The sequence below is a fragment of the Pseudophryne corroboree genome, chromosome 6 (assembly GCF_028390025.1).
Source record: "Pseudophryne corroboree isolate aPseCor3 chromosome 6, aPseCor3.hap2, whole genome shotgun sequence".
Taxonomy (NCBI): domain Eukaryota; kingdom Metazoa; phylum Chordata; class Amphibia; order Anura; family Myobatrachidae; genus Pseudophryne; species Pseudophryne corroboree.
In genome coordinates this window covers 739,521,586-739,738,940 of record NC_086449.1, presented here as the reverse complement: position 1 = coordinate 739,738,940, position 217,355 = coordinate 739,521,586, and the positions used below count along the sequence as shown (strand labels likewise).

The 217,355-nt window shown below is 47.4% G+C and overlaps 1 protein-coding gene across 4 annotated transcripts; it reads left to right on the top strand.

Annotated features, from left to right (window-relative positions):
- The first annotated feature begins 11,537 nt into the window (after positions 1 to 11,537).
- On the top strand, positions 11,538 to 142,725 carry FERRY3 (FERRY endosomal RAB5 effector complex subunit 3). Of its 4 annotated transcripts, none has more exons than XM_063928478.1 (14): positions 11,538 to 11,715; positions 13,866 to 14,048; positions 27,195 to 27,340; positions 39,377 to 39,558; positions 39,974 to 40,073; positions 41,769 to 41,890; positions 42,002 to 42,108; positions 55,922 to 56,119; positions 63,699 to 63,827; positions 84,543 to 84,617; positions 86,056 to 86,258; positions 130,420 to 130,477; positions 135,758 to 135,825; positions 139,961 to 142,725. In XM_063928478.1, the coding sequence occupies exons 2-14, from the start codon at positions 13,871 to 13,873 to the stop codon at positions 140,051 to 140,053; spliced, it is 1,659 nt and encodes a 552-aa protein (XP_063784548.1). In that variant the 5' UTR covers positions 11,538 to 11,715; positions 13,866 to 13,870; the 3' UTR covers positions 140,054 to 142,725. The 4 variants fall into 4 exon arrangements, with proteins under 4 accessions (XP_063784548.1, XP_063784549.1, XP_063784551.1 ...); XM_063928479.1 differs by lacking the exon at positions 11,538 to 11,715 and adding an exon at positions 11,873 to 12,039; XM_063928481.1 differs by lacking the exon at positions 11,538 to 11,715 and adding an exon at positions 12,344 to 12,532.
- The last annotated feature ends 74,630 nt before the right edge of the window (positions 142,726 to 217,355 follow it).

Below are 217,355 nucleotides of genomic sequence, written 5' to 3'. Positions count from 1 at the left end.
ATATCTGTTATCTGGCACTGTGGGGTAATATGTGGCACTGGGGGCATATCTGGCTCTGCGGGCACATGGCACTGTGGGGGCATATCTGGCACTGTGGGGGCATATCTGGCACTGTGGGGGCATATCTGGCACTGTGGGCACATGGCACTGTGGGGGCATATCTGTATCTGGCACTGTGGGGGCATATCTGGCACTGTCGGCACATGGCACTGTGGGGGCATGTGTATCTGGCACTGTGGGGGCATATCTGGCACTGTGGGCACATATCTGTATCTGGCACTGTGGGCACATGGCACTGTGGGGGCATGTGTATCTGGCACTGTGGGGGCATGTGTTTGAGGTTTTTACCTGTGGGGGCCAATGTGTTATTTCGTGTGAGGCAGTCATTACACTCAAGTTATACCACGCCCACTTTTTGTTATGCTACGCCCCCTTTTTGCACGCGCGCTATTATTCCTCCTAGGTAGATCACAAAAGCTTTTTAGCTTTCACAGTAGATCACCGACTCCAAAAGTCTGGCCGCCCCTGATCTACAGTGTCTAAGTAGACATTCATTAGGTCGACAGGGTTAAAGGTAGACATTATAATGGCCAACAGACTCTCTTTGGGTGTCATTTTGCATGTTTCATCATATGTGACCACAATCAGTGGAAATGTGTACCCTCGTGAGCTCTCTTCGTTTGCCTTGCTTCTGGCAAGTTGGCTCACTCCGCTACACTCAAAGGCGTAGCACCCGTAAGTGCAGGGGGCACGGCCGGTCACTCAAGCTGCGCCCCAGGGCCCGCCCTCCCTGCACCAAGTGCTCACCATACACAACTGAAGTGATCCCTGGACGCTGCCTGCTGGGCAGGATGGTCCCGTCACACCTCCTAGCATAACTGCACCCAGCCATCTCCGATTGCATCCAGCACCGCCTGCAGTGTTTTCTGTGTTGTCTCTGCCTGCTGGAAGGGGTATTGATCTCACGATCCCCCCTCAGCATTCCTTGCAGTCCAGTGGCATGGAGAGGACCTGCTTGATGTTAGGCGCTGGGTAGGCGGGGCCACAGGCAGGGGCGACACTTGGGCAGAGCTTTGGAATGATCATGATGCAGCTTATTTACAGAATACAGCTATCGGATGGCTGCACCAGAAATCACTGCCACCTTCAATGAGAGGGGTCACTGCTTAGCTTTAGACCTGCTGACGCTGCCAAAGTCTTGTGTCTACTGCCTCAGTCTCCCCAAATGTTCCTGGATCCTTACACCCATGTGCTCTCCTTCCCACTGACACCTTGTGCCACTGATCCTTTCACACATGGCACAAGCGGCTTCTAGAAGATTCTTGTCATTATGACCAGTTTCTGCTCCCTCAAGCCTCCAGTAGTCCCACAAACCTATATAATTTGCCTACTTTACAATATTAATTACCTATTCTAATCATATTTTAGCGAAAGGGGTTACATCTTCATCAACCTTATGATGGTGACTGACACTTCTACCGCATGTTGATAAGGAACCTGGAGTGGTGCTTGTAGTATACATGCGTGTTTTGAAAAGTGAAATGCTTGTCAGTTTACAGGTTGGACCAAAGACTGGTAAGTAGGAACTTATTTATGACCAATGTGGTCTTTAGCTGGGTACACACTTAATGATGCATGACCAGCCCAAAATTGCCTCTGTGTACTTGCCACATGCGGGGTCCTGCTGTAGGGCCAATGGGGGATGTCACTAGTGACCAAGCTTTAGCACACTGTCTTATACAGGTGTAAACTTGCATGTGCTGAGCTTGGTGCAATTGAGTTAGTTATTTCTATTGGGCACCAATCCCCCTGTGTCTCTTTTCAAGTGGGTGGTGCTGTGTGTGCCCATTAAGGGAAGAGGGGGCCCTCAAAATGTTGCCATGGGGCCCACATGCTACGCCCCTGGCTGCGCTAACTACAGCACACTATTCCCAGGTGTAGCCGATGTGGATAGTAAATCAAGCAAAAGTTGAGAAAACATGCAACACCGAAACCCCTTCCCCCCCAAAAAAAAAACTTGGCGACCATTGTCATGTTGACCTTTTGATCCTGTTGACGTAAGGCATGTCGACTTAGGGGGTCATTCAGATCTGATCGGTGCTGTGTGCGTTTTCGCAGAGCGGGCGATCAGATCCGAACTGCGCATGTGTATGCACCGCAATGCACTGGCGTGACGGATAGCTGCAATGGGGATTGCCGATCAACAACGGGTTTGTGCGAAGGATCCATTTACACGGCCTTTCTCAAGGGGATTGACCGGAAGAAGGCATTTGTGGGTGGCAACTGACCGTTTTCAGGGAGTGTCTGGAAAAACGCAGGGGTGTCCAAGCGTTTCCAGGGAGGGTGTCTGACATCAAATCCAGCCCCAAACAGGCTGATGTGATCGCAGCGGCTGAGTAAGTCCTGGGCTGCGCAGAGACTGCACAAAATCAGTTTGTGCAGTTCTGCTACACATGCATCCGCACACTTGCACAGCGAAAATACACTTCTCCTGTAGATGGCGACTATCTGATCGCAGGGCTGCAAAAATTGCTGCCTAGCGATCAGATCGAGCTATCACCCGAGAGAATGTTCTCCTCTGGTCATTTGATACATTTAATCTATTTGCTGCTTCAGACCATTACATGTTGGTGTGTTCCGATGCAGCACTTTCTGCAGTGGGAAAATTGAACATCCGTGTACTGGATATTGTGAAACTGTTAATGTTCTCTATAAATCCGGTTTGATACTGATCTATTGCACAGCACTATAGTTATGCAGTGGTCTGTAGTATATTTATTTAACAAGGTATTTGTACCTTTTCGATCAAAATTATTTATGAAGTAACCGTCCAGTTTGGGCTGTGAGAGGAAACTGGAACACCCAGGGGAAGCGCACAAAATACAAAAAAAACGAGAAATAATGAAGCTGGGCTTGTAGGAATAATGCTGGGGAAATATGCACATCGATGATACTTAGGTCTGATTGTGAGGTGGACATTAATTCCATGGTCACGCAAGTTTCCGTTTTGTTTGGGGGGGGGGGGAATATTCAAAAGAGCAGATGTGCACATCTTGTCCTGTGATGTTGGATTTATGTTCCCAAGATATTGGATGTTAAAGGCAGTGTTTCAGTGCTAAATAAGGGACCGCAGGTGATGAATCATGGTATCAAGATTAACGGGTGTAGTACGGGTGACCGGCGGTCTCCTGACCGCCGGTCACCTTACCGACGCCGGGATCCCGGCAGCATACCGACGCCGGGATCCCGGCGGGGAGGGGTGAGTGCAGCAAGCCCCTTGCGGGCTCGCTCCGCTCGCCACGCTGCGGGCTCGGTGGCGACCTGCGGTCGCCACGGGTTCTATTCCCACTCTATGGGTGTTGTGGACACCCACGAGTGGAAATAGTCCCTGTTGGTCGGCATGCCGACCATCGGGATAGTGAGCCGTCGGGCTCACGGAGGAGGTCATGTGACTGTCGGTCAGCCGACCGGCGGTCACATGACTACCACCCAAGATTAACTAGTCAACTGTTGCTCGAAGTCTTACAGCAAAGCAGAGCAGGATATAAGCGGTACCTGTGTTGATGGCGTGGATCAAGCAGTAAATGCAAGGTCTCACTGAGCTAAGTTGAACATGTCAGTGACATTCTAACACATTAACAAGATTGTGCCATGCATGCACAGAAGTGGCCACCTTGATTAGGGAATGAAGCCTCCCTAAAGGAGCCAATATGGAGAAGCACGCTGTAGCTGGATACACACTTAATGATTCTGTCCAATCTTTCTGGTTGGAATGAAAATCTGGTATAGGAGCAAATGGCAATCGGCCATTTGCTCCCAAACACTGGAAAACAGACAAAAATGGACATTCAGACAAATTGGTTAAATCCATTTGTTTTAAGCAATTCATCCGAACGACCACTTTTGTCCATTTTCTGGCTTTTGTGGATCAAATGGTTGATTGTCATTTGCTCTCATACGTTAACTGATTTTTGCTTCAACCAGATAGATTGGACAGATAATCGTAAGGTGTTTATCCAACTTAAGTCTTCAACACCACTTATGCTGGGTACACACTGGAGCGATGTTGGTCCGATATGCTGTTTCGTAACGACAAATTAACTACATCGCTCAGTGTGTACGGGTGATTGCGCACTGCTGCGGTCACTAGATTTGACGTGCCGCACATCAATCCTAGCGATATCGTTAGTGTCATTGTATATGCTAATGAAGTACGGAACATGATTGCCCTGCCCTTCATTAACATTGCTGCAGTATGTATGGGGAATCTGGGTTGATGGGCATTTGTTCCGATGTTGGAACGAAAGCCCATCGTCCCAGGTTGTAAGTTGTAACCAGCTTTAGGTTAATTCTACCAAATATTGTTTATTTCTCTAACGTCCTAGTGGATGCTGGGAACTCCGTAAGGACCATGGGGAATAGCGGGCTCCGAAGGAGGCTGGGCACTCTAGAAAGATTTATGACTACCTGGTGTGCACTGGCTCCTCCCACTATGACCCTCCTCCAAGCCTCAGTTAGATTTCGTGCCCGGCCGAGGTTGGATGCACACTAGGGGCTCCCCTGAGCCCTCAGAAAGAAAGTATAGTTTTAGGTTTTTTATTTTCAGTGAGACCTGCTGGCAACAGGCTCACTGCAGCGAGGGACTAAGGGGAGAAGAAGCGAACTCGCCTGCTTGCAGCCGGATTGGGCTTCTTAGGCTACTGGACACCATTAGCTCCAGAGGGATCGACCGCAGGCCCAGTCCTTGGTGTTCGGTCCCGGAGCCGCGCCGCCGTCCCCCTTACAGAGCCAGAAGCAAGAAGAGGTCCGGAAAAACGGCGGCAGAAGACATCAGTCTTCACCAAGGTAGCGCACAGCACTGCAGCTGTGCGCCATTGCTCCTCATGCACACTTCACACTCCGGTCACTGAGGGTGCAGGGCGCTTGGGGGGGGGCGCCCTGAGCTGCAATAAAAACACCTTGGCTGGCAAAAATACCACAATATATAGCCCCAGAGGCTATATATGTGGAAAATACCCTTGCCAGAATCCAGAAAAAAGCGGGAGAATAGGCCGCGGAAAAGGGGCGGAGCTATCTCCCTCAGACACACTGGCGCCATTTCTCCTTCACAGATCCGCTGGAAGGAAGCTCCCTGGCTCTCCCCTGCAGTCTACACTACAGAACAGGGTAAAAACAGAGAGGGGGGGCACTAAATTTGGGCGCAATATATATATATAATATAAAAAGCAGCTATAGGGGACATAACTCAGTTAGTCCCTGCATTATATAGCGCTCTGGTGTGTGCTGGCATACTCTCACTCTGTCCCCCCAAAGGGCTTTTGTGGGTCCTGTCCTCATTCGGAGCATTTCTTGTGTGTGTGTGCGGTGTGTCGGTACGGCTGTGTCGACATGTTTGATGAGGATAATGATGTGGAGGCGGAGCAGATGCCTTTAGAAGGGATGTCACCCCCTGCGGGGCAGACACCTGAGTGGATGGGCTTATGGAAAGTAATGAGTGCACGTATAGACTCCTTATATAAAAAAATCGACGACATGCCAAATGTGGGACAGCCGACTTCTCAGCTCGTGCCTGCCCAGGCGTCGCATGGGTCGTCAGGGGCTCTAAAACGCCCGCTACCTCAAGCAGACCCAGATGTCGACACTGATACTGACACCAGTGTCGACGACGATGAGTCAAACCTGATGCCCACTAAGGCCATTCACTGCATGATTGAGGCAATGAAAGAGGTGTTAAACATTTCTGATATAACTACAGGTACCACTAAAAAGGGTATTATGTTTGGAGAGAAAAAAACTACCCGTAGTTTTTCCTCCATCAGATGAATTAAATGAAGTGTGTGAAGAAGCGTGGGCTTTCCCTGATAAAAAATTGGTAATTCCTAAGAAGGTACTAATGGCGTTCCCTTTCCCGCCAGAGGATAGGTCACGTTGGGAAACACCCCCTAGAGTGGATAAAGCGCTCACACGTTTGTCTAAAAAGGTGGCACTACCGTCTCCGGATACGGCCGCCCTCAAGGAACCTGCTGATAGAAAGCAGGAGGCGATCCTGAAGTCTGTATATACACACACAGGCATTATACTTAGGCCAGCTATTGCGTCAGCTTGGATGTGCAGTGCTGCCGCTGCGTGGTCAGATAAACTGTCAGAAAATATTGACACATTAGACAGAGACACGATCCTGTTAACCATAGACCATATAAAAGACTCAGTCTTATATATGAGAGATGCACAGAGGGAAATCTGCCGACTGGCATCTAAAGTAAGTGCATTGTCCATTTCTGCTAGGAGAGGCTTATGGACTCGCCAGTGGACAGGAGATGCGGATTCAAAAAAGCACATGGAAGTGTTACCATATAAGGGTGAGGAATTATTTGGGGATGGTCTCTCGGACCTAGTTTCCACAGCAACGTCTGGGAAGTCAGCATTTTTACCCCATGTCCCCTCACAGCCTAAGAAGGCGCCGTTTTATCAGGTTCAGTCCTTTCGGACCCAGAAAAACAGGCGTGGAAAAGGCGGGTCTGTTCTGTCCAGAGGCAGAGGTAGGGGAAAAAGGCTGCAACAAACTGCAGGTTCCCAGGAGCAAAAGTCCTCCCCCGCTTCTTCTTCCAAGTCCGCCGCATGACGGTGGGGCTCCACAGGCGGAGCCAGGTACGGTGGGGGGTCGCCTCAAAAATTTCAGCGATCAGTGGGTTCGCTCACAGGTGGATCCCTGGATCCTGCAAATAGTATCTCAGGGGTACAAGCTGGAATTCGAGGCGTCCCCACCCCACCGGTTCCTAAAATCTGCCTTGCCGATTGCTCCCTCAGACAGGGAGGCGGTGTTAGCGGCAATTCACAAGCTGTATTCCCAGCAGGTGATAATCAAGGTACCCCTACTTCAACAATGCCGGGGTTATTATTCCACACTATTTGTGGTACCGAAACCGGACGGTTCGGTGAGACCCATTCTAAATTTGAAATCTTTGAACACATACATAAAGAAATTCAAGTTCAAGATGGAATCGCTCAGGGCGGTTATTGCAAGCCTGGACGAGGGGGATTACATGGTATCACTGGACATCAAGGATGCTTACCTGCATGTCCCCATTTACCATCCTCACCAGGAGTACCTCAGATTTGTGGTACAGGATTGCCATTACCAATTTCAGACGCTGCCGTTTGGACTGTCCACGGCACCGAGGGTATTTACCAAGGTTATGGCGGAAATGATGATACTCCTTCGAAGAAAGGGAGTTTTAATTATCCCGTACTTGGACGATCTCCTAATAAAAGCGAGGTCCAAGGAACAGTTGTTGGTGGGAGTAGCACTATCTCAGGAAGTGCTGCACCAGCACGGCTGGATTCTGAATATCCCAAAGTCACTGCTGGTTCCGACGACACGGCTACTGTTCCTGGGTATGATTCTGGATACAGTCCAGAGAAAAGTGTTTCTCCCGGAGGAGAAAGCCAGGGAGTTGTCATCTCTAGTCAGAGACCTCCTGAAACCAAAACAGGTATCAGTGCATCACTGCACGCGGGTCCTGGGAAAGATGGTGGCTTCTTACAAAGCAATTCCCTTCGGCAGGTTCCATGCCAGAATCTTTCAGTGGGACCTGTTGGACCAGTGGTCCGGATCGCATCTTCAGATGCATCGCTTAATAACCCTGTCTCCAAGAACCAGGGTGTCTCTACTGTGGTGGCTGCAGAGTGCCCATCTTCTAGAGGGCCGCAGGTTCGGCATACAGGACTAGGTCCTGGTGACCACGGATGCCAGCCTTCGAGGCTGGGGGGCAGTAACACAGGGAAGAAACTTCCAAGGACTATGGTCGAGTCAGGAGACTTCCCTTCACATAAATATTCTGGAACTAAGGGCCATCTACAATGCCCTAAGTCAAGCAAAATCCCTGCTCCTACACCAGCCGGTGCTGATCCAGTCAGACAACATCACGGCAGTCGCCCATGTAAATCGACAGGGCGGCACAAGAAGCAGGATGGCGATGGCAGAAGCCACAAGAATTCTCCGATGGGCGGAGAATCATGTACTAGCACTGTCAGCAGTGTTCATTCCGGGAGTGGACAACTGGGAAGCAGACTTCCTCAGCAGACACGACCTCCACCCGGGAGAGTGGGGACTTCACCCAGAAGTCTTCCAGATGCTGGTAAACCGTTGGGAAAAACCACAGGTGGACATGATGGCGTCCCGTCTCAACAAAAAGTTAAAAAGATATTGCGCCAGGTCAAGGGACCCTCAGGCGATAGCTGTGGACGCTCTAGTAACACCGTGGGTGTACCAGTCGGTTTATGTGTTCCCTCCTCTGCCTCTCATTCCAAAGGTATTGAAAATAATAAGAAAGCGAGGAGTAAACACAATTCTCGTGGTTCCGGATTGGCCAAGACGAGCGTGGTACCCGGAACTTCAAGAGATGCTCTCAGAGGACCCGTGGCCTCTACCGCTCAGACAGGACCTGATACAACAGGGGCCCTGTCTGTTCCAAGACTTACCGCGGCTGCGTTTGACGGCATGGCGGTTGAACACCGGATCCTAAAGGAAAAGGGTATTCCGGAAGAAGTCATTCCTACGCTTATTAAGGCCAGGAAAGATGTTACGGCAACGCATTATCACCGCATATGGCGAAAATATGTTGCATGGTGCGAGGCCAATAAGGCCCCAACGGAGGAATTTCAACTAGGTCGATTTCTGCATTTCCTGCAAGCAGGAGTGGATATGGGCCTAAAACTAGGCTCCATTAAAGTACAGATCTCGGCTCTGTCGATTTTCTTTCAAAAAGAACTAACTTCAGTACCTGAAGTTCAGACTTTTGTAAAAGGAGTGCTGCATATTCAGCCCCCGTTTGTGCCTCCAGTGGCACCTTGGGATCTCAACGTGATGTTGAGTTTCTTAAAATCACATTGGTTTGAGCCACTTAAAACCGTGGATCTGAAATATCTCACGTGGAAAGTGGTCATGTTATTAGCCTTGGCTTCAGCCAGGCGAGTGTCAGAATTGGCGGCTTTATCATGTAAAAGCCCTTATCTGATTTTCCATATGGATAGGGCAGAGTTGAGGACTCGTCCCCAATTTCTCCCTAAGGTGGTGTCAGCGTTTCACCTGAACCAGCCTATTGTGGTGCCGGCGGCTACTAGTGAATTGGAGGACTCCAAGTTGCTAGACGTTGTCAGGGCCCTGAAAATATATGTTTCCAGGACGGCTGGAGTCAGAAAATCTGACTCGCTGTTTATCCTGTATGCACCCAACAAACTGGGTGCTCCTGCTTCTAAGCAGTCTATTGCTCGCTGGATTTGTAGTACAATTCAGCTTGCACATTCTGTGGCACGCATACCACAGCCAAAATCTGTAAAGGCCCATTCCACAAGGAAGGTGGGCTCATCTTGGGCGGCTGCCCGAGGGGGTCTCGGCTTTACAACTTTGCCGAGCAGCTACTTGGTCAGGGGCAAATACGTTTGCAAAATTCTACAAATTTGATACCCTGGCTGAGGAGGACCTGGAGTTCTCTCATTCGGTGCTGCAGAGTCATCCGCACTCTCCCGCCCGTTTGGGAGCTTTGGTATAATCCCCATGGTCCTTACGGAGTTCCCAGCATCCACTAGGACGTTAGAGAAAATAAGAATTTACTCACCGGTAATTCTATTTCTCGTAGTCCGTAGTGGATGCTGGGCGCCCATCCCAAGTGCGGATTGTCTGCAATACTTGTATATAGTTATTGTTAACTAAAGGGTTATCGTTGAGCCATCTGTTGAGAGGCTCAGTTGTTTTCATACTGTCAAACTGGATATAGTATCACGAGTTGTACGGTGTGATTGGTGTGGCTGGTAAGAGTCTTACCCGGGATTCTAAATCCTTCCTTATTATGTCTGCTCGTCCGGGCACGGTGTCCTAACTGAGGCTTGGAGGAGGGTCATAGTGGGAGGAGCCAGTGCACACCAGGTAGTCATAAATCTTTCTAGAGTGCCCAGCCTCCTTCGGAGCCCGCTATTCCCCATGGTCCTTACGGAGTTCCCAGCATCCACTACGGACTACGAGAAATAGAATTACCGGTGAGTAAATTCTTATTTTTTTTAATAAATAAAAATAAAACATTTTGAGTTGTTGATTTTTCTGAGTCTTTGTCATTATGTCTTAACTTAAGCGGGGACCGAGACAGGGTTCATTACTCCTACATATTAGGCTGATAGGGAAGACTCTTGGGCAAACCCCCTCTTTCCCTGAAAGGCAGAATAAGATAGCTCAGGTGGATACATCACCAAGGGTGAATGCTCATGAAAACTCCATGGATAATATAATTGTGACCCTATCACACCACAGGTAAAGCAGTTGTTACTCTTTAACATCTCACTTCTCTCTCTTTCACTGCAGGCAGATATTACCAGTATTCTGAGAACAAACTAACTCTTACACATAATCTCTCAGATTGCCATCCCATCACTCAGCTCCTATGACCAACCCTTGATATCGTTGGTCAAGAAACCTTAATGAACCATTCTCCGTCAGATTTTTATTCTGAAGATTCCAGAGATCTCAGTTACCTAAGGTACTCACTGATTTTACCAGTGCTAACCCTGAAGGAACTTCTAGATCCCCTTGATTTCACTGCTGCGTTTAACACAATGGACCACACACCTCATTTCTGAGGACTTCAAGCCAGTGTCCTACACAGATTCTTATACTGCTCTTCACACCACTACCGTGTTGTTCCTCTGGTGTCTCCTCTCTTTCTACTTTTCTATTAGTTGAAGTATCATAAGTGCTCTTTCTTGAGCACCCCGCAGGACACATAGGGCCCGCAGATTGGACCGTGGGACAGTCCACAAAGAACTGAAGATCAAATAGGGTTAAGGTTACCAAAAGGTAAATAAGGGGCAGACTAGATGGGCTAAGTGGTTCTTATCTTCCATCAAATTCTATGTTTTTATCCTGCCAAAAGCAGGGAGGTATGGACAAGTACATCCTATTGTACATGTGTGTGAGACAGGGAATTTAGGTTACAAGCTACAATGTGACTGGACAAAACTAATATTATTTTAAACATTTATGATTATGTATAACCCCCTTTCCCCGTTATATTTACCACGTTCCCATCCAAAGGTCCCCATTCTTTCCTGCGGTCTGTCCCTGACACATCACTGCCGATTATTATATACTAGTAGTTTTGGATCTGTCCCCATCCTCCTATACTTACCTTCTGGTGTGTCCTCCTCTCTGCTGTCATGTCACTGGCAGTGGAGTGCCTTATAATAATAATGATTGGCACTACATTTAAAAAAAAACAATAATATGTAAAGAATTATAATCAGCCCAATTAAATGTAATTGTCAAATGAGTGCTGAAAACGGGTGGAATATTATTATATTGTGGAAATGGCTTTGGTTGGCAGCTGTACATTTATCTCCCTATGGTCCTATAAGCTGCTGTGCCAGGCACTAGAGAGCAGTGACATCTCGCTGAATAGCTGCAGTATGAGTATACAATGCGGGCACTAGATGGCGCGCTACAGCGTCTCTCCGTTGTTTGGCCTAAGAGGCCACCCGTAATGCGCAAAGGTTCATGGGGCGCCGGAGGTCGATACGTCACAAGGTCCCTTCAGCCCCTCCGATATAGAACCAACCGCGCCGGGAGGGCTATGTCCTGTACATTCTGTATGGTATACAATGCTAATGATAAATAGCCGCCCCCGGTGTTCAGTGTATTCAGATCCGGTTACCGGGCTGCAGCTGCAGGTAAAGTCTCCTCCACTGACCGTGGACAGACACTAGGGGGCGCTGTGGTACGCTCGGGAATCGCACATCATCATGGGCTGTAGCAGATGCATGCAATTTCCTGGGGTCTGCTGGGACGGTAGCGTCTAGATTCTCTTCGTGCAGAGGACCAGTACAGAGCCGGCCGAGAGGGGAGGGGGGTCTCCATCATCCATGGGGGGGAAGCATCACCAAATTATATTCTTCATTGTATAAATAAAAGAACACAAGGAACCCTGAAACGTTAATTATAAATGTCATAGGGGTTATAGTATTTATGGACACAAGGCACCAAATATATACAAGGTGGGTGTGTATGGTAGACAGTGTCGACATGTTCATAATATTGACATTGACCATGTTGCCACTTGCCATTCAGCATGTTGACACTGATGTTTTGTTGGCATTGTTAGAATGTCACCACAGTTTCTCTTCTCATTCTATTACCATCGACATTCCTCATTAACCCTGAGCCACCTGAAAATGTGTGACAGTGCCAACATTCTGTCAGTGTCGGCATTTCCCAAGTGTCCACATTAATGATGTTGATATTTTAACCATATTGACCTCCTGCTATTGTCATTGTGATTGGCCACATTGTGACTGCACACCTGTAGAATAGTTGTCAGGGGTGTTCGGTACAAATGTGTAGACCTATGACTTGGCTTCCCTGCCCCTTCCCCGAGTGGGGATTCCGGCGTCTGTATCCTGACCGCCAGGATCCCAACAGCCAGGAAACTGCTTCCCCAAGAGACATTTGTACACGGAATCCTGATTTATCAAATAACATTTATAGCAAGTAAGATACAGATATATTGTAAGGAAATTTATTTAGAATTTATATATGGATATCAGTATGATTTACTGACAACCGGCATCCCGGCCATCAGTATGCCAGCAGAGGGGTGGGCGCCCCCCTTGTGGGCTAGGTGGCTTGCTGTGCTCGCCACAGGTTCTATTCCCACTCTACGGCTGTTGTGGACACTCACGAGTGGGAATATCCCCTGTGCACCAGGATTCAGGATGTCGGTATTGTCAGCTGTTGGGATTCCAAGGTCAGAATCCTGACCGCCGGGATCCTGACTGACGTCAAATTAACTGCATCCCACATAATTATACACACACGCCTCCCCTCTTCCCAAATGCTTCTCTCTTCCTTTCCCCCATCCACAGACTCTCTCTCCCCCTGATTTCTCTTAAGACACAGGTTCTCAAACTCGGTCCTCAGGACCCCACACGGTGCATGTTTTGCAGGTCTCCTCACAGAATCGCAAGTGAAATAATTAGCTCCACCTGTGGACCTTTTAAAATGTGTCAGTGAGTAATTAATACACCTGTGCACCTGCTGGGTTACCTGCAAAACATGCACCGTGTGGGGTCCTGAGGACCGAGTTTGTGAACCACTGTCTTAAGATAACTGGCCAGTACTATTGTGCTGCAAACACACAATTTAAGGTTGAGAGTCCACTTTAGATAGGCTTGCCATACCATACCTTTAACTGGGTCACTCTTGCATTACACAGGTTCTGTGGCTGATTTAAACCAGGTGAAATGCAGGCTTGAATTCATTAGTGTCCTGGATTAACCCATTTCGGCATGGATGGGTAGTTTTCTACCTAGCACTTCAATATATTTTTCGTTACATCAAGAAAAAAAATTCCACCATATTTTTCTTAATTGCCTCAACATTAGCCATTCCTCAAAATATCTTGAAAAATGGGTTAAAGGAATAGTATGGTAAGCCTAGCTTTAGACCAGGGATGGGGAACCTTCGGCCCTTCAACTGTTGTTGAACTACACATACCAGCATGCCCTGCAACAGTTTTGCAATTTGGTATTGCTAAAACTGTTGCAGGGCATGCTGGGATGTGTAGTTCAACAACAGCTGGAGGGCGAAAGGTTCCCCATCCATGCTTTAGACCTAAACTGTAGAAAATAACGTTTACTCCCCTGTAGAGTGTGTGCTTCAAGAAAATGGCCACTGTCTCCAGCACACAGATATAGTCATTACTTTTATTCTACCCAGTTTTTCTGCTACAGTATATCATACCATAGTTTCCCTTTAAGCAGAAGATACTCCATATTCTATTTTATTTATTAAAATATATATATATTTTAATTTTATATTGAAGGAACAATGAAGCCTGGAAAAGTAAAAGCGTGTTACACTGAGAGGGATTTTGTGTACAAATTCCAAGCTGGATCTCAGAACTTTGTTCTAACCGTCCCCCTCCAATTCCCTGTCCAAGAAAACCTTAATCACTTACATGGACGTCTCATGCTGCTGCACAAGCTGCCCTGTTTCATAGAGCAAGGTAAGTGCCATCTCTGGGGGTGATGTATGAAAAACGTCCTAACGGACGTTATGTGTCCAGGGGCGTATCACCACATTATCGTGGTGATACGCCCGCAGCAGCCGCCACAATGTAATATTGAGGCCCCCGCCGATGTGGGAGGGTGTTATCCTACCTGTCCCGCAATAGCGCACCTTCCACATCGGCTCGGCGCCGCAATGTGTGCGCATGCACCCTTTTCCCCTGCTTCCTGTCTGCACCGCCGGAGGCCCCCGGCGCATGCGCAGTAGAGCTGTGTGGACCAGCAGAATAATGTCCACGTTCAATAAAGTTTCTTTAAAAAAAACAAAAACGAAGCCAGTGCACATTTTGCAGACATCGCCTGCCTGGGGGGAGGCGTTCCGGCCCGGCGGACTTAAGAGTCGAAAAGTCACAGCAGAGGCATTGAGACATTGCCTCTGCCCAACGTTTGACAGTCACCACTGCGGGGAAGCGGTAAGCGGCAGGGGCGCATGGCGGACAATGCACACGGCCGTTCATACATTAGAGGGAAGCGCAAAATGCAGACTTAAGGTGCACTGTGGTCAGCGGAAACCACAGCGCACTTTCATACATCTGGCCCTCTGAGTGTTACAGTCTGAGCGATATGGACATTTTGTGCATTTAAGCCACATCCACTAGTCTGATTTGCATATTTTAAAAATTAAAACACCTGATATATTTTACCAATAATCCTCTGCCCTTTTTTCGCTAACAGTGTTAAATTGTACTGGTATTGCCTCACACTTGCTTCGGGGTATTAAACTGTACGTTAAATCTGATGTAAACCCTTCATTGTGCCTGAAAGAGGTAGTGGAGGAATTATTTGGTAGAAATGGGAGATATTTATTTTACCCACTTCCTGTTAAGTAGGTTGGTTCTGTACCCACTTTGTACTTTTCACTTGCAATTCAAAACGTTGGCTTTCGGGGTCTCCTCAAGGTCACCATGGTCCAGTCTGCACTTGATCAAGGTATATTTGTCAATTGATATAGGGAAGAGGTAAATTGTGGGCAAAAAAATGGGCTTTACTAGCCCCGAGGGATCAATTAGCTGTGGTAAATTACCATGGCTATATAAATTCCCTCCTTACTGAGCTTCAAAAATACCTCCATAAAAATGGGGGGGGAAAAAGGGGTGAACATTACAATTTAAAGTCTGTTAAACAAATATATGACATTACTGGTGAATTATTAAAGACATGCATACACACAGTAAACTTCAGTTTGCACGCATTCTCCTCTTTTTCTCTATCGTCCTAGTGGATGCTGGGGTTCCTGAAAGGACCATGGGGAATAGCGGCTCCGCAGGAGACAGGGCACAAAAAGTAAAGCTTTAGGATCAGGTGGTGTGCACTGGCTCCTCCCCCTATGACCCTCCTCCAAGCCAGTTAGATTTTTGTGCCCGGCCGAGAAGGGTGCAATCTAGGTGGCTCTCCTAAAGAGCTGCTTAGGAAAGTTTAGCTTAGGTTTTTTATTTTACAGTGAGTCCTGCTGGCAACAGGATCACTGCAACGAGGGACTTAGGGGAGAAGAAGTGAACTCACCTGCGTGCAGGATGGATTGGCTTCTTGGCTACTGGACATCAGCTCCAGAGGGACGATCACAGGTACAGCCTGGATGGTCACCGGAGCCTTGCCGCCGGCCCCCTTGCAGATGCTGAAGTAAGAAGAGGTCCAGAATCGGCGGCAGAAGACTCCTCAGTCTTCTAAAGGTAGCGCACAGCACTGCAGCTGTGCGCCATTTTCCTCTCAGCACACTTCACACGGCAGTCACTGAGGGTGCAGGGCGCTGGGAGGGGGGCGCCCTGGGAGGCAAATGAATACCTATTTTGGCTAAAAATACCTCACATATAGCCTCCAGAGGCTATATGGAGATATTTAACCCCTGCCAGAATCCGTTAAGAGCGGGAGACGAGGCCGCCGAAAAAGGGGCGGGGCCTATCTCCTCAGCACACAGCGCCATTTTCCCTCACAGAAAGGCTGGAGGGAAGGCTCCCAGGCTCTCCCCTGCACTGCACTACAGAAACAGGGTTAAAACAGAGAGGGGGGGCACTAATTTGGCGATATGCTTATATATATATTAAGATGCTATAAGGGAAAACACTTATATAAGGTTGTCCCTATATAATTATAGCGTTTTTGGTGTGTGCTGGCAAACTCTCCCTCTGTCTCTCCAAAGGGCTAGTGGGTCCTGTCCTCTATCAGAGCATTCCCTGTGTGTGTGCTGTGTGTCGGTACGTGTGTGTCGACAGGTAGGAGGACGATGTTGGTGAGGAGGCGGAGCAATTGCCTGTAATGGTGATGTCACTCTCTAGGGAGTCGACACCGGAATGGATGGCTTATTTAGGAAATTACGTGATAATGTCAACACGCTGCAAGGTCGGTTGACGACATGAGACGGCCGACAAACAATTAGTACGGTCCAGACGTCTCAAAAACACCGTCAAGGGTTTTAAAACGCCCGTTTACTTTAGTCGGTCGACACAGACACAGACAGGGACACTGAATCCAGTGTCGACGGTGAATAAACAAACGTATTCCTTATTAGGGCCACACGTTAAAGGCAATGAAGGAGGTGTTACGTATTTCTGATACTACAAGTACCACAAAAGAGGGTATTATGTGGGATGTGAAAAAACTACCATAGTTTTTCCTGAATCAGATAAATTAAATAAAGTGTGTGATGATGCGTGGGTTCCCCCCGATAGAAAATTATGGGCGGTATACCCTTTCCCGCCAGAAGTTAGGGCGCGTTGGGAAACACCCCTTAAGGTGGATAAGGCGCTCACACGCTTATCAAAACAAGTGGCGGTACCGTCTATAGATAGGGCCGTCCTCAAGGACCAGCTGACAAGGCTGGAAAATATAATAAAAAGTATATACACACATACTGGTGTTATACTGCGGCCAGCGATCGCCTCAGCCTGGATGTGCAGAGCTAGGGTGGCTTGGTCGGATTCCCTGACTAAAAATATTGATACCCTTGACAGGGACAGTATTTTATTGACTATAGAGCATTTCTATATATGCGAGATGCACAGAGGGATATTTGCACTCTGGCATCATGAATAAACGCGATGTCCATAACTGCCAGAAGATGTTATGGACACGACAGTGGTCAGGTGATGCAGATTCCAAACGGCACAGTATGGCCGTATAAAGGAAGAGGACTTGTTTGGGGTCGGTCCATCGGACCTGGTGGTCACGGCAACTGCTGGAAAATCCACCGTTTTTTACCCTAAGTCACATCTCTGCAGAAAAAGACACCGTCTTTTCAGCCTCAGTCCTCTCGTCCCTATAAGATCATATCTGCCCAGGGATAGAGGAAAGGGAAGAAGACTGCAGCAGGCAGCCCATTCCCAGGAACAGAAGCGTTCCACCGCGTCTGACAAGTTCTCAGCATGGCGCTGAGACCGTACAGGACCCCTGGATCCTACAAGTAGTATCCCGGGGGTACAGATGGGAATGTCGAGACGTTTCCCCTTCGCAGGCTCCTGAAGTCTGCTTTACCAAGTCTCCCTCCGACAAGGAGGTAGTATGGGAAAAAATTCACAAGCTGTATTCCCAGCAGGTGATAATTAAATTACCCCTCCTACTACAGAAAAGGGGTATTATTCCACACTATATTGTGGTACTGAAGCCAGAAGGCTAGGTGAGACTTATTCTAAAAAAATTTTTTTGAACACTTACAAAGGTTCAAATTAAGATGAAGTCACTCAGAGCAGTGATAACGAACCAGGAAGAAGGGGACTATATAGTGTCCCGGGACATCAGGGATGCTTACCTCTATGTCCCAAATTTGCCCTTCTCACTAAGGGTACCTCAGGTTCGTGGTGCAGAACTGTCACTATCAGTTTCAGACGCTGCCGTTTGGATTGTCCACGGCACCCCGGGGTCTTTACCAAGGTAATGGCCGAATTGATGATTCTTCTTCGAAGAAAAGGCGTCTTAATTATCCCTTACTTGGACGATCTCCTGATAGGGGCATAGTCCAGGGAACAGTTGGAGGTCGGAGTAGCACTATCTCGGATACTGCTACAATCAGCACGGGTGGATTCTAAATATTCCAAAATCGCAGCGGATCCCGACGACACGTCTGCTGTGCCTAGGGATGATTCTGGACACAGTCCAGAAAAAGGTGTTTCTCCCGGAAGAGAAAGCCAGGGAGTTATCCGAGCAAGTCAGGAACCTCCTAAAAACAGTGCATCATTGCACAAGGGTCCTGGTAAAAATGGTGGCTTCCTACGAAGCAATTCCATTCGGCAGATTTCACGTAAGAACTTTTCAGTGGGATCTGCTGGACAAATGGTCCGGATCGCATCTTCAGATGCATCAGAGGATAACCCAATATCCAAGGACAAGGGTGTCTCTCCTGTGGTGGTTATAGAGTGCTCATCTTCTAGAGGGCCGCAGATTCGGCATTCAGGATTGGATGCTGGTAACCACGGAGCCCAGCCTGAGAGGCTGGGGAGCAGTCACACAAGGGAAAAATTTCCAGGGAGTGTGATCAAGTATGGAGACTTTTCTCCACATAAATATACTGGAGCTAAGGGTAAATTTATAATGCTCTAAGCTTAGCAAGACCTCTGCTTCAAGGTCAGCCGGTATTGATCCAGTGGGAAAAACATCACGGCAGTCGCCCACGTAAACAGACAGGGCGACACAAGAAGCAGGAGGGCAATGGCAGAAACTGCAAGGACTTTTCGCTGGGCGGAAAATCATGTGATAACACTGTCAGCAGTTTTTCATCCCGGGAATGGAAACTGGGAAGCAGACTTCCTCAGCACGACCTCCACCCGGGAGAGTGGAAACTTCATTGAGAAGTTTTTTCCACATGATTGTAAACCGTTGGGAAATACCAAAGGTGGACATGATGGCGTCCCGTCTGAACAAAAAACGGGACAGGTATTGCGCCAGGTCAAGAGACCCTCAGGCAATAGATGTGGACGTTCTGGTAACACCGTGGGTGTACCAGTCGGTGTATGTGTTCCCTCCTCTGCTTCTCATACCTAAGGTGCTGAGAATTATAAGACGTAGAGGAGTAAGAACTATACTCATGGCTCCGGATTGGCCAAGAAGGACTTGGTACCCGGAACTTCAAGAGATGCTTACAGAGGTCTTATGGCCTCTGCCGCTAAGAAGGGACTTGCTTCAGCAAGTACCATGTCTGTTCCAAGACTTACCGCAGCTGCGTTTGTCGGCATGGCGATGGAAAGCCGGATCCTAAGGGAAAAAAGGCATTCCGGAAGAGGTCATTCCTACCCTGGTCAAAGCCAGAAAGGAGGTGACCGCACAACATTATCACCACGTGTGGCGAAAATATGTTGCGTGGTGTGAGGCCAGGAAGGCCCCACAAAGAAATTTCAACTCGGTCGTTTCCTGCATTTCCTGCAAACAGGAGTGTCTATGGGCCTCAAATTGGGGTCCATTAAGGTTCAAATTCGGCCCTGTAAATTTTCTTCCAGAAAGAATTGGCTTCAGTTCCTGAAGTCCAGAAGTTTGTCAAGGGAGTATTGCATATACAAACCCCTTTTTTGTGCCTCCAGTGGCACTGTGGGATCTCAACGTAGTTCTGGGATTCCTCAAATCACATTGGTTTAAAACCAGTCAAATATGTGGATTGAAGCATCTCACATAAAAAGTGACCATGCTCTTGGCCCTGGCCTGGACCAGGCGAGTGTCAAATTGGTGGTTTTTTCTCAAAAAAGCCCATATCTGTTTGTCCATTCGGACAGGGCAGAGCTGCGGACTCGTCCCCAGTTCTCTCCCTAAGGTGGTGTCAGTGTTTCACCTGAACCAGCTTATTGTGGTGCCTTGCACCTACTAGGGACTTGGAGGACTCCAAGTTGCTAGAAGTTGTCAGGGCCCTGAAAATATGTTCCAGGACAGCTGGAGTCAGAAAATCTGACTCGCTGTTTATACTGTATGCACCCAACAAGTTGGGTGCTCCTGCTTCTAAGCAGTCGATTGCTCGTTGGATTTGTAACACAATTCAACTTGCACATTCTGAGGCAGGCCTGCCACAGTCTAAATCGGTTAAGGCCCATTCCACAAGGAAGGTGGGCTCATCTTGGGCGGCTGCCCGAGAGGTCTCGGCATTACAACTCTGCCGAGCAGCTACGTGGTCAGGGGAGAACACGTTTGTAAAATTCTACAAATTTGATATCCTGGCAAAAGAGGACCTGGAGTTCTCTCATTCGGTGCTGCAGAGTCATCCGCACTCTCCCGCCCGTTTGGGAGCTTTGGTATAATCCCCATGGTCCTTTCAGGAACCCCAGCATCCACTAGGACGATAGAGAAAATAAGAATTTACTTACCGATAATTCTATTTCTCGGAGTCCGTAGTGGATGCTGGGCGCCCATCCCAAGTGCGGATTATCTGCAATACTTGTACATAGTTACAAAAATCGGGTTATTATTGTTGTGAGCCATCTTTTCAGAGGCTCCGCTGTTATCATACTGTTAACTGGGTTTAGATCACAAGTTGTACGGTGTGATTGGTGTGGCTGGTATGAGTCTTACCCGGGATTCAAAATTCCTCCCTTATTGTGTACGCTCGTCCGGGCACAGTACCTAACTGGCTTGGAGGAGGGTCATAGGGGGAGGAGCCAGTGCACACCACCTGATCCTAAAGCTTTACTTTTTGTGCCCTGTCTCCTGCGGAGCCGCTATTCCCCATGGTCCTTTCAGGAACCCCAGCATCCACTACGGACTCCGAGAAATAGAATTATCGGTAAGTAAATTCTTATTATCTGCCTAACGCATAGGTCCGCAGCCCCAGAACTCTTTTGGGATCTGGCCAAAACTCAGACAGGCAACATGTTTATATCTATAGCAGTGCATAGCTTCCGAAGCTCTGCAACTGTGCTACAGATGTATAAACTTACATCTTTGCCCTATGCGCTATAAGTCACGTTACACATAACGCGAGTGCCGTCTGACTCTAGCACCAAGCGTCATTGTTTCTGATTTTTTTCCCCCTTAAAAAATGCGACTTAAACGCAGTGTAATGCAACAGGATGCACAAGCAGCTTCTGCTGATTATAATAACATGCAGCATGCCTATTTCTCTAACGTCCTAAGTGGATGCTGGGACTCCGTAAGGACCATGGGGAATAGCGGCTCCGCAGGAGACTGGGCACAAAAGTAAAAGCTTGAACTAGCTGGTGTGCACTGACTCCTCCCCCTATGACCCTCCTCCAAGCCTCAGTTAGATTTTTGTGCCCGAACGAGAAGGGTGCATGCTAGGTGGCTCTCCTGGGCTGCTTAGAGTAAAAGTTTATTTTAGGTTTTTTATTTTCAGTGAGTCCTGCTGGCAACAGGCTCACTGCATCGTGGGACTAAGGGGAGAAGAAACGAACTCACCTGCGTGCAGAGTGGATTGGGTTTCTTAGGCTACTGGACATTAGCTCCAGAGGGACGATCACAGGTTCAGCCTGGATGGGTCCCGGAGCCACGCCGCCGGCCCCCTTACAGAGCCAGAAGAACGAAGAGGTCCGGTGAAATCGGCGGCAGAAGACGTTCCTGTCTTCAACTAATGTAGCGCACAGCACTGCAGCTGTGCGCCATTGCTCTCAGCACACTTCACACTCCGGTCACTGAGGGTGCAGGGCGCTGGGGGGGAGCGCCCTGAGACGCAATAAAAACAGAAATACCTTAGGATGGCAAAAGAAATACATCACATATAGCTCCTGGGCTATATGGATGTATTTAACCCCTGCCAGTTTTCCAGAAAAAAGCGGGAGATAGGCTCCGCCCCTTCACGACGGCCTTATCTCCTCAGCACACAAGCGCCATTTTCCCTCACAGTTCCGCTGGAAGGACGGCTCCCTGACTCTCCCCTGCAGTCCCTACAGAATCAGGGTAAAAACGAGAGAGGGGGGGCACTATTGGCAGCTAAATTATAAACAGCAGCTATAAAAGGGAGTAACACTTATATAAGGTTATCCCTATATATATATATAGCGCTCTGGTGTGTGCTGGCAAACTCTCCCTCTGTCTCCCCAAAGGGCTAGTGGGGTCCTGTCCTCTATCAGAGCATTCCCTGTGTGTGTGCTGGGTGTCGGTACGATTGTGTCGACATGTATGAGGAGGAAAATGATGTGGAAGCAGAGCAATTGCCTGTATTAGTGATGTCACCCCCTAGGGAGTCGACACCTGACTGGATGGTTGTATTTAAAGAACTACGTGACAATGTCAGCACTTTACAAAAAACTGTTGACGACATGAGACAGCCGACAAATCAATTAGTGCCTGTCCAGGCGTCTCAGACACCGTCAGGGGCGATAAAATGCCCGTTACCTCAGTGGGTCGACACAGACCCAGACACGGATACTGAGTCCAGTGTCGACGGTGAGGAGACAAACGTAATGTCCAGTAGGGCCACACGTTACATGATCACGGCAATGAAGGAGGCATTGAACATTTCTGACACTACAAGTACCACAAAGAAGGGTATTATGTGGGGAGTGAAAAAACTACCAGTAGCTTTTCCTGAGTCAGATGAATTAAATGAGGTGTGTGATAAAGCGTGGGTTTCCCCCGATAAAAAAGTGCTAATTTCTAATAAATTATTGGCACTATACCCTTTCCCGCCAGAGGTTAGGGCGCGTTGGGAAACACCCCCTAGAGTAGATAAAGCGCTCACACGTTTATCCAAACAAGTAGCGTTACCGTCTCCTGATACGGCCGCCCTCAAAGAACCAGCGGATAGAAGGCTGGAAAATATCCTGAAGGGTATATACACACATACTGGTGTTATACTGCGACCAGCAATCGCATCAGCCTGGATGTGCAGTGCTGGAGTTGCGTGGTCGGATTCCCTGACTGAAAATATTAATACCCTGGATAGGGACAGTATATTACTAACTATAGAGCATTTGAAGGATGCATTACTATATATGCGTGATGCACAGAGGGATATTTGCACCCTGGCATCAAGAGTGAGTGCTATGTCCATTTCTGCCAGAAGAGCGTTATGGACGCGACAGTGGTCAGGGGATGCGGATTCCAAACGACATATGGAAGTATTGCCGTTTAAAGGGGAGGAGTTATTTGGGGCCGGTCTATCGGACCTGGTGGCCACGGCAACGGCCGGAAAGTCCACCTTTTTACCCCAGGTCACCTCTCAGCAGAAAAAGACACCGTCTTTTCAAACTCAGTCCTTTCGTTCCCATAAGTACAGGCGGGCAAAAGGCCACTCATTTCTGCCCCGGGGCAGAGGAAGAGGAAAAAGACTGCACCAGGCAGCCTCTTCCCAGGAGCAGAAGCCCTCCTCTGCTTCTGCCAAGTCTTCAGCATGACGCTGGGGCTTTACAAGCGGACTCGGACACGGTGGGGGCCCGTCTCAAAAATGTCAACGCGCAGTGGGCTCACTCGCAAGTGGACCCCTGGATTCTGCAGGTAGTATCACAGGGGTACAAACTGGAATTCGAGACGTCTCCCCCTCGCCGGTTCCTGAAGTCTGCTCTACCAAAGTCTCCCTCCGACAGGGAGGCAGTTTTGGAAGCCATTCACAAGCTGTATTCCCAGCAGGTGATAATCAAGGTACCTCTCCTACAACAGGGAAAGGGGTATTATTCCACGCTGTTTGTGGTACCGAAGCCGGACGGCTCGGTGAGACCAATTTTAAATCTAAAATCCTTGAACACTTACATAAAGAGGTTCAAATTCAAGATGGAGTCACTCAGAGCAGTGATAGCAAACCTGGAAGAAGGGGACTATATGGTGTCTCTGGACATCAAAGATGCTTATCTCCACGTCCCAATCTACCCTTCTCACCAAGGGTACCTCAGGTTTGTAGTACAAAACTGTCATTATCAGTTTCAGACGCTGCCGTTTGGATTGTCCACGGCACCTCGGGTCTTTACCAAGGTAATGGCCGAAATGATGATTCTTCTTCGAAGAAAAGGCGTTTTAATTATCCCTTACTTGGACAATCTCCTGATAAGGGCAAGGTCCAGGGAACAGTTAGAAGTCGGAGTAGCACTATCTCAGTTAGTGTTACGTCAGCACGGGTGGATTCTAAATATTCCAAAATCGCAGCTGATTCCAACGACACGTCTCCTGTTCCTAGGAATGATTCTGGACACAGTCCAGAAAAAGGTGTTTCTCCCAGAGGAGAAGGCCAGGGAGTTATCCGAGCTAGTCAGGAATCTCCTAAAACCAGGCCAGGTGTCAGTGCATCAGTGCACGAGGGTCCTGGGAAAAATGGTGGCTTCTTACGAAGCGGTTCCATTCGGAAGATTCCATGCAAGAACGTTTCAGTGGGATCTTCTGGACAAATGGTCCGGATCGCATCTTCAGATGCATCAGCGGATAACCCTGTCGCCAAGGACAAGGGTGTCTCTTCTGTGGTGGCTGCAGAGTGCTCATCTACTAGAGGGCCGCAGATTCGGCATTCAGGATTGGATCCTGGTGACCACAGATGCCAGCCTGAGAGGCTGGGGAGCAGTCACACTGGGACAAAATTTCCAGGGCTTGTGGTCAAGCATGGAAACATCTCTTCATATAAACATTCTGGAACTAAGGGCCATTTACAATGCCCTAAGTCAAGCAAAACCCCTGCTTCAGGGTCAGGCGGTATTGATCCAATCGGACAACATCACGTCAGTCGCCCACGTAAACAGACAGGGCGGCACGAGAAGCAGGAGGGCGATGGCAGAAGCTGCAAGGATTCTTCGCTGGGCGGAGAATCATGTGATAGCACTGTCAGCAGTGTTCATTCCGGGAGTGGACAACTGGGAAGCGGACTTCCTCAGCAGACACGACCTTCACCCGGGGGAGTGGGGACTTCATCCAGAAGTCTTCCAAGAGATGGTAAACCGTTGGGAAAAACCAAAGGTGGACATGATGGCGTCCCGTCTCAACAAAAAACTAGACAGATATTGCGCCAGGTCAAGGGACCCTCAGGCAATAGCGGTGGACGCTCTGGTAACACCATGGGTGTACCAGTCAGTGTATGTGTTCCCTCCTCTGCCTCTCATACCAAAAGTACTGAGAATCATAAAAAGGAGAGGAGTAAGAACTATACTCGTGGTTCCGGATTGGCCAAGAAGGACTTGGTACCCGGAACTTCAAGAGATGCTCACGGAGGACCCGTGGCCTCTACCTCTAAGAAAGGACCTGCTCCAGCAGGGACCTTGTCTGTTCCAAGACTTACCGCGGCTGCGTTTGACGGCATGGCGGTTGAACGCCGGATCCTGAAGGAAAAAGGCATTCCAGAAGAAGTCATCCCTACCCTGATAAAGGCCAGGAAGGATGTAACCGCGAAACATTATCACCGCATTTGGCGAAAATATGTTGCGTGGTGTGAGGCCAAAGAGGTCCCTACAGAGGAATTTCAACTGGGTCGCTTCCTACATTTCCTGCAAACAGGACTGTCTATGGGCCTAAAATTAGGGTCCATTAAGGTTCAAATTTCGGCCCTGTCGATTTTCTTCCAAAAAGAACTGGCTTCAGTGCCTGAAGTCCAGACGTTTGTCAAAGGGGTACTGCATATACAGCCTCCTTTTGTGCCCCCGGTGGCACCTTGGGATCTCAATGTGGTTTTGGGGTTCCTAAAATCACATTGGTTTGAACCACTCACCACTGTGGAATTAAAATATCTCACATGGAAGGTGGTAATGCTGTTAGCCCTGGCTTCAGCCAGGCGTGTCTCAGAATTGGCGGCTTTATCTTATAAAAGCCCTTACCTGATTTTTCACACGGATAGGGCAGAATTGAGGACTCGTCCTCAATTTCTCCCAAAGGTGGTTTCAGCGTTTCACGTGAACCAGCCTATTGTGGTGCCTGCGGCTACTAGGGACTTGGAGGACTCCAAGTTACTGGACGTAGTCAGGGCCCTGAAAATATATATTTCCAGGACGGCTGGAGTCAGGAAATCTGACTCGCTGTTTATCCTGTATGCACCCAACAAGTTGGGTGCTCCTGCTTCTAAGCAGACGATTGCTCGTTGGATTTGTAGTACAATTCAGCTTGCACATTCTGTGGCAGGCCTGCCACAGCCAAAATCTGTAAAAGCCCATTCCACAAGGAAGGTGGGCTCATCTTGGGCGACTGCCCAAGGGGTCTCGGCTTTACAACTTTGCCGAGCAGCTACTTGGTCAGGGGCAAACACGTTTGCTAAATTCTACAAATTTGATACCCTGGCTGAGGAGGACCTGGAGTTCTCTCATTCGGTGCTGCAGAGTCATCCGCACTCTCCCGCCCGTTTGGGAGCTTTGGTATAATCCCCATGGTCCTTACGGAGTCCCAGCATCCACTTAGGACGTTAGAGAAAATAAGAATTTACTTACCGATAATTCTATTTCTCATAGTCCGTAGTGGATGCTGGGCGCCCATCCCAAGTGCGGATTGTCTGCAATACTTGTACATAGTTACAAAAATCGGGTTATTATTGTTGTGAGCCATCTTTTCAGAGGCTCCTCTATTATCATGCTGTTAACTGGGTTCAGATCACAAGTTGTACGGTGTGATTGGTGTGGCTGGTATGAGTCTTACCCGGGATTCAAAATCCTTCCTTATTGTGTACGCTCGTCCGGGCACAGTATCCTAACTGAGGCTTGGAGGAGGGTCATAGGGGGAGGAGCCAGTGCACACCAGCTAGTTCAAGCTTTTACTTTTGTGCCCAGTCTCCTGCGGAGCCGCTATGCCCCATGGTCCTTACGGAGTCCCAGCATCCACTACGGACTATGAGAAATAGAATTATCGGTAAGTAAATTCTTATTATTCTTTGTGTGACTGCGACTGTATTTGCATCCGAAATGTCATGTTACAATGTTTTCCAGGAAAACACTGAAGCTTATCATCTTGCATGCAGATACAGTCGCAGTCACACACAGAATATAGGCATGCTGCATGTCATTTTAATCAGCAGAAACTGCTTGTGCGTCCTATTACATTACATTGCGTCTAAGACCTATTTTCACGTAAAAAAATTCACAAAAAAGATGTTCAGCGCTACTGAACCCCACCTTGTCATGGCGCGTCTTGAAGAGCTCTTTAGAGTGACTGCAGCAAGGATATAAGAGGACACATCTCTGTATGGCCACACACATGACTCAGAGCAACATATACTGAAGCTGCTGTGATCCACCAGAGTTCAAACACTTCCTTTATTTTCGCAGATCTTAAAAAATCTCTTTGTCAGTTTGTGGAGGAGGAAACCATTAAAGATTTTGACAGGGAAGCTGAGCAAGCTCTGGAATCGGTGGAGTCCAGTCGGGTGGATGTTGGGATTTTGGCCAATACCTGGATGAAAGCCTATACAGAGGTGAGGAAAAAATAAGGCTGCCTATAGAAGAGGAGAAAAATAATGTAGATTCTTAGACCAGTTTATATATTCTGACTGGAACAGGACCCATACTTCAGGGGAGAATTGGGACAATTCCCCGTTCACCCAATGCCAGGGTTTGGGGATAAGGGAAATCCGACATGTTGGAAACTCTTAATTTGTCTATTCCGACCAAATAATTATAGGGATTGGTGAGGCAAGGATTTTTAACATGCAGGATTTTGCTGATTCCCAAAGGATCGCCAATGATGATCGCCAATCATCGATGTCCGCAATCACCAGTTTTGATCGCTGATCATCAGTTTGGTGTTATAAGACTGGGAAATTGCGGCTCTGTTGTATTGCCTGCTTTAGTCACTCTTATGTATAGTTGTTTTTTTTAAATGTTTATTACAGTTGTGGAAGTGCTCCATTGTAATGGTTTATAAATTATCAAGATAGTTGTTAGTTTTTAGTAAGTTGTTTTTAACATTTAGGTGTGATTTACTAAAATCCATGAAAGGAAAAAGTGGAGATTTGGTCAGTAGTACCCAATCAGATTCTAGGTATCATTTTTAATTAGACTGTAGAAGATCAGTGATACAATCTGATTGGTTCCTACGGAAATGCCTCCACTTGTCCTTTTTAGATTTTTTTTCACAAATCTACCCATTAAAATTAGAAATGCCTGAATAAAAATGAATTTATTGATTGTTTATGCATTTATTGTCCAGGGTTTAGTTTGCTGATCCTAAATGTAAGACAATTCTGAATAATTTCCATGGCGACTTTCTCATGCTGCTGAATAAAATCATATTTTATTCTTGCAAAACATTCCAACACTACTCAACAAAATAAACATTGTACAAAGAGATCAGAATAACCTCAGTGATTTTCATGGGGTGTCAGGCTGTTATTATGGAATTTTGTTTGGTGCACTGGGGTTTTTCTGGTAATTTAGGGACTAATTCTGATTTGGGCATTAAGCAAAAAAGAGCAAGTAACTTTGCACCTTGGCAAAACCATGCTCCACTGCAGGTGGGGGAAACTTAACATGTGCATAGAGATTTAGGGGGGGATTCAATTGCAGGTGATAACCATACTTTTGTTCTTTCATCGCTGGGATAATCCCAGAGAGTAGGTGCAGGTGGGTGGGGATAGGGGCAGGTCCGGACTAGCACACCATCAGGATCCACCCCCTAGTATCAAAATGCCACGACTTCTGCATATTTTATTGGGATGTGGGGCCAAAATGATTACAACAGAGTTACATCACTAAGCCCCGCCCTTCTGCCTTTACCACAGATTCCAGGTATCATTTTACCCATTCCGCTGCCCACTTCACTATGAAGTGGGCAGGATGCAGGAGGGGTGCCCACCCTTCCGGAGGTGCGGGGGACTACTGCAAAAAGACGCAGCCAGTGAGAGGAACACACACCCGGGGTTTTCCTGCACAGAGGAGACACAGACGCAGCCAGTCGGCGGAGCGCACACCTGGGATATCCCCGCAGACAGGAGACGCAGCCAGTGAGCAGAGCGCACACATGGGATATCCCCGCAGACAGGAGACGCAGCCAGTGAGCAGAGCGCACACATGGGATATCCCCGCAGACAGGAGACGCAGCCAGTGAGCAGAGCACACATGGGATATTCCCGCAGACAGGAGACGCAGCCAGTGAGCACAGCGCACACATGGGATATCCCCGCAGACAGGAGACTCAGCCAGTGAGCACAGCGCACACATGGGATATCCCCGCAGACAGGAGACGCAGCCAGTGAGCAGAGCCAGAGGCAGAACTCTGGGAGGCAACGGAGTCATCTGCCGCCGGGCTCCTGCTCTGAAGGGGGGCACCTCTCCTCCCATTCTGTGACACCATTGAATTAAGTTAATTTATAGCTGCCGCTGTCTTTTCAGTGGCCGACTTCCTCACTGGTCCCTGCACCTTACAAATCACACCCTCTTTATTATACTGAATATACACATTTTACAAGTCTCATACCCAGGATTACAGGATTAGAAACCACAACCTATTACACTGGAAGCAGACACTATACTGATGAAGCTGTTTGCGCCTGTATCGGAAATATGAGAATTTTAACTATAAGAAGATACTTCTCTGACAATTACACGTAACGTCATATACTTAGAATTCTCATGTTACCTCTACAGGAGCAAATAACTCCATCAGTAAAGTGTTTGCTGTTAGTGTAACAGGTCATTGGTTCTAATCCTGGGTATGACTGCTAAGAAATGTGTGATTCAAAATAAAAGACAATTAATTGTATAAATTCAGTACAGGTTGAGTATCCCATATCCAAATATTCCGAAATACGGAATATTCCGAAATACGGACTTTTTTGAGTGAGAGTGAAATAGTGAAACCTTTGTTTTTTGATGGTTCAATGTACACAAACTTTGTTTAATACACAAAGTTATTAATAATATTGTATTAAATGACCTTCAGGCTGTGTGTATCAGGTGTATATGAAACATAGATGATATGTGTGAATGTACACACACTTTGTTTAATGCACAAAGTTATAAAAAATATTGGCTAAAATTACCCTCAGGCTGTGTGTATAAGGTGTATATGAAACATAAATGCATTCTGTGCTTAGACTTAGGTCCCATCGCCATGATATCTCATTATGGTATGCAATTATTCCAAAATATACGCCACTGAGCAGAGCATATACCCGGGATATCCCCGTAGACAGAAGACATAGCCAGTGAGCAGAGCACATACCCGGGATATCCCCGCAGACAGGAGATGCAGACAGTGGGCGGAGCGCACACCCGGGATATCCCCGCAGACAGGAGACGCAGCCAGTGAGCGAAGCGCACACATGGGATATCCCCGCAGACAGGAGACGCAGCCAGTGAGCGGAGCGCACACATGGGATATCCCCGCAGACAGGAGACGCAGCCAGTGACTGGGGCGCACACTTGAGACGCACACATGGGATATCCCCGCAGACAGGAGACGCAGCCAATGTGCAGAGCGCACACATGGGATATCCCCGCAGACAGGAGACGCAGCCAGTGAGTGGAGCGCAGACAGGAGACTCAGTCAGTGAGCAGAGCGCACACACCCGGGATATCCCTGCAGACGGGAGACACAGCCAGTGAGCAGAGCGCATACATGGGATATTCTTGCAGACAGGAGACGCAGCCAGTGAGCAGAGCGCACACATGGGATATCCCCGCAGACAGGAGACGCAGCCAGTGAGCAGAGCGCACACATGGGATAATCTTGCAGACAGGATGCATTGTGCAGTATGTCTCATGAGAAAAGAAAATTTAGGGGTGTAATTCCAAGTTGATCGCAGCAGGAAATTTTTTAGTAGTTGGGCAAAACCATGTGCACTGCAGGGGGGGCAGATATAACATGTGCAGAGAGAGATAGATTTGGGTGTGGTGAGTTCAATCTGCAATCTAAATTGCAGTGTAAAAATAAAGCAGCCAGTATTTACCCTGCACAGAAACAAAATAACCCACCTAAATCTAACTCTCTCTGCAAATGTTATATCTGCCTCCCCTGCAGTGCACATGGTTTTGTCCAACTGCTAAAAAATGTCCTGCTGCGATCAACTTGGAATTACCCCCTTAGTGCAGTATTGGAAAGGGGAAAAAAACTTTTTATACATAACGTTCAGTAAGACTGAGGGTAAAAAAACAGCATTTAGAAATACTCAAAATATTCCCTTGGAGAGTCCTCTATTGTAGATGGAATAACTGTACGTGTATTTCTGGCTTTCTGGCAAAGTATGACGATTGTATTCATGTCATTGTGTCAGAAATATCAATTATACACCTCTGTGTATAGACCTTATATCTCTGTCACATGTTCCATACAGCATGCGCGACGCAGTCGAACTGGTAATTTCTTACCAGAATATGCACTCTCTTGGAATTTTTTTTATTTAATGAGTTTATATTCAATCAAGTTCTGTTTATAAAAGTAGTAAAAAGAAAAGTAAGCCCAATAAAACATTTAGGACATGAGTTAGGTTTGCAAGCAAAGCTAAAAAGCACACATCTGGGCAAATCCATGGTGCAGTGCAGGTGGGGCATATGTAACATGTGCAGAGAAATTTGGGTGATGTGTGTTCAAACTGAAATCTAGATTGCAGTGAAAAAAATAAAGCTGTCTAACATTCGTGGGCTACATTCAAAAGCAGCCTGTATTTACCCTGTACAGAAACAATATAACAAACCCAAATCGAACTCTCTCTGCACATGATACATTTGCCCCTCCGGCAGTGCAACATGGTTTTGCCCAGTTGTGTGACTTTTTTATTTATTTTTTTGCTTTGCTTACAAACCTGAATCAGGCCCTTAGTTACATAAATTAAGAACAACTGTGGATTTAATTGTCACTCTGCCAAGCCTGAATGAATGGCCTGGTCATGAAGGGGTTAAAGTGCACCAATGACTACATTTATTAGTAGCCTGTAATATCACTGGTTTCTAGTAAATGTTTCATGAGGGACAGAATGGCTGCCTGTACTGCAAGAGACAGCTGCTCCTTACAGTGTCTTCATAGATCACGCTCTAAATATCCAAGTCACATAACCAGGATCATACAGGTGTATCCTCATTCGCCTGTCCAATTGGAACTATACGGTGCAGTGTAGATAACTCCACCACGGGCAGCGATTCCAGGACTTTAATACTTCTTTCTTAGTGTCTGTATCACACCGTAGGATTTGTGACTTTGTCGCAATGGAGTTGTTATAAAGTCACAGATTACGAACAGTGCTGCATGGCAGGATGCATAATGCAGCTCACTCGCATCAGTCATCCAGGTTAGCATCAATGTCGCACACGGCTGCATGCATTGCCAGCGCCAATGTCAGGTTACACCTGCACTGTATTTTTGTTGGAATAGCAATTTGAGTAAAGCACATATTCAGCATAAAAGTGTGGCAGTACGCTTTGTGCTTCCAAAATCCGTGGTGTGACAAACTGGGCTATTTGGTGCATTTTGAGGATCTATTGGATCTAAGCTATTGTCCCAGCATTGCAGGGTTTTTGTTCTCCCTGTCCTTCCCATCTCTGTCACCCCTCACCCATCTTGCCCTCTCCCTCACTTCTGCGGGGATGGGGGATAAGAGTCTGTGTCAGGGACTCAGGGCATAAGGAAACAGTGAAAGCAGTGGGGAAAGGGGGCAGGTCCTCCCTTCTCAATGCACTTGTGCTGGATGGCTACTTAAGCCTGCTATACAATATAGTGTTCACGCTACGCTGTTTTAGTAGGGCGCCACGCCTTGCCTGATTTTAAGGTGGCAAAATGTTCCCTCCCCTATAACAGTGTCCTGCTAAAGCAGCCTGTCCGTTGCCGTCCCCATCTGTGGGCTGCAGTGTAGCTATCATCTATTGTCATTGGGGGGAGAGCTTGGGGGAAGCCCTGCACCTCCGTAAGTGCTGGGTACGCCCTCACAAGTGACGCCAGCAGGGCCTCGCCCCCAGCCAGCCACACCCCCTTTTTGGGTGTGCACAGCGATTCGATGCCCGCATCCTAGCGGGAACACTACAGTAGATGTGGTATTTGGTTACAATAATGTTGACATTTAACCTACACAATGCTGCAAACTATTGACAACACTGAGTCCCTGTCTAACTAATATTCATGAGGCCTAATATTCATGCATATACTACTGGTCTCTATTGTATTTATAATCTACATTCTGCCCTCCCTGCAAAATCTGTGGTTTGACAAACTGGGCTATGTGGCACGATTTGAGGCTATGTGTGTAAGAATACATCTATAGCATTAAGCTTCTTTAAACTAATCTTTCTCTGACGTCCTAGTGGATGCTGGGAACTCCGAAAGGACCATGGGGAATAGCGGCTCCGCAGGAGACTGGGCACAAAAGTAAAAGCTTTAGGACTACCTGGTGTGCACTGGCCCCTCCCCCTATGACCCCCCTCCAAGCCTCAGTTAGATTTTTGTGCCCGAACGAGAAGGGTGCACACTAGGTGGCTCTCCTGAGCTGCTTAGTGAAAAAGTTTAAGTATAGGTTTTTTATTTTCAGTGAATCCTGCTGGCAACAGGTTCACTGCACCGAGGGACTAAGGGGAGAAGAAGCGAACTCACCTGCGTGCAGAGTGGATTGGGCTTCTTAGGCTACTGGACATTAGCTCCAGAGGGACGATCACAGGCCCAGCCATGGATGGGTCCCAGAGCCGCGCCGCCGGCCCCCTTACAGAGCCAGAAGACAGAAGAGGTCCGGGAAATCGGCGGCAGAAGACGTCCTGTCTTCAATAAGGTAGCGCACAGCACCGCAGCTGTGCGCCATTGCTCTCAGCACACTTCACACTCCGGTCACTGAGGGTGCAGGGCGCTGGGGGGGGGGGCGCCCTGAGACGCAATAAAAACACCTTAGATGGCAAAAAATACATCACATATAGCTCCTGGGCTATATGGATGCATTTAACCCCTGCCAGTTTTTCCTTAAAAAAGCGAGTGAAAGGCTCCGCCCCCTTCTCGGCGGCCTATCTCCTCAGCACACTGGCGCCATTTTCCCTCACAGCTCCGTTGGAGGGAAGCTCCCTGACTCTTCCCTGCAGTCCTGCACTACAGAAACAGGGTAAAACAAGAGAGGGGGGGCACTAATTTGGCAGATAAATCAATACAGCAGCTATATAAGGGAAAAACACTTATATAAGGTTATCCCTGTATATATATAGCGCTCTGGTGTGTGCTGGCAAACTCTCCCTCTGTCTCCCCAAAGGGCTAGTGGGGTCCTGTCCTCTATCAGAGCATTCCCTGTGTGTGTGCTGTGTGTCGGTACGTTGTGTCGACATGTATGAGGAGGAAAATGGTATGGAGGCGGAGCAATTGCCTGTAATAGTGATGTCACCCCCTAGGGAGTCGACACCTGACTGGATGGTCTTATGGAAGGAATTACGTGATAGCGTCAGCACTTTACAAAAGACTGTTGACGACATGAGACAGCCGGCAAATCAGTTATTACCTGTACAGGCGTCTCAAACACCGTCAGGGGCTCTAAAGCGCCCGTTACCTCAGATGGTCGACACAGACCCAGACACGGACACTGACTCCAGTGTTGACGGTGAGGAAACAAACGTATTTTCCAGTAGGGCCACACGTTACATGATCACGGCAATGAAGGAGGTTTTGAACATTTCTGATACTACAAGTACCACAAAAAAGGGTATTATGTGGGGTGTGAAAAAACTACCTGTAGTTTTTCCTGAATCAGATGAATTAAATGAGGTGTGTGATGAAGCGTGGGTTTCCCCCGATAAAAAACTGCTAATTTCTAAAAAATGATTGGCATTATACCCTTTCCCGCCAGAGGTTAGGGCGCGTTGGGAAACACCCCCTAGGGTAGATAAGGCGCTCACACGCTTATCAAAACAAGTGGCGTTACCGTCTCCTGATACGGCCGCCCTCAAGGAACCAGCTGATAGGAAGCTGGAAAATATCCTAAAAAGTATATACACACATACTGGTATTATACTGCGACCAGCAATCGCCTCAGCCTGGATGTGCAGTGCTGGGGTGGCTTGGTCGGATTCCCTGACTGAAAATATTGATACCCTGGACAGGGACAGTATATTATTGACTATAGAGCATTTAAAGGATGCATTTCTATATATGCGAGATGCACAGAGGGATATTTGCACTCTGGCATCAAGAGTAAGTGCGCTGTCCATTTCTGCCAGAAGAGGGTTATGGACGCGACAGTGGTCAGGTGATGCGGATTCCAAACGGCATATGGAAGTATTGCCGTATAAAGGGGAGGAGTTATTTGGGGTCGGTCTATCGGACCTGGTGGCCACGGCAACGGCTGGGAAATCCACCTTTTTACCCCAGGTCACCTCTCAGCAGAAAAAGACACCGTCTTTTCAGGCTCAGTCCTTTCGTCCCCATAAGGGCAAGCGGGCAAAAGGCCACTCATATCTGCCCCGGGGCAGAGGACGGGGAAAAAGACTGCAGCAGGCAGCCTCTTCCCAGGAACAGAAGCCCTCCCCCGCTTCCGCCAAGTCCTCAGCATGACGCTGGGGCCTTACAAGCGGACTCAGGCACGGTGGGGGCCCGTCTCAAGAATTTCAGCGCGCAGTGGGCTCACTCGCAAGTGGACCCCTGGATCCTGCAGGTAGTATCTCAGGGGTACAAATTGGAATTCGAGACGTCTCCCCCCTCGCCGGTTCCTGAAGTCTGCTTTACCAACGTCTCCCTCCGACAGGGAGGCGGTATTGGAAGCCATTCACAAGCTGTATTCCCAGCAGGTGATAATCAAGGTACCCCTCCTACAACAGGGAAAGGGGTATTATTCCACGCTGTTTGTGGTACCGAAGCCGGACGGCTCGGTGAGACCTATTTTAAATCTGAAATCCTTGAACACTTACATACGAAGGTTCAAATTCAAGATGGAGTCACTCAGAGCAGTGATAGCGAACCTGGAAGAAGGGGACTATATGGTGTCTCTGGACATCAAGGATGCTTACCTCCATGTCCCAATTTGCCCTTCTCACCAAGGGTACCTCAGGTTTGTGGTACAGAACTGTCACTATCAGTTTCAGACGCTGCCGTTTGGATTGTCCACGGCACCCCGGGTCTTTACCAAGGTAATGGCCGAAATGATGATTCTTCTTCGAAGAAAAGGCGTCTTAATTATCCCTTACTTGGACGATCTCCTGATAAGGGCAAGGTCCAGGGAACAGTTAGAGGTCGGAGTAGCACTATCTCAAGTAGTACTACGACAGCACGGGTGGATTCTAAATATTCCAAAATCGCTGCTGATTCCGACGACACATCTGCTGTTCCTAGGGATGATTCTGGACACAGTCCAGAAAAAGGTGTTTCTCCCGGAGGAGAAAGCCAGGGAGTTATCCGAGCTAGTCAGGAACCTCCTAAAACCAGGCCAAGTGTCAGTGCATCAATGCACAAGGGTCCTGGGAAAAATGGTGACTTCTTACGAAGCGATTCCATTCGGCAGATTCCACGCAAGAACTTTTCAGTGGGATCTGCTGGACAAATGGTCCGGATCGCATCTTCAGATGCATCAGCGGATAACCCTGTCTCCAAGGACAAGGGTGTCTCTCCTGTGGTGGTTGCAGAGTGCTCATCTTCTAGAGGGCCGCAGATTCGGCATTCAGGACTGGGTCCTGGTGACCACGGATGCCAGCCTGAGAGGCTGGGGAGCAGTCACACAGGGAAGAAATTTCCAGGGCTTGTGGTCAAGCATGGAAACGTCATTTCACATAAATATCCTGGAACTAAGGGCCATTTACAATGCCCTAAGTCAAGCAAGGCCTCTGCTTCAGGGTCAGCCGGTGTTGATCCAGTCGGACAACATCACGGCAGTCGCCCACGTAAACAGACAGGGCGGCACAAGAAGCAGGAGGGCAATGACGGAAGTTGCAAGGATTCTTCGCTGGGCGGAAAATCATGTGATAGCACTGTCAGCAGTGTTCATTCCGGGAGCGGACAACTGGGAAGCAGACTTCCTCAGCAGACACGACCTCCACCCGGGGGAGTGGGGACTTCACCCAGAAGTCTTCCACATGATTGTGAACCGTTGGGAAAAACCAAAGGTGGACATGATGGCGTCCCGCCTCAACAAAAAACTAGACAGATATTGCGCCAGGTCAAGGGACCCTCAGGCAATAGCTGTGGACGCTCTGGTAACACCGTGGGTGTACCAGTCAGTGTATGTGTTCCCTCCTCTGCCTCTCATACCCAAGATACTGAGAATCATAAGAAGGAGAGGAGTAAGGACTATACTCGTGGCTCCGGATTGGCCAAGAAGGACTTGGTACCCGGAACTTCAAGAGATGCTCACGGAGGACCCGTGGCCTCTACCTCTAAGAAAGGACCTGCTCCAGCAGGGACCCTGTCTGTTCCAAGACTTACCGCAGCTGCGTTTGACGGCATGGCGGTTGAACGCCGGATCCTGAAGGAAAAAGGCATTCCGGATGAAGTCATCCCTACCCTGATCAAAGCCAGGAAGGATGTAACTGTGCAACATTATCACCGTATTTGGTGAAAATATGTTGCGTGGTGTGAGGCCAGGAAGGCCCTTACAGAGGAATTTCAACTGGGTCGTTTCCTGCAAACAGGACTGTCTATGGGCCTAAAATTAGGGTCCATTAAGGTTCAAATTTCGGCCCTGTCGATTTTCTTCCAGAAAGAACTAGCTTCAGTTCCTGAAGTTCAGACGTTTGTCAAGGGGGTACTGCATATACAGCCTCCTTTTGTGCCTCCAGTGGCACCTTGGGATCTCAATGTAGTTTTGGGGTTCCTAAAATCACATTGGTTTGAACCACTCACCACTGTGGACTTAAAATATCTCACATGGAAAGTGGTAATGCTGTTAGCCCTGGCTTCAGCCAGGCGTGTCTCAGAATTGGCGGCTTTATCCTATAAAAGCCCTTACCTAATTTTTCATACGGACAGGGCAGAATTGAGGACTCGTCCTCAATTTCTCCCTAAGGTGGTTTCAGCGTTTCACTTAAACCAGCCTATTGTGGTACCTGCGGCTACTAAGGACTTGGAGGATTCCAAGTTGCTGGACGTAGTCAGGGCCCTGAAAATATATGTTTCCAGGACGGCTGGAGTCAGAAAATCTGACTCGCTGTTTATCCTGTATGCACCCAACAAGCTGGGTGCTCCTGCTTCTAAGCAGACTATTGCTCGTTGGATTTGTAGTACAATTCAGCTTGCACATTCTGTGGCAGGCCTGCCACAGCCAAAATCTGTAAAAGCCCATTCCACAAGGAAAGTGGGCTCATCTTGGGCGGCTGCCCGAGGGGTCTCGGCTTTACAACTTTGCCGAGCAGCTACTTGGTCAGGGGCAAACACGTTTGCTAAATTCTACAAATTTGATACCCTGGCTGAGGAGGACCTGGAGTTCTCTCATTCGGTGCTGCAGAGTCATCCGCACTCTTCCGCCCGTTTGGGAGCTTTGGTATAATCCCCATGGTCCTTTCGGAGTTCCCAGCATCCACTAGGACGTCAGAGAAAATAAGAATTTACTTACCGATAATTCTATTTCTCATAGTCCGTAGTGGATGCTGGGCGCCCATCCCAAGTGCGGATTGTCTGCAATACTTGTACATAGTTATTGTTACAAAAATCGGGTTATTATTGTTGTGAGCCATCTTTTCAGAGGCTCCTCTGTTATCATGCTGTTAACTGGGTTCAGATCACAAGTTGTACGGTGTGATTGGTGTGGCTGGTATGAGTCTTACCCGGGATTCAAAATCCTTCCTTATTGTGTACGCTCGTCCGGGCACAGTATCCTAACTGAGGCTTGGAGGGGGGTCATAGGGGGAGGGGCCAGTGCACACCAGGTAGTCCTAAAGCTTTTACTTTTGTGCCCAGTCTCCTGCGGAGCCGCTATTCCCCATGGTCCTTTCGGAGTTCCCAGCATCCACTACGGACTATGAGAAATAGAATTATCGGTAAGTAAATTCTTATTTTTATTCAGGCTAAAGTGAATGCCACTAGGGGGCAGTAGAACTCTGCTAGCATGAAAGAAGCTGTGGATTTGTCATAAAAACATAGAATTTGACGGCAGATAAGAACCGATTGAGTGACATGGCTTTTTAGCTGTAATGTATGTTCTGCACAGTGTCTTAAATGCAATTCATAATATATGTGCTATTGTTCCCAGCATTGGCGTTTTTCTCTTTCCCCTGTCTCTTCCCTCACCTTCCTCCCATCTCCGTCACTCCTCATCCCGCTTCCTTATTTCTCTGGGAATGTAGAAGAGTCTGTGTCAGGGCATAAGGCAAGCAGTGAAGGCAGTGGGTGAAAGGGGGCGGGTCCTTCCTTTCGCTTTCCCTGCGCTTGTGCTAGATGGACACTTAAGCCTGTTATATAATAGATGTGACTTTGCTGCAAAACTATTGACAAAATTGAGTTCCTACCTGACTAATATGCATGGAGGCCTGACTAATATTCATGGAGGCCTGACCAATATTCATGAGGCCTGACTAATATTCATGTACTACTGGTCCCTGTTAGATCTATAAACTACATTCTCTCCTCCCTATAGGCCACTCTAGAACATGCACGTCCAGAGGAACCCAGTCAGGATGAAGATTTTGCCGATATTTACCATGACCTCATCCATTCCCCGGCTTCTGAAACACTTCTGAATCTGGAGCACAATTACTTTGTCAGCATCTCGGAGCTGCTGGGCGAAAGAGACGTGGAGCTGAAAAAACTACGAGAGCGGTATTTCTATTTATTCCCGTCCTCTCGGTCTTACTTGAATTGTATTTCCACCTCTCCCGGCTACGGGTTATGGGGGATGACCTGAGCGTGGGGGATGACCTGAGCGTCTCTCCGTAGAGGGAGAAGAGAATGAAAGCAATGGACAGTCACTAACGTAGTTCTATTAAAGTGGACATAGACATGGCTAACCATACCGGCATTTGTACATTTAGATTAGTGATTTTTTTTTATTTTTTGTCCTTATGGAAACTTTTTGTAAAGAGGTTTATAGAAGTACGGTCACTGGAGGGCATAGATCAGTACTGGTATATTTTCATAATGACTGAATGGTTTGTAACCTGAAATATCATGCATTTTACAATCATTTCATGCATCCATAATCTTCATAAAGTAATGATCAGTTTTGTCCCTACAGACAAGGACTAGAGATGAATAAAGTCATGCAGGAACTGGGCAAGTCATTAAGTGACCAAGATGTTAACTCGGTAGCTGCTCAGCATTTTGAATCTCAACAGGTGATTATGTAACGCAGTGTCTGGGACGGCATTTTCCCAATTCTAATATTCCGGGATTACGTTATGGCAAGATATCCCGGTTTAAGCACAGATGACAGAATTGGAAAAGAACTAATGGTGCATACTGTACACAGTTGCCGAGAAAAGAAACAACGTCACTCATTTTCACCCTTGCTGAGCGATGTCGTTTACTTTCTCGGCAGGTGTGTATGCCGGCGACGATGAGCGATGCGTGGCCCCGCGGGTCGATAACGACCCTCGCTGACGCCCGTGCATGCAGCTCAATTTGGACTGTCATCCAAGAGCTGCCTGCACAGCCGCGGCGTGACGTCACTGGGCGATATGGTCGTCATTTTGCTCAGTGTGTATGCACTGCCGCCGACCGCCCGGCCGGGAGGGGGAAACACTAGGCGACATCACTCATAGAGCACATCGCCTAGTGTGTACCCCCCTTAAAACGAAAAATTAAAATATTTTGTTTTCTTCATAATATATTAATGACATTTATAGAAATCTATATGCCCTAAAAACCGGGTCACACCCGAAATAAAAAAAAATGTAGTAATATGTAATGTTCACACAATACAGTACAACTAGACTTAACAATAAACGTGAAACAGCTGGTGTGATTATACTTGGCTATATATGTCCACACCATGCAGCCGCAGTAAACATTAGAGGGACAGCTTTGTGGATTGGTTGATTCATACACAGGGCATAACCACTTGTGTCTCAGTAACTGAAATTACTATAGCCTTTTGGCCTTGTGGGGAGGTACCAGTGTCATAGGTTACTTCACGTTTTCTTGCCCCATCTTGTCCCGCACATGTTACTAGATTGTAGCCTCTTCCACAGGAGTCTGTGTGGACTCACCTTGGCATTCGAGGAAGGATAGGAAAGTATGCATAAGGTCCAACCAGAGCAGTGTTCTACAGATCAGGGCCAGATCTAGGGGGGGGCGAAGGGGACGACCCCCCATCACAGTCATAGTCACGCCCACTTTTGAGCAGAAGAGAGCTCTCCGGGGAGAGCCTGAGGCAGAACGATGTGCTGCAGCTTATACCATAGCAGCACAGAGGAGCCAGGAGAGCAAGGGTTACAGAGCATTTGCCCCTCACTTGTTGGTGTGTGGGTACTAGGGCTAATAATTACAACTACCCCATAGCACAGTCTCATGTACATAGAACAATCACAAAGCTCTATCTCAGTCTCACTCAAAAAGTTCAGTCAGAATTGAGAGAGGAGGCATTAGGATTGCAGAACGGAGGAGTTGGGACTGTAGAGGGAGGAGTCAAGATTAAACAGTAAACCGCCCCCCCCTTAAAGAAAAGTCTAGATCCGTCCCTGCTACATATGTGGGTGGAGCTTTAGAGGAAGCCCGCAGCAAGCCCTGTCTCAATCGCAGTGAGTGAGACGGGGCTGCGTAGCTGCTCCAACCACAGTTATGGTACCGGCGTCCCTCCCTGAGCTCTCTCCGGTCATTGATTGTTTCGTGACCTGGTGACAGCTCTCTGGGAGCCCAGAAGCTGCAGCAATAGAAATGGAAAACAAAACTTATAGCCCAGTTCAAAAGGGTGGTCACTGCTTAGGCACAGAAAAAGAAAATAAGGTGCTTTGCAGCCCATAAATAGAAACAGTCCTTTAAATCAATATCTCATAATGGTGCTATTTTTTTTTCTGTGGTTTTTTTTGCAGATATTGGAAAATAAATGGATCACAGAGTTGAAACAGTTGTCCACAATCCAGAAACAGGAGTACCAGGACTGGGTGATAAAGTTACACCAGGACCTCAAGAATCCCAACAACAGTTTTATAAGGTTAGATTCCCGGCTGAATACACCACACACAGAGGTTAATATTCCACCTTGCCCTTTCCGTTTTCCATCTACACATGTCATAGTCTTTGCCTTTGTTTTTTTGTTTCATAGTGAAGAAATTAAGGTGCAGCCAAGTCTCCTTCAGGAACCGGCGGATTCGAGGCGTCCTTTGTATGAGGAACATGGGCAGCTGGAAGAAAGTTTCACAATACATTTGGGTAAGGTCTTCTAGAATCTCAGGACTTACGTATAGTAAATAGGGCTGGGGGGGGGGGGGGGGGGGGGACTGGAAGAGGAAAGATACAAGAGGTACCACAACAATCACGGCAACATAATGCGACATGATTTGATGTTTACATGAGTACATGGACTTACCTGTATGGTATATTGTAAGTGCATACATTTTGACTTTAAGCTCCATTAGTGACAAATATTCTCTCTGTACAAAAAGTTAGAACGAGATGTATGGGTGTAGGGAGTTGGCGCTGGAATGGGGGCAAGGGATAAAGCTGATGATTCATCTGGGAGATTATTGTTTTTAAGTGAAGGAAATGAATGAATACTTATCGTGATAATTTTCCAATAGGTTCCTAGTCCCTAATAGGGAGATGTTTTCCTCCAGGAAAAATGGGATCATGCAACGAAGTGGTATGAAAAACACAAAACAATAACAGCGTTTTGAGTTGAAAATCCTCAATAGGATCTTACATATGGAATGTACATTTTTGATAGTAGGTATATAGACAGATTTATATAGATAGAATGATCATACCTCACTTACGTAAAGTGAGTGAGGTTTAAAACGTGTAAAGGTTTCTTTTATATACTGATACTGTAATCTTCAGCGTACCTAACTTACAATAAAAAGTAAGGATATAAACTCATCAAGGTATCTTTTTCAGCTGAGCTGCGTACCGGTACTCACTGGTAGAAGCGTTTTCAGTCTGCACATCAAGGTATCTTTATCCAATCCGCATTCTTAATAAATCACCCATATAGAAAAAAGGGATTTATTGGATAAAAACAAATAAAAGGTTTACACATAAATGGAGTATTGACCACGAGGAAAGAGAGCCGCCCGACAGAGGAACATGTACGACCATCTATAATCCAGTTCAAATGGGCCGGTACCAAGGGAACTTTAAAGAATAAATAAATCATAAAGGTCGTACCTTTCCCCAGCCGTGCAGAAACCAGTCCAAGCGGGCAAAATCCTCCTCCCAGCCAACGCGTTTCGAGTGAATTCTCTTTATCAAGGGCCTTCTCTTTATTAAGAATGCTGATTGGATAAAGATACCTTGATGTGCAGACTGAAAACGCTTCTACCAGTGAGTACCGGTACGCAGCTCAGCTTAAAAAGATACCTTGATGAGTTTATATCCTTACTTTTTATTGTAAATTAGGTACGCTGAAGATTACAGTATCAGTATATAAAAGAAACCTTTACACGTTTTAAACCTCACTCACTTTACGTAAGTGAGGTATGATCATTCTATCTATATAAATCTGTCTATATACCTACTATCAAAAATGTACATTCCATATGTAAGATCCTATTGAGGATTTTCAACTCAAAACGCTGTTATTGTTTTGTGTTTTTCATACCACCTCGTTGCATGATCCCATTTTTCCTGGAGGAAAACATCTCCCTATTAGGGACCAGGAACCTATTGGAAAATTATCAAGATAAGTATTCATTCATTTCCTTCACTTAAAAACAATAATCTCCCAGCTGAATCATCAGCTTTATCCCTTGCCCCCATTCCAGCGCCAACTCCCTACACCCATACATCTCGTTCTAACTTTTTGCTCAAATTTGGATTATTCTTGGGATTAATCCAGTGGTGGTAGGGGGAGGCAGCAGGGAATTTAATTTACAAGGAGCGCCTCTGCCTTTTCTACCAAACCCTTTTTTTCAAAATTCTCTCTGTACAGTCTGCACATTTGACGGCACTATATAAAAACAAGATTTTAATACCTACCGGTAAATCCTTTTCTCCTAGTCCGTAGAGGATGCTGGGGTCCATTTCATGACCATGGGGTATAGACGGTTCCGCAGGAGCCATGGGCACTTTAAGACTTTTCAAAGGGTGTGAACTGGCTCCTTCCCTCTATGCCCCTCCTCCAGACCTCAGTTATAGGAACTGTCACCAGGGAGATGGATATTTCAAGGAAAGGATTTACTTTAATATTAATTGTGAGATTCATACCAGCTCACACCTCAACCATACCGCACAACATGGCATTCAACATGACACACGCCAACAGGCATGAACCAATTACAGCAATCTGCTGAAAACTAATACAACACAACTTGTGTAACTCTTATAAACAAAACTGCAGGTAAAGTACGCACTGGGTCGGGCGCCCAGCATCCTCTACGGACTAGGAGAAAAGGATTTACCGGTAGGTATTAAAATCCTGTTTTCTCATACGTCCTAGAGGATGCTGGGGTCCACTTCATGACCATGGGGTTTATACCAAAGCTCCAGTACGGGCGGGAGAGTGCGGATGACCCTGCAGCACCGATTGACCAAACTTGAGGTCCTCATCGGCCAAAGTGTCAAACTTCTAAAATTTAGCAAATGTGTTTGACCCTGACCAAGTATCTGCTCGGCAAAGTTGTAATGCCGAGACCCCCCGGGCAGCCGCCCAGGACGAGCCCACCTTCCTGGTAGAATGGGCCTTCACCGACGTCGGTAACGGCAATCCAGCCGTAGAATAAGCGTGCTGAATCGTACCTCTGATCCAGCGCGCAATAGTCTGCTTGGAAGCAGGACACCCAAAACAGAGCCTCTGTTTTCCGTATCCGAGCTGTTCTAGCGACATAAATCTTCAAAGCCCTAACCACATCTAGAGACTTTGACTCCGTGAACGTGTCAGTAGCCACTGGCACCACAATAGGTTGGTTTATGTGGAAAGATGAAACCACCTTTGGAAGAAAATGTTAGCGAGTTCTCAACTCCGCCCTATCTTCATGGAAGATCAGGTAAGGGCTCTTGTGAGACAAGGCCCGGAACTCAGACACCCGCCTTGCGGATGCCAAGGCCAAAAGCATCACCACTTTCCAAGTGAGAAACTTCAACTCTATCTCCTGTAGAGGTTCAAACCAACTCGATTGAAGGAACTGCAACACCACATTAAAGTCCCATGGTGCCACTGGAGGCACAAATGGAGGCTGGATGTGCAGAACCCCTTTCACGAAGGTCTAAACTTCTGGAAGAGAAGCCAATTGTTTTTGAAAGAAAACTGATAAGGCCGAAATCTGGACCTTGATTGACCCCAATCTAAGGCCCGCATCCACACCAGCCTGCAGAAAATGGAGAAAACGTCCCAACTCAAACTCTTCCGTAGGAGCCTTCTTGGATTCACACCAAGATATATATTTTCTCCAAATACGGTGGTAATGTTTAGACGTTACTCCTTTCCTGGCCTGAATAAGAGTGGGAATGACTTCCTTGGGAATACCCTTTCAGGCTAGGATCTGGCGCTCAACAGCCATGCCGTCAAACGTAGCCGCGGTAAGTCTTGATACACGCACGGCCCCTGCTGTAGCAGGTCCTCGCGAGGAGGAAGAGGCCGAGGATCTTCTATGAGCAACCCCTGAAGATCTGGGTACCAAGCCCTCCTTGGCCAGTCTGGGGCAATGAAGATTGCTCGAACTCTTGTTCTTATTATCTTGAGAACTTTTGGGATCAGCGTAAGTGAAGGGAAGACATACACTGACCGGAATATCCACTGGGCCACCAGTGCATCCACTGCTATTGCTTGAGGGTCTCTCGACCTGGAACAATATCTCTGAAGCTTCTTGTTGAGACGAGATGCCATCATGTCTACTTGAGGAACGCCCCAGAGACTTGTCACCTCTGCGAAGACCTCTTGGTGGAGGCCCCACTCTCCTGGATGGAGATCTTGTCTGCTGAGGAAGTCTGCTTCCCAGTTGTCCACACCCGGAATGAAAATCGCCGACAGAGCTCTGACATGTCTTTCTGCCCAGAGGAGAATCCTTGACTCCTCTGCCATTGCTGCTCTGCCTTTCGTTCCGCCTTGCCTTTTTATGTACGCGACTGCTGTTACATTGTCCGACTGGATCTGCACGGGATGATATTGAAGAAGATGTACCGCTTGTAGAAGACCGTTGTAAATGGCTCTCAATTCTAGACCGTTTATGTGAAGGCAGGCTTCCTGACTTGACCATTTTCCTTGGAAGCTTTCCCCCTGAGTGACAGCTCCCCAGCCTCGGAGGCTTGCATCCGTGGTTACCAGGACCCAGCCCTGAATCCCGAACCTGCGTCCCTCCAATAAGTGAGAACTGTGTAGCCACCATAGGAGCGAAATCCTGGCTTTTGATGACAGGATTATCTTCCGGTGCATGTGTAGGTGGGATCCGGACCACTTGTCCAACAGGTTCCATTGGAACACTCTGGCATGGAATCTGCCAAACTGTATGGCCTCATAGGCCGCCACCATCTTCCCCAACAACCAAATGCACTGATGGATCGACACACTTGTTGGTTTCAGTATCTGTTTGACCATTCTCTGGATTTCCAGAGCCTTTTCCACTGGAAGAAATACTCTCTGAACTTCTGTGTCCAGTATCATCCCGAGAAAGACAATCTTGTCGTCTGTTCCAACTGAGACTTTGGAAAATGAATGATCCAACCGTGTTGTTGGAGTATGGACAGGGAGAGTGTGATGTTCTGCAGCAACTGCTCCCTGGATCTCGCCTTTATCAGGAGATCGGCCTGATAAGGAATTATATTGACTCCTTTTTGACGAAGGAGGACCATCATCTCCGCCATCACCTTGGTGAATACCCTCGGTGCCGTGGAGAGACCGAAATGCAACGTCTGGAACTGGTAATGGCAGTCCTGAACCGCGAATCTCAGATAAGCCTGATGAGGAGGATAAATGGGAACATGCAGGTAAGCATCCTTTATGTCTACTGACACCATGAAGTCCCCCTCCTCCAGACTGGAAGTCACTGCCCTCAGTGATTCCATTTTGAACTTGAACCTTTTCAAGTAGAGATTCAGATTTTTTAGGTTTAAAATTGGTCTGACCGAGCCGTCCGGCATCGGAACTACAAAGAGGCTTGAATAAAACCCTTCTCCTTGTTGTGACAAGGGCACCAGGACTATGACCTGATGCTGACATAACTTTTGAATTGCCGTTGTTACTGCCTCTCTTTCTGGGAGAGAAGCTGGCAAGGTCGATTTGAAAAATCGGCATGGGGGGACATCTTGAAACTCCAGCTTGTACCCCTGGGATACTATTTGTAAAACCCATGGGTCCAGGCCAGATTGAATCCAACCTTGACTGAACAGTTTCAGACGTGCCCCCATCCGAGCGGCCTCCCGCAAGGGAGCCCCAGCGTCATGCTGTAGATTTGGCAGAAGTAGGGGTTGACTTCTGCTCCTGGGATCCTGGAGACGCTGCAGACTTCTTTCCTTTTCCCCTTCCCCTACCTGCAAAGAAGGGGGAACCTTTGGCCTTTTTGTGTTTGTTGGGCCGAAAGGACTGCATGTGAGAGTGATGTGTCTTTTTTGCCGGTGCAAGCAAAAATGTCGACTTACCTGCGGTAGCCGATGAGACTAACGCATCCAGCCCATCACCAAATAAGGCCTCACCTTTATATGGGAGAGCCTCCATATTCTTTTTGGAATCTGCATCAGCGTTCCACTGGCGAATCCACAACGCCCGCCGAGCCGATACTGCCATGGTAGCGGCTGTTGAACCCAAGAGTCCAATATCCTTCATCGCTTCTAGCATGTATGCGGCCGCGTCTTTGATATTCCCTAACTTTAGGAGTATCTCATCGTTATTAATCGTGTCGATTTCTGATGACAAGTTGTCTGACCATTTCTCTAACGTCCTAGTGGATGCTGGGGACTCCGTAAGGACCATGGGGAATAGACGGGCTCCACAGGAGACATGGGCACTTTAAGAAAGAATTTGGATTCTGGTGTGCTCTGGCTCCTCCCTCTATGTCCCTCCTCCAGACCTCAGTTTGAATCTGTGCCCGGACGAGCTGGGTGCTGATTAGTGAGCTCTCCTGAGCTTGCTATAAAGAAAGTATTTTGTTAGGTTTTTTATTTTCAGGGAGCTCTGCTGGCAACAGACTCCCTGCATCGTGGGACTGAGGGGAGAGAAGCAGCCCTACTCTCTGCAGATAGGTCCTGCTTCTTAGGCTACTGGACACCATTAGCTCCAGAGGGATCGTACACAGGATCTCACCCCTTGTCGTCCGATCCCGTCCCCGCGCCGCCGTCCCCCTCGCAGAGCCGGAAGACAGAAGCCGGGTGAAAGAAGCAAGAAGACTTCGAAATCGGCGGCAGAAGACTCCAGTCTTCACTGAGGTAGCGCACAGCACTGCAGCTGTGCGCCATTGCTCCCACACTACACCCACATACTCCGGTCACTGTAGGGTGCAGGGCGCAGGGGGGGCGCCCTGGGCAGCAATTAGGACCTCTTGGCAAAAGTTAGACATATATACAGTTGGGCACTGTATATATGTATGAGCCCCCGCCATAATATTGTACATAAACGCGGGACAGAAGCCCGCCGCTGAGGGGGCGGGGCTTCTTCCTCAGCACTCACCAGCGCCATTTTTTCTCCACAGCTCCGCTGAGAGGAAGCTCCCCAGGCTCTCCCCTGCAGATTCACGGTAGAAGAGGGTAAAAAGAGAGGGGGGGCACATAAATTAGGCGCAAAAACATAATATACAGCAGCTACTGGGTTAACACTAAGTTACTGTGTGATTCCTGGGACATATAGCGCTGGGGTGTGTGCTGGCATACTCTCTCTCTGTCTCTCCAAAGGGCCTTGTGGGGGAACTGTCTTCAAAAAGAGCATCCCCTGTGTGTGTGGTGTGTCGGTACGCTTGTGTCGACATGTTTGACGAGGAAGGCTATGTGGAAGCAGAGCGGGAGCAAATGAATGTGGTGTCTCCGCCGACGGCGCCGACACCTGATTGGATGGATATGTGGAAGGTTTTAAATGATAATGTTAATTCCTTGCATAAAAGGTTGGATAAAGCTGAAACCTTAGGACAGTCGGGGTCTCAGCCCATGCCTGATCCTATGTCGCAGAGGCCGTCAGGGTCTCAGAAGCGCCCACTATCCCAAATTGTTGACACAGATACCGACATGGATTCTGACTCCAGTGTCGATTACGATGATGCAAAGTTACAGCCTAAATTGGCTAAATCCATCCGTTATATGATTATAGCAATTAAGGATGTGTTGCACATCACAGAGGAAACCCCAGTCCCTGACAAGAGGGTTAATATGTATGGGGAGAAAAGGCAGGTGGTGACCTTTCCCCCTTCACATGAGCTAAATAAGTTATGTGAAAAGGCTTGGGAATCTCCAGATAAAAAACTGCATATTTCCAAACGGATGCTTATGGCGTATCCTTTCCCGCCAACGGACAGGTTACGCTGGGAATCCTCCCCTAGGGTGGACAAAGCTTTAACACGCTTATCCAAGAGGGTAGCCCTGCCGTCACAGGATACGGCCACCCTAAAAGATGCTGCGGATAGAAAGCAAGAGGGTACCCTGAAGTCCATTTATACACATTCAGGTACCTTACTAAGGCCGGCAATTGCGTTGGCCTGGGTGTGTAGTGCTGTAGCACCATGGACGGATACCTTATCTGAGGAACTTGATACCTTAGACAAGGATACTATATTAATGACCCTGGGGCATATAAAAGACGCTGTCCTATATATGAGAGATGCTCAAAGAGACATTAGCCTACTGGGCTCTAGAATAAATGCAATGTCGATTTCTGCCAGAAGGGTCCTGTGGACTCGGCAATGGACAGGTGATGCCGACTCAAAAAGGCACATGGAGGTTTTACCTTACAAGGGTGAGGAATTGTTTGGGGAGGGTCTCTCGGACCTGGTCTTCACGGCTACTGATGGAAAGTCAAATTTTTTGCCATATGTTCCCTCACAACCTAAGAAAGCAACATATTACCAAATGCAGTCCTTTCGATCACAAAAAGGCAAGAAAGTCCGAGGTGCGTCCTTTCTTGCCAGAGGAAAGAAGCTGCATAACACAGCTAGTTCCCAGGAAGTCCTCCCTGGCTTCCACTAAATCCACCGCATGATGCTGGGGCTCCACAGGCGGGGCTAGGCCCGGTGGGGGCGCGTCTCCGAAATTTCAGCCACAAGTGTTTTCACTCCCAGGTGGATCCCTGGGCGATAGAGATTGTGTCTCAGGGATACAAGCTGGAATTCGAAGAGATGCCCCCTCACCGATACCTCAAATCGGCCCTGCCAGCTTCCCCCTTAGAGAGGATAATAGTGTTAGCTGCAATTCACAAATTGTATCTTCAGCAGGTGGTGGTCAAGGTTCCCCTCCTTCAACAAGGAAAGGGTTATTATTCGACCATGTTTGTGGTACCGAAACCGGACGGTTCGGTCAGACCCATATTGAATTTAAAATCCCTGAACATATACCTGAAAAGGTTCAAGTTCAAGATGGAATCGCTCAGAGCGGTCATCGCAAGCCTGGAAGGGGGGGATTTTATGGTGTCTCTGGATATAAAGGATGCATACCTTCATGTCCCCATTTACCCACCTCATCAGGCGTACCTCAGATTCGTGGTACAGGATTGTCATTACCAATTTCAGACGTTGCCGTTTGGTCTCTCCACGGCACCGAGAATATTTACCAAGGTAATGGCGGAAATGATGGTGCTCCTGCGGAAGCAAGGGGTCACAATTATCCCATACTTGGACGATCTCCTCATAAAGGCGAGGTCCAGAGAGCAGTTGCTGATCAGTGTGGCACGCTCTCGGGAAGTGTTACAACAGCACGGCTGGATTCTAAATATTCCAAAGTCGCAGTTGATTCCTACGACTCGTCTGCCTTTCCTGGGCATGATTCTGGACACAGACCAGAAGAGGGTTTATCTCCCGATGGAGAAGGCTCAGGAGCTCATGACACTGGTCAGAGAACTATTAAAACCAAAACAGGTGTCGGTGCATCACTGCACGCGAGTCCTGGGAAAGATGGTGGCATCATACGAGGCCATTCCCTTCGGCAGGTTCCATGCGAGGACCTTTCAGTGGGATCTGTTGGACAAGTGGTCCGGATCACATCTTCAGATACATCGGTTGATCACCCTATCCCCCAGGGCCAGGGTGTCTCTCCTGTGGTGGCTGCAGAATGCTCACCTTCTCGAAGGTCGCAGATTCGGCATTCAGGACTGGGTCCTGGTGACCACGGATGCAAGCCTCCGAGGGTGGGGTGCAGTCACACAGGGAAGAAATTTCCAAGGGCTGTGGTCAAGTCAAGAGACTTGCCTTCACATCAACATCCTGGAACTAAGGGCCATATACAACGCCCTACGTCAAGCGGAGTCCCTGCTTCGTGACCAACCGGTTCTGATTCAGTTAGACAACATCACCGCAGTGGCTCATGTAAACCGCCAAGGCGGCACACGGAGCAGGGTGGCGATGGTAGAAGCCACCAGAATTCTTCGCTGGGCGGAGAATCACGTAAGCGCACTGTCAGCAGTGTTCATTCCGGGAGTGGACAACTGGGAAGCAGACTTTCTCAGCAGGCACGACCTCCACCCGGGAGAGTGGGGACTTCATCAAGAAGTCTTCACGCAGATTGCAAGTCGGTGGGAACTGCCACAGGTGGATATGATGGCATTCCGCCTCAACAAAAAGCTACAGAGATATTGCGCCAGGTCAAGGGACCCTCAGGCGATAGCTGTGGACGCACTGGTGACACCATGGGTATTCCAGTCAGTCTATGTATTTCCTCCTCTTCCTCTCATACCCAAGGTGCTGAGAATCATAAGAAAAAGAGGAGTGAGAACAATACTCATTGTTCCGGATTGGCCAAGAAGGACTTGGTATCCAGATCTGCAAGAAATGCTCACAGAGGACCCGTGGCCTCTGCCTCTAAGACAGGACTTGTTGCAACAGGGGCCCTGTCTGTTCCAAGACTTACCGCGGCTGCGTTTGACGGCATGGCAGTTGAACGCCGGATCCTAGCAGAAAAAGGCATTCCGGATGAAGTTATTCCTACGCTAATAAAGGCTAGGAAGGATGTGACAGCTCAACATTATCACCGTATATGGCGAAAATATGTGGCTTGGTGTGAGGCCAGGAATGCCCCTACGGAGGAATTCCAGCTGGGCCGTTTCCTTCACTTCCTACAGGCGGGAGTGACTTTGGGCCTAAAATTGGGTTCCATTAAGGTTCAGATTTCGGCCTTATCCATTTTCTTTCAAAAAGAACTGGCTTCTCTGCCTGAAGTTCAGACGTTTGTAAAGGGAGTGCTGCATATTCAGCCCCCTTTTGTGCCTCCAGTGGCACCTTGGAATCTTAACGTGGTGTTGAGTTTCCTGAAATCACACTGGTTTGAACCACTCAAAACGGTGGAATTGAAATATCTCACGTGGAAGGTGGTCATGCTATTAGCCTTGGCTTCGGCTGGGCGTGTGTCAGAGTTAGCGGCTTTGTCACATAAAAGCCCTTATCTGGTTTTCCATGCGGATAGAGCAGAATTGTGAACCCGCCCACAATTTCTGCCAAAAGTTATTTCATCCTTTCATATAAACCAACCTATCGTGGTGCCTGTGGCTACTACTGACTTGGAGGATTCCGAGTCACTGGATGTGGTCAGGGCTTTGAAGGTTTATGTAGCCAGAACGGCTAAGGTCAGGAAAACGGAATCTTTGTTTATCCTGTATGCTTCCAACAAGCTTGGGGCGCCTGCTTCAAAGCAAACTATTGCTCGCTGGATCTGTAACACGATTCAGCAGGCTCATTCTGCGGCAGGGTTGCCGCTGCCTAAATCAGTTAAGGCCCATTCCACAAGGAAGGTGGGCTCTTCTTGGGCGGCTGCCCGAGGGGTCTCGGCATTACAGCTTTGCCGAGCGGCTACTTGGTCAGGTTCAAACACCTTTGCAAAGTTCTACAAGTTTGATTCCCTGGCTGAGGAGGACCTTGTGTTTGCTCATTCGGTGCTGCAGAGTCATCCGCACTCTCCCGCCCGTTTGGGAGCTTTGGTATAATCCCCATGGTCCTTATGGAGTCCCCAGCATCCACTAGGACGTTAGAGAAAATAAGATTTTACTTACCGGTAAATCTATTTCTCGTAGTCCGTAGTGGATGCTGGGCGCCCGTCCCAAGTGCGGACTTCTTCTGCAATGCTTGTATATAGTTATTGCTTAAATAAGGGTTATGTATAGTTGCATCAGGATTGATCTGATGCTCTGTTGTTGTTCATACTGTTAACTGGGTAAAGTTATCACAAGTTATACGCTGTGATTGGTGTGGCTGGTATGAGTCTTACCCTGGATTCCCAAAATCCTTTCATTGTACTGTCAGCTCTTCCGGGCACAGTTTCTCTAACTGAGGTCTGGAGGAGGGACATAGAGGGAGGAGCCAGAGCACGCCAGAATCCAAATTCTTTCTTAAAGTGCCCATGTCTCCTGCGGAGCCCGTCTATTCCCCATGGTCCTTACGGAGTCCCCAGCATCCACTACGGACTACGAGAAATAGATTTACCGGTAAGTAAAATCTTATTTTTTCAATAGCACGACTCACCCATGCGCAAGCAATTGTGGGCCTGAGCAGCGTACCATTGGCAACATAAATGGATTTTAATGTAGTCTCCAATTTGCGGTCTGCCGGCTCCTTTAGCGAAGCCGTCCCAGGTGCAGGGAGAATCACCTTCTTTGTCAATCTATACAGGGCACTGTTAACACCGGGGGTGACTCCCATTTTTTCCGGTCCTCTAAAGGAAAACGATAAGCCATCTGAATCCTTTTGGGAATGCGAAATTTCTTTTCAGGATTCACCCACACCCCTTCAAAGAGAGTATTTAGCTCGTGGGACGGAGGGAAAACAACCTTGGACCTTGGATTTCTTTTCTTTATAGAAATAGGCCTTCTCCTGAGGTACAGGAGGGGTTTCTGTAACTTCCAAAACTTCCCTTATAGCCACAATCATATATTGTATATTTTTCGCCAATTTATGATCTACTTCCCTGGAGTCACTATCGACACAGGAATCAGAGTCCGTGTCGGTATCAGTATTTACAATATTTGCAAACAGTCTTTTATGTGACCCAGAGGGGTCGCCTGCGGATGGGAGAACAGAACCTTGAAAAATCACATCCTCCACAGATTTTCTCCAGCATTCTGCATGAGATTCAGACTTATCTATTCTCCTATTGACATGATGCACACTATCACGTATTTCTTTCACCCATGCAGGCTCTTGGTGTGACGGAGCGCCACCACATTACAACTCTGTGTCCCTAAAATGGCTTCCTCAGGGGAAGAACTCCCTGCCTCAGACATGTCACACTTGTGCACACACACACCACAGACACTCTGGGACTTATAGGGGACAGACTCACAGTAAAATCTGTCAGAAGGACACAGTTAGGCGCAGCCAGTTCACAACCCAGCGCAAAAGATAAAATCTCTGTGCCGCGTACTTTGTACACAGAGACAAAATCCCTGTGTCGCGTACTTTGTACACAGAAACCTTTAAGCGCTATTATATTATGAATAATATGTTTTAGCACCGAATATCACATAGCCCCCCCCCTTTTTTGCACCCTGATACTTGTTCAGAAGTGGAGGAGGACCAGCTTCTTCTCTGCAGTCTGGAATGAGAGAAAATGGTGCTGAGCAGTGTGCTGGCTGACTGAGGAGGAAGCTCTGCCCCCGTAATGGCGCGTTTCCCCTCAGAGATTTTACACATAATATTTATACCGGCGGGGGTAGGGCTGTGCCTTGGCACCTTATGCCCCCTTTTAGCCAGTTTACAAGATTATTTGCTGCCCAGGGCGCCCCCCCAACGCGCCCTGCACCCTGCAGTACCTGTGTATGTGTGGGCAGCAATGGCGCGCTGTACCTTTAGCCGTCACTATCTTGATTGAAGATTCATCTTCTAACACTCACCTGTCTTCTGACTTCTGGCTATGTGAAGGGGGTGATGGCGTGCTGTGGGAGTGAGTATCTAGACACGGCTAGCGTCCAGTACCCTTCAGGAGCTAATGGTGTCCTGTCAGCCAGAAGCAGAGCCATGAAACTCTGAGGAAGTTGGTTCCTACTTCTTCCCTTTATGTCCCACGAAGCAGGGAGACTGTTGCCAGCAGTTCTCCCTGAAAATAAAAACCCTAACATAAGTCTTTTCAGAGAAACTCAGTAGAGCTCCCCTGGAGTGCATCCAGTCTGCCTGGGCACATTTCTAAAACTGAGGTCTGGAGGAGGGGCATAGAGGGAGGAGCCAGTTCACACCCTTTGAAAAGTCTTAAAGTGCCCATGGCTCCTGCGGAACCGTCTATACCCCATGGTCATGAAGTGGACCCCAGCATCCTCTAGGACGTATGAGAAAATATAAGAATCAAAATAATAATAATTTTTGTTATGCAGGCCTAATATGTTCACGGAAATTCCCCAACGCCGATTGGTGATCTGATTCGGCTATCCATTTAGGAATCGGCAAATACAGCATGTTATCATTCCCTCACTCACTGTTTCTGATCATTTTGGGGTTAAGATCAGGGAATGGAGGATATCCAACATGTTGGATACCCCAACCCAGGCATCTGAAGAACAGTGAATTTTCACAGTTGATTAAAGATGTATGGGACCCTTCAGCCAGTAAATCATCGTTAACTGGGAGAAAAAATATTTGGAGTGAATGAAATGCTTGTAATAACTAACAAAAAATAAGAAAAAGCTAATTGTTATGTAAAATGTTGCAAATGTAATTCATTTGGGGACAAACAAAATACATCATGGGATCAATAAAGCATTATTATTTTTGTGCAGCTGTAACAATTTATTGCAACTGTGGGGGGGGGGGGGGGGGGGGTTCTGTACCTGGAGGTTCATGTCTGCTGACAATGCAGCTGTACCGGAACTGGAAGTGCCAGCATTCCCTACAGCCGGAGAACGTGTCTTTTGCAGCAGCCACAAGGTGCCATCCTGTGTTGCTTAGATTAGTAAATCAGGATGATATGCATTTCATTGTCTCCCTAGGGGCACAGCTGAAGACCATGCACAATCTGAGGCTGCTGAGAGCTGACATGTTGGATTTCTGCCGTCACAAACGGAATCACCGCAGCGGAGTCAAGTTACACAGACTACAGACTGCCCTCTCTCTGTATTCCATGTCCTTGTGCGGCCTGGTTCTGCTGGTGGATAACCGCATTAATTCTTACAGCGGGATTAAAAGAGGTATGACGGGCACAGAAGCTAATGCACTATGGTATAAGATAAACATTCTGTCCGACCTCAACAAGCCCATATTATATACCTTCAGTGGTATGCAGTCATCTTGTCTACAATCACAGTGTTGACAGTCGGAACGTCTGCACTATTATTTTGAAATGTCATAGCATTGTCACAGTCAGAATGTCGACATAGTTAAAATGTCAACAGTAGAAGTTTTAGGGTGGGTTTAGGCTTACATACCATTTGACTGTTAACATTTTAAACATGTAGACTCTACATTTTGTCACTGTCTAAATTTTGCAAGTCAACATTGTTGTCGACATTCGGAACATGTCGACATTATGGTGTCTAAATATTGACTGTTGACGAAACATATCTACCCCACCTACAAAAAAGCTAATCAGAACCATGTAATTATTTCTATTGCATTGGAGGGAATGCCTGTTCTCAAGCTGTGGGCTGCAGCATGTTATGGCTCCTGGCTTCATTGGGAGACTCGGGTTAGAAAGAGAGAGTGTTGGGCAAAAAAAGCTATCGGATGGTGTAATGGTTAGCATTACTGCCTCACAGCACTGAGGTCATGGGTTCGATTCCCACCATGGCCCTAACTGTGCGGAGTTTGTATATTCTCCCCGTACTTGCGTGGGTTTCCTCCGGGTTCTCCGGTTTCCTCCCACAATCCAAAAATATATACTGGTAGGCTAATTGGCTCCCAACAAAATTAACACTAGCATGAATGTGTGTGTGTGTGTACATGTGATAGGGAATATAGATTGTAAGCTCCAATGGGGCAGGGACTGATGTGAATGGGCAAAACATTCTCTGTACAGCGCTGCGGAATATGTGTGCGCTATATAAATAACTGGTAATAAATAAATAAATAAATCATGCCCTTGAGATACTCATGTTAGTGTTCTGCATGCAGAGGTTCTGCATGTCTGTATTTCCTATTACATATCTTGATAGGAATGAATCTTCATATTGGGGTAGATCTCACCTGTAATGGGCAACATCATGAGTATTGTTCTTATAGAGCATTGTTGGTGACAAGTTTAGAGGTGTCTTGATTTCCACTCATGAGAACTGGCTGAGCACTGCTGCTGCAGTACCACTTCTGACCAGAAGGTGGTAAATTAGCTGTTTCAGTAATTACTGTATATGGGCAATAAGAGCAGACTAGGGGGGTAATTCAGATCTGATCGCTGGACTGCGTTTTTTGCTGTCCTGCATTCAGATAGTCACCGCCTACAGTGTGAGTGTATTTTCGCCGTGCAAGTGTGTATGTGTACGCCGAGCTGCTAAAATTCCGTGTGTGCGCAGCCCAGGACTTATTCTTCCAGTGTGATTGAATTGGGCTGATCGGGCCGGAGCTGACGTCAGCCACCCTCCCTGAAAACGCTTGGACACAGAAACCACAATCGATTTTCCTCCTGTCAATCACCCTGCGAACGCCTGTGCGAACAGATTTTTCGCATTATCCCGTCGCTGACTGGCGATCCCCGTTGTTGTTGCCCGTCGCGCGTGTGCAATGCAGTGCATACCCATGCGCTGTTATGACCGGATTGCCCACTGTGCGAAAACGCACAACAGAGATCAGATCTGAATTACCCCCCTATCTTCTCGGAATTGATAGCAAGATGGTTCCAATTTCCAAATAGGATGTCTAGCTGGTGTTTGTGGCAGGTAGCGTCCTATAGCGCACAGAAAACATTTCTTAATAAATGTTTATAGAAGTATATTAGATGCGTGATATAGGAAAACAGATCGTGTTAGTGTACTTTTAATTTGCTGCATTGTTGCTTGTAGGATATTTTAGTATGCGATTTATGTGATCTATAGAACTGTTATCTCTTGACTGTCTGCTTCACCAGCTCTGCTAATCAGCAAGATCCCTGAGTCAGTTTCAGGCAGTGGTGCAGTACCCGCTTCCAGGGTCGCCACAACGTTTTTAGGTTGGTGGGCAAGATATAATTATATAAATTGCTGAATGTCACCCCCTCAGAGGCAGCTGGACTTACCTGCCACACCACCTGGTCCCAGCGGAGGGGCCAACCCACAGTAAATAGCTACACACTGTAGGTGCTGGGTGAAGGGTGCAGGGTGGAGTAGGGCCCTGGAGGCGGACGGAGATGGGCTGTGGGGAAGAAGGAGGTGAAGCAGCCGGAAAAGGGATTATCTCCATCCTAGTTATGAGGAGGCTGGGAACTTTGGAACTGGAAGCTGCTGTAGAGTGTTTTGATGGCTTGATCCTTGGACTGGTAAGATGATGTGGGGGGCTCCAGTCCTGTTGGGGTGAGACTGCTAGAGCCCTTAACTTCGGCTGTTACCGTAGCACTTGTTATGTACACCGGTACTTAGGGTGCCGTCTGGGCTTAATACCTCCATCAGTAGAAGCTCACCCCAATGGTCTGAAGACCCCAGATAGCACTGACGATGACTCAGAGAGGGTAATATGGCAGAGCTCGATCCAGAACAAAGGATTAAGCCAGATGTAGGGAGATGCAGGCTGATCCGGTATTCGGAAGTGGCTGCTGCTAGGCCTAGCAGGATATTATTAGATAAGCCAGGTATTTTGGCACAGCTGTGGCTCAGCTTAGCAAGATGCTAACAGACAGTTGTGATACGCAGGATATACTGAGGTTTGGCCAAATGAGGTCTAAGCAGATTGGCCAGGGTTTCAGGATTGCTGTAGTGGACTTGCAGGCTATGACTAACAGGCCAGGGTAACAGAATTGCTTATGTGGACTTGCATGCTATGATTGGCAGGCCAGGGTTGTAGAAATGCTGACGAGCACTTGCAGGCTATGACTGGCAGGCCAGGATTACAGAATTGCTGACATGGTTTTGCAGGCTATAATTGTCAGGCCAGGTTGCAGAACTCCTGATGTGGACTTGCAAGCTATGACTGGCAGGCCAGGATTGCAGATATACTGACGTGGACTTTCAGGCTATGACTGGCAGACCAGGATTGCAGAATTGCCAACGTGGACTTGCAGCCGCTGGAGTGGCTCGTGACAATCCTGACACTGCCAATGGTAACCTTAAATGGCGGCCGCACTGCACGCTGTGACTCCGTACATTGACTCTGTTGTCTCAAATATTGGGTTGGGGTTGTGGGGGGAGGGCGCACCTTCAATACCCCCTCTTCCAACACTTATACTCGCTGCATTAGGTCCACTGTGATTTCTGTATTCTACATAGGGTCATCCCTCTATGTGACTGTACAGTTTAAAGTACGCCCAGTAACACCACCATAGCGCAGTCTGGGAACACTCTGATGACATCAACATAGCGCAGTCTGGGAACACTGTATGATGACATCACCATAGAGCAGTCAAGGGAACAGTGTTGATGTGGCTGGATGCGTGCCAGGATGCGCAGAGTACCGATGTTCGTACTTTCAGTTCGATACTTTGTATATGCGCCTGACTCATTCTGCGTGTGCGCGAACAGGTCCTGCTACATAGGGACGGCATCAGACTTTCAGCAATTGATAGTCTGATGCCATTTGGCGAAGTGGGTGGCGGCAGGATCAGTTTGTGAAAATGGAGGTGTGTCGCCGCTGTTTAGGGGAAGGAAGAGGCCAGGGACCTCCATTGTTGCACAAAGATTTCCTGGCCTCTGACGGACGGCTTGCGTGGCACCATGGGTATAGCAAGCCTACCTGATGGTGCCAGGGAAGATCCGATACTGTGTCCGTGAGTGCAGTTCAGATCAGTAATGCAGCAGAAGGCGTGACGCCCCCTGCTGCATTACCATATTAGAGCTATTACGGCTGCTTCTTCTGCTGCAATAGTGTGCGCTGATTCTGAGCCTGCTGCAATAGTGTGCGCTCATTCTGAGCCTGCTGCAATAGTGTGCGCTGATTCTGAGCTTGCTATAATAGTGTGCGCTCATTCTGAGCCTGCTGCAATAGTGTGCGCTCATTCTGAGCCTGCTATAATAGTGTGCGCTCATTCTGAGCCTGCTATAATAGTGTGCGCTGATTCTGAGCCTGCTGTAATAGTGTGCGCTGATTCTGAGCCTGCTATAATAGTGTGCGCTGATTCTGAGCCTGCTATAATAGTGTGCGCTCATTCTGAGCCTGCTATAATAGTGTGCGCTCATTCTGAGCCTGCTATAATAGTGTGCGCTGATTCTGAGCCTGCTATAATAGTGTGCGCTCATTCTGAGCCTGCTATAATAGTGTGCGCTGATTCTGAGCCTGCTATAATAGTGTGCGCTCATTCTGAGCCTGCTATAATAGTGTGCGCTCATTCTGAGCCTGCTATAATAGTGTGCGCTGATTCTGAGCCTGCTATAATAGTGTGCGCTGATTCTGAGCCTGCTATAATAGTGTGCGCTCATTCTGAGCCTGCTATAATAGTGTGCGCTCATTCTGAGCCTGCTATAATAGTGTGCGCTGATTCTGAGCCTGCTATAATAGTGTGCGCTGATTCTGAGCCTGCTATAATAGTGTGCGCTCATTCTGAGCCTGCTATAATAGTGTGCGCTCATTCTGAGCCTGCTATAATAGTGTGCGCTGATTCTGAGCCTGCTATAATAGTCTGCGCTCATTCTGAGCCTGCTATAATAGTGTGCGCTCATTCTGAGCCTGCTATAATAGTGTGCGCTGATTCTGAGCCTGCTGTAATAGTGTGCGCTGATTCTGAGCCTGCTATAATAGTGTGCGCTGATTCTGAGCCTGCTATAATAGTGTGCGCTCATTCTGAGCCTGCTATAATAGTGTGCGCTCATTCTGAGCCTGCTATAATAGTGTGCGCTGATTCTGAGCCTGCTATAATAGTGTGCGCTCATTCTGAGCCTGCTATAATAGTGTGCGCTGATTCTGAGCCTGCTATAATAGTGTGCGCTCATTCTGAGCCTGCTATAATAGTGTGCGCTCATTCTGAGCCTGCTATAATAGTGTGCGCTGATTCTGAGCCTGCTATAATAGTGTGCGCTGATTCTGAGCCTGCTATAATAGTGTGCGCTCATTCTGAGCCTGCTATAATAGTGTGCGCTCATTCTGAGCCTGCTATAATAGTGTGCGCTCATTCTGAGCCTGCTATAATAGTGTGCGCTCATTCTGAGCCTGCTATAATAGTGTGCGCTGATTCTGAGCCTGCTATAATAGTGTGCGCTCATTCTGAGCCTGCTATAATAGTGTGCGCTCATTCTGAGCCTGCTATAATAGTGTGCGCTGATTCTGAGCCTGCTATAATAGTGTGCGCTCATTCTGAGCCTGCTATAATAGTGTGCGCTGATTCTGAGCCTGCTATAATAGTGTGCGCTGATTCTGAGCCTGCTATAATAGTGTGCGCTCATTCTGAGCCTGCTATAATAGTGTGCGCTCATTCTGAGCCTGCTATAATAGTGTGCGCTCATTCTGAGCCTGCTATAATAGTGTGCGCTCATTCTGAGCCTGCTATAATAGTGTGCGCTCATTCTGAGCCTGCTATAATAGTGTGCGCTGATTCTGAGCCTGCTGCAATAGTGTGCGCTGATTCTGAGCCTGCTATAATAGTGTGCGCTGATTCTGAGCCTGCTGCAATAGTGTGCGCTGATTCTGAGCCTGCTATAATAGTGTGCGCTCATTCTGAGCCTGCTATAATAGTGTGCGCTCATTCTGAGCCTGCTATAATAGTGTGCGCTGATTCTGAGCCTGCTATAATAGTGTGCGCTCATTCTGAGCCTGCTATAATAGTGTGCGCTGATTCTGAGCCTGCTATAATAGTGTGCGCTGATTCTGAGCCTGCTATAATAGTGTGCGCTCATTCTGAGCCTGCTATAATAGTGTGCGCTGATTCTGAGCCTGCTATAATAGTGTGCGCTCATTCTGAGCCTGCTATAATAGTGTGCGCTCATTCTGAGCCTGCTATAATAGTGTGCGCTGATTCTGAGCCTGCTATAATAGTGTGCGCTCATTCTGAGCCTGCTATAATAGTGTGCGCTCATTCTGAGCCTGCTATAATAGTGTGCGCTGATTCTGAGCCTGCTATAATAGTGTGCGCTCATTCTGAGCCTGCTATAATAGTGTGCGCTCATTCTGAGCCTGCTATAATAGTGTGCGCTGATTCTGAGCTTGCTATAATAGTGTGCGCTCATTCTGAGCCTTCTATAATAGTGTGCGCTGATTCTGAGCCTGCTGCAATAGTGTGCGCTGATTCTGAGCCTGCTGCAATAGTGTGCGCTGATTCTGAGCCTGCTGCAATAGTGTGCGCTGATTCTGAGCCTGCTATAATAGTGTGCACTCATTCTGAGCCTGCTATAATAGTGTGCGCTCATTCTGAGCCTGCTGCAATAGTGTGCGCTCATTCTGAGCCTGCTATAATAGTGTGCGCTCATTCTGAGCCTGCTATAATAGTGTGCGCTCATTCTGAGCCTGCTATAATAGTGTGCGCTCATTCTGAGCCTGCTATAATAGTGTGCGCTCATTCTGAGCCTGCTGCAATAGTGTGCGCTGATTATGAGCCTGCTGCAATAGTGTGCGCTCATTCTGAGCCTGCTGCAATAGTGTGCGCTCATTCTGAGCCTGCTATAATAGTGTGCGCTCATTCTGAGCCTGCTATAATAGTGTGCGCTCATTCTAAGCCTGCTATAATAGTGTGCGCTCATTCTGAGCCTGCTATAATAGTGTGCGCTCATTCTGAGCCTGCTGCAATAGTGTGCGCTCATTCTGAGCCTGCTATAATAGTGTGCGCTCATTCTGAGCCTGCTGCAATAGTATGCGCTGATTTTGAGCCTGCTGCAATAGTGTGCGCCGATTCTGAGCCTGCTGCAATAGTGTGCGCCGATTCTGAGCCTGCTGCAATAGTGTGCGCTGCTTTTGAGCCTGCTGCAATAGTGTGCGCTGCTTCTGAGCCTGCTGCAATAGTGTGCGCTGATTCTGAGCCTGCTGCAATAGTGTGCGCTGCTTCTGAGCCTGCTGCAATAGTGTGCGCTGATTCTGAGCCTGCTGCAATAGTGTGCGCTGATTCTGAGCCTGCTGCAATAGTGTGCGCTGATTCTGAGCCTGCTGCAATAGTGTGCGCTGCTTTTGAGCCTGCTGCAATAGTGTGCGCTGCTTCTGAGCCTGCTGCAATAGTGTGCGCTGATTCTGAGCCTGCTGCAATAGTGTGCGCTGCTTCTGAGCCTGCTGCAATAGTGTGCGCTCATTCTGAGCCTGCTGCAATAGTGTGCGCTCATTCTGAGCCTGCTGCAATAGTGTGCGCTGATTCTGAGCCTGCTGCAATAGTGTGCGCTGATTCTGAGCCTGCTGCAATAGTGTGCGCTGATTCTGAGCCTGCTGCAATAGTGTGCGCTGATTCTGAGCCTGCTGCAATAGTGTGCGCTGATTCTGAGCCTGCTGCAATAGTGTGCGCTGATTTTGAGCCTGCTGCAATAGTGTGCGCGGATTCTGAGCCTGCTATAATAGTGTGCGCGGATTCTGAGCCTGCTGCAGTGGTATGTACTGATTGTGAACCCTCTGTAATGGTGTGTGCCAATTCTGAACACACTGTAGTAGTGTGTACCGATTTGAGCCCTCTGTAGTAGTGTGTGGCGATTCTGAACCCTGCTGTAATACATATAACAATCTGCTTTCCTTTATGTCATGTTTCAGATTTTGCCACAGTCTGCCAGGAATGCACCGATTTCCATTTCCCGCACCTCCAGGAACAGCTGGATGTGGTCCAGCAGGTGGTACTGTATGCCCGAGCACAGCGGAACCAAAAGGCAAAATTCCAACAAGGTCAGTGGTGTGAGTGTATTTCATAGGTTTGTTGCGTAACAAAAACCTTACACCATTATTCTAAACTTCACTTCTGCGTTTCTGCATTTATTAACATTAATGAGAGCTACCTTACTTATTTGGCTAAAATAAATTAGTTAGACTCCAATGAGTCAGTGACTCTTACTGGGCATCTTTGCATGGAATCATTGTCTTTGCCAAGCACAACCATTTGAGCCAATTATAAGTCACTCCTTCCGAGGGAACTGGGTGACATCAGCAAGTATAGTTTGGTTCAAGGACAGCGAATATATGACAGTGTTGACAAATATTGGGGGTGATTCAGACTGGAACGTTGCAGCGGCAGCGTTTGCAGTCTGGTGTGTGCGCACACGCGGCGGCCGCAATTCGCATGCGCACACAGTGAGATGCGACCGCCTTTGCCTGATTGACAGACAGAGGCGGGCGTGTCAGTACCGTGGTCTGGACAATGCAGGTGTGTCCGGACCGTTGCTAGGGCGTCACACGCAGCCAATGCAACCCAAAACATGGCAGGTAGCCGCCTGCCTTCGCAGCTAGGCTGTATAGGCAGGGAGCTACTTGCCAGGTGCAATAGCATGGCTATTTTTAGCACATCTACGATCAGCTCTGAATTAGGCCCATTGGCAGGTAGTGATGTCTCTCTTGGGGATGGGGACGAAATATCCAGTCTTTATTTCTAAATTTATCATGTTGACATGCGAGAATGTCCTTGTGTCATAATATTGACGTTGACTATGTCTTCATCATGTAGATAGTGATGAAATGTCCAAATGTTACAATGTCAATATTTCTTCCTGGTGGTCCAGCAGAGACCTTCTGGCAACTGCAGTGGCCTCTTCCGGGTCCCGGGGGTCATGTGACCATCACTTCCGGGTCAGGCTTCCAATCCTCCAGTGCCGCGGTATTTATTTCTCCAATATCCCTAACCCTAACCTCCCCCCATAGCCAAATCTTCCAGCCCACAGCTTAACCCCAACATTGACATTCTGACAGTGTGGATGGAGATAGAATGCCTGGAGATGGGATGCCGGTTTCAGACAGACCTTTGTACCCAGCATGGGATGGGTGTAAGTGCCAGTACTAGTGATGGCTGCTGCGGCTGGAAAAACACTATGTAGTATCTCATAGAGTCCGGCGAAGTAGGTAGGGTGGAATGTGGGCTACTCCACAAGATTAAGGACTCTGGTCAGTATGGAGGAAAAAAGGGGTCCAGCGCATAAGACCAAAGTTGCAGCCTATATATCGTGATGGCTGTGGCATGCAGTACAGAGGCCGGAGCAGTGAAGTGTCTGGAGATGTGATCCTGGCAGGGTAGAAGGAGGTGGGCAGCTAGAGAGGAGGTCCTGGGTTACTATATATGATTTGGGTGCCCAGATAAGCGGTGTATAGTTAAGCAGGACACGCCTGCTAATCTCTGCCAACATCCGATTGGTTGCTGTGCACAGCACTCCTTCTCTATAACTTTACCTGTATAGCAGCTTCCATAACGTATCCTCTATACATTTTTACTTAATACTCTGGATGAGAGGTCATTAGCTGAGGACAGATGTATGCAACGTTTGTACTGTGTTGTCATGCCGTTCAGCAACCAGGGATTCCACACAGGTCTGCTATATGTTTCTCTAAGGCACAAGCGTTGTAAACAGGCTATCCCCGTGACGTGAATATATATCAGCACATAACAAAATGAACACACATCTATATTTATCTGTGTCTCTATTTGGTCTGTCATCTGCCCTCTACTGCTCTATAAATTGAAATGCTGCTAGGGCACTCCTAAATACAGCCAGCGGCTTTTACTAAGTAGTATGAGAGAGAGAGAGAAAAAAAAAACAGGTCGGCATGACGATTTCAGCAATTTGGCACCGCTTCCCAGCTCCGAACTAAGAGGAACTCGCAGGGCTTGGATAATCCCTCCTGCTCTGCAGTGTGTTCCAGATCTAACACACACAGCCCTAAATGCAAAGGGGTTTATCACTGCAGTCTATTTTTCATGGCCGCTGAATAATATACCCCATATAAATTTCATGTTACTGTGAATGGTAAATAACTGGATGGGCATGACATATTCCATTTTAAAAGTATTTTTTATTCAATGGATTGAAATGCATGGGGGGTTCCAGGTAAAATAAAAAGGCGCAAAGTCAAATTGAAATGGCAATTTCACCCTCACATGGTTTTGAACAAATTTACCTCTGTGCCCTACTCTGAATCAGGCCCTACATCTCTAGTTGGCCCTTCTGCACAACTCAGGCCAACTAGAGCTGTAGGGCCTGATTCAGAGTAGAATGCAGTTCCGATGCCGCACGCAGTTGGCAGATGTAAGCCTGCACATGTGCTTGTGTCCTGATTGGTGCCGCTCAGAGATGCAGTACACAATTGGATGCAGGGTCTGTGGATTTTGGTGAGTGTACCGGTGTGGTGATGGGGGGGGGAGGAGGCTAAGCCAACAAATGCATGTTGCTGAGTCAGCACTGCAATGTCCTCCTAGCAACTGTGACCAACTGTAGGAGTTCAAATACAGCCAGCTCCATAATAGTTTATAACCCTACATTCAGCGGCAGTGTTATACCCCTTTTACACTGCCAACCCGGGTCCAGCCAGTGTCACATCGGCTTCAAACCCTGTTAACACCGCCGGCTTGACCTGGGTTATTGACGGAGCTTCCCTCTGCCGGTGCAAGCATCGGTGAGTCGCCTGTCCATAGGCTTATAACAGGACCCGGGTGACCCGTTTACACTGCCTTGTTACCCAGGTACTTTATTTTTCGGGGACCGCCACCCGGAATATTGCGGCAATAACCCAGGTTCAGTCTGATTCAGACTCTGCTGCGTTCACCTCCCATTCTGAGGATCCTCAGCAGGGGACAGTAGCTGTTAAGGCACCTTTGGGACTAGGCTTTTCCACACCTGCTGGTGACACCTATCTTGTGTTCCCCACATCTTAGTAGGGTGATGGAATGTTTCTAAGAAAAATAATTAGGTTCCGTCATCCTTTTAAAGGTATTCAGCATCTTTTCAGCTGTACATTTCCTGCAATGTCTCTTATTACAGGGAATCCTATAATCTGAGTCTGTAAACTTGTCATGCAGGGAATAAAGGCTTTGCACATCATATGTGGTCTCAATGGGATGTGGTTATGGTACTGGCTGTCGGGATCCCGACATTTGGAATACCGGTGCAAGAATCTCGACAGCCGTCAGAATGCCGACACCGGAATCCCAACAGCTGCCATCCCGACCGTAAGAATATCAGACGGGTTAGGGGCTGGGGGGTTAAGGTTATGCTGTGGGGAGGGGGGGGGATAGGCACCTCCATGGGGGAGGGTAGGTTTAGGCACAAAGGGGGGAGGTTAGGGTTACGCTGTGGGAAGGGAGGGGTATGGGAGAGTTGGGATGGCATGCTTACCTCACCCAAGTCAGGATTTTAAAGATCGGGATGCCAGCGTCGGTATTGTGACCGCCGGCATCACATACTGAACTTGTCTCAATTACCTGGACCTAGAGTTTATTAGGCTTTAGGCATTTCTACAGTTTTGGGCCACCATTAATATTCTTTCTGTACTCTTTCCTGTAACTTTTACTAAATACAGTACTTAATATTTCTAGCTTTTATTTTGGTGTTATCTATTTATTGACAGGCCAGCGTTTCTTTTTCTTGCTGTGGAACAAGAAATCTCCATCTTGCTGTCTGCATTGAGCAGTTTTGTTCTATGGTGGCCATTCCGAGTTGATCGCTAGATGCTTTCGTTCGCTCTGCAGCGATGAGGAAAAAAACGGCACTTCTGCGTATGCGGCGCAATGCGCACGCGCATTGTACTATTGCAACGAACTATGTCGTTTCACACAGGGTCTAGCAAAGCTTTTCAGTCGCACTGCTGGCCGCAGAGTGATTGGCAGGAAGGGGGCATTTCTGGGTGTCAACTGACCGTTTTCAGGGAGTGTTAGAAAAAACGCAGGCGTGGCTGGGCGAACGCAGGGCGTGTTCGTGACATCAAAACAGGAACTGAATAGTCTGAAGTGATCACAAGCTCTGAGTAGGTATTGAGCTACTCTAAAACTGCACAAAAAAAGCTTGCCGCTGCTCTGCGATCCTTTTGTTTGCACTTCTGCTTAGCTAAAATACACTCCCAGTGGGAGGCAGCATAGCGTTTACACGGCTGCTAAAACTAGCTAGCGAGCGATCAACTCGGAATGACCACCTATGTTCCATGATATAAACAGCTAAAAAGCTCAACATGCATTCTGTTTAGTGTAACTAATTTTACATGACACCTCCACAAATAAACCAATATTGGGGGTAATTCTGAGTTGATCGCAGCAGCAATTTTGTTAGCAATTGGGCAAAACCATGTGCACTGCAGGGGGGGGGTGGGGGGCACATATAACATTTGCAGAGAGAGTTAGATTTGGGTGGGTTATTTCGTTTCTGTGCAGGGTAAATACTGGCTGCTTTATTTTTACACTGCAATTTAGATTTCAGTTTGAATACACCCCACCCAAATCTAACTCTCTCTGCACATGTTACATCTGCCCCCCCTGCAGTGCACATGGTTTTGCCTATCTGCTAACACATTTGCTGCTGTGATCAACTCAAAATTAGTCCCATTGACAGAATAAAAGGGAGCTATGGAAAGGCAGTATGTTGCATAAAATGATTTTTGTTCCATTCCCACTAATGTGAGATAAGATGTGGCAAACGCTATAACTGTTGACCATCATAAACCACCAACTGTTATAATGTGAAAATGTAATGGGTATGCATATTCTGTCCTACATGGGTATCAGAGATCCCTATACAATTCAGTAATCTGTGAGCGGAGCACAGTGCAACAGGGCTCATGTGGAAGTAAACAAATCAGTTCTATGGGGGTGATTCAGACCTGATCGCACGCAGGCGTTTTTTTTGCAATGCTGCGATCAGGTAGTTGCTGCCTAAAGGGGGAGGGGGTAATCGCTGTGCAGGGGTGCGATGGCTTGTGCAGAGAGCTCAGGACTTACTCAGCCACTGCGATGATCCAGCCAGGAGCTGACGTCAGGAATCCTCCCTCCAAACGGCTGGGCACGCCTGCGTTTTTCCGGACACTCCCTAGAAATGGCCAGTTGACACCCATAAACGACCTCTTCCTGTCAATCTTCTTGCGATCGTGTTCTTCGTTAAATCCGCCGCTGTCCGGCGATCGCCGGCGGCCGACGCACTTGCGCATTGCGGAGCATACGCATGCGCAGTTCAGACCCGATCGCACCGCTGCAAAAAATGCTAGCGTCGGATCGGGTCTGAATGACCCCCTATGACTTATTCCACCTCTGGGCTCCTTCAACATCTCCAGTACCTAGGCAGCTGCCTGTGTTGCCTTGTGAGTAATCTTGACCTGTGTCAGAGTAATGTGAACCACTAGGATAAGTTGGCAAGGAGATGTTTGTGAATTGAGTAGAGAATACATACAGATACATACTGGTGAGACAAGAGAAGTCACGTGATTTCCTATAACTTATCTACATCAGTTCAAAACACTACATAATCACGGCAGCCTTGTGACTGATCCGGGGACTGGACAGATTGGGAGGTTTTTGTTTTTTTCAGGGGTTCCCTCATCTGTAGTAATATGAACTGTGCTATGAATATTTACAGGCTGGCAATGGCATGTGAGGAACCTTCTGTATCATATGTCACTAAAAAATAAAGTAAAAATCTCTTTATCTAAATCCCCAAGGCCAACGTTGTTTCTTTTATTACCCTCTGTCATCACAATAACATTAGAGAAAGAAATATGACTGAAAATATAATGTTTCATGCGCTTGTATTACTATAGCTGCTCAGATAAATCAATAGATAATGGTAAAAAATAATGAGCGCTTGGAAAAGCTACTAAAACTATGTGGCACCTGTAAAAAAGAAATTTTGTTAACATATGTTTACAGCTCTTTTTAAGAGCTTTGTTTGCGGTATCGCACAGTCCATAAGAGATCTACCTTTCCCTACCTCACTCTCAGTCCACGGGATTCCTCAACCTGATGGTATAGATAGCTGTCCGTGGCTTGTATGTTCTTATCCTCCACCGCTGCGTCCAGCGGGGAAGCGGAGTGTGGCAGGGTTTGGCGGGTGACGTCACTCGGCGGCGTCCGATCTCCTTTTTAAACTTGTTTCATTACCGGCAGATCCAGGTGACTGACACACCTTCCACCCAGTTTCCTCTCATTTGCTTTATGATCTTATACTACAACCTAAGTCACAGGCTTCCTTTCATCCAGGCTCAGAGAGCATATAACTCGAGTATATTGAGAGACAGGAGAACAAATTCCTCTATGTGTAATGAAACAAGACTGCCACAAGTTTAAAAAGGAGATCGGACGCCGCCGAGTGACGTCACCCGCCAAACCCTGCCACACTCCGCTACAAGAACATACAAGCCACGGACAGCTATCTATACCATCAGGCTGAGGAATCCCGTGGACTGAGAGTGAGGTAGGGAAAGGTAGATCTCTTATGGACTGTGCGATACCGCAAACAAAGCTCTTAAAAAGAGCTGTAAACATATGTTAACAAAATTTCTTTTTTACAGGTGCCACATAGTTTTAGTAGCTTTTCCAAGCGCTCATTATTTTTTACCATCAGAGAAATATGCCAGAACGTGATTTCTTAGAGGTGGACTCCAAAGAACACGCCAAACCCCCCCCCCCCCCCAAATTATATGGCAATGCCGCAGGTCTCATGTCTGCGGCCCCCCACACCACATCTTCTATGTTGGTGCTTCCCCTAGTGCTGGATAAGATGGGAATTAACAACTGTAGCCAAACCTCTACATCAATTGTGCATAACTCTGTACTAGGAGCTGTATTACTTTCCACTTCTCAAGGCTGCCATGTGTAGATGGCCAAACTGAGCTGTCATAATTCAAGTGGTCCTTTCACTTACATACCGAGGAGTCGTCAGTTTTGCGCAATGAATTGATAGGCCAATCATCTTGACAGCATGGTGATGATCAGTCGCTCAGCTGGCCTAACGGTCGGGCATAAATCATAAGTATAATAAAGTGTATTTCTATTTTTCCTACTTTTTGGGGTAGACTCTGGTGCTGATGGCATAAGGATATGGTAGTGTCTAGTTACCCTTCGTGAAGAGGACCTTTCCCATAAGCCCCTGGGTCCATGTCACAAACTATTTGGAATAGTAACCTGTGACGAGCGGAGTGGAGCGAGACACCAAGCCAAAGCGTGGCAAGTGAAGCGAGCCTGCGAGTGTCCAATCGTGCATAGATAAAATGAAATAACCTCAAACGAACGGAGAATCGGATAAAACATTTAGGTGCTGTAAGGGCGGAAGTCATCTGCTGCCCTCTCATGCTGTCACTTCCTGGTCCTGATCACGAAGGGAGCATAGACACAACCATAAGGATATACATCCTGCATGCACTGGCCACAGCCCTGCATACACTGACCACACCCACACAGCACTGGTCACGCCTCTTCCACTTCTTACAATAGGCCGTTGATCTTTTACAGCCCCTGGCCCATATGGCCATTAATCCGGTCCTGGATTGGCCTCATCCTTGTACATATTGGGTTGAACCCAAACATGGCTGCTCCCACTGTGAGTCAGGATATAGATAGTTGATTGGTTCCACTTTAACATAGTTAGTTATTTATTTTTTTCTTTTGTAATCCGTTTGCATGTGTGGTTTATGGGCAGGATTCCCCCTGTACATAGCCAAGATAGTTGGCATTTTATGCCTGTCCTCCTTTAGCTCATGTCCTGCAACAACCTCCTCATCCGCCTCATACCTCAGGGATAAACGAGGCTTGCAACCGTAACCTTAGCCCCCTACTCAAAAATACAATTATTCCAAATGGACACTACAAGTGCTTCGTGTACCATTAAGGGTTATAGAGAATACGTTGCAGGTGCCAAAAATCCTCCCAGCGAGTAACTTTATCAGGCTGATCCTCTTATAGACTGTCAGGGGACCGTTTTGTACATCCGATGATATGTCTTCATGTGTATTAGACGTGGTGTGCCGTGCTCCTTTCTGATCTGAGGACAGATGTAAGCTTAAAAATCCTGTGTAAGTAAGGAGACATTATAGGGCCTCCCATGGGAATTAAGTCATTTTTAGTGAGATTGTGTTTCTGCACTCCCCAACGCACATGTTGGACTTCTCCAGGGATTTACTGTGCACTGATGACAAGCATGTAATATTGGCCAAGGTCATGTGTCCTGAATCATCATTACATGCATCTTAAACGGACACCATGTATTGCTGACAGGAGTGGGCTAAGTGATGTGGTTTAAGCTTTATGGAGAGAACTACAGCTATATTCAAGTTACTTTCTCTTACGTCCTAGAGGATACTGGGGTCCACATTAGTACCATGGGTACTAGGAGCCTTGGGCACTTTAAGAAATCAATAGTGTGCACTGGCTCCTCCCTCTATGCCCCTCCCACCAGACTCAGGTTAGAAAATGTGCCCGGAGGAGCCGGTCACGCTCGGGAAAGCGTTTATTTTCTAGTTTGTTATTTTCAGGCAGCTCAGGCTGGCACCTGACTGCCTGCTTCGTGGGACTTAGGGGAGAGAACAGCCCAACTTCCCGTTTCTCTGCTGACAGGACACTGAGCTCCTGAGGGAGTCATTCGCAAGCCCCACCACGGTGCAGCGTACCCTCCCGCAGCACGCCGCAACCCCTAACAGAGCCAGAAGAAAGAAGTTGTGGTGAGTACAATGCCAGTGTCCCGGTTAGCAGGTCACCGGCGAGAATGGCGGCATCGGTGTATGAGCGCAGCGCTGACATGCAGGCTGCGCTTCGGGAGGTTCAGAGGACATGCGGCTGGTGTGTCCCGCCATGAGGCAGGCGTTGAACCCCCCACAATGCTTACCCACGCTGGGTACTGCCTTAACACGGGTTCTAACCCTAAGTTAAGCACATATAAGACCTCAGGCCAGGATGAAAAACCGGGATGCTGCATGCCATTATGGGGGCGGGGCTTCACTATGAGCGGATCCAGCAGCTCACCAGCGCCATTTTCCCTCTGCAGCTTACACTGGCAGCGTCGCAGGGAAGCACAGCTCCTCTAAGGGACTTAGTGTGGCGACCCAGCTGAGTTTTACTTGGCTATAAGGGCGCAGTGTGGCTGCCCTACTTTTTCTCTGTGTCTCCCTGGGGGCTCTGTGTGAGTTAAAACTGTGTTTTCACCGTGTGTGTGTGTCCCTTCACGTTACAATGTCCAGGGACTGTGTTTCATACACAGCAGAGTGTCTGTCCTTTCCGGGTGATTCACTACCATGTACTCAAGGTAGTTCCCGTTCTTAGGCTAGTGGGTCAGAATCCCCATGGTTAGATTCCATCAAGGGGATGAAATCAAATATTTCTACAAAATTAGCCCAGAATGAAAAAGAGATGCAATACTTAAGACAGTCTATGGCTGACCTCATAAATAGAGATCCATTCCCCATAGCGGCGCCTCAGACCCTTACACTTTGCCCTCAGAAGCGTACTCTGGCCCAAATCATGAAGGCTGATACTGATGACAATACATCAGACGCAGAGGAGGGTGAGGTGGACGCTAGTGAGGGGGATGCAGCCCTGTCACAAGGAATACAGGCCCTGATAGAAGCTATTAGGGATGTCCTGCACATTCCTGACAAAGTGATGGAGGTAGAAGAGGAGTCTTATTTTAATGTAAAAAAGAAATCCTCTGCTACATTTCCAGCATCAAGGGAATTGAATGCTTTATTTGAGGAAACTTGGGCAACTCCTGACAAAAAGTTTCAGATCCCTAAGAGATTGAATGCTTCCTTCCCCTTTCCTTTGGAAGATAGGAAGAAATGGGAAAACCCACTGTTTGTGGATGCATCGGTCTTTAGGTTGTCACGTAAGATAATCTTACCCGTTCCTGGGGCAGCATCCTTAAAGGACACAGCTGTGGGGGTGGCCCAGCGACCTACTATTGCTTGTGCATGGATCACTAGGGCCATTGCAAAATGGTCTGGTAATCTAATAGATGGGTTAGATTCCTTACCCCGGGGGGAGATAATTTTGCTTCTACAGCATATTCAAGACTCTGCAAACTTTATGGTGGAGGCCATAAAGGAAATTGGTTTGCTTAACGCACGCACAACTGCTATGGCAGTCTCAGCAGGCAGGGGCTTGTTGCTGCGCCAGTGGACTGCGGATGCGGATTCCAGAAAAAGCGTGGAAGGCCTACCGTTCAAAGGTGAGGCCATTTTTGGAGATTTATTGGATGCGTGGATGTCCAAGCATACGGCGGGTAAGTCTATATACCTTTCTCTCGTAGCACCCACAGCAAGGAAAACCTACTCTGCTCCAACTCTGCAGTGCTTTCTGACAGCGAAGTTTAAAGGCAGACCCAAAGGTTCTTCTACTGCCTTCAAAAGCAATAAAGGTAAATCCAGAAAACTAGCAGCTGCAGGTTCTCAGGAACAGACCTCCGGGTCTGCTTCCTCAAAGCCTTCAGCATGACGGTGGGCCGCACTGCCTGGAAGACATTCTGGTGGGAGCTCGGTTACGTTATTTTAGTCTCGTGTGGGCAACATCTTGCCAGGATCCCTGGGTCAAAGACCTTATCACCCAGGGATACAGACTGGAGTTTCAGGAACTCCCACCTCACAGATTCTTCAAATCAGGCTTACCAGCTTCTCCAGAAGCAGGTATGACTTTGCAGGCAGCAATTCAGAAACTGGTACAAACTCTGGTCATTGTCCCAGTTCCACTTCACCTACAAAACGAGGGTTATCACTCCAACCTGTTTGTGGTACCGAAACCGGACGGTTCGGTGAGGACCATTTTAAACCTGAAGTCACTGAACCCGTACTTAAGGGTGTTCAAGTTCAAGATGGAGTCTCTGAGAGTGATAATCTCAGGTCTGGAGGAGGGGGGATTTCTGGTGTCTCTGGACATCAAGGATGCGTACCTTCATATTCCGATTTGGCCACCTCATCAGGTTTGCAATGCAGGACTGTCACTACCAGTTCCAGGCCCTGCCATTTGGCCTCTCCACGGCACCGAGGGTATTCATCAAGGTAATGGCAGAGATGATGTTTCTCCTCCGCAAACAGGGAGTGAACATAATACCGTACCTGGATGATCTGCTGATAAAAGCACCATCCAGGGAGAGGTTGTTGGACAGCATTGCCCTCTCAACCCGACCACTCCAGGATCACGGGTTGATTCTGAACCTACCAAAATCCCATCTGGAACCAACACAGCGGCTTCCTTTCCTGGGGATGATACTGGATACGGAGGAACAGAAGGCATTCCTTCCGTTGGAAAAGGCATTGGTAATCCAGTCAATGGTGCGTTATGTTCTAAAACCAGCCCGGATCTCGGTACATCTGTGCATTCGCCTTCTGTGAAAGTTGGTAGCCTCTTACGAGGCTCTGCAATACAGAAGGTTTCATGCAAGGCCCTTCCAGCTGCATCTGTTGGACAAATGGTCCAGATCACATCTTCACATGCACCAGAGGATTCGTCTGTCGCCAAAAGCCAGGATTTTTCTTCTGTGGTGGCTTCAGACTTCTCACCTGACCGAGGGTCGAAGGTTCGGGATTCAAAATTGGATTCTGCTAACCACAGACGCAAGCCTAAGAGGTTGGGGAGCTGTCACCCAAAGGGAACAGTTCCAAGGAAAATGGTCAACTCAGAAAACCATCCTTCCGAACAACGTTCTGGAGCTAAGGGCCATATACAACGCCCTTCTACAGGCATCGCATCTTCTTTAAGATCGCGCCATTCAAGTTCAGTCAGACAATGTGACGGCAGTAACATACATAAACCGACAGGCGGAACAAAGAGCAGAGCAGCCATGTCAGAGGTAACAAGGATTCTCCTCTGGGCAGAAAGACACGCGGTGGCGCTGTCGGCAATCTTCATTCCGGGTGTAGACAACTGGGAAGCGGACTTCCTCAGCAGGCACGACCTCCACCCAGGAGAGTGGGTTAGGTGTTCGAGTCCTTGACACGTCGGTGGGGAATTCCACAAATAGACATGATGGCCTCTCGTCTCAACAAGAAGCTCACACGGTATTATTCCAAGGGCGAGGGACCCACAAGCAGTGGCAGTAGACGCTCTGGTGACTCCATGCGTTTACCAGATGGTTTACGTGTTTCCACCTCTTCGACTGATCCCAAGAATTCTCTAAAGAATAAAAAGGGAAAAGGTCCAAGCCATTTTCATTGCTCCGCACTGGCCAAGAAGGGCCTGGTACGCGGATCTACTGGAGATGCTCCTAGAGGACCCGTGGCCTCTGCCTCTTCGCGAGGATCTACTACAACACGAGTCGTTCATTTATCAAGACTTACCACGGCTACGTTTGACGGCATGGAGGTTGAGCGTCAGATTTTAGCCCGGAAGGGGATCCCGGACAAGGTTATTCCTACCCTGATCCAGGCCAGGAAAGGGGTGACGTCTAAGCATTACCACCGTGTTTGGAAAAAATATGTTTTGTGGTGTGAAAACAGGAAATTTCCTGCAGTGGAATTTCAACTGGGACGTTTTCTCCTTTCTCATACGTCCTAGAGGATGCTGGGGTCACCATTAGAACCATGGGGTATAGACGGGATCCGCAGGAGACATGGGCACTTTAAAACTTTCAAAGCGTGTGAACTGGCTCCTCCCTCTATGCCCCTCCTCCAGACTCCAGTTTTAGAATTGTGCCCAGTGAGACTGGACGCACTACAGGGGAGCTCTACTGAGTTTCTCTGAAAAAGACTTATGTTAGGTTTTTTATTTTCAGGGAGGCTGCTGGCAACAGTCTTTCTGCTTCGTGGGACTTAGGGGAGAGAAGTATGACCAACTTCTAGTGAGTTCAATGGCTCTGCTTCTGGCTGACAGGACACCATTAGCTCCTGAGGGTGCTGATCGCTGGGTACGCCTAGATGCTCACTCCCACAGCCTGCTGTCACCCCCTTACAGAGTCAGAAGTCAGAAGACAGGTGAGTAGCAGAAGAAAAGAAGACTTCTTCAGTGACGGCATTCTGAGGTACCGCGCAGCGAACGGAACGCTGCGCGCCATGCTCCCACACACACTGCGGGGTGGGGGGGGCGCCCTGGGCAGCAAAAATCCTCAATTTCTACTGGCAAGAGGGGACATTAGTGCCAAGGCACTGTCCTAACCCCCGCCAGTATAATTATTTATTAAAATAAGCGGGACAGAAGCGCGCCATTAAGGGGGCGGAGCGTCTTCCTCACAGCTCACTCTCAGCTCGGCGCCATTTCCTCTCCACAGGGCTGCAGAGACGCTGGTCCTTCCTCACGCTGCTGACAAGTATCAGGGTGCAAAACGGGAAGGGGGGGGGGGGCACAGTATAATTTGGTGCAATATATTTGATATTTAAAGCGCTACAGGTCTGGGGCATTTGTTAGTGTTTTCAGACCCGTTAATTTGGCACTGGGTTGTGAGCTGGCAAATTTCCTCTGTGTCTTTCTGACAGACTTTACTGTGGGTCTGTCCCCTATATGCCCGGTGTGTCGACATGTCTGAGGCTGAGTGCTCTTCCCAGGAGGAGGCTGTATTAGGGACAGAAACTGCTGTGGGGGTGACCCTGTCGGCACCGCCGACACCTGATTGGGTAAATGTTTTGAATGCTTTGAATGCTAATGTGGCTCTTATTAGTAAGAGAGTAGATAAGTCTGAGTCTCAGACCCAGGCATGGAAGAAATCTGTGGTGGATGTGTTATTACAAGTACAGGACCCCTCGGGGTCACAAAAACGTACTTTTGCCCAGTTGGCAGACACTGGTACCGACACAGACACTGATTCCAGTGTCGACTATAGTGATTCCAGATAAGATCCAAAATTGGCAAAGAGCATTCAGTACATGATTGTGGCGGTTAAAGATGTATTACATATCACTGAGGACCCTGCTGTTCCTGATAGGTATAAGGAAAATAAACGTTTCCTCCCTCTCATGAATTGAACACTCTACTTGAAAAAGTCTGGGAAAGCCCTGACAGAAAGTTTCAGATTTCAGATTTCCAAAAGGATTCCGATGACTTATCCGTTTCCCTCTGAGGATAGGGAAAAGTGGGAGTCACCCCCCATTGTAGACAAGGCCCTATCACGTTTGTCTAAAAAGGTGGTTCTCCCATCACCTGGCACGGCAGCCCTTAAGGACCCTGCGGATCGTAAGCAAGAAACTACGTTAAAATCCATTTATGCGACCACAGGTACGCTAACTCAGACCTGTCATTGCATCTGCGTGGGTGAGTAATGCTATTGAAAAGTGGGTAGATAACTTGTCATCTGATATAGATACCCTAGATAGGGATAGCATCATCTTGACGCTGGGTTCTATCAAGGACGCTGCAGCGTACCTAAAGGAAACTGCAAGAGATATTGGCCTTTTGGGATCAAAAGCCAATGCCATGGTAGTCTCAGCTAGGCGAGCATTGTGGATTCACCAATGGAATGCTGATGCTGACTCCAAGAAAAATATGGAATCTCTACCATATAAAGGTGGCTTGTTTGGTGACGGCCTCGCTGATTTGGTATCTACGGCTACCGCGGGTAAGTCATCCTTTTTGCCTTATGTTCCTCCACAACAAAAGAAAACACACCACTATCAAATGCAGTCCTTTCGGCCCAATAAATACAGAAAAGGGCGAGGTTCTTCCTTCCTTGCTACTAGAGGAAGGGAAAGAGGTAAAAGATCACCAGCCTTGTCGGGTTCTCAGGAGCAGAAGTCCTCCCCGGCTTCTGCCAATTCCACCGCATGACGCTGGGGGCTCCACTGCAGGAGTCCGCACCGGTGGGGGCACGTCTCGAACTCTTCAGTCCGTTCTGATTTCGTTCGGACCTGGACCCATGGGTTTTACAGATAGTATCCCAAGGGTACAAACTGGAGTTTCAAGACGTCCCCCTCCTCCCCCCCCCCCCTACCCGCCGATTTTCAAATCAGCCTTACCAGCTTCTCTTCCGGACAGGGAGGTAGTATGCCACGCAATACAAAAGTTGTGTCAAAATCAGGTCATTGTCATGGTTCCCCCGTCACAACAGGGAGAAGGCTTTTATTCAAGCCTGTTCGTGGCCCTGAAGCCGGACGGCTCGGTCAGACCGATCCTAAACCTGAAATCCCTCAATTTCTACCTAAAAAAATTCAAATTCAAGATGGAGTCTCTCCGAGCAGTGACCTCCAGTCTGGAGGAAGGGGATTTTATGGTGTCGGTGGACATAAAGGATGCCTACTTACATGTTCCCATTTATCCTCCGCATCAGGCTTACCTGAGGTTTGCAATTCAGGATTGTCATTACCAATTTCAGACGTTGACATTTGGTCTGTCCACGGCTCCGAGGATTTTCACCAAAGTGATGGCGGAAATGATGGTTCTCCTTCGCAAGCAAGGAGTCACGATTATCCCATACTTGGATGATCTCCTGATAAAGGCGAGATCCAGGGACCAGTTGGTGCAAAACATTGCACTCTCCCTGATAGTTCTGCAACAACATGGTTGGCTCTTAAACTTGCCAAAATCACAGTTGATTACGAAGACGCGGTTGTTGTTTTCAGACTGATACTGGACACAGAACTACAGAGAGTTTTTCTTCCAGTGGAAAAGGCTCTGGAACTTCAGAGCCTGGTCAAACAAATTCTGAAACCAGCAAGAGTGTCAATCCATCAATGCACTCGGTTGCTGGGGAAGATGGTTGCGTCCTACGAGGCCATTCAGTTTGGCAGATTCCATGCCAGAGTGTTTCAGTGGAACCTGTTGGACAAGTGGTCGGATCCCACCTGCACATGCACCGAAGGATAATCCTGTCTTCCAAGACCAGAATCTCACTCCTGTGGTGGCTGCACAGCTGTCACCTCCTAGAGGGGTGCAGGTTCGGGATCCAGGACTGGATCCTAGTAACCACGGATGCAAGTCTCCGAGGCTGGGGAGCAGTCACACGGGGGGAAAACTTCCAAGTATGATGGTCAAGCCAGGAAACTTGTCTCCTCCACATAAACGTTCTGGAGTTAAGGGCCATTTACAACGGCCTTCTACAAGTGGAACATCTTCGCAATCTGCCCATACTGATCCAGTCGGACAATGTAACAGCAGTAGCGCAAGCGCTCTGTCAGAGATCTTCATTCCAGAAGTGGACAACTGGGAAGCAGATTTCCTCAGCAGGCACGATCTCCATCCAGGAGAGTGGGGCCTCCATCAAGAGGTCTTCACAGAAGTGACAAGTCATTGGGGAATTCCTCAAATAGACATGATGGCATCTCGTCTCAACAAGGAGCTTCAGAGATATTGTTCCACGTCGAGGGACCCTCAAGCAATAGCAGTGGATGCACTGGTGACACCATGGGTGTTTCAGTCGGTGTGTGTATTCCCTCCACTTCCTCTCATTCCAAAGGTTCTAAAGATCATAAGAAGAACAAAGATTCAAGCGATCCTCATTGTCCCAGACTGGCTAAGGAGGGCTTGGTATCCAGATCTTCAGGAATTACTCATAGGAGATCCCTGGCCTCTTCCGCTACGCGAGGACCTGTTACAGCAGGAGCCGTGCGTGTATCAAGACTTACCACGGCTACGTTTGACGGCATGGTGGTTGAACGCCAAATCCTAGCCCGAAAGGGTATTCCCAGTGAAGTCATTCCCACACTTATTCAGTCCAGGAAAGGAGTAACATCTAAACATTACCACCGTATTTGGAGAAAATATGTTTCTTGGTGTAAATCCAAGAAGGCTCCTATGGAGGAATTTCAGCTAGGACGTTTTCTCCATTTTCTACAAACAGGTGTGGATGTGGGCCTAAAGTTGGGCTCAATTAAGGCTTAAATCTGTACCTTATCGGTTTTCTTTCAAGAACAATTGGCCTCCCTTCCAGAAGTTCAGACTTTCGTGAAAAGTGTGTTGCACATCCAACCTCCATTTGTGCCCCCAGTGGCACCATGGTATCTTAACGTGGTGTTGCAGTTCCTTCAATCACATTGGTTTGAACCTTTACAGAAGGTGGGGTTGAAATTCCTCACTTGGAAAGTGGTCATTCTGTTTGCCTTGGCATCTCACAAGAGCCCTTATTTGATTTTCCATGAAGATAGAGCAGAGTTGAGGACTCGTCAGCAATTTCTGCCGAAGGTGGTTTCATCTTTCCACATGAACCAACCTATTGTGGTGCCAGTGGCTACTGACGCCTTAATTGAGTCAAAGTCTCTGGATGTGGTCAGAGCTTTGAAAATTTATGTTGCCAGAACGGCTCAGGTTCAGAAAACGGAGGCTCTGTTTGTCCAGTATGCTCCCAACAAGATTGGGTGTCCTGCTTCCAAGCAGACCATTGCATGCTGGATCTGTAATACGATTTAGCATGCTCATTCCACGGCTGGATTGCCGTTACCGAAATCGGTGATGGCCCATTCTACTAGAAAGGTGGGCTCGTCCTGGGCGGCTGCCCGGGGGGTCTCGGTATTGCAACTTCACCGAGCAGCTACTTGGTCGGGTTCAAACACTTTTGCAAAGTTTTACAAGTTTGATACCCTGCCCGATGATGACCTCAAGTTTGGTCAATCGGTGCTGCAGAGTCATCCGCACTCTCCCGCCCGTTCTAGAGCTTTGGTATAACGCCATGGTTCTAATGGTGACCCCAGCATCCTCTAGGACGTATGAGAAAATGTGATTTTAATACCTACCGGTAAATCCTTTCCTCTTAGTTCGTAGAGGATGCTGGGCACCCGTCCCAGTGCGTACTGTATCTGCAGTTATAAGTTGTGGTTACACACATGTTGTGTTACGTTTATAGTCAGTCTGTTGCTGAAATTGTTCATGCCGTTGGCTTGTGTTCTGTTGAATGCCACGTTGTGCGGCATGCTTGAGGTGTGAGCTGGTATGAATCTCACCTTAGTTTAACAATAAATCCTTTCCTCAAAATGTCCGTCTCCCTGGGCACAGTTCCTATAACTGGAGTCTGGAGGAGGGGCATAGAGGGAGGAGCCAGTTCACACCCTTTGAAAGTCTTAAAGTGCCCATGTCTCCTGCGGATCCCGTCTATACCCCATGGTTCTAATGGTGACCCCAGCATCCTCTACGGACTAAGAGAAAAGGATTTACCAGTAGGTATTAAAATCCCATTTTTTCTACAGTCAGGGGTGGATGTGGGCCTACGTATTGGGCTCCTTTAAAAGTCCAGATTTCTGCCTTATCCATTTTCTTCCAGAAACAATTGGCTTACCTCCCTGAAGTTCAGACGTTCTTGAAAGGTGTTCTGCACATCCAACCGTCCTTGTGCCTCCCACGCACCTTGGGATCTCAGCATGGTGTTGGAGTTTCTGCAGTCAGAATGGTTTGAGCCTTTACAGGAGGTTGACGTTAAGTTTCTTACGTGGAAGACTGTTACACTGTTGGCCTTGGCTTCAGCAAGGCGTATGTCGGAACTGGGGGGCGCTGTCTCACAAGATCCCCTATTTGATTTTTCATGAAGATAGAGCTGAACTCAGAACTCGTCAGCAATTTCTTCCTGAGGTGGTGTCTGCGTTTCATATCAACCAACCTATTGTGGTTCCGGTGCTTACTGACACCTCTGCTACCTCAAGGTCCTTGGATGTTTTAAGGGCTTTGAAGATCTGTGTGAAGTGGACAGCTTGTCACAGGAAATCTGACTCGCTGTTTGTTCTCTATGATCCCAAGAAAATTGGGTGTCCTGCTTCAAAGCAGTCTATTGCTCGCTGGATCAGGCTTACTATCCAGCAGGCTTATTCTACGGCAGGATTTCCGGTTCCTAAAGTACAGGCCCACTCTACTAGGTCGGTGGGTTCTTCCTGGGCGGCTGCTCGGGGTATCTCTGCTTTACAGCTCTGCCGAGCAGCTACTTGGTCAGGTTCGAACACGTTTGCCAAGTTTTACAAGTTCGATACTTTGGCCTCTGAGGAACCTCAGCACTCTCCCACCCGGTTTGGGAACTTTGGTACATCCCCATGGTACTAATGTGGACCCCAGTATCCTCTAGGACGTAAGAGAAAATAGGATTTTAATTACCTTTCTGTAAATCCTTTTCTCGTAGTCCGTAGAGGATACTGGGCGCCCGCCCAGTGCTTCGTGTTTTCTGCACGGTTACTAAGTTAAGTAATGTTGTTGGTTCAGCTGTTGCTGTTCCTGTTCAAGTTTGGTTGGCATGGCTTTCCTCTGGTTTGTGTGTGCTGGTTTGTAGCTCACCACTGTTCTGTTACATCCTTCCTCAGGATATGTCCGTCTCCTCGGGCACAGTTTCTAGACTGAGTCGGGTAGGAGAGGCGTAGAGGGAGGAGCCAGTGCACACTATTGATTTCTTAAAGTGCCCAAGGCTCCTAGTGGACCCGTCTATACCCCCATGGTACTAATGTGGACCCCAGTATCCTCTACGGACTACGAGTAAAGGATTTACCGGTAGGTAAATAAAATCCTATTTTCTCCTTTCATAACGTGACAGAATTTGCATTTTTTTGTTATATTTATTTGTACATTAACATGTTTTTTCATGGGTTGGGTATGGGTGACCGGCTGCTGGGACGGGGGGGGGGGCAGCACAACGAAGCCCATAGCAGGCTCGGTGGCTCACTGCACTCGCCACAGGTTCTATTGCCAGTCTATGGGTGTTGTGGACACCCACGAGTGGGAATAGTCCCTGTGAGTCAGCATAGTGACTGTCAGGCTTTCCACCGGGCGATATTCCGGTGCCGGTATAGTGATCGGCAGTCTCCCAACCACCGGTCAAATAACCGCATCCCGTTTTTCATACAACATAAAAAGTGCAGCCATTGGATTTTATTATCCAGGTCTCCCTCCTGTACACTAACCATACCACTATACTGTATGTCCGCTACTTTCTGATGTTGCACCCTGTGAAGCTAAGAAACATATAGAAGACTGTACCATTCTGACAGGGAGGGGGGGGGGGGGGTGACAGCCTACAATATTAGGTCCTCCATAGATTCACATTACTATCTGAAACACGTTGGGGACATCTACAGAGTTTACTGTGATATTTGTGCTGCGTTAAACCCTTCTCTGGGAAATTTGCAGACTATGGCATCTAGGGCCCTGCCCAGGAGCATGTTGCCGACTGTGCAGTGTTGCGCTCATAGGGGTGCCCGCCTGTCTGATGATTCTCCCCAGAGATGCATGAATGGTATACATATAATTTGCTGGCGGTCAGGATACAGATGCCGGAATCCCGACAGCTGGCAATAACTCTCTTTAGGGGCATATTGGCAATTGTATAGAGCCCATTCCTCCCTTAAGGGGGGTACTCACGGAGCGATCTCTGCTTAAAATCTAATCAATCTGACTAGATTGCTTAGATTTTAAGCCTGATCGCTCCGTGTGTACCCCCTACAGCGATAGCAATGCGCAGCCCCGCGCATCGCTATCGCTGGTGCGTAGATTGGCCTGCCGTGCAGGCCAATCTAGCGGGTCACTCATTTCACCCGCTGAGCGCCCCCCCCCCCCCCCCCCCCCCCCCCCCGTCTTTCCCCGCACGCTCAGCACACATCTCTCCCACATCGGCCAGTGAGTACTGGCCTTAACTTGTCATGCTGATCCATGCGCCAGAGAGCACTGGCAACTAAGGTAAGCTGTGCCTTTCACTCTCATAGAGGTTTGCTATCAGCCATACCACACACAGAACTCTCTTATGTATCTGTATCGTTATAATCATGGTTAAAATAAATAATAATTTAGTTGGCATTAACATTTACAGTTATGTTTATTTATTTTTCTTTTCACAGAGCCTGCAAATGGGAATGACGGACGCGGAGATAAGGTGAAGAACACAGAGCGCAACCACTCTAATTTACTACCAGGTGAATAAGTCCCTTATTCCGCTGAACAGTACTCTCCATGTGTCTGTACAGAGCTCATTGTACTTCCATCCTTTGGAGTTTCAACCGCTGCTTCAGCTGGTGATATAGTCAATTTCACCAGCTTTAAGAATTGTACCCCTTTGATTATTAGATAATATACAAATAAGTTCCAGTTCAGTCAAATAAAAAATAATTTATATTAAATATCCAACATCCAATATCTCCGTAATGGAATTAGGGCTTAGAATGTAAACGCCGCCCTAACACCTATTTCTTTAAAAACACAAACAAAAGCATAAGAGATTTTGTAGCTGGGTGTGTATATTATTTGAGGAGGAGGGGGGGTGTACACTCTTGGGAGCTACATAATGATGGTCAGATGCATAGGGAGTACTCGGCATTGGAGGGAAGTATACAAAGTGTCCTGACGGCTATGTGAATAGCATTCCATGCCCACCCTAATATGTCTCATACCTGCCACAGTCTCATACACACTATATACAGCCAGCAGCCAGTCCTCTGCTGCCTACTGTATAAAGCCTGTATCACACATAGCGGCCTCATGCCAGTTTATATGGACAGTGCCCGCCGGCCACCATAACTGCATTATGTCCTCCCCACACCCTGCATGACGTACCTTATGCACACCGCAGCCCCATGCCAATTAACTGAAGGTTGTGCCAGCATAACGGCCATATCCCAACGCAGTTGGTTGCCAGCATTATACAACCATTGCCTATCCTACTGGTCACAGTATAGAAGGTAGATGCAATCATGTGCACAGTGGTAAACATTAGTACTGGTTGTAGCAGACCCACAGGCCACTATATATTATGTTCTGCACAGTAGCCTGTGTCCATCCTAATGCTCGCAGATAGCCAGCACCTAACCTACGTTCCACCCGCCAAACAGTACTAAGCCTAGAAAACTTATTTGTGCCCACCACATAGCCTGCGCCCATTGTGACATGCAGTATGCCCACCCTTCACTGTCTTTGTACAGCATCCATTCCTTGTCTCCATCTCTTCTCCTCCTCAATTTCACCATATTTCTTACAGTCTCCCCCTCTCTTAGCGCTTGTGGTTAGGTTTTCTTTCCATAATAACAGCGGTAAGACTGCCATGTGGAGACCCAGTGAAATCAGAACCTCTGTGATACATGTATAGCAGCCGCAGGCGTTTCTTGGTGAAGCCATAGGGATTATGTTTCTGGAGCAACAACCGTAGTTTCAAGTAATGAAGCTAGAGTACAATTTTCTTCACCAAAAGGGAAACCTGTTAATTTTCTTTGATGTTACTAGACTATCTGGTGAAACTTCCACTTGCTTCTAGGTCTGCATTCTGCATCACCTCATGACGTCACTTGAGTTATCTGGGTGACTGTGTTTTAGATATCATCGTAGTTCTCCAGGTTCCTTGAAAAGTGCTTTGTTTTCCAGGGGAGTTCTATGTGACCAGACACTCCAACCTTTCCGAAAGCCATGTAGTTTTCCACCTCTGTGTGGATGATAATGTGAGAAGTGGAAATATCACCGCCCGTCACCCAGCAATTATGGGCTTAAGAAATATCTTGAAAGTTTGCTGCACCCACGATATTACTACCATCAATATCCCTCTGCTGCTAGTCCATGAAATGTCTGAGGTAAGAGGCTCAATAGTCATGGATTCCTGTCCATGTAATTGGAATTTTACTCCAGCACAGATGGAGTGTAAATTCCTCTCCTGCATTAGCCATTGTCTGTATCAGATAGTGAGCACTGAGGGTCTGTGTACGTTTCCATGTCACCCCCACACACGCACAGACCTAGCAGCCATTTTGTTACCTGAAATGACCCCTTTCCTCTGACTAGTTATATTGGTGAAGCATGGGCAGGAAGTGCCTCTTGACTCGGTGATGTCACTAGTTCTTGGTCAAATTTGATGCTGCCTTTTCATCACTATAGACTCTCACTCACATAATGGCTGCCTGCACTTTGTATAAGTGTCGGGTACATATAAACGCCAAATTATTTTGCTTTCCTTTACTATCCTTTATTTATATGGCGCCACAAGGGATCCGCAGCGCCCATTACAGAGTAGATAAACAAATGAACAAAACAAGAAAACAGCACTTACAGTACAGGACAATATAGGACAAATACGGAAAATCAGGGTTAGGTGCCAGCAAAGGGAGTATGGAGTATAAGGTAGTAAGAGAAGGAAAGGCACATGAGGGGAGAAGGCCGTTTTCTTGCGAGCTTACAATCTAAAAATGTGTCAGCTACAAGTGGGGGGATTTATCAAAGCTTGAAGAAAGATAAAGTACCAATCAGCTCCTAATTGTCATTGTTCAAACACAGTTTGTAAAATGTCAGTTAGAAGCTAATTGGTTGGTACTTTAACTCTTTCCAAGCTTTGATAAATCCCCCCCCCCCCCCCTTGGGAGTTGATTGGTTGATACTTTATCTCTTTCCAGGCTTTGATAAACCCCCCACCCCAGTGCTCCTGTATAACCATTTTAGTATTTTATCTATGCCATAACAAAAAAGTACATGTCACCATGTGGGTGTAGCCACATCACACTGTGGCATGTACTGTCTCCCCTGGTGCCTGGATGATGCTTCTGAAGGTTCAGGGTGCCTCTAACACCCCTACCCATAAAACACTGTTGCAGTGGTATGAGGGTGCAGTACGGTAATTTCCACTAGTTCCATGTCAGGATAAAAGGCATAAAACCATGAAATGTCTGGAATATGTTATATGCATAGGCGTTTCCATAATCGGTGCAGTGTGTGCGTTGCACGCGGGCTACTGGGTCTAGGGGGGCAACACTGCACCCATATATTATACTTACCCCTCCGGAGTCCCGCGACGGCAGCCCTGCACTGCGGACAGAAATCACTTGGAAAATGGCCTTCGCGGCCATTTCCGAGTGATTTGCGCATGTGCACTGAAGATGTCCCCTGGACTACTGCTGCTGGAGAGGAGGAGACCCGCGACGGAGGCTGCACGCGAGTCTCCTCCTCTCTTAAAACGCCCCGGGTTATATGAGTGGTTGTTTATTTATATGTGAATCAGAGAATGAAACAGGTCTGCTATTAAGGGTCATTGAACTGAAGGTGCAATTTTACCATAATAAAACAGCATCTTATAGTATTAACACAATATAGGCTATTTGGGCTTAATACAATGACAAGAATGTCTGTTTTACATTATTATCTACATCAGTGGTTCTCAACCGCGGTCCTCAAGTACCCCCAACAGTTCATGTTTTCCAGGTCTCCTCACAGGATTGCAAACGAAATAATTTGCTCCACCTGTGGGTCTTTTAAAATGTGTCAATGAGTAATGAATACACCTGTGCACCTGCTAGGTGACCTGGAAAACATGAACTGTTGGGAGTACTTGAGGGCCGAGGTTGAGAACCACTGATCTACATCACTTAAATCTGTTGTTGTATATTATCTGTCACTGTGACTGTAAAGCCCAGTACTCACGGCCCGATTTGGGAGAGATGTGTGCTGAGCGAACCGCTCAGCACACATCTTTCCCGGCGCTCAGCACAGCGCGATCTGAGCTGAGCGTGCGGGGGGGAGACGGGGGGGGGGCCGCTCAATTCACCCAGCGGGTGAAGTGAGCGACCCGCTAGATTGGCCAATCTAGCAGCAGCGATAGCGATGTGCGGGGGCCGCGCATCGCTATCGCTGAGGGGGCTACACACGGAGCGATGTTGCTGAAAATCTAAGCAATCTAGTCAGATTGCTTAGATTATCGCTCCGTGTGTACCCCCCCTTTTTCTCTAACGTCCTAAGTGGATGCTGGGGACTCCGTCAGGACCATGGGGTTTTAGCGGCTCCGCAGGAGACAGGGCACAATAATAAAAGCTTTAGGATCAGGTGGTGTGCACTGGCTCCTCCCCCTATGACCCTCCTCCAAGCCTCAGTTAGATTTTTGTGCCCCGGCCGAGAAGGGTGCAATCTAGGTGGCTCTCCTGAGCTGCTTAGAATAAAAGTTTAAGTTAGGTTTTTTATTTTTCAGTGAGTCCTGCTGGCAACAGGCTCACTGCTACGAGGGACTTAGGGGAGAGAAGTAAACTCACCTGCGTGCAGGATGGATTTGCTTCTTAGGCTACTGGACACCATTAGCTCCAGAGGGAGTCGGAACACAGGTCTCACCCTGGGGTTCGTCCCGGAGCCGTGCCGCCGACCCCCCTTGCAGATGCCGAAGTTGAAGAGGTCCAGAGGTCCAGAAACAGGCGGCAGAAGACTTTCAGTCTTCATAAGGTAGCGCACAGCACTGCAGCTGTGCGCCATTGTTGTCAGCACACTTCATACCAGCGGTCACTGAGGGTGCAGGGCGCTGGGGGGGGCGCCCTGGGCAGCAATGTATTATACCTTTTTTATGGCTAAAATACATCACATATAGCCCTTGAGGCTATATGGATGTATTTAACCCCTGCCAGATCTCACAAACTCCGGGAGAAGAGCCCGCCGTTTTAGGGGGCGGGGCCTATTCTCCTCAGCACACGGCGCCATTTTCCTGCTCAGCTCTGCTGTGAGGAAGGCTCCCAGGCTCTCCCCTGCACTGCACTACAGAAACAGGGTTAAAACAGAGAGGGGGGGCACTTATTTGGCGATATGATTACATATGTGAAAATGCTATAAGGGAAAACACTTGTATAAGGGGTTGTCCCTGTATAATTATAGCGTTTTTGGTGTGTGCTGGCAAACTCTCCCTCTGTCTCCCCAAAGGGGCTAGTGGGGTCCTGTCCTCTATCAGAGCATTCCCTGTGTGTGTGCTGTGTGTCGGTACGTGTGTGTCGACATGTAGAAGGACGATGTTGGTGAGGAGGCGGAGCAAATTGCCTGTATTGGTGATGTCACTCTCTAGGGAGTCGACACCGGAATGGATGGCTTATTTAGGAATTACGTGATAATGTCAACACGATGCAAGGTCGGTTGACGACATGAGACGGCCGGCAAACAAATTAGTACCTGTCCAGGCGTCTCAGACACCGTCAGGGGCTTGTAAAAACGCCCATTTACCTCAGTTGGTCGACACAGACACGGACACTGACTTCAGTGTCGACGGTGAAGAAACAAGCGTATTTTCCTTTAGGGCCACACGTTACATGTTAAGGGCAATGAAGGAGGTGTTACATATTTCTGATACTACAAGTACCACAAATAAGGGTATTATGTAGGGTGGGAATAATCTACTTGTAGTTTTTCCTGAATCAGATAAATTAAAGGGTGTGATGATACGTGGGTTTCCTCCGATAGAAAATTATTGGAGGTATACCTTTTCCCGCCAGAAGTGAGGGCGAGTTGGGAAACACACCTTAGGGTGGATAAGGCGCTCACCACGCTTATAAAAACAAGTGGCGTTACCCGTCTCCAGATACGGCCCGCCCTCAAGGAGCCAGCTGATAGGAAGCTGAAAAATATCCTAAAAAGTATATACACACATACTGGTGTTATACTACGACCAGCAATCGCCTCAGCCTGGATGTGCAGCGCTGGGGGGGCTTGGTAGGATTTCCTGACTGAAAATATTGATACCCTTGACAGGAACAATATTTGATTGACTATAGAGCATTTTAAGGATGCATTTCTATATATGCGAGATGCGCAGAGGGATATTTGCATTCTGACATCAAGAGTAGATGTGATGTCCATATCTGCCAGACGATGTTTATAGACACGACAGTGGTCAGGTGATGCAGATTCCAGACGGCACATGGAAGTATTGCCGTATATAGGGGCGGTCCATCGGACCTGGTGGCCATGGCAACAGCTGGAAAATCCACTTTTGTTACCCCAAGTCACATCTCAGCAGAAAAGGACACAGTCTTTTCAGTCTCAGTCCTTTCGTACCCATAAAGGCAGGCGGGCAAAAAGGCCAGTCATATCTGCCCAGGGTTGGAGGAAAGGGAAGAAGACTGCAGCAGGCAGCCCATTCCCAGGAACAGAAGTCCTCCACAGCTTCTGCCAAGTCCGCAGCATGACGCTGGGGCCATACAAGCGGACTCATGTGCGGTGGGGGGTCATCTCAAGAGTTTCAGCACGCAGTGGGCTCACTCGCAAGTGGACTCCTGGATCCTACACGTAGTATCCCAGGTGTACATTGGAAATTCGAGACGTCTTCCCCCTCACAAGTTCCTGAAGTCTGCTTTACCCAACGTCTCCCCTCCGACAGGGAGGCAGTATTGGGGAAAAAATTCACAGGCTGTATTCCCAGCAGGTGATAATCAAAGTATTCCTCCTACAACAAGGGAAGGGGTATTATTCCACACTATATTGTGGTACTGAAGCCAAACTGCTCGGTGAGATCTAAAAGATTTGAACAATTACATACAAGGGTTCAAATCAAGATGGAGTCACTCAGAGCAGTGATAGCGAACCAGGACGATATGGTGTCACTGGATATCAGGGACGCTTACCTACATGTCCAAATTTTGCCCTTCTCACCAAGGGTATCTCAGGTTCGTGGTACAGAACTGTCACTATCAGTTCAGACGCTGCCGTTTGGATTGTCCACGGCACCCCGGGTCTTTACCATGGTAATGGCCGAAATGATGATTCTTCCTAAAAGAAATATGGACGCTTTCCTGATAAGGGCAAGGTCCAGAGAACAGTTGGCGGTCGGAGTAGCACTATCTCAAGTAGTTCTACGACAGCACGAGTGGATTCTAAATATTCCAAAATCGCAGCTTTTTCCGACGACACGTCTAATGTTCCTAGGAATGATTCTGGACACAGTCCAGAAAAGGATGTTTTCTCCCGGAGAAGAAGGCCAGGGAGTTATCCGAGCTAGTCAGGAACCTCCTAAAACCAGGAAAAGTATCAGTGCATCATTGCACAAGGGTCCTGTGAAAAATGGTGGTTTCTTACAAAGCGATCCCATTCGGTAGATTTCACGCAAGAACCTTTCACTGGAATCTGCTGGGAAAATGGTCCGGATCGCATCTTCAGATGCATCAGCGGATAACCCTGTCTCCAAGGACAAGGGTGTTTTCTTCTGCGGTGGCTGCAGAGTGCTCATCTATGAAAGGGCCGCAGATTCGACATTCAGGACTGGGTCCTGGTGACCACGGATGCCAGCCTGAGTGGCTGGGGAGCAGTCACACAAGGAAAAAATTTCCAGGGAGTGTGATCAAGTCTGGAGACTTCTCTCCACATAAATATACTGGAGCTAAGGGCAATTTACAAGGCTCTAAGCTTAGCAAGACCTCTGCTTCAAGGTCAGCCGGTATTGATCCAGTGGGACAACATCACGGCAGTCGCCCACGTAAACAGACAGGGCGGCACATGAAGCAGGAGGGAAATGGCAGAAACTGCAAGGATTCTTCGCTGGGCGAAAAATCATGTGATAACACTCTCAACAGTGTTAATTCCGGGAGTGGAAAACTGGGAAGCAGACTTCCTCAGCAGGCATAACCTCCACCCGGGAGAGTGGGGACTTCAGCGGGAAGTCTTCCACATGATTGTAAACCGTTGGGAAAAACCAAAGGTGGACATGATGGCGTCCTGCCTGAACAAAAAACTAGACGGATATTGCGCCAGGTCAAGGGACCCTCAGGCAATAGCGGTGGACGCTCTGGTAACACTGTGGGTGTACCAGTCAGGGTATGTGTTCCCTCCTATGCATCTCATACCAAAAGTACTGAGAATCATAAGAAGGAGATGAGTAAGAACGATACTCGTGGTTCCGGATGGGTCAAGAAGGACTTGGTACCCGGAACTTCAAGAGATGCTCACGGAAGAACCGTGGCCTCTACCTTTAAGAGAGGACCTGCTCCAGCAGGGGCCTTGTCTTTTCCAAGACTTACCGCGGCTGCGTTTGACGGCATGGCAGTTGAACGCCGGATCCTGAAAGGGCATTCCAGATGAAGTCATCCCTACCCTGGTCGAAGCCAGGAAGGATGTAACCGCAAAACATTTTCACCGCATTTGGCGAAAATATGTTGCGTGGTGTGAGGCCAAGAAGGTCCCTACAGAGGAATTCCAACTGGGTCGTTTCCTACATTTCCTGAAAACAGGACTGTCTATGGGCCTAAAATTAGGGTCCATTAAGGTTCAAATTTCGACCCTGTCGAATTTCTTCCAAAAAGAACTGGCTTCAGTGCCTGAAGTTCAGACGTTTGAAAAAGGGGTACTGCATATACAGCCTCCTTTTGTGCCCCCAGTGGCACCTTGGGATCTCAATGTTGTTTTGAGTTTCCTAAAGTCACATTGGTTTGATCCACTCACCACTGTGGAATTAAAATATTTCACATGGAAGGTGAAGATTCTATTAGCCCTGGCTTCAGCCAGGCGTGTGTCAGAATGGGCGGCTTTATCATATAAAAGCCCTTACTTAATTTTTCATTCTGACAGGGCAGAATTGAGGACTCGTCCTCAATTTCTCCTTAAGGTGTTTTCTGTTTTTCACATGAACCAACCTATTGTGGTACCTGCGGCTACTAGGGACTTGGAGGACTCCAAGTTACTTGACGTTGTCAGGGCCCTGAAAATATATGTTTCCAGGACGACTGGAGTCAGAAAATCTGACTCGCTGTTTAGCCTGTATGCACCCAACAAGATGGGTGTTCCTGCTTCTAAGCAGACGATTGCTCGCTGGATTTGTAGTACAATTCAGCTTGCACATTCTGTGGCAGGCTTGCCACAGCCAAAATCAGTAAAAGCCCATTCCACAAGGAAGTGGGCTCATCTTGGGCGGCTGCCCGAGGGGTCTCGGCTTTACAACTTTGCCGAGCTGCTACTTGGTCAGGGGCATACCCTGACTGAGGAGGACCTGGAGTTCTCTCATTCGGTGCTGCAGAGTCATCCGCACTCTCCCGCCCGTTTGGGAGCTTTGGTATAATCCCCATGGTCCTGACGGAGTCCCCAGCATCCACTTAGGACGTTAGAGAAAATAAGAATTTACTTACCGATAATTCTATTTCTCGTAGTCCGTAGTGGATGCTGGGCGCCCATCCCAAGTGCGGATTATCTGCAATACTTGTACATAGTTATTGTTACAAAAATCGGGTTATTCTTGTTGTGAGCCATCTTTTCAGAGGCTCCTTCGTTGTTATCATACTGTTAACTGGGTTCAGATCACAGGTTGTACGGTGTGATTGGTGTGGCTGGTATGAGTCTTACCCGGGATTCAATATCCTTCCTTATTATGCACGCTCGTCCGGGCACAGTATCCTAACTGAGGCTTGGAGGAGGGTCATAGGGGGAGGAGCCAGTGCACACCACCTGATCCTAAAGCTTTTATTATTGTGCCCTGTCTCCTGCGGAGCCGCTAAACCCCATGGTCCTGACGGAGTCCCCAGCATCCACTACGGACTACGAGAAATAGAATTGTCGGTAAGTAAATTCTTATTTACTTTACAGGAATACTAAAGGCTTCTCCTGTAAGCCACATTTTATCTCCAGTATGAGATACTGTACAAGCTGAAATACCTTTTTACTTTGGAATGTTTTCAGGTATATTGGTGAATGGGATTAGTATATCAGATTATTTGGATCTGCATTTATTTACTTACCTTATAGCCTATACCCCCATGTCTGCTTCCACCAGTCATTCAGTATCAGGACAGGATTTAACCAGTGGTGAGCGGGCAGTGGAGGCAGAGTTGGCTACTAAAATGATTAGAATAATACAAAGAACATATACAGTATGTGACTTCTATATGTCATCTTTGTATTATTTATATATTGGTAGATGCTCAATTAGCTTAGTGATATCATTTAGGTGCTCGAAAGGGAGGGGTATTTCTAAGCAAGAAAAAAAGGCATTTGTTTCCTCCAGCACCCTGAATGATAACCGTAACCAGATATAAATTCCACATGATAATAGAATTCAGAGATCTTCGTTACACGTATTTGCGCAAATGTGTGAATAATCCCCAAAGCCGCATCAGGGCGTCTCTGCATATTTAGGGTCCCTAGCGCTATATCTAGGTGCAGGGTGTGGCACCCCAAAACACAAGCATAAGCCAGAAAGCCCAGCGTAGCATACCAGTGAAAAAACTATAGTGTTAATAAATTAGTATTTAGGAAGCTGAAGCTATAGAGAAAGTGATACAAAAATGAAATGCAATTAAAATAGAGAAATAGTGTTAAAAAATTAATAAGTGTATTTCTCTAACGTCCTAGTGGATGCTGGGGACTCTGTAAGGACCATGGGGAATAGACGGGCTCCGCAGGAGACTGGGCACTCTAAGAAAGATTTAGTACTACTGGTGTGCACTGGCTCCTCCCTCTATGCCCCTCCTCCAGACCTCAGTTAGAATCTGTGCCCGGACAGAGCTGGGTGCATTTTAGTGAGCTCTCCTGAGCTTGCTAATAAGAAAGTATTTTAGTTAGGTTTTTTATTTTCAGAGAGCTTCTGCTGGCAACAGACTCTCTGCTACGTGGGACTGAGGGGAGAGAAGCAAACCTACTAACTGCGGCTAGGTTGCGCTTCTTAGGCTACTGGACACCATTAGCTCCAGAGGGATCGAACACAGGAACCTAACCTTGGTCGTCCGTTCCCGGAGCCGCGCCGCCGTCCCCCTCGCAGAGCCAGAAGACAGAAGCCGGCGGGTTGAAGCAAGAAGACGTCAAAATCGGCGGCAGAAGACTCCTGTCTTCATATGAGGTAGCACACAGCACTGCAGCTGTGCGCCATTGCGCCCACACTAACCCACACACTCCGGTCACTGTAGGGTGAAGGGCTCGGGGGGGGCGCCCTGGGCAGCAATTAAGTACCTCCTGGCAAAAGCAGCATATATACAGTTGGACACTGTTATATGCATGAGCCCCCGCCATGAATTTTACACAAAATCGCAGGAGAAGCCCGCCGCTGAGGGGGCGGGGCCTTCTTCCTCAGCACTCACCAGCGCCATTTTTTCTCCACAGCTCCGCTGAGAGGAAGCTCCCCAGGCTCTCCCCTGCAGAAGCACGATAGAGAGGGTGAAAAAGAGAGGGGGGGCACATAAATTTGGCGTAAAAACAATATATACAGCAGCTACTGGGTTAACACTAAGTTACTGTGTGATTCCTGGGTCATATAGCGCTGGGGTGTGTGCTGGCATACTCTCTCTCTGTCTCTCCAAAGGGCCTTGTGGGGGAACTGTCTTCAAATAGAGCATCCCCTGTGTGTGTGGTGTGTCGGTATGTGTGTGTCGACATGTCTGAGGTAAAAGGCTCCCCTAAGGAGGAGATAGAGCAAATATGCGTGTGAGAGGGTGTCTCCGTCGACAACGCCGACACCTGTTTGGATATGTGTAAGTGCTAAGGTGAATTTATTGCACAAAAGATTAGAGAACAGACAGGAAATCTACCCATGTCTGTCCCTATGTCACAGAGACCTTCAGAGTCTCACAAGGCTCACTATCCAAAATAATAAACACTGATATCGACACGGAGTTTGACTCCAGTGTCGACTACGATAATGCAAAGTTACAGCCAAAATGGCTGAAAGGTATTCAATATATGATTATTGTAATAAAAGATGTTTTGCATATCACTGATGACTCATCTGTCCCTGACACAAGGGTACACATGTTAAGGGGAAGAAAGCTGAGGTAAATTTCCCTCCTCTCATGAGGAAAGAGCGGGAATCTCCAGATAAGAGACTGCAGCTTCCCACAAAAAAATTCTCAGGCAGTATCCTTTCCCCACTAGGGCCAGGATGTGATGGGAATCTTCCCCTAGGGTGTCACGTTTGCCCAGAAGGTAGCACTAGCTATTCTCAGGGATCCTGCAGATAGCGTGCACATTCTAGTACACTACTCAGACCGGCGATTGTGTCGGCATGGGTTTATAGCGCTGTGGCAGCGTGGACAGGTACCTTATCAGCAGAGATTGAGACCCTAGTATGCATATAGATATATATATATATATATATATATATATGTATATATAGAGATATATATATATTAAAGATGCTGTCTTAAGAGATAGGTATATATATATATATATACAGGTTGAGTATCCCATATCCAAATATTCCGAAATACGGAATATTCCGAAATACGGACTTTTTTGAGTGAGACTGAGATAGTATAACCTTTGTTTTCTGATGGCTCAGTGTACACAAACTTTGTTTAATACTCAAAGTAATTAAAAATATTGTATTAAATGACCTTCAGGCTGTGTGTATAAGGTGTATATGAAAAATAAATGAATTGTGTGAATGTACACACACTTTGTTTAATGCACAAAGTTATAAAAAATATTGGCTAAAATTACCTTCAGGCTGTGTGTATAATGTGTATATGAAACATAAATGCATTCTGTGCTTAGATTTAGGTCCCATCACCATAATATTTCATTATAGTATGCAATTATTCCAAAATACGGAAAAATCCCATATCCAAAATTCCTCTGGTCCCAAGCATTTTGGATAAGGGATACTCAACCTGTATATATAAAACATGCCCAAAGAGACATGAATATACTGGGTCCTAGAGTCAAAGCTATGTCGATTTCTGCTTGACGTGTCCTGTAGAATATGCAATGGACAGATGATGCCGACTTAAGAGGCATATGGAAGGCTGAGGATTGTGTGGAGAAGGGTTTTTGGACCTGGTCTCCACAGCTATAGCTGGTAATTCTGATATTTTGCCTTATATTCCTGCACAGCCTAGGAAAGCACGACATTATCAAATGCAGCCTTTCGAATAAAGAAACAAGAAAGTCCGAGGTGCGTCCTTTCTTGCCAGAGGCGGGGGCAGAGGAAAGAAGCTGCACAACACAGCTAGTTCCCAGGAACAGAAGTCCTCCCGGGCCTCTACAAAAATCCACCGCATGTCGCTGGGGCTCCACAGGCGGAGCTAGGCCCGGTGGGGGCACGCCTTCGTAAGTTCAGCCACAAGTGGGTTCACTCCCTGTTAGATCCCTGGGCAATAGATATTGTGTCTCAGGGATACAAGCTGGACTTTGAGAAGATGCCCCCTCACCGACGGCCCTGCCGGCTTCCCCCCACGAGAGGGAAACAGTGTTAACTGCAATTCACAAATTGTATCTTCAACAGGTGGTGGTCAAGGTTCCCCTCCTTCAATAAGGAGGGGGTTATTATTCGACCATGTTGTAGTCCCGAAACCAGACGGTTCGGTCGGACCCATATTGAATTTAAAATCCCTGAACATATACCTGAAAAGGTTCAAGTTCAAGATGGAATCGCTAAGAGCGGTTATTGCAAGCCTGAAAGGGGGAGATTTTATGGTGACTCGGGACATAAAGGATGCATACCTTCATGTCCCCATTTATCCACCTCATCAGGCGTACCTCAGAATTGCGGTACGGGATTGTCATTACCAATTTCAGACGTTGCCGTTTGGTCTCTCCACGACCTTGAGAATATTCACCAAGGTAATGGCGGAAATGAGGGTGCTCCTGCGGAAGCAAGGTGTCACTATTATCACGTACTTGGACGATCTCCTCATAAAAGCGAGATCAAGAGAGCAGTTGCTGAACAGCGTATCACTTTCTCTGGAAGTGTAACGGCAACATGGCTGGATTCTATATATTCCAAAGTCGCAGTTGGTTCTTACAGCTCATCTGCCTCTCCTAGGCATGATCCTAGACACAGACCAGAAAAGGGTTTATCTCCCGATAGAGAGAGCTCAGGAGCTCGTGACACTGGTCAGGAATCTATTAAAACCAAAACAGGTGTCAGTGCATCACTGCACTCGAGTCCTGGGAAGGAGGGTGTCATCATACGAGGCCATTCCCTTTGGCAGGTTCCATACGAGGACCTTCCAATGGGACTTACTGGACAAGTGGTCCGGATCACATCTTCAGATGCATCGGTTAATCACCCTATCCCCCAGAGCCAGGGTGTCTCTCCTGTGGTGGCTGCAGAGTGCTCACCTTCTCGAAGGTCGCAGATTCGGCATTCAGGACTGGGTCCTGGTGACCACGGATGCAAGCCTCCGAGGGTGGGGGGCAGTCACACAGGGAAGAAATTTCCAAGGGCTGTGGTCAAGGCAGGAGACTTGCCTTCACATCAATATCCTGGAACTAAGGGCCATATACAACGCCCTAAGTCAAGCGGAGACCCTGCTTCGCGACCAACCGGTTCTGATTCAATCAGACGATATCACCGCAGTGGCTCATGTAAACCGCCAAGGCGGCACAGGGAGCAGGGTGGCGATGGCGAAAGCCACCAGAATTCTTCGATGGGCGGAGAATCGCGTACGAGCACTGTCAGTAGTGTTCATTCCGGGAGTGGACAACTGGGAAGCAGACTTCCTCAGCAGGCCCGACCTCCACCCGCGAGAGGGGGGACTTCATCAAGAAGTCTTCGCGCAGATTGTAGGTCGGTGGGAACTGCCACAGGTGGACATGATGGCATCCCGCCTCAACAAAAAGCTACAGAGGTATTGCGCCAGGTCAAGAGACTCTCAGGCGATAGCTGTAGACGCACTGGTGACACCGTGGATGTTCCAGTCGGTTTATGTGTTTCCTCCTCTTCCTCTCTTATAAGGAAAAGAGGAGTGAGAACAATACTAATTGTTCCGGATTGGCCAAGAAGGACTTGGTATCCAGAGCTGCAAGAAATGCTCACAGAGGACCCATGGCCTCTGCCTCTAGGGCAGGATCTGTTGCAGCAGGGACTTTGTATGTTCCAAGACTTACCGCAGCTGCGTTTGACGGCATGGCGGTTGGACGCCGGATCCTAGTAGAAAAGAGGGATTCCGGATGAGGTTATTCCTACGCTGATAAGGGCTAGGAAGGACGTGATGGCTAAACATTATCACCGTATACGGCGAAAATATGCTGCTGGGTGTGAGGCCAGGAATGCCTCTACAGAGGAATTCCAGCTGGGCCGTTTCCTTCACTTCCTACAGTCGGGAGTGACTTTGGGCCTAGAATTGGGGTCCATTAAGGTCCAGATTTCGGCCCTATCCATTTTCTTTCATGAAAAAAAAAAAAAAATTGCTTCTCTACCTGAAGTTCAGACTTTTGTAAAGGGAGTGCTGCATATTCAGCCCCTTTTTTGTGCCACCAGTGGCACCTTGGGATCTTGACGTGGTGTTGAGTTTCCTGAAATCTCACTGGTTTGAGCCGCTTAAGACCGTGGAGTTAAAATATCTCACGTGGAAAGTGGTCATGCTCTTGGCCTTAGCTTCGGCTAGGCGCGTGTCAGAATTGGCGGCTTTGTCATGTAAAAGCCCCTATCTGGTTTTCCATATGGACAGGGCAGAATTACGGACTCGTCCGCAATTTCCGCAAAAGGTGGTGTCATCTTTTCATGTGAACCAACCTATTGTGGTGCCTGCGGCTACTCGTGACTTGGAGGATTCCAAGTTACTAGATGTAGTCAGGGCTTTGAAGATTTATGTAGCCAGATCGGCTGGAGTCAGGAAACCTGACTCGCTGTTTGTCCTGTATGCATCCAACAAGCTGGGTGCTCCTGCTTCAAAGCACACTATTGCTCGCTGGATCTGTAACACGATTCAGCAGGCTCATTCTGCGGCTGGCTTGCCGCCTCCAAAATCAGTAAAAGCCCATTCCACAAGGAAGGTGGGCTCTTCTTGGGTGGCTGCCCGAGGGGTCTCGGCATTACAGCTTTGCCGAGCAGCTACTTGGTCGGGTTCAAACACTTTTGCAAAGTTCTACAAGTTTGATACCCTGGCTGAGGAGGACCTTGTGTTTGCTCATTCGGTGCTGCAGATTCATCCGCACTCTCCCGCCCGTTTGGGAGCTTTGGTATAATCCCCATGGTCCTTACGGAGTCCCCAGCATCCACTAGGACGTTAGAGAAAATAAGATTTTACTCACCGGTAAATCTATTTCTCGTAGTCCGTAGTGGATGCTGGGCGCCCGTCCCAAGTGCGGACTTCTTCTGCAATACTTGTATATAGTTATTGCTTAAATAAGGGTTATGTTATGGTTGCATCAGGTTTGTTTGATGCTCTGTTGTTGTTCATACTGTTGACTGGGTATGTTATCACAAGTTATACGGTGTGATTGGTGTGGCTGGTATGAGTCTTACTATGGATTCCAAAATACTTTCCTTGTAATGTCAGCTCTTCCGGGCACAGTTTCCTTAACTGAGGTCTGGAGGAGGGGCATAGAGGGAGGAGCCAGTGCACACCAGTAGTACTAAATCTTTCTTAGAGTGCCCAGTCTCCTGCGGAGCCCGTCTATTCCCCATGGTCCTTACGGAGTCCCCAGCATCCACTATGGACTACGAGAAATAGATTTACCGGTGAGTAAAATCTTATTTATTCTAATAATTTTAGTCAAAAGTCAAAATTTATATAAGGTAACAAAGTATACTGGTGCACCTTTGTGTAATGCCCACATGAACCATATACATTTATGTTTGTGTTTTTTATATATATATATATATATACCAATATGTAATGTCCGCACTCACAGCAATCATAGTCACCAGGGGGGTGCTCCTCAGGGAGGCCCAAATCAGGACATCCACATATATCAGGTGTTTTTCCAGACAACAAATCCAGAATAGAGGGCACTCACCAGTTCAATTTCAATATAAAGGATTTAATGGTACATCAGAGCCAATTCATACTGTCGACGTTTCGGCTTAAGCAAGCCTTTCTCAGGACAACCAAAGAGACATCTGCTCAGCACACCAAGAGTAAGTATGATATTTGTTGTCTGGAAAAACACCTGATATATATACATCTGCTCAGCACACCAAGAGTAAGTATGATATTTGTTGTCTGGAAAAACACCTGATATATATATATATATATATATATATAGTTTCTGTTGCCTTCCCCACCTGTGGCTCAGGTGTGTCTGGACAAGGACGAGAGGCGGCACTCCAAGGACTTAAAAAACTTTTATGTGCAAAACATGGCAAGACAATAAAGTGCAAACAGGTAAGCAAACCCATGTGGAGTGTGCTGTGCAAAAAACAACAAGTTCTTGTTGTTGTTGTTTTTTGCACAGCACACTCCACATGGGTTTGCTTACCTGAGGAAAAGGCTTGTAGCCTTGAAACGTCGTAAGACCTCCATGTTTTGCTAGTTTGTTTGCACTTTATTGTCTTGCCATGTTTTGCACATAAAAGTTTTTTAAGTCCTTGGAGTGCCGCCTCTCGTCCTTGTCCAGACACACCTGAGCCACAGGTGGGGAAGGCAACAGAAACTGCATTATTTCAAGGAGGGCACCCAGGCATTTTTATTTGTTGCACAGAGTGCCGGATGTGTACATTTGTATATATATATATATATATATGCTCTGATTTTATTCCGAGCATATTGGCCTGATTGAGATGTGACTGGAGGTGCTATCACTGCTGTATGGTAATGCAGCTGGAGGCGTCTATTATTGCAGGCTCCTCCTGCTGCAGCAGTGATCCGACCTGCGTCCTAGGATGCATCATCGGATCACTCACATGCCATAGTGCTACCCATGGTGACATGCGTGTCACAGCATCGCAGAGGCCGAGAAATCTCTGTACAACCACGGAGATCGCTGGCCTCTTCCCTCCCCCTAAATGTAGCCAGCCCCTCTGCACCCCCAAATGGCATCATATTGTCAATCACTGACACATGCAGAACAGATCCCGTGCATGTGCAAAGTACCAATAATCGGTAATCTGCTGCATGAACAGCTCCAACCACATCTGAATAACCCCTATTATTATTATTATTATTATTATTATTATTGCTCTATATAAATTAAATAAAATGTGTCATTCATTTTAGCCCCTGCCTCATAGGAGCTTACAGTCTAAGGGGGTTATTCAGAGATGAACGCAGATGGCTGCATACAGCCATACGCAGCCAGATCTGCGTTCATCCCTGCACATGCTGAGGGCCGCCCAGCACAGGGCGAGGCCGCCCAGCATGTGTGGGGCGGCTTCCCGATGAGTCCGCAATCTAATTGTGAACGCATCGGATCTAGGATTGACCCCGAAAACGGCCCCAACATGCCCCCATTCGGCACACCACGCCCCCCCCCAAAGCAGCAATGACGCCTCTCCGCCGCTGTCACACTGCGGTCCGCATCCTTCCTGGATGCGACCACAATATGTAAGGTCGCGAACTCGCATTGCGGTCAGTGTACATGCACAGACCAGATGGACTTTGCCACTGCGAGTGACCGCACGGCTGCTCCCATCTCTGAATAATTCCCTAACATACAAGTGCAATCACAATTTTGTCAAAGTTTTATCATTTTTGGCAAAGAAGAGAACTCTACAGCAGAAATCAATTCATGTGTGTTTCACAGAGGTTGGGAAATGTTAATTTAGGGTAAGTTAAGAAGAAGGATTAAATGTGTTAACAATACTATGGGTTTAGTCTGTATACAACAGGTGTGACTAATGAATAGGGCAAAGCTTCGTGCACCATAGCTTGCGTGCCTACAGGCTCCACATAGGAACCTGGCCCTGGGCAGGAATTAGATGTTGGTTGGCTATTCACTGTAATCTGCATGCCACCAAACTGTGACTTGGTTGAATTGCTAGTTCTACCCCCTTGCCTGTAACTTCGCAGCAAGGCTTTAGAGCAGGGTTTCCCAACCTTGGTCCTCAAGGCACATTAGCAGTCCAGGTTTTGAGGATATCCATGCTTGAGCACAGATGATTTAAATCAAAATAACTGAGGTACTAATTAAGTCACCTGTGCTCAAGTATGGCTAGCCCTAAAACCTGGACCGTTAGTGTGCCTTGAGGACAGAGATTGGGAAACACTGCTTTAGAGGTGTGTTATAAGGTGTAGGCAATCAAAATTAATGTGAGATTTTATTACATATCTACTGTTTTGGAAGAAAATGGTTGTGATTATTACAATAGGGATTCCCAGAACATCAGTACAATGAAAATTGGGGTTCTTAGAACACTGGTACAGTGGCAATTGGGGTTTTTAGAACACGGGTACAGTGGCAATTGGGGTTCTTAGAACACTGGTACAATGGCAGTTGGGGTTTTTAGAACACTGGTACAGTGGCAATTGGGATTCTTAGAACACTGGCACAATGGCAATTGGGGTTCTTAGAACACTGGTACAATGGCAATTGGGGTTCTTAGAACACTGGTACAATGGCAGTTGGGGTTTTTAGAACACTGGTACAGTGGCAATTGGGGTTCTTAGAACGCTGGTACAATGGCAGTTGGGGTTCTTAGGACGCTGGTACAGTGGCAGTTGGGGTTCTTAGAACACTGGTACAATGGCAGTTGGCGGTTCTTAGAACACTGGTTCAATCGTAGTTGGGGTTCTTAGAACACTGGTACAGTGGCAGTTGGGGGTTTTAGAACACGGAACAAGAAAAGCGCAGTTTCTGAAATAACTTTTCAGTGTGTATACTTGACTGATAACTCCTACCCACCCGTGCAACATGGCTTTCTAGTAATCATCGTCATAGGCAATTTCTTTTAAATGACTATAAGAATATATTTTTTTCTTATTCGATAAAACATAGTTATACTATGTTTGTTTTTAATTAGCTGCTAGTGCTCCTCTGTGGCTGAGTCTGGAATTTTATACCATGCCAGCAGGGAGACCTATCATTACAGGGTGTTATATAGCGAGTGGTAGTGTTTGTAGCAGCATATGGAATCATGCTATTTAATGCATCGCACCCGCGCTTCATCGCCGACACCACAATTTATATCTTCTTTTTTTTTTCCCTGCGAGCTAAACAGGAACAGCAAAGAGAATCTGAAAAAGCCAAATGTCAAACCAAAGTGTTTAGTAAAGGACATGTGTAGGTGTTCTACATGCACGTAGCCTGCACAAGAGAAACTCGGTGACCTAGACAAGGATGTCCCGATGGTTTATCTTTGTTTAATAGTAGGGTATTTTTTGGAACATCTATATTATTCCGTGCTGCAGGTATTGGTAGTGTGACCTTAGTGAGGTTGCTGCAATTACCACATTGTTATGTGTTAACCAAAGGCCCAGATGTGGAGATTTCCATGTGGTTTGCCTTTAGCAATAAAAAAAGGGTTGCGCGAGCCTAGGGTTATTTCAGAGAAAAAGTTTGCCTCAAAATAATGTAGATGCAGGCAGAATAATCTACATTGGAAATATATATTGTTAATATGCTGCTTGCATCTTTTATATGGTTTGTCCACTTTCAGACGATTCTGTTGGCTTATACAAGCCCTCCAGCAATTTTTACTATGTAACTTGGTTTTTTGATGTGGATTAATTAATTGAAATCATTGAAAACAGAAAATCTCACCTGCACTCTGTTAAGGTGGGAATTCCCTACAGCTGCGTATTCTGTTCAGTATAGACTAACATATATTCCCATACACGCCTGGATTTTCCTGGAAACTCTGGAATTTCGGAGATGCCTCATGGACGACTCTCCAGCAGCACGTCCAGTTCTGTAGTGATGTGAGCAGGAAAGGGCTGTGATTCGCTATACTGCACGTCACCATGGCCCTGCCTCCAAATGCCATGAATCACTGCATTTTGCAGCAAGGATGGAGACTTGGGAACACACTTTATGGCATCAAACCTCTGCAGTTTCCTTTTGTGGCTCCCCATCTAATATCTCCCAAAGTAACTATGCCTATAGTACATACCTGAATCTAATAAATAAAACAAGCTTTTTCTCTTTATAGGGCAGGCATACTGTACCAACATCGATTCCCATTCCCGCCTGCGGGTTAAAGACACTGGATCAACAGTGTCTAGTTAGACATTCAAAAGGTTAACCGGTTCAAAAGGTCATATTGTGGAGAGGGGGCCTGGACTGCACACCCTAGCTTCTAATAATGGGATGGGGTGTAGTAGGGTATGCTGGCGGCCGGGCTCCCGACGGCCAGCATACCGGCACCGCAATCCCGATCGCCGGCATACCGACAGCTGGGCGAGCGCAAATGACCCCCAAGAGGAAGAAAAGGTGTTGGTATGCCGGGTGTCTGGATTCCGGCACTGGTATACTGTGCGCCAGGATCCCGACAGCCAGCAAACTGAAGACCACCCAATAGGATGTGCTACCTTAGAGCCCAACACCCCAAAGGTTCACCCCCAAACTGACTTACTATATAATTGAAAGGATCTTACCTATGGCTTTTGTGCAGTCAGCACATGTTAGTTTATTTATTAACAGTTTCTTATATAGCGCAGCAAATTTAGTTGCGCTTTACAACTGGACACAATTAGAAGACAAAACCGGGTAAAAACAAACTCATAGCGGTAGGAGGGCCCTGCTCGCAAGCTTACAATCTACAGGGAAATAGGCATTGATACACGAGGATAGGTGCTATCTATTGCACACAGTAGTTGTCCACCAGATTGCAAAGGCTCTTGGTGGGCTGCATGATATCACATCACAGCAGTGATGAACCAGGGTCAGGAGAACAGGAGCGTGAAGAAAGAAAATATGTGGGGGATATGTGTGGACTGTACTGTGGGGATATCATTGGATAGGAAAGCTATGAAGGTAATGTGATCGGTTCTGGAAGATGATCCGCTTGCCTGAAGAGGTGAGTTTTCAGGGAATGCTTGAAGGTTTGAAGACTAGAGGAGAGTCTTAATGTACGTGGTAGGGCATTCCACAGAGTGGGTGCAGTCCGCAGAAAGTCCTGTAATTCGTGGATGGGAGCAAGTAATAAGTGTGGATGAGAGACGTAGATCTTGTGAAGACCGAAGGGGCCGGGTTGGGAGATATTTTGAGATAAGCGAAGAGATGTATGTTGGTGTAGTATGGTTAATAGCCTTGTATGTAAGTAACAGTATTTCTCTAACGTCCTAGTGGATGCTGGGGACTCCGTCAGGACCATGGGGAATAGCGGCTCCGCAGGAGACAGGGCACATCTAAAGAAAGCTTTTAGGATCACATGGTGTGTACTGGCTCCTCCCCCCATGACCCTCCTCCAAGCCTCAGTTAGGTTTTTGTGCCCGTCCGAGCAGGGTGCAATCTAGGTGGCTCTCCTAAAGAGCTGCTTAGAAAAAGTTTTTTTAGGTTTTAAATCTCAGTGAGTCCTGCTGGCAACAGGCTCACTGCATCGAGGGACTTAGGGGAGAGATTTTCAACTCACCTGCGTGCAGGATGGATTGGAGTCTTAGGCTACTGGACATAGCTTCAGAGGGAGTCGGAACACAGGTCATCCTGGGTTTCGTCCCGGAGCCGCGCCGCCGACCCCCCTTACAGATGCTGAAGATCGGAGGTCCGGAAACAGGCGGCAGAAGACTCTTCAGTCTTCATGAAGGTAGCGCACAGCACGGCAGCTGTGCGCCATTGTTGCTACACACTTCTCACTGACCAGTCACGGAGGGTGCAGGGCGCTGCTGGGGGCGCCCTGGGCAGCAATATTAAATACCTTTAGTGGCAAAGAATACATCACATATAGCCATTAAGGCTATATGTATGTATTTAACCCAGGCCAGATTTCTCAAAACCCGGGAGAAAAGCCCGCCGGAAAAGGGGCGGAGCTTATTCTCCTCAGCACTCAGCGCCATTTTCCTGCTCAGCTCCGCTGTGAGGAAGGCTCCCAGGACTCTCCCCTGCACTGCACTACAGAAACAGGGTAACAAAGAGAAGGGGGGCATAAATTGGCGATATTTATATATTAAAAGCGCTTATAACAAAAACAACACCTTTTAGGGTTGTTTATATACATTTATAGCGCTTTTGGTGTGTGCTGGCAAACTCTCCCTCTGTCTCCCCAAAGGGCTAAGGGGGTCCTGTCTTCGATTAGAGCATTCCCTGTGTGGCTGCTGTGTGTCGGTACGTGTGTGTCGACATGTATGAGGACGATGTTGGTGTGGAGGCAGAGCAATTGCCGGTAATGGTGATGTCACCCCCTAGGGAGTCGACACCGGAATGGATGGCTTTAGTTATGGAATTACGTGATAATGTTAGTACATTACAAAAGTCAGTAGACGAAATGAGACGGCCGGAAAACCAGTCAGTACCGGCTCAGGCGTCTCAGACACCGTCAGGGGCTGTAAAACGTCCCTTACCTCAGTCAGTCGACACGGGTACCGACACAGATGAATCTAGTGTCGACGGTGAAGAAACAAACGTATTTTCCAACAGGGCCACACGTTATATGATCACGGCAATGAAGGAGGCTTTGCAGATCTCTGATACTGCTGGTACCTCAAAAAGGGGTATTATGTGGGGGGTGAAAAAACTACCTGTATCTTTTCCAGAATCAGAGGAATTGAATGACGTGTGTGATGAAGCGTGGGTTACCCCTGATAAAAAAACTGCTAATTTCAAAGAAGTTATTGGCATTATACCCTTTCCCACCAGAGGTTAGGGCGCGCTGGGAAACACCCCCTAGGGTGGATAAGGCGCTCACACGTTTATCAAAGCAAGTGGCGTTGCCGTCTCCTGATACGGCCGCCCTCAAGGATCCAGCGGATAGGAGGCTGGAAACTAACCTGAAAAGTATATACACTCATACTGGTGTTATACTGCGACCGGCAATAGCCTCAGCCTGGATGTGCAGTGCTGGGGTAGTGTGGTTGGATTCCCTGACTGAAAATATTGATACCCTGGATAGGGACAGTATTTTATTGACTCTAGAGCAATTAAAGGATGCGTTTCTTTATATGCGAGATGCTCAGAGGGATATTTGTACTCTAGCATCAAGAGTAAGTGCGATGTCCATATCTGCCAGAAGAAGTTTATGGACGCGACAGTGGTCAGGTGATGCGGATTCCAAAAGGCATATGGAAGTGTTGCCATATAAAGGAGAGGAATTATTTGGGGTCGGTCTATCGGATCTGGTGGCCACGGCAACTGCCGGCAAATCCACTTTTTTACCTCAGACCCCCTCCCAACAGAAAAAGACACCGTCTTTTCAGCCGCAGTCCTTTCGCTCCTATAAAAACAAGCGAGCAAAAGGACAGTCTTATCTGCCGCGAGGCAGAGGAAAGGGTAAGAGAGGGCAGCAAGCAGCCCCTGCCCAGGACCAGAAGCCCGCCCCGGGTTCTACAAAGCCATCAGCATGACGCTGGGGCTTTACAAGCGGACTCAGGAGCGGTGGGGGGTCGACTAAAGATTTTCAGCAATCAGTGGGCTCGCTCACAGGTGGACCCGTGGATCCTGCAGATAGTATCTCGGGGTTACATGTTGGAGTTCGAAAGGTCTCCCTCTCGCCGGTTCCTAAAGTCTGCTTTACCAACGTCTCCCTCAGAAAGGACGACGGTATTGGAAGCCATTCACAAGCTGTATTCTCAGCAGGTGATAGTCAAGGTACCCCTCCAACAACCGGGAAAGGGGTATTATTCCACACTATTTGTGGTACCGAAGCCGGACGGTTCGGTAAGACCTATTCTAAATCTGAAATCCTTGAACCTGTACATACAGAAATTCAAGTTCAAGATGGAGTCACTCAGAGCAGTGATAGCGAATCTGGAAGAAGGGGACTTCATGGTGTCCCTGGACATAAAAGATGCTTATCTGCATGTCCCAATTTACCCCTCACACCAAGGGTATCTCAGGTTCGTGATACAAGACTGTCATTATCAGTTTCAAACGCTGCCGTTTGGTTTGTCCACGGCCCCTCGGGTCTTTACCAAGGTAATGACCGAAATGATGGTTCTTCTACGAAGAAAAGGCGTATTAATTATCCCTTACTTGGACGATCTCCTGATAAGGGCAAAGTCCAGAGAACAGCTGGAAGTCGGTGTAGCACTAACCCAAGTAGTGCTTCAGCAACACGGGTGGATTCTGAATCTTCCAAAATCTCAATTGACCCCGACAACACGTCTGCTGTTCCTGGGAATGATTCTGGACACGGTTCAGAAAAAGGTGTTTCTCCCGGAGGAGAAAGCAAGGGAGTTATCCGAACTGGTCAGGAACCTCCTAAAACCAGGAACTGTGTCAGTACATCAATGCACAAGAGTCCTGGGAAAGATGGTGGCTTCTTACGAAGCAATTCCATTCGGCAGATTCCATGCACGAACATTTCAGTGGGATCTGCTGGACAAATGGTCCGGATCGCATCTGCACATGCATCAGCGGATAACACTGTCACCAAGAACAAGGTTGTCTCTCCTGTGGTGGTTGCAGAGTGCCCATCTGTTAGAGGGCCGCAGGTTCGGCATACAGGACTGGGTCCTGGTGACTACGGATGCCAGCCTACGGGGCTGGGGAGCAGTCACACAGGGAAGAAACTTCCAGGGTGTATGGTCAGACCTGGAGACGTCTCTTCACATAAATATACTGGAGCTAAGAGCGATATACAATGCTCTAAGCTTGGCAAAACCGCTGCTTCAGGGTCAGCCGGTGTTGATCCAGTCGGACAACATCACGGCAGTCGCCCACGTAAACAGACAAGGCGGCACGAGAAGCAGAAGAGCAATGACAGAAGCTGCAAGGATTCTTCGCTGGGCGGAAAATCATGTCATAGCACTGTCAGCAGTGTTCATCCCGGGAGTGGACAACTGGGAAGCAGACTTCCTCAGCAGACACGACCTTCACCCGGGAGAGTGGGGACTTCATCCGGAAGTTTTCCACATGATTGTGAACCGTTGGGAAAAACCAAAGGTGGATATGATGGCGTCTCGCCTCAACAAAAAACTGGACAGATATTGCGCCAGGTCAAGAGACCCTCAGGCAATAGCTGTGGACGCTCTGGTAACACCATGGGTGTACCAGTCAGTGTATGTGTTTCCTCCTCTGCCTCTCATACCAAAGGTACTGAGAATTATTCGGAAAAGGGGAGTAAGAACAATACTAGTGGCTCCGGATTGGCCAAGAAGAACTTGGTATCCGGAACTTCAAGAGATGCTCACGGAGGATCCGTGGCCTCTACCTCTAAGAAGGGATCTGCTTCAGCAGGGACCTTGTATGTTCCAAGACTTACCGCGACTGCGTTTGACGGCATGGCGGTTGAACGCCGGATTCTAAAAGAAAAGGGCATTCCAGAGGAAGTTATTCCTACCTTGATTAAGGCTAGGAAGGAAGTGACCGCACAACATTATCACCGCATTTGGAGAAAATATGTTGCGTGGTGTGAAGCCAAGAAGGCCCCAACGGAAGAATTTCAATTGGGTCGATTCTTACATTTCCTGCAGGCAGGATTGTCTATGGGCCTCAAATTGGGGTCTATTAAAGTTCAAATTTCGGCCTTATCAATCTTCTTCCAGAAGGAATTTGGCTTCAGTGCCTGAAGTACAAACTTTTGTCAAGGGTGTACTACATATACAGCCCCCGATTGTGCCCCCAGTGGCACCGTGGGATCTAAACGTAGTTTTGGATTTTCTCAAATCTCATTGGTTTGAGCCTCTCAAATCTGTAGATTTGAAGTATCTTACATGGAAAGTAACCATGCTACTGGCCCTGGCTTCAGCCAGGAGAGTTTCAGAGTTGGCGGCTTTATCGTACAAAAGCCCATATCTGATTTTCCATTCGGACAGGGCAGAACTGCGGACACGTCCTCATTTTCTCCCTAAGGTGGTTTCGGCTTTTCACTTGAACCAGCCTATTGTGGTGCCTGCGGCTACTAGCGACTTGGAGGACTCCAAGTTACTGGACGTTGTCAGAGCATTAAAAATATATATTTCAAGGACAGCTGGAGTCAGAAAATCTGACTCGTTGTTTATATTGTATGCACCCAACAAGATGGGTGCTCCTGCGTCTAAGCAGACGATTGCGCGTTGGATCTGTAGCACAATCCAACTTGCACATTCTGTGGCAGGCCTGCCACAGCCTAAATCTGTAAAGGCCCACTCCACAAGGAAGGTGGGCTCATCTTGGGCGGCTGCCCGAGGGGTCTCGGCATTACAACTTTGCCGAGCAGCTACGTGGTCAGGGGAGAACACGTTTGTAAAATTTTACAAATTTGATACTCTGGCTAAGGAGGACCTGGAGTTCTCTCATTCGGTGCTGCAGAGTCATCCGCACTCTCCCGCCCGTTTGGGAGCTTTGGTATAATCCCCATGGTCCTGACGGAGTCCCCAGCATCCACTAGGACGTTGGAGAAAATAAGAATTTACTTACCGATAATTCTATTTCTCATAGTCCGTAGTGGATGCTGGGCGCCCATCCCAAGTGCGGATTGTCTGCAATACTTGTACATAGTTATTGTTACAAAAATCGGGTTATTATTATTGTTGGGAGCCATCTTTTCAGAGGCTACTTCGTTTGTTATCATACTGTTAACTGGGTTCAGATCACAAGTTGTACAGTGTGATTGGTGTGGCTGGTATGAGTCTTACCCGGGATTCAAGATCCTTCCTTATTGTGTACGCTCGTCCGGGCACAGTACCTAACTGAGGCTTGGAGGAGGGTCATGGGGGGAGGAGCCAGTACACACCATGTGATCCTAAAAGCTTTCTTTAGATGTGCCCTGTCTCCTGCGGAGCCGCTATTCCCCATGGTCCTGACGGAGTCCCCAGCATCCACTACGGACTATGAGAAATAGAATTATCGGTAAGTAAATTCTTATTTTTATATTGAATACGGTAGAATACCGGTAGCCAATGGAGGGACTGACAAAGTGGATCTGCAGATGATGAACGTCTAGCGAGGAATATTAGCCTCACAGCTGCATTCAGAATGGATTGTGATGGTGAGAGTCTCTTCTTAGTAAGACCAGTAAGAAGGCTATTGCAATAATCAATGCGGGAGATAATGAGAGCATGGATAAGGGTTTTAGCAGTGTCTTGTGTTAGGTATGATCATACTTTAGATATGTTTCTTAGATGTATGTAACATGATTTTGGGGAACAAAGGACAGTTCTGAGTCAAGTATGACACCTAGGCAGCGATCTTGTGGTGTAGGGTTGATTGTAGAGTTCTCAGCAGTAATAGAAATATCAGGTTGGTAACTGCTATCTGCTGGTAGAAATATAATTAACTCTGTTTTGGAAATATTAAGTTTGAGGTGGTGAGATGACATCCAAGATGAAATGGCAGAGAGGCATTCAGTGACCCGACCCAATACAGATAGGGACAAGTCAGGGGAGGATAGGTAGATTTGAGTATCATCTGCGTACAGATGATACTGAAATCCAAAATAACTGCTTAGTTTCCCAAGAGATGAGGTAAAGATTGAGAAAAGCAGTGGACCTAAGACCGAGCCTTGTAGGAACAAGGGTGCAGGTGCACCATACACCATTAAATTATAATTATAACAACCATCATATCCAAGGTTCTTGGCATATATTGGCCTGGGGTGGTATGGCTGGGGTGATTTGGGGGTGCTCTGCACCCCAGAGGCGAACCCCTATAATGTTAGGGACCTGTCCGATGAGGTCACCATGAAGCAGGTGGGCAGGCTTATATATTGCCAATCTATGCCAAGAACTTCGGATATGATGGTTGTTATAATTATAATTTAATGGTGTATGTTGCACCTGCACCCTTGTTCCTATATTGTAGGCTCGAAAGGTCAACATGACAAGGGTTGACACACAAAAGATTGACACAAGGTTGTTTTGTTTTTGTTTACATTTGCTTTAATTTCCATCCTCATGAACTATATTGGGAATGGTAACCCGTGGTGAGCGCAGCAGCAGCAGAGTGACTCCCCATGCCTGAGACGTGGTGAGGGTACACATTACACTAATTGTGGTCACATATGATGAAACATACAAAATGACAATACAAATGTATTTATTTTTTAAATCAAAAAAACTTGTGTCGACTTTTTGTGCCTGTCGACCTTAGACACTGTCGACCTTTTGACTCTGTTGACCTATTGAGTGTCTCAGTTAACTGTATATCTATAGATCCACACAACTGCAGCCACACCATGAGTGTAATGATAATACGGTGGCTTTGGATGTTACAATGAGTACAGTGTGCTGATGTCTATATATATATATATATATATATATATATATTAATATTACTAGGAGCTATCTTGTGCTGAGAAGTATTAAATATGAGTCGTGGGGATTTATTGATTGACAAGATGCAAATGTACAGTATCAACTAATGAGCAGTTAGTACCGATCTAGTTTAAGTTAGACCATGAACGTAAATACCTTATTGGTTGCTGGGAGTTACCACTAGGGTGGCCAATCCTGGGCCATTTTTTCAATCCCAGGAATCGATATTGAAAAATGATCAATCCTGGGACTGGTTTCCTTTCAATGTGTCCCACCCTACCTGCCAAGCCCAGATAACTCACCCTAATCTGGACGGGAGGGTGGGCCACTTGCTGTGAGGTGCAGGGCGGCGGTGAGGTCCGGCCGGCGGGAGGCTGGTAGCGTGACTTCATGTCGCACTGCGCAGTGCGCACAGTCAGAGTGAGGGAGAGCTGGACAGCGTCTTAGCATCCTGAGGACACTCAACACTGCCCGGCATAGAAAATACTAAAGGATTGAATCTCGGCCAATTTTAGGCTGAGATCCCGCTGATCCCGATCCCAGGATTGGCCACCCTAGTTACTACATATTTCCAGGCTGATTATAAATACAGTACTTCCATAGTCTTTAGTGTAAGCTTTCACCGGGGATTAAATAAGATTTAACTATGGTATAATAATCGGTTATACCATTAAAATACACCAATAGCAAGGCAGTTCTCCTACATTGGCTCACCCTTATTTTATTTAGCAAGTACAGATCTATAAGACAAAAATCAAGATGTTGCATCATAGCAACCAGACATTTGCGTTGATCTTTTCAGTTGGACTGATAAAATAACAGTCAGAATCTGATTGGCTGCTATAAGTGGTAGGACTCTTTAGAGGGAACCGGAGCTCATCATTGCCGCCCCCATTGTTTTTAGAACTTTAAATATTTTTTGTGCAGTGATTAAATAATTAAGGGCACCATGTGCTGTGAACTCATTCACCTCAACGTATGGCATGTGTGACTCCGGTGCGGCAAAAGCAATAAAACTGTTCTTTTTCGGACATAGCTTGTTATCATTATCCAAAACACAGGGCTGAAACCACTGTCAGACGCCTACTCCACTGTCGACAGCATTGAATGGAAGCATGTGTTCCGTGTAGGCAGATAAATTACGATGAGACCCAGCTCCTGGAATTATGGTTCTCTTGTCCTGAAGGGGGCTTCTTGTCACACAGGTTTTCTTTTCTGTTCTTTTTTTCTTAAAGAAATATCACCTTTTATAAAGAAATACAAAACGTTTGTTATGTCAGGGACTTCTAACTTCCAATAATAACACACCTATCTATCTATCTATCTATCTATCTATCTATCTATCTATCTATCTATCTATCTATCTATCTATCTATCTATCTATCATGTGAAGCCCTCACTCACTCACTCACTTACTGACTCATCATTAATTCTCTTAAGGGGGCTACACACGGAGCGATCGCTGCTTAATATCTAAGCAATCTGACTAGATTGCTTAGATTTTAAGCAGTGATCTCTCCGTGTGTACCCCTCACAGCGATAGCGGTGCGCAGCCCCGTGCATCGATATCGCTGGTGTTATATTGGCCTGCATGCAGGCCAATCTAGCAGATCGCTCACTTCACCCGCTGGGTGAAATGAGCGCTCCCCCCGCACGCTCAGCACACATTGCGCTGTGCTGAGCGGGGGGAGAGATGTGTGCGAACCGCTCAGCACACATCTCTCCCCAAATCGGCCCGTGAATATGGCCCTTTACTTCCCAATATGATAGGAAGCTGAAATTTAACATACTGTAGGTATTTTTCATGTGGAAATAGAAAAACAATAAACCTCCCCTAAGGGGATGAAAAGGGTGTTGACATAATTACATCATTACCGATGCGTTGTGTGAACAATAATGGCCAAACGGACAATCTGGTCAAAACTTGGACTGCACCTCCAGTGTGTAGAATTTAATAAACTGCAAAAATAGTCCTGTCACTTTTTACCGTATCTGCTACGGGTGCTCCTCGGGTAATGCCAAGAACCATGGATTAATATTTACTTACATTAAGACGTCTGAAATTTACATCTCTATAGATTTACCAGTTTATTAACACTCATGTATATGTACAACCGTGACAATCAGGAATTCCCGTGCGAACAACGGGTAGAATAGCTTGTTATATTAATTAGAGTAATGCTTTGTTCACAGTTGATTAGAGTAATGCTTTGTTCACATAAGTGCTGCGCATATGTGTCAGTGCGACGCTGTCTTATGAATAGCCGATGTTGAACCCTAGATGTTTACACATGCCCTCATACATCTAACCTTTTCCTTAATTTTGCGTCTTAGCTCGCATATAGGTCCTGATTCGGATTTGTACACAAACCCGATGGTTTACATACAAATCCGATTGTTGGGCATATCCCTATAGACAGAGAGACTAACTTGATGTTGAACTAAACTGATATATACTTTTTGTTTATCAGCAGTTATTTATATAGCGCTTACATGTTATGCAGCGCTGTACAGATATTTAGTCATACACTGAGGTAAATTTTGCTTGTCAGAAGCCATTTAACCTGCCACTATGTTTTGGGAGTCTTAGAGAGAACCAGAGCAGCCAGAGGAAAGCCATGCTAACACAGGAAAACATCCAAACTCCACACATATAGGGCCTTGGTGGGAATCAAACCCAAGACATAAGTGCTATGAGGTAGCAAGCTAACCATCATGCCCCCATGCTACTCTAGTAGGTAAATCAACAGTCTGGTAACTGAGGTCTGTCCTGATAATCCCTCTCAACATGCAAGTACATAAAATACTATCGTTACTGAAATGCTTTACATGTACGGACTATTCTTTGTGTAATTTGTGTAAACAAGCATGAATTTAGCACAGGGATTCCCAACTCCAGTCCTCAACGACATCTTACAGATGTATGAAGCCTGGAGAAAGGATAAAGAAGTGATAAGCTCAAGGTGATTACACACCAGCCAATCATTACGGATTTGAAAAATTACAGTTAGGAGCTTACTGGCTGGTGCGTTATCACCTTGCACTTATCACTGCTTTATCACTTCTTTATTTTTCCAGGTTTCTTAGCAGGTGCACAGGTGTATTCATTACTGGCTGACACATTTTAATAGATCCACAGGTGGTGGTAATTGTGGTTCATATGTATTAAGCTTGGAGAAGGGATAAAGAAGTGATAAGTGCAAAATGATAATGGACCAGCCAATCAGCTCCTAACTGTCATTTTTCAAATCAGTAATGATTGGTTGGTGCGTTATCACCGTGCACTTATCACTACTTTACCACTTCTTCTTTATCCCTTCTCTGGGTTAATACATCTTCCCCATTGTACCTTCTCATACTGAGGCGATCTGTAAAACATGCACTGTTAGGGGCCCTTGATGGGGAAATCACATTGAGCCCCAGAAAGGCAAATAACACTGGAATTGAGTTTAGGTTCTTCAAAGGTGTCAAATGGCAGATTTTTACCTTTTTTTTTTTTTTATTAACCGTGAAAAAATTAGTGTTTTTCACAAATGAAAGCCTCTAGCTTATTTTGGGGTACAGAAAAATGTAATTTGATTTTTAATTGTTTTTAAGCAAGTTTCAAAAATGTTAAAACATAAATAAAAAAAACTTGTAACTACCACCTATAAGTTCAATAACCCATTTCCCAACTATACAACACCTTAAATACATGTCCCAGATAATACAAGCCTTTTTTCAGCTTTTTGCAGAAAATCAACGAGAACAATTACATGTCATTATTGGCTAAATGATACTGTATGTATGCCTCCAGGAGCATTACTATTCATTGTGGGGGTTATTCAGGTTTGTTAGCAAACCAACAAAGCACACTTATGGACAAAACCATGTTGCACTGCAGGTGGGGCAGATGTAACATGTGCAGAGAGAGTTAGATTTGGGTGGGTTATATTGTTTCTGTGCAGGGTAAATACTGGCCGTCTTATTTTTACACTGCAATTTAGATTTTAGTTTGCACACATTCCACCCAAATCTAACTCTCTCTGCACATGTTTCATCTGCCCCACTCGCAGTGTGACATGGTTTTGCAAATTAGTGTCCTGACATTTGTACCCTAAAATGAAGATTCTTACCTACTCAGGTGCTGCAAACTAAAATCTCCATCAACTCCCATTGGGCCCGCGTTAATTTTATGCAGATTTTTAATTAAATAGGAAAAAGTCGCGGCCGTGGCAGCGCGCATTAATGGAACCCACAGCTAATTGAATTTCTCTGACGTCCTAGTGGATGCTGGGAACTCCGTAAGGACCATGGGGAATAGCGGCTCCGCAGGAGTCTGGGCACAACTTAAAAAAAGCTTTTAGACTACCTGGTGTGCACTGGCTCCTCCCACTATGACCCTCCTTCAAGCCTCAGTTAGATTTTTGTGCCCGGCCGAGCTGGATGCACACTAGGGGCTCTCCTGAGCTCTTAGAAAGAAAGTATATTTTAGGTTTTTATTTTACAGTGAGACCTGCTGGCAACAGGCTCACTGCAACGAGGGACTAAGGGGAGAAGAAGCGAACCTACCTGCTTGCAGCTAGCTTGGGCTTCTTAGGCTACTGGACACCATTAGCTCCAGAGGGATCGACCGCATGGAACTGGCCTTGGTGTTCGGTCCCGGAGCCGCGCCGCCGTCCCCCTTACAGAGCCAGAAGCAAGAAGAAGTCCGGAAAATCGGCGGCATGAAGACTTCTGTCTTCACCAAGGTAGCGCACAGCACTGCAGCTGTGCGCCATTGCTCCTCATACACACTTCACACTCCGGTCACTGAGGGTGCAGGGCGCTGGGGGGGGGGCGCCCTGAGCAGCAATAAAAACACCTTGGCTGGCAAAACAATCACAATATATAGCCCCAGAGGCTATATATGTGATAATTACCCCTGCCAGAATCCTTAAAAAAGCGGGAGAAAAGTCTGCGAAAAAGGGGCGGAGCTATCTCCCTCAGCACACTGGCGCCATTTCTCCCTCACAGCTCCGCTGGAAGGAAGCTCCCTGGCTCTCCCCTGCAGTCTACACTACAGAAAAGGGTAAAAAAGAGAGGGGGGGCACTAAATTTAGGCGCAGTAAATATTATAGCAGCTATAGGGGACATAATTCAGTTAGTCCCTGCATTATATAGCGCTCTCGTGTGTGCTGGCATACTCTCTCTCTGTCTCCCCAAAGGGCTTCTGTGGGGTCCTGTCCTCTGTTAGAGCATTCCCGGTGTGTGTGCGGTGTGTCGGTACGGCTGTGTCGACATGTTTGATGAGGAAAATTATGTGGAGGCGGAGCAGATGCCTATAGAAGTGATGTCACCCCCTGCGGGGCAGACACCTGAGTGGATGGTTTTATGGAAGGAATTATGTGCAAGTGTCGACTCTACACAAAAAATTTGACGACATGCCAAATGCGGGACAGCCGGCTTCTCAGCTCGTGCCTGCCCAGGTGTCTCAAAGGCCATCAGGGGCTCTAAAACGCCCGCTACCTCAGATGGCAGACGCAGATGTCGACACGGATACTGATACCAGTGTCGACGACGATGAGTCTAATCTAATGTCCACTAGGGCCATTCGTTGCATGATTGAGGCAATGAAAGAGGTGTTACACATTTCGGATATAAACCCAGGTACCACTAAAAAGGGTATTATGTTTGGGGAGAAAAAACTACCCGTAGTTTTTCCCCCATCTGAAGAATTAAATGAAGTGTGTGAAGAAGCGTGGGCTTTCCTCGATAAAAGATTGGTAATCTCTAAAAAATTACTAATGGCGTTCCCTTTCCCGCCAGAGGATAGGGCACGTTGGGAACACCTCCTAGGGTGGATAAAGCGCTCACACGTTTGTCTAAAAAGGTGGCACTTCCGTCTCCGGATACGGCCGCCCTGAAGGAGCCTGCGGATAGAAAGCAGGAGGCGATCCTGAAGTCTGTATATACACACTCAGGCATTATACTTAGACCAGCTATTGCGTCAGCATGGATGTGCAGTGCTGCCGCTGCATGGTCAGATTCCCTGTCAGAAAATATTGACACCCTAGACAGGGACACTATTCTGCTAACCATAGAGCATATAAAAATAAGAATTTACTTACCGATAATTCTATTTCTCATAGTCCGTAGTGGATGCTGGGGACTCCGAAAGGACCATGGGGAATAGCGGCTCCGCAGGAGACTGGGCACAAAGTAAAAGCTTTAGGACTAGCTGGTGTGCACTGGCTCCTCCCCCTATGACCCTCCTCCAAGCCTCAGTTAGGATACTGTGCCCGGACGAGCGTACACAATAAGGAAGGATTTTGAATCCCGGGTAAGACTCATACCAGCCACACCAATCACACCGTACAACTTGTGATCTGAACCCAGTTAACAGCATGATAACAGAAGGAGCCTCTGAAAAGATGGCTCACAACAACAATAACCCGATTTTTGTAACAATAACTATGTACAAGTAATGCAGACAATCCGCACTTGGGATGGGCGCCCAGCATCCACTACGGACTATGAGAAATAGAATTATCGGTAAGTAAATTCTTATTTTCTCTAACGTCCTAGTGGATGCTGGGGACTCCGAAAGGACCATGGGGATTATACCAAAGCTCCCAAACGGGCGGGAGAGTGCGGATGACTCTGCAGCACCGAATGAGAGAACTCCAGGTCCTCCTCAGCCAGGGTATCAAATTTGTAGAATTTAGCAAACGTGTTTGCCCCTGACCAAGTAGCTGCTCGGCAAAGTTGTAAAGCCGAGACCCCTCGGGCAGCCGCCCAAGATGAGCCCACTTTCCGTGTGGAATGGGCTTTTACAGATTTTGGCTGTGGCAGGCCTGCCACAGAATGTGCAAGCTGAATTGTACTACAAATCCAACGAGCAATCGTCTGCTTAGAAGCAGGAGCACCCAGCTTGTTGGGTGCATACAGGATAAACAGCGAATCAGATTTTCTGACTCCAGCCGTCCTGGAAACATATATTTTCAGGGCCCTGACTACGTCCAGCAACTTGGAATCCTCCAAGTCCCTAGTAGCCGCAGGCACCACCATAGGCTGGTTTAAGTGAAATGCTGAAACCACCTTAGGGAGAAATTGAGGACGAGTCCTCAATTCTGCCCTGTCCGTATGAAAAATTAGGTAAGGGCTTTTATAGGATAAAGCCGCCAATTCTGAGACACGCCTGGCTGAAGCCAGGGCTAACAGCATTACCACTTTCCATGTGAGATATTTTAAGTCCACAGTGGTGAGTGGTTCAAACCAATGTGATTTTAGGAATCCCAAAACTACATTGAGATCCCAAGGTGCCACTGGAGGCACAAAAGGAGGCTGTATATGCAGTACTCCCTTAACAAACGTCTGAACTTCAGGAACAGAAACCAGTTCTTTTTGGAAGAATATTGACAGGGCCGAAATTTGAACCTTAATGGACCCTAATTTAAGGCCCATAGACAGTCCTGTTTGCAGGAAATGCAGGAAACGACCCAGTTGAAATTCCTCTGTAGGGGCCTTCCTGGCCTCGCACCACGCAACATATTTACGCCAAATACGGTGATAATGTTGTATGGTTACATCCTTCCTGGCTTTGATCAGGGTAGGGATGACTTCATCCGGAATGCCTTTTTCCTTCAGGATCCGGCGTTCAACCGCCATGCCGTCAAACGCAGCCGCGGTAAGACAGACATGGTCCCTGCTGGAGCAGGTCCTTTCTTAGAGGTAGAGGCCACGGGTCTTCCGTGAGCATCTCTTTGAATTTCCGGGTACCAAGTCCTTCTTGGCCAATCCGGAGCCACGAGTATAGTCTTTACTCCTCTCCTTCTTATGATTCTCAGTACTTTTGGTATGAGAGGAAGAGGAGGGAACACATACACTGACTGGTACACCCACGGTGTTACCAGAGCGTCCACAGCTATTGCCTGAGGGTCCCTTGACCTGGCGCAATATCTGTCCAGTTTTTTGTTGAGGCGGGACGCCATCATGTCCACCTTTGGTTTTTCCCAACGGTTCACAATGATGTGGAAGACTTCTGGGTGAAGTCCCCACTCCCCCGGGTGAAGATCGTGTCTGCTGAGGAAGTCTGCTTCCCAGTTGTCCACTCCCGGAATGAACACTGCTGACAGTGCTATCACATGATTCTCCGCCCAGCGAAGAATCCTTGCCACTTCCATCATTGCCCTCCTGCTTCTTGTGCCGCCCTGTCTGTTTACGTGGGCGACTGCCGTGATGTTGTCCGACTGGATCAACACCGGCTGACCCTGAAGCAGAGGTCTTGCCTGACTTAGGGCATTGTAAATGGCCCTTAGTTCCAGGATATTTATGTGAAGTGACGTTTCCATGCTTGACCACAAGCCCTGGAAATTTCTTCCCTGTGTGACTGCTCCCCAGCCTCTCAGGCTGGCATCCGTGGTCACCAGGACCCAATCCTGAATGCCGAATCTGCGGCCCTCTAGGAGATGAGCACTCTGTAACCACCACAGGAGAGACACCCTTGTCCTTGGAGACAGGGTTATCCGCTGATGCATTTGAAGATGCGATCCGGACCATTTGTCCAGCAGATCCCACTGAAAAGTTCTTGCGTGGAATCTGCCGAATGGAATCGCTTCGTAAGAAGCCACCATCTTTCCCAGGACCCTTGTGCATTGATGTACTGACACTTGGCCTGGTCTTAGGAGGTTCCTGACTAGGTCGGATAACTCCTTGGCTTTCTCCTCCGGGAGAAACACCTTTTTCTGTACTGTGTCCAGAATCATCCCTAGGAACAGCAGACGTGTCGTCGGAATCAGCTGCGATTTTGGAATATTTAGAATCCATCCGTGCTGTCGTAGTACTACTTGAGATAGTGCTACTCTGACCTCTAACTGTTCTCTGGACCTTGCCCTTATCAGGAGATCGTCCAAGTAAGGGATAATTAAGACGCCTTTTCTTCGAAGAAGAATCATCATTTCGGCCATTACCTTGGTAAAGACCCGGGGTGCCGTGGACAATCCAAACGGCAGCGTCTGAAACTGATAGTGACAGTTCTGTACCACAAACCTGAGGTACCCTTGGTGAGAAGGGCAAATTGGGACATGGAGGTAAGCATCCTTGATGTCCAGAGACACCATATAGTCCCCTTCTTCCAGGTTCGCTATCACTGCTCTGAGTGACTCCATCTTGAACTTGAACCTTTTTATGTAAGTGTTCAAGGATTTCAGATTTAAAATGGGTCTCACCGAGCCGTCCGGCTTCGGCACCACAAACAGCGTGGAATAATACCCCTTTCCCTGTTGTAGGAGGGGTACCTTGATTATCACCTGCTGGGAATACAGCTTGTGAATGGCTTCCAATACCGCCTCCCTGTCGGGGGGAGACGTTGGTAAAGCAGACTTCAGGAACCGGCGAGGGGGAGACGTCTCGAATTCCAATTTGTACCCCTGAGATACTACCTGCAGGATCCAGGGGTCCACTTGCGAGTGAGCCCACTGCGCGCTGAAATTCTTGAGACGGGCCCCCACCGTGCCTGAGTCCGCTTGTAAGGCCCCAGCGTCATGCTGAGGACTTGGCAGAAGCAGGGGAGGGCTTCTGTTCGTGGGAATAGGCTGTCTGCTGCAGTCTTTTTCCCCTTCCTCTGCCCCGGGGCAAATATGAGTGGCCTTTTGCCCGCTTATGGGGACGAAAGGACTGAGCCTGAAAAGACGGTATCTTTTTCTGCTGCGAGGTGACTTGGGGTAAAAAGGTGGATTTCCCAGCCGTTGCCGTGGCCACCAGGTCCGATAGACCGACCCCAAATAACTCCTCCCCTTTATACGGCAATACTTCCATATGCCGTTTGGAATCCGCATCCCCTGACCACTGTCGCGTCCATAATCCTCTTCTGGCAGAAATGGACATCGCACTTACTCTTGATGCCAGAGTGCAAATATCCCTCTGTGCATCTCGCATATATAGAAATGCATCCTTTAAATGCTCTATAGTCAATAATATATTGTCCCTGTCCAGGGTATCAATATTTTCAGTCAGGGAATCCGACCAAGCCACCCCAGAACTGCACATCCAGGCTGAGGCGATTGCTGGTCGCAGTATAATACCAGTATGTGTGTATATACTTTTAAGGATATTTTCCAGCTTCCTATCAGCTGGTTCCTTGAGGGCGGCCGTATCAGGGGACGGTAACGCCACTTGTTTTGATAAGCGTGTGAGCGCCTTATCTACGCTAGGGGGTGTTTCCCAACGCGCCCTAACCTCTGGCGGGAAAGGGTATAATGCCAATAATTTTTTAGAAATTAGCAGTTTTTTATCGGGGGAAACCCACGCTTCATCACACACCTCATTTAATTCATCTGATTCAGGAAAAACTACGGGTAGTTTTTTCACACCCCACATAATACCCTTTTTTGTGGTACTTGTAGTATCAGAAATGTTCAAAACCTCCTTCATTGCCGTGATCATGTAACGTGTGGCCCTACTGGAAAATACGTTTGTTTCCTCACCGTCGACACTGGAGTCAGTGTCCGTGTCAGTGTCTGTATCGACCTGAGGTAACGGGCGTTTTATAGCCCCTGACGGTGTTTGAGACGCCTGTACAGGTATTAACTGATTTGCCGGCTGTCTCATGTCGTCAACAGTCTTTTGTAAAGTGCCGACACTATCACGTAATTCTTTCCATAAGACCATCCAGTCAGGTGTCGACTCCCTAGGGGGTGACATCACTAACACAGGCAATTGCTCCGCCTCCACACCATTTTCCTCCTCATACATGTCGACACAGCGTACCGACACACAGCACACACACAGGGAATGCTCTGATAGAGGACAGGACCCCACTAGCCCTTTGGGGAGACAGAGGGAGAGTTTGCCAGCACACACCGGAGCGCTATATATATACAGGGATAACCTTATATAAGTGTTTTTCCCTAATATAGCTGCTGTATATATTAATATGCCAATTTAGTGCCCCCCCTCTCTTGTTTTACCCTGTTTCTGTAGTGCAGGACTGCAGGGGAGAGTCAGGGAGCCTTCCTCCAACGGAGCTGTGAGGAAAAAATGGCGCTTGTGTGCTGAGGAGATAGGCTCCGCCCCCTTCTCGGCGGCCTTTCTCCCGCTTTTTTGTGGAAAACTGGCAGGGGTTAAATACATCCATATAGCCCAGGAGCTATATGTGATGTATTTTTAGCCATTTAAGGTATTTTCATTGCGTCCCAGGGCGCCCCCCCCCCAGCGCCCTGCACCCTCAGTGACCGGAGTGTGAAGTGTGCTGAGAGCAATGGCGCACAGCTGCGGTGCTGTGCACTACCTTATTGAAGACAGGACGTCTTCTGCCGCCGATTTTCCGGACCTCTTCAGTCTTCTGGCTCTGTAAGGGGGCCGGCGGCGCGGCTCCGGGACCCATCCATGGCTGGGCCTGTGATCGTCCCTCTGGAGCTAATGTCCAGTAGCCTAAGAAGCCCAATCCACTCTGCACGCAGGTGAGTTCGCTTCTTCTCCCCTTAGTCCCTCGATGCAGTGAGCCTGTTGCCAGCAGGTCTCACTGAAAATAAAAAAACCTATTTAAACTTTTACTCTAAGCAGCTCAGGAGAGCCACCTAGATTGCACCCTTCTCGTTCGGGCACAAAATCTTAACTGAGGCTTGGAGGAGGGTCATAGGGGGAGGAGCCAGTGCACACCAGCTAGTCCTAAAGCTTTTACTTTTGTGCCCAGTCTCCTGCGGAGCCGCTATTCCCCATGGTCCTTTCAGAGTCCCCAGCATCCACTAGGACGTTAGAGAAAGACTCAGTCTTATACATGAGAGATGCACAGAGGGAGATCTGCCGGCTGGCATCTAAAATAAGTGCATTGTCCATTTCTGCTAGGAGAGGCTTATGGACTTGGCAGTGGACAGGGGATGCAGATTCCAAAAGGCACATGGAAGTTTTGCCTTATAAGGGTGAGGAGTTATTCGGGGATGGTCTCTCGGACCTAGTTTCCACAGCGACAGCTGGGAAGTCAGCATTTTTACCCCATGTTCCCTCACAGCCTAAAAAAGCGCCGTTTTATCAGGTACAGTCCTTTCGGACCCAGAAAAACAGGCGAGGAAAAGGCGGGTCCTTTCTGTCCAGAGGCAGAGGTAGGGGAAAAAGGCTGCAACAAACAGCAGGTTCCCAGGAGCAAAAGTCCTCCCCCGCTTCTTCCAAGTCCACCGCATGACGGTGGGGCTCCACAGGCGGAGCCAGGTACGGTGGGGGGCCGCCTCAAAAATTTCAGCGATCAGTGGGCTCGCTCACAGGTGGATCCCTGGATCTTGCAAGTAGTATCTCAGGGGTACAAGCTGGAATTCGAGGCGTCTCCCCCCCGCCGTTTCCTCAAATCTGCCTTGCCAACAACTCCCTCAGGCAGGGAGGCTGTGCTAGAGGCAATTCACAAGCTGTATTCCCAGCAGGTGATAGTCAAGGTGCCCCTACTTCAACAAGGACGGGGTTACTATTCCACACTGTTTGTGGTACCGAAACCGGACGGTTCGGTGAGACCCATTTTAAATTTTAAATCCTTGAACACATACATAAAAAAATTCAAGTTCAAGATGGAATCGCTCAGGGCGGTTATTGCAAGCCTGGACGAGGGGGATTACATGGTATCCCTGGACATCAAGGATGCTTACCTGCATGTCCCCATTTATCATCCTCACCAGGAGTACCTCAGATTTGCGGTACAAAATTGCCATTACCAATTCCAGACGCTGCCGTTTGGACTGTCCACGGCACCGAGGGTGTTTACCAAGGTAATGGCGGAAATGATGATACTCCTTCGAAAAAAGGGAGTTTTAATTATCCCGTACTTGGACGATCTCCTAATAAAGGCGAGATCCAGGGAGCAGTTGTTGGTAGGAGTAGCACTATCTCAGGAGGTGCTACACCAGCACGGTTGGATTCTGAATATTCCAAAGTCACAGCTGGTTCCGACGACACGTCTACTGTTCCTGGGAATGATTCTGGACACAGTCCAGAAAAAAGTGTTTCTCCCGGAGGAGAAAGCCAAGGAGCTGTCATCTCTAGTCAGAGACCTCCTGAAACCAAAACAGGTGTCGGTGCACCACTGCGCGCGAGTCCTGGGAAAGATGGTGGCTTCTTACGAAGCAATTCCTTTCGGCAGGTTCCATGCCAGAATCTTTCAGTGGGACCTGTTGGACCAATGGTCCGGATCGCATCTTCAGATGCATCGGCTAATAACCCTGTCTCCAAGAACCAGGGTGTCTCTGCTGTGGTGGCTGCAGAGTGCTCATCTCCTAGAGGGCCGCAGATTCGGCATACAGGACTGGGTCCTGGTGACCACGGATGCCAGCCTTCGAGGCTGGGGGGCAGTCACACAGGGAAGAAACTTCCAAGGACTATGGTCGAGTCAGGAGACTTCCCTATACATAAATATTCTAGAACTAAGGGCCATTTACAATGCCCTAAGTCAGGCAAAACCCCTGCTTCTACACCAGCCGATACTGATCCAGTCAGACAACATCACGGCGGTCGCCCATGTAAACCGACAGGGCGGCACAAGAAGCAGGATGGCAATGGCAGAAGCCACAAGGATTCTCCGATGGGCGGAAAATCACGTGCTAACACTGTCAGCAGTGTTCATTCCGGGAGTGGACAACTGGGAAGCAGACTTCCTCAGCAGGCACGACCTCCACCCGGGAGAGTGGGGACTTCATCCAGAAGTCTTCACACTGATTGTAAATTGTTGGGAACGGCCACAGGTGGACATGATGGCGTCCCGCCTAAACAAAAAACTAGAGAGATATTGCGCCAGGTCAAGGGACCCTCAGGCGATAGCGGTGGACGCTCTAGTGACACCGTGGGTGTACCAGTCAGTTTATGTGTTCCCTCCTCTGCCTCTCATACCAAAGGTACTGAGAATAATAAGAAAACGAGGAGTAAGGACAATACTCGTGATTCCGGATTGGCCAAGAAGAGCTTGGTACCCGGAACTTCAAGAGATGATCTCAGAGGACCCATGGCCTCTGCCGCTCAGACAGGACCTGCTGCAGCAGGGGCCCTGTCTGTTCCAAGACTTACCGCGGCTGCGTTTGACGGCATGGCGGTTGAACGCCGGATCCTAAAGGAAAAGGGCATTCCGGAGGATGTCATTCCTACGCTGATTAAAGCCAGGAAAGATGTAACTGTAAAACATTATCACCGCATATGGCGGAAAGATGTTGCTTGGTGTGAGGCCAATAAGGCCCCAACAGAGGAATTTCAGCTGGGTCGATTTCTGCACTTCCTACAGGCAGGAGTGACTATGGGCCTAAAATTAGGCTCCATTAAGGTACAGATATCGGCTCTGTCGATTTTTTTTCCAAAAAGAACTAGCTTCACTACCTGAAGTTCAGACATTTGTAAAAGGAGTGCTGCATATTCAGCCCCCTTTTGTGCCTCCAGTGGCACCCTGGGATCTCAACGTGGTGTTGAATTTCCTAAAATCACATTGGTTTGAGCCACTAAAGACCGTGGATCTAAAATATCTCACGTGGAAAGTGGTCATGTTATTGGCCTTGGCTTCGGCCAGGCGTGTATCAGAATTGGCGGCTTTGTCATTTAAAAGCCCTTATCTTATTTTCCATATGGATAGGGCAGAATTGAGGACTCGTCCCCAGTTTCTCCCTAAGGTGGTATCTGCTTTTCATTTGAACCAACCTATTGTAGTGCCTACGGCTACTAGCGACTTGGAGGATTCCAAGTTACTGGACGTAGTCAGGGCCTTGAAAATTTATGTTTCCAGGACGGCTGGAGTCAGGAAAACTGACTCGCTATTTATCCTGTATGCACCCAACAAACTGGGTGCTCCTGCTTCTAAGCAGACTATTACTCGCTGGATTTGTAGCACAATTCAGCTGGCGCATTCTGCGGCTGGACTGCCGCATCCTAAATCAGTTAAAGCCCATTCTACAAGGAAGGTGGGCTCATCTTGGGCGGCTGCCCGAGGGGTCTTGGCTTTACAACTTTGCCGAGCTGCTACTTGGTCAGGGGCAAACACGTTTGCAAAATTCTACAAATTTGATACCCTGGCTGAGGAGGACCTTGAGTTCTCTCATTCGGTGCTGCAGAGTCATCCGCACTCTCCCGCCCGTTTGTGAGCTTTGGTATAATCCCCATGGTCCTTACGGAGTTCCCAGCATCCACTAGGACGTCAGAGAAAATAAGAATTTACTCACCGGTAATTCTATTTCTCGTAGTCCGTAGTGGATGCTGGGCGCCCGTCCCAAGTGCGGATTGTCTGCAATACTTGTACATAGTTATTGTTCACTAAAGGGTTATTGTTATGAGCCATCTGTTGAGAGGCTCAGTTATATTCATACTGTTAACTGGATATGGTATCACGAGTTATACGGTGTGATTGGTGTGGCTGGTATGAGTCTTACCCGGGATTCAAAATCCTTCCTTATTGTGTCAGGTCTTCCGGGCACAGTATCCTAACTGAGGCTTGGAGGAGGGTCATAGTGGGAGGAGCCAGTGCACACCAGGTAGTCTAAAAGCTTTCTTTTAGTTGTGCCCAGACTCCTGCGGAGCCGCTAATCCTCATGGTCCTTACGGAGTTCCCAGCATCCACTACGGACTACGAGAAATAGAATTACCGGTGAGTAAATTCTTATTTTAGGCCATAGTGATCTTTCTTTTAGTATTACAACAGACCAAGCTTTATTTCATATTAAGGGATGCGGTTAAAATGCTAACAGTCGGGATCCCAACAATCGGAAGACTGCCAGGGGAATATCGATGTCCAGAATCCCGACTGTATCCGGTCTCTAGGTCGACAAGACTTAGGGCGACAGTGTCTAGGTCGACCACTATTGGTCGACAGTAACTAGGTCGACAGGGTTTCTAGGTCAACAGGGTCTCTAAGTTGAGATGTTCTAGGTGTACAGGTCAAAAGGTCGACGTGAGTTTTTCACATTTAAAAAAAAAAAGTGGAACTTTTTCATACTTTACGATCCACGTGGACTACGATTGGGAACGGTAACCTGTGCCGAGTGCAGCGGGACACGGTGCACTAATTGGGGTTCCCAGTCACTGTACAGCGAAAACGACACCAATTTTTTTTTGACCTGTCGACCAATAGTGGTCGACCTAGACACTGTCGACCTAAGTGTGGTTGACCTTGCATACCACACCCAATCCCGACACATCCCGGAGGTAAGTACTGGTGTTAGTGTTAAGCACTATAGGGTGGCGGAGGCTATGGTCAGGGCCGGTTCTTGCCCTTTTGGCGCCCCGGGCCGGAAATAGGGGCATGGCTTCATACAGGGGGCGTGGTCAGTTACGCCCCCTATACAGTAGAGTAGCGCCGCTGAAAAAGAAAAAAAAATTAATACTTACTATCCCCGCTCCCGACCGCTGCAGACCTCCGCCGGCGCTGCTCCTCTCCTCGGATCTGGCATAGACAGACACTAGAGGTCAATTATGACCCCTAGCGTCCGTCAGTCCCACAATGCTGTGCGGTGCGCGATGACGTCATCGCGCACCGCAAAGGTCCTCTCCACAAAGGGAAACTAGACGCGTAGCGTCTAGTTCCCTTCACAGCGGGGGACACAGCAGTAGCGGATCTTGCCATGGTGCGGCGCCCTTTGGAAGGTGCCGGCACCCTCCGGAAGGCGGCGCCCCTGGCAAAAGTCCTGCTTGCCCGTGGCAAGATCCGCTACTGGCTATGGTTAGGGGACGTGGGGACAGTTAGGGTTAGACTGCACAAGGGGGAGTTAGGGTTATGCTGCCGGCGGGAGAGATTAGATTTAGGCTGTGGAAGGGGTGGGTTAGAGTAGTGATTTGGGATGGGTACAAAATACCAGGATGTGTCTAGATTCTGTCTGTCGGGATCCCACTGCTGGTCTCCTGACTGTCAGGATCCTGACTGCCAGTGTTTTGTACCCAACACCATATGAAAGCCAAGTAAAAATCTGTGTGCGAGTTCAGTGCATATTATTTACACTGATCAAGCTGTAATGCGCTGCGGAATATGTGTGTGCTATATAAATAACTGGTAATAACGTGTGGTAGGTTCCCTAAATAATAAAAATCACCTGCACAAGCACACGTAGTCTAACGGGTAAAAAACTCCAACACACCCTCAGCACCTAATAATAATAATAATAATAAGCGCTTCCTGACTGTATTTGTTCTGTCTATTTAGGAAATGACTATACCGTGGTGCCTGAAGAGAGCTGAGCTGGTGTTTAAGTGTGTCAAAGGTAGGAGAACTCTTGAACTTTAGTGGTGCAACAGCTTAGAAAGCGGCATCTCCCTCCTAACACGTCCCCAGGTTCCATTGTTCCAGTTTACAATCAGCGCCTGGACTTTTGTGTCCTCACAGTAAATAAGAAATTATATTTTGGCTTAAAAAAAAAAAAAATGAGAAACATTTTCTTGATCTGTTTGATTACTCTGCTTGGCAACAGAATTCCTGCAGCAACCTCGGCTCCTGGAGTTTTCCTGCAGACGTCCGTTATGTGTGTAGCTTGGTGTGTACAGCTAGGTCATATGAGGTTGTTCGCATCAGATGCTGCAACTCGTGCTTCTAGGTGATTTACCCAGCAATGGAGGGGATGACGTGTGCGAGGCGATTAAACATAGTGAGCCTAAGTCACACGATTGTAAATGCATGTAGCAATTTTTTGCATACTGCGCATGCACACTAATCAGCGCTCACCACCTTAGCTCTGTGACCCCACACTAATCAGCGCTCACCACTACAGCCCTGTGACTAATCAGCAATCACCACTACAGCCATGTGACCCCACACTAATCAGCGATCACCACTGCAGCTCTATGACCCCACACTAATCAGCACTCACCACTACATCCCTGTCACTAATCAGCACTCACCACTACAGCCATGTGACCCCACACTAATCAGCGCTCACCACTGCAGCTCTGTGACCCCATACTAATCAGCACTCACCACTGCAGCTCTGTGACCCCACACTAATCAGCACTCACCACTACGGCCATGTGACCCCACACTAATCAGCACTTACCACTACGGCCCTGTGACCCCACACTAATCAGCACTTACCACTACGGCCCTGTGACCCCACACTAATCAGCACTCACCACTACGGCCCTGTGACCCCACACTAATCAGCACTCACCACTACGGCCCTGTGACCTCACCCTAATCAGCACTCACCACTGCAGCTCTGTGACTCCACACTAATCAGCGCTCACCACTGCAGCTCTGTGTCCCCATACTAATCAGCACTCACCACTGCAGCTCTGTGACCCCAAACTAATCAGCACTCACCACTACGGCCATGTGACCCCACACTAATCAGCACTTACCACTACGGCCCTGTGACCCCACACTAATCAGCACTTACCACTACGGCCCTGTGACCCCACACTAATCAGCACTCACCACTACGGCCCTGTGACCCCACACTAATCAGCACTCACCACTACGGCCCTGTGACCCCACACTAATCAGCACTCACCACTGCAGCTCTGTGACCCCATACTAATCAGCGCTCACCACTGCAGCTCTGTGACCCCACACTAATCAGCGCTCACCACTGCAGCTCTGTGACCCCATACTAATCAGCACTCACCATTGCAGCTCTGTGACTCCACACTAATCAGCGCTCACCACTGCAGCTCTGTGGCCCCACACTAATCAGCACTCACCACTGCAGCTGTGTAACCCCACATTAATCAGCACTCACCACTACAGCTCTGTGACCCCACACTAATCAGCACTCACCACTGCAGCTCTGTGACTCCACACTAATCAGCACTCACCACTGCAGCTCTGTGACCCTATACTAATCAGCGCTCACCACTGCAGCTCTGTGACCCCATACTAATCTGCACTCACCACTGCAGCCCTGTGACCCCACACTATTCAGCACTCACCACTACAGCCCTGTGACCCCACACTAATCAGCACTCACCACTACAGCCCTGTGAACCCACACTAATCAGCACTCACCACTACAGCCCTGTGACCCCATACTAATCTGCACTCACCACTACAGCCCTGTGACCCCACACTATTCAGCACTCACCACTACAGCCCTGTGACCCCACACTATTCAGCACTCACCACTACAGCCCTGTGACCCCACACTAATCAGCACTCACCACTACAGCCCTGTGATCCCACACTAATCAGCACTCACCACTGCAGCTCTGTGACTCCACACTAATCAGCGCTCACCACTGCAGCTGTGTGACCCCACACTAATCAGCGCTCACCACTGCAGCTCTGTGACTCCACACTAATCAGCGCTCACCACTGCAGCTGTGTAACCCCACACTAATCAGCGCTCACCACTACAGCTCTGTGACGCCACACTAATCAGCGCTCACCACTGCAACTCTGTGACCCCACACTAATCAGCACTCACCACTACAGCCCTGTGATCCCACACTAATCAGCACTCCCACTGCAGCGCTGTGACCTCACACTAATCACCACTAACCACTACAACCCTGTGCCCCCATACTAATCAGCACTCACCACTACAGCCATGTGCCCCCATACTAATCAGCACTCACCACTGCAGCTCTGTGACCCCACACTAATCAGCACTCACCACTGCAGCTGTGTAACCCCACACTAATCAGCACTCACCACTGCAGCTGTGTAACCCCACACTAATCAGCACTCACCACTGCTGCTCTGTGACGCCACACTAATCAGCGCTCCCCACTACAGCCCTGTGACTAATCAGCACTCACCACTACAGCCCTGTGATCCCACACTAATCAGCACTCACCACTGCAGCTCTGTGACCCCATACTAATCAGCACTCACCACTGCAGCTCTGTGACCTCACACTAATCACCACTAACCACTACAACCCTGTGCCCCCATACTAATCAGCACTCACCACTGCAGCTGTGTAACCCCACACTAATCAGCACTCACCACTGCTGCTCTGTGACCCCACACTAATCAGCACTCACCACTGCAGCTGTGTAACCCCACACTAATCAGCGCTCACCACTGCAGCTCTGTGACCCCACACTAATCAGCACTCACCACTGCAGCTGTGTAACCCCACACTAATCAGCGCTCACCACTGCAGCTCTGTGACCCCACACTAATCAGCACTCACCACTGCAGCTGTGTAACCCCACACTAATCAGCGCTCACCACTGCAGCTCTGTGACCCCACACTAATCAGCACTCACCACTGCAGCTGTGTAACCCCACACTAATCAGCGCTCACCACTGCAGCTCTGTGACCCCACACTAATCAGCACTCACCACTGCATCTCTGTGACCCCAAACTAATCAGCACTCACCACTACGGCCATGTGACCCCACACTAATCAGCACTTACCACTACGGCCCTGTGACCCCACACTAATCAGCACTCACCACTACGGCCCTGTGACCCCACACTAATCAGCACTCGCCACTACAGCCATGTGACCCCACACTAATCTGCGCTCACCACTACAGCCCTGTGACCCCACACTAATCAGTGCTCACCACTGCATCTCTGTGACCCCAAACTAATCAGCACTCACCACTACGGCCATGTGACTCTACACTAATCAGCACTTACCACTACGGCCCTGTGACCCCATACTAATCAGCACTCACCACTACAGCCATGTGATCCCACACTAATCAGCACTCATCACTACAGCCCTGTGACCCCACACTAATCAGCACTCACCACTACAGCCCTGTGATCCCACACTAATCTGCGCTCACCACTACAGCCCTGTGACCCCACACTAATCAGCACTCCCACTGCAGCTCTGTGACCCCACACTAATCAGCACTCACCACTACAGCCCTGTGATCCCACACTAATCTGCGCTCACCACTACAGCCCTGTGACCCCACACTAATCAGTGCTCACCACTGCAAATTATCTGCACTTATTGACCTACTGATGGACACTGCAGGACATCATGGAAAGGGCCAATGCAAGTTGATCAAATAATAATGATCTTGTTATATTCAGAGACCTCTATGTAAAACTTTCCATAACTATATTATGTGTTTATCCCTTTTCAATTTTGATTGTTTCTTCTTTATTATGTGTTGATATTTAATTATATTTTTGTTCCCAACATTGTTAATGTACTATGTCTCTGAGTTATGTATGTTATCTGTTAATGTTATGTTTAGTGTATTTTATGTTAAATTAAAAAATTTCACATAATGATTAATAAAAATGTTGATGTGAGAGTAAATGTGAAGCGGTACCTGTAAAAAAGAAAGAAAAAATTGTTATTGATAAAATGTTTACACTCTTTTTGAGTGAATGTGGAAGAGGAGATTGCCGGCAACACTTTATTACTGCTGAATGTCCATGAATTCCTACCTTTCCCTGTGCTAGACTTCGGTGCCGTGGAGAGCACTGATTGCAGGGACCGCTGGGTGCCAATTCAGAAGCCGCTGGACGCCGCTGTGAGCACTGCGGCTCTGTTGTTGTTCGTCCGCGGCTGTTGGTATTTGATGGTGCTAGCGGTACTTCCGAGTGCCGCTGAGTCCAGGGCTGGCAATGTTAGCGTGTCCCTGCTGTGTGTTCCGAGATGCGCTCCGGCGTGATGTTAGTGGCAGCTTAAGTTGCAGTGGGTTCTGTTTGTGTTGCGGCTGTTGATGGATTTTCCTCTTTGGAGTGTAAATGATAATCTCCAACGCGTTTCATGCACTTTAATGCACTTTTTCGAGGAGTGAACTGGTGACGTGTCTCCTCCCCTAGATACGTCAGAAGTTTCCCTTCTTCCACTCCGATATAGAACCAACCATGGTTGGTTCTATATCGGAGTGGAAGAAGGGAACTTCTGACGTATCTAGGGGAGGAGACACGTCACCAGTTCACTCCTCGAAAAAGTGCATTAAAGTGCATGAAACGCGTTGGAGATTATCATTTACACTCCAAAGAGGAAAATCCATCAACAGCCGCAACACAAACAGAACCCACTGCAACTTAAGCTGCCACTAACATCACGCCGGAGCGCATCTCGGAACACACAGCAGGACACGCTAACATTGCCAGCCCTGGACTCAGCGGCACTCGGAAGTACCGCTAGCACCATCAAATACCAACAGCCGCGGACGAACAACAACAGAGCCGCAGTGCTCACAGCGGCGTCAGCGGCTTCTGAATTGGCACCCAGCGGTCCCTGCAATCAGTGCTCTCCACGGCACCGAAGTCTAGCCACAGGGAAAGGTAGGAATTCATGGACATTCAGCAGTAATAAAGTGTTGCCGGCAATCTCCTCTTCCACATTCACTCAAAAGAGTGTAAACATTTTATCAATAACAATTTTTTTCTTTCTTTTTTACAGGTACCGCTTCACATTTACTCTCACATCAACATTTTTATTAATCATTATGTGCAATTTTTTAATTTAACATCCCTAGCGCTTTCTTTTAAACACCACAAAAATCTATTCTAAGAAAGCAGCTTAATCCCTTAGCGCAGGCAATTAAATATATCTGACTAGACTGCTATATGTAGAAGACCCTCCCTGCACACCTGCTCATTATCTTATTTTTCTAGGTTTCATGATGGAAATGGTGTCCTGGGATGGAGGCGTGTCAAGAACCGTGCAATTCCTTGTTCCACGGGTAAATTGTAGCCTGGCTGGTATAGTGTAACAGTAATATGTAATGACTCAGTATTAGTAATGGTTGCAGGACCTTTGTTTCTTAATGTACAAAATATCATACACCTACGTCACTTACTCTGTCACATACATGGCAGGGGGCAGATGCCATGATAAGTGAGAACGTAGTGACTTGCGCAGGAAGCACATCCAGTGTACAGTGTGGGGCAGCCCAATATTCAGCCAACCAATACAAGGAGCTAGTGCCATCACTGAGGCACAGGCCTGGAGAGCTCATCCTGGTGACTGGATGCCACATGGCCCCATGAACTTATAAGGTCTGGCTGGCCATGCATATGCCGGGGTGCAAGATGCCTATAACCCACTCTGCTACAGTATGCACTTTGCCATGTTCTTCTGCTCTGTAAAGCCAGAATTATCTCCTGTGACCAGGGACGGCACAGAAATCTTGGGGTCCTTCGCACGTATGTTTTTTGGCCCCCTATCTCTTTCCAGTAGGTACATGCCGGACAGCCATTAGCTCATTCCCCCTGTGTCTCTCAGCTTTATCCCCACATGTCTTTCCAGCATCATCCCCACCTGTGTCTCTCCAGCACCATGCCTGTGTTTCCAGCCTCATCCCGTGTCTTTCCATCTCCAGCCATTTACTTACCACACCCCCTCCCACCCCATGCCTCTCAGTCTAACCCCCCCCCCCTACATAACTCTAAACCTTAACCCTCTCCCGTGTCTGTCAGCATCATCTCCCAACACCATGTCTCTCAGCCCCATCATCCTGTTTCCCTCCAGCACATCCCCCTGTGTCTCCCCACAACCATGTCATCAGTTCCATCCGCATTGTGTCACTTCATCTTCAAACCCTTACACAACTTGTGTCTCTCCAGACCAGACCACACTTATTGCCTGCTGGGGCTGTTGCTCCTCTTCACAGGATCCAGCAGCACAATGCCATGATGTCACACGAAAAACTTCTGTGCCGACCTCCCTCTCTTTCTTCCTGTGGCTGTGCCCTGGTGAATACAGCAGCAGCACAGGCAAGGGGGACGGGTGGTCTTCAGTATGCCGACTGTCAGGATCCCGGCGCACAGTATACCGGCGCCGGAATCCCAACAGCCGACATACCGACACTTTTTCTCCCTCGTGGGGGTCCACGACCCCCCTGGAGGGATATGAACGGGACTGCCAAGACACTTGAGGGGCTGGAGTTTCTCGGAATCTCTGGCCCTGATAAAAGTGTCCCCCTTGTACCCACCTGTCGCCAGGCCTGTCTGTGACACTTTGTATTGCTCTGCTATGGGGTAGTGTCCTGCCTTTTATCTATGCTGCTACATCTTGTCAACATTGTGGTGCTAGAATTGACTTTGCTATGTCCTGCGTCAAAGTATACTGCCCTCTGTTGCCATATCCTACTCTTCTCAGTCCTGTGCCGTGGTGCTGTATACAGGTTTATTCTGCATTATGCTGCTCTGTGACACCATAGGCTACTCCTCTGTGTCCTGTGCTATGGGTTACTACTCTGTCATACATTATGCTGCCCTGGTATGCTGTATCCTACTCTATGTCCCGTACCATAATATACTGCACTATGATGCCTTGCAGATGTAGGCTATTCCATTGCTGGCATGTGAAAGGTGTGATGGCAGCTATCTGACATGTTATCATGCAGAGCAATGTGTCACGTCCCAGTCGCTGTTTGAGGACTGTGAAGAACTTTTAATACAATAAGTATTTGTTCGATTTCATGAATACAATTTCCCCTGTAACTGTCAGGCGTTCGGCTGGGGGCAGCTAGTTCTATCTGTTCCCAAAGCACTCATTAACCTAGCAGGCGACGCTGTGACCAAGGTGAAAAGGAAGCATATCTCTCAGAATGTGCCTTTATGTCTTTGTCTGGTGAGACCATCTATATTAACAGGAAGCGTCCTTCAGAGCAGTCTAACACAATGACACGTATTCTCACATTGCCGGCCGACGGTCTCCACATACATGTTTGCGCTGGTCTGGCAGGGAGAAAAAGGAGTCATGACTTACTCAATTTTAACCCTTCGCTCATATCCTGAGCAGACTGGCCATCCAGCTAACTTGCCCACCAGCAAGACGTGCCCCAGCTTATTTAATTGACCTGGGTCATGCTGCTAGGTTCAAAGCTAGATCTTCTCTACAGTCATGACATGGTGTTATATACTTGGTATCGCCTGAAATGTAGAACCTTTAATTTGCTTTTATTTTCTAACTGCTAGCAGAAAGAACACTGAATCTTATTGGCTGCTATGCGCAACCACACCTTTTTATATAGAGTTACTTGTGGAACAGTTTTCATAAATAGCTCTCAATTATTCCCTATGGCAGGGGTAACCTCTAGCTGCTATGGAGCTTCACATCCCAGCATGCTCTGCCACAGTTTTAGCATGCCCTAACAGCATACTTACCTACATTTTATTTCTGCAGGTGTCTTCGGGGGGCGGGGGCGGACTGTGACATCACTAAGCCCCACCCCCGCATCGGGAAATGCCGCAATTCGCGGGTCCGCGGGAAGGGGACCTTCTCCACCCGAAGGACCCGCGAATGCGGGAGGTTATCTCTCCATCCTGCTCGCATCACTAGGGTGCGAGCAGGATGCGGGAGACCTGCCCACTCTTAAGTATGCCTAACAGCAAACTGGTGGCAGTGCATGCTGGGATGTGTAGTTCCTCAGGAGCTGGAGGGATACAGATAGGTTGCCTACCACTGCCCTGGTGATTAGATCAAACCCAGACAATTTTAAAACAGGCACTTGTTACGTGGCCTCAAACTAGGAAAATCATGGTGTATGTGTGTCTGTGTGTGTGTATGTGTGTGTGTGTGTATATGTATATATATAATTGCAAAAGAATGCCGCGCCACTTGTGATACTACAATTCCCAAATAGTTCAATGAACACTCCCAGTTATTTGGGCGTCACCTGTCCCCTAAAGAAACGGCAATGGTAGGTTGCCGCAAAAGAGAGATAGGGATACCAGATAGGGGTTCTAAGCGACCTAAGGTGTTTCTATATGACCAAATAAATTATGTCAATATATTAAATATATATATAAAAATTCGTTTATATAAAAAATTATATATTTTTTATTCTTGTTTCACAACACTATAAAGTATAATAAAAAATACAAAATACAGTACCAATAAGTATAATACAATAAAAATACAGTTTCTCTAAGAGATGACTGTTTTTTTAAAAAAAGGGGAAATGGATATTAGAAAAAAATCTCAAGTAAAGTGCAAATAGTCTGTGCAAAATAAGAGAAAAGTTTTTTTAAAAGGTCTTAACTGATGTAGCAGGAGGTCTCTGAGTAAAGGTCCAACGCGTTTCGTCTCTTGGACTTCTTCATGGGGTAAGATTTTTTTCTCATATCCATTTCCCCTTTTTTTTAAAAAACAGTCATCTCTTAGAGAAACTGTATTTTTATTGTATTATACTTATTGGTACTGTATTTTTTATTATACTTTATAGTGTTGTGAAACAAGAATAAAAAATATATAATTTTTTATATAAACGAATTTTTATATATATATTTAATATATTGACATAATTTATTTGGTCATATAGAAACACCTTAGGTCGCTTAGAACCCCTATCTGGTATCTATATATATATATATATATATATATATATATATATATATATATATATATAAAATATGTGTGTGTTTATGTATTTTATACAAGAAACAATATAATATGTTCCCCCAGCTTCGGTTGTAAATAGAAAACATTTTAAATGATATCACGGCTAAAGCTGATTTATATGTATGCCACAATATACTGCTGTGGCTACTTCAAATGAAGTCTGCCTCAGATTGCTGAATTTCACAGCATGAGTTAAAGTCTTTCTTGCTTCTGAGGTAATTTAGAATATATATCACACCTAGAAAATTCAGTTTGCCGTATATCCCATTAATGCTCCACCAAAATATCCTTAAACACAGGAATACCGAAGTTATTATTTACTTCTACAAAAATGGTAAAAAAATTTTTTTTGCTTTGTAGAAAGATACCATTAGATAATTGCTTTCAAACAGGGAAAGTATTTTCAGCAATAGGTTATAAAGTATATAGATCAATATTGTCCCTGACTGATTTTAGTTTTATTTTTGCAGAATATCTCAGAAGAAATGTTCTATCAGCTGAGCAATATGCTGCCTCAGATCTTCAGAGTCTCTTCAACGCTCACCTTAACTTCAAAACGCTAAGATTAATGGGAAAATGTTCTATATTGACGTTATTTTCCAAATGTTATTGCATCTGTGGCAGCCATTTTGTGTTCAGTACCAATAGTGACAAAGATGCAGAACAAAAATTTACTAGGAACTAGTGACATCCTTACAGGTTGGTACCAAGGGCACCCCGCTGCATGGAAAGCCGTAGGAAGCATCCTTACAGTATTTCAGTCAGCCATCTTCCTTTTCCTAGGAAGGTATATGGGGGGGGGGGGTGATGACACTTGTTCCCAGGGCACATCCAAGTGGCACTTACACACAAACTTGTGGTTCAACTGCATCTTTAGTACTACATGTTGCCTAGACTGTTGTGGATTGTCTGTCGTCAGAGTGAACCACAAAATCAATTTGCCAGATATTTGTAGGTGGTGATGGTATCAGGTTGATAGATAGACAGTGCCTAGTTAGACAGTCAATAGATAGACACCATATGTTAGACAGACATTAGGTCGACAGGGTCAAAAGGTCAACAATAAAATGGTCGACATAAAAAAGACAAATGTTTTTTAAAATGTAACATGTTTTTGGACTATTTCATACCATGTCCGCATGGAGTTGGTTATAAACCTTGTGGCGAGCGCAGAGAGGCCCGCGAGGGTATGCCTTTCTACAATTGGGGGTCCCAGATGACAATTGGGGGTCCCACAAAAATGCAAAAAACATGATGTCTCCCTTTTTTATGTTGATCATTTCCATGTCGACCTTTTGACCCTGTCGATCTTTTGTACTGTCTACCTTTTTCATGTCGACCTTTTGACCCCGTCTGTATAAACATATGGGGGTATATTCAATTGAAGTCGAAAGCTGCCGTCTGTCGAAAAGACTGCAGTTTTCGACTTTTTTAGGTTGGAAGGGGTTCCGACCTACTTAATCAAATCCCAAATTTTTCGAGAAGTCGAGGAATTCGACTTGTCGAAAAGCTCGTGGATTGGCAGAGTAGCTGCCGATCCACGTGCTTGTGTCGAAAACGGGGCGTTTTGGCCCCCTTTTCGACCATCTCAATTCTAACTGAGGTGGGGAGAGCAGCGCCGGAGACTGGAGAGCCGGGACGGGGACGGGGTGAGCAGTGCTGGGGATGTCACAGCCGCCACTCACAGCAGCGTCCACCCAGCTCCAGCAAGCGAGACCTCGCTTGCTGGAGCCGGGTTGAAACTGCCGTCAGCTGCAGCTGTGATACAGGGACTGGGAGAGGAGGGACAGGAGAGGCAGAGAGACGGGGGGCCACGGGGGAAAGCCACGGGCAGACGGGGGAGAGCAGCGCTACTTTTTTAGAAGTCGAGTTGAGATGTCATTGAATAGCCCAGGTCGGATCCATTCTGACAAATGAATGTCGGAATGGATCCGACTTCAATTAAATATACCCCATGGTGTCTATCTATTGACTGTCTTAACTAGCCACTGTCTATCTTTTATACCACACCTGTGGTGATGGCTCCTACCATTTAACTTGAGGGGCTTTTTGATCCCCTTTTTGATCACCGTTTAGCATTGCATCCTCCTCCAGATGCTTCTCACTGTGTAGGGAACGCTGAAAGACGTGGACATCACACAGTCCTTCCCAGTAGGACGGGCAGTTGCACTTTTGCAACCCCTAGGGGAAGAAAACACCGCCTGCCTGGACTAGCAGTGCAGTGGGCTCGCTGGGGGTTGCCAAATTTTACTGGGGCTGAAACCCAGGGTGTGGATCATAGGCTCAACAGTGACTAGGTCGACATGGAAAAAGGTCAACATTAGTTTTATACATTTTTTCTTTGGTGTCGTTTTCTTCGTAAAGTGACCGGGAACCCCAATTAGTGCACTGTATCCCCTCGGCTTCAGCCAAGGTTACTATTCCCAATCTTAGTCCACGTGAATCGTAAAATGTGAAAAAGTTCAAAATATGAAGATTTTTTTTTAATAAAAAACGTTTGTCGACCTTTTTCCATGTCGACCTTGTCCATGTCGATCTAGTGACCATGTCGACATAAAGACCAGATCCTGAAACCCATGCAGCACCTAGTTAAGAGCTGCCACTGTTTTTAAGCAACCTATACTGCATACGGTATGCGGTTAATATACCGCCTGTCGGGATCCCGGCATTCAGGATGCCGCCGGTTGGAATCCCGACCACAGCCCCGTATTCCCATTCGGATGGTGGTTCCAGTCCACCACCTAAGTGGGAATATAAACTCGCCACCAAGCCCGATGCGTGGTGAGCACAGCGAGCCCCGATTCCACGCTCCTCTCCACAGTGGTAAGCTTGTGCCCAGACGACGTACTCGGTGGTTGCTGCGCACATGTTCCTGTATAGTAAACTGACAGAAGTGAAACTCTCGTGTCCCTACATTCTAATCGCGTGGCTAGAACAGTCTGTAGATGTGGCATGCAAGTTTGGTTTGTGTTGGGCTATTATGCCACAGGGCATAGGGAAGAGCAGCCATGATCCTGGGGGAGGCCGGAGTGACACCAACTCATCAGATGGAGTGTGTATGTATGTATGTATGTATGTATATATATGTATGTGTATATATATATATATATATATATATATATATATATATAATGTATTTTGGTGGGAATATCCCCTTTAACTGCATAATTTGTTGTCATTAAATGATGTCTGATTGAGAAGTGTATGTTAATACATAAAATTTTATATATCGTGACAGTTTGTGAACTTTATACATTATTATCCTCCTAGATTACAGAAAACCAACGTCACAGATGCTCAGTAAATAACAATGGAATTGTCCAGCACACAAATACAGATTTTTTTCTCTAACATGCTAGAGGATGCTGGGACTCCGTAAGGACCATGGGGATAGACGGGCTCCGCAGGAGACATGGGCACTTTAAGAAAGACTTTGGATCTGGGTGTGCACTGGCTCCTCCCTCTATGCCCCTCCTCCAGACCTCAGTTTGATACTGTGCCCAGTGGAGACAGGGTGCTTTCAGGGAGCTCTCCTGAGTTTCCTGTAAAAGAAAGTTATTTTAGTTAGGTTTTTTATTTTCAGGGAGCTGGCAACAGACTCCCTGCATCGAGGGACTGAGGAGAGAGAAAAAGACCCACTTCTCTGAGTTTCAGGGCTCTGTTTCTTAGGCTACTGGACACCATTAGCTCCAGAGGGATCGGTACGCAGGTCTCACCCTCGCCGTCCGTCCCAGAGCCGCGCCACCGTCCTCCTCGCAGAGCCGGAAGAAAGAAGCCGGGTGAGTATGTGAGGAAAAGACTTCAAAGGCGGCAGAAGACAGCTTGATCTTCATAGAGGTAATGCACAGCAGTGAAGCTGTGCGCCATTGCTCCCATTCACCTCACACACATCGGTCACTGTAAGGGTGCAGGGCGCAGGGGGGGGGCGCCCTGGGCAGCAATATAAACCTCTCCTGTGGCAAATATATACATATACATGTACAGCTGGGCACTGTACATGTATATAGAGAGCCCCCGCCATGTTATTAAGAATTTTGAGATGGACAGAAGCCCGCCGCCGAGGGGGCGGGGCTTCTCCCTCAGCACTCACCAGCGCCATTTTTCTCCACAGCACCGCTGGGAGGAAGCTCCCCGGACTCTCCCCTGCTTGATACACGGTGAAAGAGGGTTTTAAAGTAGAGGGGGGGGGCACATAATTGGTGCATATACATACTTAAAAAGCGCTACTGGGTGAACATTCTGTGTTTTTTCCTGGGTCATGTAGCGCTGGGGTGTGTGCTGGCATACTCTCTCTCTGTCTCTCCAAAGGGCCTAGTGGGGAACCTGTCTTCAGAAAAGAGCTTCCCTGTATGTGTGTGGGGTGTCGGTACGCGTGTGTCGACATGTCTGAGGTTAAAGGCTCACCTAAGGAGGAGGGGGAGTGTATGAATGTAAGGTCTCCGTCGGCAGCACTGACACCTGACTGGATGGATATGTGGAATGTTTTAAGTGCTAATGTTAATTTATTGCACAAAAGATTAGACAAGGCTGAAGCTAGGGTACAGTCAGAGAGTCAACCTATGTCTGTCCCAATGTCGCCGAGACCTTCTGCAAGACTTGTATATAGTTATTGCTTTCATAAGGGTTATGTTATAGTTTCGTCGGTTTTGGACCGATGATGTGTTGTTTTTTCATACTGTTAACTAGGTGGTATATCACAGGTTATACGGTGTGGATGGTGTGGGCTGGTATGAATCTTGCCCTTAGATTAACAAAAATCCTTTCCTCGTACTGTCCGTCTCCTCCGGGCACAGTTTCTCTAACTGAGGTCTGGAGGAGGGGCATAGAGGGAGGAGCCAGTGCACACCCAGATCCAAAGTCTTTCTTAAAGTGCCCATGTCTCCTGCGGAGCCCGTCTATCCCCATGGTCCTTACGGAGTCCCAGCATCCTCTACGGACTACGAGAAAAAGATTTACCGGTAGGCTTAAAATCATATTCCCCCCCCCCTCTCCTCCCTCATCACAATCATCATTTTTGTTCTTTATTTTAGAAGATGTATTTAGGGAAGTGAAATTGATATTTCCATAAATTTGCTTGCAGTCTCTCAATCTTGGTCCTGTGACATGTGGGTAAATAAGAATTATGGGATGCTAAAATGGTCCCGTAAACCAGAAGCATTTATATCCGACTGTGATATATGACTTTAGTGACCAGCGGCTGAATCCACTCCCATGCAGAATATTTATAGATAGGATGTATGAGGCTATACGGTGCTTTGTTTCAGGGAGGAAATGATTTCATGATAACTTGCAGAGGAGTGATCACACATCTCTTCTACATAATTAGTACATCGCTTTTAACCTTGGGATTTCATTTCCGCTCTCTGGTTCATCAGCATATCAAATCACTATTTTATGTTATTTTTTAAAATCTGGAAACATTATTCAGACACAACTATTTAGTTTACATTTTGGCTTAAAAAGAAACTAAAATTTAATTATTCGGTTAGTCTGCAAAATTGTGACAATAATAATCTCTATCATTTCTTTCAAAAATGCAATTTTTAAAATGTATTAAGTGTCCAGTTTCGTATGTATATAACATTTCGTTACATTATTATATTGGGTACAATTAGGATAATGAAACTCCAGCAGTTACTATTTTTAATGCAGATGTAATAAATATTTTTGTGTAAATTTGGCGTGTGTTGCCAAGAGATGGGCTCTAATAAGTGTTCAGGTCCTCGGTGTATACTGTTCCTGCATGGCTGTCGTCAGCGCCATCGGGGGCCACTTAGAATAACGCCATCTGTAGATGGCGTTATCCTATCAGGGCCAAGTTCCAGCAGCACAGCAGCCCCCGTAGAAAACGGCTCTTTTCTGAGAATATCCTTTAAATATTTCATAAGTAGACCCTAGATGTATTAAAATAAGTGTGACTGTGCTTATGGTGCACTCTACTATTTTCTAGCATCTTACATGGTTTGCTCTAAGGTTATGCACACACCAAAACGATATCGCTAACATGCAGTATCATCTGCGATGGTACCCTGACATCGGCAAGTGCATACAGACTTGCTGCTACGAGTGTCGGCGGGGGGAGGAGAATGCAGCAGGGCCCTCGTAAGCAACATCGCACGTTAGACCTGCAGCATATGAACCACGGAAGTGCACATCGTACCCTATATCAAGCACGCACATTATACACAGCCAATATCAGCCGGATCATATGTGATATTGCATAGTGTGTACGCACCTTTACAGTCTGCCTTCTACCAGTTCATGCAACGCAACACATATCCTCTGTAATTCATCACATATACTTCGGCAAATCTGTCAGTCTTCTGGGTGAGCGATTTTCCATTTCCTCTTTATTCTCCCCAGTGCTTCCTCCACAGGGGCCATTGCGAATCACAAATAAGTGGCTATTCAATTATGCGCAAAAATGAATTTGCAGTAATTTTACTGCAAATTTCAATTCACCACCTCTGAGTAGGTGAAAAGTTGGGACTAAAACCCTATTTTAAGTTAAAAATGTCGAGATTTGGTTCCCCTGGGACACCTACCTGAAAGACTAATTAGGCACTACATCTCTTATTATTTTTAGTTGGCCAATAATGACAAGTCATTTTTGGGGTGAAAAAGTGGAAAATTATGACAATTAAGTAGAAGGTATGGGACAGTGCATTTTGAGCGGGACAAGTGTTTTTATGCTTGTAGGTGGGGTTAATCTTTTTTTTCTTTTTGGTACTTTTTTCAAAGTGGCGTAAAATGACCCAAATATATACTTATACCCATTTTTATGTAACACCAATTTAATTGTAGCTCCCTTCTGATGAAAAACGCTTTGTTTTCTATAATTTTTTTCACTTTAAAAAATAAAAAAGCCTATAACGACATTTATCCCAATTTAAGTATCCAAAATACTTTTTTCTCTTAAGTCCTAGAGGATGCTAAGGCTCCATTTAGTACCACTGGGTATAGATGGGTCCTTTGGGAGCCACTGGCACTTTAAGAGTTTAACAGTGTGGGCTGGCTCCTCCCTCTATGCCCCTCCTACCAGACTCAGTTTAGAAAATGTTCGCGGAGGAGCCGGTCACAGCTAGGGGAGCTCCTAGGAGTTTTCTTAGTTTTATTGTTCTCTAGAGTTTGTTATTTTACAGGCAGACTGCTGGCAACAGCCTCCCTGCTTCATGGGACTTAGGGGGGGAGTAGGATCCAACCCTTGAGGTTAATGTCCCCTATCTCCGCTGACAGGACACTGAGCTCCTGAGGGTGATGATGGTTAGCCTCCCGAGGCGACGCTCACTCCCGCAGCATGCCGCTACCCCCTAACGGAGCCAGAATGTGCGGGAATGGCGGCACAAGGGCTCCGGAAGGCGCAGCGGTACACTGTGTACGGCGCTGTGAGGGGCGTCCTGGGCCAGCGCGATACCATACACTGGTCAAACATAGCTTTCAAGGTCTAACCCACTGTTTGCCGCAAAAATTACCTCAGGCCAGTATAATCTCTAAGTGCGGGAAGACGCGCCATTACAGGGGGTGAAGCTTCTCCTCAGAGCGGATCCAGCACTAACCAGGACCATTTTCTCCCTGCAGATACACGCTGAGAGGGAACGCTGTCCTCCACATAACTATACTGAGGTAAAAGGTGTTATAAAAGGGGGGCGCGATATTATGTACTAGCTACCCTGTTAAGGTTACGCTAGTCAGCGGGGTTTTTATCTCTATAAAAACCTATAAGGACGCGCTGTGGCTGGCTTCTTGTGCTCTGTGACTCTCTGAAGATATTCGGGGGGTAGGGGGGGGGGGGGCTGTGTTGACATTTTCCTGTGTATGTGTAATCCACTTTACCATGTTTAAGGGACTTTGTCCTGTACTGCAGAATGTATATCTTCTCCTGGGGAGGCTATACCATGCTCAAAACTGTACACATCTCAGGCTTTGGTGGCAGATCGCCCTGGGGTGGCCTCCATAAGGTGTACTTTAAGAATATATCGCTTCCAATATATCCCATACTGAGTAGAAGCCGCAGTTTTGAGAAAAGTGGGGTTTCAAATCCCACTGCTGTGCCTCTAACCCCATCTCCGTTCCCTAGAAAGCGTACACTTGCCCATATAATGCATAGATATGAGAGGTCCAACATATGTTTGAGGCTATTAGGGATAAGGAATATATATATATATATATATTTCTCTAACGTCCTAGTGGATGCTGGGGACTCCGTAAGGACCATGGGGAATAGACGGGCTCCGCAGGAGACTGGGCACTCTAAGAAAGAATTAGGACTACTGGTGTGCACTGGCTCCTCCCTCTATGCCCCTCCTCCAGACCTCAGTTAGAATCTGTGCCCGGAAGGAGCTGGGTGCATTTTAGTGAGCTCTCCTGAGCTTGCTATTAAGAAAGTATTTTAGTTAGGTTTTTTTTTATTTTCAGAGAGCTTCTGCTGGCAACAGACTCTCTGCTACATGGGACTGAGGGGAGAGAAGCAAACCTACTAACTGCGGCTAGGTTGCGCTTCTTAGGCTACTGGACACCATTAGCTCCAGAGGGATCGAACACAGGAACCTAACCTTGGTCGTCCGTTCCCGGAGCCGCGCCGCCGTCCCCCTCGCAGAGCCAGAAGACAGAAGCCGGCGGGTTGAGCAAGAAGACGTCAAAATCTGCGGCAGAAGACTCCTGTCTTCATATGAGGTAGCGCACAGCACTGCAGCTGTGCGCCATTGCTCCCACACTAACCCACACACTCCGGTCACTGTAGGGTGCAGGGCGCAGGGGGGGGCGCCCTGGGCAGCAATTGAGTACCTCCTGCCAAAAATCAGCATATATACAGCTGGGCACTGTAATATGCATGAGCCCCCGCCATTATTTTTACACAAAATCGCGGGACAGAAGCCCACCGCTGAGGGGGCGGGGCTTCTTCATCAGCACTCACCAGCGCCATTTTCTCTCCACAGCTCCGCTGAGAGGAAGCTCCCCGGGCTCTCCCCTGCAGAAGAAGAGGGTGAAAAGAGAGGGGAGGCACATAAATTGGCGTAAAAACAATATATACAGCAGCTACTGGGTTAACACTAAGTTACTGTGTGATTCCTCGGTCATATAGCGCTGGGGTGTGTGCTGGCATACTCTCTCTCTGTCTCTCCAAAGGGCCTTGTGGGGGAACTGTCATCAAATAGAGCATCCCCTGTGTGTGTGGTGTGTCGGTACATGTGTGTCGACATGTCTGAGAAAAGGCTCCCCTAAGGAGGAGATGGAGCAAATATGTGTGTGTGAGGGTGTCTCCGTCGACAACGCCGACACCTGTTTGGATATGTGTAATTAAGTGCTAAGGTGAATTTATTGCACAAAAGATTAGAGAACAGACAGGAAATCTACCCATGTCTGTCACTCTGTCGCAGAGACCTTCAGTGTCTCTCAATGCTCACTATCCAAAATAATAAACACTGATGTCGACACGGAGATTGACTCCAGTGTCGACTACGATAATGCAAAGTTACAGCCAAAATGGCAGAAAAGTATTCAATATATGATTATTGTAATAAAAGATGATTTGCATATCACTGATGACTCATCTGTCCCTGACACAAGGGTACACATGTTTAAGGGGAAGAAAGCTGAGGTAAATTTCCCTCCTCTCATGAGGAAAAAGAGCGTGAATCTCCAGACAAGAGACTGCAGTTTCCCACAAAGAATTCTCAGGCAGTATCCTTTCCCCACTAGGGCCAGGATACGATGGGAATCTTCCCCTAGGGTGTCACGTTTGCCCAAAAGGTAACCTGTCGTAACAGCTATTCTCAGGGATCCTGCAGATAGCGTGCACATTTTGGTACAATACTCAGACCGGCGATTGTGTCGGCATGGGTTTATAGCGCTGTGGCAGCATGGACAGGTACCTTATCAGAAGAGATTGAGACCCTAGTATGTATATAGATATACATATGTATATATAGAGATATATATATATTAAAGATGCTGTCTTAAGAGATATGTATATATGAAACATGCCCAAAGAGACATGAGTATACTGGGTCCTAGAGTCAAAGCTATGTCGATTTCTGCTTGACGTGTCCTGTAGAATATGCAATGGACAGATGATGCCGACTTAAGAGGCATATGGAAGGCTGAGGATTGTGTGGAGAAGGGTTCTCGGACCTGGTCTCCACAGCTATAGCTGGTAATTCTGTTGTTTTGCCTTATATTCCTGCACAGCCTAGGAAAGCACGACATTATCAAATGCAGCCTTTAGAACAAAGAAACAAGAAAGTCCGAGGTGCGTCCTTTCTTGCCAGAGGCGGGGGCAGAGGAAAGAAGCTGCACAACACAGCTAGGTCCCAGGAACAGAAGTCCTCCCCGGCCTCTACAATAATCCACCGCATGTCGCTGGGGCTCCACAAGGCAGAGCTCGGCCCGGTGGGGGCACGCCTGCGTAAGTTCAGCCACAAGTGGGTTCACTCCCTGTTAGATCCCTGGGCAATAGATATTGTGTCTCAGGGATGCAAGCTGGACTTTGAGAAGATGCCACCTCACCGACGGCCCTGCCGGTTTCCCCCCCACGAGAGGGAAACAGTGTTAACTGCAATTCACAAATTGTATCTTCAGCAGGTGGTGGTCAAGATTCCCCTCCTTCAACGAGGAAAGGGTTACTATTCGACCATGTTTGTAGTACCGAAACCGGACGGTTCGGTCAGACCCATATTGAATTTAAAATCCCTGAACATATACCTGAAAAGGTTCAAGTTCAAGATGGAATCGCTCAGAGCAGTCATCGCAAGCCTGGAAGGGGGGGATTTTATGGTGTCTCTGGACATACAGGATGCATACCTTCATGTCCCCATTTATCCACCTCATCAGGCATACCTCAGATTTGTGGTACAGGATTGTCATTACCCATTCCACACGTTGCCGTTTGATCTGTTCACGGCACCGAGAATATTTACCAAGGTAATGGCAGAAATGATGGGCTTCTGCGAAAGCAAGGAGTCACAATTATCCCATACTGGGACGATCTCCTCATAAAGGCGAGGTCCAGAGAGCAGTTGCTGATCAGCGTAGCACACTCTCGGGAAGTGTTGCAACAGCACGGCTGGATTCTGAATATTCCAAGGTCGCAGCTGATTCCTACGACGCGTCTGCCCTTCCTGGGCATGATTCTGGACACAGACCAGAAGAAGGTTTTTCTCCCGGCGGAGAAGGCTCGGGAGCTCGTGACTCTGGTCAGAGGCCTCTTAAAACCAAAACAGGTGTCGGTGCATCAATGCACGCGAGTCCTGGGAAAGATGGTGGCGTCTTACGAAGCCATTCCCTTCGGCAGGTTCCATTCGAGGAACTTTCAGTGGGACCTGTTGGACAAGTTGTTTGGATCGCATCTTCAGATGCATCGGCTGATCGCCCTATCCCCCAGGGCCAGGGTGTCTCTTCTGTGGTGGCTGCAGAGTGCTCACCTTCTCGAGGGCCGCAGGTTCGGCATACAGGACTGGGTCCTGGTGACCACGGATGCAAGCCTCCGAGGATGGGGGGCAGTCACTCAGGGAAGAAACTTCCAAGGGTTGTGGTCAAGTCAGGAAACTTGTCTGCACATCAATATCCTGCAACTAAGGGCCATATACAACCCTGAGTCAAGCGGAGCATCTGCTTCGCAACCAACCTGTGCTGATTCAGTCAGACAACATCACCGCAGTGGCTCATGTAAACCGCCAGGGCGGCACAAGAAGCAGGGTGGCGATGGCAGAAGCCATCAGAATTCTTCGCTGGGCGGAGAATCACGTACAAGCACTGTCAGCAGTGTTCATTCCGGGAGTGGACAATTGGGAAGCAGACTTCCTCAGCAGGCACGACCTCCACCCGGGAGAGTGGGGACTTCATCAAGAAGTCTTCACACAGATTACAAATCGATGAGAGCTGCCACAGGTGGACATGATGGCGTCCCGCCTCAACAAATAGCTACAAATGTATTGCGCCAGGTCAAGAGACCCTCAGGCGATAGCTGTGGACGCACTAGTGACACCGTGGGTGTTCCAGTCGGTTTATGTGTTTCCTCCTCTTCCTCTCATACCCAAGGTGCTGAGAATCGTAAGAAAAAGAGTGAGAACAATACTCATTGTTCTGGATTGGCCAAGAAGGACTTGGTATCTGGAACTGCAAGAAATGTTCACAGAGGACCCATGGCCTCTGCCTCTCAGACAGGATCTGTTGCAACAGGGGCCCTGTCTGTTCCAAGACTTACCGCGGCTGCGTTTGACGGCATGGCGGTTGAACGCCGGATCCGAACAGAAAAAGGCATTCCGGATGCGGTTATTCCTACGCTAATAAAGGCTAGGAAGGACGTGACGGCTAAGCATTATCACCGTATATGGCGAAAATATGTTGCTTGGTGTGAGGCCAGGAATGCCCCTACAGAGGAATTCCAGCTGGCCCGTTTCCTTCACTTCCTACAGTCGGGAGCGACTTTGGGCTTAAAATTGGGGTCCATTAAGGTCCAGATTTCAGCCCTATCCATTTTCTTTCAAAAGGAACTGGCTTCTCTTCCTGAAGTTCAGACGTTTGTAAAGGGAGTGCTGCATATTCAGCCCCTTTTGTGCCACCAGTGGCACCTTGGGATCTTAACGTGGTGTTGAGTTTCCTGAAATCACACTGGTTTGAGCCACTTAAAACCGTGGAGTTAAAATATCTCACGTGGAAGGTGGTCATGCTATTGGCCTTAGCTCCGGCTAGGCGTGTGTCAGATTGGCGGCTTTGTCATGTAAAAGCCCCTATCTGGTTTTTTCATATGGACAGGGCAGAATTACGGACTTGTCCGCAATTTCTGCAAAAGGTGGTGTCATCCTTTCATTTGAACCATCCTATTGTGGTGCCTGCGGCTACTCGTGACTTGGAGGATTCCAAGTTACTAGATGTAGTCAGGGCTTTGAAGATTTATGTAGCCAGAACGGCTGGAGTCAGGAAAACTGACTCGCTGTTTATCCTGTATGCATCCAACAAGCTGGGTGCTCCTGCTTCAAAGCAAACTATTGCTCGCTGGATCTGTAACACGATTCAGCAGGCTCATTCTGCGGCTGGATTGCCGCGTCCAAAATCAGTGAAAGCCCATTCCACTAGGAAGGTGGGCTCTTCTTGGGCGGCTGCCCGAGGGGTCTCGGCATTACAGCTTTGCCGAGCAGCTACTTGGTCGGGTTCAAACACTTTTGCAAAATTATACAAGTTTGATACCCTGGCTGAGGAGGACCTTGTGTTTGCCCATTCAGTGCTGCAGAGTCATCCACACTCTCCCGCCCGTTTGGGAGCTTTGGTATAATCCCCATGGTCCTTACGGAGTCCCCAGCATCCACTAGGACGTTAGAGAAAATAAGATTTTACTCACCGGTAAATCTATTTCTCGTAGTCCGTAGTGGATGCTGGGCGCCCGTCCCAAGTGCGGACTTCTTCTGCAATGCTTGCATATAGTTATTGCTTACATAAGGGTTATGTTATGGTTGCATCAGGGTTGATCTGATGCTCTGTTGTTGTTAATACTGTTAACTGGGTAAGTTATCACAAGTTATACGGTGTGATTGGTGTGGCTGGTATGAGTCTTACCCTGGATTCCAAAATCCTTTCCTTGTAATGTCAGCTCTTCCGGGCACAGTTTCCTTAACTGAGGTCTGGAGGAGGGGCATAGAGGGAGGAGCCAGTGCACACCAGTAGTCCTAATTCTTTCTTAGAGTGCCCAGTCTCCTGCGGAGCCCGTCTATTCCCCATGGTCCTTACGGAGTCCCCAGCATCCACTACGGACTACGAGAAATAGATTTACCGGTGAGTAAAATCTTATTATATATAATATATATAAAATGAATACCTTCCCACTGTGTAGGGCGTTGAACTCCTTATTTGGGAAAATCTGAGTACACCCAGAGTTATTATCCATATCCCTATAGAGTGTCTAAATTATCAAAAATGGTTGTCTTACCTGTCCCTGGTACAACTTTCATAAAGGCTGATCACCTATTGAGACTAATATCTAATACTGTTCACTGCTGCAGGTGTGACTCGCAGACCCACTTTTGCGTACATCTCTAGGGCTAGTGTAACGTGGTCAGGCTCCTTAATTGATGATTTAGATTCTATGTGTAGAAGTGACTTGTACTTGTTTCTATGTCACATACAGGATTCTACAGGCCTCACGGCGAGACAACATGAAGGAGATTGACCTGCATAATGCAGGGACCACTGCTCTGGCAGTTTCGACACGCAGGGGACGGTGGCTACCCCAATGGACTGCGGATACAGAATCCGAGTAAGGTATGACAGGTCCGTCCTTCACAGGTAAGACCCTGTTGGAAAGCACGGGATAAGTGATTATCCATGTCAACTGCGGATAAGTCGGTATGTCTTCCTTCCGCAGCTGCACAGTCCAGGAAATTATATCCTACACCTACACTGCAATTCCTTCGAACATGATTCCACATATTCCTCCACTTCCTTTAGAGGATGTTGGGGAAATCCAGAAAACCTGCGCCGCCAGGTTCCCAGGGACGTATTTCAAATTCTGCCTTTTTCAAACCTTTCGGTTGTCAGTGGACCTCACTGCCTGGGGATCAGGCAGATGGGCGCGAGACTAAAGAGATTCAGTAACACATCTGGGCGATATCCTGCCTAGACCCCTGGAAACAGTTGAGTTGCCCAGGGGTGCAGACTAGAATTTCTAGTATTCCCGCCTCACAGATTATTCAAATCAGGCTTACTAGCTTCTAGTACTATTCAAACCTGGGGTCATTGATTCCCTACTGGTGGGTGTTCAATTCAGGCTGGAGTCTGGGAGTGGTGACCTCTGTTCGAGATGTTGAGGAAATCCTGGTATCCCGTGATATCGGGTGCGTAATTCACGTTCCAATCTGGCTGCCTCTCTAGGCCTATTTAGGGTTGCACTACAACTATGTCACTTCCAGTCCAAACACTGAGCTTGGCTTATACGCAACACCGGGGGTGTACATCAGGGCCATGGCAGCCTTTATACTCCCGCTCCACAAACCAGGAGTGGACATAGTTCCATATATGGGTGACCTCCAAGGAGATATTGTTACGGAGTGTTGCTCCCTCAAATCAACTGTCCCAGGATCTCGGGTGGATCCTGAAGCTTCCAATTTCGCATTTGAAGCCGATAAGGAGGCGTTCCTTCCTGGGGATGATTCTCAACACGGAAGTACAGAGGGTGTTTCTACCGGTGAAGAAAGTGTTGGTGATCCAATCAATGGTCCGGGATGTCCTGATACCAGCCCGGGTATCGGTTCATCAGTGCATTCGCCTTCTGGGGAAGATGGTTGCCTACTGAGAGGCTCGACATTACGGAAGATTCCTTGCATGGTCTTTCCCACTGGATCTCCTGGTATTATGGTCAGGATCTCATCTTTACATGCACCAGCGGCGGATACGCCTGTTGCCAAAAGACAGAATTTCACTCCTCTGGTGGCTGCAAACTTCTCACCTACTCGAGGGCCGCAAGTTCGGGATTCAGAATTGGATTCATCTAACCACAGATGCAAGTCTCAGGGGTTGGGAAGCAGTCGCTCAGGGGGAAAACTTCCAAGGAAAACAGTCAGTTCAGGTATCTCTCCTTCCAATAAACATTCTGGATCTGAAGGCCGTGTACAACGACCTTCTACAAGCGGCACATCTTCTGCGAGATCCAGCCGTTCAGGTTCAGTCGAACAACGTCACAGCGGTGTCCTACATAAACAAGCAGGGCGGAACGAAGAGCAGGGCTGCAATGTCAGAGGTGACAATAATCCTCCTCTGGGCAGAGAAGCATGCGCGGGCGCTGTCAGGGGTCTTCATTCCGGGAGTGGACAACTGGGAAGCAGACTTCCTCAGCAGACACGATCTCCATCCACGAGAATGGGCCCTCCACCCGGAGGTATTCGCAGAGGTAACAAGCCAATGGGGTGTACCTCAGATAGCCATGATGGCCTCTCGCCACAACGAGAAGCTTCGGAGATACTGTTCCAGGTCACAAGACCCCCAAGCAGTGGCGGTGGATGCCCTGGTAACTCCGTGGGTGTTCCAGTCAGTGTATGTGTTCCCTCCACTTCCACTCATCTCATGGATTCTCAAGCTAATAAAAAAACAAGAGTTCAGGCGATCCTCATTGCTCCGGACTGGTCAAGAAGTGCTTGGTACACGGATCTTCTGGAGTTACTGCTGGAAGATCCGAGGTATCTTCCTCTTCGCGAGGACCTTCTGCAACAGGGGCCGTTCGCTTATCAAGACTTACCACGGCTACGTTTGACGGCATGGAGGTTGAACGCCAGATCTTAGCTTGGAAAGGCATTCCGAACAAAGTCATTCCTACCCTGATAGAGCCTAGGAAGGGGGTAACGTCTAAACATTACCAGCGCATTTGGAAAACGTACATGTCTTGGTGTGAATCCAAGAAGTTTTCTACTTTAGAGTATCGACTAGGATGGTTTCTCCTCTTTCTGCAAGCAGGTGTGGTTGTGGGCCTACGCTTGGGCTCCATAAAGGTCCAGATTTTGTCCTTGTCCATTTTCTTCCAGAAACAATTGGCTGCTCTCACTGAGATTCAGACTTTCTTGATAGCGATTCTGTACATCCAGCCACCCTTTGTACCTCCTACGGCACATTGGGATCTTAATGTGCTGCTGCAGTTCCTGCAGTCGGATTGGTTCGAGCCTTTACAGGAGGTGGACGTCAAGTTTCTATCTTGGAAGGTGGTCATACAGTTGGCATTGGCATCTGCTCGACGTATGTTAAAATTGGGGGCATTGTCATGCAAGAGCCCCTACTTGTTTTTCCATGAAGATGGAGTTGAGCTGAGAACACGTCAGCAATTTCTAACAAGGGTTGTGTCGGGTTTTCATATCACCAACCTATTGTGGTGCCAGTAGCTACTGACTCCTCAATTACCTCACGGTCCTTGGATGTTGTGAGGGCTTTGAACGTTTTTGTGATGAGGACTTCTCGTCACAGGTAGTCGGACACTCTGTTTGTCCTTTATGGTCCCAACACGGTTGGGTGTCCTACTTCTAAGCAGACATTTGCTCGCTGGATCGGGTTTACAATCCAGCATGCTTATTCTACGGCAGGCCTGCCGTGTCCAAGATCTGTTAAGGCCCACTCCACTCGTACAGTTGGTTGTTCCTGGGCAGCTGCCCGGGTTGTCACGTTTTCTGAACTTCTACAAGTTCGATACTTTGACATCTGAGGACCTAAAGTTTGGCCACTCCGTTCTGCAGGATCCTCAGCACTGTCTCTCCCGTACTGGGAGCTTTGGTACATCCCCATGGTACTAAATGGAACCCCAGCATCCTCTAGGACGTAAGAGAAAATAGGATTTTAATTACCTACCGGTAAATCCTTTTCTCGTAGTCCGTAGAGGATGCTGGGCGCCCGCCCAGTGCTTTTTACTGCGTTGCTACTTGGTTAAGTATTGGTTCAGCTGTTGCTTTTCCTCTTTCATGCCTGGTTAGCATGGTTTCTTCAGGTTAAATGTGGATTGGCATGGTTGCTTCCTGTTTCATGCTAGATAACATGTTTTCTTCGTGTTGCATGATGGTTGGCATGATTTCTTCATGTTTCATCCTGGTTGGCATGATTTCTTCATGTTGCCTGCTGGTTAGCAGGGTTTCTTCATGTTGCCTGCTGGTTGACATGGTTTCTCCATGTTGCGTGCTAGTCAGCATGGTTTTTTTTTCCGATTTGGTGTGAGCTGGTGTGAATCTCACCACCATCTGTATTTCCTTCTCTCGAAGTATGTCCGTCTCCTCGGGCACAATTTCTAGACTAGTCTGGTAGGAGGGGCATAGAAGGAGGAGCCAGTCCACACTGTTAAACTCTTAAAGTGCCAGTGGCTCTCAAAGGACCCATCTATACCCCATGGTACTAAATGGAACCCCAGCATCCTCTACGGACTACGAGAAAAGGATTTACTGGTAGGTAATTAAAATCCTATTATTATAACCAGTAATGAACTTCTATACTGTTAGCAGATGTTAGTTTAGCTTTTATTGGGGGTACAGATATACTAACCCACTTTTTCACTGTCGGCAGCAATTTTTTCGGTAATCCCATTTTCGCAAATCTTCTAATTGAAAGTGCAAATCCCGGTAGAACGGATATCTGTGAAAAGCCCATCTTTGCATTAAAAAAACAGCAATCACTGTGAATTACGGAAATTTTGCATTTAATTGAATTCAGCTTACATTGGGCAAAGAGTTATGACATAATAACTGTGTTGTCACTCCCAGCCCGGCCTTAAATAGAATGCTAGAAAAGTGTTGTATTCTATGCAATGTGTAGCCCGGAAATGCAGGTAGGCATATTGGCTCATTTGAGAAATGCTGCAAAAATACAGTATATTTAAAACTGACTTTTAATTCCGATCACAATATACAGAATGGGATATCCAATTTACTGCTGCTAATGGATTAGCTGGGGCGTATCCTATTAGCCTGATGCCCGCTTGCTTGTCCCCTTGGCACGTGTTGGGGATTATGCTTTGCGTGCTAATAGGCAGCCCTCAGAGCTGCCATAACACATGGGCCTGGTGCGCGCATGTGCAAGGTCTTAAACTGCGTTCTCTTCAGAACGCAGTCTAAGTCCTAATGAGGTGGTGGTGATGGGGCGTCAACGCACCGTTTGGGGGGATGCGGTCCAGACAACTCAGGCGTGTCCGTACCGTTTGCGATCCAAATGATGGCAGCCATCCGTCTGCCTATGCGCAGGGGGCTACCCTTACCATGCAAGCAGCGAAGCACTCATATGTTAGTGGCGGGGGGTGGAGGATCCGGCATGTGGGGTGGAACATGCCCTGTTCTGGACGTTCCCCCGCATGTCAGTGTAAAGGGTTGTAGTTGTGAGATTTTTTTGCACAACTACAACCCATGCTGAATCGGGCCCAATATACGGGATGTAGTTATGTGACTGCTGGTCACAATACCTGCTCCGGGATCCCGCCCCCTGACAATCAGCATGCCGACTTACAGGGACTATTCCCACTCATGGGTGTCCACAATACCCATAGAGTGGGAATAGAACCTGTAGTGAGCATAGCAAACCCACAAGAGTCTTCGTTTTTCTTCCCCCCCCAACCGGGCATCTAAAAGCTGGGATCCTTGCGTCGCTACGGTGACTGCCGGTCACACAAACCCAACCCCAATGTACAGCCAGCTTCCACCAAGGTGCTATTTCACACTAACACAGATAGTAAGCTAGGCTGCATTCCTGGGTAGAATTAGAGTATACGGTCACATGATAAAATATATTCTTTCAATAACTACTACTTATTCCAGATCTTAAAGGACAGCTATTACCAGTTTAGATTTTAAGCAGATGCAGACTTCAATGCTAATATTAGGAAACTGGGGGGTAGCTAAATATATAAATGCTGCTTATGTTTTGTTTTTCAGGATTCTTTTTAGAGTTCACACGCTTTTCAATGATCTATTTTTTTTTCTTAACTGTGTAATATAAACTAATGGACACAATATCCTTTTTGCAATACAGCGGCTAGCGATCCAACATCTGCCATTCACAAGTAAATCTGATGTGCACCTCATTCCCTGTAAGAAGAAAAAATGTGAAAAGGATTATGGCAAAAATATGTTAATTTCTCTTGGGCGTTTTGCTCTCCTGCTGATGTCCCCTGAAAAGCCCCATTATCTGTACTTCTATTCAGGAGCTCCCATTGTGCGCTGATCTGCAGTGGAGACTCCTGATTGGCCCACCCTCATATCGCAGTGTGCAGCAGACTAGCCAAAATAGGGTAGATCAACTACATCACTCTAAGAAGGGAATGTGACATCGCCCTGAGCTGGCAATCGCCACTTTACATCACAAACCCAGAGACTCAAAGCTTTATTCTCTAACATCTAAAAAGGCAAGCTAGTGCCAATGATCCCCTGTATGCGACATTGTGCTAGACAAATAAAATCTAGCCTTTAAGGTCTTTTTTTTTTTTTCTAAAATATTTGAATCCCCGAATCTCCTAAAAAAAAAAAAAAAAAAAAAAAAAAAATATATATATATATATATATATATATATATATATATATATAACATTTTCTTTTATTCCCGGAGGAATAAAGATCATATGGCATGGCCCAGTCTGGCATCAACATCATTATTAATTTACTACTAGTTATTTATATAGCGCATACATATGCCGCAGCGCTTTACAGAGAATATTTACCCATTTGCATCAGTCCCTGCCCCAGTGATGCTTACAATCTATCCATACACCATACTTGCTTACTTTTACTCTCAAAAGTTGCAGGAGACTGTAGATTTATCGGGCAGTCTCTCGCAGCACGCATGGAAGAGTGGCCAAATCTTCCGCATCCTAATAAGATTATACCTAAAATAGCTCCGTAAAATGGGGAGGGGCTGATGTGAATATTTGTTATGTAGCCCCGCCTCCTTTCTGTGAATCGCCGCATTTTGGCACAACGGGGGCAATGTCTTGCAATGTCTCTTCTCCAGGCTTCTCCCGAAGAGGAGACCATAAATGTAGCTAAGTATGAATACGTAGGGTTCATTTTGTTTTTGTTTTCGTAGGGAGCCAATTAACCTACCAGTATATTTTTGGATTGTGGGAGGAAACCCACGCAAGCACGGGTAGAATGTACAGACTCCGCTGTGTATCTTTGCCTGCATTCAAACAAAGATTCAGCATTGGAAAGATATTTATATCAAGCATAGGGTAGTAAAGAAGTATTTTAAATCATTCCCATTGGGAAATATTTATTCACATTTACTATGCATATTTATTGTTGCTTTCTAAGTGATTTTCAAATTATTTATTGCGCCTACTTCATTATTCAATACTGTGGACAGGTAGAAGAGGATATGGCAGGGTTATAACATCCTGGAGCCTATACCATAATGTGAACGTTAACAGCAGTACAGATTATTTTAGAATAGTAGAAGCATTTGTTTCTATAACGCCAGAATACTCCGCATAGCTTCATAATTTGGAATGCTGCTCGCAAGCTTACAATTTATAGGGAAAAAGCAGTTTGGAACTTGACGTTTAGTGCACTTACATGAGCACTGAGAGTACTAACTTTCCGGATCTTTGGGGAGGGGGACAGATGTCCACTTTTGCAGCTTGCACCACTGTGTGTATAATATATTACAGTGATTTTTTTTAAGTAGGTATGGCCACACCTCCCTGATTTGGACACGCCCCCTTTACACTCAGGCCCATGGATATCGCAATGGCCGGGAATCAGTCAGGAAGCAATGAGGGTACAGTTTTTAGGGTTTCAAGAGCAGGGGAAAGTTTTGTTGTGAAAGGGAGTGGGTGCTGCCAGGAAGAAGTCCTGTAACCGTCAATGGGAGGAGGTAATTAAAGTAAATGAGACGCAGATCTTGGGCAGAGCGGAGTGGTCAAGCTGAGATTTATTTATTTTTGCGCTGTTTTATCCCTATCAAAGACGTGTGAAACTCAGTGCCTGATTCTGAACCCCATGCAATTTTGAATGTGGCCGCATCTAGCGTTTTTGTTCTGTAGACTGCACATGCAACGCAACAAACATTATGTACCTTTGAGTTGTATGCGAATAAGGCCCTAAGGTCTCAGTACTGCTGCCTGGGAGCCACAGTGACCTCAATACTGAACAGGTAAGTACAGAGCTATCCCCGCCCGCTCCCTTTCTCCTGTGCATCACTGACACTGGTGGGCAGGGCAGCCATCAGGGAGGGGACTGGAGTCCTGGGCACTTACAGAGAGGGGGCCCCACTCCTGGCTCCTACTGCTAATATCTGGAGAGCTGCACCAGGCTGCGCAACAACAGCGGGCAGATGCGCAGGGAGGACATCTTAAAACAAGCCTACCCTGTGCATCAGCTCGCTGTGAATCATTCCTGAAGGTCCGCAACACTGTATGTATGTAACATCACAATGAGTGACATCACACAGGTGTGATTTTTATCAGTCTCTGATAGTGTGTGTGTGTGTGTGTGTGTGTGTGTATGTATGTGTGTGTATATATATATATATATATATATATATATATATATATACACTGCTCAAAAAAATAAAGGGAACACTAAAATAACACATCCTAGATCTGAATGAATGAATTATTCTTATTAAATACTTTGTTCCTTACATAGTTGAATGTGCTGACAACAAAATCACACAAAAATTATCAATGGAAATCAAATTTATTAACCCATGGAGGTCTAGATTTGGAGTCACCCTCAAATTAAAGTGGAAAAACACACTACAGGCTGATCCAACTTTGATGTAATGTCCTTAAAACAAGTCACAATGAGGCTCAGTAATGTGTGTGGCCTCCACGTGCCTGTATGACCTCCCTACAACTCACACAAGTGGCTCAGGTAGTGCAGCTCATCCAGGATGGCACATCAATGCGAGCTGTGGCAAGAAGGTTTGCTGTGTCTGTCAGCGTAGTGTCCAGAGCATGGAGGCACTACCAGGAGACAGGCCAGTACATCAGGAGACGTGGAGGAGGCCGTAGGAGGGCAACAACCCAGCAGCAGGACCGCTACCTCCGCCTTTGTGCAAGGAGGAACAGGAGGAGCACTGCCAGAGCCCTGCAAAATGACCTCCAGCAAGCCACAAATGTGCATATGTCTACTCAAATGATCAGAAACAGACTCCATGAGGGCCCGACGTCCACAGGTGGGGGTTGTGCTTACAGCCCAACACTGTGCAGGACGTTTGGCATTTGCCAGAGAACGCCAAGATTGGCAAATTCGCCACTGGCGCCCTGTGCTCTTCACAGATGAAAGCAGTTCTCCTCCAGCATGACCGGTTTGGCAGTGGGTCAATAATGGTGTGGGGTGGCATTTCTTTGTGGGGCCGCACAGACCTCCATGTGCTTGCCAGAGGTAGCCTGACTGCCATTAGGTACCGAGATGAGATCCTCAGACCCCTTGTGAGACCATATGCTGGTGCGGTTGGCCCTGGGTTCCTCCTAATGCAAGACAATGCTAGACCTCATGTGGCTGGAGTGTGTCAGCAGTTCCTGCAAGACGAAGGCATTGATGCTATGGACTGGCCCGCCCGTTCCCCAGACCTGAATCCAATTGAGCACATCTGGGACATCATGTCTCGCTCCATCCACCAATGCCACGTTGCACCACAGACTGTCCAGGAGTTGGCGGATGCTTTAGTCCAGGTCTGGGAGGAAATCCCTCAGGAGACCATCCGCCACCTCATCAGGAGCATGCCCAGGTGTTGTAGGGAGGTCATACAGGCACATGGAGGCCACACACACTACTGAGCCTCATTTTGACTTGTTTTAAGGACATTACATCAAAGTTGGATCAGCCTGTAGTGTGTTTTTCCACTTTAATTTTGAGGGTGACTCCAAATCCAGACCTCCATGGGTTAATAAATTTGATTTCCATTGATAATTTTTGTGTGATTTTGTTGTCAGCACATTCAACCATGTAAAGAACAAAGTATTTAATTAGAATATTTCATTCATTCAGATCTAGGATGTGTTATTTTAGTGTTCCCTTTTTTTTTTTGAGCAGTGTATATAATAAATGGTGCATATATTGTTGGCCCATGATGCTAGCTGAAATTAGATTTGTTGGGAGGTTAGAGGTGCAGATTACTTCAGAAAGTTACACAACCAGAAACACATGCCAAATGCAGATAACGCACATATTTCACATCAGCCTGGAGTTTGAATACTCAAACACGTAAGATCTGTTACACAATTCAAGAGATCCCAGTTGGGGCCTGGGAATATTTCTTATATGAAGAGCTTGATTGGTCAGTTGGGCATAGATAGATGTTTAGTCTTTTTGCACATGTAAGCATAAACCGTAATGTCCCGGATGGATGACAGCAGATTGTCGTAGGCCTTATAAATAGTTCCTGAGATAATGCAATTACGTGCATCTTCCCATGTACTATGGCCTGTACCCTTATGAACAGAATGGCAGCTGGATGGTCACAGTGAAAGGATGAAGTCCTATTTGCTCTTAATAAAGTGTCCATTTATGGCCTTTTTCCAGGAGACACATGCAGGAAGATGTGAAACCTCTCAAGGTCAGGAGAGTTTAGCTCAGTAATGTTTTATTCTGCATGACTGGATGTCTCAGTGACTTTCCCTTGTGTAAAAACCTCAAGGCACAGTGTTAGTTCCATATTTTCCCTGCTTTGTGATTATTTCTGTGCATCTCTGATTTAGTGTTTGTACAGCTAAGTACTTACCTACTCTCCTAGAACATTCATTATTAATGAGTCTCCATGGATAACCAGATGAGCCAATTCCAGCATCCGGCCAACATTCTAGTGTAACGATTTGTGGGTATAATGACCTGATTCTCTGCAAAATGCGTCGTCATGGACTCATGATCCATCGCTCCCAATTCGCTGCATTACACTGCAGGTGGTGTCAGGGACATGAAGACATGAGTCCCTTCTCCCTGCTTCTTGCAGTGGTCAGTCAACTGCATCTCCCCTATGAGAACTGTCTGGATGCGAGAGAAAAAAAAAGCCAACATGTATGAGGTAAATGAATGTCATAGTGCAACAAAATGCAAGAGAATGCGGGAGCCAAATTTTGCCCCTTTGAAATGTTTTTTGCATCATCCACCAGGTTTAATACAGAAAAATGTTCTATCCTCTTAAAGGGGCGCTTTGTTTGCATTGATATGTTGCAGTAGACCGAAAAGTGCTTTTCTAGGCAAGCAGGTTAAATTAAAAAAAAAATGTTCCCTCGCTCTCATCATTTATTTATTAACCGTTATTTATATAGAACATACATATATTTCGCAACGCTTTGGCCATTCACATCAGTCCCTGTCCCAGTGAAGCTTACAATCTATATTCCCTATCACATGCACACACATTCATGCTTGGGTTCATTTTAGTATACAGGTTGAGTATCCCATATCCAAATATTCCGAAATACGGAATTTTTTGAGTGAGAGTGATAGTGAAACCTTTGTTTTCTGATGGCTCAGTGTACACAAATTGTGTTTAATACACAAAGTTATTAAAAATATTGTATTAAATGACCTTCAGGCTGTGTGTATCACTGACCTGGTTTGAGGAGGTTGTGGACTCGGGGTTTCTTCCGATGACCGGGAAGTGGAACCGCAACTGGGCCGCAGCAGAGATGGCCGGATGTAAGTCTTCCTCATGCAGGATCTGATCGGCGGACAGGAGGCACGTGCGGACGCTGAAGGTCTCCTGAAAGAGAGAACTTGACAGGTGCTGGTAAATCACGAAGGTGCTGGAGGCACGGAGGTGCTTGGAGGTACGAAGGTGCTGGAGGCACGGAGGTGCTTGGAGGCACGGAGGGGCTTGGAGGCTCGGATGTGCTGGAGGCATGGGGGTGCTGGAGGCACGGTGGTGCTTGGAGGCACGGAGGTGCTTGGAGGCATGGATGTGCTGGAGGCACGGAGGTGCTTGGAGGCACGGAGGTGCTGGAGGCACGGAGGTGCTTGGAGGCACGGAGGTGCTTGGAGGCACGGAGGTACGAAGGTGCTGGAGGCACGGAGGTGCTTGGAGGCACGGAGGGGCTTGGAGGCTCGGATGTGCTGGAGGCACGGGGGTGCTGGAGGCACGGAGGTGCTTGGAGGCACGGAGGTGCTTGGAGGCACGGAGGTGCTTGGAGGCACGGAAGTGCTTGGAGGCACGGAGGTGCTTGGAGGCACGGAGGTGCTTGGAGGCACGGAGGTGCTTGGAGGCACGGAGGTGCTTGGAGGCACGGATGTGCAGGAGGCACGGAAGTGCTTGGAGGCACGGAAGTGCTTGGAGGTACAGATGTGCTGGAGGCACAGAGCACTGGAGATCACAGGTACAGTTGAACGATGATACTCAGGCGCCGGGGCACTGCCCGGCGTCTGAATTTAAACTTCCCGCCAGGGCCTGATTGGAGGACGGGCCGATGACGTCACCCGCAGCTCCCGAGGACGTCTGACGTGGAGGCCTGCTAGACGGAGCACTGGACGCCGGGACCCGCCAGCGAGGACGGCCGCACGGAGACCCAGCGCGCCCGGAGAGGTAAGTATGAAGACCGCGGCGCCGTGACAGTACCCCCTCCTCTAGGAGTGGCCCCTGGACACTTTCCCGGCTTCGTAGGATGTCTAGCATCGAAGATCCGGACTAGTCGAGGAGCCGAGACCTCAGAAGCCTTTATCCAACTTCTCTCCTCAGGACCATATCCTTTCCATTCCACCAGATATTGCAGATTCTTGTGAAGGTAACGCGAGTCTAGAATATTTTTGATCTCGAAGTCTGTTCCTGTTTCAGTCTCCACTGAGGTGGGGCTAGAGGTCTTTGAATGGAAACGATTAAGGACGAGAGGACGAAGAAGAGAAACATGGAAGGCGTTCGGTATACGTAGGTGCGAAGGTAAACCCAGCTTGCAGACCACAGGATTCAGGACTTGTAGCACAGGGTAAGGACCGATGAATCTTGGAGCAAACTTCATGGTGGGCACCTTCAACCGGAGATTACGTGTGGACAGCCATACCCTGTCGCCAACCTTGTATTGTGGAGCGGCTCGCCGTTTCTTATCCGCAAAGAACTTGTACCGGACTGAAACCTTCTTAAGATTAGCATGAACCTTACTCCAAATTTGTCTGAAGTGTAGTAGAGTGGACGTTACGGCTGGAACCTCTTCCATCGGAAGGCTTAGTAATTCTGGAACACTTGGATGGAACCCATAGTTGATGAAAAATTGAGATTCACCAGTGGAAGAATGAAACGAATGATTATGGGCAAACTCTGCCCAAGGTAACAACTCCACCCAGTTGTCCTGTGAAGGGGAGAGATAAAGACGGAGGAAAGTCTCTAGATCTTGATTGACTCGTTCCGTTTGTCCATTCGTTTGGGGATGATAAGCGGAGGAAAACTTAAGTTTAATCTGTAGAGTCGAACAGAGGGCTTTCCAAAACCTTGCGGTGAACTGTACCCCACGATCAGAGACTATTTCCTGTGGCAACCCATGCAACCGAAAATGTTCTTGGATGAACAGTAGAGCTAGTTTCGGGGCTGTTGGTAGACCAGTCAAAGGAACGAAGTGTGCCATCTTCGAAAAACGGTCGACGATTACCCAAACGGTGTTGCAACCCTTGGAATGGGGCAAGTCAGTGATGAAGTCCATGGAAATATGAGTCCAGGGTTTCATAGGAATGGACAGAGGACGAAGCAACCCAGCAGGAGGTAAACGGGGAGATTTATGCTGTGTACACTGGGGACAAGAATTAACGTAATCCTGTACATCCTTCCTCATGGAGTCCCACCAGTAAGATCTTTGCAGAAACTTGTACATCTTCTGGGCGCCGGGATGACCGGGGAATTTGGAGATATGGGCCCACTGAAGTATCCTCGACCGGAATTTGACCGGTACGGACATTCTTCCAGGAAGAGGACCTGGAGTAGTCGAGGCAGCAGAGACAGAAATTGGATTTAGAATTAAACTCCGTTCAAAGGAATCCTCATCATCTGTGGGAGTTTGTGAACGGGACAGTGCATCCGCTTTGGTATTGAAAGTCCCGGCTCGGTATTTGATAATGAAAGAAAATCGAGTGAAGAAGAGTGCCCATCTAGCTTGGCGAGGATTCAAGCACTGTGCGGTTTTGATATACAACAAATTTTTGTGATCAGTGTAAATGGTAGTCACATGTTTGGCCCCCTCTAAGAGATATCTCCACTCTTCCAAGGCAGATTTAATCGCCAAGAGTTCCTGGTCTCCAATAGTGTAATTCCGTTCAGCTGGAGAGAATTTACGAGAGTGAAAGCCGCACGGATGTAATTTCTTATCTGAGGCATGCTGAGAGAGAAAGGCCCCAACTCCGACCGAGGATGCGTCGACTTCTAGGAAGAAAGGTTCCTCGAAATTTGGTTGTTGGAGTACTGGAGCGGACATAAAAGCTGATTTCAAGTGGGAAAAGGCCTCTATGGCTTCGGGAGGCCACAACCCCGGGTTGGAACCCTTTCTCGTTAGGGCGGTAATGGGTGCAACAATGGTGGAGAAACCTCTAATGAACTTTCTATAATAGTTCGCAAAACCCAGGAACCTTTGTATTGCTTTCAAGGAGAGTGGCTGTGCCCAGTCCCGAATGGCAGAGAGTTTCTCCGGATCCATGCGAAGCTCCTTCCCCGAGATAATATAACCGAGGAACGGTATTGATGTTACTTCAAAGGTACACTTGGACATCTTGGCATAGAGATGATTCTCACGTAGACGGCGGAGTACCTCTTTGACTTGTAATCTGTGTTCAGCAAGGTCTTTTGAAAAAATCAGGATGTCATCCAAATACACCACAACACTTAGGTATAACATGTCTCGGAATATTTCGTTGACGAATCCTTGGAAGACAGCAGGAGCATTGCTAAGACCGAACGGCATCACCAGGTACTTATAATGCCCATCCCGGGTATTGAAGGCGGTCTTCCATTCATCTCCCTCTCTGATGCGTATAAGGTTATAGGCCCCCCTCAAATCGAGCTTGGAAAAAACATGGGCACCACGAACTCTATCAAATAACTCTGTGATTAGAGGCAAGGGGTATTTATTTTTGATGGTAATATCATTTAAGCCGCGGTAGTCGATACATGGTCTTAACCCTCCGTCCTTTTTTTTCACGAAGAAAAAGCCCGCTCCAGCCGGGGAAGTAGAGGGGCGGATGAATCCCTTGTGAAGATTGGTTTTGATATAGTCAGACATAGCCTGTGTCTCTGGGAGGGACAGAGGATAAATGCGACCCGAGGCGGCATTTTTCCAGGGATAAGGTCAATGGGGCAGTCCCAAGCTCTATGGGGTGGTAACTGGTCGGCTGCTTGTTCCGAAAACACATCTCTAAATTCTTGGTATGCCTCTGGAATAGGTTCCTCCTCCGCCTTAGAAGAAACACGAAGCGGACAAACAGGGGTGAGACAGTTAACGTGACAAAAAGAACCCCAAGACCGAATCTGTGCGGTCTTCCAATCGATATGGGGATTGTGACTTTTGAGCCAAGGTATTCCGAGAACCAGATCGTGATGCATTTCCGGGATCACCAGGAACTCCAAGTATTCTTGATGTAGAGCCCCGACCTGTAGTTTAACTGGAACCGTGCGTTCTGTTATGATACCCTTGGATATCCTAGTACCATTGATGGCTGTCAAGGAAATAGGCCGTTCGATGGACCGTACTTCCAAATTCAGGCTTTGAACACAGAGGGAAGAAACGAAATTCCCCGCAGCTCCAGAGTCCAACAGGGCTTCAAAAGACTTGGAAGTGGCCTTGGTGATTAACGTTACAGGAAGCAAACAGTCCGAAGTGGGAGAAGATTTGGTCGTAACCCCCAACTTGACTCCTCCGGAACAAGCTAGGCCTTCTCGTTTCCCGGACGGGATTTGCAGGACTTGATGAAGTGACTCGCAGCTCCGCAGTACAGGCAGAGCTTACCCTCATGACGACGTTGCCGCTCCTCCGGGGACAATCGGGATCGGTTAATCTGCATGGGTTCGTCTGGACTTGGACCCACCGCTTGCCTTGCAGGAGGAAGCCGGAACCTAGAACGATCCGATCGACTACGTTTTCCTCCACGTTCCTGCATCCGGAGATCTACCTTGACACAGAGGGAGATCAATTCCTCTAAAGAATCCGGAAGCTCTCGAGTGACCAACTCGTCCTTCAGGCGATCAGAAAGACCGTTCCAGAAAGCAGCTCTCAGAGCCTCATTATTCCAACAAAGTTCAGAGGCAATGGTTTGGAAATGAACCACATACTGACCCACGGATCGGGAGCCTTGACGGATGCGGAGTAAGTCAGAAGAGGCCGAGGTCATCCTGCCGGGCTCGTCAAAAATTCGTCGAAAAGACGTGATGAATTCGGAGTAATTGGAAACCAGTGAATCAGAACGTTCCCATAATGGAGACACCCAGTCCAAGGCAGATCCTTCCAGCAGAGAAATAATATATGCTACCTTGGACCGGTCTGTAGGAAAGTTGTGAGCTAGTAGCTCGAAATGTACCTCGCATTGGTTTAAGAAACCACGACAATTCTTAGGATTCCCATTGTAACGGGATGGCGTAGGCAGCTGAAGGCGCGGAGTGGCACCGGCCGATGGTTGGACATTGCTGGAGGTGGCAAGTGGTGCAGCTACCGGAACTGGTGCCGGAATTACTGAGGCTACAGATGCCTGAATCTGATCCAGACGTCCGGACAACTCCTGGAGGTACTGCATCACCTGACCTTGTGCCGCTTCCTGACTTTGTACACGGGAAGCCAGGTCCTGGATGGCACTTGAGTCCGTGTTCCGATTCCCCGGGTCCATGGGGCCTGAGTATACTATCACTGACCTGGTTTGAGGAGGTTGTGGACTCGGGGTTTCTTCCGATGACCGGGAAGTGGAACCGCAACTGGGCTGCAGCAGAGATGGCCGGATGTAAGTCTTCCTCATGCAGGATCTGATCGGCGGACAGGAGGCTCGTGCGGACGCTGTAGGTCTCCTGAAAGAGAGAACTTGACAGGTGCTGGTAAATCACGAAGGTGCTGGAGGCACGGAGGTGCTTGGAGGTACGAGGGTGCTGGAGGCACGGAGGTGCTTGGAGGCACGGAGGGGCTTGGAGGCTCGGATGTGCTGGAGGCACGGTGGTGCTGGAGGCACAGTGGTGCTTGGAGGCACGGAGGTGCTTGGAGGCACGGATGTGCTGGAGGCACGGAGGTGCTTGGAGGCACGGAGGTGCTGGAGGCACGGAGGTGCTTGGAGGCACGGAGGTGCTTGGAGGCACGGATGCGCTGGAGGCACGGAGGTACGAAGGTGCTGGAGGCACGGAGGTGCTTGGAGGCTCGGATGTGCTGGAGGCACGGTGGTGCTTGGAGGCACGGATGTGCTGGAGGCACGGTGGTGCTTGGAGGCACGGATGTGCTGGAGGCACGGAAGTGCTTGGAGGCACGGATGTGCTGGAGGCACGGAAGTGCTTGGAGGCACGGAGGTGCTTGGAGGCACGGAAGTGCTTGGAGGCACGGAAGTGCTTGGAGGCACGGATGTGCTGGAGGCACGGAAGTGCTTGGAGGCACGGAGCACTGGAGATCACAGGTACAGTTGAACGATGATACTCAGGTGCCGGAGCACTGCCCGGCGTCTGAATTTAAACTTCCCGCCAGGGCCTGATTGGAGGACGGGCCGATGACGTCACCCGCAGCTCCCAAGGACGTCGGACGTGGAGGCCTGCTAGACGGAGCGCCGGACGCCGGGACCCGCCAGCGAGGACGGCCGCACGGAGACCCAGCGCGCCCGGAGAGGTAAGTATGAAGACCGCGGCGCCGTGACAGTGTGTATAAGGTGTATATGGAACATAAATGATTTGTGTGAATGTACACACACTTTGTTTAATGGACAAAGTTATTAAAAATATCTGCTAAAATGACCTTCAGGCTGTGTGTATAAGGTGTATATGAAACATAAATGCATTCTGTGCTTAGACTTAGGTCTACCTATCTAATATCCAAAATACCTCTGGTCCCAAGCATTTTGGATAAGGGATACTCAACCTGTATTTAGTATATTTTTGGATTGTGGGAGGGAACCAGAGTACCCAGTGGAAACCCACACATGCATGGGGAGAATATACAAACTCCACACAGTTAGTGCTATGGTTGGAATCTAACCACGGCCTTAGTGCTGTGATGCAGTAATGCTAACCATAACACCCTCCGTACTGCTCAGAATTAATTTCGGTGAGGTATGAGGCTGACCATCTGGGTGGGCTGATGCAAGACTAAAGTGAGCAGTTTTGCTGTGCGATTATAATTACGGCCCACAAATCATGATGGTTCAAACAAAGCAACTGCCCGGATGAGATTGTCATGACCATGTAGATGGCGCTATTGCAGTGTGTGATGAGCTGTCAGGTTCACCTTTGCTAAGGGAAACAATATGGCTGCTCCCATTCTTGTTTGTAGGGACAAGGGATATATATATATTCTCTACATGCCATACAGTATGTTTAAATGTTTGCATTCCATTTAAGGAAACAAATTAATCCTACTAAAAATAGAGAACATTTCCCCTTTAAAGAACATCCAGAAACATGCACAGACAACAATAACTTCCCTTTGTCAAGTGAGGCTGAACTTGTCACACAATACGCGCCACATCTGGCGTAGATGAATGGCGCAATAAAGGCTCCGCGATTCCTCTAAATATTTTTACTTCAACCAGATTAGTCTGGACCTAGCTGACTCCACCAAGAGAAAGCCATTGTCAGTAACCTCTTGGGAACAATTCAAGTAATTAGGTCAAGTTTTTATAAGTGGGACGGTCCAAAAAACGTGTTGCAGCTGTCATGTCATTCTGCATGTCCGACAAGACGGTATTAAGGGAAAAGCAAAACAGCGAGCCCTTGAGTCTGAGAACACTAGCTGTGACTGCTTGTCATCTGGCCTTCTCTCTGATTCAATCACTACGGATAATCAGCATTAAAGGAAATCCTTATTGTGCCCGAGATTCCCAGATAAAGGGTTTCCTCAAAATGTAAAAAAATCCCAAAAAGTTAATTTATGTCAAATTTTGCAGTGATTTATATGTCTGGGATATTTACAGTGGGGATACGTGCACAGCTGCAAATACACAGGCTGGAGACTGAATTTAGGACATAGACTATAATCCCAGCTGTTGGAATTTTCACTGAACACATCCAAGGTTCTGTATGGGAGAGCTAGAATGGAGAATATAATATGCTAATAACATCAATGTATGTTGAAACCAGGTGCGGATCATTAGATCGACAGTGTCTAGGTCGACAATGTTTAGGTCGACAGTCACCAGGTCGACAGAGTTGGAAGGTCGACATGATTTTTTTGTGTGTGTGTCGTTTTCTCTGTACAGTGACCCGGAAGACGAATTAGTGCACAGTGTCCCCTTGCATGGCTCACTTCGCTCGCCATGCTTCGGGCAAGGTGCCTTGCGTAGTCCACGTGGATCGTTAAGTATGAAAAAGTTTAAAAAAAAAGACAAAAATGAAAAACTCATGTCGACCTTTTGACCTGTCGACCTAGGAACCCTGTCGACCTTCCAACCCTGTCGACCTATAGTGGTCGACCTAGGCACTGTCGATCTTTAGACCGGATCCCATTGAAACCATCTATATGATATTATGTATGTAGTAATATATGTATAAATATATGTACAAACTCCTAATGATTAATAACTATATTATGTGTATAATAATGCAGGTATGTATTATAGTAAATATATACAGTGCTGTACCAGAACATTTCAGTGTGTCAACACATCTAAAACCCTTACCCCCTTCACATCTTCCTATTGTACTTATTGTTTGGGGACAGGAAGCCTCCTTAGGGACCAGGATGGGCCAAGTAAGGGGCAGCTGTGACACCCATTCTGTACCATCCTGTATGTATATATATATATATATATATATATATATAAAGTATGGTAATATTATTAATGCCAAATCATGCAATTTCGCCCTTACCTGCTGAGGCATTGTGGGCCTAATTCAGCATTGATCACTAGTCAGAGAATTTGCAGTTGTCTGTGAGTAGAAAGACGCCACCACGACAGGAAGAAAAAACACCCCGTACAAAATTGCGAATGCATCGCAGATCGTTATCCACTCACAGATGCATTCGCAATTCCCGGAACATCGAAGAAACTTTGCCATCTGAGTAAATGTGAGTAGGTTTGAGGCTGCCACTAATCTGCTACTGAGATGGCCTGGAAGTGGTCTGCACTGACATCAAACACCCTCCCAAAAGACGCCTGGGCATGCCTCCGTTTTTCCTGACACACCCAGGAAACAGCAGGTTTCCGCCCAGAAACGCCTGACGGTCGAACAGCAGCTACATTGCGATTATGATCTGTATGTAATTTCTCTCGCTATTACCCCCCACCCCTCACGATTGCGCAGTTCGAACACTACGCATGGGCAGTCATTCAGTAATCAATCAATTTGTGATTTCTCTGAATAGCGATCCATGCTGAATGAGGCCCTGTATCTTGTCTGTGCTATGGAAATTTTGGCACTTTAGGGCTCATCATTCCAACTTAATATGTGCGGGTTTTCCATGCGGCACATACACAAATCGAAGCTGAATTTTCGGAAATTTAAATTTCTTTATAACCTCAGACTAGAAGCACAGATGTTCTGGAAAGTGGCACAACAATGTAAACTAGTGCATATTTAATTATTTTACTACCAAAAGGATGAGCAAACAGTTGAAAATATGGGATTGCCAATACTCACTGAACTAGCCAATGGGTTCTGGATTAAGGGGGTCATTCCGAGTTGATCGCTCGCTAGCTGTTTTTAGCAGCCATGCGAACGCATAGTCGCTGCCCACAGGGGAGTGTATTTTAGCTGTGCAAGTGTGCGAACGCTTGTGCAGCCGAGCAGTACAAAAACAGTTTTTGCAGTTTCTGAGTAGATCTGAACTTACTCAGCCGCTGTGATCACTTCAGCCTGTCTGGTCCTGGAATTGATGTCAGACACCCACCCAGCAAACGCCTGGACACGCCTGCATTTTTCCAAACACTCCCAGAAAACGGTCAGTTGACACCCAGAAATGCCTCCTTCCTGTCAATCACCTTGCGATCGGTTGTGCGAATGGATTCTTCGTACAATCCATTGCCCAGCAACGATCCGCTTTGTACCCGTGCAACACGCCTGCGCATTGCGGTGCATATGCATGCGCAGTAGTGACCTGATCACTGCGCTGCGAAAAAACGGCAGCGTGCGATCAGGCCGGTATTTCCCCCTAAGTGATTTGCTTTATACTCTATAATCTTATATGGTTTAGAAATTTGATCATCTTGCCTATTTGCCTGCTCTCGTTGGATGTCTGAAAGACGGAGACAATACTTCTGCATACACAGTAAACTAAGCAGGGCCATGATAATGAGGCTCGCTGTGAAACACAACGTGAGGATGCAATTCATGGAACCGGAGTGAAAGTGGCAGGCTAAACCAGGCTGGGACTGGGATGGCGTATAAATATATATACATACATACATAAAAGGGGTTTGCAAACAGTTTCTGGGGTGTAGTATGGTATGCCGGCGACCAGCATACCGGCGCCGGGAGCCCGACCGCCGGCATACCGACAGTGTGGCAAGTGCAAATGAGCCCCTTGCGGGCTCGTTGCGCTCGCCATGCTGCGGGCACGGTCACGCTATTTTATTCTCCCTCCAGCGGGGTCGTGGACCCCCACGAGGGAGAAAAAGTGTCGGTATGCCGGCTGTCGGGATTCCGGCGCCGGTATACTGTGCGCCGGGATCCCGACAGTTGGCATACTGAAGACCACCCCAGTTTCTGGATGTGCAGGGCATAGGTAGGGTAGACACAATCTGAGTGTCTGGTGGTGAACTGTCATCTCTTAAATTCTTGTGCACTGCACACTGAAGAGCTCAGCATGTTCACTTCCTTCACAAACTAGTTAAAGAGCTCAACAGAGGCCACTGGAGATCCATGATCATCTGCGATTACAAGAGTGGTCAGCAGGAGAGTTTTGACTGACTGCGAGCTGCATTTGGGGAGGAAACACTGTCCCTAAACACTGTGTTTGAGCGGTTTGCAGAATGTTGGCGCAGGAGACGGTCCCTGGAAGACAAGCGATGTGGCCGTCCTGTGGCCGCCATCACTGAGGACATTACTGCCATGCGTGCCACAGTTGAGGTGGACGCCAGAGTGGCCATGTTGCAGTTAGAGAAGGAGATAGGCATCTCATTGAGATCCATCTGCTTGATACTCCCAACAACAGTACAAGCTCCTGCTTGTCCAAAGGCTACAGTGTGTACTGGCAGGAGCTTGCACTGTTGTTGTGTATACTCTTCAGAGAACCTGAAGTTTAGATTGGTCTCTCAGAGAATACTGTTTCTCAGTGAAATTTCCCAGTGAATTTTGTGTTATCTGTTCTCAGAAGAAGTTCCATGCAAGGGACGAAACGCGTAGGGTATTGGTGGTTTGACCCATTCGTTATTACTGGAATCCCCCACCGTGTTTGGTGGAAGATTATACCATCTGTTCCTGTTTGACTTTGGTTTTCTGTAACGGTTCCGGTATGAATGGTCGACCATGTTATGGTCGACCGTCATTAGGTCGACCACTATTGGTCGACATTGACATGGTCGACACATGAAAATGGTCGACACGTGAAAGGTCAACACATAAAAAGGTCGACATGAGTTTTTTAACTTTTTTTGGTGCCGTTTTTTGCGTAAAGTGACTGGGAACCCCAATTAGTGCACCGCGTCCCCTCGCATGGCTCGCTTCGCTCGCCATGCTTCGGGCATGGTGCCTTCGCTCCGCTACCGCTTCGCTCGGCACAGATTACCGTTCCAATCGTAGTCCACGTGGATCGTAAAGTATGGAAAAGTTCCCCAAAAGAAAAAAAAAAAAAAAAAACTCATGTCGACCTTTCATGTGTCGACCATTTTCATGTCGACCATGTGTCCATGTCGACCAATAGTGGTCGACCTAATGACTGTCGACCATAACATGGTCGACCATGTGAACGGATACCCTCTGTAACACCATTTAATTATGTAATTCCAAATATTTTTAATAAAACTATTTCAGATATTTAACTAATAAGAGGTCTTTTGTGCCGTGTTTGGGATGTCTTCTCTGGTAAGTGGGTATATTTCAGGTTGCCCAACTCACCTGATTTGGATAATACTGGTGGCTCAAGTTTCAATGAAGAAAACGACAACTTTGAAATCAAGTTAATAGAAAGTTTTTTTAAATCAAGTTTTAGTTGAATCATATGTGGACAACTGATCCTGATTTAAATATTTACGGACTTCTGTATGGACATTTGCACCTAATACCTCAGCGCCCTCTGGTTCTTATATATATATATATATATACACACTGCTCAAAAAAATAAAGGGAACACTAAAATAACACATCCTAGATCTGAATGAATGGAATATTCTTATTAAATACTTTGTTCTTTACATAGTTGAATGTGTTGACAACAAAATCACACAAAAATTATCAATGGAAATCAAATTTATTAACCTATGGAGGTCTGGATTTGGAGTCACACTCAAAATTTAAGTGGAAAAACACACTACAGGCTGATCCAACTTTGATGTAATGTCCTTAAAACAAGTCAAAATGAGGCTCAGTAGTGTGTGTGGCCTCAACGTGCCTGTATGACCTCCATACAACGCCTGGGCATGCTCCTTATGAGGTGGCGGATGGTCTCCTGAGGGATCTCCTCCCAGACTTGGACTAAAGCATCCGCCAACTCCTGGACAGTCTATGGTGCAATGTGGCGTTGGTGGATGGAGTGAGACATGATGTCCCAGATGTGCTGAATTGGATTCAGGTCTGGGGAACGGGCGGGCCAGTCCATAGCATCAATGCCTTCGTCTTGCAGGAACTGCTGACACACTCCAGCCACATGAGGTCTAGCATTGTCTTGCATTAGGAGAAACCCAGGGCCAACTGCACCACCATATGGTCTCACAAGGAGTCTGAGGATCTCATCTCGGTACCTAATGGCAGTCAGGCTACCTCTGGCGAGCACATGGAGGGCTGTGCGGCCCCCCAAAGAAATGCCACCCCACACCATTACTGACCCACTGCCAAACCGGTCATGCTGGAGGATGTTGCAGGCAGCAGAACGTTCTCCTTGGCGTCTCCAGACTCTGTCACATGTGCTCAGTGAGAACCTGCTTTCATCTGTGAAGAGCACAGGGCGCCAGTGGCGAATTTGCCAATCTTGGTGTTCTCTGGCAAATGCCAAACGTCCTGCACGGTGTTGGGCTGTAAGCACAACCCCCACCTGTGGACGTCAGGCCATCATCCACCCTCATGGAGTCTGTTTCTGATCGTTTGAGTAGACACATGCACATTTGTGGCTTGCTGGAGGTCATTTTGCAGGGTTCTGGCAGTGTTCCTCCTTTCACCAAAGGCGGACGTAGCGGTCCTGCTGCTGGGTTGTTGCCCATCCTACGGCCTCCTCCTCGTCTCCTGATGTACTGACCTGTCTCCTGGTAGCGCCTCCATGCTCTGGACACTACGCTGACAGACACAGCAAACCTTCTTGCCACACCTCGCATTGAGGGGCCATCCTGGATGAGCTGCACTACCTGAGCCACTTGTGTGGGTTGTAGACTCCATCTCATGCTACCACTAGAGTGAAAGCACCGCCAGCTTTCAAAAGTGACCAAAACATCAGCCAGAAAGCATAGGAGCTGAGAAGTGGTCTGTGGTCACCACCTGCAGAACAACTCCTTTATTGGGGGTGTCTTGCTAATTGCCTATAATTTCCACCTGTTGTCTATTCCATTTGCACAACAGCATGTGAAATTGATTGTCAATCAGTGTTGCTTCCTAAGTGGACAGTTTGATTTCACAGAAGTGTGATCGACTTGGAGTTACATTGTGTTGTTTGAGTGTTCCCTTTATTGTTTTGAGCAGTGTGTATGTATATATATATATATATATATATATATATATATATTTATTTATTTTTTATCTTTTTTTCTAAGACCAGAGTGCAGCTGCTTATGTACCTGCGCTATATATATATATATATATATATATATATATATATATAGTCCACACGGACCGGCACTCCCACTTTCTTCTTTATACAGGCTCCGGTGCCCTCCAAGGGCAATCCACAAACAGCAAAAAAGAGGCGGCACTCGGAGACTTTAAAGTGCAGATAAATTGTATTCCACAATAAGAAGACTAACGTTTCGGGGTCACATTACCCCTTTGTGAAAGTGAACTTTGACAAAGGGGTAATGTGACCCCAAAATGTTAGTCTTCTTATTGTGGAATACAATTTATCTGCACTTTAAAGTCTCAGAGTGCCGCCTCTTTTTTGCTGTATATATATATATTTATTTATTTTTTATAGGAACTGACAGCTGACAGTGGGGAGCAGCAGAAAACATTTTGTGTGACTAGTTTACTGTTGCGTTAACAATGCATTTGTCTGGCTATGGGAAGACCAGTAAGAAGAGGATTGCAATAGTCAGTTAATATGAAAGAGCTAAGGTGCTAATTCAGACCTGATCGCTGCTGTGCGTTTTCGCACAGCGGGCGATCAGGTCTGAACTGCGTATACACCGCAATGCGTAGGCGCGACGGTCCGCATCGACGGTCAGCGATGGGATGGTGCGAAAAATCCGATCACACAGGTGAACGCAAGGAGATTGACAGAGGGTGTTTGTGGGTGGCAACTGAACGTTTCTAGGGAGTGTCCGGAAAAACGCAGTAGGGACCTCTCCAGCACAAGCGATCGCACACCTACACACAGCTAATACCCTCCCCCTGTAGGCGGCGACTACCTGATCGCAGGGATGGAAAAAAACGCACCCTAGCGATCAGGTCTGAGTTACCCCCTAAAGCTGTTGCCTACAGTATGCCTGCTGAACTAAGAAAGGCCATTTATACTGTAGAAAGCATCTGCACAGAGCGCACAACGTTCACATAGCTGGACGGAACCTTCACATCTTTCCTAAAACAGTTGATGTCATCAGCCTTTTGCTACAGTCACAGTTTGCTTAACCTTGTCCCTCTCCTGCCAGCAATTCCCACTAGCATCTTTAACACTTTAGTGTATGTAACAAAAACAACGGATCATGTATTATGCATGTGAAACATACTCGGAATGCTGTAAAAATATCCAATTACATATAGGACATTGCCGTAATGATGATACAAGGTATATTAATCTTGTTTTGCTCTAGAATATTGATTTCTTCTGACACTTATACTGTACATGGAGAGATACCAGCAACCAAAACAAGACATTTTTATACTATGGAATCAGCCATTTTGTTTGAGCATGCCACGGAAATAATTTATTGCTTCTTGGTTGTTCATTTCCAGGGCATTTTGGTGCTCCTGTTGGTGGTCATCTTCTGAGTGCATGTACCAACAAGCCAACAAGAACCAGCTTAATTTTGGAAGGATTATTATTTTGTGTCGCTGTAGTGAGTTTTTTTTTATTCTTAATGCTTTGTTAACATCATAACAGTTTACATTTTCACACCCACCAAATGCACCGGTTTAGCCGGCACAGTATACCTTTTTTTATGGTCTGTACCTGCAAAACGGGCTGTACCGGTTGCAGGGTCCGGGTGTCAGTATTTCTATAGCATGTTGCAAGGGCACACTCCTGTGCTGCTCAGTGACAGACTGCTCCCTCCTTCTGCGGCTCTTCTGCCAGCACTGACTACCCCCCGGTCCCAGGAACAGCCGCCAATATCTAGAAAGAGCAGCGCTAACTTGCCACACGTCCCCTCTACCCGTGGTCATACTCCCTCTACCCGTGGCCATGCCCTCTGTACCGGTTATTTCATTTCCCTTTCTACAATGTGTTGGGACAAGGAGCATAAGTCCATTCCTAGGCACCCATGAAGCCCTGCCTCCAATCACTGATTGGCGAGTAGCCCATTCCATATTAAAGCAGGGATGACCATTAGTGGGTGAAACCATTGATGGTTTTCTAACAGGTTTTATACCATCAATGTTATCCATCAATGGTGACCATCGATGGAAAACCCACCGATGGCCATCCCCAAAGCATAGTTACCTACTTTTTATTTACAGGAGAGGCCCGGAGAGGAGACACTGCAGGGTCCTTTGGGGGGCGGGGGCGGGCTGTGACATCAATTTGCATAATTTCAGCCCCTCCTCCACATGCGTATACCGGAGAGTATCTCTCCATCCTACCCGCTTCACTAGGGTGCGGGCAGGATGCAGGATATCTGCCTGTTCTTCCTGGGGTGCGGGGGCTGCCCCAAAAATCGTGAGCCTTCCGCAACTTCCAGGAGAGTAGGCAAGTATGCCCTAGAGGGAGTGGGTGATGGAGCAATAGATAGAGAATGGGCAGGGCAATGTGACAGGCAGACACCGAGGTGCCCCAGCATAGGCTGGTTACTTTTGATAGTATAGTCATTTTTGGGATACTCCCACATTTGGGGAAGTTCTCTCAGCTACCGGGTAAGTGGGCAACTCTCGTCACCAACTTTCCCATTAGTGGGCAGGCAAAGTGTGTGGTGAGGAGATTCGCTATGAATCACATAATTCCCACCCCAGAGCCGTAATGCTGAATATTGCGGCAAATAGCTGCCAGGTGTGGGGTCACGATGATGCAAAACATCATCATGTCCTCATCCCTCCCAGCAGAACCTCAAACAGGATGGATCTCCCAGAGTTTTTCCTGCAAAAGTTGCCAAGTATACATAAATAGGCTGCCTCCTCTGTATGTTGACACCAGTTGCCCTGTGGTGATTTGCACACAGACCACTTTACACCAGTGGTACTTTTCCTGCAGCCACTATTAGTGGCATGCCTTCCAGGGTAAAACAATCTGTACACATTAGGCCACTTCCCATGCGTCACATACACTTGTAAGCCAAAGCAAACCATGTATAACAATGGTCCTCTCCGGCCCTGAAAACTGGGTAGGCAAACATAAACCTGGTCATTCACCTCACAGACAGCCCTATATTTTATTTTGCACTTTGCAGTGATGAATAGGGTTGCATTGTCCTACTGACCACACAAGCCCTACAAAGGTGAGCGAGTGCAGTGTAAAATTATACTATTCTGCAATCAAACTGCACCTAACAGTGGTGTACTGTGTCCGTCTGTGACAAACACCTTGCAAATGTACGTTCTCAGGGACGGATCCAGAAGAAAATGAAAGGGGGGGCACCATGACAGGGGAAAGGTAATAGTTATATTTACATGCACATAAGGCATGCGTGCTCCCAGATAAGGGGTGTGGTATCACAGGGGGCGTGGCCTCACAGAATACGCCATCAGTAATGATTGGCTGTAGGAGCGCATCCTGGTTTGTTACCAATGTTTCACCCTGATGAAAAGGCTGATTGGGCCTTGAAATGTTGATCACCTGTTCCATTAGTTATGGGAGCCTGGAAGGCACCCCAGCACAATATAATTATTAAAGTTTTTAGTTGGTGGTGGCAGGTGCAGCATACCTTGTTTTGGGCACTGCACTGAGACTCAGACTGCAGGACACGAACTGCCCATCTTTGATTAGCAGAAGCAGCCAGCTGGATCTCCAACAAGCAGCATAAGACATCTGCAGGACAGCCCTGTCACAATCACACGGGCCGCCTTCTGAAAGCTGAGGCTGAGTTTGACTACACCTAGCATGGTGGTAAAGGAAGGAGGAAGCGCTGGGAAACTGTGCAGTGCAGTGAGGGCTAATGATGCGTTCTGCGCCGTCATAAGTAACAGTCTTACTCAATGCTGGCATTTGAACCCCGCGCCCCTGGGCTGGACTCTGGCCGGCTGGCAGTGGGGGAGGTAGGTTGCGGTGTGAGCAGGGGGAGGCTGAAGCAGCAGCTCCAGCCTCCCCATTGGTTACCACACGGACTTGCTGTTAGAGCCGCGGCGAGTCCTAGTGCCTGCCGGCTCTTTTATCAAATCTGACTGAAGGAAATAGCAGTAGTGCTGCTGCTGTTCTCCTTTTGAAAAAAAAACAAGTCAGAAACGACAGGGGGGGCACGGGCCCGAGTGCCCCCCCCCTGGATCCGCCTAGGTACGTTCTACAAACGGCACCGCTGCATTTCACCCTAAATTTGCTACAACATGCTGACAATTCTGCTTCATAAAGTAATTCCCTAAAAAGAAAACATTTGCACTTGTGTTTTTTACCGTGATTAGGATTGTCTCTCTCCCGTTACTAAGCAGAGTAATCTAGGAAAGCTTGATGTGAACACTGTTTTCTTTCCTTATACATTTTCAGCAGCGACATTTCAGCCTGGATAGCAGACAAGTGTTGTCTTTCAATATTGTGTTTCCTGCGCACGAGTCTAAGAGATAGAGAGTGCAAATTGCACTTGGTATGTAACACGTGTTTTCCCTTCAAGCCTAACCATCAAAACAAAAGGATGTGGAGCCCAACCATAGCCCAGTTGTGGTCAGACCACTGTCTGACCACAAGTTTTTATCTTGGAAGTGCTTCCATCCGCTCTGGGCAATTCCCCTCCCATGGAAAGCCTTCTTCCTTTCAGACAGCACACAAATTAAGGGCATGCTTTTAAACCAGCTCTTGGTGCATGCTGTATTGCACATACTACTGTGAATGGGAGAAGACAGCCTTGTGGGCTATATTTATCATTGCTTCCTGTGATTTGGGCTAAAAATACACTTTTGTTCAACTCCCCACCTAGGATTCTTTCTATACTGTCTCCAGTCTATACATAAAATTAAAATTAACCCTGTGTTTGCATACAAAGTGTATAAAGCTATATGGCTGAGCAATTCAATTCTGCAGAAAAGAAAGAACATTTCACCATTACAGTTTAGGTTTTAAGGATAACCAAGCTTGAGTCCAGATGGTTAAATCAAATTGATTGAAGTAGTAATTAAATCACCTGTGGTCAAGCATGGATATCCTTAAAATCTTAACTGTAATGGCGGAGTTTGGGAAACTCTGATGTAGCCTAATATGGAATGCGGTTAAAACTCAGCCGGTCGGGTTTCCGGAATGCCAGCGACTAAATCCTGAAAGGGTACAGGACTCCGATGATGGAATCCTGATCGTCGGGATCCCGATTATACAGACATCGGGACAGCTTAGGGTTAGACTATGAGGGGGCGGGGTGGTGGAGGGTTAAGGTGCATACACACGGAGAGATTTTGACTATGAGAGATTTTGACTAACTTTTCCCTTGAACTGGCAGTAGGAGATTTTGACTAACTTTACCAGAGATTTTGTCTAACTATGCAAGAGATTTTGGCTATGGGAGATTTTGACTATCTCATTTAAATAAGGGGATGAGTGTCATATATAGGACGATTTTACAGGGTGGCTGGTATTTAAATAGCTAAAAGTAAAAAAAAAAATTTGCGTGGGGTCCCCCCTCCTATGTAAAACCAGCCTCGGGCTCTTTGAGCCAGTCCTGGTTGTTAAAATACAGAGGAAAAAATGAGTAGGGTTCCCCCATATTTGGACAACCAGCACCGGGCTCTGCGTCCGGTCCTGGTTTAAAAAATACGGGGGACAAAAGACATAGGGGTCCCCCGTATTTTTAAAACCAGCACCGGGCTCCACTAGCCAGGGAGATAATGCCACAGCCGGGGGACACTTTTATATTGGTCCCTGCGGCCGTGCCATTACCCCCCCCAACTAGTCACCCCTGGCCGGGGTACACTGGAGGAGTGAGGACCCCTTAAATCAAGGGGTTCCCCCCCCCCAGCCACCCAAGGGCCAGGGGTGAAGCCCGAGGCTGTCCCCCCCATCCAATGGGCTGCGGATGGGGGGGCTGATAGCCTTTCAATAGTAATATTGTTCTTTACAGGTGGCCTACAGGTCCCAGCAAGCCTGCCCCAGCATGCTGGCACTTGGAGAACCACAAGTGCCAGCATGCCCGGACATAAAGGGCCCGCTGGCACCTGTAGTCCACCTGTAAAGAAAATATTGAAAAAAAACCACAACACATTCTTTAAAAAATCCTTTATTAAACTGGGTCTTCACCTGGGGGCGGCGGCCTTTAAGCTCTTTTGCATGGCCGCCGCCTTCCCAGGGCTTCCGGCGTCTTCACCTGGTGGGCGGCGGCTGCTAAGCTCTTTTGCATAGCCGCCGCCCATCCAGGACTTCCACGGCGTCTTCAGGATTCAGGAGCTCTTCTCCGCTCCTCCTCCGCCGTCGGACTGAAAGCCGCTGCCTCGCGCTGACTTATATAAGTCAGCGGGAGGGGGCGGGGCGATGACGCGGCGAGCCGTGATTGGCTCGCGGTGGCCATTTTGAATTTCAAAAATGACGCTGAGGCGCCATTTTTGAAACTGGTACCGCTCCGCTGCCAAACTCTGCAAGATAAAGGTAAATTTCCCCCGCCCGCACCGCTGCCGCAACCCGCCGCCGCCCACACCACCACCGCAACCCACTGCCGCCCACACCGCAACCCGACGCCGCCCGCACCGCCGCCGCAACCCGCCGTCGCCCACACCGCCACCGCAACCCGCCGCCGCCCGCACCGCCGCCACAACCCGCCGCCGCCCGCACCACCGCCACCTGCAAAATCGCTATCGCTGGGAAAAATCGCTGGCCTCTTAAAGTATAGCGATTTTGACTAACTTTAGCAGCGACATAGCCAAAATTGACTTGCCTGCACTGACTATTTTTCCCAGCGATAGCGACCTAGCGGGGACGCGCATCGCTATCGCTGCCTGTATACACACGGAGCGATCTGCACTAACTTTCTGAGCGATTTTGACTATATAGTCAAAATCGCTCAGTTATATCGCTCCGTGTGTATGCACCTTTAGGGATAGGTAGCAGTGACGTGCGGTGGGGTGAGGCAGAGCCTTTCCTGTCATACTAATTACTGTGCCAGAGTTTTGACTGTGTAAAGTATATGAAAAATACAAAGAATATGTTTGAAATAGCTTCTTTGCATTATTCTAATAATTTTTATAGCCAAAACTCTGGAGTAAAAAGTCTATGGCAGGTGAGGCAGTGCCTCACCTGGCTAACTTTTCCACACATCTCTGATCAAAACTCATCAAATTTCCAGGAGTTTATACTGCTGCACCTGTATATAATACCCAGATGTACGTTTTGGCTCATATATTGCATGTAAATTTGGCTCTGGTGCTAGCCAGTGACTCCTGAGCTATTTAGCTCACCGCACGTCCCTGATAGGTAGTGGGAGGGTTTGACTACTTATCCCCCCTTCTCGGGATTCTAACTGTCGGGGTGCTGCTGTCAAACTCCTGTTTGCAATCGAAAGGTTGTGGCATTATCAATTGGTCCAGAGGTGAGTCAATGCAAACACGAGCTGCTAATACTCCTTTTCTCATTGTGATATAGGGCCTAATTCAGACCTATTCGCTGTTGTGCAAAATCGCAAGGCAGACGATTATCAAATGACTGCGCATGCATACGGATCTGCAAACTGCAAAAGAAATCAACGTCTTTTTTAATTGCTAGGCGAACGCAGGTTGAGTGACAGGAAGAGGACGTTTGGGGGTGGTAACTGGCCATTTTCTGGGAGTGTCAGGAAACACGCAGGTGTTCCCAAGCGTTTTTAGGGAGGGTGTGTGACATCAGCTCCTGCCCGCTAAGTTTCTTTCGCACTGTAGGAGTAGGTCCTGGCCTGTGCACAGACTGGAAAAAAAACATTTGATGGTGAGTGAGTTGGGAAGGATTTGCAGCTGGCCGGCGTTTGCAAAGCTTTTCGCAGGGCGTACGCACACTTGCACGGGGCTGATTTTCACTCTTTCTGGGCGGCGATTATCTGATTGCAAACCTCTGCAAATTCACAGAGGATTGATCAGGTCTGAATTAGGCCCATAGCCACAGGCTTTGTAGATTGTTGAATTACAACCAAACTGACCCTCAGGTCATATATAGATTTAAGGGACACTGATTGATCCTAGCAGACTTCTTTTCAGTTAATAAAATTCTCCAATTGCTTCATATGTTTACAAGTACCACAGCAAAATTGAAATATATATACAAGCTCTTTTGCTAATTTATAATATATCTTCTGTATCTATTAACAATTATGTATATAACACCTGCATACTCCATTGTGCTTTACAATTGGCAACAAAATATTAATACATTGAGACTGGGTAATAACAGACAAAGAATTAAGAGAGCTGTGCTCGCAAGCTTACAATTATGACCCATTAGCATGGATGTTACTCTTTGTGCTAAGAATAAGAGGCCTCTGGGGCTTTAATCAGACCCTGACGCTGATCTGCAAAAATCGGTACGTGCATGTTCAAGGTCCTAACATGTGTTCTCTTCAAAACGCAGTTTAAGACCTGGAGGGGGGCGGGAACAGGGTATCGACACCACGTTTTGTGGGCGTCGATGCTGCGTTTAAGGGGTGTGAGCTGGACATCGGAAGTGTGTCCGGACTGTTGCTAGGGCAGGTCGCGGTAGCTGCATGATGCCACACATAGCCGCTGCGACCCTTAACATGGCGGGTTGCCATCTGCCTTCACAGAGGGCTACTCGCCGTTGTGCGATGCTTTCGCATGTCTGCATGGGAGTGGGTGGATCTGGTATGTGGGGCGGACTTGCCCTGTGCTTGGCGTACCCCCACTTGTCAAAGAATTTGATCGTAGATGTGCATTTCTTCGCACATCTACGATAGAAGTCTGAATCGGCCCCTATGTCATCTCGGCCGAACAGGTTAGTCAAATATGCACTTGTCACCGGCCTTCATTCTGAGTTGTTCGCTCGCTAGCTGCTTTTAGCAGCCGTGCAAATGCTAAGCCACCGCCCTCTGGGAGTGTATCTTAGCTTAGCAGAAGTGTGAATGAAAGGATCGCAGAGCGGCTACAAAATAATTTTGTGCAGCTTCAGAGTAGCTCCAGATCTACTCCTAGCTTGCGATCACTGCAGACTATTTCGTTTCTGTTTTGACGTCACGAACATGCCCTGCGTTCGCCCAGCCACGCCTACGTTTCCCCAGCCACTCCTACTTTTTTATCTGACACGCCTGCGTTTTTACACACACTCCCCGAAAACGGTCAGTTACCTCCCAGAAAAACCCACTTCCAGTCAATCGCTCTGCGGCCAGCAGTGCGATTGAAAAGCGTCGCTAGACCTTGTGTGAAACTGCAACGGCCGTTGTGAAAGTACGTCGCGCGTGCGCATTGCGCCGCATGCGCAGAATTGCAGTTTTTTTTCCTGATCGCTGCACAGCGGACGAAAAGAGCTAGCGAACAACTCGGAATGATCACCACTGTGGGAGAGAGAGCAAAGACACATTGATATTGCAAACAATTAGTAATGTTTGTGTTAGGTATATAATAGAAAACATATCCGTAGTTATTGTGTAGACCAGTGGTTCCCAAACTTTCTACCTTGGCTCCCTGGGGTGCCTCGGGACACTTGCAGGGGTGCCTTAAGGCCAGTACTCACGGCCCAATTTTGGAGAGATGTGTGCTGAGCGTGCGGGGGGAGACGGGGGGGGGGAGCTCATTTCACCCAGCGAGTGAAATGAGCGACCAGCTAGATTGGCCTGCACGGCAGGCCAATCTAGCACCAGCGATAGCGATCACTGTGGGGGGTACACACAGAGCGAACATGCTTAAAATCTAAGCAATCTAGTCAGATTGCTTAGATTTTAAGCAGCGATCGCTCCGTGAGTACCCCCCTTTAGATTGGTGGTCAAGGACCAATTCAAATTATTTATGGTCAATATAATAGGCAAAACTAGTGCTGGTGGCTGCCAGTCATACAATATTGGGACAAACAGAAGCAAATCTTGTCCCTCACCACACAATTGAGCCTAAGGATGACATATAAATACAATTTACCTAAATTAATATTTCTTTCTAAATTTCTCAATAAGAAATTTTTGGCCTAGGGGTGCCGTGAAAAAAATTCTAATACTCTGGAGTGTGGTATGGCTGACCGATGGTCTCCTGACCGCCGGTCAGCATACCGATGCTGGGATCCCGGCGGGGAGGGGCGAGTGCCGCAAGCCCCTTGCGGGCTCGGTGGCGACCTGAGGACGCCACGGGTTCTATTCCCACTCTATGGGTGTCGTGGATACCCACGAGTGGAAATAGTCCCTGTTGGTCGGCATGCAGACTGTCGGGATAGTGAGGGGGCGGGATTTTGGGGGAGGTCATGTGATCATCGGTCTGCTGACCGCCAGTCACATGAATACCACCCATATTTAGACATAGCATTTCTAGCTGTATAGTCTCATGAGTGACAGTGACGTCCACTAGGAATACCCAATAATTAAATTAATGGCCCAAGGGTGCCACCCAGTCCAGCACTATACAGACCTTAGCCAGTATATGGATCTAAAATTTCCTTGTCCAGGAACCTAGAAGACACATTCCATGGAGTCAATAAGAGACACACATAATGAGGATACTGCTCGCAACCAGAATGCACTAACCTTAGGAAAAAAAAACAAATAAGATGCCAAAAAGCACCCCTGGGAGCCAAAGACTCAAGGTCAGTGATAGATAGGCCTCCCTACAAACCTGCGGAGACGTTCAGGTATAAGATATTCTCTATGAAATACTAAAAAAACAGCTGGATCTGCTGGAAGTGGAGCAATATAGTAGAGTCTCTAGTACTAACCAAAACCTCCCCCTCATGCCTCATCCCCCGTGGACCCGTATCTCCTTCCCAGCACTATCTGAGGTGAGGTAAAGCATCAGTGTGTTGGACACGCAGAACATAAGAGTGGATCTTTTTTTATTTTCCGAAAACTCCTTTACTCATTACAAGTTCTTCCCCTTTTGCTTTCTAGACAAGACCTCTTACTGATAACATCGGCCTTTAGGAAATTCATTTGGAACAATAAGTGCGCGAGAATTGGTCTGTTTAAATTAGGTCAGCCTAAAACAAATGGGGGGGTTAACTTTCCAGACATTCTGACGTATAGCTATGCTTCGCATATTCGCTATATTAAGGACTGGTTGTCTAGTACCCAAATTTACACAGACTCACTTCTCGAACAAAACTTTATTCCTCATGTGTCCCTGATAGCTTTCCTGCACTTAACCGATGCCGAGATCTCTACGGATCTAACTACTAATCCCCTCCTAATGACTATGAGAAAAGTTTGGCTATCCCTGAGACAAAAATATAAATTACACAAACACCTCTCTATCCATTTGCCTTTCTTGCAGAATCCGGGTTTTCAAACTGGAGAGGCCGCCTATCCTTTTAATGAATGGAACTCGTTAGGCCTTTGTAATATAGGACAACTAATCAACCCTGAATCCCATAAACCATTATCTTATGCGGAGGCCCTGTCTAAATACCCATATATTGGCCCCCAGAACTTTGCTTTTTTTCAAGCCCAACATTATGTCAGCACGGTTTCCAGACTATTACCCGCGACTGATTGGGACAATCAACTGGACCGAATATTTTTGCGACCGGAACTACCCAAAGGTGCTATTTCCTTTTACTACAAACACCTCCACACTATAATAGACCATTCTACATATAAAACTGGGATAGCCCAACGGTTGGAAAATTTTCCCAATTTAGATGTTGATGGGTTACTGCACATGCTACATTTTTCAATAGCTATGTTTCCCGCTGCTAAATACACGGAAATGTATCTTAATATCTTTCACAGATCTTATATTTCTCCCCATAGAGGTTTCTTAATAGGCATTTTAAGCGATCCCTCTTGTCCCAAATGTGGCCATCCTTCGGCAGACCTTTATCATTGTTTCTGGGCCTGTCCACTATTGAGACGGTTTTGGTTAACAGTCTGGCGTCCCAACATTTAGTGAACTACATCCCCTTTACGCCGGAATGGGCTATATTTGGCATTATACCCCCTGGTACCAGAACTCCCAAAGCCGTTAAAAAATTACTTTTAGCAATCTCATCGGCAGCTAGAAAAGCTGTTTTACACATGTGGGTTCATAGCTCCATCCCGACTCTAGATATGTTCAAGGAAAAATTATTTTTCATTTGCCATATGGACTGGTTGGAGGCCTCACTCCAAAAAGAATCTCGCATCGAATCCTTTTTCGCAACATGGGAAAGTTTTATTGAAACACTACCCACTCATACTAGAGAGGCCATTAGCTCATGTTTTCGCAACACACTCTGGTATGAAACCAGGATTTTTCTAGGAGACCCTCCCATCACTTTTGTTAGCGCTGGCTAGCGGTCGTGGCGTGTTCCCGTCTCTCTAAGGGTCCAGTTTGTGTCATCTGTATTTCCATAATATTGTACTTGTTAGCTTGTTTTTCTTTTTGTACTCCTCCCTACATCGCGCACCATGTTTTGTATTTATTGTGTTATGTCTTTTCTATTTTCTCCAACATATTCCTGTAAGCATTGCTAACTTCTATACAGAAATGCTTCAATAAATAAAGAAATGTTTAAAAAAAAAAAAAAAAAACCCTGATTTTAAAGGTTAAAGAAAAGTCCTGGAAAAGTCCTGGTAAATGGTATTCAACTAAATGGTATTCAACTAAAATGTACATAATCTAAAAGTGCACTGAGTAAAGCTTATGTCAATTGGTTTTAAATATGATATCATAATTTCTTGGCGTATAGCAGCCTTCAGTCCATTAATGGTTCTTGGTGGATGTTTGTAGACCTCAGCTGTCAGATGGCCCCGCTGGCTGTGTAGAGGCTTTTCATGACGCTGATGAGGATTGTTTTCCGCCCAGTAATAAAAATGTTGCTTGTTAACGTAGCCAGACAAATGAAAGTGAGCGTGGTCCACAGACTGCAGCTATAATGCCAAGTGATGCGAAACTTCAGAGATCGACTACAAAGGTGTATCATGAATGAAGGCCACCATCTGGACGATAGCATATTCAAAACCAGATATAACATTTGCAGAGAGAGTTAGGTTTGGGTGGGTTATAGTGTTTCTGTGCAGGGTAAATACTGGCTGCTTTATTTTTATACTGCAAATTAGATTGCAGATTGAACACACCACACCCAAATCTAACTCTCTCTGCACATGTTAAATCTGCCTCCCCTACGGTGCACATGGTTTTGCCCAACTGCTAAAAAATGTCCTGCTGCGATCAACTTGGAATTACCCCCAATATTTGCAGCTATATCGGGTGTTTTCGGGGGTGAGACGCAAATATTATATATCCCCCAAATGTATGAAGAAGGGGCCGCAGCAGATACCTCCAATACTGAACCTGCTGAGATCCCTCCGTTGCCGCCCGCCACTGCATCTCCCATAGGTTTCTATGGGGGATGCAATGCTGCCAGATTTTCCCTTGTCTGGAATGTGAAGCATTCCCTATATTGGCCCCTGCAGCTACCACTATCTTCAGATTGCAGTAGGCCGTTCTAGCGGGTTGGGTACGGGATCCCGGTGTTTGGGATCCCGGCAGCCAGAATTCCGGCAGGGGGGGCGAGCACAACGAAGCCCCTGGCGGCCTCTGTGGAACGCTGCACTCGCCACAGGTTCTATTCCCACTCCATGGGTGTTGTGGACATCCAGAAGTGGGACTAGCTGTGGCTTCGCTGCCGGCATTATGGCGCTCAGGATGCCGGTGTCGGTATTCTGACCGATGGGATCCCGACCGCCGGGATCCTGACTACATCCCGTTCTAGCCTATGGGCTACAGATTGGGGATGTACTTCCAGCAGAGATCCCCAGAAACACTCCGCCGAAAATGGCAATCAGGCTGGCCTCACACACGCAGAAGCCGCGGCGCACTTTCTGAGCCCCTGTCCCTGCCTGTGCAAGGTGATACGTTCACCCACCATGAGCTAATATCGCACCCAGATCACATTGCAAATGCAATCATTGATAAATGGGCCACAATATCTGCCCACAGCACTGTTAAAAGCAGACAACTGTAAACCTGTTCAATAACTGTATCCAGCGACTGAATGAAAACTTTAGTTGATTATTTAGAGTTGCCCTATTTGCATATACACAAACACTTGCACTTTTATACCTGTACTTTGAGTTGCATGCATATGCTCTGATTTGCATGTAAAGAAATATGCAGGGAGAAATAGACAGCAAACCATGGGGGTCATTCCGAGTTGTTCGCTCGCTAGCTGCTTTTAGCAGCATTGCACACGCTAGGCCGCCGCCCTCTGGGAGTGTATCTTAGCTTAGCAGAATAGCGTACGAAAAATTAGCAGAACTGCTACTAAATAATTCTTAGCAGTTTCTGAGTAGCTCCAGACCTACTCACAGATTGCGATCAGCTCAGTCCGTTTAATTCCTGGTTTGACGTCACAAACACGCCCTGCATTCGGCCAGCAACTCCCCCGTTTCTCCAGACACTCCTGCGTTTTTCCCTGACACGCCTGCGTTTTTTTTAGCACACTCCTGGAAAACGCTCATTTACCACCCAGAAACGCCCCTTTCCTGTCAATCATTCACCGATCATCAGAGCGACTGAAAAGCGCCCCAGAATCCACAGCAAATCTGCTAAGTTTTTAGTTAAATAACTAAACGCATGCGCCCTGCGTGCCTTGCGCATGCGCAGTTAGCAACAAATCGCAGCATAGCGAAAATCGGCAACGAGCGAACAACTCGGAATGACCCCCCATGTTTGGTACACACAATACAATTATAGGACCAATTTGCCAAAAATCCACTGATAGGCCTGTTTTATTGTATAGTGTGTATGAACGATCGTTTTGCCATCTCACTGATAAACTGGAGAAATCATGGTCACAAGCACGCTCCTTCCATAAGGATCTGTCGGCCAAGACAAAAAACCTCATTCTCAATCTCCCAATACAGCGCAATGTGTGCGCATTCTCAATAATCTGACCATAGTTCCCATGTTTTTCCATGACTACGTCATCCTCCTTGTGGGCTGACCTAGGCAAATTCAGTGTGGTGTGGTAGAAAATTGCTTAGTGAAAAAAAATCGCCTAATTGTGAAACTCAGATATTGGAGCCTACAATTTGCCGAAAAATTGCGTTGACTGTCGGGACAACCAAACAATCGGACAGTGTGTACCTAACTTAATGGGGGGGTCTTACTCAACCAATGCGTGATAGGCCACAGGCCAGTTTAATGGAGCTGTATTAATTGGCTATGCCAGGCCTGGCCAACCTGTGGCTCTCCAGATGTTGTGAAACTACACATCCCAGCATGCCCTGCCACAGCTTTAGCATTCCCTAATAGCAAAACTATGGCAAAGCATGATGGGACTTGTAGTTTTACAACAGCTGGAGAGCCACAGGTTGGCCAGGCCTGGGCTATGCAGTTAATTGATCCTCCTACAATATAAACAAGACCTGCATGATGGCAGTGATTACACATCCTCCCATATCTCCGTAACACCTGCCACACCCTTTGTCTTTGTTGCCTGTGTAGACTTCAGTCTGCTTAGAAGATAAATCTGTCTGCGCACCACACTGTATGTTCCTCCTAGTGTGTCAAAATCTATTTATGTTATTTACAGTTGTTTTGTTTCCCATTTCCCATGGGAAGCCGTTTAAACCTTCTGCCCGTATCCTTCCCCAGTAACTTTTAATCAAGCAGGCTGATTATAATCAATATTGACAGAAGGTGGAAGAAATTAAGCGCCTTCATATTGTCAAACAGAAAACATTTACTGAACCACTATATTAGTTGAAAGACTTCCAGGTTAATTGCAATACTAAGGTTTTCACAGATGTGCAATGCCATCTTCAGATGAGCGGTTTTCTTTATATTCTCGCATAGCTTTTAAAACAAGCTGATGAATGTTTGGCGTATTTTGCGTGCGGAGAGCTGTGATTGATTTGTATTCTGCCTCCATTGATTGTGTCCCTAGGTAACAAATCAGTTTTCCTCAACAGTTTCAATTCTAGATTTCGAACACAAGTACTTTTGGGATATCAGATCTACAAAATAACAAAAGCCTAGCTTAACCCAACAACCTTGTTGACAGGGATGGTAAGAGAACAAAGTTGGAAGATAAAGAGAGTTTACATAGATTGTGTTGTGTACACAATGTAACAATACAAATCTCTGTAGTTCTTAATTAGAACCACAGCCGTCTGAAGATTTTATTATTAGAAAATTCCCAAATTAGTTGTCAGAATCGGCAGCTTCAGTCAAACACTGATATATTTTATGCAGTTTAAAATACAAGAAGCTTAAAATGCTTTTAAAATAGAGATTGGGGCTACTTGGAATATTTTGAGATTCCTGTTAACCAATGTTGATAAACATATAATTGGCAACTTTAGCTTTTCACTGTGGTCTCTGTGGATACACTTTGGAAATCAATCAGCGATGTCCTGCATGTCACCATCATATTGTCATATTTATGGAGGAAATAATGTGACCGTTTATGTACATGTGGTTAATGCTGACAGCAGGGTGAAAGTTCATACTAGATGCCTGAAAGCAAAATAGATGGCGGAGCCCCACCCCACCCCATCACCAACTGGCACTGTAGCACAACTGTGGGGACAAAGGAGGAAGTAATGTGACAGTAATCAAACCACTTCCCACCCAATTCTCTCCAGCCTCACCCCCCCCCCATGTTCTGCAGCACCAGCTCCCCAGTGTCTCACCAGCCAGCCCCCCTTCTGTCTGTCTCACCAGCCAGCCCCCCTTCTGTCTGTCTCACCAGCCAGTCCCCCTTCTGTCTCTCCAGCCCCCCTTCTGTCTGTCTCACCAGTCAGTCCCCCTTCTGTCTCTCCAGCCCCCCTTCTGTCTGTCTCAACAGCCAGTCCCCCTTCTGTCTCTTCAGGCTCCCAGTGTCTCTCCAGCCAGCCCACTTCTGTCTCTCCAGCTCCAGCCTCCGCATCGTTAGACACTTCTCCTGTGTCTTCTGGCTGCTCCTCGTCATGCTGCAGTAGGTGCTTCTGTCGGTGGTGCGGCGTGTTTGACAGCTCTGAAATAAAAAAAATAAAAAACAACAACACTTTTTAGTACCAGGCAGCAGCTGCCTGGAAACCGCATGGATAGATTCATCTATAACCACTTGGAGCAGGCTGCGGTTATACATAGATCCCGTGCCCCCTGACAGCTGGCGCCCTGGGCTAATGGCCTCAAGGAGTTCCGCCGCGTGCTGAGAAATATGAAAGGTAAGATGAGCAGTGGCCAGCCCTGGGGATCAGTAATGCTGGATGTTATGGACCTAGGATATGCTGGTCATTGTGAACTGCACAATGGGGGTCATTCCGAGTTGATTATGGCTGTGCTAAATATAGCACAACTACGATCATTCACACTGACATGCGGGGGGACGCCCAGCACAGGGCTATCCCGCCCCACCGCAGAAGTGCAAAGGCATCGCACAGCAGCGGGGGGGGGGGGGGGATGCGGTTATAATGAAAAATCATCTGAAATAACTAATGAAAGTGTAGCACCAGCTAATCTACTCACTGTAACAGAGCACAGTCTGATTTATTTCCTCCTTTATATCCCAGCCTTTCTGTGTATCTCTCTTACCGCTCTCAAATCTCCATGATGCATCTTGCAGCAGTAAAAAGAGCCAACCCGCTCCCACTCTAACATGACGTAGAACCTACAATCTGGACAGTAAAAGAGCTACGCGATCTCTTACCAAGTGCAGGGAGGACAGCTGACAGGAAGGGGGCGTACTGCTGGATCTACCACTGATACTGCTCAGAGTTGCAAACTGGCTCCAACCTTTTAGACATGGCCACTGACTTTGACACACATTTGCTTTTGGCTAGAAAGTGTCGCATATAAGTAAAAAAGAAATAAAATAAATCTAAGAGGTTGTATAATAGTATCTCCTGTGCTGGATGAAATACAATTCTGCAATGACAGAATTTCAATAGTGAAACGCGCTCTTTGTTCGTGTACTGCAGGCAGACAATGGGCTCTTTTATAAGCGTGACACAACAGCCATGTGCACACAGGTTATCCTGATCATAGAGTATTCACATGAGCCGCAGCATCTAACTGGAACAAAGATGACCTATGCCCGCTCATGTTCTTAAAGTTATGAGAAAGTTCTCCTTCCCCATCCATATTCCACATTATCAAAATTTTTGGCTGGAGCAAGCAATAGTTTTCAATTCTCTCAATGTACTAAGCAGATAGGTGCAGAGAAATCACAGATGTTGTGATAGTGTTGGTTGCAATGAGGGGTGGTATTTATGTGACTGCCGGTCAGCTGACTGACAGTCACATGACCTCCTCCACCAGCCCGACGGGTCACTGCCGACCAACAGGGACTATTTCCACTCGTGGGTGTCCACGACACCCATAGAGTGGGAATAGAACCCGTGGCGACCGCAGGTCGCCACCGAGCCCGCAAGGGGCTTGCTGCACTCGCCCCTCCCCGCCGGGATCCCGGCGTCGGTAAGCTGACTGGCGGTCAGGAGACCGTCGGTAAGCTGACCTGCGGTCAGGAGACCGCCGGTCAGCCGTACTACACCCGCAATGAGAGCTGTGGTGGCCCAGTATTTACAGAGATTCTCTTCTCTCATCTTATGTTCAAAACATAGCGCCATCTCTGGGTGGCGTTATGCTTATTCACACTCAATAAAAGCGGGGTATAGACAGGTCTCTTACTACTTTCTCCCAAAGGTCAATGCTCCGTTGGCTCCAGCCGCAGTCATCCAGGCAGCCTTGACCATCAGCCGTGCGCATTTGTGACCTGCTGCACAAGCATTACACTAAAGGCATATGATGACGTCTTTCACATTTGCAAAACACATCAACTAAAATGTACTGCAAACAGACTCTTCTCTAAGCTGGGCCAGATCATTTTCACATGGTCCGTTCCGGCTGATAGATCTACATAAATATAGCGCTGACAATACCATGAGAAACAGCGAAAAATGATTCAGAAACTGTTAATAAATAGATCCCTTCATAAAAACAAGTTAGTTAGACTCTGTCCGATAGGTTGGTATACAGACTATGGTCCCCATTTATCAACAAGCTTCCTTACTGGAAACTCGTTTTAGGTGGTAAATGGGACCAATTGCTATTTAACAAGGCTAATAGCGCTGCTAACTAGCAGCGCTATTAGCCTTTCATTGTCCCTATACTGCTGCACACTAAAGTCTATTTAAGAACGAGCGCTATTTCTGAAATAGCTCTCGTTTACCTATACTGGCCTCGTCTGCTCCGAGCAGACGTTAGGACACCGCTGCAGCGGAGTCCGTCCAGCGCTCCGGCTCTCCCCTCCCGCAGCAATCCCGGCATGCATCACAGCAGCAGGGTTGCCATAGAGACAGGACTCCGCTGCAGCGTTGTCCATCCTGCTCTCCGGCTCCCCCCCCGCAGCAATCCCGGCATGCATCACAGCGTGAACACCAAAATGGCCGCAGCGTCCAGAAAATCACTACTGCGCATGTGCCGGAAGTATGTATACAACGGCGAATGCGCAGTAGTTAGGGACGCCGGAGAAAAAGAGCATTTGTCAGCGCTGTTTGTCAAGGCCACGCTGACGGGTGTTTTAACGTTACCGCTCGCCAGCGACAGCTTCAATGCTGAACACAAGTAAAAAAGCGCGGCGAGCGGTAACGTTAATTAGCGTTAGAAAAACTTTTCATTGATAAATGGGGGCCTATATATATCTACACTATAAAGGCCTACACTAATGGTAGACATGCATTAGGTCGACAGGGTCAAAAGGTTGAGATGTAAAAGGTCGACATGGCAATTGTCGACGCACATACAGATGGGTCCATGTTTATCTTGACCTTTAATAGGATTAACTGAGACTGGGCAGTTGGAGTTAATCCCCTGCTGTAATGACTTAGGGCCCTATTTATCACCATCCGCATCCAGGATGCGGATGACAGGTGATAAAGTCGCCCCAACTCGCACTGTGATAATTGATTACATCGCAGGGATGTATCAATTATCGCGTGCAGAAACAGAGCTTGTGGTCAAGCTCTGTCCCTGCGATGCCTCTTCACATCATCATCAGGGTATTTTTCATAAAAAATACCCCGATGTCCTGCTGCGCCGCCCCCACCAACATCGCCGCTACCGCTGCCCGGTGGACCCCCCCCCCCGACGCAACTACCCCGCGCGCCGCGGACCCCTTCTCAGAAGATCAATATACTCACCTGTCCAGGGAGCCGGTCCACGCTGCTTCAGGAGGCTGCCAGGCGCAGGGCCCTTCTCCTGTGCTGTGACCGCCAGTGCTGTAAAGTGCGCTACCATTTTGCAGCGTCACTTTACTGCACCGGGGTCACAGCGCAGCATATGGGGGACCCGGCGCCCGGCAGCATTCACCAGAGCAGCGGACACCGGCTCCCTGGACAGGTGAGTATGTTTTTTTTTATTTATACACTGTGATCAGCTAAGTGTGTCCATCGGACACACATAGCTGATCACTCAGCCGGGTCCCCGCTCAGCTCTCTCTGCCAGGGGCAAAGAAAGCGGGGCAAAAGAGTGCACATCGCAGTGCTGCCCTGTGAACTCGCCAGCCTGGGCTGGCGAGATTATCACAGGGCACACTGCGGTATTTTTTCAAATTTTTTTGTTAGTACATTTGGCCACATCACATCTCCCATATAAGTATGGGGAATGCGATGTGGGTTACTAAAAAAAAAGTGAAAAAAGGGTTTGGAGCAGTTTTTCATGAAAACTGCTCCAAATGCCCCTTAATACATTCAGGTGATACTCAGTGGTCGAAGTGGAAATTTTGAAGTGGGGGTATGCAAAAGTCAAGGATGTAATTATGCGCGCACCAAGGGGGCGTGGTCACCCAAAAGAGGCGTGGTCACCCAAAAGAGGCGTGGTCACCCAAATGGGGCGTGTCCCGTGTAGAAGAACCCCTTATACTATCTAGTACTGGTGCCCCTTTCACATTATAGCACACGGTACAAGCCGAAATTCACCTTGTAGCACACTGAATGAGCGGAAATTCACCTTGTAGCACACTGAATGAGACGAAATTCACATTGCAGCACACTGAATGAGCCAAAATTCACCTTGTAGCACACTGAATGAGCCGAAATTCACCTTGTAGCACACTGAATGAGCCGAAATTCACCTTGTAGCACACTGAATGAGCCGAAATTCACCTTGCAGCACACTGAATGAGCCGAAATTCACATTGTAGCACACTGAATGAGCTGAAATTCACCTTGTAGCACACTGAATGAGCCGAAATTCACATTGTAGCACACTGAATGAGCCGAAATTCACCTTGTAGCACACTGAATGAGCCGAAATTCACCTTGTAGCACACTGAATGAGCCGAAATTCACATTGTAGCATACTGAATGAGCTGAAATTCACATTTTAGCACACTGAATGAGCCAAAATTCACATTCTAGCACACTGCATGAGCTAAAATTCACCTTGTAGCACACGGAATGAGCCGAAATTCACATTGTAGCACACTGAATGAGCCGAAATTCACATTGTAGCACACTGAATGAGCCGAAATTCACCTTGTAGCACACTGAATGAGCCGAAATTCACCTTGTAGCACACTGAATGAGCCGAAATTCACATTGTAGCACACTGAATGAGCCGAAATTCACATTTTAGCACACTGAATGAGCCGAAATTCACCTTGTAGCACAATGAATGAGCTGAAATTCACATTGTAGCACACTGAATGAGCCGAAATTCACATTGTAGCACACTGAATGAGCCGAAATTCACATTGTAGCATACTGAATGAGCCGAAATTCACATTATAGCACACTGAATGAGCCGAAATTCACATTCTAGCACACTGAATGAGTCGAAATTCACCTTGTAGCAAACTGAATGAGCCGAAATTCACATTGTAGCACACTGAATGAGCCGAAATTCACATTGTAGCACACTGAATGAGCCGAAATTCACCTTGTAGCACACTGAATGAGCCGAAATTCACCTTGTAGCACACTAAATGAGCCGAAATTCACCTTGTAGCACACTGAATGAGCCGAAATTCACCTTGTAGCACACTGAATGAGCCGAAATTCACATTGTAGGACACTGAATGAGCCGAAATTCACATTTTAGCACACTGAATGAGCTGAAATTCACATTATAGCACACTGAATGAGCCGAAATTCACCTTGTAGCACACTGAATGAGCCGAAATTCACCTTGTAGCAGACTAAATTAGCCCAAAGTCACCTTGTAACACACTGAATGAGACGAAATTCACATTGTAGCACACTGAATGAGCCGAAATTCACATTGCAGCACACTGAATGAGCTGAAATTCACCTTGCAGCACACTGAATGAGCCGAAATTCACATTGTAGCACACTGAATGAGCCGAAATTCACATTTTAGCACACTAAATGAGCCGAAATTCACCTTGTAGCACACTGAATGAGCCGAAATTCACCTTGTAGCACACTGAATGAGCCGAAATTCACATTGTAGGACACTGAATGAGCCGAAATTCACATTTTAGCACACTGAATGAGCTGAAATTCACATTATAGCACACTGAATGAGCCGAAATTCACCTTGTAGCACACTGAATGAGCCGAAATTCACCTTGTAGCAGACTAAATTAGCCCAAAGTCACCTTGTAACACACTGAATGAGACGAAATTCACATTGTAGCACACTGAATGAGCCGAAATTCACATTGCAGCACACTGAATGAGCTGAAATTCACCTTGCAGCACACTGAATGAGCCGAAATTCACATTGTAGCACACTGAATGAGCCGAAATTCACATTTTAGCACACTGAATGAGCCGAAATTCACCTTGTAGCACAATGAATGAGCTGAAATTCACATTGTAGCACACTGAATGAGCCGAAATTCACATTGTAGCATACTGAATGAGCCGAAATTCACATTGTAGCACACTGAATGAGCCGAAATTCACATTGTAGCATACTGAATGAGCCGAAATTCACATTATAGCACACTGAATGAGCCGAAATTCACATTATAGCACACTGAATGAGTCGAAATTCACCTTGTAGCAAACTGAATGAGCCGAAATTCACATTGTAGCACACTGAATGAGCCGAAATTCACATTGTAGCACACTGAATGAGCCGAAATTCACCTTGTAGCACACTGAATGAGCCGAAATTCACCTTGTAGCACACTAAATGAGCCGAAATTCACCTTGTAGCACACTGAATGAGCCGAAGTTCACCTTGTAGCACACTGAATGAGCCGAAATTCACCTTGTAGCACACTGAATGAGCCGAAATTCACATTGTAGGACACTGAATGAGCCGAAATTCACATTTTAGCACACTGAATGAGCTGAAATTCACATTATAGCACACTGAATGAGCCGAAATTCTCCTTGTAGCACACTGAATGAGCCGAAATTCACCTTGTAGCAGACTAAATTAGCCCAAATTCACCTTGTAGCACACTGAATGAGACGAAATTCACATTGTAGCACACTGAATGAGCCGAAGTTCACCTTGCAGCACACTGAATGAGCCGAAATTCACCTTGCAGCACACTGAATGAGCCGAAATTCACATTGCAGCACACTGAATGAGCCGAAATTCACATTGTAGCACACTGAATGAGCCGAAATTCACATTGTAGCACACTGAATGAGCCGAAATTCACCTTGTAGCACACTGAATGAGCCGAAATTCACATTGTAGCACACTGAATGAGCCGAAATTCACATTTTAGCACACTGAATGAGCCGAAATTCACCTTGTAGCACACTGAATGAGCCGAAATTCACCTTGTAGCACACTGAATGAGCCGAAATTCACCTTGTAGCACACTGAATGAGCCGAAATTTACCTTGCAGCACACTGAATGAGCCGAAATTCACATTGTAGCACACTGAATGAGCCGGAATTCACCTTGTAGCACACTGAATGAGCCGAAATTCACATTGTAGCACACTGAATGAGCCGAAATTCACATTGTAGCACACTGAATGAGCCGAAATTCACATTGTAGCAACTGAATGAGCCGAAATTCACATTTTAGCACACTGAATGAGCCGAAATTCACCTTGTAGCACACTGAATGAGCCGAAATTCACCTTGTAGCACACTGAATGAGCCGAAATTCACCTTGTAGCACACCGAATGAGCCGAAATTCACATTGTAGCACACTGAATGACCGAAATTCACATTTATCACACTGAATGAGCCGAAATTCACCTTGTAGCACACTGAATGAGCCGAAATTCACATTTTAGAACACTGAATGAGCCGAAATTCACATTGTAGCACACTGAATGAGCTAAAATTCACATTGTAGCACACTGAATGAGCCGAAATTCACATTGTAGCATGCTGAATGAGCCGAAATTCACATTGTAGCACACTGAATGACCGAAATTCACATTTATCACACTGAATGAGCCGAAATTCACCTTGTAGCACACTGAATGAGCCGAAATTCACATTTTAGAACACTGAATGAGCCGAAATTCACATTGTAGCACACTGAATGAGCTAAAATTCACATTGTAGCACACTGAATGAGCCGAAATTCACATTGTAGCATGCTGAATGAGCCGAAATTCACATTGTAGCACACTGAATGAGCCAAAATTCACATTGTAGCATACTGAATGAGCCGAAATTCACATTCTAGCACACTGAATGAGCCGAAATTCACATTCTAGCACACTGAATGAGCCGAAATTCACCTTGTAGCACACTGAATGAGCTGAAATTCACATTGTAGCACACTGAATGTGTTATGATTCCAGCACTCTGGTCAGAGGAGATCTTATGGCAAGGACCGGAGCACTGGAACGGAATGCTGGGGAAGGGAGCAGGACAGGAAAATAGCCCCTGGCGCCCTAACTCTGTTGTACCCTAAAAAAGATACTTCCGTGACATGAAACTCACACTTCTCCAGCTTGGCATATAAATGATTCTCACGTAACTTTTGAAGAACCAGACGCACCTGGGTAACATGTTGTTCCATTGATTCAGAAAAAATCAGGATGTCGTCTAAGTAAACGACCATGAATTTCCCTAGGAAGTCACGGAGCACATCGTTAATGAAGTATTGAAAAACTGCCGGAGCATTGGACAGGCCGAACGGCATCACCAGGTATTCGTAGTGACCCGACTGAGTACTGAAGGCCGTTTTCCACTCATCTCCAGATTTAATTCGGATGAGGTTGTACGCTCCTCTAAGGTCAATTTTAGAAAAAATCACAGCAGAACGTAACTGATCAAAGAGTACAGAAATCAACGGCAAAGGATAGGTGTTTTTAACTGAGATCTTATTCAGGGCTCTAAAATCAATGCAAGGTCTAAGCGAGCCATCCTTTTTCTCCACAAAGAAGAAGCCTGCACTTAAAGGAGATTTTGATGGTCTAATAAATCCTTTCTCAAGGCTCTCCTTTACATAATCATTCATAGCCGCAGTTTCTGGCCCGGATAATGCATATAATCTTCCCTTTGGCAATGCGGCACCAGGAATTAACTCAATAGCACAATCATAAGGCCGATGGGGAGGCAGAATGTCCGCATTGCCTTTGGAGAAAACATCAGCAAACTCCTGGTATTCCACCGGAATGAGTTCTGGAATGATAGCTGCTACTCTGACTGGAAACGTGATACATTCCTTATCACAAAAAGTACCCCAATGTGAAATCTCCCCCGACCGCCAATCAATGGTGGGATTATGAAAGGCCAGCCAAGGGTGACCCAGAACAACTGGAACTGCTGGGCAATGTGTAAGAAAGAACTCGATTTTCTCGGAATGTAGAGCTCCAACTGTAAGTAGTACAGGGGGTGTACGGAGAGAAATAATCCCATTAGACAGCGGACTCCCATCTAAGCCATGCATGGTGACACACCTACCCAAAGGTAACTGAGGAATGCCTAAGGCCTTAGCCCAAGTTAAATCCATAAAGTTTCCTGCAGCTCCACTGTCAACAAAAGCCGACACCGAAGAACTGAGGCTGCCAAAGGAAACTTTAACTGGGACTAAAAGGGAGTTATTCGAGGAGATAAGCTGCAGACCTAGGTGAACCCCCTCACAATCCACCTGGTCAAAGCGTTTCCCGACTTGTTCGGACAATTACGAGCAAAATGTCCCTTACCCCCACAGTACAGACAAAGACCAGAATTTTGCCTTCTGGCTCTTTCTTCAGGAGACAGCCGGGAGAGACCCATCTGCATGGGCTCCTCTACGTCTTCAGGAATGGAATATACACACGGACTTGACCTTACAGGTGCTCCTTTTTCAGCCCTCCGCTCTCTGAGACGACGATCAATCTTAATAGAAAGCTCCATGAGTTTATCGAGAGTCTCAGGAGCGGGGTACTGAAGGAGACTGTCTTTTATAGACTCTGATAAGCCAAGGCGAAACTGACTGCGCAGGGCTGGGTCATTCCAGCCACAGTCGTTCGACCAACGGCGAAACTCCGTACAATAAACCTCCGCAGGATTTCTACCCTGTCTGAGAGCGCGCAACTGACTTTCAGCGGACGCCTCTCTATCAGGGTCATCATACAAGAGCCCTAAAGACTCAAAAAAAGCGTCAACTGACAACAATGCCGGATCCTCTGCTCTTAAACCAAATGCCCAGGTCTGAGGATCCCCCTGGAGCAAAGAAATAATAAACCCGACCCGCTGAGATTCAGTACCCGAGGAAGTCGGTCTTAAACGAAAATAAAGTTTACAGGATTCTTTAAAATTAAAAAACTGTTTTCTATCACCAGAAAAACGGTCAGGCAAATGCATCTTTGGTTCAGGGACTACCCTTGGGGAAGCTCGCAAAAGATCTTCCTGCGACTTCACCCGAAGAGAAAGATCTTGAACCATCTGAGTAAGTTCTTGAATCTGGCTGACTAAGAGCTGACCAGGATTTGACCCTAAACCTGTTGGATTCATGAGGCCGATAAACTCTCACAAAACTGAATGAGAAAAATTAAACCCCGTTTAATTTTAAGTTTTGGTATGGCCGGTAATAATGTTATGATTCCAGCACTCTGGTCAGAGGAGATCTTATGGCAAGGACCGGAGCACTGGAACGGAATGCTGGGGAAGGGAGCAGGACAGGAAAATAGCCCCTGGCGCCCTAACTCTGTTGTCTCACCCGTGTTGTCAGAAATCCCCTGCGAGACTATGGTTTCTTGAGCCCTTGGCAGCCGCGTTTGAAGGGCGGATTATGTCTGCCCAACTTCGATGCCCCCCGGTCTTAATGAGAGACAAAGGGAAACCCGAGACAGGGTGATAACAAGAGGCCCTCTAACTTAACAATCAGGCCAGAGGCTAAGCAAACTCAAAACTATAATATGTGCGGAGAAACCGCCAGGGAAAAGGACAACCAAAATATCCACTTGTCCAATTCTCCTACCCGGCACCGCCGAGTACCAGAGAGGACTTGTGGAAGCGGAACCCTCCGCAAATGCTCCAAACACAAAATATAAAAGGTAAAGCGGCTAAGCCGCAACACACAAATCCGTTTGGATATAAAACGGTGATCAGTCAGGACTCCAGGGAACCAAACGACCTCTTGGGAAGAGATGACAACTCCCGAATACCGGACTTCTGAGGACTGGAATGACCGGATACAGCAGGACTGGAAACAGACTCTCAGCAAACAAAGGCAGCATGCAGGAAGCTATTACCGGCGTCTGTGAGAAGCCCTGGGAGTGTATTTAACCAGGAGTCCTCCAATCAGCTGCTAAAGGCTGATTAGAATAAATGCCGTGCAGCTGCCTTGCTGCCCGGCCAGAGAGCAGGTGAATATCTAATTTCCTAAAGCCTAGCAACGGGGAACGCGGTCCGCCAATGGCGTCCCCGTTGCTAGGGTCCGTGCGGCTCAGCGCGCTCGGCGTCTAACGTTGCTAGGGAGCCGGCGGCTGTACGTGCACGGCGTCTCTAGTTGCTAGGCGCCGGGCCGCGCAGACCATCAAGCGGACCCCGGCGCCTAACAGAATGAGCCGAAATTCACATTGTAGCACACTGAATGAGCCGAAATTCACCTTGTAGCACACTGAATGAGCCGAAATTCACATTGTAGCACACTGAATGAGCCGAAATTCACATTTTAGCACACCGAATGAGCCGAAATTCACCTTGTAGCACACTGAATAAGCCGAAATTCACCTTGTAGCACACTGAATGAGCCGAAATTCACCTTGTAGCACACTGAATGAGCTGAAATTCACTTGTAGCACACTGAATGAGCCGAAATTCAAATTGTAGGACACTGAATGAGCCGAAATTCACATTTTAGCACACTGAATGAGCTGAAATTCACATTATAGCACACTAAATGAGCCGAAATTCACCTTGTAGCACACTGAATGAGCCGAAATTCACCTTGTAGCACACTGAATGAGCCGAAATTCACATTGTAGGACACTGAATGAGCCGAAATTCACATTTTAGCACACTGAATGAGCTGAAATTCACATTATAGCACACTGAATGAGCCGAAATTCACCTTGTAGCACACTGAATGAGCCGAAATTCACCTTGTAGCACACTAAATGAGCCGAAATTCACCTTGTAGCACACTGCATGAGCCGAAATTCACCTTGTAGCACACTGAATGAGCCAGGGAGAGACAGTGACGACAGGGAGAGTGACTACAGTGAGAGTGACGACAGTGACGACACGGAGAGTGACGACAGTGACAGCAGGGAGAGAGGTGACAGCAGGGGAACATTACCTCATTTGTTGCTGGCAGCAGTGAGCGGTGGGCTGCTGGCGGCGTCGGGCGGATAGTGGCTGGTGAGCGGCGTGCGCAGGCGGCGGTGAGCTACTGCAGTGCTCTACACAGCCGCCGGCTGCCGCGCAGGGACGGGGAGCACCATGTGCAGCAGAATGGCCACTTCCCTCGCCTCCTGCTGCACTTGTGGAAGAAGTGGCGGTATACCATACCGCCTTATACCGCCCCACTTCGACCACTGGTGATACTAAAATAATATGAAAAGGGTGTGAAATCACCCTTTTTCACATTATTTTAGTAAAAAATAAGAATTTACTTACCGATAATTCTATTTCTCGGAGTCCGTAGTGGATGCTGGGGTTCCTGAAAGGACCATGGGGAATAGCGGCTCCGCAGGAGACAGGGCACAAAAAAGTAAAGCTTTTACCAGATCAGGTGGTGTGCACTGGCTCCTCCCCCTATGACCCTCCTCCAGACTCCAGTTAGGTACTGTGCCCGGACGAGCGTACACAATAAGGGAGGCAATTTGAATCCCGGGTAAGACTCATACCAGCCACACCAATCACACCGTACAACTTGTGATCTAAACCCAGTTAACAGTATGATAACAGAAAGAGCCTCTTAAAGATGGCTCCTTAACAATATAACCCGAATTTGTTAACAATAACTATGTACAGTATTGCAGATAATCCGCACTTGGGATGGGCGCCCAGCATCCACTACGGACTCCGAGAAATAGAATTATCGGTAAGTAAATTCTTATTTTCTCTATCGTCCTAAGTGGATGCTGGGGTTCCTGAAAGGACCATGGGGATTATACCAAAGCTCCCAAACGGGCGGGAGAGTGCGGATGACTCTGCAGCACCGAATGAGAGAATTCCAAGTCCTCTTTTGCCAGGGTATCAAATTTGTAGAATTTTACAAACGTGTTTTCCCCCGACCACGTAGCTGCTCGGCAGAATTGTAATGCCGAGACCCCTCGGGCAGCCGCCCAAGATGAGCCCACCTTCCTTGTGGAATGGGCCTTAACAGATTTAGGCTGTGGCAGGCCTGCCACAGAATGAGCAAGTTGAATTGTGTTACAAATCCAACGAGCAATCGTCTGCTTAGAAGCAGGGGCACCCAACTTGTTGGGTGCATATAGTATCAACAGCGAGTCAGATTTTCTGACTTCAGCCGTCCTTGAAATGTATATTTTTAAGGCTCTGACAACGTCCAACAACTTGGAGTCCTCCAAGTCGCCAGTGGCCGCAGGCACCACAATAGGTTGGTTCAGGTGAAACGCTGATACCACCTTAGGGAGAAAATGCGGACGAGTCCTCAGTTCTGCCCTATCCGAATGGAAGATTAGATAAGGGCTTTTATAAGATAAAGCCGCCAATTCAGATACTCTCCTGGCGGAAGCCAGGGCCAGTAACATAGTCACTTTCCATGTGAGATATTTAAAATCCACCTTTTTCAATGGTTCAAACCAATGGGATTTGAGGAAATCTAAAACTACATTTAGATCCCACGGTGCCACCGGAGGCACCACAGGAGGCTGTATATGCAGTACTCCTTTAACAAAAGTCTGTACCTCAGGAACTGAGGCCAATTCTTTTTGGAAGAATATTGACAGGGCCGAAATTTGAACCTTAATAGATCTCAATTTGAGACCCCTAGACAATCCTGATTGTAGGAAATGTAGGAAACGACCCAGTTGAAATTCCTCCGTCGGAACACTCCGATCCTCGCACCACGCGACATATTTTCGCCAAATGCGGTGATAATGTTTCGCGGTGACTTCCTTCCTTGCCTTAATCAAGGTAGGAATGACTTCTTCTGGAATGCCTTTCCCTTTTAGGATCTGGCGTTCAACCGCCATGCCGTCAAACGCAGCCGCGGTAAGTCTTGAAAGAGACAGGGACCCTGTTGTAGCAGGTCCCTTCTCAGAAGTAGAGGGCACGGGTCGTCCGTGACCAACTCTTGAAGTTCCGGGTACCAAGTCCTTCTTGGCCAATCCGGAGCCACTAGTATTTCTTACTCCTCCTCACCGTATAATCTTCAATACCTTTGGTATGAGAGGCAGAGGAGGAAACACATATACTGATTTGTACACCCAAGGTGTTACCAGTGCGTCCACAGCTATTGCCTGTGGATCTCTTGACCTGGCGCAATACTTGTCCAGTTTCTTGTTGAGGCGAGACGCCATCATGTCTACCATTGGTCTTTCCCAACAGTTTATTAGCATGTGGAAGACTTCTGGATGAAGACCCCCCTCTCCCGGGTGTATATCGTGTCTGCTGAGGAAGTCTGCTTCCCAGTTGTCCACGCCCGGGAAGAACACTGCTGACAGTGCTATTACGTGATTCTCCGCCCAGCGAAGAATCTTGGCAGCTTCTGCCATTGCACTCCTGCTTCTTGTGCCGCCCTGTCTGTTTACATGGGCGACCGCCGTGATGTTGTCCGACTGAATCAACACCGGTTTTCCTTGCAGGAGTGGTTCCGCCTGGCTTAGAGCATTTTAGATTGCTCTTAGTACCAGAATGTTTATGTGAATAGACTTTTCCAGGTTCGTCCATACCCCCTGGAAGTTTCTTCCTTGTGTGACTGCTCCCCAACCTCTCAGGCTGGCGTCCGTGGTCACCAGGATCAAATCCTGTATGCCGAATCTGCGGCCCTCCAAGAGATGAGCCTTTTGCAACCACCACAGAAGATATACCCTTGTCCTTGGCGACAGGGTTATTCGCAGGTGCATCTGAGGATGCGACCCTGACCATTTGTCCAACAGATCCCTTTGGAAAATTCTTGCATGGAATCTGCCGAATGGAATTGCTTCGTAAAAAGCCACCATTTTTCCCAGGACTCTTGTGCATTGATGTACAGACACCTTTCCTGGTTTTAGGAGGTTCCTGACAGGTCGGATAACTCCTTGGCTTTTTCCTCGGGAAGAAAAACCTTTTTCTGAACCGTGTCCAGAATCATCCCTAGGAACAGCAGACGTATCGTCGGAAAACAGCTGCGATTCTTGGAATATTTAGAATCCAGTCGTGCCGTCGAAGAACTACTTTAGATAGTGCTCTTCCGACCTCCAACTGTTCTCTGGAACTTGCCCTTTTTAGGTCGTGCAAGTAAGGGATAATTTAGATGCCTTTTTTCTTTGAAGAAACATCTTTTCGGCCATTACCTTGGTAAAAAGGCCCGGGGTGCCGTGGATAATTCAAACGGCATCGTCTGAAACTGATATTGACAGTTCTGTACCACGAACCAGAGGTACCCTTGATGAGAAGGACAAATTTTGGACATGGAGGTAATCCTTGATGTCCAGGGACACCATATAGTCCCCTTTTTTCCGGTTCGCTATCACTGCTCTGAGTGACTTTATCTCGATTTGAACCTTTTATGTAAGTGTTCAAAACATTTTAGATTTAGACTATGTGTCACCAAGCCGTCTGGCTTCAGTACCACAATATAGTGTGGAAAAATAATACCCTTTTCCTTGTCGTAGGAGGGGTACTTTGATTATCACCTGCTGGATATACAGCTTGTGAATTGTTTCCAATGCTGCCTCCCTGTCGGAGGGAGCCGTTGGTAAAGCAGACTTCAGGAAGCTGCGAGGAGAAGATGTCTCGACTCTCCAATCTTTACCCCTGGGATAATACTCGTACGATCTAGGGGTCAACTTGCGAGTGATCCCACTGCGCCCTGAGACTCTTGAGACTACCCCCCCACCTTGAGTCCGCTTGCACGGCCCCAGCGTCATGCTGAGGACTTGGCAGACGCGGTGGAGGGCTTCTTTTCCTGGGAAAGGGCTGCCTGCTGCAGTCTACTTCCCTTACCTCTATGTCTGGGCAGATATGACTGGCCTTTTGCCTGCATGCCCTCATGGGAAAGGAAAGATTGAGGCTGAAAAGACGGTGTCTTTTTTAGCTGAGATGTAACTTGGGGTAAAAAAGGTTGGATTTCCCAGCTGTTGCTGTGGTCCCCAGGTCCGATGGACCGACCCCCAAATAACTCCTTCCCTTTATACAGCAATACTTCCATCTGCCGTATGGGATCTGTATCACCTGACCACTGTCGTGTCCCTGACATCTTCTGGGAGATATGGACAACGCACTTATCTTGATGCCAGAGAGCAAATATCCCTCTGTGCATCTCACATACATATATATAGAATGCATCCTATTAAATGCTCTACATGAATAAAATATTTTCAGTCAGGGAATCCGACCAAGCCAACCCAGCACTGCATCTCCAGGCTGATGGCGATCGCTGGTCGCAGTATAACCACCGTATGTGTGTATATACTTTTTAGGATATTTTTCCAGCTTCCTATCAGCTGGCTCCTTGAGGGCGGCCGTATCTGGAGACGGTAACGCCACTTGATAAGCGTGTGAGCGCCTTATCACCCTAAGGGGTGTTTCCCAACGTACCCTAATTTCTGGCGGGAAAGGGTATAACGCCAATATTTGCTATCGGGGTAACCCTACGCATCATCACACACTTCATTTTATTTTATCTGATTCAGGAAAAACTACAGGTAGTTTTTTCACTCCCACATAATACCCTTTCTTGTGGTACTTGTAGTATCAGAAACACGTAACACCTCCTTCATTGCCCTTAACGTGTGGCCCTAATGAGAAATACGTTTGTTTATTCACCGTCGACACTGTATTCAGTGTCCGTGTCTGTGTCTGTGTCGACCGACTGAGGTAAATGGGCGTTTTTAAAACCCCTGACGGTGTTTCTGAGACGCCTGGACCGGTCCTAATAGATTGTCGGCCGTCTCATGTCGTCAACCGACCTTGCAGCGTGTTGACATTCTCACGTAATTCTCTAAATAAGCCATCCATTCCGGTGTCGACTCCCTAGAGAGTGACATCACCATTACAGGCAATTTCTCCGCCTCCTCACCAACATCGTCCTCATACATGTCGACACACACGTACCGACACACAGCACACACACCGGGAATGCTCTGACAGAGGACAGGACCCACTAGCCCTTTGGGGAGACAGAGGGAGAGTCTGCCAGCACACACCAAAAACGCTATAATTATATAGGGACAACCTTATATAAGTGTTTCTCCCTTATAGCATCTTTTATATATATACAATATCGCCAAAATCAGTGCCCCCCCTCTCTGTTTTAACCCTGTTTCTGTAGTGCAGTGCAGGGGAGAGCCTGGGAGCCTTCTCTCCAGCTTTTCTGTGAGAGAAAATGGCGCTGTGTGCTGAGGAGATAGGCCCCGCCCCTTTTTCGGCGGCCTCGTCTCCCGCTATTTTTGAAGTTAGGCAGGGGTTAAATATCTCCATATAGCCTCTGTGGGCTATATGTGAGGTATTTTTTGCCTCTAATAAGGTTTTTATTTGCCTCTCAGAGCGCCCCCCCCAGCGCTCTGCACCCTCAGTGACTGTTGTGTGAAGTGTGCTGAGAGGAAAATGGCGCACAGCTGCAGTGCTGTGCGCTACCTTTATGAAGACTCAGGAGTCTTCAGCCGCCGAATTTGGACCTCTTCTCTCTTCAGCGTCTGCAAGGGGGCCGGCGGCGCGGCTCCGGTGACCATCCAGGCTGTACCTGTGATCGTCCCTCTGGAGCTAGTGTCCAGTAGCCAAGCAGCAAATCCACTCTGCACGCAGGTGAGTTCACTACTTCTCCCCTAAGTCCCTCGTTGCAGTGATCCTGTTGCCAGCAGGACTCACTGTAAAGTAAAAAACCTAAGCTAAACTTTCTCTAAGCAGCTCTTTAGGAGAGCCACCTAGATTGCACCCTTCTCGTTCGGGCACAAAATCTAACTGGAGTCTGGAGGAGGGTCATAGGGGGAGGAGCCAGTGCACACCACCTGATCTGGTAAAAGCTTTACTTTTTTGTGCCCTGTCTCCTGCGGAGCCGCTATTCCCCATGGTCCTTTCAGGAACCCCAGCATCCACTTAGGACGATAGAGAAATAATGTTAATAAGTAGACCCCTTAATCCCCTGCTGTATTGTTCTCTGTATTGTATTGCAGCTGAGACCAATAGATTAGATGAAGAGTTTATGTTAATAAACCATGTCTTGCCTAGGCGCAGCAAACTAGTTAAGATAACCGTGGACCCATCTGTATGGTAGACACAAGTTGTTGTTTTTTAAATCATTTTTTTCAGCGTTTTCATATTTTACAATTCGCGTAGCCTATGATTGGGAATAGTAACCTGTGCGGAGCGAGGTACCTTACCCGAAGCATAGCAAGCGAGGGGACGTGGTACACTAATGGGGCTTGTTTGTGGCAGAAAAGTGACAAAACAGAACACCCCCAAAAAATAAAAAATTGTGTCTACTTTTTGTGTCGAACATTTACATGTCAACCTTTTGACCATGTCGACCTTTTGACCCTGTCAACCTACCATTAGTAGTAGACCTATTGACTGTAGACCTTTTTAGTGTAGATCTAATAATCCGCACCTGATAGGTTATACCCTCCCTATTGTAGTCTTTCCTTGATGCCAGGCTGCTATACTTGATATGTCTTGACACTCGTATGTCTTCCCTGTATTCATTACCTTTTAAGTTCTAACAGTGCAAAACATCACACATTTTACCTGAGGCATAACTGTCTATTGATGGCTTTCTAACTCGTATCTCAGTTTAACTAATCCAAAGTTAATTCTTATTTGTCTGTATTGAACTGTCATCAAGTTTCCCTTCAAAATCATTCCATCATGCTGTTTTCTCTACAATATAATAGCTATCGTCAAAGATCACCCAGTTATACACTTGTATCAATTTGACTAATCATAGTGTATTTGGTAAACATGTAATTAAATCCTATGGAAATTGTAAAGAGTATGTGGATTCAGATTCATACACACGGGGTGACTTGTGCCTGTGTGCTAAGCGATTTAGTCAACACAGATCACTAAGCACCAGGGCCAGTTCTATACCTTGTGGCGCCCAGTGCGAAAGTTTCCTGTGACCCCCCCCCCCCCACACACACACACACACGGTAAAAATAAAAATTTACTCACCGGTAATTCTATTTCTCGTAGTCCGTAGTGGATGCTGGGTACTCCGTAAGGACCATGGGGGAATAGACGGGCTCCGCAGGAGACTGGGCACTCTTTAAAGAAAGATTAGGTACTACATCTGGTGTGCACTGGCTCCTCCCTCTATGCCCCTCCTCCAGACCTCAGTTAGGGAAACTGTGCCCGGAAGAGCTGACATTACAAGGAAAGGATTTGGAATCCCGGGTAAGACTCATACCAGCCACACCAATCACACCGTACAACTCGTGATACTATATCCAGTTAACAGTATGAACAATAGCTGAGCCTCATTCAACAGATGGCTCAGAACAATAACCCTATAGTTAAGCAATAACTATATACAAGTATTGCAGAAGTCCGCACTTGGGACGGGCTCCCAGCATCCACTACGGACTACGAGAAATAGAATTACCGGTAAGTAAATTCTTATTTTCTCTAACGTCCTAGTGGATGCTGGGTACTCCGTAAGGACCATGGGGATTATACCAAAGCTCCCAAATGGGCGGGAGAGTGCGGATGACTCTGCAGCACCGAATGAGCAAACTCAAGGTCCTCCTCAGCCAGGGTATCAAACATGTAGAATTTTGCAAACGTGTTTGACCCCGACCAGGTAGCAGCTCGGCAAAGTTGTAAAGCCGAGACCCCTCGGGCAGCTGCCCAAGAAGAGCCCACCTTCCTCGTGGAATGGGCTTTTACTGATTTAGGATGCGGCAGTCCAGCCGCAGAATGTGCAAGTTGAATCGTGCTACAGATCCAGCGAGCAATAGTCTGCTTTAGAAGCAGGAGCACCCAGCTTGTTGGGTGCATGCAGGATAAACAGCGAGTCAGTTTTTCTGACTCTAGCCGTCCTGGAAACATAGATTTTCAGGGCCCGGACTACGTCCAGCAACTTGGAAACCTCCAAGTCCCGAGTAGCCGCAGGCACCACAATAGGTTGGTTCAAATGAAAATAAGAATTTACTCACCGGTAATTCTATTTCTCGTAGTCCGTAGTGGGTGCTGGGAACTCCGTAAGGACCATGGGGAACAGCGGGCTCCGAAGGAGGCTGGGCACTCTAGAAAGATTTATGACTACCTGGTGTGCACTGGCTCCTCCCACTATGACCCTCCTCCAAGCCTCAGTTAGGACACTGTGCCCGGACGAGCTGACATAATAAGGAAGGATTTAGAATCCCGGGTAAGACTCTTACCAGCCACACCAATCACACCGTACAACTCGTGATACTATATCCAGTTTGACAGTATGAAAACAACTGAGCCTCTCAACAGATGGCTCAACAATAACCCTTAGTTAACAATAACTATTTACAAGTATTGCAGACAATCCGCACTTGGGATGGGCGCCCAGCATCCACTACGGACTACGAGAAATAGAATTACCGGTGAGTAAATTCTTATTTTCTCTGACGTCCTAGTGGATGCTGGGAACTCCGTAAGGACCATGGGGATTATACCAAAGCTCCCAAACGGGCGGGAGAGTGCGGATGACTCTGCAGCACCGAATGAGAGAACTCCAGGTCCTCCTCAGCCAGGGTATCAAATTTGTAGAATTTTGCAAACGTGTTTGCCCCTGACCAAGTAGCTGCTCGGCAAAGTTGTAAAGCCGAGACCCCTCGGGCAGCCGCCCAAGATGAGCCCACCTTCCTTGTGGAATGGGCATTCACAGATTTTGGCTGTGGCAAGCCTGCCACAGAATGTGCAAGCTGAATTGTACTACAAATCCAGTGAGCAATAGACTGCTTAGAAGCAGGCGCACCCAGCTTGTTGGGTGCATACAGGATAAACAACGAGTCAGATTTTCTGACTCCAGCCGTCCTGGAAACATATATTTTCAGGGCCCTGACAACGTCTAGCAACTTGGAGTCCTCCAAATCCTTAGTAGCCGCAGGCACCACAATAGGCTGGTTCAGGTGAAACGCTGACACCACCTTAGGGAGAAACTGGGGACGAGTCCTCAATTCTGCCCTATCCATATGGAAAATCAGATAAGGGCTTTTACATGATAAAGCCGCCAATTCTGACACTCGCCTGGCTGAAGCCAAGGCCAATAACATGACCACTTTCCACCTGAGATATTTCAGATCCACGGTTTTTAGTGGCTCAAACCAATGTGATTTTAAGAAACTCAACATCACGTTGAGATCCCAAGGTGCCACAGGAGGCACAAATGGGGGCTGAATATGCAGCACTCCTTTCACAAATGTTTGAACTTCAGGTACTGAAGCTAGTTCTTTTTGAAAGAAAATCGACAGAGCCGAGATCTGTACTTTAATGGAGCCTAGTTTTAGGCCCATATTCACTCCTGCTTGCAGGAAATGCAGAAATCGACCTAGTTGAAATACCTCTGTTGGGGCCTTTTTGGCCTCGCACCATGCAACATATTTCCGCCATATGCGGTGATAATGCTTTGCCGTAACATCTTTCCTGGCCTTAATAAGCGTAGGAATGACTTCTTCCAGAATACCTTTTTCCTTTAGGATCCGGTGTTCAACCGCCATGCCGTCAAACGCAGCCGCGGTAAGTCTTGGAACAGACAGGGCCCCTGCTGTAGCAGGTCCTGTCTGAGCGGTAGAGGCCACGGGTCCTCTGAGAGCATCTCTTGAAGTTCCGGGTACCACGCTCGTCTTGGCCAATCCGGAACCACGAGAATGGTGTTTACTCCTCGCTTTCTTATTATTCTCAATACCTTTGGTATGAGAGGCAGAGGAGGGAACACATAAACCGACTGGTACACCCACGGTGTCACTAGAGCATCTACAGCTATCGCCTGAGGGTCCCTTGACCTGGCGCAATATCTTTTTAACTTTTTGTTGAGGCGGGACGCCATCATGTCCACTTGTGGTTTTTCCCAACGGTTTACCAGCATCTGGAAGACTTCTGGATGAAGTCCCCACTCTCCCGGGTGGAGGTCGTGTCTGCTGAGGAAGTCTGCTTCCCAGTTGTCCACTCCCGGAATGAACACTGCTGACAGTGCTAGTACATGATTCTCCGCCCATCGGAGAATTCTTGTGGCTTCCGCCATCGCCATCCTGCTTCTTGTGCCGCCCTGTCGATTTACATGGGCGACTGCCGTGATGTTGTCTGACTGGATCAGCACCGGCTGGTGTAGGAGCAGGGATTTTGCTTGACTTAGGACATTGTAGATGGCCCTTAGTTCCAGAATATTTATGTGAAGGGAAGTCTCCTGACTCGACCATAGTCCTTGGAAGTTTCTTCCCTGTGTGACTGCCCCCCAGCCTCGAAGGCTGGCATCCGTGGTCACCAGGACCCAGTCCTGTATGCCGAACCTGCGGCCCTCTAGAAGATGGGCACTCTGCAGCCACCACAGTAGCGACACCCTGGTTCTTGGAGACAGGGTTATCAAGCGATGCATCTGAAGATGCGATCCGGACCACTGGTCCAACAGGTCCCACTGAAAGATTCTGGCATGGAACCTGCCGAAGGGAATTGCTTCGTAAGAAGCCACCATCTTTCCCAGGACCCGCGTGCAGCGATGCACTGATACCTGTTTTGGTTTCAGGAGGTCTCTGACTAGAGATGACAACTCCCTGGCTTTCTCCTCCGGGAGAAACACTTTTTTCTGGACTGTATCCAGAATCATTCCCAGGAACAGTAGTCGTGTCGTCGGAACCAGCTGTGACTTTGGGATATTCAGAATCCAGCCGTGCTGGTGCAGCACCTCCTGAGATAGTGCTACTCCCACCAACAACTGTTCCTTGGACCTCGCTTTTATCAGGAGATCGTCCAAGTACGGGATAATTAAAACTCCCTTTTTTGGAAGGAGTATCATCATTTCCGCCATCACCTTGGTAAATACCCTCGGTGCCGTGGACAGTCCAAACGGCAGCGTCTGGAATTGGTAATGGCAATCCTGTACCACAAATCTGAGGTACTCCTGGTGAGGATGGTAAATGGGGACATGCAAGTAAGCATCCTTGATGTCCAGGGATACCATGTAATCCCCCTCTTCCAGGCTCGCAATAACCGCCCTGAGC

What these genes read in the sequence shown, in the direction of transcription:
- FERRY3 (XM_063928478.1), top strand. Translation starts at nt 13,871, where the DNA reads ATGAAGCCTGGAAAAGTAAAAGCGTGTTACACTGAGAGGGATTTTGTG. An exon ending in GCCCTGTTTCATAGAGCAAG is followed by an intron (nt 14,049 to 27,194) that starts GTAAGTGCCATC and finishes TTATTTTCGCAG; the next exon opens with ATCTTAAAAAATCTCTTTGT. An exon ending in TTACAGCGGGATTAAAAGAG is followed by an intron (nt 56,120 to 63,698) that starts GTATGACGGGCA and finishes GTCATGTTTCAG; the next exon opens with ATTTTGCCACAGTCTGCCAG.